Raw genomic sequence first — 243,793 nt, forward strand, 5'->3', positions numbered from 1 at the left:
TCCTTTTCTCTAAACTAAAACTGGGGGAAATGCGTAGAGTGTTCTGGGCTTCAGACATGATTTTGTTTCAGAATTCCTTGAGAAAAAAACGCCTGGTTAGGCTTTGTGAATGTAGTGTGTGCCTTCCTTGCTTTACAGCTATGTTGTTACTATGCTGTTTGTTACTTATGTATGTTATGTTGCAGCTATTTAAAATAGTTTTGTCAATTTGTTCTGGCCTGAAACAAATTGGCCTTTGAAACATATCTTTGTCTTTGTCTGTTGTATGTAGACCACATGGCTTAGCAGAGTTCAGGGATGCAAATGCATGTCAAGTTGATCAACAGATTGTATTATTCTCCAGTGCAATAACAGTACTGAAATTAAGGCTAAAAGGGCATTAATGGGAGCTTTAAAAAAAAGAAAGAAAAAAATAAGTAACTAAATAGTTACTTTTCACAGTAACACATTACTTTTTGGTGTAAGTAACTGAGTTAGTAACTGAGTTACCTTTGGAAAAAAAGTAACTAGTAACTGTAACAAGCACATGTCACAGTAATTCTGCATGGAAACATGCGCCGCCTCTTTGTTGCCGGGCGATATGGCATGGCAGCATAAAATTGGGTCCAAACGATTCTGCCCTCTTTTAGGATGGCATTGATTTACCAAAGGGCCGGGACGCGGAGAGCAGAACAAACAGCCTATTGACGAAGCGGTTAAAATAACTTGTGAAAAGTCATGTTGATGACTGGGGAAAAATCAACAGGAGATGACCCGTTCTATTTCCAATCCATACACACTTTCTTGCGGTCGCTTCTGCATGCGGAGCGACTAATGGCACCAAAAAGGTTTCAATAATGATATCGAAGATGAGGCGAAAATACTTGAAGCTCATCTAAGTTTGAAGCGCGGCAGCCTTCTTCCCCTCTGACACAAGCGCCGCAATCCCACAGGCGCCGGTGCAGACATATTGCATTTTTCACTCTGCTCGCCGGGACCCAACGATGTCATTTATGGAGAGATTAAGGAGCATTTAGAAAACACTTTGAGCCACCGGGGCCCTGAGGAGACATCAGCCGCGCTCCCAGCCTCAGTCACATACTGTTATTTCCCCCATGTGCCCAGTTCACACACACACACACACACACACACACACACACACACACACACACACACACACACACACACACACACACACACACACACACACACACACACACACACACACACACACACACACAATTTTCTAACCTTAGATGTTTTCATTTTTTTCAACAACTCCTCACGTAATGTAATGTAATAGGTGGATAGAGCCACGGCTGCTCATGACTAGTTGGACTTGTTTAGGTATTTAGTTCCTGCACAGCATTTTTTTTTCATTCCACTTCCTGTTTACCTTTACTCCCAGCCACTTTACCTCTGCCTAAGTACTCTTTCCATCACCTGTTTCACGAATGGAAATCAGCAGAGAAACCTGTACTCTTTTGCTTATTGTTTGTACTGGGAGTGCTGGGTCATTGTTCTCTACACCTGTACCTGGTGTTCCTTGTTCCTCTATACTTATAAGTTATTTGCCTCTGCCTTAGTTCCTATTTGGCTTTTTGTCAATTTATTTTTTTGGATTCACCTGTGTTTCTTTATTTTTAATTATTAAATAATTATTTTGCATGCTCGCCGGCACTCGTCTCTGCATTGTACAAACCCAAAACCAGTGAAGTCGACACGTTGTGTAAATCGTGAATAAAAACAGAATACAATTATTTTCACATCCTTTTCAACCTATATTCAATTGAATAGACTGCAAAGACAAGATACTTAATGTTCGAACTGGAAAACGTTTTTATTTTTTTTGCAAATATTAGCTCATTTGGAATTTGATGCCTGCAACATGTTTCAAAAAAGTGGGCACAGGTGGCAAAAAAGACTGAAAAGTTGAGGAATGCTCATCAAAAACGTATTTGGAAAATCCCACAGGTTAACAGGCTAATTGGGAACAGGTGGGTGCCATGATTGGGTATAAAAGCAGTTTCCATGAAATGCTCAGTCATTCACAAACAAGGATGGGGCGAGGCTCACCACTTTGTGAACAAATGCGTGAGCAAATCGTCGAACAGTTTAAGAACAACATTTCTCAACCAGCTATTGCAAGTAATTTAGGGATTTCACCATCTACGGTCCGTAATATCATCAAAAGGTTCAGAGAATCTGGAGAAATCACTGCACGTAAGCGATGATATTACGGACCTTCGATCCATCAGGCGGTACTGCATCAAAAACCAACATCTGTGTGTAAAGGATATCACCACATGGGCTCAGGAACACTTCAGAAAACCACTGTCAGCAACCACAGTTGGTCACTACATCTGTAAGTGCAAGTTAAAACTCTACTATACAAAGCGAAAGCTATTTATCAACAACACCCAGAAACTGCGCCAGCTTAGCAGGGCCCGAGCTCATCTAAGATGGATTGATGCAAACTGGAAAAGTGTTCTGTGGTCTGAGGAGTCCACATTTCAAATTGTTTTTGGAAACTGTGGATGCTGTGTCCTCCAAAGAGGAAAAGAACCATCCGGATTGTTATAGGCGCAAAGTTCAAAAAGCCAGCATCTGTGATGGTATGGGGGTGTATTAGTGCCCAAGGCATGGGTAACTTACACATTCCTGTGAAGGCACCATTAATGCTGAAAGGTACATACAGGTTTTGGAGCAACATGTGTTGCCATCCAAGCAACGTTATCATGGACGCCCCTGCTTATTTCAGCAAGACAATGCCAAGCCAAACAGTGTGGCTTCATAATAAAAGAGTGCGGGTAGTAGACAGGCCTGCCTGTAGTCCAAATCGGTCTCCCATTGAAAATGTGTGGTCTAATATGAAGCGTAAAATACCACAACGGAGACCCCCGGACTGTTGAACAACTTAAGCTGTACATCAAGCAAGAATGGGAAAGAATTCCACCTGAAAAGCTTCAAAAATTGGTCTCCTCAGTTCCCAAACGATTAATGAGTGTTGTTAAAAGGAAAGGCCATGTAACACAGTGGTAAAAATGCCCCTGTGCCAACTTTTTTGCAATGGGTTACTGCCATTAAATTCTAAATTAATTATTATTTGCAAAAAAAAATTAAGTTTCTCAGTTCGAACATTAAATATCTTGTCTTAGCAGTCAATTCAATTGAATAAAAGTTGAAAAGGATTTGCAAATCATTGCATTCTGTTTTTATTTACAATTTGCACAATGTGCCAACTTCACTGGTTTTGGGTTTTGTAGGATCAAGCCAGCAACACCAAACCCACCCTGTGACAGATGGATTGATTGATAGACAAATTAGTCATTCCCATTCCAACACAGGGCCAGAAAAGTTGCAAGAGCCAACATTTTGATAAAAAAAGAAAAGAAAAAAAGATGAGACAAAATTTGGAGTTCAAGAAAGAACTTCCCTTGCTCCTTCTCCGCTCATCACCATCTTCGCCATCAAGAGTCTTTGATAAAAGTAAAAGTGATGTTATATATATCCGATGTTTCATTGACCTGTTGCCCACCTATAGCTCAATAATGCAGCCATCCCACCAACCATCGATTCTTTTTATCCGCAGCTCCATTTTGGTCAAAGAAGTAGGTGTAAAAATGTCTAAGATTTAGGTTTTCCATTCCCTCCACGGAAGTGTGCAGGAGGAGCAAAGCGCTTTGAAATAATACATTGGGTGCATTATCACAGAAACAGTAGGAGGCACGTGTGATCCTGCAGGCTCGGATCAGATCGCACGTTATCTTTTGCAGAAGATGATACAGTTACAAGGGGGGTATGGTATTATTATTATTTTTTATTATTATTTTTTTTTTTTGTGTGTCAATCAGTCATGTGTGCTTACAGACTGTATCCCTGCAGACTGTATTGATCTATATTGATATATAATGTAGGAACCAGAAATATTAATAACAGAAAGAAACAACCCTTTTGTGTGAATGAGTGTGAATGAGTGTAAATGGGGGAGGGAGTTTTTTTGGGTTGGTGCACTAATTGTAAGTGTATCTTGTGTTTTTTATGTTGATTTAATAAAAATAAAAAAAAGTGTTTATTTATTATATATTTTTTTAAATTTCTTGTGCGGCCCGGTACCAATCGATCCACGGACCGGTACCGGTGGTTGGGGACCATTGCTGTATATGATATAAGTCAAGGGTGCCCACACTTTTTCTGCTGACGAGCTACTTTTCAATTGATCAAGTCGAGGGGATCTACCTCATTCATATATATCATTTACATTTGTGAAAGATACCATAACAAGTTAAAGGTGTTTAATGATAATACAAGCATGTTTAACACATACAGTCGTGGTCAAAAGTGTGCATACACTTGTAAAGAACATAATGTCATGGCTGTCTTGAGTTTTCAATAATTTGTACAACTCTTATTTTTTGTGATAAAGTGATTGGAGCACATACTTGTTGGTCACAAAAAATATTCATGAAGTTTGGTTCTTTTATGAATTTATTATGGGTCTACTGAAAATGTGACCAAATCTGCTGGGTCAAAAGTATACATACAGCAATGTTAATATTTAGTTACATGTCCCTTGGCAAGTTTCACTGCAATAATGCGCTTTTGGTTGCCATCCACAAGCTTCTGGCAAGCTTCTGGTTGAATTTTTGACCACTCCTCTTGACAAAGTTGGTGCAGTTCAGCTAAATGCGTTGGTTTTCTGACATGGAGTTGTTTCTTCAGCATTGTCCACACGTATAAGTCAGGACTTTGGGAAGGCCTTTCTAAAACCTTGATTCTAGCCTGATTTAGCCATTCCTTTACCACTTTTGAAGTGTGTTTGGGGTCATTGTCCTGTTGGAACACCCAGCTGTGCCCAAGACCCAACCTCTGGGCTGATGATTTTAGGTTGTCCTAAAGAATCATTTTTTATTGTCCCATTTACTCTCTGTAAAGCACCAGTTCCATTGGCAGCAAAACAGGCCCAGAGTATAATACTACCACCACCATGCTTGACGGTACGCTTGGTGTTCTTGGGATTAAAGGCCTCACTTTTTCTCCTCCAAACATATTGCTGGGTGTTGTGGCCAAACAGCTCAATTTTTGTTTCTTCTGACATCACATGGACAAAGATAAGACTTTCTGGAGGAAAGTTCTGTGGTCACATCTGCATTTTCAAATGAAGAAAAAAAAAGTCCTCCTTTCTGTCCAACACCACATGAAAGTGGTTGGTTTTTGGCATTTTATTTGTCCAGCTTCCATACTTGTTTTTATACTCTTTACAAGAAATACATTGGCGGCAAACTCCGTAGCTTGCTAGCTTGTGCACGCCAGCTTTCTGAGACTCTTGTTTTATTAGCGCAGGCAGAATGAAGCAGCGCTTTTATTGTGAAGGTAGGAACTGTGCAGTCGGAATTTAGAGTTTTGACAGCAGGTACGGCGCGAGAGTGTTTCTCGCCATCCTGTCGGTCATTTTTTCTTAATGAGCTCGCAGCAGCCAGAATCATCTCACAACACCATTGGGTGCCATGAATGTCAATCAAGTGACGTAAGTGACGTCTTGGTGAAGATTGATGATCGCTAATTTGTAGGTCTATTTTTTTAATGCCTGGCTGTCCATTGACTGACACACCCTTCGCGATCGACGTGACGGGCACCCCTGATATAAGTGATATAAATTTGTACGACGATAGAACTTTTAATATTATGGGTTTACCGTGATAATGCATGTTAATGACACATTCTAGCTTTGTCCCACAAGTTTGACAGTGGCAAACTAACAACCGCATCCTAATTTTTCTACACAGTGCGCTGTCACTTCTAAGTCATCAATCCTCGCCGCTAGACACTAGAGTGATTTGTCAGGTCTTGTGAGGCAGGAACCCAAGATGCAAGGCAGATAGGTTGCAAAAAATAAGAGTGTTTATTCCACAGCAGCAGACAAGGCAAATTGGCAAAGAAATAACAGAAAGTGGCTTGAAAAAAAATACACAGTACAAATGAGGCAAAAAAAAACAACTGAAGAAACCGTAAATAATCCAAAACAAAAAGCAAAGGGTAACAACAAGATGTGGCGTGCAGTCAGATGAAAGTATCAACAAAAGACTAGGAACAAAAACAGAGGCAAGGGGACAAGACGCCAAGAGTAACAATAAATGTGGAAAATACTTGCAAAACCAAGAGAGCAATAACAAGGTCAGAAAATCAAGCAAAAATTCACAACATACAAATGCAGCACACTGCTTCAGGCATACTTGCCAACCTTGAGACCTCCGATTTCGGGAGGTGGGGGCATGGTCGGGGGCGTGGTTGGGGGCGTGGTTAAGAGGGGAGGAGTATATTGACAGCTAGAATTCACCAAGTCAAGTATTTCATACATATATATATATATATATATATATATATATATATATATATATATATATATATATATATATATATATATATATATATATATATCTGCATCCTGAAAATATGCAAACAAAACTGTGTTTGAACCCATTTATCATTTATCATTTAGATAATTGATACTTCAAACTTCCATAAATATAACATGAATATAACATAACTTGGCTTCTGAGATGATCAAAATGTAATGAATAAAATGCTAAAGTTGTTGATAAACAAGCAATTATTTTAATAATTAAATATGGTCATTTTAAATGAATTATTATGATCATTTAAAATTAATTATTTCATATATGTTTATTTTAATGTACCGGTATAATTCTATGGCTGGATGTAATAAGGAGTCAGAAAAAATACAAAAAAAATACAATTAATTTTGATGTTTTTAGCAAAATATAGTAAAAATGTATTTAGTTTTTTTTTTTAAATTAATAAATATATTTATTTTTAGGTAAGATAAACATAATAATACAATTTATCTCTAGTCTGGATGATTTAGTTCTTGTCACCCTGTTGTCCTCCCGTCGTGAAAAAAGGCTGTCCTCACTCAGGTCCGCATGGAGCTGGAGGGGGCGTGGCCTCCAGTTCCGGCTGAAAATCGGGAGATTTTCAGGAGAATATTTGTCCCGGGAGGATTTCGGGTGAGGCGCTGAATTTCGGGAGTCTCCCGGAAAATTCGGGAGGGTTGGCAAGTATGGCTTCAGGTCTAATTAGTTTAATGAGTGACTCCTGGCTCCGCGCCATAATCAGGCCCAGCAACGTCTACAAACGGACAAACCAGGTGAAGAACTAAACAATGGCCGAGATGACAGTAACAAATAGAAAAGTTACAAAACCCAAAAGTCCCAAACATAACAGTTTGGTGAACACAGTGGCGGAATGTAGTGGAGTAAACGTAGACTTAATAAGTGGCAGAGGATACTTAATTCTCACTGTGATACCATTAAGTGCTCTATAATCATGGTCTTAACCCTTGGATGCACAACCTACCAATACCAACACTCTTCAACAAGTGGGGTTAAAAAATATTACCCAAATAAAGTCAATGTGTTTTGCAATAAACTGTGGTGTTAGTCTTCAAAATCAATTCAAAAATATTGTTATATTCCTCATAAAACATTTTTGTGACATTTTTACTTTAGTAACTACTTGTGGAAGAGTGGGGTAAAGATACAAAAACTGCAATTTCTTAAAATTAATCAAATAAATACAAATGCAAATGGCCTCATGTCAAACATTTTATGAGGAATATAAATATATTAAAACTTTTAATTTTAAAGATTTTGAAGAATAACAATCTACATCTAAAGGTTAATGAGCCATCCTACGCAAAAGAATCCCGCACCGAGAGGGGACGTGATGAGGCCTGAAGTAAGCGAGATTGGCATATATTCTCCATAGAGTGACTTTAAGGAAGGGAAATTCCACAGCAGCAGTATCAGCAGAAAGCAAAGTATAGGGCTCAAAAAAACAAAGTACATTTGAGGCACATAAAAAACTGGGAACAAACAGTAAAAGGTCCGAAACAAAAAGCAAAGCAACACTGCTTGAGAAAGGTTAAAATAAGAAAGTGTTGCTCGAAACCAGATAAAAGTAGCAATTACAAGAAGTTCAGAAAATCCAAGCAACGATCCACAACAAATTTCTTCTTCTTCTTTTCAGTTTTACGGCATCTGGCATCCATCTGTGTTGCATTACTGCCATCTTCAGTTTCGTTTTATAATTAAATTACTCTCCTTGAGTCCAGTATTGTTCAAAAACTCCCATACTATTTCCCTTCCATGTTCAGTGTCCGCAAGATTTAGCAGGCTCTTCGGCGTCCTATCCACAGGTCCCAGTACCCTCAGTTTTTCAGTCATAGTCAGTCTTTCTATATTATATGTAGTACATTCCCAAAAAAACGTGTTTAACTGTTTCTAATACTTAACATTGTTCACACATTCCTGTAAGGTGTTTCCCAATTAAAAACTATTTATCATTTAAATAGCTATGCCCAGTCCTAATTCTGCTCATTATTACCTGGTGTTTCCTTACAATCCCTCTCCATCTTGGAACCCAGACCTGGTTCTGAACAGATAATAACTGCCTTCCTTTTTCATCATTTTCCCAAATTATTTGCCACTACATACATTTGCCTTTCCGCTTAGATAACTTATTGTTTACATTAATCTCATCTTTCTTGGTTGCTGTTTTTGCGAGCCTATCTGCAATTTCATTTTCCACAACAAACTAATGCAGCACACTGCTTAAGAAGGCCTTATGGTCTGATCAGTTTCAGGTGTGACTCCTGGCTCCACCCCCACATTAAGCCCAACAAGGTCTACAAACAAAAAAAACAAGAGAGAAATAGAACAATGGCTAAAATGACAAGAACAAAAGGAAAACAACAAAACCCAAATGTCACAAACATAACAGTATTTTTTTGTAAATATCCTGGTCTTTGTTTTTTGTATTTTTGTTGTTTTTGTTATAAGTCCCTGGACACAGGAGGGCTTCAATCAATCAATCGATCAATCAAAGATTACTTTTATAGCTCTTAATCACAAGTGCCTTGAAGGGCTGCACGAACCGCAATGACATAACTGGTCTAAACCCACATCCGGGCAAGGAAACACACAAAACCCAGAATGGGAAAATACAGAAACCTGGGGACGCCTCCTGTATGACCGGCTACAACGGATGCCAAGCGGGTACAGCTATTGCAAATTATTCATGATGAGTGGTCCACACTGGGTCATGACTTAGAACAGCTAGACTGGTATCTCTCCAGGGATGATCCGTGCCCATCTGGTAACCTCTCCATGCAGCAAAGGGGGTCAACAAAGAGAAGCGGCGGATCAACTAGTGTAAAACAGAGTCTATTTAAAAACTACAGTATAAAAATGAGTTTTGGGGTGGGATTTAAATGCTTTTACCAAAGTGGCATTTCTAACTGTTGTGGGTAGGGCATGCAAGAATACTGGAGGCTGGATAAAAAACACTCTAGAGCCTGCAGACTGTTTTGGAGCTCTGGGAATCACCAATAAGCCAATGTTCTTGGAACGTATGTTTCCGGACAGAACGATGGATACAATACAATCAGCAAGATAAGATGGTGATAAACTGTTTGATATTTTGTATGTAAGTGAATTAGTTGACTCATATTATATCCAACATATGGTGAACGTTTATATTCAACTTGGAGAAAGCAAACCACCAGGTTTAAGTAAATAATGGTTGAGAAGGAGCCTTAGTTGGACATTCGCATGTGGACTGGAATTAGCTCTCTCACGAGAAGAAGCAATAAAACCAGGCTTCGGAATGCAAAAGTTATAGCTCTATCCGGGCGGAGAGAATCCATGTTTATCTTAAACGTCAACCTACAAGTTATGGTATGAATCTGTTGTCTTCCCAGTCACTACACACAAACATCTCCTTACATGGTCAGGTTGTGCTGTCCTGACTTAGCACACACCCGACAGAGAAAGAAGGGATATAAGACTGATGGTTTGGCTTCTCGGGGTTAGGAGTCCTTCATTCCTTCAGGTACTGCAGACCTGTTTAATGACGCTCACTTGTAATAAAGCAACTTTTTGTTCAGCAAAGCGTCTCCGACGTCTTTTGATCCAGCCGCACTACCCTGCGGCCCTCCTGCCCAGGAGGGGTTGACAAGACCCGAAATACACTTCAAGATCAAGTAGCATCCATAGTAAGCAACAAATTATTTCACAAATTAGTCACTTTTGCAAGGGCAATCTCAGTATAGTGATTTGCCCAGAACCCAGACTGGAAGGGTTCACAAAGATTGTTAGACGCTAAGTATTCATTGAGCTGTTGGGCAATAATTTTTTCTAGGATTTTAGAGATGAACTGGAGGTTTCGCCCAGAACTAATGCAAAGTATGAGACAACAGAAGTGTTAACTACATTTTAACAGAAGTGTTGCTAGAACCATGTTACAACAGAAAGTAACCAGATAGTAACAGTAAATTAACAAGATAACTAATAATAATTTTGAGAAAATAATTCTCTACAACCGGAAATGACATAATATCTTATCACATGTATATCTTATTATCATTTATATGCCAAATAAAATATTGTGGTTTATATCGTTATCACAGTAGGCTGCAATATATAGCGCAATGTAGATTTTAGGCTATCATATACAATCTTTATTCACCTATGCCCTTGATGTATGAAATTGTTGTCTGAGTTGCTTTGATGTGCTTTTAATAAAACAGGTTGAGAGAAGTGAGTCCCGGCATTGTGGAATACCCTAACACACGCATGTTGTGTATGCAGGGAAAAAACCCCGAAAAAACAACAAGAGTGTGACCATCCTAGGATCATCTCTCCTTTGTTTAAATCTGCTGCAGTTTTGGCTTCAGCAGATCATCTCTGCTGTACTATTGTCATCCAAAATATACCATGCCCTCGTTAGTACTTAAGCAAGCTTAGCTAATGACCAGAATTAAGGAGAAACATTCGGTCCAAACATATGCTGAGAATTTCAAGGCACATTTTTCAAATCATCCGTCTGCACCCTGAGGCAGGAGTTATGCTGGACTCACTTGCTCCAGCAAATCTGCAGGATGAAAGCAAGGTTGGATGCCTTTTAGTGGTTGGTTTTGAAATATAAAGCTCTCTGGGTTTTTTTTCCTTACCATTTTCCACACTACATTTTGCAGCTTATGGTGTGCAAAGGAGCAGGAAAAATGTCATCATAAAGGACAGGGAGAGCGGTTTGGTCCTAATCATTTTAATTCTGATCAACGCAATTGTGTCAGAGAACGCAGAAGCTGAACTGAACTCTTCTTTGCTCAATAGTAGTAGTTGTGCAGTATATAGTTTCGATAGATCATGTCAGAAACGGCATGCATTATCCATTTTTTTAAAGTAATTTTTTATGTACATGTTACAGGTTATATATCTTTTATTATTGAATGTATCAAATGTGATTAATATTTAATGGACCACAATGCAAACAAGCCTTTTGGCTTTTTGTGCCATCCATATGTCTTTTTAAAGTATTATATGGATTCAATTCTTTAAGATGTCAATAAACTTCTCAATCAATCAATGCATGGTTTTGGTTAATGTCTGGACAGGGGAAATAGAACATGAGAAAAAACATACAGTACATTAATACCTCTACTTACAAACTTAATTGGATCTGTGACGGAGCTCTTAACTCAAAACGCTTGTATCTCAAATTGTCTTCCAATGAAATTATTGAAACTAGTTTAATTGGTGTGATGTGTATTTCTGGTCTTGTCATCCTCGTCCGGACAGAAGGGCGACACGGCAGTGCGGCTGGATCAAAACAGACGTCGGACATGCTTTACTGAACCAAAAGTTGCTTGATTACAAGCGAGCGTCATTATACAGGACTGCAGTTCCTGGAGGAGGTCAGGTCAAGAAAATGAGGCACTCCTAACTTGGAGGAGCCGAACCACAGTCTTATATTCCTTCTTTCTCTGTCTGGGTGTGTGTTAATTCAGAAGAGTACAACCTGACCATGTAAAGAGATGTTTGTGTGTAAGTGACTGGGAAGACAACAGATGCATACCATAACTTGTAGGTTGACGTTTAGGATAAACATGGAGTCTCTCCTCCAGGATAGAGCTATCACTTTTGCATTCCGAAGTCTGAATTTATTGCCTTTTCTCGTGAGAGAGTTAACCCTGTCCACATGCAAATGTCCAACTAGGGCTCCTTAATTTATTTAGGGCTCAACTATTATTCACTTAAACCTGGTGGTTCACTTTCTCAAAGTTGAATGTAAACATTCACCATATGTACAACACAATATGAGTTAATGAATTCCCTTCAGGCGCTTGGGCCCTCAAAACAGTACAATCTTAACGTCCAACACGCCTTCCATAAAAAGTGCAGTTCCCCTTTAAGTTGAGTTTTAAGATGATCAGTCTTGCAGTGGAAGTTCTAATCGGCGTTATAACATGCCTAATTTTGTGAACGCTGTAGCTTGCAGTGATGTCAAACTAATCAGTACAATTCAATTACCTTTGTGACAGTGTCAATGAGTTAGTCATCTTTGAAAAAAAACAAAAACATTTACAAACATTCCCTCTCAAAGAAACAAACACCTTTCTATGTAATTGCTGTTTGTCCCCAATGGACAAGGAAGTGTATAAAAATAAATATTTCATGAATGAATGTCATTAATTAGTGAAGTATTCACAGTGTCGATTGCCAAACAAAGCTTGGTGTCAGAAGAAGAAAAGAGAACTGACATTATTTTTGGCTTTGCATTAGTATTCAAATGTATTTTTTATTTATTTGTTTAGTTTAGCTAAATGGGAAATGGGTTATACTTGTATAGCGCTTTTCTACCTTCAAGGTACTCAAAGCGCTTTGACACTATTTCCACATTCACCCATTCACACACACATTCGCACACTGATGGCGGGAGCTGCCATGCAAGGCCCTAACCACGACCCATCAGGAGCAAGGTTTAAGTGTCTTGCTCAAGGACACAAAGGACGTGACTAAGTTGGTAGAAGCTGGGGATCAAACCAGGAAACCTCAGGTTGATGGCATGGCCACTCTCCCAACCGCGCCACCCTGTCCCCTCAAATGTATTGAGATACATTAATTTAATTATATAAATTGTCATGCCATATACTGTACTACGGGGGCCCTCATTTTCTGAAACTTAATGTTATGATTTGTTTTTAAGCGTATTTTATTTTTTAATTTGTTTTGTATAAAATCCCATCAGAGCAACAAAGCTTCTAGTATTTAAAACATTTAATTAGTTATGTTTAGTTTTCGGCAGTTCATTGGATTCCGCATATTTGCTGTTTTTTTAACAAAAATGTGTTTTTTTTTTAACTCAAAACGTAGGTAGGTATGAAAAAACATGTCTGCAATAATGTATACATACATGATAATAAAGCATAACAATGAGGAAAAACAGAGGAATTGTACCATGAATGTACATAAACATCATTGGAAAAGACGGAGTATTGGGGTTCAAACAGTAGAGTTGTACCGCAACAATGTGACACCCTGATAAAGGCCTCCGTTCAACTCATCAGCCAGTGAACACTTGAACCCTGACTCGGTGACACCATACCAGTGTGACAAAATAACACAAACAAAACATCCCACGGAAAGTCCCATTGAAATTTTCCGGAAAGTTTACAAAAATACAGAAAACTTTTTTCACTTCTCAACTGCCATGTTCAATCAGGTGTGATGTTTGTTGTACTCTTTTATCGCCGGTTGGAACTTCTCTCACATGAGCAATGGCAAACTTGTAGCAGACTATTGATTTCTTTCAGAACGCTTTGGAGAGTTTTAATGAAGTATATAGTCATAAAGAGAAGTATTGTAAGAAATAAGCACCCACAAAGCAAGGCATTCCTCTTTGGGGCAGCAGTATGACAGTTATGACTTATACTTCATGGTCACTATTGTCTGCTTTACTTCAAGGATGAAAAACTAAATCATGACTGTTTTGGTTCAATGTTTTAGATTTAGATTTTTCAGAAGATTATACAGCTAAAAAAAACCAAAAAAACACCACCTTCAATACTCAAAAGCAATGCAAATACTTATCAAATGCAGACAGTAAAGGACTTTTTTGTACAAATACTTGCCAGCGAAGGATAGAACAAGACAAGATTAGACAAAGAACTGTTCCTTGTGTGTTCAAATGGGAAAGCAATGTGTAACTGGCTTGAATGTTCAATGCACCGTTTTATTCCTATCAATAAAAAATGCAAAAACGCCGCCAGCAACCATGCGCCACAGTGACAATGTCCTTCCTGTTTTTAAAACCATCCTGCTTAAGTGGATATCAATTTACATGTAAAATGTGACACCCAAAGTGGTAACTTCCTTGTTATTTCTAAGCAGGGTGAAACAACAAATATTAATATATGTATGCATTAATATATATATATATATATATATATATATATATATATATATATATACCGTATATATATATAGATAGATAGATAGATAGATAGATAGATAGATAGATAGATAGATAGATAGATAGATAGATAGATAGATAGATAGATAGTACTTTATTGATTCATTCAGGAGAGTTCCCTCAGGAAAATTAAAATGTGTACATACATATGTGTGTGTATATATATATATGTATGTATGTTTGTATGTATTTGTATATACTTATGTACATACGTACGTATATACACATATATGTATGCATTAATATGTATATATATATATATGTGTATATATATATATATACTGTATATATATGTATGTATGTTTGTATGTATATGTATATACTTATGTACGTACGTACACATGTACGTATATACACAGATACATATTATACCGTATTTTCCGGATATAAGGCATATGTAAGCCACACCCACTAAATTTTAGAAGAAAAAAAATAATTTTCCCTATGTAAGCCGCAGATATATACTTTGTAAAACAAGTTATGTACACAGAAAGATTTTGTAAATGTTAATTTACATACTTTGATTGTTTCCAAACGGTGCTTGTAACATGGCAGTAAAATTGCTGATAAAAAAAACCCCCGAAGTCACGGACCCACTAAATGTGGAAGTTATAGCTCTCCAATCGGCTAAACAGACTCAATAAATTGGCGTTTTGTAGAATTTACAAAATTGAAACCATACAAATTGGATGCCATTGTAAGTTAATAATACTAACAAAGACTCTCCTAAATATGTTGGCATATTAGCTATTGCTAACGACGCTATCTTTATTACATTATGATAACACAAACACATCTGCATGACAACACTACACACTACTACAGACATCACACATGGGATCGTATAGTAAGTAAGACTTGTTTAGTTATATTGCAAAATATACAAGCATTGCTTGGAGTGATGAATGAAGAATACATAGATATAGAAACGCTATGGACAGCTACAAGACATAACGGCACTTGTACTTCCAGTTGAAAGCTCATTCTAAACACAAAGGCTGTGATCATGTTTTGTTTAAGTTTAGGATTCCCTTAGATCTGTTTCAGCAGCCCTGTTTTTGTGTTCCTTGTTGCCATGGGTGCTGATTATGTTCACCTGCCTCTGATTAGTGGTCGGAATGCTCACCTGCTCCTGGTCACTAATCAGAGAGCTATTTATTCCTGTCTGGCTGGTTTGTTTGCTTCACGCAAATTCTCCTTGTTCCTGTGCTAGTTTTTCTATAGCTTCCCGTGCCAGCGGCATGTTCCTATTTTTTATATTATTGCCTAGTTATGATAATAAACCCTTTTTCTTACCTGCACGCTGCTTCCGAACGTCCATCTGCATCTTGGGGAAACGAGCATGTGACTCCATCGTAACAAAGGCAATGCAGCACTTCCAGTAAGCAAACTCATCCGAGAGATGGTGCCATAGCACAAACAATAACTAACCCATTCAATGTCTTTGTTTGTTTTTGTTTGTTTTTTTAAACCATTTGCATTATGGTCGTCAGCAAAGAAAAATACATGAATTAAATTAGCCGCACCGTTTTATAAGCCACAGGATTCAAAGTGTAGGAAAAAAGTAGCGGCGTATAGTCTGAAATTTACGGTGTGTGTGTGTGTGTATGTATGTATATATATATATATATATATATATATATATATATATATATATATATATATATATTAGAGATGTGCATTTATCGCCTGATAAATGCTTTAAAATGTAATATCGGAAATTATTGGTATCGGTTTCAAAAAGTAAAATTAATGAGTTTTTAAAACGCCGCTGTACGGAGCGGTACATATCCGGTAAAACACGGATGTATACTCTGGACTGAAGCTGTGTGCCTTCATTGTTTTTGAGGCATGTTTAAAAAAAAGTAAAAAAAATAATGCACTTTGTGAAAGTCAAAGTATAGTATTTCCCATAGTTGTAGTGGGTATCAGGATTATCTCAGGGAGAGCATGTCACAAATTCCAAGCTGTTTTGAGGCATGTTAAAAAAAAATAATGCACTTTGTGACTTCAATAATAAATATGGCAGTGCCTTTTTTCCATAACTGGAGTTAAAGTTAAGTTAAAGTACCAATGATTGTCACACACACACGAGGTGTGGTGAAATTTGTCCTCTGCATTTGACCCATCACCCTTGTTCACCCCCTGGGAGGTGATGGGAGCAGTGGGCAGCAGCGGTGCCGCGCCCAGGAATCATTTTTGGTGATTTAACCCCCAATTCCAACTCTTGATGCTGAGTGCCAAGCAGGGAGGTAATGGGTCCCATTTTTATAGTCTTTGGTATGACTCGGCCGGGGTTTGAACTCACAACCTACCGATCTCAGGGCGGACACTCTAACCACTAGGCCACTAGTGTAGGTGGGTTGAGTTGAAGTTGTTCTCTTATTTTTGGAAAACCTTGTTTTTGATTGATTGAAACTTGTATTAGTAGATTGCACAGTACATGACATATTCCGTACAATTGACTACTAAATGGTAACACCCGAATACGTTTTTCAACTTGTTTAAGTCGGGGTCCACGGTAATCAATTCATGGTAAAGTCACATTGTTTAATGCATCCAGCAGGGCATCGCAACAAAATTAGGCATAATAATGTGTTAATTCCACGACTGTATATATCGGTATCGGTTGATATCGGAATCGGTAATTAATAGTTGGACAATATCGGAATATCAGATATCGGCAAAAAAGCCATTATCGGACATCTCTAATATATACATATATATGAAATATTTGCAGATTTGCGTAAAGCTTTATCGCCATTGTACACTGTAGTCAAGTACATTTTGATTTCTGTTACTGTACATCAGCAACCACTTATGTCTGCATCAGTGAGCAAGTTCAAGGAGCGTCGACATAAGCTATTACGGTATTATGATGATTATTTTATGTGTTCATTTTTTAGTCGTCTCTTGGTTTGTTTTGTCAAATGAATGTGTATATTAGTGTATATTTCATTATTTGGATGCATTTATTTGAAACTCGGGACAACATTTGACTATATATGGAAGTGTCTTCCAAACGGTCCTTGCATGTTACCATGTTCCTCAAAATGGTTGTATGTCAGCCAGCTAATAGGCTTCAATCAGTCTCTTTCTCTTTTCCTTCATCTTTTCTCTCCAGTTCTTCTTATATTTCATGTCACACACAACCTCGGCCACATCGCCACCTCAGGGCTGACGTGGCCGCTGATGCTAACAAATGACAACCGTCCCCACTGACAGCAGGTCCATCTATCTGTGTCACGATAATTGAATTTCATAAATACAATAAGAGGGCTCTGTTATGAGGGGGCCTGTAGGTCTGCTGTCCTCCGCATTGTGGTTGTCTGTCATCAACACACAAATACACAAGTGTGATTATTGTAGGGCGCAAGTGAGACTAATAATGAACAGGAAGTCAATCTAACAGCAGGGCATCATTAGTCGCCAACTACCCCACTGATGTCCACAGTTGGTCGTTATTTTCTTCTTCTTTTGTCCAAAATAAATATTAACAATACAATAAAATCAACTTTTTCTTTCACGTTTCGCTACTGGTTTTAGGTATTGGCCACAGGGAAATTTCCAGGATGAGGGGAAATAACGCATAATGTTTACTTGTGCTCAGTGCCCATTGTCCCACGCCCTCGATTGTGGTCATTTCCGATTGTTTATGTCTGCGGGATTGTTAGTAGACAAAGCAAATGCCACATGCTAAAAGCTGTCACCAGCAGACACTCTGGGCTTTAACAGATAACATACTGTAACTCAGTGTTTTTCAACCTTTTTTGAGCCAAGGCACATTTTTTGCGTTGAAAAAATCCGGAGGCACACCACCAGCAGAAATCATTAAAAAAAACGAAACTCAGTTGACAGTAAAAAGTCGTCGTCGCAATTGTTGGATATGACTTTAAACCATAACCAAGCATGCATCAATATAGCTCTTGTCTCAAAGTAGGTGTACTGTCACCACCTGTCACATCACGCCCTGACTTATTTGGAGTTTTTTGCTGTTTTCCTGTGTGTAGTGTTTTAGTTCTTTTCTTGCGCTCCTATTTTGGTGGCTTTTCCTCTTTTTTGGTATTGTCCTGTAGCAGTTTCATGTCTTCCTTTGAGCGATATTTCCCGCATCTACTTTGTTGTAGCAATCAAGAATATTTCAGTTGTTTTTATCCTTCTTTGTGGGGACATTGTTGATTGTCATGTCATGTTCGGATGTACATTGTAGACACCGTCTTTGCTCCGCAGAAAGTCTTTGCGGTCGTCCAGCATTCTGTTTTTGTTTACTGTATAGCCAGTTCAGTTGAAGTTTCGTTCTGCATAGCCTTCCCTAAGCTTCAATGCCTTTTCTTAGGGGCACTCACCTTTTGTTTATTTTTGGTTTAAGCATTAGACACCTTTTTACCTGCACTCTGCCTCCCGCTGTTTCCGACATCTACAAAGCAATTAGCTACCGGCTGCCACCTACTGATATTGAAGAGTATTGCACGGTTACTCTGCCGAGCTCTAGACAGCACCGACCCTCAACAACAACACATCATTTGCAGATTATAATTACTGGTTTGCAAAAAATATTTTTAACCCAGATAGGTGATATTAGCTCATCTCCCACGGCACACCAGACTGTATCTCACGGTACACTGGTGTGCCGCGGCACAGTGGTTGAAAAACACTGCTGTAACTTCCCAAAGCTCTTTTGTATCATCGGTAATGTTTTAATGTCTTTAAATGACATCTGCTTTGGTCCGTTTAGTTTTTCTGATCATCAGAGTCATAGAAGAAAAATCCCCATTGTTATAGATTGCTTTGACTATTTAAAAACAAACTTTCCGCTATGTATGGAATTTTTCTTAATAGCTGGATTACGTTGACGTTGTTAGAATTGTTGTATGTGGACTTTCCATTTTTACATCACTAAGTATGAATAACAATGTTGCTTGTGGACTTTTTATTTTTTCACTCACGTGATTTATATTAATTGATTGATATTATGTAATTCCCAGTAATCAATTTTCAGTACTTTTGTGTTTGCATGTGTTTATATTCTGACGTTGTTAGAATTGTTGTATGTGGACTTTCCATTTTTACATCACTAAGTATGAATAACAATGTTGCTTGTGGACTTTTTATTTTTTCACTCACGTGATTTATATTAATTGATTGATATTATGTAATTCCCAGTAATCAATTTTCAGTACTTTTGTGTTTGCATGTGTTTATAAATGTTAATTGTTACATTTAACACTGAACTGATGATACCTGTGCTGTCAAGTTGTCATATCTTGTTTTCTTAATACATTTTTGAGTCGCATTTACAAATATTATAAAGTTGCAATTCCAATACGTTAGATGGCAGTATAAACCAGGACTATTCAACTACATAATGAAGAGGGGGCAGCTTCAAGAGCCCAATGGCTCGGGGCCGGACATCAAAATGTGGATGTTTCCTCATAAAGTTCCACCACGGGTTATATTCCTTTGAGACTGTGTTTACTTAATTACAAAGTAAACACATTGGCTTTCAGACTACATGGTCAATAAATTCATTCTTCTGCCTTTGCTACTCGTTTCCAGCGTGTGCAGCTAGTTAACAGTATGAAGAAAAAGAAAAACTCAACAAATCCTCAACTATTGTTGAGGATTTATGTTCCTTCTTTTGAATTATTTTCCTTTCTTAGATTTATTTCTTTACATTTCTTCCTTCATTTAGGTTTGAAAGATTGAAAATTTAAACATAAAATAAACATATCAAAATTAAAGTCCATTGTGTATTATACATAAATAATGTCCTTGGTATATTTTTAGTGTTAATACATTCACACAATTAACTACAAATGTTTACACATATGGAAATCACGCAACATTCACACACCAAACATTGTATGTGACTTATTACTATAAGGGTTGTCGCCTTCTACTGGTCAAATTTAGCACTACATGTATTAAACAAGGTTTGTTCATTACTCTCAGACAAAAAACAACACAACCAAGAATATAAAAGACCTAACAAAGTCAGCAATGTCAATACAAAACAAGCTAAATATATTTATGCACAAATTATATCTACTTTCAAATGTGTGACCAAGTTTCATGATGATTGATTCATTTTACCATGAATTAATTTACATGGACCCCGACTTAAACAAGTTGAAAAACTTATTCGGGTGTTACCATTTAGTGGTCAATTGTACGGAATATGTACTGAACTGTGCAATCTACTAATAAAAGTTTCAATCAATCAATCAATTGATTGATTGATTATTGATGAAGCTTACATGCTGGGATTTCTACCATTGTTGCTGCTTGTCTGGATCAGAGTGTCCGTCGCTTAAAAGGTCCGCCAGAAAACAATGACTCGAGCACTTGTTGGCACTCAGCATCAAGGGTTGGAATTGGGGGTTAAATCACCAAAATGATTCCCGGGCACTGCACCACTGCTGCCCACTGCTCCCCTCAATGCTTTCATCAAGGCTATTTGGGTGATGTTCGGCAGGCCAAATGAAAAGTTTTAGCGGGCCGAGTGTGGCCCACGACCCCCAGTTGAATAGACCTGGTATAGACTGGTATGGTGTACTGCCGTAGCCAGGAAGTAGTCTTTGCCATTTAGTGTTATGTATTGCCTTTTTTTTAATTTATTATAATTACTTAATTGCAATGGTTTATCAAAATCATACAATATCTTGTTCTTTGAGTGTCACTTTTTAAAGAAATAAACAATAATTACAGTAAATGTCATATATTTAAAAGAATACGTACATGAATAAAATAATTCAATACATAGTGGTAGTGAAAAAAAGAAAAGGAAAACAAACACTCCCATCGCCATACTGGTATACATAAATATACAGATAATCATACTCTTGTCTTTTGTTGAGTTCCTACAAAGTGTTTATAATGTGTGTATTGTACTTTATTACACACCAGCTGTTTGATTGTATGTATCCTAATTGTAATTTTTTTTACAAAAATCAGAGGCGTTGAAATTGCCATGTAAAATCGCTAATGCTAATTGGTAGCTTGTATATGTCACCATGAATTGATTTACGTGGACCCCGACTTAAACAAGTTGAAAAACTTATTCGGGTGTTACCATTTAGTGGTCAATTGTACGGAATATGTACTGAACTGTGCAATCTACTAATAAAAGTTTCAATCAATCATTCAAAAAAGTAACGTCCAATGTGAATTAGCATTGAGCTAACACATCTTGCAAAACGAAGCCTCATTTTTAAACATGTTCTATCAGGCATGCTTGCTCTGTTGGCATGTAAAGTTGAGGCAGTCCAGCTACATACATTAAGTCCACTATGAATACATTTTGGAACCGGAAGAGAAGTCACATGCAACAAAGGTATCATAACATGGCGCCATTTGATTTTACTTGAAATGGTACTCTGTAGTATAGACGGAATTCGGTCGGTACCTTAGTAATTAGCTCATTCTGTACCCCTCCTAGGGACAAGTGGTAGAAAAATGGATGGACAAAAAAGTTTTGGTGTTAAAATGTGTTTTTTTTATACACACTGTAATGTGCACAGAGATCATGTCACATATGGAAACGACGTCTTCAAAAACATTCTGACACTGAATAAACGGGTAAAGGTTTTTTATTTGATCATGTGCTTTAAAAATATTGACATATTTCACTTCTATGTCTTTAATTTGTCTGATTTTTGGTATAAACATGTACCCTCTCTCTGGCTTTATCTTCCTGGTGTGTGAATTTTAATGTTAAGAGGGGCACCATGATCAACCATGGAGACTGATAGCTTCATTAAAAAGTAAACATGCAAGAGGGAACTGGTTTCCGATCACGCAAAGTAGCTATGTTGAAAAGTACAACACAATCTAACGCGTTTAAATGTCTTTTAAAAAGCTGGTTTCAAAATGCAATAATTCTGTCATGTCTGTGTAATCATGTTTTGTTTTAGTCATGTTTTGTTTTGTTTAGTTATTGGACTCTTTAGTTTCTGGCTTTTCACTCCCTTGTCTTGTTTCCATAGTTACCCATTAGTTTCACCTGTTCCACGTTTGGACTCATTGTGCACTCTTGTTTGTCACCATAGCAACCCATTAGTTTTCACCTGTCACGTCACGCACTTGTTTCACGTTTTGAGTCACGCACCTGTTTTCACTAATCATGCCTGTAGTATTTAAGTTCATTGTTTTCAGTTTGTCTTTCTGGCAACATCCGGATTCATACCCCTGTCACACTCTGTTTACCTCTGCGCACTTCATAGTCCATGCCAAGTAAGTTTTTGTTTATTAATGCCACAGTTAGTGTTTTTGTTTCATTGTTCACAGTTTCTGCCTATGTGCAAGTTTTGTTTTCAATAGCCTAGTTTTGTACCTCCGCCATTGTGCACGCTTTTCGTTTGTTCTTTTTTGATATATTAAATAAAACATGTACTTACATTCCCGTCTCGCCTGAGCCAACTTTCCGTTGCCTTCCGGAAAAGCAAACACCCAGGACCAAGTCGTGACAAATTCAAATGCCTTTTATTTCTTTTTAGTTCCTGTAAACCAGGTGTGTCAAACTCATTTTAGATCGGGGGCCACATGGAGAAAAATCTACTCCCAAGTGTGGCGGACTGCTAAAATCACGGCACAATAACGTAAAAATAAAGACAACTTCAGATTATTTTCTTTGTTTAAAAATAGAACAAGCAAATTCTGAAATTGTACAAATCATAATGTTGTTGGGTTTTTTTACACTTACATGTTGCGGTTAACAGTATTCTATCTTTACTTGTCGTTACTTATATTTTCTGAATAAATTATGTGATAATGTTCATCAGTCAACTCATTGGTGTTCATTTTCAATCTATCTGTTACGGCCCGGGCGCACATCAGTGCGCATTCATGTGTGCGCTGTGCGCGCGCCAGTCTGGCTGCAGCAAGCAGCTGCAATCATTTGCCGGCAATCAACACACTTGATGCTGATGATGAGACCTGCATTCTTAAACCAGCACAACCTGCTATTCGGTGCCAGAACGTACTTTCCTGTTTTGTACAGTAAGAACTCGTAATCAAGCTCTATGCATACTCTCTCTGTGTTTCTCCCCCCCCGCCGTGTTTCACTTGTCCCGTGTCCTCCTTGTCGATCCAACAGCAGACCTCCATTCCCGCGTCATTGGCTGTGTGTCTCGTCTCCCCCGTGTTCCCTCTGCTTCCCTGACTGCCTCTTGGATCTCGACCTCTCGCCTGGACACAGACTTTTGACGCCTCGGGACTTCCTGTCTTTGCTCACGGACCTACGAGCCTGCCTTGCTCCTATTTGACTTCTGCGCCTCTCGTTCAACACTACCGGTAACACACTACAGTTAATTCACACACATAGTCACACCACACACATCTTGGATTAGTACACACACTTCATTCATTATTTATATATATATAGTGTATATATATATAAATAAATACAGCTTATACGCATCCCTCCTGTCTGTGCCATCTTCTTCCTCCTGTACACCCACAACACTATCAAGATAACCTTTTTTTTTTTTATATCAAATTACAGGATGTTATTCATGTAGTTTGATCATTTTCCTCGACTGGTGCACTAACATCATGTGGTTTATTTTGTACATATGTAGCATCATCTACAAAGATACAAAGACTTGCTATGGCGACATCCAGTGGATACATTTAGAACAGCAGTTTCTTTCATTAAAAAATTTCAGGTACATTTTTATACAAACGTTTGACACCCCTGCTGTAAACGTATTGACTGAAAGCAACGAGGCCCCAAACGCATAATCCACTGACCAGCATGCGCACACTCAGCAGTAAGTATACTTTCAGCTAGAACAGATGCTGTACAAGGACCATATGCTCAACAGAAAGCGTCTAATTAGCAGTTAAATGAGCCAAGCACTGACATGCGAAGCTGCCTCAAAAGTGGAGTTAATCCTTGTTGATGCACTTTGAGGAAGTATTGATCCACAGATGCATCAAGCTTCGCTCCGAGGATGTGATCAACCAAATCCCTCGATGCGCTCTAAACTCACTCCGGAGATTTAACTCAACAACAAAGAGTCAACTAAAAGATGATAAATACCTTGAGAACTCTTTGGCGTGACTCTCAGTGGAGAACTTCTCTCTGCCAAGATGAAGCGAGAAGAGCAGCAGGCGGAGATCACAGCTCTCTTGATGCCATCACCGTAAGAAGCGGCAAACTGTGAACTCCACTCACAAACAAGACGAAAAACACGGCTTTACCGAACATGCACAAGCAAAACAGTGTCAAAGCCTTAGTTAAAATACTAGAGGAAAACGAATGTTTTTTTGTTTTCTGTGTTTGGGATATTTTCATAGGCCTACTCAGAAAAAAGTCCAACATTTCTGAAAACAGCTACACAGTTTGCTTTAAATTTTTGTTTTTCAGCATTCACGTAATAACAGTTGGAAAACAATTTGTGAAAACAGGATGCTCAACATTTACAACAGAATTCAAATACAGTCGTGGTCAAAAGTTGACATACACTTGTAAAGAACATAATGTCATGGCTGTCTTGAGTTTCCAATCATTTCTACAACTCTTATTTTTTTGTGATAGAGTGATTGGAGCACATACTTGTTGGTCACAAAAAACGTTCATGAAGTTTGGTTCTTTTATGAATTTATTATGGGTCTACTGAAAATGTGACCAAATCTGCTGGGAAAAGTATACATACAGCAATGTTAATATTTGGTTACATGTCCCTTGGCAAGTTTCACTGCAATAAGGCGCTTTTGGTAGCCATCCACAAGCTTCTGGCAAGCTTCTGGTAAAATTTTTGACCACTCCTCTTGACAAAATTGGTGCAGTTCAGCTAAATTTGTTGGTTTTCTGACATGGACTTGTTTCTGCAGCATTGTCTACACATTTAAGTCAGGACTTTGGGAAGGCCATTCTAAAACCTTAATTCTAGCTTGATTTAGCCATTCCTTTACCACTTTTGATGTGTGTTTGGGGTCATTGTCCTGTTGGAACACCCAACTGCGCCCAAGACCCAACCTCTGGGCTGATGATTTTAGGTTGTCCTGAAGAATTTGGAGGTAATCCTCCTTTTTCATTGTCCCATTTATGCTCTGTAAAGCACCAGTTCCATTGGCAGCAAAACAGGCCCAGAGCATAATACTACCATCACCATGCTTGACGGTGGGAATGGTGTTCCTGGGATTAAAGGCCTCACCTTTTCTTCTCCGAACATATTGCTGGGTATTGTGGCCAAACAGCTCAATTTTTGTTTCATCTGACCACATAACTTTCCTCCAGAAGGTCTTATATTTTCCATGTGATGTCAGATGAAACAAAAATTGACAAGTATGTGCTCTGATCACTCTATCACAAAAAAATAAGAGTTGTAATAATTATTGGAAACTCAAGACAGCCATGAGATTATGTTCTTTACAACCTACTCAGTAGCCTGGTGGCTAGAGTGTCCGCCCTGAGATTGGTAGGTTGTGACTTCAAACCCCGGCCGAGTCATACCAAAGACTATAAAAATGGGACCCATTACCTCCCTGCTTGGCACTCAGCATCAAGGGTTGGAATTGGGGGTTAAATCACCAAAAATTATTCCCGGGCACTGCACCGCTGCTGCCCACTGCTCCCCTCAGCTCCCAGGGGGTGAACAAGGGGATGGGTCAAATGCAGAGGACAAATTTCACCACACCTCGTGTGTGTGTGACAATCATTGGTACTTTAACTTTAACTTTAACTACAAGTGTATGTAAACTTTTGATCGCAACTGTATACAGATTAAAACTCAAACTAAGAGGACATATAAACTTGTTAATTGTTAGATTTTTTAAATAATCTTGCTCATGAAAATAGAAATGTAATCACTACAATACAAAGTACATTCCGAAGTAAAATTGTGACCACTGAGTGAATGATGATTCAGTAGGTGTTTTACATCTTTTAAATTGGAGCTTATACAATTAATTTATGTATTTTGATTAGGGCTGTCGAACAAATAAAATATTTAATCGTGATTAATCAGATTTTTTTTCATAAATAACTCTTATTTAATCGTGATTAATCTCAAACAAAAGTTTTTCTTTATCTTTAATAAGTGTATCGAACGGGACAAGCGGTAGAAAATGGATGGATGGATGGAAGTGTACCTTTTAATAATAAAATAAAAACCTAGCACTGGACAATTTGTTTGATGTATGCAAATGTTTGTTTATTAAACAATATGCTCAACACAAAATGGACACCAAAACTGTTTTACAGACATACACACAGATGCAAGAAATGTTTCACACATATGTATATATATACGTATATATGTATATATATATATATATATACATATATATATATACACATGTATATATACGTATACATGTATACATATATATGTATATATGAATATATATATATATGTATATACGTAAATATATGTGTGCATGTATACATATACATTTATATGTATATATGTATTTGTATATTTACATTTACATGTATATATATATATATATATATATATATATATATATATATATATATATATATATATATATGTGTGTGTGTGTGTGTGAAACTGACAACTCAACTCACGGCGACGTGGAGAGAACGACCTGCCAGGGCTTCAAAGTGAAACTTGAAATTCAATATGCCTTTTTCTTTGTCTACTTCTGCACTCTATTTGTTCCTGTGACTCAACATTAGCTGGAACGCCGCTGCTTTTCACACTTTTATGGTATTGACCGATCCCGGCGTCCTGGGGGACCCCACATTGTCAGCCACGACCCCCCCTGGGCCGGAAGCTATTTTGTTTTTTTGGGGTTTTGTTTTTTTATATTGTAGCAGGTGAAAATAAGGTTGACTAAGGCGATAACATTTTAGGTATAAAAACGAGACAAAAATGTTGACAGAAAAGAAATCCTCAATCATTTAATTTTGTTTAAGTTCGAAATATAGCCAATCACAACTCTTTAACAGCGTACATGTGTAAGAGGGGAGGTGAGTTAGTTACAAAGGAGAACCAAATCGGATGTTTTTGTTTTTTTGTGAGACAATAAAGTTTTTTTTCACCACCAAAACAAAAATGTATGAAATTTAACATGTTCCACATTGTAATAACATGTGTCCAACTGAGAGAAAGTGAAGGGGACACATTTAATTGTTGACGCTATGATGCCATCGAGAGGTGAGTCATTGTTGCATCTACACAACTGTAAGCCAACATTATTTCTACGTATTACTCCTATGGCAAAATGTATTTAATCTGCCTCAAGGAATGGTTTCTTTTAAGGCATGACAACTTTTAATCTGGCCCAACGCGCTTAAGTCACATCATATGCGCAGCAAAAAGAGCAAGTGGATGCAGCATTTCTTATTCATTAATTCGAAGCGAACATGTATCAACAAATTAAAGGCTTCAGCCCCTCCACCTGCCACACCAAGAGGGACAAACAGTATAAAATGGATGTATGACATTGGTCCCAGCACATATGTGTATGTGTTGCTTCCGGTTCTCCTGAGCTCACAAACAAATGATGATGAAGGAATGCATAGTAACTATGTTCACAACATGCATACTGTACATACCTGCTTTGCCAGAGATGTACCATAAAAAATAGAAAAAGTGCTTGAAAGATATTTAAATACATTGACCTGTAGAGCAACTTGGTTGATATTCAGGTCACGAAATGTAAATGGAGTATTGATGGCGGATTTTGGATGGTTATTTATTGGATTTTATGGTTGTAATATAGGCAGTGACGTCATGACCTCATAGCCTTCACTCTGTTATAGGCAAACCTTTATTTACTAGTTGGAATGCATTAAAAAAAATACACGTGTTCTTGTCTCTCATAAGGATTGTGAATTATAGGCAAAATTCCTAAAAAAGAAAAGAAAAAAGGACAGTTCCCCTTTAAATGTATGAACTGAGGGTCACAAAAAACATACGTTAATCGCAGCATAAAAGAAAATTAAAGGAAACTCATTATCTTAACATTCCTAATTTTTACTTTCTGAACTGTCCTATACATGTCAAACAAAGAAATAACCAAAATAAAAATTCAAACCTCAACAAGTTGTGAGGTTGAGAGCAGCAATCCAATCAGCAGTGCCTCGTAACTGGTGTTAGCAGTCCCACTCACTGCATCTACCTTGCTCGCTGCCCATTCTGCACAATAATTCTGCTCGTCAACAACTGGCAGAACATCACCTCATCTTCGACTGGCATGAACTTACGGAACTATTTGTACTAGTGAAGTGAATGAATGAACTTATATTATGTTCTATGTATGGTGAATGTTGATATGCAACTTGGAGAAAACAAACCACCAGGTTTAAATAGATAATGGTTGAGCCCATAATAGATTAAGGAGCCTTAGTTGGGCATTCCATGTGGACTTGGTTAAGTCTCTCACGAGAAGAGGCAATAAATTTAGACTTCGGAATGCAAAAGTGATAGCTCTATCCTGGAGGAGAGACTCCATGTCTATCTTCAGGTCAACTTTTAAGTTACAACATATAGAGGTTGTTTTCCAGTCACTTACACATGAACATCTTCTTACATGGTCAGGTTGTACTCTCCTGAATTAATTAACACACACCCAGACAGAGAAAGAAGGAATATGGTTCGGCTCCTCCAAGTGGGGAGTGCTGCATTTTTTGACTTGACCTCCTCCAGGTGCTGCAGTCCTGTATAATGACGCTCGCTTGTAATAAAGCAACTTTTTGTTCAGCAAAGCGTCTCCGACGTCTCTTTTGATCCAGCCGCACTGCCGTGTCGCCTTTCTGCCCGGGAGAAGGTGACAAGACCAGAAATACACATCACTAGCTAGTCCGGTTCTAACATTGTGTTGTAGAGGACGATGGTCCGTTGCTCAGCCAGGACCTATGAGGTAAAACGTTAAACTAAATCATTATGTGATGTTAAAAGAATATAAACATATATTTTAATTCTGCTGGTTTTGTTATTTTGTAAATTAGATTTTTTTTTTTTTTAATGTTTATGTACAGTGGTAAGTCAACTTAAAAGTGTTTTGAGATAAGATCTGTTGCTCTGCTAATTGTTATGCTTTAAAGTTGCAAGCTAAAATTTGAGTTACAAGCATCTCTGCTATAAGTTGGTGTCACAGATCTGCTCAAAACACCAGGTCTTAATGACTAGCAATAGGTTATGACTAGAGATCGACATAACTTTTTTTTTCCAACCATGGGAAGGAAAACGTGAGTGCAAAGAACAGTGTTGAATGATAATCAATGAATTAAATAAATTATTTTTTGAAAACATGACAGAGCGTAGATTAGAGCGTATCACTGCTAGTCTGCACCAGACTGAAGTAGAATGAGTCTTACGCCAGCAAAGAATGTTGAAATAAAAATAAACCTCGCGCCAACCTCTCTCCGACCTCCTTCAGCCTTACTGCCCCACCTGATCCTTAAGATCAGTCGATCAGCTGCTGTTGACGGTCCCTGACACAAGGCTGAAGCTTACAGGTGACAGAGCTTTCGCCATTGCTGCTCCCAAGCTCTGGAACGACCTACCTCTGAGTATTAGACAAGCCTCCGCTCTTCCTGTTTTTAAATCTCTCTTAAAAACATACTTTTATTCCATGGCTTTTAACACTGAGTGATATCCATCCTGCAATGGCGCCCCATAATACACATGCTGTGAACCTGTTTTTATGTTTTTATTTATTCTATTTTATTTATTTATTTTTTATCGTGTTCTGTTTATGTTGTGTTGTGTTTGCTCGGTACTCGTATTATCTTTTAACCTGCCCATTGTACAGCACTTTGGCTACCCCTGTGGTAAATTTTAAATGTGCTTTATAAATAAAGTTGATTGATTGATTGATTGATTAAAATAATATCTAAACATCGCACATTTATCCATGAAAATATGGAAAAGCTGCTGATGGCGTGTTTGACAGAGAAGCCGTTTGAATGAGATATTGTTGGAGTCCATTCTCCAAGGAGAATGCTGTACATTATTATTGTATTACTTCATGCAACTACGGTAGTTGTTTGTAACACATTCTATTGTATTGTGTTATACATTAATTAATATCTAAAAGTTTGTTTTTATTTTTAAAAGGCAATTTCCAGGTTAAAATTGTGGGTGTTTTGAGGGGCCAATTGAATACCGATTAAATTGAAGATGTTAATTTGAGGTACAAGTATTTTGAGTTAAGAAAAGTGTCACAACCAAAAAAACTTGTAATTTGAGGAACTACTATACTCCAAAACATGCACTCTAATCCCTTCAAAGCACACCCCTGTACTCAAGCCAATTGTGTCTCCCCCACACCTGAAAACAAAATGCTGCCTCTAATTTCAACAAAGACTAGAGGGTGTTGCATTATCAGATTAAGAGTTAAAAGAAAAGTTGATTTATATAAAATTACAGCTAGAAAATGGCAGTAAATGTCACTTATGCTGCTATACCCCACAATGATGTTCTCCTGATTTTAATAACCCGTAACGACTCTTCTTACGGTACCACGCAAAAAGAAGAATGAGGAAAACACTCATAGTTAATCCATGATTACTGAACTAAAAGGCAGTGATGAACTGTACACGGATCCCCGGGTCCCTCGTGACAGACCTTTAGTTTTGTGGCACTTTCATGACAAATTCCAGACTTGGGGCATTCAAAATGTGTAAATCGAATGAGAACTAAAACTGTACCAGTCTCAAGAGGAAGTGTTGGTTGAATTCATTTCCAAACAGTGGATAATTTGTCACGTCTGCTGTGCTGTGGCACATGCAGTTGGGACATGAGGAGCTTGCAAACATAAGCTAGATTTAATTAATGTCAAATATTTCATCTGCCTAAGTCTGTGCACCTTAGGCCCCTTTGGGCGTAATCACACTCCACCGATTCTTCTGTTCCTCGTCCTATTTTAATTGATCATAAATTATGTTGGAAACCGTATATAAAGGGAAAAATATCCAAATCCATTGCCATTCTTTATAAAGTAAAACACATGCTGAATAAGAAATGTCTGCATATGTTTTATTATTCTTAAATTTTTCCATATTTAACATATTGTGTTGAAGTTTGGGGAAATGTTTATAGAACAAACATAGACCCAATAATTAAACTCCAAAAAAGGGTCATTAGAATAATACACAAAGTGTGCTACTATTTATAAGTTCTAATGTGTTAAAATTTTCAGATAGTGTGCTTTTTAAAACAATGGAAATGATGTTTCGAGTAAAGAACAACAGCCTTCAAGCTTGTATTCTTAAGTTATTTCAATTAAGAGGAGAAAACTATAATTTACGGGGATATTGATTTTTGAAATAGGTAAAGCAAGAATGAATATAAAATACAAATGTATTTCAGTTTTAGGAGTTAAATGGTGGAACAAACTCTGTGATAAGCTGAAGACATGTAGTTCTTTGTTAAGGTTTAAGAAAACATTGAAAGGTGAAATAATTGAAAATAATAAAATATAGTAACAATTACTTTCATCCCATTGATTTTGATTTTTTTTTTAACGATGTTCCAGGTAATCTTATTTTCAGTGAAGGTTTAGGATAGGCAAATATAAGCTTTGGCTTCAGCCTATTCCTTTTTCGGTCATGCTTTTTCTTTTCTTTTCTTTTCCTTATGTGTGTAAATGTGTATGATTGTTAAATATGTATAGTCTGTACTCTTAAACTGGTCACACAAAATGGTTAATGGTTGATCGTTGATTATATGACCGAAATAAACTTATTTCATTCATTCATTCATTCATATTTAGCACCTAAAGCATGGAACCTTTGAATAGTGTGATTACATTGAATTGTGCCCAGCTGTGGCGCAATCCCACCTTTTGGCAGAATTTAAAGAGGCAGTCCAGAAGGATCCGCAGGATTCCATGCATGCGCGCAGCACCGTTATAGAATGAGAGTATATATGTGATGATCTGAAAGTGAAAATCACAGCAAGCTCATTCACCAAGGATTACTTTTGTGTGCGTAATACAGACATGCCATTCAATGCAGGTAATTGTTTTAGAAAAACATATCACATTAGCAAACTTTTACAAAAGTTTCCGAACACCGGACTTTTTGTATGATTTGGTTTTAGACAAAAATGTCACGAAAAGTTTACCCTGGTGTTCGTGTACCGGCTCGGTTATTGTATGGTTAAACATTGTGTGTAACAAACTTGTTCGTTTTTCAAGTACCGTATTTTTCGGAGTATAAGTCGCACCGGAGTATAAGTCGCACCTGCCGAAAATGCATAATAAAGAAGAAAAAAAACATAAAAGTTGCACTGGAGCCCGGCCAAACTATGAAAAAAACGTATAGTCCGAAAAATACGGTACTGTTGCGTGCGACTAGTCTTCCTCACAGGGAATAAAACACACTGGTCAATCCCAAATTCCTTTGGATGACACATATTTTGAGTAAGAAGGACCACCGAGACAGAATAGTACTTGGCCAAGTTTTACTAAAGCTTTAGGAGACCAGCCCTTACAACGCGGCAATATCAACAGCAAGAAGAGGTCTAAATTCAAAGAAAAAGAGTCAGCTTATGTAGAGCGAAAACAGCCGCTCTCGCCCAGAAAGAAATACAGATGTAGTCCCAAACAGATAAGGCCTTCTTCACAGAAAGGGAGTATGTTATACTCCTAGCAGACAGTACAGCGCCTTGTGTGATGACTGTATTATGATGATAGTATATATCTGATAGTATATCAATCAATCAATCAATCAATGTTTATTTATATAGCCCTAAATCACAAGTGTCTCAAAGGGCTGCACAAGCCACAACGACATCCTCGGTATAGCCCACATAAGGGCAAGGAAAAACTCACCCCAGTGGGACGTCGATGTGAATGACTATGAGAAACCTTGGAGAGGACCGCATATGTGGGTAACCCCCCCCCTCTAGGGAGACCGAATGCAATGGATGTCGAGTGGGTCTAACATAATATTGTGAGAGTCCAGTCCATAGTGGATCCAGCATAACAGTAAGAGTCCAGTCCACAGTGGGGTCAGCAGGAAACCATCCCGAGCGGAGACGGGTCAGCAGCGCAGAGATGTTCCCAACCAATATACAGGCGAGCGGTCCACCCCGGACAGCCAGCACCCCATCCATGGCCACCGGATCTGTGTGTCTTCCCCTCCACAAGGGATAGGGGGGAGCAGAGGAGAAAAGAAACGGCAGATCAACTGGTCTAAAAAAAGGGGGGCTATTCAAAGGCTAGAGTATACAAATGAGTTTTGAGATGGGACTTAAATGTTTCTACTGAGGTAGCATCTCTAATTGTTACCGGGAGGGCATTCCATAGTGCTGGAGCCCGAATAGAAAACGCTCTACAGCCCGCAGACTTTTTTTGGGCTCTGGGAATCACTAATAAGCCGGAGTTCTTTGAACGCAGATTTCTTGCCGGGACATATGGTACAATACAATCGGTAAGATAGGCTGGAGCTAGACCGTGTAGTATTTTATACGTAAGTAGTAAAACCTTAAAGTCGCATCTTAAGTGCACAGGAAGCCAGTGCAGGTGAGCCAGTATAGGCGTAATATGATCAAACTTTCTTGTTCTTGTCAAAAGTCTAGCAGCCGCATTTTGTACCAACTGTAATCTTTTAATGCTAGACATAGGGAGACCCGAAAATAATACGTTACAGTATCTGTATCATGATGATAAAGACCCAAAGAGTTCACATGGGAAAATATTAGCTGCTTCAAACATGACTACGGATTAAGAAAGAACACTTAAAAATGCCTCATTCTCACAGTACCCAGACTAAGAATCTTGTTGGTGACCCAGTCTTTGTACTTCTTTGTATTAAGTACAACTGCATAATAAGCCGCCAGAGGGCCAAAGAAAGATCAAATTACTGGATATAAAAAAAAGGAACACTTGCAAAGGTAGCATCTGTGTTGCAATTTCCTCCCCATCTTTGGCAACAAGAGGATAGAACCAGTTTAAAAGTGATGTTAAATGATCACTATCTATTTTATGTCTATTTCACATTGCTTTCTGCGTGTAAAACTATAATTGTTCTCTATAAAATGTGTTGTGTGTTGAAATCATTGGGTGTCGAATTCATTTACATTATTTCTAATGACGAACAATGGCCTCAGTTGCCGTGCGTTTCTGTTTCTATTTGAAAATGAAGTGCAGTGATTAACTCATATTATGTTTTGCAAATGGTGAATGTACATATTCATCTTGGAGAAAGAAAACCACCAAGTTTAAGTAAATAGTGGTATTTCAGTTTGAGCACATAATAAGATAAGGCCCTTTAGTTTGACATTTGCAGATGGATTTGATCACTTCTCGTAGGAAAGAGGCCCTAATTGGGACTTCGGAATGCAAAAGTGATAGCCCTATCCTTGAGAAGAGACTACCTGTCTCGGTCAACGCCAACATTTAAGTTATGACTTAAAGCAGTTGTTTTCCAGACACTTTCACACGAACATCTACTTTTATGGTCAGGTTCTCCTGTCTTAGCACACACACAGAGACAGGAAGGAGGAAAATAAAATGGATGGTTTGACTTCTCCAAGTTAGTAGAGCCTAATTTTGTTTTAACCTGACCTCCTCCAGGAACTCCAGTCCTGTATGACGCTCGCTTCAATGTAATAAAGCAACTTTTGGTTCAGTAAAGCATCTCCAATGTCTCTTTTTGTCAAGGTGTGTTGTTGACGAACCCCAAGATGCAGAGATGGCAGCAGGCTTGGTACAAGGAAACATGGTTTTAATGTTCAAAAATAAGAAAAGGAAAACACGAACCAGAAACTAGGAAGCAGGAACAGGAGTCAGGATCAAGGGAATAGCTTAAAGCACATAGCTAGCAACGACAGGTAGTGATGACAGCATACAGCAAACAACGACACGACAGGTAGGAACGACAATGATCCAGCAATGACTGGAGGAGAAGGCAGGTTTAAATAGTAGCTGGCTGATTGACACCAGGTGTGGCCAGGTGCCAATCAGCCACAGCTGAGGGGAAGCAGCACTCAGGGAGACACTCAGGAAATGAAGACAAAATAAAAGCGCTGACAGGAAACTAAGACAAACACAGAGAAAAAACTAAAACACAGTCAAACTGTCAGGGACAAGCCTGACAGTAGCCCCCCTTCCTATAACGGATACCAGACGTCCTAGAACCCCCCCCCAAAAAAGTCCAAAGTCACGGGAGGGTGGAGGGAGGACAAGGAGGTGGGCCACCAGGCCAAGTGTCCCCGCAACCAGCGGGGAAGAGTTAGGTGGCGACGGCGAGTTGAACGCCGCCGCAATTGGCTAGGCGGCTCGACCGCCGGCATGGGAGGACCCACCGGAGACGATGGTGGTGGCGCCCTCTGCTGGCCCACCGGAGACGATGGTGGTGGCGCCCTCTGCTGGCCCACCGGAGACGATGGTGGCCCCGTGGATTGTAGACCCACCGGAGAGGAGGATGGTGGCGCCCTCTGCTGCTGGCCCACCGGAGAGGAGGATGGTGGCGCCCTCTGCTGCTGGCCCACCGGAGAGGAGGATGGTGGCCCCCTCTGCTGCTGGCCCACCGGAGAGGAGGATGGTGGCGCCCTCTGCTGCTGGCCCACCGGAGAGGAGGATGGTGGCGCCCTCTGCTGCTGGCCCACCGGAGAGGAGGATGGTGGCGCCCTCTGCTGCTGGCCCACCGGAGAGGAGGATGGTGGCGCCATCTGCTGCTGACCCACCGGAGAGGAGGATGGTGGCGCCATCTGCTGCTGGCCCACCCGAGAGAAGGATGGTGGCGCCCTCTGCTGCTGGCCCACCGGAGAGGAGGATGGTGGCGCCCTCTGCTGCTGGCCCACCGGAGAGGAGGATGGTGGCGCCCTCTGCTGCTGGCCCACCGGACAGGATGGTGGTGCCGTAGGTTGTAGACCCACCGGAGTACATGGTGGCGTCTGCCGGCCCACCGGAGTGCATGGTGGCGTCTGCCGGCCCACCGGAGTGCATGGTGGCGTCTGCCGGCCCACCGGAGTGCATGGTGGCGTCTGCCGGCCCACCGGAGTGCATGGTGGCGTCTGCCGGCTCACCGGAGTGCATGGTGGCGCCGTAGGTTGCAGACCCACCAGAGATGATGGCGCCGTCTCTTGCAGACCCACTGGGGCGAGAAGTAGCTGTGCCTCCCCAGCTGCACTGCTACTCATAGCCCCTCCCCCAAAGGACGGATCCCAGACGTCCCCAGATAGGACCACAGACAACAGGGGTGGGTGGGAGAGGTCTTGAAAAGCGGCCGAACTTTTCTTCAGATTATCCATTAAGTCCAAAGCTTTGTTAAGCCTCTCCGTCATGGACATCTCTGCGAGATTCGAATTTGGCTGGATCATTATGTCAGAGTTTGTAGGACGCGAACCCCAAGATGCAGAGAAGGCGGAAGGCGTTATACGGGAAAACATGATTTAATGTTCGAAATGAAATAAAAACACAAACTAGGAACAGGCAAAATGGAAACAGGAACCAGAAAACAGAAAAACTGGAAATAGTAGTGATGGGTCCGGCAACACCGATGCTTCGGCGCATGCGTCGAGCTCATAGAGCGAAACCCTGTGTCGGTGCGCGTACCGCTTTTAGAAAGTCACGTGACCGATCATGAGCTGTTTTGGTCACGTGACCGATACGCGAACTGTGTCGCACTGACGCCTCCTCTGTGCCCTGTGAGCGGCTCTTTTCTACAGCCCGAGAAATAATAACTAAGAGAAATCGTCTAAAATGTAATACGTCGAAATTTATTTATTTTTTTTATTTTTTTTAATAAAAATGTGTAAAAAAATAAAAAACAATTCCCAGTCCACAATCATCCACAACACGTTCTCTTAGATTTCCATGTTATGATACATGTTCACATTATTTATTGACTGTATCTAAAAAAGATAAAAAATATATTTTTATTTAAATGAAGATATGAAATAATCCTAAATGACTTGGTTTATATTTTTGTATATACTAGGTCAGGGGTCACCAACGCGGTGCCCGCGGTCACCAGGTAGCCCGTAAGGACCAGATCAGTCGCCCGCTGGCCTGTTCTAAAAATAGCTCAAAGAGCAGCACTTACCAGTGAGCTGCCTCTATTTTTTAAATTGTATTTATTTACTAGCAAGCTGGTCTCGCTTTGCTCGACATTTTTAATTCTAAAAGAGACAAAACTCAAATAGAATTTGAAAATCCACGAAAATATTTTAAAGACTTGGTCTTCACTTGGAATAAGCGGTAGAAAATGGATGGATGGATGGGTCTTCACTTGTTTAAATAAATTCATTTATTTTTTTACTTTGCTTCTTATTACTTTTAGAAATACAATTTTAGAGAAAAAATACAACCTTAAAAATTATTTTAGGATTTTTAAACAAATATACCTTTTAAATGTCTTCCTCTTCTTTCCTGACAATTTAAATCAATGTTCAAGTAAAAAAAAAAATTTTTTATTATTGTAAAGAATAATAAATATTTTAGCTTCTGGTTTTTTGACGAAGAATATTTGTGAAATATTTCTTCAAACTTACTATGATTAAAATTCAAAAAAATTATTCTGGCAAATCTAGAAAATCTGTAGAATCAAATTTAAATCTTATTTCAAAGTATTTTGAATTTCTTTTAAAAATTTTGTTCTGGAAAATCTAGAAGAAATACTGATTTGTCTTTGTTAGAAATATAGCTTGGTCCAATTTGTTAAATATTCTAACAAAGTGCAGATTGGATTTTAACCAATTTAAAACATGTCATCAAAATTCTAAAATTTATCTTAATCAGGATAAATTACTAATGATGTTCCATAAATTCTTTTTACATTTTTTTCAAAAAGATTCAAATTAGCTAGTTTTTCTCTTCTTTTTGTCGGTTGAATTTTGAATTTTAAAGAGTCGAAATTGAAGATAAACTATGTTTCAAAATTTTATTTTATTTTTTGTGTGTTTTCTACTCTTTTAAACCGTTCAATTAAGTGTTTTTTTCATCATTTATTCTATACAAAAAACCTTCCGTAAAAGGAAAAAAAAAATGTACGACGGAATGACAGACAGAAATACCCATTTTTTTATATATATAAATTTATTTAGCTATTCTTGTTTAAATCACACTTACGTGTAACTTACAAATGACAATATATTTATTTATTTAAGTGTGTATCAAACTGGCAGCCCTTCGCATTAATCAGTACCCAAGAAGTAGTTTTTGGTTTCAAAAAGGTTGGTGACCAATGTACTGTGGCATAAAATCAGTGTCAGTTGAGTCGGTCCATAGGTTGCCTGTAGGGATTTTTAATGTCCCGCAGATGTCAGTATTTAGTGACACAGTATCGACACAGTATCAATACAGTTTTGCAATGTGTCGAAACGCTTCATGACGCCTCATCAACCCATCACTAGGAAATAGCAAACGGCTAACAGGATCTGGCTAACAGGAAAACAAGAAGCTAGGAGAAACCAACCCAACCGTAAATAGTAGTGATGGGTCCGGCAACACCGATGCATCGGCGCATGCGTCGAGCTCATAGAGCAAAACCCTGTGTCGGTGCGCGTACCGCTTTTAGAAAGTCACGTGACCGATCATGAGCTGTTTTGGTCACGTGACCGATACGCGAACTGTGTCGCACTGACGCCTCCTCTGTGCCCTGTGAGCGGCTCTTTTCTACAGCCGGAGAAATAATAACTAAGAGAAATCGTCTAAAATGTAATACGTCGGAAAAACTTTTTTTTTTTTTTTTAATAAAAATGTGTCAAAAAATTACACTAAAAAAATTCCCAGTCCACAATCATCCACAACACGTTCTCTTAGATGTCCATGTTATGATACATGTTCACATTATTTATTGACTGTATCTAAAAAAGATAAAAATATATTTGTATTTAAATAAAGATATGAAATAATCCTAAATGAAATACAATGACTTGGTTTATATTATTGTATATACTAGGGCAGGGGTCACCAACGCGGTGCCCGCAGTCACCAGGTAGCCCGTAAGGACCAGATCAGTCGCCCGCTGGCCTGTTCTAAAAATAGCTCGAAGAGCAGCACTTACCAGTGAGCTGCCTCTATTTTTTAAATTGTATTTATTTACTAGCAAGCTGGTCTCGCTTTGCTCGACATTTTTAATTCTAAAAGAGACAAAACTCAAATAGAATTTGAAAATCCAAGAAAATATTTTAAAGACTAGGTCTTCACTTGGAATAAGCGGTAGAAAATGGATGGATGGATGGGTCTTCACTTGTTTAAATAAATTCATTTATTTTTTACTTTGCTTCTTATTACTTTTAGAAATACAATTTTAGAGAAAAAATACAACCTTAAAAATGATTTTAGGATTTTTAAACAAATATACCTTTTTACCTTTTAAATTTCTTCCTCTTCTTTCCTGACAATTTAAGTCAATGTTCAAGTAATTTTTTTTGTTTATTATTGTAAAGAATAATAAATATTTTAGCTTCTGGTTTTTCGACGAAGAATATTTGTGAAATATTTCTTCAAACTTACTATGATTAAAATTCAAAAAAATTATTCTGGCAAATCTAGAAAATCTGTAGAACCAAATTTCAATCTTATTTCAAAGTACTGGGACGGCGTGGCGCAGTGGAAGAATGACCGTGCGCGACCCGAGGGTCCATGGTTCAATCCCCACCTAGTACCAACCTCGTCATGTCCGTTGTGTCCTGAGCAAGACACTTCACCCTTGCTCCTGATGGGTGCTGGTTAGCGCCTTGCATGGCAGCTCCCTCCATCAGTGTGTGAATGTGTGTGTGAATGGGTAAATGTGGAAGTAGTGTCAAAGCGCTTTGAGTACCTTGAAGGTAGAAAAGCGCTATAGAAGTACAACCCATTTATCATTTATTTATTTTGAATTTCTTTTAAAATTTTTGTTCTGGAAAATCTAGAAGAAATACTGATTTGTCTTTGTTAGAAATATAGCTTGGTCCAATTTGTTAAATATTCTAACAAAGTGCAGATTGGATTTTAACCAATTTAAAACATGTCATCAAAATTCTAAAATGTATCTTAATCAGGAAAAATTACTAATGATGTTCCATAAATTCTTTTTTTAATTTTTTCAAAAAGATTCAAATTAGCTAGTTTTTCTCCTTTTTGTCGGTTGAATTTTGAATTTTAAAGAGTCGAAATTGAAGATAAACTATGTTTCAAAATTGTATTTTAATTTTTTTCGTGTTTTCTCCTCTTTTAAACCGTTCAATTAAGTGTTTTTTTCATCATTTATTCTCTACAAAAAACCTTCCGTAAAAGGAAAAAAAAAATGTACGACGGAATGACAGACAGAAATACCCATTTTTTTATATATATAAATTTATTTATTTACGTATTCTTGTTTAAATCACACTTACGTGTAACTTACAAATGACAATATATTTATTTATTTAAGTGTGTATCAAACTGGTAGCCCTTCGCATTAATCAGTACCCAAGAAGTAGTTTTTGGTTTCAAAAAGGTTGGTGACCCCTGTACTAGGGCATAAAATCAGTGTCAGTTGAGTCGGTCCATAGGTTGCCTGTAGGGATTTTTAATGTCCAGCAGATGTCAGTATTTAGTGACACAGTATCAATACAGTATCAATACAGTTTTGCAATGTGTCAAAACGCTTCATGACGCCTCATCAACCCATCACTAGTAAATAGCTATAAGGAACAGCTTACCGCTATGACGACACGACAGGTAGGAACGACAATGATCCAGCAATGACTGGAGGAGAAGGCAGGTTTAAATAGTAGCTGGCTGATTGACACCAGGTGTGGCCAGGTGCCAATCAGCCACAGCTGAGGGGAAGCAGCACTCAGGGAGACACTCAGGAAATGAAGACAAAATAAAAGCGCTGACAGCAAACTAAGACAAACACAGAGAAAAAACTAAAACACAGTCAAACTGTCAGGGACAAGCCTGACACTTTTGATCCAGCCGCATTTCCATGAAACCCTTCTGTCCGGACGAGGATGACAAGACCAGAAATACACATCAAAAACATTTGGTCATCTGAACAACTCCAAATATGGAGTTAAAGGGGAATAAAAGGGGAGCAGCTTTTTTTTTTTTTTTTAACTTTGCCTGTCATCCACAATATCTTTCTCTTTTTTGTACATTTTAAATAGTGAAAAATGAGGCAGCTAAAAATGCAGGTGAACCGAAGTCGTCAATTCTGCCTATAAAGCTCTCTACAGTACTCTACAGTATGATGCGATTCCATATGACCCTATTTGTCTCGGTTTACCTGACACATGAAACATGACAAATCGGGGGGTGCACTATCCACTTGAGCCACCAGATGGCAGTAGTGTTTTGAATATATTTTAATGTGTTTTGTGGCAATTCCAACTCTGACCACAGCACCAGTTGCTATGTAGAGAGGCGTTTTCCATCATTTTCAGCAGACTGCAGTGAAAAATGGCTCCTAATTTCCCCACCCCTGGGAAATGTAGTTAGGCTACATAGCTTAGCTACATGCAGCTTGTTACTGCCCATCACTGCCTTTTTGGCTCCACCACTAATTCATTCCAGTTCAATTTATTTGGGATAGTCTTTTAAGATGCAGCATCTTGTTTTGAATGGGGTTTTTTTTACAATCTCTGGCCTATGCGCTGTCTCTGATTGGCAATCTGCGCACAACTCTTCCACCCTCCCAATTTTTCCGGGAGACTCCCGAAATTTCAGTGCCCCTCCCGAAAATCTCCCGGGGCAACCATTCTCCCGAATTTATCCCGATTTTCACCCGAACAACAATATTAAGGGCGTGCCGTGATGGCACTGCCTTTAACGTCCGCTTTTTCACCATACAAACAGCGTGCCGGCCCAGACACATGTTGTATACGGCTTCTGCATACACACGACAGTGACTGCAAAACATACTTGATCAACAGCCATGCAGGTCACACTGGGGGTGGCCGTATAAACAACTTTAACACTGTTACAAATATGCGCCACACTGTGAACCCATACCAAGCAAGAATGACAAACACATTTCGGGAGAACATCCGCACCGTAACACAACATAAACACAACAGAACAAATACCCAGAATCCCTTGCATTACTAACTCTTCCGGGCTACAATATAGACCCCCGCTACCACCAAACCCAGCCCACCTATGCTTTTTGGGCACTTCCCTGCTGCACTCACTACTTGTTTGAGTGTTAAAGACTCTTCTTACTTGCACGTCATCTCCTGTGTCCACATCTTAGGGTCACAACCATCTGACGAAATCCTGACATTGTTATTAATAAATCAAATATCGCTTCCACTTTCCCAAGACAGTTGATGATAGTTGGTAGCAGTTTGAGTTAGCCCTCTCAAGTGCTGTGCCGAATGTCCGATGCTACTTCCAACTGTTGTCGTTCGAAACATGACATAGTGGCAGGCGACTGTACAAGTCTGAGGCATGATTTATAAACTAGCATGAACGTTTTCCAACTCAGAGGCAGTTTAACAGCAGCAGCAGAAGCTCCTTAGCTAGCTTACCCTTTGCTAGTGGCGGGAGGCGCAGTGGGTTTTTTTTTAGGAAGACGCTGTGTTACTAAAAGTAGTTCCTTGGGGTTAGCGTATGTCGTTAAAGTTTAGTTAATATGCAGGTCACAACATGTAAATGGAGTGTTGTGGGCATTTTTAGATGCTTTTTAGAGGGCTTGCATAGGCGGAATAGATGACTCCCCATTACCTGCATTGCTAGCCACCTCTTGCTAGCAGTTTTTTAGTATATAGAACACACAGAAAAGACAAAGACGTGTGTTGTAATTGTAATTGTTGCAAATACAGCACAATAGAACAAATCATTTAATTGATGCAGTTTCTCCTTTTGTAAGTGATTAATGACAGCAAAAACATTGTGGAAACATAGATAATCAGAACGATAACAAATGAGTGTGGAAATAGTCCTATTTCCTGCACAACTCCCCTGTTGTTCCTCTGTGCAATAATGCATGCCCATTCAAAGCTCTAAATGTGTCAAGAAGTAAAAAATATCCAGGTTTACAAGTTGCTTGAGCAATATATCCTCCAACTTATAGAGCAGCACCTTTAAAGGTGATTAGTCTTTTTAAGATTCAGTCAATGGCATTCAGTGGAGAAGCTTATTTCTCACATCCAAAGATCAATGCGTGTCTTTGCAGGCTCTGTTTGTACTTTGTCATTTTCCCTCTGTTCTCTTAAGGAGAGTGCTCCGCTAATGGATTTGAACACTAAACTGATGACAGAACATTTATTGGCTTAATGGTACAAATCACATTTTTAGGGCAGCTCTAAGAATCAGGACCTGTCCCTGGAACTCTCTAATGGGATAAACATGACCATGTTAGGTGTGTGAGTGTGAGAGTGTGTGATTCCACTATTGCCTGTGCAAAATCAACATGCTTCTGAATACATTAACTAGGTATATTTTAACAGAGAATAACAAATGATCAACAAGAAATGCAGAGAGAACATTCAATATTGGTGATGAATTACATTTTCCTTGATTGAAATGACTGCTGACCTACATCTTGAATCCAGTCCAAGTTCAAAGTTCAACTGATCTGCAAGCGAAACGTGGCTAAGTGCTTGGTGGAGAAACCTTTGTTGGCGAGAGAGAGGTCAGGTGTTTGTTGTCCTTGGTCACCAGGTTTTCCCCAGGTTTACTTGACAACTTGAATTTTTTGTTCCCTCCACAGATTTAACGTCCTGAGCTACTCCAGGATCTTAAAGGGCCCCCCAAAAAGGATGTCTGCAGCTAACATTTCACCCAAAATAAACACAGTAATGAGATTGTGCTTGTTTTCTAACAAGTTTCAGCAAATTTTGGATCACTTTAGCTCCAAATTGTAGGCGGGCCTGCATCAGCCTGCTGATGTTATTATAGAAGGCTGGAGGAAATGTCATATTTAGGCGCTCAAAAAGCAGAGAAAAGGAACTTAAATCACAAGTATTTATTTTGCGTCCTCTTTTGCTGATATTTTATTGCTGAAATTGTTGAGTTGAGTTGAATTGTGCTTGACAAAATGCTGAAAGAACATAGATGGTGAAGTGTATTTCTGGTCTTGTCACAGGAGGGCAACACAGCAGTGCGGCTGCATCAAAAGAGACATCGGAGACGCTTTGTTGAACAAAAAATTGCTTTATTACAAGCGAGCGTCATTGAACAGGTCTGCAGTACCCGGAGGAGCCTAGGTCAAAAAATGAAGGACTCCTAAACTGGAGAAGCCAAACCACCGCTTTCATTCCTTCTTTCTCTGTCTGGGTGTGTGCTAAGTCAGGACAGCACAACCTGACCATGTGAGGAGATGTTCATGTGCAGTGACTGGGAAGACAACAGATGTATACCATAACTTGTAGCTTTGACGTTTAAGGTAAACATAGAATCTCTACTCCAGGATAAAGCTATAACTTTTGCATTCGGAAGCCTGGTTGTATTACTTCTTCTCGTGTGAGAGCTAATTCCAGTCCACACGGGAATGTCCAACTAAGGCTCCTTCTTAACCAATATTTAAAATTATACAGACAACCTTCCCTGGCTTAACAGTGACTGCAAGAAGTTAATGAAAGAAAGGGACAGAGCCCTTAAGAAATCATTGAAAACAGGAATTGCAAGTGACCGACAAATCTTTACATCACTCTGAAACAAAGTGATAAAACATATACGTAAAGCAAAAGCTCTTTTTTATATTGATATTATTAAAGGGACAAATAGAAATGGGAAAATAATATGGGAACATCTAAATGAATTCTTGATGCGTAACAATGGTGATCATCTCGGGAATCTGCAGTTCCAAGTAAATGGTGCACTGACTGATGATTTGGGCAAAACTGTCAATATGTTCAATACGTTATTTATTAGCTCAATTGAAGAAATGAGAAGGCATCTTAAATGCCCTGATATCCCACGTAATTCTATCGACATCAGTAAACCAATATTTAGTCTACAAGAAATCTCTGTCCCTGAGGTCATTTAAATAATAACAACTCTAAAAAATTCAAAAGCAAGAGACACATTTGGTCTGACAAATCACTTTGTGAGGCTTCACAAAGAGGCACTTGCAAAACCAATTACACATATGGTAAATCAATCTATTAGACAAGGAATAGTGCCATCTCCATGGAAGATTGCCAGAGTCACCCCAATATACAAGAGTGGTGACAAAACAAAACCAGAGAACTACCGTCCAATTAGTATTTTACCCATTATTTAAAAAATTGCAGAGAAATTGGTTGCTGCGCAACTGAGTATCTAAATGATAGTCATCCAATGCAGTTTGGGTTTAGGAAGCATCACTCCACAGAGACCGCCAAAAATTGAAAACATCTACTAGACCAGGGTGGTTTTGTGGGTGCTGTGTTCTTTGACCTGAAGCGAGCATATGACACAATCAATTATAAGGTTCTAATCACTAAACTAACGCATTTTAATTTCTCTAACAGTGTCCTCTGCTGGAAGAAATCATATCTGCCGGGCAGAAAACAAGCAGTACAAATTGATAACTCACAATCTACCTTTCTTGCATGCACAGCTGGTATCCCACAAGGCTCAGTACTGGGACCAATTTTATTCAGTCCATATGACAATAATCTACCTGATGTGTGTAGAGCTGTAAAGGTACAGTTATATGCTGATGACACCGTTTTGTATGTTCATGCAAAAACAAAATGTGAAGCCACTGCAGTTCTCTCTGGTGCCATGGGGCCAGTGTCCCACTGGCTCCAAGACTCTTGTCTGCATCTCAACACTAAAAAACAGTCTGTATGTTTTTCTCTCGGCAGTCAGCGAATGGTGAACAGCCATCTGTGATAGTCAAGTGAGAGATTAGATGTGGTAGAACAATTTAAATATGTTGGTGTAATCTTTGATTCCGACTTAAATTTCAAGCAGCGTGTTAAAGGGGAACATTATCACAATTTCAGAAGCGCTAAAACCATTACAAATCAGTTCCCAGTGGCTTATTTTATTTTTCAAAGTTTTTTTCAAAATTTTACCCATCACGCAATATCCCTAAAAAAAGCTTCAAAGTGCCTGATTTTAACCATCGTTATATACACCCGTCCATTTTCCTGTGACGTCACATAGTGATGCCAACACAAACAAACATGGCGCATAGAACAGCAAGCTATAGCGACATTAGCTCGGATTCAGACTCGGATTTCAGCGGCTTAAGCGATTCAACAGATTACGCATGTATTGAAACGGATGGTTGTAGTGTGGAGGCAGGTAGCGAAAACGAAATTGAAGAAGAAACTGAAGCTACTGAGCCATATCGGTTTGAACCGTATGCAAGCGAAACCGACGAAAACGACACGACAGCCAGCGACACGGGAGAAAGCGAGGACGAATTCGGCGATCGCCTTCTAACCAACGATTGGTATGTGTTTGTTTGGCATTAAAGGAAACTAACAACTATGAACTAGGTTCACAGCATATGAAATACATTTGGCAACAACATGCACTTTGAGAGTGCAGACAGCCCAATTTTCATCAATTAATATATTCTGTAGACATACGCTCATCCGCTCTCTTTTCCTGAAAGCTGATCTGTCCAGTTTTGGAGTTGATGTCAGCAGGCCAGGGAAGCTAGGGTCGATATTCTTCTCTTGATCATCTTCGGTGGCATAAGGGACGGTGTGAGCCAAGACATCCAGGGGGTTTAGCTCGCTCGTCTGCGGGAACAAACTGCCGCCATTGCTTGCCGTGCTACCGAGGTCCTTTGTCCCTGAATTGCTCACACACTCCGGCAGATTCAATGAGGGTCTGGCGGCAGATTTCTTTGACTTTATCGTTGGAAATGCATCTGCTTTGAGTGTCGCAGGATATCCACACATTCTTGCCATCTCTGTCGTAGCATAGCTTTCATCGGTAAAGTGTGCGGAACAAACGTCCAATTTCTTGCCACTTTCGCATCTTTAGGCCACTGGTGCAACTTGAATCCGTCCCTGTTTGTGTTGTTACACCCTCCGACAACACACCGACGAGGCATGATGTCTCCAAGGTACGGAAAACAGTCGAAAAAACGGAAAATAACAGAGCTGATTTGACTCGGTGTTTGAGAAAATGGCGGATTGCTTCCCGATGTGACGTCACGTTGTGACGTCATCGCTCCGAGAGCGAATAATAGAAAGGCGTTCAATTTGCCAAAATTCACCCATTTAGAGTTCGGAAATCGGTTAAAAAAATATATGGTCTTTTTTCTGCAACATCAAGATATATATTGACGCTTACATAGGTCTGGTGATAATGTTCCCCTTTAAGAAAATTTAACATATAATTAGGTTTAATCTGTCCAATTTTAAACACATTCGACCTTCTCTCACTACAGAGTCGTCAAAGGTATGTATCCATGCCATGATATTCAGCCACATAAACTACTGCTATACAACTTGGTCCCATACCTCGGAGAATATCCTGAAGCCACTAAAGTCTCTCACCAAGAGAACACTAAAAATTGTAGACAAAAAGCCTCGAAAGTATCATTATTGTAACATTTTAAGTAAGTATGATATTTTGGATTTAGATAACTATCAGATATTCATGGATGTTTGACTCATCTTTAGAGTTCTAAATAAACTTGCCCCCTGGGGGTCCCTTGATAGATTTTATTAATAAAAACAAAGCAGTCAAGTAAACACTAGAGCAGTGACCAGAGGGGACTGCAACGTACGAAGGCGCAGGATTGGCCAAATGGTGAGGTCTATCAGAGGCATACAGTCATGGAACAGGTTGCCAGCCCATGTCAGAAATTGTGACACCTATTTAACATTTAAAACTGCACTGAAACAGTGGTGGAAAACTAATCAGACATGCACGCACAATTAGACTATTCACTTGTTTTTTTGTGTTTGTTGTTTGTATTATTTTTTTGTCCATGGTATGTGCTTATGGTCAGAGGTGGGTAGAGTAGCCAGAAATCGTACTCAAGTAAGAGTACTGTTACTTTAGAGATGTATTACTCAAGTAAAAGTAAGGAGTAGTCACCCAAATATTTACTTGAGTAAATGTAAAAAGTATGTTGTGAAAAAACTACTCAAGTACTGAGTACCTGATGAGTAACCTGTTCGTTTAATGATGACGGCAACAAATAATGCACAAAAACATAAAAATAGCAATGAGCAAATTCAGAGCCATGAATATCCCCCCAACATCTAAAACAATAATATATACTAAATAATACATTAACATAAAAAAAATGAAGGCAAATTGAGCCTCAATAACTTAACAGCACCATAGGCTCAGGAGGCAGAGATTACAAAGGAAAATAACAAAGCCTTTATGCAAACCATAAACAGATAGGTGTGGACTGCACCTGGGAACACACTGTGCACTTCAAATTGGTGTTTCTATGCATGCGTGAGTGTGTGTGCGACTGTGCGTGTCTATGAGGCTGCTGTGTGTTAATAAATGTTCCCACACGATGTACATTTGACAGTGATTCATAGCAGGGATGCTAACATCAGCCTATGATGACAGCCAAAATATCTACTAACGTTACTTACCGTGATGTGCTTCCTCAAATTTGACGTTGAGTTCATGTAAGCTTAAGCTTGTTGTTGTTTTGCAGCTGAAAGTTTCAGCGATGGTCACGTGACCAGCGGACCGCCTGGCTCTGTTTGATTGGTGAAACGGAGTCAAACGTCACCAGTGACTGCATTTCATTGGTGAAACGGAGTCAAACGTCACCAGTGACTGTATTTGATTGGTGAAACGCAGGTATGCGATAGATCCTACTTTGAAGGTCTGTCTGACAAACCAAAACAAACAAAGCGTGCATTAACAGATCGATAAAAATCAGTAGCGAATAGTGAGCTGAATGTAGATAAATGGAGCGGAGTAAAAATAGCGTTTCTTCTCTATAAATATACTCAAGTAAAAGTAACAGTATCTTGCATTAAAACTAATCTTAGAAGTACAATGTATCCCAAAAGTTACTCAAGTAGATGTAACGGAGTCGGTTGTCCGGGGTTTCTATGGCCCTGGTAGGGTCTCCCATGACAAACAGATCTGAGGGACCAGACAAAGAGCAGCTCAAAGACTTATATGAACACAAAATCAAAGACAAGGTTCCCTCACTACGAGTCACCAGGGACCCCTCTGGAGCCAGGCTTTGAGGTGGGGCTCGATGACAGCCCGAAGAGGGAATGTGGGTCCCCTCTCCAATGGGCTCACCATCCACAGGAGGGGGCATAGAAGTCAGGTGCTTTGTGAGCTGGGCGGCAGTCAAAGACAGGGGCCTTGGCGGTCCGATCCTCGGCTAGAGAAGCTATCTCTTGGCATGTGGAACGTCACCTCGCTGGGGGGGAAGGAGCCTGTGCTGGTGCGCAAGGTAGAGAAGTTCCGGCTGGATTTAGTCAGTTTCACTTTGACGCACAGCAAGGGCAAGGGCAGCTGGGAATATGTTTGCAGTAAAATTTCATACAAAGCACTCTTTCATTTATTAATTAAAATTTCCTTCAAGCATAAACAGAGGCCTCCATGAATTTCAAGACCCTACACACAGCGCGTGATCTGCGAGTAGACAAAAGACCGATTACATTTTCGCTTTTAAACAGAGGAAACTCACATATGTCGGATTAAAATCCCACATCATCAGAGGCTGAAATTAAAGAAGCACAACTGCATGGACATTCCTTCGTTAAATCAGAATGGCATTCATCTTCAGCCTTCTCAAATGTGTCAGGATTTGGACATTTCAACCGTAGCATAATAACGTAAAACGTTTTTTTTAAAGATAGAGGGCATGACAACAGTTGTGTCTCCTGGCCCTGAAAGATGAATGCAGAATGTGTCAGCCATGCAACACATGAAAGATTGTCTATTATTTCCATAAACAGCATGACACACCACACAAGCTGGCCATCACTGGGGGGGTTTAGGCGTTTTGATCATGATGAGCTTTTGCAAATCCTGGCAACTGTGATGGAAATAGGACTGTAAGGATGTTCCTTGTAATTTTAAGAAAATGGATGGAAATGTCTGTCATTTTTTTATTAGCATTACGACATGTTTTTGAACAATCTGATAGTAAATGTTTTCCAGAGTTCAGCATCAAATTACCTAAATGTAAAAAATATAGTTCCTTTAATTAGTGCAAGTAACATTTTTATTTAAAAACGTTGGTGTAGTCCTTTAGAACAGTGTTTCTCAAACTGTGGTAGGCTTCATCGCCAAATAATCACTTCATTGAAGTACAGTGTTATTGTTCAAATTGTGTGTAAAGTTACAGTGGCCAAATATATCAAATATACTTGTTAAATAAAACATCTGCATTGTTTTGTTTTTTTATTTGATTTTATTATTTTTTTGTTTTTGTCCCATCCAGCTACTCAGGCAAATCATATTGTTGATGTAGCCCATTATGGCTGTACTGATTTACTTTACAAAAGATAAGTGTGGGATACTTCTATTGTAGCCTTCTTTGTATTTGACTTTATTAAATTGATTCCAGCGTGTGCAGCTAGTTAACAGTATGAAGAAAAAGAGGCTGTAGTTTTTGTTGAGGATTTATGTACCTAATTTTGAATTATTTTCCTTCCTTAAGTTTTATTTATTTATACTTCTTCCTTCATTTCGGTTTGTAAGACTGAAAATATAAACATAAAATTAAAAGTATAACGTCCATTGTATATGTTACATGAATAAAATAGAAGGTTTGGTGTTAATATATTCACACAATAAACTACAAATGTTTACACAAATAGAAATTACACTACATTCACATACCAAACATTGTATAGTGTTGTCACCTTCTACTGGTCAAATTTAGCACTACATGTAATAAAGACAAAAAACAACACAACCACGAATACAAAAGACATCACAAAGTCAGCAATTTGAATACAAAACAAAGTAAATATATTTATGCACAAATTATATCTACTTACAAATGTTTTACCAAGTTTTGTGAAGACGCTTACATGCTGGGATTTCTACCATTGTTGTTGCTTGTCTGGATCAGTGTGTTTGTCGTTTAAAAGGTCTGCCAGAAAACAATTGAAAGCACTTGTTTGGGGTAGAACATTCATACTTTGTTGTCCAGTCGTTGTTAAAAGTCAGATTTTTACAATTTATATTGATTTTTTTTCAGGGTTGAATGAATAGTATATTTGGGTGATGTTCGGCAGGCCAAATGAAAAGCTTTGGCGGGCCGGATGTGGCCCGCAGGCCGCCAGTTGATTTGACCTAACTTAAAGAAATAGGTCTTCAAAACAGAAAATGCACAGCAAAACAAATGAACAAATGAGCGGAAAAGTGTAAAGAAAATACAGAAAAGCTAAACAAAAACTGTCATTAACACACAAAAAAAGGTTCCAGTGGGCCAAGATAAAGCAATCGTGAACAAACGATAGCTGGATGAAAGGAATATTCAGTCATGAATCACAAATCTGCATTTGGCAAGGTGATGATGCTGGACCTTTTATTTGATTTTTTAAGATGATAATGCATCTTATCATAGACCAAATACCGTGAAAACTTTTTTTGAAGAAAGATACATAAGGTCAATGCCGTGGCCTGCAAATAGTCCTCATCTCAATCCAACTGAAAATTTGTGGTGTATATTGAATAAAATGGCATGATAAAATTCTAAACTGCAACACTTATCTGACACCAGCAATCAGAGAAAGTCGGCACAAGTGAAGTGTACTATCTACGCGTCAGAGACTGAAAGCTGTTATAAAAGACAGAAGTGATGCACAAAGTACTAGTGGTGTGTTGTAGTGTTTTTTAGGGGGGTGTTTTTTTTTCTTGATTCCATACTTTTACCCTCAGAATTGAGTGATTCCATAATTGTGTCACTCTCTTTATCTAAAAATGAAACTGTTATGAACTCCCACTTTTTATACATTTTTGATTTAGTGTTTCTTAAAGCCAGAAAGTTGCCATTTGAAATGACTATAGCTGTGTAACATGCCTGTTATCTGCTTATTTTCTACAGTGTTAAACAACTGAATGAACATTCTCAACAATGGTGGTTGTATATTTCTTGCAAAGGGCTGGATGAAGTGGCTGGGGAGAGGGAAGTCTGGGCTTCCCTGCTTAGGCTGCTGCCCCCGCGACCCGACCTCGGATAAGCGGAGGAAGATGGATGGATGGATGGATGGATATGTATGGTCCGGAAAATACGGTACATAAAAATATATACTGTATAAGACAGGCCCTGTGATGAGGTGGCGACTTGTCCAGGGTGTACACCGCCTTCCGCCCGAATGCAGCTGAAATAGGCTCCAGCACCCCCCGCGACCCCGAAAGGGACAAGCGGTAGAAAATGGATGGATGGATGGGTTGTACATGTGAGAGAAAAATGTTTACTATCTATGAATTGATCTGTTGCTATGCAACCATCATGCAATCCCCTTTTTTTCAGGAGTGCTCAAGGAGTTTCCAGGGTCTGATAACAAGGCTAATAGGGTTTCGAGACCACCAGGATTATGTTCACCAGCAGGCATCCTGCAAGACCTCAAATGATTTTCATTGGAGTAGCCCCATCCCCCTTAAGAAAATAACACAATAGTGGGTTGAAGCTATTACAGTCTCAGGGTTAGTAACTAGGGTAGAAAGCACATTTTTACACGAGCTGTATACAAATATAAACCACACAAGTACATTGATTGTTTTTGTTTAGTACAACTGCAAAATATTCCACCACGGGGCCACAGAAAATTGTGAGTGCCAACACTTTAATAAAAAAGTGAGACTAATGTCAGTTTTAAGATTCATCGGTTCTTTTACAGTATGTCGGTTCACAAAATTAATTTAAGCATTTTATAGATTACACAACTTCTGGCGTTAAGGTATATTATCCACAATAGCGACACATTCAGTTGAAACCTGGACATGTTTGATTGTACAAATATGTTTCTTGACTGCATTTAATCATAAAACAAAGGTAATGTATAGGTAATTTGCTATTGAATTAGTCTCCTCCAAAGTATTTCACACAACATCGAGGCCAGCATTAGCCGGTTAGCATATATTTCAATGCTTTACACACATCTTGAACAAAACCATTACAGTTTTATTACAACCTCAACTTTCTTTACTATCTTAGTGTAACTCTATGATATTTAATACTGACCTGTGATATAGAATAGAGAAAACCCTGCATTTGACCAAATGGTGTCTTTAACGACAGGAGTTATTATTCTTCCTCAGTCGTTGCAGCAGCTATTATTTATTGACTAGCCCCCTCCTCTGGTGGACCCGAGATATTACAACCATATCAAACAAATGGGCATTTTGCTCATTTTAGACACAATGGAAAAACTGTTTTTAACAGATTAATTTTATCAAATGTATTCTATTCATTATTATTACTTGCACTAAAAGCAATGTTGTAATTTTAAATATATTCCCTGCACATTCCCTGTTATGAAACCTTTCTTAACTCTAATGCTCTAACCTATGCAGTCACAGGGAGAACATGCATACTCCGCACAAGAGCTTCTTATTGTGAGGCAGGAGCACTAACCAGTGACCACTGCAACACCGTGCTGACCCATATTTCCAAAATGTCAAGAAAAAAAAAGAAAAAAAGGTTTTTCTACAATGAACTTACAGGGAGCAAGAAAGCGAGGAAACAGCAGAACCACTTGATGGTGTAACCTTAGAGAGACACAGGAAGTGATTACGTCGCCGCTATAAATCGTTTGTCTGTGTTAGCACTTATAATAACAATATCACTAACACTTGGCTAATATTCAAGTCACGAAATGTAAATGGAGTATTGTTGGCGGTTCTTGAATGGTTATTTATCAGATTTTTTTGGGTGGGATAGTGGAGCTCCCATTAGCTCAGCTCAAAGCGGACTTTTATTTTAGTTTATTTTAATATTTAGAATGCTTTTTTTTTTAAATCTATCCGTCGTCATGTCTTTCATAATGATTGTGAACGATAGGCAACATTTTTTTAATTAAAAATGCAGTTTCCCTTAAAGCCTGCAATATCTAAATATGATTTTCACCCTCAAGTGATATGAAAAATGTTATTGTTTAGAAACAAAGATTGAAGTCAGCAGTGCAATGATCCTCGGGTTGATCCGTCTCGTATAGTCTCTCTGCAACCCAGGCGGCGAAAGGGCCTCTCATACCCCTTCTTTAACTCAAATTGTTGGGCGGATGCTCCTGTCACATTCACTCGGCTCATCACAAGGTTCACACACACTTTCACTTCCATTCTGATTTCTCTCGTCCGCCATTGTATACTGAGATTTGAGGCACCAATTGCTTTGTGTGGCAGGTGTTAGCCCAGGGGTCAGCAACCCGTGGCTCTCGAGCCGCATGCAGTTCTTTAGTGCCGCCCTAGTGGCTCCCTGGAACATTTTTAAAAAAGGATTGAAAATGGGAAAAGATGGGGGAAAATATTTGTTCTCTCACCTTAACACAAGCCCATTGTGTCTCTTATCTAGAATCGGCCTGAGACGGGAAGCAGAGAGGATTCTTCCTCTCTGCCTCCTAGCTCCAGGTGGCCCCACAATGTAAGCACACTTTCATGAGATGAAGAGAAAAGGAAAAGAGTACAATATGGAACATTAGCTATTTGTAATATGACTATGAAAGTAAAGAAGTATCACTTAAATATGGATATATGTAAATATCTGCCTCCGTCACTTACTACTAAAAGACAAGTTGTCTTGTATGATCACTATTTTATTCAAGGACTTAACTGCAATAATAAACATATGTTTAATGTACCCTAAGATTTTTTGTTAAAATAAAGCCAATAATGCAATTTTTTGTGGTCCCCTTTATTTAGAAAAGTACCGAAAAGTATCGAAATAATTTTAGTACCGGTACCAAAATATTGGTATCGTTACAACACTAGTCTGAAGTCAGGGTCGTTGTGGGCTGGACTCCTAGTCAGGTCAGGTCAAAGGTCAGTAGAGTCATGTTACACAGAATGAGTAGTATAAGATCAATACGTAAAGTATTTTAGGATTCAGTAAAACTTTAAAAGTTGCTGCACTTTAAGACAGTTGAGGCTAATCTGATTTTTCGTGTCTGTTCCCACCTTTTTCTTCTTTGGAATGTGAGTCAGTTAATTAGTTTTAGCTGAGGCTGCTTCTACGTTTTCCTGCCTTCGCCTCCTCGTGTTTTTACCCATGCAAAAAAAAGGGAGGGGGAAGAACGGGCTTTTGTACTCTTATCAGGCTCTTGCCCTCTCCAAGGCCGTGGTGGTGAGATGCCTCAAAGGCCTCTTAAATTTGCCAGTGAACTCTCTTTTTGTTTTCGAAGTTCTTCTAGGAGACAACTGGAATGTTTATTGGTAAGTCAGACACACAGATACAGAGCCGTTTAGAGGAGTTTTAATGGTACCTCCTTACATCATTACTAATGATACACACTATATTGCCAAAAGTATTTGTTCACCTGCCTTGACTCACATATGAACTTGAAGTGCCATCCCATTCCTAACCCACAGAGTTCAATATGATGTCGGTCCACCTTTTGCAGCTATTACAGCTTCAACTCTTCTGAAGTGTTCCTTAGCCCATATGGTGATATCCTTTACACACTGATGTCGCTTGTTGATGCAGTACAGTCTGAGGGATCAAAGGTCACGGGCTTAGCTGCTTACGTGCAGTGATTTCTCCAGTTTCTCTGAACCCTTTGATGATATTACGGACCGGGGATGGTGAAATCCCTGAATTCCTTGCAATAGCTGGTTGAGAAAGGTTTTTCTTAAACTGTTCAACAATTTGCTCACGCATTTGTTGACAAAGTGGTGACACTCGCCTCATCCACAAGGTTGCGGAGTGTGTTTATATGAATTTTCCACCATTCTTCCAAAAGCGCATTGGTGAGGTCACACACTGATGTTGGTCGAGAAGGCCTGGCTCTCAGTCTCTGTTCTAATTCATCCCAAAGGTGTTCTATCGGTATTCAGGTCAGGACTCTGTGCAGGCCAGTCAAGTTCATCTACACCTGACTCTGTCATCCATGTCTTTATGGACCTTGCTTTGTGCAAATTCATGTTGGAAGAGGAAGGGCCCCGCTCCAAACTGTTCCCACAAGATTGGGAGCATGGAATTGTCCAAAATGTTTTGGTATCTTGGAGCATTCAAAGTTCCTTTCACTGGAACCAAGGGGCCAAGTGATTAGGACACCTGATTATGATAATTTGGATGGGTGGCCAAATACTTTCGGCAATATAGTGTATGTGTGTGAGTGCATAGATAAAAACACAGGGTGCTTTCATTGTGTTTATATACATCCTTGTAGCAGAATGAAGGCCACTTTTAAAGGCGTTCTTATTTTGCCAAAAAGGAGGGGACATTTCTCCCCTAGACTTAGACTTAGACTTCCTTTTTATTGTCATTCAAATTTGAACTTTACAGCACAGATAAGAACGAAATTTTGTTGTATAAGCTCATGGTAGTGCAGGATAAAAAAGCATGCGGTGCATATATAAATGAATAAATATATATAAATAATATATAAATATATATATAAAATAAATAAATATATAAATATATATAAATAAATAAATAGATTACTGTACTGATAATTATATTGCACTTTTTCACATGCGTCCACGTTTATGGATGTATGTTATATTGTCTTTTTTATTCCAGCCAGTTAATCCATTTTGGGGGGAGTTAATTTAATTATGATGCGTTCAAGAGTCTTACGGCCTGAGGGAAGAAGCTGTTACAGAACCTGGAGGTTCTGCTTTGGCGTCTGCGGAACCTCTTTCTAGAGTCTTAAAGACAATATTAAATTAATTTTTAAATCATATAGACTATTAAAATATGATTTTAGGCTGCTGGTTTGATGTATGGCTGTTAACATACTAATAGTGAGTCACAGATACTGTAATAACAAGAAACACATTTTCTGTAGTGTACACTAAAAAATGCTGGGTTATTTTGATAACCCTATGTATGAGTTGCTAGTGTTGGGTTAAATTTTGGAGTTATTTTTATGAAGAGCAATCAATTTTTGGGGGTTATAAGGGTAATATTTTAGCTTAATTTCTGGCTTTACAAAATTATGAACCATTTCTGGGTTGTTTTTCAACGAGTAAAAGGCTTTTTTAAATTAAAAAGTTACTTTTTTCTTTAAGGGAATTTTATTATGGATTAATCTCATTAACATTATTTACAGTCACCCAAGACTGAATTAGCATAACTCAACTTTTTGGTTAAATAATTCAACGCAAAAGTTGGGTTGAAAAAATTAACACAAAATTTGGAGGTAAAGTAACTCAAATAAGGGGTTTGTCTTTTACTGAACCAGCAGTTGGGTCAAAATTGGGTTATTTTTTAACCCAACATTTTGTGGTGTGTATTTACGGAGTGTCTGCTCACCCCAAACTTTGTTTATTTTAGAGCTATTTCTCTTTTCTTAAGCTACATGAAAGGGTTTATTAGACAATCTATTATATAGACATGGGATGGGTTGATTGGCAACACTAAATTGACCGTAGAGTGTGATTGTTGTCTGTCTATCTGTGTTGTCCCCAGGGATGTTTGATAAGAAATTATCGAGTTCGAGCCCAATATCGAATCCTCTTATCGAACCGATTCCTTATCGATTCTCTTATCAAATCCAGATAGGTTGTTGTATATGGAAAAAAACACAATATTTGGTTTAACAAAAGCTCACTTTTATTTTATATGAAAAAAATAAAATAAAATAAAAAAATAAATATTGACTGTTACCCCCCTAAAAAAAAAAAAAAAAAAATATTGACTATTGTTACCCAAAGTATATTAAGTGGGATTTTTCAGAAAAACAAATATATACAGTAACACAAAAACAACCTGTCTCTGTGATCACTATATAGGTGAATAGCCATGCCTTGAGGCGTTTTTTCCGGTCCATTATTTTTGCTGCTTGTGTGACATCACAGGAAATGACGTAGCTCATTCTAATGACTGAGCTACGTCATTTCCTGTGATGTTCCACAGGGCATTTCTTGTGGGACGGGATTCGTTCCCAGGGATTCGAATAAAGAACCAACTCTTTTTCTTTACTATAGTGGCCTCGATAACGGGAACCGGTTCCCAAAAAGGGATTCGAGTCCATGGAATCGGTTCTTTTCTTATCGAACGGTTCTTTTCTTATCGAACAACCGGGAGAACCGGTTTCAAACATCATCCCTAGTTGTCCCTGCCATGAGGTGGCGACTTGCCCAGGGTGTACACTACCTTCCGCCGCAGTGCAGCTGGGATAGGCTCCAGCACCCCGAAAGGGACAAGCGGTAATAAATGGAAGGATGGATGGGAGAAAAAATAGGAAATAGTTGTTTTTTTTTAAATATGGCCTCAAAACAGTCCTTAATAACCCTAATTGACCACTAGAGGACAATATAGAATAATACATTTTGACTGTAAAAAAATCACTCCTGGGAATAAAAACGCATGTTAATTTGAATGATGTTTTATTTTATTTTTCAGACGTTGCATTATGTAATTTGTCATCATTCATTTATTTATCACGTGAGAGTGGCAATGTTTATTATACTGTAGTCTTTGTGTTTTTTGCAACATTAGCTCTTAGAACAAAATGTAGCGGAACCATTGGGATTTATGGCCTTTTGAAGGGAGACACATCTTGAAGAGAAGTTCAAAAGACTGGCTAACTATGGTTCTATTTTTTTTTTTTTAAATCACTGGTAACAGTTACAAGATAAGATGTGGACCAGAATAATCAAAATGTACAATATTACTTTAGGAATTATTCTGAAGTATCCATCCATTTTCTACCGTTTGACCCTTACGGGGTTGCAGGGGGTGCTAGAGCCTATCTCAGCTGCATTCGTATATTTGTTATTAATTTTCATTTATTTTGTTTACAAAAAAAAACAGACAGAATGTTGATCAACCTAATAAAATAAAATGAAACAACTCCAACCCAACCCCAGCTTTACATACTTAGGCTATACATTTACAAAGCAATTGAGCAGACATAAATGCAATATCATTATATACAATGCTAAAAAAAAAATACTAATAGAAACAGTATCAATATATTAGCAATAATAGTGATTGCAACATACACAACTACAAACACAATTAATTAAAATAACAAAAATAATATATATCATTGTTAGTAGCACTTATTCGCGTTTCCATCACCACCACAGCCATTGAGAAAAAGATAAAAGTCACGTTGCAGCTCATAAACTTGACAACCACACTTTAGCCATTATGCACCACAAGGAAGAAAACGTCCAATTTTAAGTTAATTTAATAGTTAAATCAAAATCAGGTAATATCAATATTATCTCATCTAAATGTATTTTTTTCTATCGTAATCATCTCCATTGCTTGTGTATACCAGTCATTATGAGTTGGACGATCAAACCATTTGACTCATAACAACTTTTCTAAAACAAAAAACAAAAAAAAAACTTTGGAGCGGAAAAAAAAGAAGTGAGAATTATATATATATATATATATATATATATATATATATATATATATATATATATATATATATATATATATATATATATATATATATATATATTAGGGGTGTGGGAAAAAATCGATTCGAATTCGAATCGCGATTCTCACGTTGTGCAATTCAGAATCGATTCTCTTTTTTTTTAAATCGATTTATTTATTTATTTTTAAACTAATAAATCCAACAAAACAATACACAGCAATACCATAAGAATGCAATCCAATTCCAAAACCAAACCCGACCCAGCAACACTCAGAACTTCAATAAACAGAGCAATTGAGAGGAGACACAAACACGACACAGAACAAACCAAAAGTAGTGAAACAAAAATGAATATTATCAACAACAGTATCAATATTAGTTACAATATCAACATAGCAGTGATTAAAAATCCCTCATTGACATTATCATTAGACATTTATAAAAAAAAAAAAAAAAAAAAAGAACAATAGTGTCACATTGGCTTACACTTGCATCGCATCTCATAAGCTTGACAACACACTGTGTCCAATATTTTCACAAAGATAAAATAAGTCATATTTTTGGTTAATTTAATAGTTAAAACAAATCTACATTCTTGTAATCAGTTGATAAAACATTGTCCTTTACAATTATAAAAGCTTTTTACAAAAATCTACTACTTTGCTTGCCTGTCAGCAGACTGGGGTAGATCCTGCTGAAATCCTATGTATTGAATGAATAGAGAATCGTTTTGAATCGGGAAAATATCGTTTTGAATCGAGAATCGCGTTGAATCAAAAAAAAAAATCGATTTTGAATCGAATAGTGACCCCAAGAATCGATATTGAATCGAATCGTGGGACACCCAAAGATTTGCAGCCCTAATATATATATATATATATATATATATATATAATTCTCTCTTATTTTTTTAAATAAATGTTTTCGCTCCAAAGTTTTATATATATATATATATATATATATATATATATATATATATATATATATATATATATATATCCATCCATCCTCTACCGCTTATTCCCTTTTGGGGTCGCGGGGGGCGCTGGAGCCTATCTCAGCTACAATCGGGCGGAAGGCGGGGTACACCCTGGACAAGTCGCCACCTCATCGCAGGGCCAACACAGATAGACAGACAACATTCACACTCACATCCACACACTAGGGCCAATTTAGTGTTGCCAATCAACCTATCCCCAGGTGCATGTCTTTGGAGGTGGGAGGAAACCGGAGTACCCGGAGGGAACCCACGCAGTCACGGGGAGAACATGTAAACTCCACACAGAAAGATCCCGAGCCCGGGATTGAACCCAAGACTACTCAGGACCTTCGTATTGTGAGGCAGATGCACTAACCCCTCTGCCACCGTGAAGCCCCATATATATATATATATATATATATATATATATATATATATATATATATATATATATATATATATATATATATATATATATATATATATATATATATATATATATATATATATATATATATATATATATATATATATATATATATATATATATATATGTATGTATATATAAATGGACATAATAATAACTTGAATACAACATTGTACTACCTTCCCTGGTGTGTTTACGTTTGATATCCAAATCGGAACAATGAATCAGACAAATAAATCCAAGTGGTGCCACTTTTCCTTTGACCCTGACTCATTATCTAGTCCTGTCACTGGTCTAGTGGCAGGCAGTGTGGGCAATTGCAGAAAGTAGGGCTCCCAAAAGAACGTTTTGCAACTGACAAACGGTTCAAATGGTTCACCTACTAGAACAGTTCAAATGACTCGGTTTGTTCGCGAACGCCACATGGCTAGGAACCATGAATGTGTCCCACGTTTCTACACGACGACGGACTATATGTGCAGCACTGTTACTGGCTACTGTTTTGTAACGTAGCCATCAAAGAGCGGCGTTTTTAAGAGTTTCTATGTTCATTTCGAGGGACTTTATAGCCTAATATATAACACTGATCATTATTTAGTATCATCCATTCATCCATTTTCTACCGCTTGTCCCTTTCGGGGCAGACTCATAATGGTTAGCAGAGCAGCAAGATTAGCTGCATGATGTTCAAACTTTTAAGCACTCGCAGGCTGGTTTGTCATTTAAAGTCACTGAACGCTACAAAGTGTTCCCACAGCAAGTTTGTGAATGAGGACAACGTTAGGAGTTTTATTTTCGAAAACACCGAGACTGTTGAACAACATCACCTGACACCAGAGGTCAAGTTAAGACTTTTCACCCCAAACTGTCGATATTGGTATGAAAAACCAGAGCTTTGGCCTTTTGATGACCCATACTGGGCCATTTACTGGCCAGGAGGACAGGCACTTTCTAGGTAAATATTTTATCTTATTTTTTTTAAATGTTTTCTTTAGCTGGACTTTATCTGAAATGGTCTTCCTTTAGGTATCTCCTTGACAATCCTGGAGTGTGTAAGGGAAAATCGGTCTTGGATCTGGGAAGTGGCTGCGGAGCTTCAGCCATCGCTGCAAAACTGTGTGGTGCCGCCTGTGTCGTTGCTAACGACATTGACCCCGGTGAGAGATGTCATCAGATATTTCTACGTGTATACAAATTATATTAAAATGTGGAGGCATGATATTCACTAGTACAGTGTTTGTCAACCTTTTTTTGAGCCAAGGCACATTTTTTTGCGTTGAAAAAATCCAGAGGCACACCACCAGCAGAAATCATTAAAAAATGAAACTCAGTTGACAGTAAAAAGTCGTTGTCGCAATTGTTTTGAATATGACTTTAAACCATAACCAACCATGCATCACTATAGCTCTTGTCTCAAAGTAGGTGTACTGTCACCACCTGTCACATCACACCCTGACTTATTTGGACTTTTTTGCTGTTTTCCTGTGTAGTGTTTTAGTTTTTGTCTTGCATTCCTATTTTGATGGCTTTTCGTCTTTTTTTGGTATTTTCCTGTAGCAGTTTCATGTCTTCCTTTGAGCGATATTTTCCGCATCTACTTTGTTTTAGCAATCAAGAATATTCAGTTGTTTTTATCCTTCTTTGTGGGGACATTGTTGATTGTCATGTCATGTTCAGATGTACTTTGTGGACGCTGTCTTTGCTCCACAGTAAGTCTTTGCTGTCGTCCAGCATTCTGTTTTTGTTTACTTAGTAGCCAGTTCAGTTTTAATTTCGTTCTGCATAGCCTTCCCTATGCTTCAATGCCTTTTCTTAGGGTCACTCACCTTTTGTTTATTTTTGGTTTAAGCATTAGATACCTTTTTACCTGCACACTGCCTCCCGCTGTTTCCAACATCTACAAAGCAATTAGCTACCGGCTGCCACCTACTGATATGGAAGAGTATTACACTGTTACTCTGCCGAGCTCTAGACAGCACCGACACTCAACAACAACACATCATTTGCAGACTATAATTACTGGTTTGCAAAATATATTTTTAACCCAAATAAGTGAAATTAGACAATCTCCCACGGCACACCAGACTGTATCTCACGGCACACTAGTGTGCCGCGGCACAGTGGTTGAAAAACACTGCACTAGTACAGTGTTTTTCAAACGTTTTTCACCAAGTACAGGGTTGGTACGGGTGCTTAAAAACCTTGAAAATGCTTGGATTTTAATGTTGTGTTTTCAAGGTTTGAAAAATGCTTGAATTAAATGATTGTCACACACACTAGGTGCGGCAAAATTATTCTCTGCATTTGACCCATCACCCTTGTTCACCCCCTAGGAGGTGAGGGGAGCAGTGAGCAGCAGCGGTGGCTGTGCCCGGGAATCATTTTTGGTGATTTAACCCCCAATTCTAACCCTTGGTGCGGAGTGCTGAGTAGCAAGGATGGAATGGGTCCCATTTTTATAGTCTTTGGTATAAAACTCACAACCTACCTTCTTGGTGAAGTGGTTGTAAGCCTACTCAGTGGCCTAGTGGTTAGAGTGTCCGCCCTGAGATCGGTAGGTTGTGAGTTCAAACCCCGGCCGAGTCATACCAAAGACTATAAAAATGGGACCCATTACCTCCCTGCTTGGCACTCAGCATCAAAGGTTGGAATTGGGGGTTAAATCACCAAAAATGATTCCCGGGCGTGGCAACCGCGGCTGCCCACTGCTCTCCTCACCTCCCAGGGGGTGAACAAGGGGATGGGTCAAATGCAGAGGACAAATTCACCACACACTGTGACAATCATTGGTACTTTACCTTAACTTAAATGCTTGGAAATGTACATCATATTTATCGGCAGTCTGACCCAATAGGCTGATATATAAAATATGTTTCCTTAAAAATGAAAGCTACATGCTTGGTCTTACATAAGCCCTTACATTAGGTTGTTGTCATGCCAGTATATAGGGCTCTGTGTGGCCCCCAAGAGGACAGTGGTGCATCGGTCCATCATGCCGGGAGATTGTCGTTCTAATTAAAGTTAAAGTACCAATGATTGTCACACACACATTAGGTGTGGCGAAATTATTCTCTGCATTTGACCCATCACCCTTGATCACCCCCTGGGAGGTGAGGGGAGCAGTGAGCAGCAGCGGTGGCCGTGCCCGGGAATCATTTTTGGTGATAAAACCCCCAATTCCAATGAACATTGGATGGAAACATTGGATTAGTCCATTATTGTACTTGTTTGTACTGTGAAGGTCATGCAATGTATAATTTGTAACCTTTTTCACAATTTAGAGCTGAGTTAATATGAATGATTTTGTAGTTTTTACACAACATGGTTGTAAGCATTTCTTGCTCCGTTATTTTCTACTTAACTTGTCTGGCTACCTCAGTGAAAGCAAAAAAAAGTTAACTTTTGTCTTTTTGTTAATTTCTTATCATAGCCACAGTTATAAGGCAAGTAATGCTTAATGAAAGGTGACTGAGGTGTTGTGAAACAAACCAAATATTTTCCTTTAATTTATTATCCTTATATTAATGTGCAACAGTTTTGTTAATAAATGAGTGAAATTGACATTTTGAGGGTGCGTGTATTTATATCACGTTATGCAGTTTACAAGCACAAATACGGTGTGAATCAATCTGTGCTGTTCGATGTCATTGAGTGCTGTAAGTAAGAAAAAAAACAAGAAATTTGTAAAACAACACAAATTGAGACACGTTTGCAAACACCAATGACATTGAATAGTCTACAGAAACACTGCTTCATTTTCTATGCCCCATTCAGTTAATAACTGCTGGTACAATGTTAGGCTTAGGTTTTTAGCAGATTTTCCGTATTTTTCCTACAGACAACATTTGGTGACCTCAAACAACAGGGCTATGGATTGATTCACACTGGTTTTCGCCTTTTGAAGGGTACTGGAAAAACTGGAAAATTGATCCTGAAAGTCCTTAAAAAGTGCTTCAATTTGGCCATGGGAAAGGTGTACGAACCCTGCAAGTACCACCTCAGAAAACACTTGGCTCGCCAAGTGGCACCATGATGACCAACATTAAAATACAGTGGCGTAGTAGGCCTAAGTATTCGATAAAAACAACACAGATGTTTTATTTAATATTTTTGGCCACTTTAGTTTGAAGAGTCACTGTGTTTAAATATAGGCGGATAAAAAAACTGTACTTTAATCAACGCCAGTGTGGTTGTGTGTGGGCGAGGCGAGCGGATGTGGGCGGGAGTTACCCTGGTAGTTGTTGGGTGCGCGCACGTTTCCTCTTCCTGTTGTTGTGCTTCACGTCCATGATTAAACATCATTCACGTATCACCGTCTGTGCTTGCTGTTAATATCTACCTATATAGTCCTTCCGTATTAGTGCCGTGGTGGCATATATATACATATATATATATATATATATATATATATATATATATATATAGCCCTGCGATGAGGTGGCGACTTGTCCAGGGTGTACACCGCCTTCCGCCCGAATGCAGCTGAGATAGGCTCCAGCACCCCCCGCGACCCCAAAAGGGACAAGCGGTAGAAAATGGATGGATATATATATATATATATATATATATATCAATCAATCAATCAATCAATGTTTATTTATATAGCCCTAAATCACAAGTGTCTCAAAGGGCTGCACAAGCCACAACAACATCCTCGGTATAGCCCACATAAGGGCAAGGAAAAACTCACCCCAGTGGGACGTCGATGTGAATGACTATGAGAAACCTTGGAGAGGACCGCATATGTGGGTAACCCCCCCCCTCTAGGGAGACCGAATGCAATGGATGTCGAGTGGGTCTAACATAATATTGTGAGAGTCCAGTCCATAGTGGATCCAGCATAACAGTAAGAGTCCAGTCCACAGTGGGGTCAGCAGGAAACCATCCCGAGCGGAGACGGGTCAGCAGCGCAGAGATGTTCCCAACCAATATACAGGCGAGCGGTCCACCCCGGGTCCCGACCCCGGACAGCCAGCACCCCATCCATGGCCACCGGATCTGTGTGTCTTCCCCTCCACAAGGGATAGGGGGGAGCAGAGGAGAAAAGAAAAGAAACGGCAGATCAACTGGTCTAAAAAAGGGGGGCTATTCAAAGGCTAGAGTATACAAATGAGTTTTGAGATGGGACTTAAATGTTTCTACTGAGGTAGCATCTCTAACTGTTACCGGGAGGGCATTCCATAGTGCTGGAGCCCGAATAGAAAACGCTCTACAGCCCGCAGACTTTTTTTGGGCTCTGGGAATCACTAATAAGCCGGAGTTCTTTGAACGCAGATTTCTTGCCGGGACATATGGTACAATACAATCGGTAAGATAGGCTGGAGCTAGACCGTGTAGTATTTTATACGTAAGTAGTAAAACCTTAAAGTCACATCTTAAGTGCACAGGAAGCCAGTGCAGGTGAGCCAGTATAGGCGTAATATGATCAAACTTTCTTGTTCTTGTCAAAAGTCTAGCAGCCGCATTTTGTACCAACTGTAATCTTTTAATGCTAGACATAGGGAGACCCGAAAATAATACGTTACAGTAATCGAGACGAGACGTAACGAACGCATGAATAATGATCTCAGCGTCGCTAGTGGACAAAATGGAACGAATTTTAGCGATATTACGGAGATGAAAGAAGGCCGTTTTAGTAACACTCTTAATGTGTGACTCAAAGGAGAGAGTTGGGTCGAAGATAATACCCAGATTCTTTACTGAGTCGCTTTGTGTAATTGTTTGGTTGTCAAATGTTAAGGTGGTATTATCAAATAAATGTCGGTGTTTAGCAGGACCGATAATCAGCATTTCCGTTTTCTTAGTGTTGAGTTGCAAGAAGTTAGCGGACATCCATTGTTTAATTTCATTAAGACACGCCTCCAGCTGACTACAATCCGGCGTGTTGGTCAGCTTTAGGGGCATGTAGAGTTGGGTGTCATCAGCATAACAATATATATATATATAATATATATATACATATGTCAGGTTCAAGCACCAAACTATCTATTAAACAGGGCAAGAAGCAAGGAATCAAACCGAGACAGAATTAAATTTTGACTCATGAGGAGAGCGCGTGGAACTGCACCCTCATACAGTGTCACCCCACGCTCTAAGGAAAAAGTTCCCGCGCTTCCCCATTTATTTGGGCATTCCCTGATTACATAGCTGAAGCTGCTTCTAAGGGGAGGGGTCTCACATTATGCATGCAGCCCAGCACACATGATATATAAACAGTTAAAACAAAAATTGCTTGGAGCGGTGTCAGGTTCACCCCCTCTGTGCTCGCCTTATCTTCTTGGAGATGTCGGGTCCTGATACGGCCCCTCCCGTGGCTGTCCAAAACTGAAAAACAGAGACCTCTACGGCGAGGCGAATTCCATGACACACAGTGGAGAATAACAAGCTGTTTGCCTTTGCATGATAAGAGAGCAAGGACAGCTTTGTGAGCACAGGTGGATAGTAACCAGGGCAACCGGTCTTCACGCAGGGCAACCTGACCTGCAAGCAAACGAGTTGTGTGATAACTTATATACAATTGTTCTGAAAATATATATATATATACACATATATATATATATATATATTTATATATCATTACAGTGTGTGTGTGTATATATATATATATATATATATATATATATATATATATATATATATATATAGATATATACACAGTACAGGCCAAAAGTTTGGACACACCTTCTCACTTCACTGCGTTTTCTTTATTTTCATGACTATTTACATTGTAGATTGTCACTGAAGACATCAAAACTATGACACCTGTAAAGTGAAAACCATTTCAGGTGACTACCTCTTGAAGCTCATCGAGAGAATGCCAAGAGTGTGCAGAGCAGTAATCGGAGCAAAGGGTGGCTATTTTGAAGAAACTAGAATATAGAACATGTTTTCAGTTATTTTACCTTTTTTTGTTAAGTACATAACTCCACATGTGTTCATCAATAGTCATGAAAATAAAGAAAATGAGAAGGCGTGTCCAAACTTTTGTCCTGTACAGTATATATATATATATATATATATATATATATATTGTGGAGAATGCATATATGTTTAAGAGTTCTTTCTTTCTTCATAGTCATGCTAGTATTTTTCCATTTGTACTCTTTTTGCTTGTCTCTGTGTGCCCGCAGATAGGCTCTGGGTAGTGTCTTGAGGGGTTGGAATGTGGAAGTTGGAAAACTCCCTTTTTTCCCTTATCTGTATTAGAATAAAGAGCCTGTATTCCTTTCTGGGCAGGGGTGGGGGACTGTTTTTGGATTCAATAAGTCATACTTGCCAACCTTGAGACCTCCGATTTCGGGAGGTGGGGGGGTGGGGGGGCGTGGTTAAGAGGGGAGGAGTATATTTACAGCTAGAATTCACCAAGTCAAGTATTTCATATATACAGTGGGGCAAAAAAGTATTTAGTCAGCCACTGATTGTGCAAGTTCTCCCACTTAAAATGATGACAGAGGTCTGTAATTTTCATCATAGGTACACTTCAACTGTGAGAGACAGAATGTGAAAAAAAAATCCAGGAATTCACAGTGTAGGAATTTTAAAGAATTTATTTGTAAAATATGGTGGAAAATAAGTATTTGGTCAATAACAACAATTCAACTCAATGCTTTGTAATATAACCTTTGTTGGCAATAACAGAGGTCAAACGATTACTATAGGTCTTTACCAGGTTTGCACACACAGTAGCTGGTATTTTGGCCCATTCCTCCATGCAGATCTTCTCGAGAGCAGTGATGTTTTGGGGCTGTCGCCGAGCAACACAGACTTTCAACTCCCTCCACAGATTTTCTATGGGGTTGAGGTCTGGAGACTACAGGACTTTCAAATGCTTCTTACAGAGCCACTCCTTCGTTGCCCGGGCGGTGTGTTTGGGATCATTGTCTTGGTGGAAGACCCAGCCACGTTTCATCTTCAAAGCTCTCACTGATGGAAGGAGGTTTTGGCTCAAAATTTCACGATACATGGCCCCATTTATTTTTTCCTTAACACGGATCAGTCGACCTGTCCCCTTAGCAGAAAAACAGCCCCAAAGCATGATGTTTCCACCCCCATGCTTCACAGTAGGTATGGTGTTCTTGGGATGCAACTCAGTATTCTTCTTCCTCCAAACACGACGAGTTGAGTTTATACCAAAAAGTTCTATTTTGGTTTCATCTGTCCACATGACATTCTCCCAATCCTCTGCTGTATCATCCATGTGCTCTTTGGCAAACTTCAGACGGGCCTGGACATGCACTGGCTTAAGCAGGGGGACACGTCTGGCACTGCAGGATTTGATTCCCTGTCGGCGTAGTGTGTTACTGATGGTAACCTTTGTTACTTTGGTCCCAGCTCTCTGCAGGTCATTCACCAGGTCCCCCCGTGTGGTTCTGGGATTTTTGCTCACCGTTCTCATGATCATTTTGACCCCACGGGATGAGATCTTGCATGGAGCCCCAGATCGAGGGAGATTATCAGTGGTCTTGTATGTCTTCCATTTTCTGATAATTGCTCCCACAGTTGATTTTTTCACACCAAGCTGCTTGCCTATTGTAGATTCACTCTTCACAGTCTGGTGCAGGTCTACAATTCTTTTCCTGGTGTCCTTCGACAGCTCTTTGGTCTTGGCCATAATGGAGTTTGGAGTCTGACTGTTTGAGGCTGTGGACAGGTGTCTTTTATACAGATAACGAGTTCAAACAGGTGCCATTAATACAGGTAACGAGTGGAGGACAGAAGAGTTTCTTAAAGAAGAAGTTACAGGTCTGTGAGAGCCAGAGATCTTCCTTGTTTGAAGTGACCAAATACTTATTTTCCACCATGATTTACAAATAAATTCTTTAAAATTCCTACAATGTGAATTCCTGGATTTTTTTTTCACATTCTGTCTCTCACAGTTGAAGTGTACCTACGATGAAAATTACAGACCTCTGTCATCATTTTAAGTGGGAGAACTTGCACAATCGGTGGCTGACTAAATACTTTTTTGCCCCACTGTATATATATATATATATATATATATATAAGAAATACTTGACTTTTAGTGAATTCTAGCTATATATATATATATATATATATACCGGTGTGTGTATATATATATATATATATATATATATATATATATACACAGTATGTATATATATATACATAAGAGAAATACTTGAATTTCAGTGTTCATTTATTTACACATATACACACACACACATAACACTCATTTACTCATTGTTGAGTTAAGGGTTGAATTGTCTATCCTTGTTCTCAAGAAACTTCACCCTTGCTCCTGATGGGTCGTGGTTAGGGCCTTGCATGGCAGCTCCCGCCATCAGTGTGTGAATGTGTGTGTGAATGGGTAAATGTAGAAATAGTGTCAAAGAGCTTTGAGTACCTTGAAGGTAGAAAAAGCGCTATAGAAGTATAACACACATGGTCACACATAACACAATCTGCTCATAAAACTTTGTGGATGTTATAAAAAATAAAGTCCAAACACAACACATAATTAAAAATTACATCCATTTGAAGCCATCACAATGCATGATGGGAAAATGCAAAACACTCTCCACACATGTTTAATGCATTTTAACTGCTTGATATTCCTGATTGATTACAAAACTTTAAGAAGGTTGTCATGGAAGTAAACAAAGTAGGAGTCAAACTTTCACATTAATTTGATATGTATTATATTAATATGTATATGTATGTATATATGTTTATACATATGTATATGTACACATATGTATAGGCTATATATGTGTGTGTGTGTGCATATGGTTACTTTACATGCAGTCGGCTTTTGGCCCCTGGCCAAATTTCTTTAGCCTAATCCGGCCCCAAGTCAAAAAGTTTGGACCCCCCTGATGTACACAAATGTTGAACATACAATGAATGACCTTAATAATACATACCGTATTTTTCGGAGTATAAGTTGCACCTGCCGAAAATGCATAATAAAGAAGGAAAAAAACATATATAAATCAAAACTGCGACTTATAGTCCGAAAAATACGGTAATTAATTTTGGCAGTATCTATAAAACGCCACTAGGTGACTACAAACCTCGCCATTGTTTTTATCTGATCTTATTTGGTGAAGCGCTTTATTATACAGTGGTTAACTTATTTTTACAGTAGTTTAAAAATGCTGCAACGTTACTTAAAACCTTGTACGTTTGAAATACACACGCCTCATTAGATATATCTTTTTCCACCACAGTCGCCGTTCTTGCGACCTGCATGAACTTTGAGCTCAACGGTCTGGACTTGCCCGTCTGTGTGACGGAGAACATGATCGGTTCGGAGCCTGGCAGGTTTGACCTGATCCTCCTTGGCGACATGTTCTACGATGAGGTCCTTTCCTGGAGCCTCTACACCTGGTTGGAGCAGTGCATCGAAACCAACAGCAGCCAAGTTCTCATTGGAGACCCTGGCAGAGACCAGCTTGAGGAGAGCGGAAGGTTCTTGCAGAAGCTTGCCCATTTTGAGCTGCCTCAGTCTGTACAAGAAGAGAACTATGGTTTTACCTGCACCAGTGTTTGGTGCTACCATCCTCAACTGTCCCAAAACCCTTAACAACGAAAGACTCAATGATGATTACTTTCCTGTTTCTTAAATAAACATGAGAAATACCAAATGTTTTTCTTTTAGTTTGAACGAATAAGGGTACTTCTGTGACATTGCCAAGAAAGATGTTAAACATATTTACTTATACAAACTACCACATTGTACTGTCTGTATCGTAATTCTTTGTTTGCTGTAACTCTGGTTTAATTTTGTTCAAACATGCGTTCTGTAGTTGAAGACGGAACAGCGTTGGTCCAAAATGGCATGAAAAAATAATCTACAAAGGTAACGACTTAGAGTAATCATATTTAAAGAAGTGGGTAGTAACGCACTACATTTACAGTCACATTTACTTAATAAGTCGTACTTGTCATGGTAGTTTTAATGCAACACACTTTTTGCATCAGTATTTTTGTGAGGAAGAAATGGTACTTTTTACTGCGTAACATTGAGTTTCATTCTGATTGATTTATAATCTATTGATTACTGCCTTGCAAAGATTGATTTGGCTCAACTTCTTCCAGTGGGCACTGTCAGGTGACTGTTTGACGTAAGCACTTATGACATTTGACTCCATTTCACCAATCAATCGGAGCCTGAACACACTAAACAGTGTAAAAAGTGACATGTTGCAGACGCGGCAGCACAAACTTTGCCATGATGCTCAAAAATTAACTTATGAGCATCCGGTTTCAACTGATCATCCTTGAGATGTTCCTCCAGCTTATTTGGACTCCACCTGTGGCAAATCCAGTTGGTCGGACATGATTTGGAAAGGCCTACACCTATCTATATATTAAGGTTCCACACTTGACATTGCATGACAGAGCACATACCAAGAATGAAGTCGAAGGAATTGTCGACCGCTGAGACAGGATGGTCTCGAGGCACAAACCTGGGGAAGGGTACAGAAAAATATCTGCTGCCATGAGGCTCCCAATGAGCACAGTGGCCTCCATCATCCGTAAATGGAAGAAGTTTGGAGCCACCATGACTCTTCCTAGAGCTGACCAGCTGTCTAAACTGAGCGATCGTGGGAGAATAGCCCTAGTCGGGGAGGTGACCAGGAACCTGTTGGTGACTCTGTCAGAGCTACAGCATTCTTCTGTGGAGAGAGGAGAACTTTCTAGAAGGACAACCATTTCTACAGCAATCCCCCAATCAGACCTGTATGGTAGAGTGTCCTGGTGGAAGCCATTCCTTCGTAAAAGTTTGCAAAAATGCACCTGAAAGACTCAGACTGTCACGTTCAAACACTGAGGACATCTATTAACCAAGACAAAAGGCAAGGAATCAAACAGAGACAGAATTCAATTTGGACTCAATATTGAGTAGAGACATGGCCACTGCACTCTCTATACAGTCCTGCACCACGCTCTGCCGAAAAAGGTTTTTAGTCCCCTCTTTTATTTAAATATTCAATGTTCACGCACCAACACATGTCTCAGCAGGAATGGGAAGTATGTAAAACAGTCATTGTTTTCGGTCACATTGAAGACCAAGAAGAGGATGTCTCGGGCTTGGGCTCTTCCTGGATCCAGCTGTGGCAGGTGTTGGAGGACAATGGATAACCCCTCCCGTCTCCTGACCACAGCTGCTTCAAGAGAGCAGCGGATCATAAATAGCGTTGACCTCCGTTACCAAATAGTTGGAAGAGAGTTTGTGAAATACTTCAAAGAGAGTTTGTTAAATACTTCAAAGAGAGTTCCTCTGGAAGTTGAGCAGATCCTGCCATCTGTCCGTGTTGAAATCACAGTGGAGTTTCACGAGCCTTCTTCCTCTTGGTAGGCCTCGAAAGACAGCCTTCATCTTCTTATCAGGAACATAATGTAATACAATGTTTCTTTTGTGATAACTTACAAACAATTATTCCAACACAGACAAAGAGAATAAAAAATATTTTGTCTGATGAGACTAAAGATTGAACTGTAAGGCAAAAATGCCAGGCGTCACATTTGGAGGAAGCTAGGCACCGCTCATTACCAAATGCTACAGCGAAGCATGGTGGTGGCAGCATCATGCTGTGGGGCTGTTTTTCAGCGGCAGGAACTGGGACACGAGTCAGGATAGAGAGAAAGATGAATGCAGCGAAGTACAGTGACATTGAAGTGAATTAATGAACTCATATGTTCTTCGTATGGTGAAGGTTTATATTCATCTTGGAGAAAGCAAACCACCATAGTTGGTATTTCAGTTTGGGGACTTAACATAGGGCCCTTTAGTATAGACATTTGCGTGTGGATTGGATTAGTTCTCGCGGGAGAAAAAGCAATAAAATAGGACTTTGGTATGCAAAGGTGATGGCCCTATCCGCGAGAAGAGACTACATGTTTATCTTAACGCCAATATTTAGGTTACAACCAGAAGCTGTTGTTTTTCCAGGTAATTACACACAAACATCCCCTTTGTGGTCTGTCAGATTGAAACACCGATGACATCTATTAAACAGACAAGAAGCAAGGAATCAGGCAGAGACAGAGTTCAATTTAGCTCATGAGGAGAACGCATGGATCCGCACACTATCACAGTCTTGCCCTACGCTCTAAGGCAGTGGTCCCCAACCTTTTTGTAGCTGCGGACCGGTCAACGCTTGAAAATGTGTCCCACGGACCGAGTGTAAATGGGGAAGGGAGGTTTTTTGGGTTGGTGCACTAATTGTAAGTGTATCTTGTGTTTTTTAGGTTGATTTAATAAAAATAAAAAATAAATTTTAATTTCTTGTGCGGCCCGGTACCAATCGATCCACGGACCGGTACCGAGCCGCGTCCCGGTGGTTGGGGACCACTGCTCTAAGGTACAGCTCCCGCGTTCCTCTATTTATTCAGGAGTTCCTGTCAGGTTCAAACACTGATGACATCTATTAATCAGACAAGAAGCAAGGAATCAACCAGAGACAGAGTTCAATTTAGCTCATGAGGAGAACGCATGGAGCCGGACCCTTAGTCACAGTCTCGCCCTACGCTCTAAGGTCCAGCTCTTGCGTCCCTCTATTTATTCAGGAGCTCCACAGTCAACAATACTAAGGCCGCCTCTAAAAGGAGTGGTCACATTAATTAAGCGCAGGTCCAGGACGCACGATACGTGACGGAATGTTCTGGGGGGCCTTGTGATTTCGCCTTGTCCCTGCTTCGTCTGCGTGTTGGAATCTTATCTTTGTTGAGGTCCTTGAAGTCTCTGCTTGGTCTGCATGCTGTCATCTTATCTTCGTTGACGTCGTTGAAGTCCTTGGCTGTCAGACATAACATCTACGGCTGAGGTCACCCCTCAGACAAGAAGTCTTTGTCCTTGCAGATGTGATGTGACACAAGTAGGGGATTTTGTTTTTTGTTTCAATGCCATGCATGTTTGTGTTTTTATTGCTGTGGATTTTAATTGCATGTTTTTACACTTTAGAATTTGATTCTTTTTAATTGCATGTTTTTACTCCTTGTGGACTTTGCTGGCATTTTAAGACATTGCCCCTTTTAGCTTGTTGCCCCTAGCAACCATGGTGCCCAATCGAACGGCACCTGAAATTAGATGCACCTGTGGAGCATTAGGACTGCACATTCAAAAGGAGAGAACAGGCAAGGATCGAGAAGCGACAGGAGGAGGAAGCGAACGGAAGGAAGAGCGACCGGAGAGTATCAACAGGCTTTGCTAAGAGCGTCCGGGTGGAAGCCCGCAGGCTGGGAAGGAATCCAGGACTACGCAGCAGACGCCCCAAGCTACCGGAGTGAACCCCAAGAGGCCCACAACACGCAGGGGCAGAGGAAACTCTGCCTCCGAAGTAAGTGTCGTGGATTGTGGATATGTGGGGGTCATCAAACTGCCTTTGGCTGTGGGCTTGCGGGCTCGTGCGTTGTAAGCTGGCTGTGTGGTCCTGTGGGCAGGAGCAGTCGGGACCCAGAGACCTGCGATGACTCCCAGGAGCGACCAAGAGGCGGGGCGAGACGGGATGTGTACGGCCACATAGGTCCCACCGGAGACTCGTACTCAATGTCTCTACGCGGAACTACAGCAGAGGCAGGGAAAACCCTGCCTTGCGTGAGGACGCCGTGGAAGTGAGCGGAGCCAGGACACTGACCACGCCTGTCGTGGCTGTACCCTCACCTATATTATTGTTTACCAATTGGTATTTTTAGTGTTATCAACTTGACTGTATTTTTAATTTGTATTGAATAAATTGCAAATGAGCATCATTATCTTTCCTTATTTTGGGACGGTTGCTCTCACTACATTGGGTTCTTAATATTTTATTAGATTTTAATATTCCACCACTCGGGTCCATCACACACACATTTAGAAAAAGTCTAACTTGAGCACAATAGCTAATAACTAAAGCAATGGACTTTAAGCATACTAAAGTTAGTGTGATAATATATACATAATTATCTAACATTTCCCCAGTCAACATCACTGAGGCCGCATCTAAAAAGGAGTGGTTATACATATCATGCAAAACAGCTCAAGTACGCACAATACGTGACGGAATGTGCTGGGGGCCTTGTGATTTCGCCTTGTCTCTGCTTCGTCTGCGTGCTGTCGTCTTATCTTCGGTGAGGTACTTGAAGTCCTTGGCTGTTAGCAGGCTAAAACAAAGATAACATTTGCGGCTGAGGCCACCCCTCATATGCCGTGGAAGATAAGAAGTTTTGTCCTTGCACAGATAGAAAAGTCTAACTTGAGCACAATAGATAACTATAGCAACGGCCTTTAAGCATAAGAGTTGTGTGATAACTTATACATAATTACTCTAACATGGTCAGGATGCGATTGTTTGATTGATTGAGACTTTTATTAGTAGGTTGCACAGTGAAGTACATATTCCGTACAATTGACCACTAAATGGTAACACCCGAATAAGTTTTTCAACTTGTTTAAGTCGGGGTCCACTTAAATTGATTCATGATACAGATATATACTATCAGATATATACTATCATCATAACGCAGTCATCACACAAGATAATCATCAGGGTGTATACCAGAGGTGTGGACTCGAGTCACATGACTTGGACTCGAGTCAGACTCGAGTCATGAATTTGATGACTTTAGACTCGACTTGACAAAATGTAAAGAGACTTGCAACTCGACTTAGACTTTAACATCAATGACTTGTGACTTCACTTGGACTTGAGCCTTTTGACTTGACATGACTTGCCACTTTCCCCAAAATCCAAAGCTTAAAAAGTTATTTGGGAGCGCTCCGTATTTTTCATTTTCTTCGTCTGTCTATCAGCGTGTTATTCCTGTCAGCTGGTGTGCTGTCAGTACAACAGCCAATCAAATTAGATTTACGTTGTTTTCATCACACAGCATTCATCCAATCAAATTGCAGGACAACCAATGAACAAGAGTTGTCCAACAACGTGCCAGTGATAAACAATTATGTTAAAGTTGGCTTCGTTCGGGTATAAAAACTACGACTTGGTCAACAAAAAACGAATTGCCGTATGCAAATCACGCAGTTCGAATATTACAGACAGAGACACAACAACTTCCAACTTCGTTCGACATTTGAAGTTGCACAAAGAAGGGTAAGTTCTGAATGTAAGATAACGTTTATTGGCTAAGTAACCTGACTTTTATTTGCTGTGTAGTTAAATCAGTGAGGCTGCAAACTCACTGCTAACGTTATAACCATAGACATCTTATAAGTAGACGAAGCATAGAGCGCTACTGCCTACTGGCGCAGACGAGGCGCGTGGCCGCCATCTTGGAGTGGTGATCCGCTCCACTCAGTGCAATTAATTTGGCAGGAGCAATGAACTGTCAGCGCATTTAATTCATTTTACCTCACTGAATACCACTGATTTTCACCCCCTTTTTTGTCATACGTGTAGCTATGATAACAGACACATGTTTTGGCGTGTTTTATTATTCATAGTTTGCTTAACAGTAATATAATATTCTTATACGCTTAAGTGACCAGACGTCCGAGATCAAAACTGGGAATATAATCCCAGAGAAGGGGGAAAAAAACGGTAAACTATTTTTAAGTTGAAGAGACAATATGATTAGGTTATATATACATATGTGTGTATCCTACATAAACAATGTATGAATACATTAGATATCTATATATCTTAGGGACCTATAGACTGTATCTCTGTTGCTGCAGCAGCAGAGAGTTTATTCTGTCTTGACACTATGTATTGATATTTTCTATTACATTCTTCCCTTAAATGATAATGTTTGCAGTGATTGTTTTATATGTATTATTTTATGTAAGTCGCTTTGGATAAAAGCGTCTGCCAAATACTTAAACATATATAAACACCTGAAAGTCTTCATATCAGCTAAAACCACCAATCTGTTTCACTGGATTCAGAATAAAACCAAATTCTGTTTAACCCAACAATGTTAGTATTTGAATATTGTTACTTGAAGACTGATTCCTGGTTACAATTATACTGTTAAGAAAGTATTGTCTTATACTTTGCCTAAAATGAGAATGCATCATAATCAGTAGTGGCTGGTGAATTTTGTTTTAGGTGGGGCTGAAAGTTTGTACACCAAACCCCTGTAGGGGGTCATCCTCCCCCAGAAGATTTCTTTGTGATTTTCACATACAAATATTGAAGATCTTTGATCCTTCTCAACTCTGTGGTAATATTATTTTCATAAAATACAACCAATAGTACATTAATGTTAAATCTCACTTGTGAAAAGTAATCCCCCGATTCCTATTTTCAACAGTCCGCTCATTTGAGCAGGAAAACGCTGAACACCAGCCCGGCATCTTTGTTTTCTACCTTTCAACTGTCAGTTTAGGCTGCTCGCCGGCTCCTCATCAGCACTTCAAGATGGCAGCCAAATTGCTCACGTCACAGCAACCAATGCTGCGTCTACTTATAAGATGTCTATGGTTATAACGTCATTGCAAACACGGCAATCTGTTGCGTCCACTGCAGTTTGCTACCTTATTCATACTTTTTGTCAAGTGATTTTTTTTTAAGCAGGGTTTCATGAGGTACCTATACATAACATTACGTTAGTCAATGTATCACACACAGTAACGTAACGTTAGTCAATGTATCACACACAGTAACGTAACGTTAGTCAATGTATCACACACAGTAACGTAACGTTAGTCAATGTATCACACACAGTAACATTACGTTAGTCAATGTATCACACACAGTAACATTACGCTAGTCAATGTATCACACACAGTAACGTAACGTTAGTCAATGTATCACACACAGTAACGTAACGTTAGACGGCAGTCAGCAGCACCGCGTATTTTAGCCACCTACAAAAAGACAAACATAGTCAAATAAAGGTCAGTTAAAATGTATACTATATTAAGAATATGTGTACAACTCTGTTCATTGTTATGTTCATATATTTGTTATGTTTTTCATGTGTACGCACACATAAACACACATACAGTATGAGATGAGATCAATGAGATAAGGTAAGAACAGGATAGAAACTGCTGTGGAACTAGTTACAATGCAATATGCCATGGAAATACAATGTTAACACTTTTGTGCAAATAAGTACAGTTGCACTTGCTTTTTTTCAAATGTGTTTATTCTGTAAAGGAATGAGTTACATGTTTAAAATGACTGGTTAATAGTGCTATTTTGAAGTGCAATGTCAGCACTATCTTTTTCCCTGCAATTCCAAATGCACTTGTTTTAATAAATAAATACAGCGTTTTAAAAGCATACACAATCTGTGTAAATATATTAGTCTGTGGTTAAATGACTTGAAAGGACTCGAAACTCAAAATGCAGGACTTGGGACTTGACTTGAGACTTTCCAGTCTTGACTTTGGACTTGACTCGGACTTGCCCTGTCGTGACTCGGGACTTGACTCGAGACTTGAGGGTAAAGACTTGAGACTTGTGACTTGCAAAGCAATGACTTGGTCCCACCTCTGGTGTATACATTGAATTATTTACATTATTTTACAGGATTCAATTTGGCTCAATTGAAGAGAAACGTGTCGACCTGTAACCTCTTACAGTGTCACCCACGCTCTGGCTAGAGAATTCTACGCCACCTCTTTTATTTGGACTTTCCCTGTTTACATAACAACTGTTTCTAAAGGAATGGGGTGTATGTAAACAGCCATTGTTTTCGGTCACATTAACACAATAGAAAAAGATGCCTCGGGCTTGGGCAGGTCTTGGATCACAATAGATAACCCCTCCCGTCTCCTCCCATCGTACACAATGGAATTTTACAAGCCTTTGGCTTGGTACAACAAAGACAGCCTCTGTCTGCTTGCCGGAAGTTTCCGAAAACGGAAACTTTTGTGATAACATACATAAAATTACTCTGACAAAAAGTTTTTTTTCCTATTAGCCGGAACTGAAACAGACACAGCAATGGAGGAGCCTACCCATCATCCGTGGGAGAAGTTTATTGATTTCTATTTTAGTATCAACATCAAATCGTATTATGGTCCCACAACAGAGCACAGATGATGGGTAGGCTCCCACATGCTCCCGCTCCTCCATCGCTGTGTCTGTTTTACTTCCAGTTCACTGACATAGGAAAAAAAAAATTGCGGGATCTCACAAAAAGTATTGCGAGATCTCGCAAAACATCCATGTCCCTTTAGAGCATATTTTGACTCGGGGGGCCACAATTAGAGAAAAAAATGTGTCTGGGGGCCGGTATATCTATTTTTAGGAACACTAATACAAAACCTCACAATAATTTCTGATTGAATGCTAAAAACGTTATGACAGACCGCCTTAAAAAAAACGCAATGTAACTTTAAATTTTTTCTATGAAGGGTAAAACACTGAATATTGACAAAATATGAACGTCCCACCCTTTTTCGATCGACATATTTTACAATCAACTGAAATGCAACAAAAATGCAACAAACAGTGAAATATGAACGCAAAGGGTACAAAATAAACCCACCTACATTCTGATATATCTGATATATCACTAAGCTTTAGAAGTTTGTTGTGAAAATCTCCTTCCGCGTCCGTGGAAACGCTTCCCGCCCACACTGCTTGGTGCCTCGTCTGAGCTGCTGTGACGTAGATTACCATAGTAACTAATTAGATTACCATAGTAACTAGTATATCATCCACAAGCGCAGATTCCAAGCATTGAAAAACTTAGTATAGTTGAAGACTTACGGTCATTAGAAAACATGACTGCACATCATAATGGCTGCTACACTTTCCATCTTAAAGATCTAAAAAAAATATTTGGGAATGTCCGGCGGGCCAGATTGAAAAGCTTAACAGGCCGCATGTGGCCCACGGGCCTTAATTTGCCCAGGTTTGCGTTAGAGGCTCCGTAGTAATGTGTGTAGAGTTTTGAGGACAAAAATTCATTGTAACATAACAAAATGTGAAAAAAGTAACGCGCTGTGAATACTTTCCGGATGCACTGTATAGATATAAATCTGCTGCAAAAATATCTCACACATTTTTCTAACTGAAATCGCTGACATGCCACCATTTGGATAGCCCAAATGATGAAAAACAGAGGATGTAAAATGTAACCTTAAGGAACACTACTAGTACAACTAAATAGGTTGAAAAAATGACTACTGACTGCATCAGCTACAGCAACACCCTAGTAAAATAAACCGATCCATCCATCACATTACGAAAATAATTTGTAACTGCCATGGAGGAGCACTAAAAGGAGTGCATTGAGGAACACCCACTAAATTTACCATCATGTGATGTCTATGCTTTGTTTTGGTGAAACAGGATGTGGCTCGTTGCCCAAAGCACTTCCATCCATCCCTTTTCTACCGCTTGTCCCTTTCGGTGTCGCTGAGGTTTGCTGGAGCCTTTAGAAAACTGCAACAAACCATTCTGGAGGAAGGCATTTTTATTGAATGGCTCAATACATGTTTTTCTCAATACTGTAATCTCCACTTACAACTAGAGTAAGACTTTGTGTTAGTGTGCTGTTATAAAAAAAAAAAAAAAAAAAAGGAACTACAGTCCCTTGATAACAATCATATGAATATCATAGATTTAAACTCAAATGCTTAACTGCATTAATACAAAACCTCACACATTCAAATAAGCCTTCACATGGTATATAAAAAATATCAAAGGCAAAAATTGTAAAAAAAACAAAACAATATATATATATATATATATATATATATATATAAATATAAGGCAGTTTTAGTAAGCATGCCCTGAGGTCACGTCAACCAACTAAAGTTGTGCAAAAAAAAAACTGTATTGGAGTATATTTGTTCTCTTCTTAAAGACGTAAATCCTTCACGGCGTCATTTGCTCAGAGGGTTCACAGCCAAAATGTAATGTGCCAGTAGCTACTGAGCCATTGATGGCTGGGACATCATCATATACTTTTTCTGAAACTCTGCAAAGACGTTGGCGCTGCTGGAGGTGATACGATGATGTACAGGATGGTTATCCTGTCCAGGAAGAGGACTCCACACGTCTACTATGAATCAAAAAAAGAATGGACTGATTTTACTAAACTGTGCTATATTAAGCAGAAATAATTGACTGATTTTACAAAAATGTGGTCTGGTTCAAACACTGGTTTAAATGTCCTACCTGTGATTTTCTTAATGAGACTTTCCTTTTCTGGTTCTGGTGAAGGATTATCTACAAGAAGAATAGCATAATTGAACTTAAAACCATCCAAATAATCACACAATCAAAACTTAATTAAAAGATGCCAAACTACACAGAGGAAAACATTTATTCAATGTTTGTCCTTGAACAGTAGGTCTAAACACTGATTTATTGGGTCATATGAGATTTTTTTTCTACATTTAAAGCACTTCCTTGTGGTCTACATAACATTTAAGTGGTTCTTTGGTCAAAATGTTGCATACATTTTGTTTTACTGATCATCTTCAAGCAGCTTTCTGACCGTCTCGTCGATATGCGCCGTTTTGTGGGTCTTATTTACATGCGAAAGTCCTCCTCCAGGCCAAACCTCCTACAACGTTGTCTTCTCCTTATCAGTCATGTCGTAGTAGTTTTTAGTGCTTTCATATCGAGTATACTAACAGATTTAAGTTAGAACTATACGCTGCTTTTTGTTAGAAGAGGCAACAGCGGAGGATTTTAGCATGCATGTACGAGCCAGTCTGTCTCACAACAACAGGGCAGAGAAAAGGGAACTTATTGACTACAAATTTGGACTACATCCAAACATCCATCCATTTTCCACTGCTTATCTTCGAATAAAAGTCACAAATTCGTGAAAGTTTGTCAGGTAAACCGTATATGGAGATTTCCGCTGATGTAACTATGGCAAATGACTAGAAGTGGGAATCTTTAGGCACCTCACGATTCGATTACAATGCAGGAGCTACGATTCGATTAAAAATCGATGATTGATGCATCTTTAATTTGTGTATATTGATGCAGTTTTACATTTCGTTTCACTAAATAAGCATTTATCACTTGCAACTTAAAAAAACACAATTTGGAATAAGAAACAGTTAAATTAATTCCCAAAAACTTGTGCAAAACTGGACCATAAGTGCCCGATAATAAAGGAGCTGGTCAGATGGGCGCCGAAAGTTGGCAGACCCGTCAGCGATCTTGTTCTGTCTCCCTGTAATGTTTGTCTGATCTTGAATGGGATTGTGCTGAAAATTTTAATTTCCCCTCTGGAATTAATAAAGTATTTCTGGTTCTGATTCTGATCTCTTGGTGAGATGGTTCGTTGCAGTCAGCCAAATTCTAGAACTGTCTGCATTACTTTATTTACAATAAATAAATAGATTATCGACATTTACTCATTGATTCTATAACTGTCTATGTCCCGAATTGCCATGCATCAAAAAATCTATTATTTTCCCCACCTCTACAAATGACGTAACTAACGTCTCAAATTCCAATTTTGGAGCAAGTATAAGTAAAAATTGTTTTACAAATATCACGACCATGCCTCCAGGGTTTAAGGTTCAAACTTTTGGGACTTATGGGGATCCTAAATATAAAAAAACAGGTACCCACAGGTAAGAAAGGTTGGTTTTCCATAATAAGACCCCTTAAAGTCACACCTTCAGTTTTTGGTTGAAAGTCAGTCTAAAAAAACTTTTAATATTAACAGAGTGACTTACCTGGACAACATTCTGTGGTTTCTTTCTCATCCTTTGATGTATCTTCAAAGCTGAAGCTATTTGGCAAAACACTGAATTTCAAGACATTTTCCTGGATGGGAAGAAGAGCCTGGCTTCTATGTTCATTCTTTTTTCTGTCATGTCCAGTTGACTTTCTCAGGGGGGTATCAAAATCCTTATCATTTTGGGGCCAGTTTTTGACCAGTTTCTTACGTTTGCCAGTCGTTGAAGAGAGGAGGGTGTGCTTTGCTTTCCGTTTGATTCTTTGCTTCATCTGACCTGCAGATGAACATGTTTTCTTTGGAATCCCCTTTGTAGCTGAATCATCCGATGTGGGTGCACATTCTCCTGTTTTTCTTTTGAAGGGGCTGATATTGGCATAGATAACTTCAGGAGGGGCTTCAGTCTCTTTACAACTATTAGGAATAGTAGCACGTGGTAATGAGCCAAAAAGCGCAAGCTGGACAGTTCTGCCTGACTCTGAAGGGTCACGGTCAACACTAAGGCTTTTTGAAATGTTGGAATCCTGTTTTTTTGTGTTAATCAACTTCTTAAGGTATGGAATAATACCGGTAGTAGCTGGACAGCTTAGTCTCTTTCGTTTTCTTTGCTCATTTTCCTTTGTTTGAGTTATACTGATGGTCGTCTGACCAACAGCCTGTGAATCACACAGCATTTGATGTTTCAAGGGAGACTTTGTCTTGTCTGGTGCTTTCTGTGCTTGTTCACAATTTCCCTCAAGAGGTAGCAACACGGAAGTCTTTTCTCCACTGATGTGAGTATCGGTGGATTGGCAGCTTTCTGCAGTTTTCAGCTGAGTTTCTTTGCAATCTTCATTGTGAGGCAACTGGTTGTGAAGACCCCTCTCACAGCTGGATAGGTTTGTGGCATCATTTTCCAGTATGATGATTGGCTGGCTTTCATTTAGCTTTTGTATGTTCATATCAGTTTCTTCATCGTAACTTAATTCGAAAGTCTCACTGACTGTGTTGCATATTTCATCCCAATTTATAGTGGCAATGCTGCTGATAGTTTTCTCCTCACTTTTAGATTCCACATGTTTGAAGGGTGAGTGGGATTGAAGGTCAGATACTATCATTTCCTCTTGACAGTCCATTTGTTGGCTATTCCTTTCAGTTTCACTGCTCAACTTTGTCAGATTGCACAGCTGGTCACACTGGCATTTTTCCAGTAACGTTTCAGAACCACAAACCATCTCTTTCCACTTTGCAATGCAGCAGAATTGCTGTATGCCAGTCTTTGCATGTGAGCTGCTTGTGGCCTTGAGATCTTTAGGTGAGTTATCCACCACAGAAGTATTTGAGACCGCCTCTAGCTTACTAAAAGTTGCCATACATTGTGACGTCCCAACACGGCCTTGTTCAAAAATGGTTTTAGCTTCTTCTGGTGACAAAACTTTGATTTCAAATGAATACAGTTCGTCAGAGTCCGTACTGTCATAATCTACTTGTTCAACCACAGGTCCTGGCACCTTAGCTGCAGTTTGTGATGGAACGCTCTCAACTGTTACGGAATCTGGCTGGTTGTCAATCAGTGATCTGTACTTATTGGGACCAAACTCCTTGTCAATGTAATCTAGTTCATTTTTGTTCAACCATGACGAGCTGTAGGGCAGTTCTGAGTAAACCTCCCCATCTTTAAAAACATGGAAGTTTTTTAGTTGACTTGTGAAACAGGGCTCTACATGTGTCAGTACAACAGTGTCGTCTGTCAAATGTTCGCCACAAAATGCGCCAACATCTCTAACTAAGTCACCATGAGAGCTTGTCCTAATGAGGGTCACCAGATTTAATACGTTGTTAGCATAAAACAGAGATAATATTTGTCTTCGACAATCTTTTTTAGATTTGTTAGATTCTTCCTCATGTACATTTACTTCCAACAATGATTGTAATTCCTTAGCTGTCCACTGTGTTGTCGGAAGCGATGAAAGCTTATGAATACTGGCCTTTGGTTCTGGTGGTGTGTCTTGTCGTGTGTTCTGATCCTCCTTGTCCTTTTCTGGAGCTTCAATGTTTACTAACTTTTGAGCACATGCTCCAATACCATGGTCATCTGCATGGTTGGCAGCCCGCATGTACAGAGTTGGACATTGTTTGGACTGTGGCTGATCTGGAATAACAATGGAACTCTTAAAATATTGTCCTTTTTTCTTATCCCCCTTGTCCTTTTCTGGAGCTTCAAGGGTTACTAACTTTTGAGCACATGCTCCAACACGGTGGTCATCCGCATGTTTGGTAGCTTGCATATGCAGAGTTGGACAGTGTTTGGACTGTGGCTGATATAGAACTTCAATGGAACTCTTAACATGCTCTCGTTGCATTGTTTGTAAACTACCAGACTTTGGTGTTGTGGGACATTTGCTTGCACAGGTATTTGTATTGCAAGATGAAGTCAATGGATGCACAATAGCAACTTCTCTTGAGGTATCTGATTGGTCATTTTGTTTACCAGTGGCTGTCTCCAGAAATTGCTGTAAGAGTGGGGAACTTTTTTCTTTTTCATTTATATTAGGCAAAGGTCCTGCTGCTGGGGACCCACATGTTTTATTGCTATCTAATATGGTTGATGTATTTTGTGTTTTCTGAGCCATTCTGAAGGCGCGCAGAATCTGTACACTTTTGAGGATATGAGAATAAGACATATTATGAGGTCCAGAGTGATTGGAGGGATGCAGTCCATGTGCAGCGTTGTTGACCAGAGCAATGTTTGCGTTGCGTGCAGTGGAAGATTCGGCTACACTAACCAATTGGCTGACAGGAATTGAGGTAGCCGGGGTAGAGGAGACACTAGTTTTCGATGAACTTTGGTTTGCAGCCTTATACAAGTCCTTATTATCCCTGATATGTTGAGGAGCAGACATGGTACATGCCTGTGGAACTGTTGATTGACTGTATTGCAGCACATTAAACTGCTGCCTGGGCAATGGTGTACCTTGATGACATGTTTTTATCTTCATATCAGAAAGATTTTGAATTGTTGAATAATTTACAGAATTTTTACATGTATTCATCACAGGGATATACTGTCCACCCTGCAGATTACAGGAATGGTTCTGCATATTAACATGTGGCATCTGGTAGCCATTATTCATCACTCCTTCTGTCTGATCAGAAACTTGTCTCATCTGCCAATTGAATCCTTTCCATTGTCCGTTACATGGGCCTCTATTGTGAGAAATGGTACTCAGTTGTTGTAGTATGTCTCCTGATTTCACTGTGTTACTAGCATGGTGACCTGGAGGATGCGAGGTTGTTCGCACTATTTGGTATTGTCCATTCATCCATGCCAGATACATTTTCTTTCTCCGTTCAGTCTAGTTGTAAATGGAAACGAAAGATTTCCTGAAAGAAAAATTCACAAATAAAAAATGTGTCAGAAATTATAAACAAAGTAGAGAAAGAGAGAAGAGTTGTTTGACAAAATGTAATTTCAGAATGTATCATCTTTTTCTGTAAGGAAGAAACATTTAATTTGGTAAAACGAAAGCAAGACAGTGTTTAAAAAAATATTTTAAAAAAATAAAACAAAAAGCATGAAAGTATAAACCAGAGCTGATAATAGAAATTAGTCCTGTCAAAAGTTTTAATCACAATAATCAGTGTTTCTGAGGGATAATTGAATTAATATTAGTTTTTCATCTGCATCAATTGTGAGGAGTGTTTTAAAGGTTGTTGCTGTCAGAGACCAGATTATTTCCTTATTTTTTTAAATAATTCTTACAACATACTTTTTACATTAGGCATTCATTTATTGCACACATTTATATTATTGTAATGAAATATATTGTTCTGGTAATAGATACATTTAATTTTAGACTGCTCTAAACAAAAAAAGTCGAAGTTCCTATCGCCAGTTTATATTGATGAATGGGCCAGCTAGTTCCAAATGTTTTAAAATGCCTCAGTTAGGCAAAATAAAATTCCCTCTAACCAATAGGTCGGCGGCCTTTACTGTCAAAAGAACCATGGTGATTCATCTTACACTAAAGAAAAATATGGAGCCACAAAACATAACTTTTTAAAGTTAAAATTGTATTTTTCATTTATAATACTGTCAAAGCGCTTTGAGTACCTTTAAGGTAGAAAAGCGCTATACAAGTATAACCCATTTATCATTATCATTTATTTGTTTAAAGGCAAACTGCACTTTTTTTATTTTGCCTATCGTTCATAATCATTATTGTCAGAATAATTGTATATAAGTTATCACCCAACTTGTTTGATACAAGTTCAGGTTGCCCTGCGTGAAGACCAAAAGCTGTCTTTGATCTTATCAAGCAAAAGGCGGATGGCTTGTAAACCTCCACTGTGTGTGATGGAATGCGCCGTGAAGGTGTCTGATTCTTTGATCTATTGGACTGCCACAAGAAGGACCCAAAATCTACAAGCAGAGAGGAGGCAACCCGACACCGCTCCAAAAACCTTTTGTTTGAACGGTTTATGACCCAGTGCAGCTGTATAATGAGACCCCTCCCCTTAGAAGCAGCTGCAGATATCTAATCAGGGAATGCCTGATGCCTGTTTTATCAAATTTTCTGTGAATTGAGATAACGATGACCTGTTATCAAAGCTCTACAATGGGGGGCATGGGGGCCCCCACCCTGCTGTCTGTTACAGTTTAAAACCGATCTTTACAGCTGTTGATTGAGATAACAATGAAAGAAAAATGGTTGAAGAGGCAAAATAAAATAAAACAGTGCAGTATTAGGATTTTTTTCTACATTAAAACACTCTTGTGGTCCACATAACATTTAATGCTGGTTCTTTGGTCAAACTTTTGCATAGATTATGTTTTACAGGCCGTTTTCATGCTGCTTTCTTGCAGTCTCCTCGGGATGTGCAGTTATGAGGGCGGTCTTATTTACGTGCCTCTACTTGGACTGTGTCTTCTCCCCGCCATCTTTGTTGTAGTTTTTAGCGCTTCCATAGAGAGTTTACTAACAGATAAAGTTTGAACTATACGCTCGCTACTTTGTATTAGAAATGGCAACAGCGGAGGATGCATGTCATGAGAAATAAAAAAAGAAGCTTATTGACTACAGCGCGGACTACCAAGAGGGCTGCAACTAATGATTATTTTGATAGTCCATTAGTCAAGGAGTATCTTAAGGATTAGTCGACTCATCGGATAATAAAGTGTACACAAATCTAATGGCTCTAATATTTCCATCGACTTCTAAATGCAGCTTAAGTTATTTTAGGCATGTGCTAACGAACAAAGATTAGCAATTAATTCATAAATATGTAATTATGCTAGGGCTGGGCGACGCAGCCTTCAGGTCAGGGGACAGGGCACTGTACAGTGTTGCTAGAGCCGACCTGAAGAGAGGGATTAAAAAAGCAAAGGCGGACCACAGGAGGTGCATAGAGTCCCATCTGTCCAGCAAAAACTCACGGGAGGTGTGGCGGGGCATTCATGACATCACGAACTTCAGAGGCTGCAATATGACAACTGCGGATCAGAGTGCGACACTGGCAGAGGAGCTTAACTGTTTCTTTGCCCGTTTCGAAACCCCCCAGCGACACTCATCTGCTCCAGCCCTGCCCCCGCCCCCACCGGGCTCCGGCGCCACTCCACTCACTGTACAGGAGCACAGTGTCAGACGAGTGCTCCTGGCTGTGAACCCCAGGAAGGCTACCGGACCAGACGGAGTACCTGGAAAGGTGCTCAGGACGTGCGCCCACCAGCTCGCTCCCCCCCTCACCAGGATCTTCAACCTCTCCCTGGCTCAGACAGTCATCCCATCCTGCCTGAAGTCATCTACAATAATCCCGGTGCTGAAGAAGTCTCCCATCACCAGCCTGAATGATTACCGACCAGTGGCCCTCACTCCGGTAATCATGAAGTGCTTCGAGCGACTTGTTCTCCAGCACATCAAGGACCATATCCCTCCAGACTTCGACCCCCACCAGTTCGCATACCGGGCGAACAGGTCCACAGAGGACGCCATCGCTGTTGCTCTCCACTCTGCTCTGAACCACCTGGAGCAGCAGCAGAGCTACGTCCGGATGCTCTCTGTGGACTATAGCTCTGCCTTCAATACAATAATCCCAGACAGACTCTGCAATAAACTGGACACTCTTGGCCTCCCCCCTCTCACAAACGCCTGGATAAGGGACTTCCTAACGGACCGACCCCAGAATGTGAGACTTGGCCCGCACCTCTCATCCTCCCGCACGCTGAGCATCGGCTCCCCACAGGGCTGTGTGCTGAGCCCCCTCCTCTACTGCATTTACACCCATGACTGCAGTCCGGCCCACAGTGACAACCTTACCGTCAAGTTCGCCGACGATACCACAGTGGTCGGGCTCATCTCCAGGGGTGACGAGGCAGCCTACAGAGAGGAGGTCCTGAAGCTGACGGCCTGGTCTTCGGAGAACAACCTCGCTCTCAACACCAGCAAGACCAGAGAGATCATCGTCGACTTCAGGAGGAGCAGCACCGACCCTGCCCCCCTCTACATCAACGGCGAGCGTGTAGAGAGGGTCCACACCTTCAGGTACCTTGGAGTCCACATCTCTAATGACTTCTCCTGGACAGTCAACACCACATCAATCATCAAGAAGGCTCAGCAGCGGCTACACTTCCTTAGAGTCCTCTGGAAGTACAACCTGAAGCCTGACCTGCTGCTGACCTTCTACCGCTCGTCCATCGAGAGCCTGCTGACCTACTGTATTACGGTATGGTACGGCAGCTGCACTGCAGCAGACAGGGAGAGGCTGCAAAGAGTGGTCAAGACGGCTCAGAAGATCATCGGCCGCCCTCTCCCCTCTCTGACGGACATCTACACCTCCCGCTGCCTCAACAGAGCCAGTGCCATCATCAAGGACAGCACCCACCCTGGCTCTGACCTGTTCCACCTGCTGCCCTCTGGGAAGCGCTACAGGTGCATTAAAACCAAAACAAACAGGCTAAAGAACAGCTTCTTCCCCAGGGCCATAACCATCCTGAACGGACTGCCCCATTGTCCCTCATAACTGCCTTCTCTTCGGTGCAATAACCCATTCCACCAACCACCCTGTTTTTGTTTTGTTTTTTCATGTATATATTCATTTCACACCATATTCATTGCACTTCTACATTTTTTTATATTTCTATATATTTGCACATTGTTTTTCTAGCATGCACACATCGCACTGTATGGAATGGCCTCAATCTCGTTACCTTGCGTAATGACAATAAAGCTGATTCTGATTCTGATATATCGAATATACTCGATATATCGCGGGTTTGTCTCTGTGCGATATACAAAATTACTATATCGTGATATTCAACTAGGCCTATACGTTCTCACGCAGTTTTTAGCTGCAGGCATTACACTACAGGCCTTTCTCACTCTCTTGTCTCTCCTTCTCACTGAGACGTAAAACAAGCGCACCTTCTAACGTACGTCACATACAGTCGCGCGTGCAACGTCATATGCTCTCGCGTAGCATAGAGGTAGCGGCATGGGTAACGTTAGCTGTTGTGCGAGTGGTAATACGAGAGAGAGAAGGTGCGAATCTGGTAACAAATGAAGGAAGAATTAATTCCCAGGAAAAACAGCACGAGGTCCATCGTCTGGCGGTGGTTTGGCTTCAAGCGGAAATATGTCAAAGAGATATATGTAATATGTAAAGTATGCGGCAAAATCCTTGCTACAAAAAATAGCACCACTGCTAATTTGTAGCATCATTTGAAAAGTCACCCGCTAGAGAATGAGGAGTGCTTGAAACTCTGCATGTCAACATCTCGGCCGGTGCCACACCAACAAAATGCCCAAGCAACCATTTCCAGATCAACACCGTATGGAAAAAATAGTCAACAACAGAAGGAGATAACGTCCGCAGGAACCTACCACATAGCGAAGGACAGACACTATTTGATTTCCAATTACGCAGCTCATTTTTATTTGACAGTTATTGAAATATCTTGTGTGACATCATGCATAAATGTGCACTTTATTTGTTTTAAAATATTGTAGTGGCGTTCTGTATAAAAAGTACACTTTAATTTAGTGTTGTTTTGATATGTCATCTTAGTGACATCATGCACAAAAGTGCACTAATAGGTTGTTTTAAAATGTCTCTGACAATCTTGCACTTTCTCTTTTGGAAATGACATGAATGTTTGTGCCACGGCTTAATAACTGTTTAATAAATACAGTTTTGGTAAATTGACTTAGTTGTGATTTCCCTCTCTGCATGAAAGAATAAAATTAGCATATATTAATGCAGTATGAACAAGAATGTTTTAATGTAGAATCATCATACTGCTGTGATTATATGCATCAAGTGTTAATTCAAGGTTAAGGCAAAATATCGAGATATATATTGTGTTTCGCGATATGGCCTAAACATATCGAGATATTAATAAAAGGCCATATCGCCCAGCCCTAGGGATGATACTCGAAACCGGTTTTCCCTGTTGTTCGATAAGAAAAGAACAGAGTCCTCTGACTCGAATCCCTTTTTGAGAACCGGTACCCGTTATCGAGACCACTATAGTAAAGAAAAAGAGTTGGTTTTCCCGTCCCGACCAGAAATGCTCCATGGGACATCACAAGAAATGACGTCACGTAGCTCAGTCATTAGGTGCAGATAGGGAAAGCAGGAAAACAATGGACCGGAAAAAGCGCTCCAAGGTGTAATAAAGTTCAAAACAAAAGGTATAATCCAATGAATAACTTTACTGAGAGATTTGAGCAGGGTACAAACACATGAACACTTTTACGACCAACCGGAAACATAGCAACCAGGCTAGCAACGTACCTCCTTTACGGCAGCTGTCGCAACGTTCTTAAAGCAACCGCAGCACATACATATATACACAACATATATGACATCTCCCTTTTTTAACTTTTGTTTTTCTTTCCTTGTAAACAAAACAAAATCACACTGTATATGTGTTGTCTGTCTAATTATAAATAATGCAGATGAGGCGTGTTGGCTGAGTTCTTGACGTTTACTTTCACAGCGTGCTCATAACCTCATTCTTAGCTGCCGGGTAACGACATGCAACAACACTTTTCGGGGCTACCACGCATGCTCGTCACACCCGTTGCATGCTGGGTAGTGTAGTTGTTATTTTCACTAGCTCATAACATCACATCTTTCCCCCTATAAAGAAATAATATTAACTCGAAGTGTATTTCTTTTTTTAGCTTTGTACCCACATTTGCAAACAACTTTTCTCTTCATAGAATGTTCTTTCAATAAAGAAATAAAGTGCAAAAATGTCAAGGCATCATAACAAACAGTTATGTCAAATAGCAGCAGAAGTGCCCTTTTTGGAGAGCTGTATTATTTTCAGTTTTGTGCCCAAGGGACTGATTTTATTTAACACTATATTATTTATACACCTATAGTGATCACAGAGACAGGTTGTTTTTGTGTTACTGTATATATTTGTTTTTCTGAAAAATCCCACTTAATATACTTTGGGTAACAACAGTCAATATTTATTTATTTTCTTTTTTAGGGGGTAACAGTCAATATTTATTTATTTATTCGATTTTATTTTTTTCTTATATAATTAAAGTAAGCTTTTGTTAAACCAAATATTGTGTGTTTTTTTTCCATATACAACAACCTACCTGGACTCGATAAGAGAATCGATAAGGAATCGGTTCGATAAGAGGATTCGATAATAGGCTCGAACTCGATAATTTCTTATCAAACATCATACCTACCCAGCCCTAATTTATAATGCAACTGTTCTGCTCAAAAATTGTAATGACTAATAAAATGTCCATTTATAAGAAAGGAATTGTGGTAAAAACAAACAATTGACCTTATTATGTATTAAAGAAATCTCTCAGTCTGTGCATGCGTGGAAGATGTTGTCTTGACCCGAGATCTACAAAGCGGAGAGGAAGCAGGACCTGACTTCATGAATGTTTTTTGTGACCAACAACTATGTGCTCCAATCATTCGATCACAAAAAATAAGAGTTGTAGAAATTATTGTAAACTCAAGACAGCCATGACATTATGTTCTTTACAAGTGTATGTAAACTTTGGATCGCGATTGTATATAAGACTTAATTTTTTGCGGCTCCAGACGGATTTTATTTTTTAATTTTTGGTCCAATATGGCTCTTTCAACATTTTGGGATGCAGGCCCCTGGTCTCTATGGCCTTTGGCCCTGGGCAATTTGCTAAAATATGACACTCTGGATCTTTCTGTATGGAGATGGCATGTTTTCCCCGTGACTGCGTGGGTTCCCTGCGGGTACTCCGGCTTCCTCCCACCTCCAAAAACATGCGCCTGGGGCTAGATTGTTTGGCAACAGTAACTGGGCCCTAGTGTGTGAATGTTGTCTGTCTATCCGTGTTGGCCCTGCGATTAGGTGGCGACTTGTCCAGGGTGTACCCCACCTTACGCCGAATGCAGCTGAGATAGGCTCCGGCACCCCCGCGACTGCGGGGGGGGGGGGGGGGGGGGGGGGGGACACTGAAGTAAGATGTCTTCCTCCAAAGACTAAACAATACATTCACAAATTTCATTCGGTTACGCATTGCGATGTATGACCTTGAATAGTACAACGTGGTTGTTGTTGTTTGTGGTTACCAGTAGGAAGAACCATGTCGAGCTGCATGAATAACTTGGCTTTAATAAAGACTTCAGGAGGACAGCAATTTTACATACGCACTGCATGAGAGAGTGGTAATAACTGATTCCCTGATGTGCACACCCTGGTGGTGTGTTCGAAAATTACAACAACAAAACAGTCATTTTACCAAATGATCTACAGTGGTGATGAAAAAAAGGCGAAACCACAACTTTGCCAACATTCCGTTCTCGAGGTCACAAACAGGTCTGGGAATCTCCGGGTATATTTCATAAAAACATGGCTGGTCAACACGATACTGCGACGATCGATATGTATCTATTGCTTTTAGACACATAAAGTTTGCAACATAATTTAACAAGAGAACAAACTGTAGCGCAAAAATCACTTCAGCGCAGAATAGGCGTCTTTGAGTGTAAAGCGCTTTATAAATAAAACGTCTTAATATTTATACTTAAACATAATAAGTGTTTGTACTTGACGGACATCTCTTGTTTCTCGATAGCTTCGGAAATATGTAGTCTGCTAGTGAGTTTCGTTTATTATCCTGGTTCGCGGTACATTACGGACAATATTGTTAAATTGTATATAGTTACATTTCCACCCTACATTTGAATACATCACGTGTCCATTCACGGGGTTTGTGTTTTTTTTTTTTCAAAACCTTACCACCACTTTGCGTCGTGCAAACAGGCCATGCGTGTATTTATTAACATCTTTTGGTTTTTGTTCCGTTCAAAGAAGCATCTGCTTACCCTTTTTTTCCCGAGCCGGAGGTAGAGCACGACATCAATCTCGTCCATTTCCAAGCGGAAAATCCACGTCAACACGTTTCATCATCGTTGAAAAAAAAGTTAATCATTGGTCACTCCTTTCTCTTCTGAGTTCGCAGCCTTCTGCTTCTTTGAAACGACCGTTACAAATACGTTCTTTTAACTTTCCTTCTCGAGCTAGCTTTTTTTTCTCTTCCAGCTGCACATGATTGGGCAACAAAGACTTGTTCTTCTTCTTCGTTTCTTGGCGGGGTCTCAACCAACCTCATTAGGTGCATACTCCCACTTACTGGACTGGAGTGTCTATTCTCAGGGTCAGTACAGAAGATCCATCCAGCCATCCAGCCATTTTTCTACCGCTTGTCCCTTAATGAAATATGTGTTCAAGGGGCTGTTGGCAACTTGCTCACAGTTACATTTTCCAAAGCAAAAAATAACATAACAATAACTAATTTGGTCAAATGGTCACCTCTGTAAGAGGAATGCAATCCTGGAATAAGTTGCCCACACACATTAGAGCAGTGTTTTTCAACCACTGTGCCGCGGCATACTAGCATACTTGCCAACCTTGAGACCTCTGAATTCGGGAGTTGGGGGGGGGGTATATATTTTCAAGTATTTCTTATATATATACATACTTGCCAACCTTGAGACCTTCAAATTCGGGAGATTTGGGCTTGTGGTTGAGGTGGGCGGGGTCGGGGTTAAGGGGGAGGAGTGTATTTATAGCTAGAATTCACTGAAATTCAAGTATTTCTTATATATATATATGTATATATATATATATATATATATATATATATATATATATATATATATATCAGTGATGTGCAGTCAGGGGAGGCAGGTGAGGCGGGGCCTCACGTGCCATCATGGAAAGAAAAAAAATTAATTAAATTGTTATACTGTATATATCCAGTGATTATACTATAAAGTTATTTTCCATTTAACTTCACCAGTTTTAGGTTATTTTTATTCAAAATCGCTGAATTTTCACATTTGCCGTTCAAATACTGAGAAGAGACTTGCGGTGATCAGCAGCCAGTTGAGCCTCACCATGGATTGCGCAATGACTCGGCTAACTGCTGGCCTGCTGTGCAGTGAGACCGTATTGCTATATGAATTATATTATACATTTCCATAGTTTAGTTAGCTGAGGTATATAATGTACAGTGTATTTTGTCAACAACTGTATGTGTATAACGTATTTCTTGTGCTGAGCAATCATAAAACGGCTGCGAAGACGCACTGGCTGAGGCTCGCAGTAATCCCACCTCATGGTGGTAGAGGGCGCCAGTCTTGTCTCTCGCCTGGATTTTTAACATGGAGGATTACATATCTAAAATAAAACAGTTTTTGTTATACCCGTTTGATTGTGGACTATTACTGACACATGAAAAGGTGAAATCGATATGTTTGTTCCGATCAGATTTAATTTCCTCCCGGATGTTTCCAATGTGATTTTTTGAGACGGGTAAATAGTAGGCGGGGTTAAAATACTTGGTGACAATGTCCCCGTACGCTCCTTGTACACTCACGATTCTCAAGAGAGGAGCGTAAGCGTCGCCTACTATCTGAGGACGCACCACGTCACTGTAACTGTAAAGGTGGTAAAAACCGGCATTTATATCCACCAGATAGGGGGCTAACCCACGGTCAAACTTTATACACTCTCCAGGTTGCACTCCAATGATGTAAGCCGTGGGAGGAGAAAAACGAAAATGAGTTTGAGCCCCTCCTAGATAGGAGATTCGCTTTTTAACGTCGTCAAAGGCTATCCTCACATGAGAGTCAATTTTTTCGTAAAGAATCATTCAGCTCATTTATGAATTGTGTGACATTCTCATAACATCCTCCTCTAATTTCTCGACGGTAAACTTTATCCTCTTGGGGGTTGCTTACAGGACCTTTGTTAGAATCCTTATCCCGTTACAAACATTATACCACGAGTGAGGGTATGAAATTTCTGTTAAGGCCACCTCCCATGACCCTTTTAAATCTATATGTTAAGTCAAATCTATCTGTAATGGGAACTTTTGTTTTTTTTAAGTACGCTGAGGCTGGCGTTGGAGGTTAGGGTGAGGTATAACCCTCGTTGTAGGAATGATCCATGATGCTCGTTGGTCTTTTGTCCTCGAGACTCATCACGGCATCAGATTGTTTTATACATCTGTAAGGACGTCGGCGTCCACCCAACTGTTGAATTTTTCAGGCCAGTTTTTGCAGCGCACTAGAACTTGTTTTTACCGCGAACCGTACGTCGTTTTAGAATTTCCTCCACATGATAGAGCTTGTCCTTGGTCTCTTTTACTTTCTGCAGCTCAACTTTGTAAAACGAACCCTCTATTATTTCTCCGTCAAAATCTTTCAGTCTGTATGCTGGGGGAGAGCGAGAGAGACGTCGGGTTATTGTAAACACCTCGTCTGTAAAACTCTGTTCATATTTTTTATCAAACACTCCTCTCACTTTGGATATTCTCACTGTATCTCCCACCGCAAATTTGTATTTGTGTTTGGACGCTGTGGTTGAGCCGTAGAGATTCTCAAACACTTGAGGGGTATTTTCCAAAGTCACATCCGCCGGCTTCATTTTAATACGGCTGTGATATCTGTGGTTGTAGCTTTTTACCAAGTCTTGTAAGACGTCTAGGTAGCGCATAGTGTTGTTGGCTGTAGAATATCTCCACATTCTTCCTTTCAAAGTACGATTAATTCTTTCAACCCTTGAGGCTTTGAGATCGCTGGCTGTAGAAAAATGTACAATATTGTGTTTCTTCATCAGAGCTTGAAAACTTTTGTTAAAAAATTATTTTCCCGCGTCAGTTTGTAGTTTGAGAGGGATCTGGCTTTCTTCCAACACTGATTGAAACGATTTAACCACGTCCTTGGCTTTCTTTCTCTTCAAAACCCTCACATAGGCCTTCTTGGAAAATACATCGATGACCGTTAATAAATAATTAAAACCGTCGTTATATTCAGCCAAGGCTTGCATGTCACAGAGGTCGGCTTGATGCGAACCGGTTTATGGAGTGCATAGGCATCCTGTCCCGTTAAATATTCTTGAACGTTTTGTCTTTTGACACGTTGCCCCGTTTCATCCTGTACAGCTCTACGGAGTCGATCTACCCCTCCGAAACTACCCAGGTGTGCGGGTGTATAGTACGCTTTTTCCATAGCTTTCTTCATTGTGGAAAGACGACAGAGAAATGACCTCGGGTTGCTTGGTACACATTTTTTTATTCTTTCATGAGAAACAACACAGTGTATCTAAAACAATTGTTTTTTCTATATACTATAAACTATAACCAAGGTTTGATGTAAAACAAGATACCGTAGGTCAATTTAATCGCATCGTGTAGTTTTTGTAGTTCAAGCAAAACGTTTACGGGGATGTCGCATGGCAGGCGATACATCGTCATATCTACAAACAGAGCATATAAAATGAACACGTGATAAGGTGAAGGTTGAAAAGACTTTTCTTTAGACCATTTCGCCAAAATTATTTCAAAAATGTCAAAGTTTGGAGAACTATGATGTCCGGCAAGAAAGACGGTGGCTTCCCAGGAAGGCTTAGAGCGGGCATAATCAAGAATGATTTGTAGTTTTGGAGGTTTGTCTCGTTTTAAAATTAACGCTTCTATCGCGTCTATCAATGGATAAATAACAGCGTGGTTCTCGACAAAGTTTACAAGTTTTCTCCAATAATTACCCATCGTTTTTTTTTATTATTCCAACACTCTGACACCATACCAAGATGTCTCATAATCGTTTCATCATCCCCTACCATGTCAGTGTACATGTAATATATGGCCCCCCAGACATTTCTCTCAGACTTCAGTTGAGGCAGCAGAGAGTCGGCGTAGGTTTCGACCCTTGAATCCTCAGCCTCGATGCGACGAAGCATCAGCAAGCGTTGAATGGCCTGAATGAATTTAGACATACGCAGACTCTTGATGACTCCGGTGTAGTTGTACAGGAGAAAGTCCTCTTCAGGGGTTTCCAGGCACGGGTGCTGTCTCCGGCTCAGATGGTTCACCTGGCAGCCATAGCACTCGCTCTGCCTGAACTTGTGGATGGCCTGGTTGAGGAGATGAAATACGGCCGTTCTCACCATGCTGGCGAAAAGCAACAACACCCCCCCCCCCCCATCGGTTTCATCGTTGATGTGCATTGTCGAGCATGACTTTTGCTGCGAGTCGAAAAAGAGTATATCTCTCCTTCGAACCAGCATATGAGCGGGTGCCGCTTTCATGCTCATACTACCGCAAAGAAAAACATCGTCGATGATTTCAAGAACTTTCCCATCCACCTCCTCTTCATGAAGCTTATCTACGTACGCCTCTTTCAAGCCGATATATCTCAACCACCCGCTTACTTGTGCCAGGGTCCAGCTTGAGGGGTCTGAGAGTGACGGGGATGGGGGCTGGGACGATAGAGGAGTTGGAGACGGCGTGATGGCAGGTAGAGCAGGCTTACGAAGGCAGCTCCCTCATTACAGGCAGGTGCGCCGATTGCCAGTGAACGATTGCAGCTGGTGGATACTGCAAGGCGGAGACGTGCGCGGCACGTCCCTGGATGTGCGCGGCCGTGGGCGTGTCCCGAGGTGCGACAAGCAGAGCGCAAGGATGAGGGCGCACTCCAATGCGCCCTGGCCTTGACACAGACATCGCCTTACAACTTGCTTAGCACTCACTCAAAGACATAAGATGACCTCATTGGGAAATACAAAATTGGTTTGGTATTAGTTTGGCTTCTCCAAAATATTGTACATATTGTTGTGAACGTGTCTGTTACTACATTATATAAATACTTGTATATAAGCGATTTAATTTCCACCTCCGGAAAAACTTCAAACTCGTTAGGAGGGAGGCACTGGTCATGGAGTCCGAGTAGACCATGGTCCGTACTTCTATTGTCGAGGCAGCCGATCGGAGCTTTGGCCACAAGGTAGTCGGTGCCTACCGTGGCAGTAATCCCAGAACCCAGGGATGCGTCAAGCTGAATCATTTCGTCCTTTTGGCTCATGGGACTTCGTAGCCAGCAAACAAGTACCAACAGGCCAAGAGGTGTGCAGCTTTGGCGGGTGCAGAGGCAAAAACTCGGTCATGGGAGGAGTTCAGAGAAGCTATGGAGAACAACTTCGATTGAATCGATTCTGGACCACCAGCCATCAGGAGGGGGGTAGCAGTGCACTGTCAACACCGTGAATGGTGGGGACGGTGTGCTGCTGGTGTCAACTTGGGATGTTGATGATGGGATCGGTGGAAGACCTCCTCAATCCCACCTACACGTCTTCCAAGGAGGAAGCAGTGCCTGGAGACTCTATGGTGGGCTCTCCTACTTCTGAGGCTGAGATTGCCGAGGTAGTTAAGAAGGTCCTTGGTGGCAGGGTCCCGGGAATGGTTGAGATCCTTGAGTTCCTTAAGGCCCTGGATGCTGTAGGGCTGTTGTTTTTGACAAGACTCTGCAGACTGGGTTGTGGTTCCGCTATCTAAAAAGGGGTATCGGAGGGTCTGTTCTAACTATCGTGGGATCACACTCCTCAGCCTTCCCGCTAGGGTCTATTCAGGTGTACAGGACAGGAGGCTATGCCGGATTGTCGAACCTCGAAGAAGCAGTGTTGTTTTCGTCCTGGTGGTGGAACTGTGGACTTGCTTGCTTGACTCGCGCCAGGACCCTTGAGGGTGCATGAGAGTTTGCCCAACCAGTCGACATGTGTTTTGTGGACTTAAAAAGAGGTCCCTCGGGAAGTCATGTGGAGAGTGCTTAGAGAGTATGGGGTATTGAACCACCCGATTGTGGGGTCCGCATTGCCGGCAGTAAGTCGGACCCATTTTCAGTGAGGGCTGGACTTCGCCAGGGCTGCCCTTTGTCACCGATTCTACAACTTTTATGGACAGAATTTCTGGGCGCAGTCAGGGCGTTGAGGCGATCCGGTTTCGTGGTTGCAGAATTAGGTCTTTGATTTTTTTTAATATGGTCCCACTGGCTTCATCTGGCCAGGATCTTCAGCTCCCAATGGATCGGTTCGCAGCTGAGTGTGAAGCGACTGGGATGAAAATCAGCACTTCGAAGTCCGAGTCCATGGTTCTCGCCCGCAAAAGGGTGGAGTGCCATCCTAGGGTTGGGGAGGAGATCCTGCCCCAAGTGGAGTAGTTTAAGTACCTCTGGGTTTTGTTCACAAGTAAGGGAAGATTAGATTGTTATTTCGACAGGCTGATCAGTGCGATGTCTGCAGTGATGCTTTCTATTGTGGTGAAAAAGGAGCTGAACCACAAAGCAAATCTCCCAATTTACCAATCGATCTATGTTCCCATCCTCACCTGTGGTCATGAACTTTGGGTTATGACCAAAAGGACAAGATCACGGGTACAAGCGGCCGAAATTAGTTTCCTATGTTGGGCGGCGACGGCTCTTTTATTAGGGGGGAGCTCAAAGTAAAGGTGCTGCTCCTCCACATCGAGAAGAGTCAGATGATGTGGTTTGGGCATCTGGTCAGAATGCTCCCCGAACACCTCCCTGGTGTTTAGGGCGCATCTGACAGTTTTAAGACCACTGGGAAGACCCAGGACACTGTGCAGATACTATGTCTCCCAGTTGACCTGAGAATGCCTTGGGATTCCCTGGGAAGGGCTGGACTAAATAGCTGTGGAAAGGGAAGTCTGGGCTTCTCTGCTTAGGCTGCTGCCCCCGCAACCCAACTTCGGAGCGGAAGAGGGTGGATGGGTGGATGGGTGGATGGATGGATGGATGGATGGATGGATGGATGGATGAATGCTAACCTTATCTGTGCCTTATCTTTGTATTGGTTTGTTGCTGTTTCTTTTGAGCAAAGTGTCTATCCATCAACATGGTTGTTATGACAATCTCCAAAAAGCCCTGGCCTTGCTCTACCCCCCTTGTTCACCTCTTTAGCTTGTTTAACTGTTTTACAACAGGTAATCCCAGCCCGTCTAGAGGTTTAGTCTAAGTTTCTGCAAATTATCAACAGGTTTCAACAGAGATTCACTTCACATTCAATTATAAGCATAATACCTTCAATACTAACCTATTATGCATGAATATTCAATAAGCGTCATCATAATATGAGCAACATTGAAATACAATCTGAGCTAATCTTCAATGAGCATGAATATTTAATAAGGAATCCCAAATAGCCTTTTGAATTGTAACAGCACCTTAGAGTTGCATATTTTGTTCGTCAACGCTATCTGGCCGGGATGCTGCCTGTTAGCATTTCCGTTCAGCTTCAGCTTTTCAGCATTAAAAATTCCGAAAATTCCAAACTTGCATATTTAATTTAATTAATTTAATTTAACTTTGAATTTTCCTGAGGGAACTCTCCTGAAGGAATCAATAAAGTACTATCTATCTATCTATCTATTCTAGTTGGGTGTGTCTTTTATTAAATCGATCAAATGTATTTATACACTACTTTATTGATTGTGTTTTCTCATTGTCTCACATTCAGGAACACAAACACACATAGGCGGGTGCACACACACGTGAACACACACACACACACACACACACACACACACACACACACACACACACACACACACACACACACACACACACAGACATTTTGTTTGTACATATTCCTCTGAACTTATACACTATATCCAGTGCACCAAAGTAATAAGAAGGCAAGGGAAAGGAGAGCAGTCCCTAATAGATCACCAAGAGCAGTGAGATAGGGTATAGAGTAACTGTCAGGGTCTTTACCCCTCCTCCATAAGGAGTGCACCATGCAGTCAGCGATACACAGCAAGGAGAGGACCTAGGTGACAGAAACATGGAACTATCAATAAAGGGGAAACAACAAGAGTAAGCATGCACACACAGTATGTCTGACTTACTGTACCTGAATGAGCGAAGCTGACAAGAAGGCAACTGTGAAAAGAGGGCTGGGCATTGTGTGGGCTCCTTTTATCAGGTGAATTGCGTACAAGAAAACCAACTGACCAGGAAGGACCATGAGAAGAAGAACCTTTGCAGATTTGCGATTTGGTCCTGTGAATTCAAAGAAGATCCGAATGTGTGTATGTATTGTGGAGAATGCATTTATTTTTAATCCACTTTCTTAATTCATAGTCATGTTTAAAGCAGTTAATATTTTCTCATGTGAACACTTTGTTTTTTTTATCTTATGTCCGCTAGTAAACTCTTTGTTTCACCTTGAAGGCGCTGTACTGTCTGCGTAGGGGTATAACATACTGCCTTATCTGTTTGGAACAACAGCTGTATTTCTTTTTGGGTGGGACGGGCTGTTTTCGCTCTAAATAAACTCTTTTTTGTTTGAATTTAGACCTCTTCTTGCTGCTGCTATTGTCGCATTGTAAGGGCTGGTCTCCAATAGCTTTAGTAAAACTTGGCCAAGTATTATTCTGTCTCGGGGGTCCTTCTAACTCAACATATATGTCATCCAAAAGAATTTGGGATTGACCAGTGTGTTATATTTCCTGAGAGGCAGATTGGTCACACGCAACAGTATATATAATATGTTAGGTCAGGAGATGATGCTACATCTACCCCCTTTTGACTTTTTACCTGAACCAAAAAAGGTGCTGCAAAGGTTGTAACAACCCCTACGATCTTCAGGAACCTCCCGAGGTGAAAAATTCAAATGCAAGTTGGTGGAAATGCGGCTGGATTGTATGGAGACGAGGTTGCCTCCAATACCTGTGGTAAGGAGAAGAAGAAAAGGAGGTTGAGGGGTCATCAGAAACATCTTTGTGGGGTAAAATAAGGGGGGGGGGGGGGGGGGGGGTTGTTCATTGTGGGGTAAAATAAGGAGGGAGGAGGGGTTCAGTAGGAAATATTGAGTGACATAAATAATTCTAGATTTGTGTGCAATTATTTTCCCTGGAGTTGAAAATCGCACACGTCATCTCTATTATTAGTATCACTAGTTGACTGATCAGCAACAATGGACATGATACAAACAAAGCCTTCCAATATGGCCAACGGCAATGCATTGTGGGAAATGTGTAGAACAATCCGAAGCCCCCTATTACAGTCCTCAATATCCCGCACCAATTATAGGTTTGCACCGTTATTTGTGGGTCATGATTTGTTATTTTCATTGCGCTATTTGCATTGTATCAGAATCAGAATCAGCTTTATTGTCATTACGCAAGGTAACGAGATTGAGGCCATTCCATACAGTGCGATGTGTGCATGCTAGAAAAACAATGTGCAAATATATAAAAATATAAAAAATGTAGAAGTGCAATGAATATGGTGTGAAATGAATATATACATGAAAAAAAAACAAAAAAAACCAGGGTGGTTGGTGGAATGGGTTATTGCACCGAAGAGAAGGCAGTTATGAGGGACAATGGGGCAGTCCGTTCAGGATGGTTATGGCCCTGGGGAAGAAGCTGTTCTTTAGCCTGTTTGTTTTGGTTTTAATGCACCTGTAGCGCTTCCCAGAGGGCAGCAGGTGGAACAGGTTAGAGCCAGGGTGGGTATTTGCATTGCCTCACACAATAAACACTAGAGCACTTATATTTTTATATGATGTAATTTGTTTTGGGTTTTTTTTTGTTTCTATGATTACGTTTACAACAACAACAGCACAGTGGATAACAAACACTCCGGAAGTAGTCGTCTTTTTGCACTCCCTATCCCATTACATTCTACACGGCGAAGTTGGTAGAGTGGCCGTGCCAGCAATCGGAGGGTTGCTGGTTACTGGGGTTCAATCCCCACCTTCTACCATCCTAGTCATGTCCGTTGTGTCCTTGGGCAAGACACTTCACCCCTTGCTCCAATGGCTGCTGGTTAGCGCCTTGCATGGCAGCTCCCGCCATCAGTGTGTGAATGTGTGTGTGAATGGGTGAATGTGGAAATTCTGTCAAAGCGCTTTGAGTACCTTGAAGGTAGAAAAGCGCTATACAAGTATAACCCATTTATCATTTATTATTTACAATCTACAAATGCCATGGTTTTTCATGTCATCATGAAAGACATTAATATCAAGTGCAAAAAAGTAAGGAGACTGCTACCAAGCTAATATCCCCCGACCGCCTTTACAGTCGGAAATTACGTTTTTTTGTACGCCGGCTAAACACGACAGTGACACCAACTGGAATTAAAATATATATTTAATTTATTAATTGATTGTTAATACTTAATTTGTAATTCATTTTTCCATCTTCCATAGCGTCCAGAAAACTGAAACTTCTCTAACAAGTTTTCTTCATGTATATTTTGCTCCTAAAAATTATTTTGGAAGTAATTTCCCATAATATCAATTAGTTTTTGGGTAATCGGTAGATAACTAACTGTACTTGGAACGCCCTCTTTCCATCGCAAGACTCGATATGCCACCCACTCTTGGTGTGACAGAACTGGAGTTAATTTCCCCGCATAGACATTGTCTAAAGGCATGTAAAACTATTATTTTGATCACTTCATTGCATGGTTTTGTCGCTCTGGTCCATGATTACTTCAAAACATATATGGTTAACATTAAGATCAAAATAGCCTGTGTTTTATGATGCTCTTTTAGCATTTCCTCAAGACCCTTGATGAAAACATCAGTTGAAGAGGACGCAAAATAGAATACGGCTTGGACTCTCGCTTGGTTTGTCCCATTTTACGTGAGCCAGTTTGACTGGAGAAGTCCATACTTTCCTCATATTCCTATATTTTAGAAATGTATGCAAGCTGACCCCTTCTTTAGTTGTATTGTTACAACCTGCAAAATTGCATCTGGCAGACATATTTTCCAATTCCTTAAATTCTGCGCAAGATCAAAGTGTTTTGGGATAAAGATGCTACCAAAACACATTCTACGCAATATGAAATTTCCTCCAGTCTTCTGTCGGTAACGTCAGCAGGCTGATGACGGCCCACCCACATTTTAGGGCTAAAAGTGACAGTTCCAAAATGATGTGTTTTTATGGTCTTGTCATCCCCGTCCTGACAGAAGGGCAACACGGCAGTGTGGCTGGATTAAAAGAGATGTCGGAGACGCTTTACTGAACCAAAAGTTGCTTTATTACAAGCGAGCGTCATTATACAGGACTGCAGTTCCTGGAGGAGGTTAGGTCAAAAAATGAGGCACTCCTAACCTGGAGAAGCAAAACCATCAGTTTTTGTATTCCTACTTTCTGTGTCTGGGTGTGTGCTAAGTCAGGACAGCACAGCCTGACCATGTAAGGAGATGTTCATGTGTAAGTGACCGGAAAACAACCTCTGTAGGTTGTACCTTAAATCTTGGCAAGAAGATAGACATGGAGTCTCTCCTCCAGGATAGAGCTAGCACTTTTGCATTCCAAAGTCTGAATTTATTGCCTCTTCTCATGAGAGAGTTAACCCAGTCCATATGCGAATGTCCAACTAAGTCTCCTTAATTTATTATGGGCTCAACCATTTTTTACTTAAACCTGGTGGTTCGCTTTCTCCAAGTTGAATATAAACATTCACCATATGTAGAACATAATATGAATGAATTAAATCACTTCAAAAACAAGCTTAAAATCACTACTGTGTCTACTTTGGTGGTAGGGGTTTACCTATAGGCAGGGGCGCCGAAAAGGAGGGGTAAAAGAGACGGATTCTAGGGGCCCATGATGGAGGGGCGCCCAGAGAGGCCCCTAATGATGATGAAATTATAATACAGAAAAAATAATGACACTGTGTTGGGGGCCCTGTAAAGATTCTTTTCATGGGGCCCAAAATCCCTAGCGGCGCCCCTGCCTATAGGCATCATCTGTAGGTCCAGAACTATGAAATAAGTGCCAATGTTATCAGCATTAGAGGGGCCCTTTAAGTTCATATTATCAGGTTAATGTTACAACAAATCAAGTACTTTGATTTACGACCAATTACTGTTAGACGGAAGAAAAAATACAACGCATCATCTGTAGGTCCAGAACTATGAAATAAGTGCCAATGTTATCAGCATTAGAGGGGCCCTTTAAGTTCATATTATCAGGTTAATGTTACAACAAATCAAGTACTTTGATTTACGACCAATTACTGTTAGACGGAAGAAAAAATACAACTCACCATTGATGACTGGAGCATAAAGTATGATTCCTGCCATGTTTGGATCTGACATCGTCTTGTCCAAAATAAGTCCACCAATACTAAAAAAAAAACACACCCTCAATAAGCATTTTCCATAGTGTGAAGGAGAGGTTAAAGAGTGCAGATGTGTTTTAAGTGATTAAATCAAATACAAATAGCCCTGAACCAAGCATACTCACACTCGGACGTTCATACTGTGCCTGTGCTAGCCTACATTGTGACTTGTTCCATCACTTCAATTGGGCTGCATCACTGCAATTTCCCTGACTGTGTGGATTGTTTCCAATCTTATTTCGATAGATAGGAGTGTATACCCTCAGGGAAATTAAGCTTCCACTAGCAGCAACATCATATACCAGGGTTCAGCAACCCGCGGCTCTCGAGCCGCATGCGGCTCTTTAGTGCCGCCCTCGTGGCTCCCTGGAGCATTTTTAAAAAAGGATAGAAAATGGAAAAAGATGGGGGGGGGGAATATTTTTTTTGTTTTAGTATGATTTTTGTTTGAGGACAAACATGACACAAACCTTCCCAATTGTTAGAAAGCCCACTGTTTAATATGTGTTGGAATAATTGTTTGTAAGTTATCACAAAAGAAATGTTGTATTATGAATGCTGTATTTCGAGGCCTAACAAAAGGATGAAGGCTCGTGAAATGCCACTGTGATTTCAGCACGGACAGATGGCAGGATGTGCTCAACTCCTGGAGGAACTCTCTTTGAAGTGTTAAACGAACTCTCTTTGAAGTAATTCACAAACTCTCTTCCAACTATTTGGTCAACGCTATTTACGACACGCTGCCCTCTTGAAGTCACTGTGGACAGGAGACGGGAGGGGTTGTCCATTGTCCTCCAACTCTCTTCCAACTATTTGGTCAACGCTATTTACGACACGCTGCCCTCTTGAAGTCACTGTGGACAGGAGACGGGAGGGGTTGTCCATTGTCCTCCAACACCTGCCCCAGCTGGATCCAGGAAGAGCCAAGCCCGAGAAGTCCTCTTCTTGGACTTCAAAGCGACCAAAAACAATGACTGTTTTACATACCTCCCCATTCCTATTGTGACATATGTTGGTGCGTGAACATGGAACATCTGAATTAAAAGAGGAGACGAGAACCTTCTTCGTCAGAGCGTGCTAAGACACTGTAAGAGGTTACAGGTTGAAGCCGTCTCTCCTCAATTGAGTCCAAATTGAATTCTGTCTCTGTTTGATTCCTTGCCTTTTGTCTTGTGTAACAGATGTCCTGTATTTGAACCTGACAATATGTATGTGTGCATGCTTCACTGATGAGAGTATTTGGTGAACATCGTTTTGTCCTACCAATTTTGGCGGTTCTTGAACTCACCATAGTGTGTGTGGACTGCGATGCAACAGTTTGTTTACATGTAAAATCTTCCACTCCTTTGTCTCATTTTGTCCACCAAAAGTTTCATGTTGTGCGTGAATGCACAAAAGTGCGCTTTGTTGATGTTATTGACTTGTTGGAGTGCTAATCAGGCATATTTAGTCAGTGCATGATTGCAAGCTAATCAATGCTAACATGCTATTTATGCTAGCTTTATGTACATATTGCATTATGCCTCATTTGTAGGTACCGGTATATTTGAGCTCATTTAATATGCTTTACTTTTATCCTCTTTGTATATAATTTAGTTTTTCATGTCTCATGACACAATATCTGTATGTAATATTTGCTGCATTTCAGATAGTTTTTTGTGTGCCATGTTGTTCCAGACCACAGCAAACATTACCTAGCTTGCCAAAGATTGTAATAAATCTATTAAAAGAAGACATCCTGTCGTTTCCTTTAAGTTGGACACACACATCTATACATTTGGCCATTAAAAGCCAGTAATTTCAAGGAGTTATCTCACCTTCTGAGTAGCCCCTGATTTACCAATGGTTTCTAACCTTGTAAAAATGTGTAGAATAAATATCACATTTCAACATTTCTGTCAACAAAGATTTGCTTCAGCCTGCGACACATAGTCATTTTGATAGTAGGCTATTATAGCTAATATAGACACTTACGTTATGTGTTGCCTTCATTATAAGACTTATTATATACGACTTTTCATTTATTGCGGCTCCAGAAAGATTTGTATTTTTGGTCCAATATGGCTCTTTCAATGTTTTTGATTGCCGACCCCTGTCATTTACAGTGTCAGAGTAATTTTATGTACAGTATGTTCTCACAAAAATTTCCGTTTTTTGGAAACTTCCGGCGAGCAGACAGAATCTGTCTTTGTTGTACAAAGCCAAAGGCTTGTAAAATTCCATTGTGTGCGATGGGAGGAGACGGGAAGGGTTATCTATTGTGATCCAAGACCTGCCCAAGCTCGATCCAGGACCAGCCCAAGTCCGAGGCATCCTTTTCTTTTGTGTTAATGTGACCGAAAACAATGGCTGTTTACATACCCCTCCATTCCTTTAGAAGCAGCTGTTGTTATGTAAACAGGTAAAGTCCAAATAAAAGAGGTTGCGTAGAATTCTCTAGCCAGAGCGTGGTGGAAGATTGTACAGAGAGTACAGTCGACGCGTCTCTCCTCAAATTGAGCAAAATTGAATCCTGTGTCTGTTTATTTCCTTGCTTCTTGTCTGTTTTAATAGATGTCATCTATGTTCAAACCTGACATACAGTATGCAGGACAGTGACAAATAATAGCAAAACAACACACAAACGTTAACAGGTTGACAAAAAAAGAGAGTAATTAAGTATAAACAAAAACATCTCTGTATAAGAACAATGATTGTAATCAAAGCAGAAAGTGATATAACTGCGCATTGTCCCTGTGCTCTTCCCCATCGTCCCTCTATCTCCTGCCCTCCACCTCCCTCCTAGCGAGTGCTTATACAGTTTGATGGCACAGGAAACAAAGGAGTTTTTAAGTATGTTGTTTTTGCTCCTGCGGAGGAGCAACATGTCACTCAATAGATTTCTCTGTGCAACCCAAAATCTGCAACTACCTCTAACTTGCTTTCCTGGATCCAAAACGCATCAACCAAATTTGTTTTAATCCGCCTCATAAATCATCCAGCAGATATGATATTATAAAATGATATTACTGAATAGACATTATGTCCATAATTTTTCATTTCTGACAGTACAAATATGTTGAGACGCACACACACACACACACAACACACACACGCACACACATACACACACACACACACACACACACACACACACACAAGATGGAGGATTCTCTCTCCATCGTTTGTCTTTGCAACATGATCGCCTCTTTCTCACAGCCATTTGTGCATAACATGCCAGTTTGCACACACATTTCCAACATGTCAAATATAGATACAGAACAGTGGCTGCAGAATTGCTTTAGTCTTGCTAAAGCCTATTGCGAGTGATAAATTATTACATTTGCATCTCCTCCAGATATTGTGGGCGTTCTAATAATCAGTATATATTCTGCACATACATGAAGACAAACACGCTAAGTGGATTGCGCTCTTTAGTTTACTTACCGTATTTTTCAGACTATAAGGCACACTTAAAATCCTTTTTATTCTCAAAACTTGCCTTATAACCCGGTGTGCCTAACGTACGGAATAATTCTGGTTTTACTTACACACCTCGAAGCTATTTTATTTGGTACATGGTGTTATGATGAGTGTGACCAGTAGATGGCAGTCAAACATAAGAGATACGTGTAGACTGCACTATGATGGCAATATGACTCAAGTAAACAACACTACCATTTTATATGTTCCATTGAAAATATAGAACATTACACTTGGCGCTCAAAAGTCTATCAAAATGTTTTAGTACGACTTTGGTAGGCTAAGATGTGCTTCAACATTCAAGTATTATTATGGTGTGTGTGTATAAGGTAAGACATTATCTGGCGTTTTGTTTCGCAATATTATGCAAATGCAACTTTTCTTACCTTCTGGTACCTGCTGATCTGTATTTGGGATCTGCATAAATCCTGAGTAGTCTGTGTCGACACCGTAGTCGATAAACTTCTTCTTTTTCACTATCTTCTTGTTATGGGACATTCATCCTCCACTGTTGCCATTTCTTATATAAAGTAGTGTAAAGTACTTACTTATATCTGTCAGTATACTTGCCATGAAAGCGCTAAAACATACCTGTATAGTGAGTTTACATTATTCACCCAAGGAACTTTAGTTATTAGAGAGTTCCGGTCGGACGGTTTTTCACGGTACACATTTCCGGTGTTGTTTCCGGATGAGGAGATGCTGCTCCGTTGTTGATTTAAGTAAAGTCTGAAAGTTATTCAAACAGTTAGCTCCATCTTTTGACACTTCTTCCACACCCGTCCTTGCACGCTACACCGCTAAAACAAAGATGACGGGGAGAAGACGCTGCCGAAGGTGAGCCACGTAAAAAAGACCGCCCACAAAACGGCACATCCAGAAGCGACTGTCAGAAAGCGGCTGTAAAATGATCTGTAAAACATAATCTATGCAACATTTTGACCAAAGAACCACCATTACATGTTATGTAGACCACAAGGAAGTGTTTTCCATTTAGAAAAAAAAAAGATGACTCCTTTAATGCGCCTTATAATCCGGTGCGCCTTATATATGAAAAAAGATTTAAAAAATAGACCATTCATCAGCAGTGTGCCTAATAATCCGGTGTGCCCATTGGTCCGGAAAATACGGTATTTAAAAGATGCATTCTTTTGAGCTTGAGCTTAGTCGATCAGCTTTGGTTGCGCTATGTGTTTTTTAACACATGCAAACCTTTTGTAGAGCAGGCCCAATGTGTATGACAAGTCACATGGATAAACAGTAATTATGCATGTTAATAAACAAGATGAGTAAGTACCTGCTGATGAACATTGCTGTTATGATGGGCTCCCAACCAGTACGGAGCAGGATGCGACTCGCAGGGTGTTTGGATGACACCACAATCCACAGGGGGATCAAGCACAGCAAGAACAGATCGATGAGGTACAACACATAGGAATACAGCTCTGTCGAGAGACAATTTTGTCAGTGAGTTTTTCTATTTGAAACAGAGTTGGCTTAAACACTGAGCTTTGGTGTTTACAAATGGGTTGAGTAATACTTTTAAAACATTTACTGCCACATTTGAACTTATGAGTTTTGTGGCTGGCCTATTACAGCATGACAAACAGGAAGCAGAACCTTCCTACTATGGCCAACAGATCTTTGCAAGATACTCATAACAGATTAAATTTAAACACAAACGCAGACGCACACACGCACTCGCAGCAGCAGAGGCCAACTCGTGACCATCCAAATTTAAATGATACCCAGAGAGGCGAGGGTTTAAATGTCTTGAGACGCGAAGTGTTTAACAATGTCGAGTTAAAAAGTGTTTTATCTTTTCCTCAAAACAGCGGTGTAACAGATTACGCCACATTTTACCGTCGAGTCATGGGGAACCTTGAAAACTTGACGAATAGGGTAACAGAGAAGGCTAGACCCAACGACATCGTTCAATTAGAGTTAATCGGTGACAGGGCGAGAAAACACACTTCATTTACGTTTCAAAACGATGCCGGGGAAGTAAGGAATGCTTTTCAAAACGTGCTAGACCTGCTGGTACAATCAAACGCAGCAATTATGAACGACGATAAAATACAGGTAGTAGTTCAAATGATACATAATCCTAGAGGCGGTGTTAGAAGAAAAGCCGAAACCCTTTTGGAACATGAACTCAAAACAAAAAGAAAGCTCGCTATCTGTATAAACCAAACAACACGAATAATCAACTCTGTTTTGCCATCAGCCTAGCCCATCTGATTCATCCTGAATTTACGGATAGTCAGGCTGTGCTGGAGGCTAAACAAATACAGAGAAAAGCGGGCTTAGACGATCAAACCTCCGTCACTTTTAGTCATATTTCTAAATTTGAAAAAGTCGTGCGACGTAAAATTGTCATACTTTACAGAGAAGAGGATCAACGCCCCTTCTTGCTGTTTGAGACAGATTCCTCTAAATCAGATCATCCGTTGTATTTGTATTTATCTCAAAATCATTACAACGGTATCGCCAACATTAAAGGATTTTTGTCAAAACCGTACGTTTGCCACTACTGCTACAGAGGGTACAACAACCCCACCAGACACAAATGTGATGGCCATTGCGTGGTCTGTACAGATCCCAACTGTGTAAAAATAACGACAAAATCAGTCTTTTGCCAGGATTGCAACATGTGGGCACGTACACCCACATGTCTACTCAGACATAGGGAAAAACAGCCGGTAATGGGTAAACTCGTCAGCATTTGCGATCGGCGGAAAAAATGCCTTGAATGCAAGCTATATTACGATGTACCCATTGCTACAGGTATCGCCAATCACAAGTGCCCCAAGTCAAAATGTCGAATATGTAAAGTGGCGTTACCCCGCAGTGACACAGAGGCAGCAGGAACAGGACATCTTTGCTATATACAAAAACTACCACGCGATGTAAAGCACAATGATAACATCATATTTTACGATTTTGAAACGTTTGTCGGTGCCAACAGTACACACATTCCCTTTCTAGTCTGTACAAAGACGCTGCAAGGAGAAGAGTGGTGTGCTTTTGGTACGGACTGCGTTACAGTTTTCCTCACACATTTTAGGAAAGCTCGTTATTATCAATCTACATTTATCGCCCACAATTCGAGAGGATTTGACGGTTACTTGATTCTGAGTGGTATGGTACAGTTGGGCATAGCACCCTCTATCATTATGCAGGGGAGTAAAGTTCTCTGTTTCGAAGACCGTGATTTTAGGCTAAAATACATTGACTCGGTTTCCTTTCTTACCATGCCACTCAGCGCCATGCCTAAAGCGTTGGGACTCAATGATTGCTGGTCCAAGGGGCATTTTCCTCACAAATTTAGTTCGGAGGAACTAAACAACTATGTTGGAAAATACCCCCCAATCAGCAATTACGGAGTAGAAGGCATGACGGCCGACGAGCGGGACAAGTTTGAGACGGGGTATCGTAAAAAGAGCCAAGAGGTCTTTGATTTTCAAAAACAAGCGGTACATTACTGCAAAAACGACGTCGACATTCTTCGTGCAGGATGCATCAAATTTAGAGCTGAGTTTATGCATGAGACGCATGTTGATCCTTTTAGTCGTATCACCATAGCCTCAGCCTGCATGAAGGTGTTTGTGACTAATTTCCTCGAACCAGACTCTCTAGCCATACCTTCCCCGGATAACTATCAAGGGACGTGTAAAAAATACTCACACGACAGTGTGTGTGGGTATGGATGTGTTGGGGAAATGTCGGTCAAATGTCATTTATATTCATCAAAAACCCATTCATGCTCCTAATACCTATTAATTTCATATTCATATTTTTTAGCCTCTTCCGCTCTTAAATCCTCCCAAATTAACCCCCCTCCTCTTCCAGGGCCATAAATCTCGTTTTCACTAAAGTTACACTCACCCCCCTTACTCCCGCCTCCCTCTGACCTTTCCATAAGACCACCTCCTCTTCTAGGGCCATAAATCTTGTTTTGACGTAAGGTACACTCACCCCTCCCCCCTTACTCCCCCCTCCCTCTGACCTTTCCATAACCCCACCCCCCTTTGACCTTTGACACCAAGGTCGTAAATCATTTTTGACTAAAGGTGTATCCTTCTCCTCTCTGATGACATCTATTAAACAGGACAAGAAGCAAAGAATCAAACAGAGACAGAATTCAATTTGGCTCAGTGAGGAGAAACGTGTACATCTGCACTCTTGTACAGTGTCATTACGCTCTAACAAAAAAAGGTTCACGTCTCCTCCTATATATGGATATTCCATGTTTACATAACAACAGCTGTTTCTAAAGGAATGTAAACAGCCATTGTTTTCGATCACATTAACACAAAAGAAAAAGATGCCTTGGGTCCTTGATCGAGCTTGGGCAAGTCTTGGATCACAATAGATAACCCCTCCCGTCTCCTCCCATCGTACACAGTTCTCTTTGGCTTGGTGCAACAAAGACAGCTTTTGTCTGTTCACTGGGAACTCAGAGAACGGAACGTTTTTTGATAATTTACATACAATTTTTCTGACAGTAGGGTTAGTATTAGTTACTCTATCATTGCTACTGTTGCACACAAATTACACTTATACCCACTTTTGGCCAAATGCATAACTGTTGCAAGTAAAACCCAAGGTTATCAGCTTTATTTACGTACCTATGATGGAGAAGAACCATCGACTGAAGCAGGCTAGAAAAGCAAGAGTGATGAGGTCTCCAAAGCTGGCTGCCATGGGTGTGGCCACGTTGTCAGGATTGACGCCCATCCTCTTGGAACCAATAATCACTACCACCATTATGAAGCCTAAACGAGTTAAAGAAACAATGTTTGATCAAACCACGACCAGTAGAGTGGTTATGTTTATCTACATCATGTGTTTTCATGGTCTGTAGTTTACAGATAATCTGTCATTATTTATTCTCTCATCATTCCAGTTCTATCTACAGGGTAACAAGGTGGCTGAAGAATATCCCATCTGGCTTAGGGTGGGACTGGTAGCCAGAAAATCATTCACACTCACGTTTACACCAATGGGAATTTAGAGTCCGCAATGTATTGATTAAAAGATGACATACTTGGTCTGTGAGTGATTGATAGGCTCTGCCTCTGCACACACCACAACAGCGACTCTCCGGCATTAAAGCACAAACAAGGGAAAAACATTTTTACCCAAGGTTTTAGGGTGAGTATACTGCCCTATTCATCCAGGAAAACATTTGTGAGGTCAGAGGTCCATGGTGCTGGGTCACATGAAAGATGCACAAAGATGCACATTTTAGCCAAAACACAATTATCAAAAAAAACCTGGTTTAGTATTTTACGAGTAGTGTATTTACTTTATGTATCTAATGTAAATGTGTCTCATTATTATACAAGATACACCCAGTGGATGTCAGTACATCTGGAAGCCTTGTGAGGATGGTACATAGCAGCTGTTAGTGTGATGATGATCCCAGAATGCAGAGAAAGCAAGCGACGGGCAGGCAGAAGGTTATTCAATTAGATACCAGCAGAAGAAAAGTAACACAGGTCAAGCAATAACTAAGAAAGCAACAGAAGACTGTGGCATAAACTAGATAATGAACAAGCACTGAAGGTGGAACTGAATAGAACAGGTGTACGGACATGACAATCAATCAATCAATCAAAGTTTACTTATATAGCCTTTAATCACACATGTCTCAAAGGCGACATCCTTGGCTCAGATCCCACAAACGAACAGAAAGGAGGGTGCTGCAAAACATTTCTCATTTCGAACATTAAATATCTTATATTTGCAGTCTATTTAATTGAATTGAGTTTTTTCCCCTCGGCCATCAGGCATATGAACAATAACAAGATCTGATAGCTCAGTTACAACTCTTTTTATTACCAAATCTGTGTTATATGTTTCACGATTGCACCAACTAAAATTCCTATTTTGTGAACCCCTTTCTCAAACAATGGCAATAAAAACTATTCTGATTCTGATTCTGAATATAAGTTGAAAAGGATTTGCAAATCATTGTATTCTGTTTTTATTTACGAATTACAAAACGTGCCAACTTCACTGGTTTTGGTTTTTGTAGATATAGTGCAGGACTGGCTCTGAAATGCCCATAAAAAGTGGTACATGTCTGCTGCTTGTTTCAAAACATAGCAAAAAGCAACAGGTAGAAGCATGATAACATGAATGTGCAGTAAATGATCGAGTGTCTCTGTGGTGAAAGCTGCATAGGACGCGCAAAAACCTCATTTAAATAAGGCGGTCTGCACCAGTTGTCATTTGTACATGCAGACTTAGTAGATCACATACAACAAAGCCCACTAACAGTACACGCAATTTTATAGTTTGCTCACACTGTTTAACGCGTAGTGTTTGGAGCTCAGTAGATCAGACCCTGTGTGTACTAAGTTGAGAAGAACTGAAGTGTTACCTTGCAGCACTGAAGCCACGAATGTGGTAGAAAGACTGGTTGAACACACAAGAATCACATGGTTAAAGGGCATCTGTCCCTCAGCAATCCAGCCCAACACAATTGCCATTAGGGAGGCTAAAAGGCCAAGAACAGTGGCTTGGAGCTGTAGGAGGAGTACATGACACCCACAGTAAACCGCTTCAAAACATATTGATTACTCATTTAAGGATGATACGCGTAGTTTGTCACAGTTTTCTTATTGTACCTGCTTGAGTGCCAGGTTGCCAATGATCAACATCCATTTCTCTTTGGCAAGCTCCATTCTTCCTGCATTCACCTGAAATAGAATCATACCGATCTTGTAATATTGTCAATCACGGATGACATGGTGAAAAATATTTCTATTTACGTTGTGTAAATATGTTGTCATGCTTAAAGCTGTTTGACGTAACTAGAAATTAGTTACTTGTCTTCTAGCAACCTGTACTGCTGTTGTGATCTTCACAGGTCAATGAGGACCTTCACAAAAGACAAAAAGGCCACGATGCAAGATGACAAAAATGCAATCTAAGGAAAGAGATTTCGTCAGTGATTGTTAGTTTAATACTATTTGATTTTTGTCATTTTTTCCATTGTGTTGTTGCATGCAGATACTGTAGCATCGTTCCTTAAACTTGACATTACTGAGAGAAGATTACAAAACAGCAAAATAAGTTCAAACTATTGAACTATCATGTACTGTACACTGTGGGCCTGATCTACTAAGAGCCAAATACACATGCTAAATACTTTGTGCAAATTATAAAATTGTGTGTACTGTTAGTGGGCATGTTGCGTGTGATTTACTGAGTCTCTGTGTACAAATAATAACTAATAATACTAATAATTAATAAGTGCAACGTCACCGTGGAGACATTTAGCTAGGTATGGTGTTTTGTTATGTTTTAAAACATGCAGCAGACAACTACTACCCTTGAAAAAAAAATGATGGAATCACCAGTCTTGTAGGATGTTCATTCAGTTGTTTAATTTTGTGAGTAAAAAAACAGTTAACAGACATCACACAACACTATTGTTTTTTTTTTCAAATGGCAACTTTCTGGCTTTAAGAAACACTAAAAGAAACGACAATTTCTGTCATTTGCTCTTAGAATTGCGTGTGAATGCCACTGTGGAAACGCGCGAGCCGTCGATACGCCCGAGTTGAACTGAAATGCTGAAACTGTTAGCATGTGCACAGTAAGCATGTATCAGGTACCAAGTGTAATGTCTGAAAGGTGTACTTCTGAAAAAAATAGCACAAAAAAGTTAGCATGCTAAAGTTAGCATGTGTGAAATATAAAGTTGCATTACCCTGGGGTTAGCATGTGTCACATACCAGTCATATGACTCTGGGGTAAACGGTTGCAAAATTACCTAAAAAAAAGTTACCATGCTAATGTTAGCATGCTAACGTTGGTAGGGAGGTTAATTTGTGTCCTTATTACAGAGGCTTTTTTTTACACTGAATTCATGTAACTGAATTTTTTGTGTTGAAATTTTGTGAACTTAATTTTTTTACATTAAATTCTGCTGATAATTTCATTGAAATTTTTTTTTTTAGCAAAATGCGTATGTTCAGTGTTTTAAAATTCAGTGCATAAACATCTTTTGTAAAACAAATTCCATGTATAAAAAAATCAGTGTAAACAATTTTAATGTGTATAAAATCTCAGTGTAAAAAAATTTCAGAGCTGAAAAATTTTGCTTCAAAAAATTCACTGCTACAAAAAGCAAGATCCACTTGTGGTAAACTAAAACTGAAGCAATCGATGCTTTCTCTGAACCAGCCAATGAGGTGTAAAGTTTAAAGTCATGTGACATGTGTCTTGCAAAACAGCATTAAAAAGGCAGTTAACTAGGCCACTTGGGCATAATACAACATAAATAACATTTCATTGTGGCCCGCTGGATATTTTCAAACTAGAGAAAAAATTCCAATGGTCATAATCTGCACTTTTGAGTGATATACAGGTTACTATGGTGACCATAGGAAACGCTGCTTCATGCAGACGAGGCATGGGGTAGAGTGTGCGAGGCAGCAACAAACATACTTGCCAACCTTGAGACCTCCAAATTCGGGGTGGGTGGGGCCGGGGGCGGGGTTAAGGGGGGAGGAGTATATTTATAGCTAGAATTCGCTGAAATTCAAGTTTTTTCTTATATATATATATATATATATATATATATATATATATATATATATATATATACATATATATATGTATATATATATATAATAAATACTAAACTTTCAATGAATTCTAGCTATATATATACAGTATATATATATATATATATATATATAATAAATACTTGACTTTCAATGAATTCTAGCTATATATATATGTATATATATATTTATATATATATATACATATATATATATATATATGTATGTATGTATGTATTTTTATATATATATATATATATATATATATATATATATATATATATATATATATATATATATATATATATATATAAATAAAATAAATACTTGAATTTCAGTGTTAATTTATTTACACATATACACACATAACACTCCTCTCTACTCATTGTTGTATTTGAAAGTGCAATGCTTTGCAGCCAGTAGCACAGCCTTTGAAGGAGCGTAGGTATGGGCAGTGTAATATTCTGGGTTGGAGTCAATAACCAGACGAGGTGACGAAGTTACGTCTCTTTACTTCATACTTCAGAACCGACTCCCACACTTGCCGTCAGGGTGCGCAATACAACGTAAACCGTTGGCCAACCAAAAAGTAACCACAGAACACTAGTGTTCTGTGGTTACGTTTTGGTTGGCCAAGCGGACGTGAAGACAGGCTGTCGTCACTCAGGTCCGCACGGACCTGGAGGGGGCGTGCCTTAAGTCCGGCTGGAAATCGGGAGAAATTCAGGAGAATAGTTGTCCCGGGAAATTTTCAGGAGAGGCACTGAAATTCGGGAGTCTCCCAAAAAATTCGGGAGGGGTGGCAAGTATGGCAACAAGCCTGAGACAAAGATGCAACAAACAAGGCGAAACATAAAGGGTAAAATGTAAAAAAAACATCCATATTTGATATAATTCACTGTTCTGCAAAACATTGTTGTAGAAATCTGCCTCTGTCTGACACTCGCTGTTCCGTAAACAAGCCCCGCCCACTCTGTTTGTGCCCGGTCTGCATGAAGCAGAGTTTCGTATGTCACTCAAAAGTTCAGTGCAGTTCAACTCAGTCAGTTTCCGTTTATTTCGAACATGCATACGATACAATCACATCAAAGTGAAGATTCTAACCATTGGAACATTTTCTATAGTTAGAAAATATCCAGCGGGCCGCATTGAAATGTTAATTTTGCTGTATTATGCCCAGGTAGCCCAGTTAACAGCCTTTTTATGCTGTTTTGCAAGACCCGTGTCATGTGACTTTAAACTTGACACCTCATTGGCTGGTTCTGAGACAGGCTCGATTGCTTCAGTCTTAATTTTAATGGAATTCAGCTTTTTGAAGCAGTGATAGTTTCGACACTGAATTTTTACAAACTGATTTTTTTTACACTGATTTTTCATAATCAGGGAAATTTTGGAAGAAAAAAATATGTTTTTTATCGATTACCTGCAGGGCCACAACATTTGGACACCTGAACTATTCTGATCAGATTAAAACTAAGGTAGAAGAAGTAAAAAGCAAAAAAGTGCAAAAAACAGTGGTCTTTGATAGCAGGGATTCCTGGTAACCAGGGAATTTTCTGAAACAGTAAATACGTTGGCTTGAATGTCCAGGGTGAGTGGTGTGTGTAGGTGGTGGAATGGTTTGAATCGGGTGAAAAATGTAGGATTTTAAAAACTGGTCCCATTATTAACGGGAAAAAATTTCCTGGAATTCCTGGTAATCTGAGGGTTTGGGGAAGAAGAAAAATGGTTAATGTGTTGTACCGGTCGAGCTGAACCTTTCTATATGAAAACTGTCCGAGGAGAAGGCCATCAAAAACAAATTAATTTCCTGGAAAAACGTGAATTTCTGGTAATCTGGAATATTTGAGAAGACAAACCAGCGTGATCAACGGTGTCACGGCCAAGCCGAACAATTTGATACTTGGACGGTTCCGATCGCATAAAAACTGTGGCAGTAGGGCCGCACCAAAAAAAACAACGGACATGGAGGAAACACAATTGATGAATTTTTGGTGCCTTCTGGCATTCACACAATAATAAATTGTTGTAGTCAGTAACAGATTCATTTTTAGATCAAGCAGAGTAGAACATTTTGGAATCACTCAATTCTGAGGGGTAAAATATGGAATCACCCTGTAAATTTTCCTTTCCAAAGCTAACACCTGCATCAGATTCAATGTACTTGTGAGTCTGCAGTTAATAGGGAGTGTCATCTTGGAGAGCTGTTGCACCAAGTGGATTGACATGTATCATGGCTCCATGCCTCCATCATAAGAAATTATAATTGAAACAAAAGAGAAGATTATCCAACTTTTGCAAGAAGGTAAATCATCATGCAATGTTGCAAAATACATGATTGTTTATGGTCAGCTGTGTCTTAATTCTGGACCAAGTACAAACATCATGGGAAGGTTGTAAAAGGCAAGCATCCATCCCTCCATCCATTTTCTACCGCTTGTCCTGGGGTGAATTTTACCATGTAGCATTTTTTTATATGATTGTTAACTAACATATGTTTATTTTTGGTCACTGAATCCTTTAAGGGATAAGTATACAAAGGTCGAAAGTGCACATGTCTATCACAAGTGCTCCAAAAAGTGGTGGCTTTCGCCTTCAGGACATTGGGGAACTTAAAGGACAGCAGCAGTTGGAGTTTAGGAGAGCTAATAAAAACATTAACAACATTTGGTAGGAAGTCTCCACAGATAGGAGTAGAGGATAGGGGTCGGAGGTCGTCTGACTCAAACCAATCACAGGAAATAGGTTAACTGGCCAAACAAGAAGCTGGGCTTTTGTCCAGACGGGCCGGCTCCAAGACTAGAGTTACGAAGAGTGGGGGTGTTGGGGTAAAAGTTATTTAAGGACAGTGGTCCGAGAGGACATCAGAAGAGAGTAATCAGGCCCCCTCTTTCTCCTGGAAACTGCAGTTCCTGTCCGAGGCTCACTGAAATAAATAAAGCTTTTTGTTCGACGATTCCTCATTGGCGTCTCTTTGGCTCATCAGCCATCACACGACCATCAACTATACTCATAGACCAAGGAAAACATCAAAGAGTCAAGACAGAAATTGTAAAGCAATAAGTATCGAAAACAGAAAATCCACAGCAAAACAAATGAAGAACAAATGGGCAGAATTTGTAGTCCCTGTCTGTGACCAAACTGTGAGAAACCGCCTAAAGAAAATTGGATTTAAAAACAGAAAAGCTAAACAAAAATCGTGATTAACACCGGAATATAAAAAAATAAGGTTCCAATGGGCTAAGGAAAAGCAATAGTGGAATATGGATGACTGGATGAAAGTCATATTCAGTGAATATTCGCAAATCTGCATTGGGCAAGCTGATGATGTTTTCTTTAGCCGATCGTAACCTGTTTCGATGTTAATGGCGACTTTTGTTTAGGTTTTCTGTATTTAAATCCCATTGTCTTTCGGCATTTCTTACAGTTTGATCACAGACGCGGACTCCGGGTTCCTCGGACCGTAGTTTGGGGACCCCTGGTCTACAACGTGCATATTGTTGCATGTTCCCATACTTACTGCAGTAGACAGTCTAGAGGCGAGAGTCATTTCTAGATTGCCCTTCATGCCCAACACAGCAGGAAGCAGAATGAAGATCTCTGTGACTTCCTGGAACACGTCCCAGTTCTGCCATGAAAATTGACATAGAAGTGAAAATATACACTCATCTCTAAATCATGTTTCCAAGTTAACTCCTCAAAAAATTATGTATTCCTTTATAATTCCCTTCTAAAAAGAAATCCCTCCTTATTTTTTTAAATGAGTTTTTGTTCCTTTATAATGCCGCCCTCAAAAAATTGCTTAGTGAGGAAAGATCCTGTTATATTTTAATATCATCGAACAATGATATTAAACAATGATATGAGATCACTCCTTACATGTATTTTATTATTTGTATTTATACATAAATATGTTCATTTAATATTGTATATTTAAATATATTTATTTAATATTTAATATTTATAAATGTTCATGGAACAACACTGAATAACGTTATTACTATGTAAAGTAGTAAGTGTGCAGCTTTTATAAGTGTAAATTTACTGTCCCCTGAGAAACCACCAGCCAATGCGTAAACATTTGGCAACAAAATTAGTAGATCCCTGAGTGAAAATGTCCAAATTGGGACCAGTTGGTAGTTTTATCTCCCTGAGGTCATGTGGTTTGTTAGTAGAGGTGGGGGAATTAATCGATTTTTAATGTTGTCTATCTGTGATGGCCATGTGATGAGGTGGTGACTTGTCCAGGGTGTACCCCGCCTTGCGCCCGAATGCAGCTGAGATAGGCTCCAGCACCCCCCGTGACCCCGAAAGGGACAAGCGGTAGAAAAATGGATGGATGGATGCTTCGCATTTCGGACATGGACGATTATAAAATCGATTAGTAAACAATCGACAATCGATTAATTTATTGTAAATAAGGTATATATGACCGGACACATATGGAACTCGTTACCAGCCCTGAAGCAATTCTATTGGCAAACAGAGCAGGTGATGTAGTTAACAAAGAAAAAACAACTTGTAAGAAAACTAATTGCTTCAATTCAATGTTCTTTTTCAAACCCTTTTACATAGGTTACCCATTTTACTAACATAGAAATACTATAGTCATCCATCCATCCATCAATCCATTTTCTACCGCTTTTCCCTTTCGGGATCGCGGGGGGTGCTGGAGCCTATCTCAGCTGCATTCCGGCGGAAGTCATGTCATTGATAATATGAACTAACTAATATTGCAGCTTTGTTTGATGGTGTGGGATGGTGACCATTTGTTTCAACGTTGATGTTGCGATATTGTAAATTCCTTAAGTGTAAACAAAACAACAGTGTTTGCATCTTGAGAAAAAAATCTATGACAGAACACAGAGTTTGAGTCAGAGTTGTATTTAAAAGGCCAACGCAGAGTGCAATGGGAAAGGTAAAATGTCTGCTGATAGTTTTTTTTAATAAGTTGCTAAAATAATAACACTCTGAATAGCGATTGGAAAAATGTGTATCTTGCTAAGTTTTGTCATGAAGAAAAATAAGATCTTTGGCTATAATACACCTATATTACAAATTAGATGAATTAGAGGGACGAGTGGTATACAATGGATGGATGAATATATTAATTAAATATGATGACAATAAATACAACAAAAAAAATTGTAGAAGTGTCAATTTTCCAAAATAAAGTAGTTGTAGACAATTCAAATTGTGAACAAAACTTTATTTAAAGTTGAGTGAAGCTATTAAAAAGCATGGTTCAAACATCTTTGAATGTCATCATACTAGTAATTGAAAGACAGACAAAAGTAAATACAATGTATCTTAAGCCTTATTAGCTTGAAAAAATGTATTCAAACAAATTTGACAGTTTTTTTAAGAGATAACATTGGACAAAGTGTATTATAAATGATAAACGTAACTAAACAAAACTTAAATAAAATAAGTTTGGTTAAAGAGGAAACACCTAAGGCTTGATTTACAAAGATCCAAATACCACGCAGTAAACAGTGTGTGCAAACTATAAAATAGTGGATATGGCATAAAGATCATAAATCATTATGACTACCTCCATTTCAAAGAACTACAAAAATGGTGGGTGTCAATAGAACTACAAATATGGCGGCGCCTGGAAATGACATAGGCATACATCCGGTTCTGACGTCATTCCCCCCACTGGGCCCACCTCAACCGATGGCTTAAAACTCCTTTAACCCAATAAAAACCATAATAGGATTTGCTTCAAAATACTAAAATCGTATTAAGGTTGTCGTCACAGCTTCTACGGCAGATATGGACAAGATCCTGAGGGTGTTGAAGTGAATTACATCATGTATAATTTTTTTTATATGATTGGAAGTAGCATGTGTTTGTATTTGGTCAGAGAATCCTTTAAAGGATTCTTCTACAAAGGACAAAAGTGCACGTCCATCACAAGCACTCCAGTGAGTGGGGGCTCTTGCCCCCAGGATATTGGGGAATTTAAAGGGCAGCAGCAGTTTGATTTTAGGAGAGATAATAAAGTTAAAAGTTAGCAACATCTGGCAGAAAGCTCTACAGATAGGGGTAGAGGATAGGGGTCGGAGGTCACCCGACTCAAACTGATCACAGGAATAATGTCAAGGAAAGATAGACAATCCAGACGCCCAGAACAATGGCTGGAACCACAAAGAGTGGGGGTCTTCAGGAAGGGATATATAGTCACTGTGGTCCGATAGGAAATCCGAACAGTAATTTGGCACATACCCGTTCTCCTGGAGCGGCAGCTCTAGTCTGAGGCTCGCTGAAACAAATAAAGCTTTTTGTTCGACAATTCCTCGTTGGCGTCTCCTTGGCTCATCACCCACCACACGACCATCAAATATACAACAGTGTCTTATAAGTTTTTCTTTCACTTTTTTTTTATCATTTCTGTACCTGAACCACATCAAGCAGCAAGCCAGCTGCGACCGTCCCCAGCCCAGCCAGAAGGAATGGCACCAGTATCTGCAGCACCATGAAGTAGACTGACTCTGGGGGTACCTCTGCACCATGCGACATCTTGGCCTCCTCAGATCCACTGAGTCTTGACCCACTGAAGTGCTCATTAGGGAGTAACGGGTCCGTCTCAGTGTAGTCCTCCGGTTCATAATTGACACTTGTGTTGACCGGTAAAATATTCCGTTTAGGGATAAGATGGTTTGGTAAGTGCTGCTTTTGGATGGGTCTTTTCTGCTCTGGACCACTTGTTTGCCCATCCTTGGATTCTGGAAATACCATTGCTTGGGTTTTTGACAGGATAGAATCCTGCTCTGCTTTTCCTGAACAAACATAAACATGGAACAAATTAATAGAAGGAACTCAATCCATAGATGATTGCATGTTGAAGTATTTCCATGCAGGTAACTTTATGTTTATGGTTATGGTATTGTTTTATTTCAAACAGGCGTACAGTTACATTATGACACATCACATAGTTCCAGTTTCTCATCACAGCATGTCCAAAAAGGAGTAGGAAGAATCATAGCCTATTTAAACCTTCCCAATTCTGTTTCATAGCAATTTCTAATGTATTTGTTTGCACTCCATCTGTAACACAGAGAGTGAATACTGTACATTAATAAATAAATACATGAGTAAATAGATAGATAAAAAACGAATACGGTTCTCACAAATAAGTAACTAGGTATGCTACGATTGACATAATGAGATGAATAAAATAATCTCCCTATTTCATAAAGATGTTTATCATGATTCTTCTTCCATGTACTTTGTACACAATTTACGCTTGAACAATTTCTTAAACTACATCAGATTAGTACTTTGTTTGACTGATTTGCTTAATCCATTCCATAACTTAATTCCACATACTGATATGCTAAAGCAGATGTCTTCAACAGGTGGTCTCGGGTGGTCCGCAGAGATACTGCAAGGGGGTTCGTTAATTGATTTGTAATAGCTTCTGTGTGTTCTCTCCTAAACAAAACACAGTTGCGTTGTCTGCAAGCAGTGCCAATTTTAGGGGCCTGATTTACCAAAGGTTTGCTGGGACTAAAACATGCGTAAACCTGATAGCACACACAAAGCTGATCTACTCAACAGGCGCAAAGTGGATTGCTTCTGTTAAGTGAGCAGAACAATGCGTGCCATCCATCTTCGTTAGTATGCAAACTATATGTTGATAATCAAAATGCTGGGAGGAGAAAATGCAAATACAATTACACAACATTTGCAATCATCGTATTGCGAGCACTATTTGGCATTTGATTTTATCGTCTCAGAAGGACGTGCAAACTGACAGTTCCACACACGGCTACAGGATCAGTGGTTGCGCTGCACAGACAGAATCCTCCGTCCTACGTGTGTGTCAACATTTTGATGGACGGTCAAAAATAAAAATACTAGACATATTGTCTATTCAGCAATTTAATTTTATGCTGCTGGATGACTTATGGGGCTGAATAAAATAATTTAAATTGATGCGTTTTGGTGTCCGCTGCCGTTTTGTTTTTTTAATGTCGTAAAAAAATTTTATTAAGGAAATATAATATACCTCTTAGTTGACAATACATTTTTCATTATGCATTTTCTTGCGAACACGCTGTTGATGTGATCCACAGCCTCGCGCACTGAATGTGAAAGTGAAAGAAAAGTGTCAGGAAGTGTGCATTTGTTTCTGTTGTGTAGATTGAGACTCAGAAAAAGTGTTACAGATCATAAATGTGTCCTGCTGGTTCGACACATCGCACAAAGGTAGGAGCATGATGACATGAATATGCAGAAAATGATCAACTGTCTCTGTGGTGATGCTCTGTGTGCAGGCAGAATCCTCATTTAAAAAAGGCAGTCTGTGCCACTTTTCAATGCATGCTAATGCATGCTAACTACTATATAGTTATTATAGTAAATCATTAGGTATTACTGTAAATGGTTAGGTAAAAAATAACACATATAAAGAGAAACACAATAGAGCCCTGACATGAGGGTGATAGATATTTGTGAGCAGGGGCGCCGAAAAGGGGGGGTAAAGGAGACGGATTCTGGAGGCCCATGATGGAGGGGGGCCCAGAGAGGCCCCTAATGATGATGAAATTATAATACAGAAAATTAATGATACTGTGTTGGGGGCCCTGTAAAGATTCTTTTCATGGGGCCCAAAATCCCTAGCGGCGCCCCTGTTTGTGAGCGGCAATAATCATTGAGATAAGCCAGCAGAGGGAAAGTTACCATGTAAACCGTAGTCAGATACATGGACAACCCAACCCCCCTTTGGAATAGTTTATCAGACTTTGAGAAGAAGGACAAGACTGACATTTTGCAAGGAGCCAAGGGAAGCAGGATGTCTCCCTTTACCTTCTTGTGGCCATGAGGGAATTGTATTAATTTGCTTCAAACAATCACACTGTAAAATAAATCTAAGACAGTGAATCTGAAAATTGAGCTTTATTGGAGATTAAACGAACATAGGAGAAAAAGTTCTCCTCCCTTCATGCTGTAGGCATATGTTTGCCCGGCTTCACATATTGTTAGAAGTTTGTTTGGTTCGATACAGATAGGTATGGCGTAGACCAGACCTGGGCAAATTAAGGCCTAGGGGCCACATGCGGCCTGTTAAGCTTTTCAATCTGGCCCGCCGGGCATTCTCAAACATTTTTTTTAGATCTTTAAGATGGAATGTGTAACTGCCATTATGATGTGCAGTGATGTTTTCAAATGACCGTAAGTCTTGAACTATACAAAGTATTTCAATGGTTGGAATCTGCGCTTTTGCTCTATATACTAGTTACTATGGTAATTTAATTGGTTACTATGGTAATCTAAGTCACAGCAGCTCAGACGAGGCACCAAGCACTGTGGGTAGGGAGCATTTCCACAGAGTGTTTCTAGAGCGGCCAGCCTGAAATGCGGGTGTCAGGGACAGATGCGGAAGGAGATTTTTACAACAAAGTTCTAAAACTTAGTGATATATCAGATTGTAGGTGGGTTCTTTTTACCCTTTGCGTTCATATTTCGCTGTTTGTTGCATTTTTGTTGCGTTTCGCTTGATTGTAAAATATGTCAATCGAGAGGGGGTGTGACATTCATATGTTGTCAATATTCAGTGTTTTATCGTTCATAGAAAAGTGTACAATTGCATTACATTTTTTGAGGCGGTCTGTCATAACGTTTTTAGCATTCAATCAGACATTATTGTGAGGTTTTGTATTAGTGTTCCTAAAAATAGATATACCGGCCCCAAGACACATTTTTTTCTCTAAATTTGGCCCCCGAGTCAAAATAATTGCCCAGGCCTGGCGTAGACAGAGGAGTCATGTGATGCCAAAGATTGCCTCCATTGTCATTCTTCATTCCTAATTTCATTCGCTGCTCTGACAACGTCTTGTTAACCCTCCGGAGACAAGTGACTTTAATTTGACATTCCTAACAGATGACTCGGTATGGGAAAAGCCGAGGTTATAGTCAAATGATTTATTCTTACAATTCAATTCAATACAACAGACTGGGGTTTACTGATTTAATCCAATCCAATCCAATCCACTTTAATCATACAGCACATTTAAACAACAAAAATGTTTCCAAAGTTTTAAGTACCGGTATAAGTTGGTTAAACACTCTTTTTCATATTAGAACATTCACCGTTTTTTTGGCGTTTTATTTTGTTATAAATGTATCATTTATCATAAATGACACCAATTTTGATTATGGATCATCATATATGTCCCGGTAAATCTATATCTGGTCATGACCTGTATGTAGGAATGAAGAATCAATCATAATCCCTGGTTGTAAAATGACGGATAACAAAGTCCTTATCTGTACTGTTCGAGATGCAGAGATCTGAATGAAATATATAGTTCAGTTAGCTAAAGTTTTTTCTCACAAACCAATAACTTTGATTTACCTCCTCTGCAATGGACAGTCATGTGTTTGCATAACAGGGTTATTTTTTTTCTCTTGCAATTTGTAACTTTGACACTAGCAATAGACCAAAAACTAAAGTCCACTCAGGAGGTTATAGTAAAATCTTATACCTCATTTCAGACTTGTGTCATTTTATTCTTAGTAAATAAAAAATAAAAAAACATACCTTCAAAGTAAAAGCGCAGGATTAGAACAGCCAGTTCTCACGCTGCACTGCTGACTGTGACCCTTCCTTGTGGCCTCATTGTCCAAAAGATATGCTGAGTCTCCACGGTGACTTAAGCGTAACTGTGCTCAACCCCCACTCACACCAGCCACTTCAGACCATAACTGCCATAGATTGCATTGCAAGCTTTAGTTGGGAGAACTCTTATAATTGCTTGTGCTTTACTCAGGAGTTTCAAAGTGTGGCAGTGAGTCTCCCCTCAGAATATATTATGCTTGGGGGCATAACCTACCCACTCCCCACACACACACACAAAAAAAATATATTTTAAATAATTATCTTGGTCCTGAGCTATATTCATCACCAAGTATGCAGACCTGCCATGCAGTGTACTGGTCGAACATTTAAGAGTAAACCAGCTTCAACATCCAGTACATTTCTAAAAGGCAGGTGTTAGCACCTCCATGGCAGTTAGTGGTGATTCAGTGCCAGCTTGTGGCACATAAGTGAAAGAGTGACACTGTACTGTTGCTACATGGAGAATATGATTTGAGGGGTAAAATGAATTTAAAGCAATCTTGTGTTAACACCAATCAAAGTAAAGTACCTGTATGTGCCTATCAATTTGTGGGGTGACTCAGTGGAAGTAATTGGATGAGCCAAATCAAACAAAGCAAAAACCTTATTCAATTAAAAAAATAAAAATAAAAAGTGTATTTGATAGGAACAGCAAAAAAGAGAAAACATAAACAATTTTAAGGCTGTCATGTATTTATACAAACTACATTTGATAAAATGATGAGTGGGTTTGTTATTGTGAGTGCATGTCGATTAAATGTATGTTCATGTAATACTAAATATTGTTATGTCTCAGGTGATGATGTATTGTAATGTTGATCAAGAATTGGATTATTATATCTGATTGATGGGGCTGATTGCTTCTTCCTGCTCCTTTTCAGACACACAAAATGTTTCTTTTGTCTTTTTCTGGCATTATAACTATTGTTTTCTTTATTGCAAATGTCAATATTGCATTGGAGACGCTATTTTTTCTTTAAATTTTGTATATATATTTATATAATATGGTCCAAAATATTGCCCATTTTATAACTTATTGGGTCTTTTTAATAGCTTCCAAAAACATACACTAGTACTACACCAGATCATGATGAAATAGCCAGGAATTGTTATCAAGAGTATCTATCTATCTGTATATAGCTGGTCTTGTCTTTCCCGTCCAGACTTGAGGACGACTCGGTGTTGTAAATAAATCAAAGATGGCGCCGGCAAGGAATCGTTGAACAAAGCTTTATTTGGTTGAACAAGCCTCAGACTGGAACTGCAGCTTCCAGGAGAAGCGTGTTAGAATAATTATATATAAGTTATCACACAACTCTTATGCTTAAAGGCTGTTGTTCTAGTTATTATCTATTGTGCTCAAGCTGTACTTTTTCTTCTCGTGCAAGGGCACACAACTTGTTATCTTCCACTGCATGTGAGGAGTGGCCTTGCCGCATATGTTTCTGTCTTTCAGCTTGCTAACAGCCAAGGACGAACCAGCACTTTAACGAAGATAAGGCAAATCAACATCAGACAAAGCCGAGACAGGGCGCAATCACAAGGCCCCCAGCAAATTCCGTTCTGAATAATCACGTATTGTGCATACTATATATAATGGGCTCACCACCCAAAGCAGGGGCCATAGAGGTCGGGTGCAATGTGAGCTGGGAGGCAGCCGAAGGCAGGGAACTTGGCGGTCCGATCCTCGGCTACAGAAGCTAGCTCTTGGGACGTGAAACGTCCCCTCGCTGGGGGGAAGGAGCCTGAGCTAGTGCGTGAGGTAGAGAAGTTCCCATTGGATATAGTCGGACTCAGACACCTCGATGCACAGCAAGGGCTCTGGAACCAGTTCTCTCGAGAGGGGCTGGACTCTCTTCAACTCTGGCGTTGCCAGCAGTGAGAGGCGACGGGCTGGGGTGGCAATTCTTGTTGCCCCCCTGCTCAGAGCCTACATGTTGGAGTTCAACCCGGTGGTCGAGAGGGTAGCTTCCCTCCGCCTTCGAGTGGGGGGGACGGGTCCTGATTGTTGTTTGCGCTTACGCACCAAACAGCAGCTCAGAGTACCCACCCTTTTTGGATTCACTCGAGGGAGTACTTGAGGGTGCTCCCCCGGGTGATTCCCTCGTTCTACTGGGGGACTTCTACGCTCATATTGGCAACGACAGTGAAACCTGGAGAGGCGTGATTGGGAAGAATGGCCGCCCGGATCTGAACCCGAGTGGTGTTTTGTTATTGGACTTTTGTGCCCGTCACGGATTGTCCATAACGAACAACATGTTCAACTTTTATGGACAGAATTTCTAGGCGCAGTCAAGGCGTTGAGGGGATCCGGTTTGGTGGCTGCAGGATTTGGTCTCTGCTTTTTGCAGATGATGTGGTCCTGATGGCTTCATCTGGCCAGGATCTTCAGCTCTCACTGGATCGGTTCGCAGCTGAGTGTGAAGCGACTGGGATGAGAATCAGCACCTCCAAGTCCGAGTCCATGGTTCTCGCCCGGAAAAGGGTGGAGTGCCATCTCCGGGTTGGGGAGGAGATCTTGCCCCAAGTGGAGGAGTTCAAGTACCTCGGAGTCTTGTTCACGAGTGAGGGAAGAGTGGATCGTGAGATCGACAGGCGGATCGGTGCGGCGTCTTCAGTAATGCGAACGCTGTATCGATCCGTTGTGGTGAAGAAGGAGCTGAGCCGGAAGGCAAAGCTCTCAATTAACCGGGCGATCTACGTTCCCATCCTCACCTATGGTCATGAGCTTTGGGTTATGACGGAAAGGACAAGATCACGGGTACAAGCGGCCGAAATGAGTTTCCTCCGCCGGGTGGCGGGGCTCTCCCTTAGAGATAGGGTGAGAAGCTCTGTCATCCGGGGGGAGCTCAAAGTAAAGCCGCTGCTCCTTCACATCGAGAGGAGCCAGATGAGGTGGTTCGGGCATCTGGTCAGGATGCCACCTAAGCGCCTCCCTAGGGAGGTGTTTAGGGCACGTCCGACCGGTAGGAGGCCACGGGGAAGACCCAGGACACGTTGGGAAGACTATGTCTCCCGGCTGGCCTGGGAACGCCTCGGGATCCCCCAGGAGGAGCTGGACGAAGTGGCTGGGGAGAAGGAAGTCTGGGCTTCCCTGCTTAGGCTGCTGCCCCCGCGACCCGACCTCGGATAAGCGGAAGAAGATGAATGGATGAATGGATGGATGGATGGATGGATGGATGGATGGATGTGCATACTGAGCTGCTCGCATAATGTGTGACCCCTCCCTTTAGAAGCAGCCTCAGCGATGTAACTAGGGAACTCCTTAACTGAATAAAAAGGGGAACATGTGGGCTGTTCCTCAGAGCGTAGGGTGAGACTGTAACTGAGTGTGCAGCTCCATGCATTCTCCTCATGAGCCAAATTGAACTCTGTCTATTCCTGATTCCTTGCTTCTTGTTCAGTTTAATAGATAGTTCGGTGCTTAAACATGACAAAGAGTATCTCTGTCTGTCTGCCAGGCCATCCATTCATCCATTTTCTCTCTCTCTGGGTCGCAGGGGGTGCCAGAGCCTATCTCAGCTGCACTCAGGCGGAAGGCAGGATACACCCTGGACAAGTCATCACCTCATCGCAGGGCCTCTGCCAGGCCAACTATCCTTAAATACCTGTTATATGAAGACACTTGCTTTTTGTTGTTCTACCCCAGGAGCCGGTCAGTTTGGACAACGCCCAGTTTGTTTGTACAAAATGCAGACAACATCTGGGCATTGTCACTTTGCTCAACTGAGTCGGGTGACCTCCGACCACTGATCTCTACTCCTACCGGTGGGTGCTCCTACCATATGTCGTTAATGTGTTTATACTTCCTCCAAAAATGTAATTCATTTAAGTTCCCCTTTGTCCTGGGGGCAAAAACAAGGACTCTCTGGATGATCTTGGTTTGACATCTGGACCTGAAGCTATCTAATGGTGGTATTTCCTTCGTGAAATAATCCCCCAACAGATTCTGTGACCAAGCGCAAATGCATGCAAGTTTAAAATTGTATAAGAAAAAATGTACATGTTACAATTTACTGACACTACACTATCTATCTATCCATCTATCTATCTTGTTATTTTCTCTGCAATTTTTTGGGGGGGTGGGTCAACATACACTCCTTCAAAAAAGGGTTTGCATACCTTGCTAAACTTTTTATTTGGTTCTGACAAATTGGCAATTTGGATCACAAGGATGAAACAAACGGAAAAAGGTAGCAACCCTGATGTGATCCAAGCACTTAAAGGTTTGGTATAAGCCCAGATAAAAGTGGAATTTTTATTTTATAGTTTGATGGACAATTTACAGACTTTTGTTATTTTTCGGGTACTGAAGGGGATTATGTGTTCTGTTTGTTCTGAAGACAAGCTTGTTATGTTGTCATGAGTTCATAAAAAACTGTTTTGTGGCTGATGTAATTTACTGATTCATCATTAAAAAATAAAATGTTTTGTTAAACCTATCCATCTATCTATCTATCTATCTATCTATCTATCTATCTATCCATCTAACTATCTATCTATCTATCTATCTATCTAAATTGTTTATTTTGGGGCCAAAAAACACCCCTCTCAAAAGGGGTTTGCATACACTTGCATAACTTTTTAATTGGTTCTGCCTAATTGGCAATTTGGATCACAAGGAGGAAGCAAATGCAGGAGGGTAGCAACCCCGATGTGATCCAAGCACTTTAGGGTTTAGTGAAAGCAACAAGTGGAATTTTCTTTTTATAGTTGGATGGATAATTTACAGACTTTTGTTATTTTGGGGGGAACTTGAGTGGATTTTGTAACAAGCTTGTTAAGTCATAAGTTTGTAGAAAACATTTTTGTGGCTGATGTATTTTACTGATTTGCTGGTATAGGCTTCAACACCCCCATGTCCCCGAGAAGGGACAAGCGGTAGGAAATGGATGGATGGATGTTATGAAAAAATAAATTGTTTTGTGGAACAATAAATTGTTTTGTTAAACTTATCTATCTATCTATCTATCTATCTATCTATCTATCTATCTATCTATCTATCTATCTATCTATCTATCTATCTATCTATCTATCTATCTATCTATCTATCTATCTATCTATCTATCTATCCATCCATCCATCCATCCATCCATCCATCCATCCATCCATCCATCCATCTATCTATCTATCTATCTATCTATCTATCTATCTATCTATCTATCTATCTATCTATCTATCTATCTATCTATCTATCATGTCTAGAGTATCTATGTCGTTCTTGCGTCGGTCTGCCTCGTCAACAACACCCGGACTTCATTTCCCATGAACATTTGCGACTCTTCGCGGAAATCATAAGACCCATCATGGGTTCCTGTACCTCCTGTAGCTCTGCATTTTGAAACAATATTTCGGTCCTATATTCACCTATGAGATGGCCGTGGAAACTATCGCGCCTGACTGGGAATTTGACCGTTTTGACGACGGTTCGCAGAGTAAGATGCCACATCCGGTCGGTTGTTTTTAGCCTTTTAGCCTACAGTTGCTAGCAAGTTGGGTAGCCGAGAACGCTACCTGCCTTTGATGGTAAAATCAAGTTTTATGCAAACAAACAGTGATCCTAAACCTTAATATTTGTTACTTACTTAAGCCGTTACTCACCTTTAACATCCACGATGCCCGGACTGTGCTCGCAAGTCAGCTAACGCTATTTTCTAGAGCCATCACATAGCATTGCAGTTTATTGACATAATGTACTCACTGGTCATATCATTAGGTACACCTACATCATTAATTGAGATCTGACTCAACACCTTTATGAAACATTTTACTCTTACAAAGACCAACATGATTCGTTTTTTTTGACGTTGTTGTGGTTCATCTATTGATGTATTTATTCGCAAAAAATTGCTCTGCCACAAACCAAAAAAGTTAATCGCTTCTTTAATAAGGTGGGTAGTGTTGGATTTGAAACTTTTACACCCAGTTTGTGTTGCTGATGAAGGTATACCTCATATTGCGGCCTGTGAATATACAGTAAAACCTCAAATTTAAAAACATTTACAATATGTTACAATATAGCCTTGTTACAAAATGGAATAAATCCATCTGTATTCTCAAAGTTATACACGCAACATTTTATAATGACAACATAACACTCATAAAAACATATTTACAAATGCATTGAAATGACAAAGTAAGTAACGATACGTACATGAATAGTCCCCCACCCTTTGCCATCAAGTTCAATATTAAGTGCAAGTGCATTCTGTTTTGACTGATCTGGGGATGCAGTTATTGATAATTTTAGTAATCTATCCATCCCATCCATCCATTTTCTACAGCTTGTCCCTTTTTGGGGTCGCGGTGGTGCTGGAGCCTATCTCAGCTTCATTTTAGTAATCTAGTAATTGAAAAAACTATATCCAGGCTCAATGCCTCTTTCAAGGAAAGTCGTTTTTAGACTTTTTCTGATGACTTTTGTGCTTTTGTCTTTTGAATGCACACACTATTGAAATTGCACTTTTACCACGGTAATATCTCTCTATATCACTTATATTGTTTTAAAAACGTAATATATAGTTATGCAAGGCAAACATATAAGATGGCGTTGGCTGCCAAAGTAGACTTTTACCTTGTTTCTGCTTTTTATTTGTTGTTAAGTATGCTATCTCGTAATGTGCAGCATAATCGATGTCACGCTATTGTGGAAATGCCAGCTCTGTAAACATTTCATCAAAATGTCTGTGTACTTTTAAATGATCGCAAAACCTCTCTCTCATCTTCTTTTGGCCCTTTGCTGACTTTCCAACTTGTCCTTGTTTTTCTTTGAGCCATCTTTTTTAGGTGCAATGCTCTCATGTGTGCAACAATATGCAAATCAAGGCTTTGTTATAATCAATTTATTCGATGATTCGTTGCAGTCCTCCACTGAATATCAAAGTGGTGTTTTAGTACATTTGCAAACATTTAAAACAACATTTGTCATTATTTAGTGATTTGTGTAAAATTTTTAGAAAAATATAAATGTATTCCAATTTGGAAAAAGCCTGTAACATAACAAAATTTGAAAAAAGTGGAGCAAATATTTTCCAGATGCACTATATTTGGCTGGTTGAGTATTAGAGATAACAAAAAAAATCTTAACCAGCACTAAGTTCATTTGTGCATCAATATATATCTTTGAAACGTTGCTTTAGTTAAAGTTTGAGCCTCTCAGACTTTGACTCGTCCAACTTAAACAAAATGAAAACTCTCTCTGTACAGAAATACACACAGAAGTTCAACTGAAGAAGTATGCCAAGTTTCTGGAGGAGTACACATCACAGCTGAGGGGCATTGAGGAGGCTCTTGATGACTCCATTGGAGATGTTTGGGACTTTACTCTGGACCCCATCGCCCTCAAAGTAAATTAAAGAAACAAAACAACTATCACTCTCACAATTCTGAATCTATATACTCTCTACTTTACACAATTTTAACTAGCGCTAGGTATTTGACTACATTTCCACAATAAAATAATGTATTAAAGTATCATGATGTCATGCAAGTCTTCTTTTAGACATCTTAGACTGGATTATCAATGCCGTGGTTGGTAGCCATCCAGTAGTGAATTATATTTCCCCCAAAATGCTTCAAGCCACAATTATTCAGTAATCAACTCTCCACCTAATAAGCTAACTTAATAAATGACGGTGCAGTGTTACTATGAATGAGTGTTTCCAATGCATTTATTTATTTAATGCCCTTGCTCATAAACACATTATAATGGGACTGTCAAAGGTTGTAACTTGCCATGACGACTCTATACAGTAGATAGCATCATGGCGTTGCTTTTTAACATACAGTACTTAATACGCACTTGGTACTTTTTTCATCTTTGTTATTTTGTCCTTCAGCTCCTCCCACATGAACAGTCTTCATTGTTGGAGTTAATTAAAACAGACAATAAGGTAAAGTCAAGATAAGCTGTATGTTTTATTGCGTTGATGCTCTGAATAAATGTTGGGTTTGCAGGTTCTGAACAAAGTGATCACCGTATATGCTGCACTGTGTAGTGAAGTGAAGACGCTCAAGTATGAGGTAAGCAGGTCAGGCATTCTGCTTTTATTCCATCGTGTCTGTCAAGTTCAAACACTGATGACATCTATTAAACAAGACAAGAAGCAAGGAATTAAACAGAGACAGAATTAAATTTGGCTCAATTGAGGAGAGACGTCCGGACTGTACTCTTTGTACAGTCTCACCATGCTCTGACGAAAGATTGAACGCCTCCTCTTTTATTTGGACTTTCCCTGATTACATGGCAACAGCTGTTTCTAAAGGAAGGGGATTGTAAACAGGTGCTGCCTATGGCCACAAAACAGTTCAAAGAAAAGGTCCCCTTGAGGGGAGTCTGGTCCTGCTTCCTCTCCGCTTTGTAGTTCTCGGGTCAAGACAAAATATTTCTGTTGATTACAATACATCAAAGAAACAGAACACCTTCATGTTGCTTCCCATCCTACACAGTGGAGTTTTACAAGCCTTCTTCTAGGATCAAAGACAGCTTTTGTCTTCTCGCCAGGCACTCATGGCAACACAAAGTTTTGTGATAACTTGGATACAATTATTCTGACAGTGTCTTCAGTATCTACCAGCAGTAATTCTGTTGTATACTGTATCATGTTCCAAATGCAATAATATTTTTAATCATGTTACTTTACAGGCAGAAAACAAGTTCTACAATGGATTATTGTACTATGGAGAGGGAGGTAATCTGCTGGTCATCGGTCTTTTTTAAAAGTTCATATTGCTTCTGCTCAGCTTAATAAGTAAAGCCCATGTGTGCACTTTTAACAGTGTCAGACTCCAGCGTTGTTGAAGGGGAGTCCCAAATTCAAATGGGCCGAATCATCTCCTTTTTACAGGTAGGAAATAAATGTATTTTCAGTAGAAGGACTGTTTGTTTTTTTGCATCAAAAGATGACTTCTTATATTGTTTATCAGGAACTGTCCTGCTTTGTGTCAAGATGTTATGAAGTGGTGGTCAACATTGTTCATCAGCTGGCAGCCCTGTACAACAGCAACAAGTGAGTTCCATTAAGAAAACGTTTGTTGGCTTATTAATTCATCACTCGGGGTGCCTAAAATGTTCTAAATCATACACAAAGTTTATTATAAAACTAAGTAAGTAATGTCACATGTGAGTAGTATATAAGTATTGAAATTAGGCATGTCCGATAATGGCTTTTTGCCGATATCCGATATTCCGATATTGTCCAACTCTTTAATTACCGATACCGATATCAACCGATATATAAAGTCGTGGAATTAACACATTATTATGCTTAATTTGGACAACCAGGTATGGTGAAGATAAGGTACTTTTAAAAAATAATAATAAAATAAAATAAGATAAATAAATTAAAACCATTTTCTTGAATAAAAAAGAAAGTAAAACAATATAAAAACAGTTACATATAAACTAGTAATTAATGAAAATTAGTAAAATTAACTGTTAAAGGTTAGTACTATTAGTGGACCAGCAGCACGCACAATCATGTGTGCTTACGGACTGTATCCCTTGCAGACTGTATTGATATATATTGATATATAATGTAGGAACCAGCATATTAATAACAGAAAGAAACAACCCTTTTGTGTGAATGAGTGTAAATGGGGGACGGAGGTTTTTTGGGTTGGTGCACTAATTGTAAGTGTATCTTGTGTTTTTGATGTTGATTTAATAAAAACAAAACAAAAAAAAACGATACCGATAATAAAAAAAACGATACCGATCATTTCCGATATTACTTTTTTAACACATTTACCGATATCATCGGACATCTCTAATTGAAATAAATTATATTTATGTAGCGCTTTTTCCCCAATTGTCTCAAAGTGAGCATTGAGAAGTGGACATGGTGGTGGTAAGCTACGTTAATACCAATGTGTGTGGCACTGGGAGTAAGGTGGGTAAAGAGTCTTGCCCAAGGACACAAGGGCAGTGACTAGGATGGTGGAAGCTGGCATCGAACAAGGAACCCTCTGGTTTATGGATGGCTGCCCTGCGCCTATAAAATAAATATTAATTATAAATATAATATAAAATAACTGCAACTAATGGATAACAACACAAAAAGCCATCCTTGTCATGCTGAGTACGAAAAAAGAAATTTGTGAGTGCCAGCACTCTGATAAAGAAGGTGAGAAATATTATTGAAAGCAAGTAAAATGTGTCTCTTCCCTCTCAGATCATCGCTATCTTTTGTTTAACAAGTCTTTAAAAGAAGTAAAAGTGATGTTGAATGTTCATTTATCCATACAATTCATTATTTATATTTATTTGACATGGTTTTCTGCATGAAAAAACATAAAACTTTTTATAAAATATGTTTTGTGTTAGAATTTTTGGTTGTCTGTAACTGGTTAATTAGATTTACATTATTTCTTAAGGAAGAAATTGATTTGGTTTTTATAAGAATTTTTGGAAAGGATTACTAACAAAAAGGAGGTCGCACTTCACTGTAGTAGACCTTGACTATTGTACCAGTAAAACACTGACCAATGCATGTTCTGTCATACTTTAGGGGTGCAACAAACATTATTGAGTCATCAGGTGTCCATTTCCAGGTGAGTCTTAACAACCTGGTCTTAAGTGGTATTTATCCTTAATGTGTATGTTTCACAAAAAAATACTAATTACTTTCCCGTCTGCAGATAGTGTATGAGCATCTTGGTGATTTGTTAGTGGTTCTACTCACGCTTGATGAAATCATGGAAAATCATGGCACGCTCAAAGATCACTGGAAGATGTACAAAAGGTGAACATAAAAACACAAATACAAGTATTTTCATTTCAAGGAATTATATGAAAGTTCCATGTTTAACCCTTTACAGTATGGTGCATCTAGAAAGTATTCAGACCACTTCACTTTTTCCACATGTTGTTATGTTACAGCCTTATTCCAAAATGGAATAAATTAATTTTATCCTCAAAATTCTACAGGCAATACCCCATAATGACAATGTGAAAAGTTAATTTTTTTAAATTTGCAAATGTTTTAAAAATTATAAAAACATCACATGTGCTTAAGTATTCACAGCCTTTGCTCAATACTTTTTTTGATGCACCGTTGGTAGCAATTACAGCCTCAAATCTTTTTTAATATGATGCCACAAGCTTGGCACATCTATCTTTGGGAAGTTTTGCCCATTCCTCATTGCAGCACCTCTCAAGCTCCATCAGGTTAGCTGGGAAGGTTTAGTTTTCTTCCTGGATGTCTCTGTACATTGCTGCATTCATCTTTCCCTTTATCCTGACTTGTCTCCCACTTCCTGCCGCTGAAAAACATCCCCAAAGCATGATGCTGCCACCACCATACTTCACTGTAGGGGTGGTATTGGCCTGGTGATGAGCGGTGCCTGGTTTCCTCCAAACATGACGCCTGGCATTCACGCCAAAGACTTCAATCTTTGTGTCATCAGACTAGAGAACGGTGTTTCTCTGGTCTGAGAGTATTTCAGGTGGATTTAGGCAAACTTTTTACTAAGAAAGGGCTTCCGTTGAGGCTTTATAACATACAGACCTGATTGGTGGATTGCTGCGGAGATTGTTGTCCTTCTGGAAAGTTCTCCTCTCTCCACAGAGGAATGCTGTTGCTCTTACAGAGTGACCATTGGGTTCTCGATCACCTCCCTGACTAGACTAAGATGAATGCAGCAATGTACAGAGACATCCTGGATGAAAACCAACACTTACCACCCAACCTGATGGAGCTTGAGAGGTGCTGCAAAGACAAATGGGCAAAGACGAATGGGTGAATCTGCCCAAAGATATGTGTGCCAAGATTGTGGCATAGTGTTCACAAATACTTCAGGCTGTAACTGCTGCCAAAGGTGCATCAGTAAAGTATTGAGCAAAATATGTGAATACTTATGTGCATGTGATTATTTATTTTTTATACATACATTTACAAATTAAAAAAAACAACCTTTTCACGTTGTCAATATGGTGTCTGTAGAATTTTGAAAATAATGTATTACATTTTGGAATAAGGCTGTAACGCAGCATAAAATGTGGAAAAAGTGAAGTGCTGTGAATACTTTCCAGAGGTCATTATAAGACTTGTGTCCTTTTTAAGTTATTTGTAATAATGATGTATCAGTATAATACTATTTTTCTTCAATGTAATGAATCCTAATTTATTACATTTGTTCACTGATTGGCAAATCAAAAGGTTATACCCGATGCATATGGTTGGCTTATATTCTTTTAGCATAGATCATTTCAACCAGTGTTGCATAATGTGTATGATTATTATGTCTTGATTCAATTCCCTAATGCAAAATATATTACCGTATTATGTTATTTCCTAATTTTCTAGTCTTTAACTATCTACATGCTACTGTTACAGGTTATTGAAGTCTGTTCACCATAATCCTGGGAAATTTTCAATTGCTAAGGAGAAACTGAAACCATTTGAGAAGCTCTTGCTCAAACTGGAGGGACAGCTGCTGAATGGCATGATACTGCAGGTGACTCAGCTTTCACACTTTTTGTCATACAGTGGGACCCGATTAACTAATTTAATTGGTTCTTCTTGCACAGCATTTGTAAATATAAAAGTTGATGTATTGCAGCTAATTTCTCCATAAAAATGTAAACAAAAAAAAAGTTCATCTTTTGGTAAACGTTTGTACACTTTGAACACAATATAAAGAGCTATATAGTACTGTCTATCCATCCATCCATTCATCCATTTTCTACCGCTTGTCCCGTTCGGTGTCGCGGGGGGTGCTGGAGCTTATCTCAGCTACAATCGGGCGGAAGGCGGTGTACACCCTGGACAAGTCGCCATTGCATTGCAGGGCCAACATGGATAGACAGACAACATTCACACTCACATTCACACACTAGGGCCAATTTAGTGTTGCCAATCAACCTATCCTCAGGTGCATGTTTTTGGCAGTGGGAGGAAGCCTTAGGGAACCCACGCAGTCACGGGAAGAACATGCAAACTCCACACAGAAAGACCAGGACTGCTCAGGACCTTCGTATTGTGAGGCACATGCACTAACCCCTGTACCACCGTGCTGCCCGTACTGTCCATCAAACAAACATAAAAGGGGGTGATGAATCAACGTTCCCTTTATTAACGAGGCCAAAACAACAACTAGGTAAACTATGTAAACACACACACACACTGTCACTGGCCCTCTGACAAAACTTCTTAACCTAACCAGACAGGTCGCTGCAATGGTTAAGAATAAAAATTAAATACACTTTAACTTGTTGGTAATCTTGTTTGTGTTTAGTGGAAGGGAGGGGAATGGAGGGAGGCAGTGTTGACAATGCTGTAGATACTTCTTGAATGTACCTACAGCTACCACACATCAGTTGTCCATTGTTTTCTTTGGACTCATATTAAGCAAGCAAAACCAGAAACATTTTGTAAATAAGCTAAAAAAAAAAAACACTAAGTAGCACTGAGCACAGTAGCAAAGGCCTGTAACACGAAGCTGATACACATTGAGCACCAGCGATTGATCAGCCTGCCCACAATGAATATGCTGTCGGGCACAAAATAGCTGCTTTGCGAGGCACACAATGGGTGGATGAAACGTTCTTACTCTGAGACAAGAGTGGAACACCAAAGCATGTTTTTATTCGGTTTGTGGTTCGTAAATCAAAAAGTTCATACAATGAAGGGCTTGTAAATTGAGGTTCCGCTATACTTTGACTTTTACACTGTCACCATACATCCAGCAGGCAAAAATACAACCAATAACCATTTCCTTGGATCTTCAAGCACATTCGGCACAATTCCAAAGCTCTCCGAATGTCCTTCAACTCGTGAGGAGGGGCCTGTTATTGTAGATAAAATACACCAGCCACAATATTAGGTGCACCTAGACACTAATCATACACTTACTCATGGGGAAGCTGGAACCTATACCAGGATGAGAGGCCAAGTGCACAGTTGACTGATGTCTTTTAAATGCACACAAACATTGTCAAACAACTGATAGCATGTTTTTGGACTGGGGGCTAAAGCAGTGTTTCTTAATTTGTTTGGCCACTAGCGCCCTCGAGAGGGCTGCAAAAAAATATCTGTTTCTCAGCTGTGGTCTGTATGGGCCACAGCAGAACTCAGTTGTAATACACGTTTTCACTACTTGCGACTATCAAAAAAAACCAGATTAAGTCTGGAGCTACAGTTATAGAGAACTTTCTTAAGTGCAAAAATTATGACTGAAGTGGTAAAGCTGTATTTTCTTTAGCACTTACATTTTATTGACAGTTTAGTTAAGAAACATTATTTTTATTTGTTATTAATTTAGTTAGCATCTGTTTATTTTAGCACTCCGTATTTGTATTTAAATGTATTTTTTTAACATAATTTTGTATGAGTCCCTTCTTTTGAATAAGTACTTGTTTTTCTAATCAACCTGACCAAAGCGGTACTCAGTTGGAATACACCTTTTTACTTCTTGCGACAGTAATGACTATATAAAAAAAACAGAAGAAGTCTGGAGCTACAGTCATAGAGAACCTTCTTAAGCGCAAAAAATATGACTAAAGTGTTAAAGCTGTATTTTCATTTGCACTTACATTTTATTGACAGTTAAGTTAAGAAACATTATTTTTATTTGTTATCAATTGAGTTAGCATCTGTTTATTTTAGCAGACCGTATTTGTATGTGAATGTATTTTTCATCAGTTTTTATGAGTCCCTTCATTTGCATAAGAACTTATTTTTATAATCAAACTGACCAAAGCCTGAGGTTCATCATTTGTTAAAGAAATAATAATCCTTTTGAGCAACACATGTTTTCATATCATTTTACAAGGTTGTGAACTAAAAGTAGATTGGATGTAATTTATTGAATATGATTAAAATCAAGAGTAAGATTACTAATTCGATCTTAATATTTGAGTGGTCCCTATAATGGAAAAGTTGGGCCCCGAGGTCAAAAAGGTTAGAAACCCCTTGGCTAAAACACAGGGAAGACACTAACTCTAAACCAAGACTTTGACTGAATGAGCACTATTGATACCTAAAAGCATATTCATCCTATGCTTTCTTCTGCTATACAACAGGCGTGTGTGGACCAAAGATTTGATGATGCTGGGCAAGGAGTAGCTGTTGCCAAAAACACCACCTTTGCTGAGGAGTTTGCTTTCAACATAAGGACCATATTCTCAAATGTGGAATCTAAGATTGGTCAGTTTCATTTCCAAATATAGTTTAGTTTTACATTGACTTAATGTTGCTTCAATTTCTGTTCAAATAATTTTGGTTTGGTTTACAGGTGAACCGTCAGAGATTGACCAGAGAGATAAATATTCTGCTGTTTGTGCTCTTTTTGTTCTTCACTTTCATATCTTTCGGAGTGTGGACAAAAAGCTCTACAAAGCACTACTGGATGTCTGTAAAAAGGTATTCTTACATGATTTTTTTTAACTAATTGTGTATCTTTTGAGTAGGGGTGTCAAAAATAACAAGTTATCTCTTGATTAATTACAAAAACATATCAAATTAATCATATACATACACCGATTAATCACACAGTTTATTTTGAGCACACTTGCTCCTTTACCTTAAATGTGGATGGTTACCTGAAAGGCGGCACAGGTTGGTATACAGTCAGTGATCAGATCAATGTATACCTCGTGCAAAGATAAATGAGGAGAATCCAAGTGTTGTGCTCTTCGGCAAATTTCACTTCAAAATAAACCCTGACTGGACTTTAGATAAAACTGTTACCCAGTTTTTAGCAAATAAATGATGTGCATTCAAGTAAAGCATTTAAAAAAGTATACTGTATGAAATTCTGAAAATAAAATTGCATTTGTCTCCAAATATTGGGGTCTTTTTTTAAGTTAATTAAATTAATGAAAACACGTAATAACCTGTGATTAATCATGATTAATTTAAAAGTGTGATTAGTTTGATGTAAAAATGAATCATTTCTTCAGGTTCCAGCTGTCACTCTGACTGCTAATATCATCTGGTTCCCTGACTCATTCCTGCTTGCTAAAGTTCCTGCTGCAGCCAAACTGATGGACAAGAAGAGCATTCTGGCCATCAGAGCACACAGAGACACGTTCCTGCAGCAAAGAGCTCAGACGCTCACAAAGTTAGTAATCTGTTATTTGAGGTTGGTGAGTTTTGTAGTATTTGAAAATGCAATTGTCTGGTTGTGTTTAGGGATGTTCAGTCATATTATGTGTTTGTAACGTCATGGATGATGAAGATGGAGTCCATTTTGTGCAAGGAGAAAAAAAGTGACAAAATGGCTGAAGACCTCAACAGCAGATGTAATGTTTTTGTTCAGGTAGGTTTTGTAACATTGTCATCTTCCACAAACATCGAGCACAGTCAGAACATCATGTTTAGAACATTTAGCGCTTGCCTGTTATATCATGGTCAGTGTTAGGAAAAACGTTGCTGTATAACGGCTTTATTAACTTACTTTTACCGGTAACGAGTAATCTAATTAATTACTTTTACGTTACGTTTGCTATAACGTGGTACGCTACTGTTGATGTGGTAGTGAGTCAACAAGACAGTGTCAGAAACAAAGCAAGTTTGATTCAGGAAGTAACTTTTTGCTAACGAAAGCCACAACCAACACCACACTAAAATTAACTTGATATTTAAATAGGAAGAGGCAAAATCACACAGCAAACAACGTGTAGGATAAGTACGCACACACCCATTCACACACTCTGACTACTACGAGGGAATAAAGAACAACAAATCAATTATTAAAGTGACAAGCTTGCAATCCTACAATATCCTGTTTGTGGTCAAAAAAACTACAGCCATTGAAGCACATTCAATCTTTTCAAAAGCACAATGTAGTAAAGATAACAGTTGAAAGAAAAAAACTTCAAACCTATTTTTGCAAATATTTAATTACCGTATATCCTTTAATTAGGAAACCCTAAAAAAAGGACACTTTGATATGGTGTAAAGTTGTCAATGTACAACTTGTACCATTTATAACTGTAGATTTACTAACACTTCGCAATTATTGTCGCAACAGCCAGCAACAAAAGTGTCTACAAAATTGAGAACAAATGTCCAAATTGTGCCCAAAGTGTCAATATTTTGCGGCTTTCATTATTTTCCAGCAGTGCCTTACTCTCTTAGTGTAGAGTTCAATTGAGCTTCACAGGATGCGCAACTTTTGCATATGACACTGACACTCGTGCACTCAACATCTTTGATCAAACTTGGCGAGGCGTGCTCTGAGTGGAACATTTCCTGTTAAACCACCATATGATCTTGGCTATTGTGCTGCAACTTAGTTCAGCGTTTTGGCAATTTTCTTACATCCTAAACCAGGGTTATGTAGAGCAACAATTCTTTTTTTGGTGCTATGTTGAATTTTCAATGACCAGTATGGGAGAATGTGAGACTGGTAACACCAGACTTCCCATTCAAACCTGAGGCCTTGTAAAATGAACAAGTCACATGAAATCCCAAAGGGAAAATGGCTAATTTGACTCAATTTGGACATTGTTGCCAGCAGTTTAGACATTAATGACTTTGTGTCTAATTATTATAGGTTTACACTTACTCTTTTGCATTGTATCCAAGTGTCCTTTCTTCAAAGTTGTCTCAGAAAAAGTTATAATGAAATATTGACAGAAATGTGAGGGGTGTACTCACTTTTGTGAGGGATTGTATATGAAAATCCTTCACTAATTTATTGTGTTTTCTTTCCCACAAAGGGTGTTCTGTATGCATACAGCATAAGCACCATTATCAAGACCACCATGAACATGTACATGTCCATGCAGCGGCCCATGACCAAAACGTCTGTCAAAGCTCTGTGTCGACTGGTAGAGTTGTTAAAGGTATGTATACCTATTCACTCAATTTGGGGCTTTTGGAGTAAGTGAAATGTATTGATGACGCACCATGTGACTGTGCCCTCAGGCAGTGGAGCACACATTCCACAGACAGTCTATGGTCGTTGCAGATTCTGTGGCTCACATCACTCAGCAACTGCAGTCACAAGCCCTCAATGCCATCTGTGTTGCAAAGGTAACACACAAACTGTAAACCATTTTGGTTAAAGTTGATGGCAGATTCGAGTCACTTTGGCTTTATTATAATTGTAGTACAATGGTGTAGAATTACACTGCATCATAGTTGTGCCATACATCTATTATTAAGGTCATATTATTAAGGTCAAACAGTCTGTTTTGCTGCACTGGTACTGCCTGCAATGATGCACCTCACGCATCTCAAATGTTAACATTCTTTATAATTACACAAAAGTGGACTTACAGTAATAGAAAAATAAATGAAACACTCTACCCCTACATTGAAGTGACGATGCATATGGTGACAACTGAACAAAATAATGCCAACACCCATGAAGTCAATCTTCTCTTAAGAGCCCATGTTGAGCCTGATGCTTTTCTTGGAAGGGGTGTTGCAAAAGAATGTTGTCTTAATGCCATGCATGATAGCTAAAAATTAAAGTGAAATGATTTGAGAAGCATGTTTCTCAGGGGTGGCCTGATCCGATATTAAAATCTGATGTCCGCAAAAAAATATATCAGATTATATCGGCTTGCTAGTACTCCAACCGACACAAGCAGTACTGCAGTACATTTTCTTGTACTTTGCTTAACATCCAGTAACTGCTAAATGTCCTCCAGTAAGCACACAAAGTTGGTATTTTCAAGTCATTTATAGAAGCTAAACATGCTAGGAGTTAGCAGCTACTGTATACAAAAGCTAAGCACACAATAGTACACAAACGAGATATACTTAATAAGTGTCCTTAATTGAACAATATTTAAATTTGAAACACAACATCTGTCTGTATAAACAAGTATCAACAATTATAGTTGCATATTACTTACACATACAAAGTCTCAAAGGGAGAAGCGTTTTAGAAAGTATCCAGTAACAATAGTCTCCGCATCATTCAACTTACTGAGTTATGAACTTGATGAATTATTGTGGCCTTTAGGGGTCTCAAAAAACAACTACTAGCCTAAAGACAGCATAAGTCCATTCTAGATGGTTAATAATAAATGAGTTGTGTTTTTCATTGAATCAAGCAAATTCTAACATTACACACTAATAAAAAAAAGTATGGTTAGTGCTGAAAATCGTATTGAATGAATATCGGTATCGACCAATTCTTAAGGCTCCAGTATCGATATTTGAAGGGAAAAAATTTAGGACACTCCATTGTTTTTCATTAATATTTTGGTCGCATTTTAAACTGTTCCTCTGGGGACATATGGCTTTAGTTGTTGTACTGTATTTTGTTTCTGTCATGTGCATGATCATATTTTTCAAGCATAACTACACATAATCCTAATTTTGTTTCTATTTTCTTTTGCCTTACTCTTCCCTGTTCTGGTGTGTCTTACCACAGAAAAGAGTAATATCTGACAAGAAGTACAGTGAGCAGCGTCTGGATGTGCTCTCCTCCTTGGTGCTGGCTGAAAATGTCCTTAGTGGACCCAGCACTAAGGAGCGACGCCATGTTGTCTCTTTGGCTCTCTGTGTTGGAACTCAGCTGGTAAGTGCTACTTTTTTTTTTATTAAATAAGATGGAAAAACTGGGAAATGACCAATTATCCAGCCTTGCAAAAACATGGAACATAAGAAAAAAGGTCAAATGTCCTGGAAACATTTAAGTTATCCAGGAAAATAATTCATCATCCTCCTGCCTTGTGAGTGAATGCAAACAGGTTGAAAGTGAAAAAATCAAACGATGCAAAAGAATAGATTCTGTACAGTATTTTGTTCGTAGCCTTCTGACAAAAAAAAACAAAACACTTACAATGACTTCTGTTACAATTTCGTAATCTACATGTGGCGGAAGGGAGTTTCTCCTTCAAGGCTAACTTATCTGTTTTTTTGTTGGGTTTATGAAGGTTATACAGAAAACATGAACAGTATAAAACCCAAAATCAGATTAAAGCAAGAACAATGTGGCTTATATAAAAATATGATATAAGTAGAAACATTTTTCCCCTTACACGCACCTCTAGAAAACGTTCAAAGATGATGAGTTACTTCCACTGCAGCTTGTTTTGAAGAAGCTGGACCTGATAAGTGAACTGAGTGAGAGGTGAGGACATGTTGTTAGTGCTGAAATATTTTGGTTTCTCAGACATCATTTCTTATTGTTTTCCTTTGCTTCTCAGGGTCAAGCTTCAGTGCGACTGCAGCTTCCTTTATTGGCACCGAGCAGTGTTTCCTATCTATTTAGATGATGTTTATGAAAATGCAGTGGATGCAGCTCGGATACATGTAAGAACCATGGTTTCTTTGTACATGTCACATTCCTCATACAGTTCTTAATGTTTTAATCTTTTCACTACTATTGTCAAAAATAACACGTTAACTTGTGTGATTAATCACAAAACATATTGTATTACCTATAATCATGTACAGTAAGTATTCACACCGCTTCACTTTCTCCACATTATGTTTCAGCCTTATTCCAAAATGGAAAAATGTTGTCTCCAAAATTCAACAGACAATACCCTAAAATGACAATGTGAAAAGGTTTTCTAAGATAATTTTGCTAATATATTAAAAATAAAAAGTCACATGTACACAAGTATTCACAGCCTTTGCTCAATACTTTGTTGATGCACCTTTGGCAGAAACTACAGCCTCAAGTCTTTTTGAATATGAGCCCACAAGCTTGGCTATCTTTGGGCAGTTTAACCCATTCCTACTTGTGATACATGTGATTTTTTAGTTTTAATAAATTAGCAAAACTAATATTCATACAGTATATACAGGTAAAAGCCAGTAAATTAGAATATTTTGAAAAACTTGATTTATTTCAGTAATTGCATTCAAAAGGTGTAACTTGTACATTATATTTATTCATTGCACACAGACCGATGCATTCAAATGTTTATTTCATTTAATTTTGATGATTTGAAGTGGCAACAAATGAAAATCCAAAATTCCGTGTGTCACAAAATTAGAATATTACTTAAGGCTAATACAAAAAAGGGATTTTTAGAAATGTTGGCCAACTGAAAAGTATGAAAATGAAAAATATGAGCATGTACAATACTCAATACTTGGTTGGAGCTCCTTTTGCCTCAATTACTGTGTTAATGCGGCGTGGCATGGAGTCGATGAGTTTCTGGCACTGCTCAGGTGTTATGAGAGCCCAGGTTGCTCTGATAGTGGCCTTCAACTCTTCTGCGTTTTTGGGTCTGGCATTCTGCATCTTTACCCCGGGTGGCGGGGCTCTCCCTTAGAGATAGGGTGAGAAGCTCTGTCATCCGGGGAGAGCTCAAAGTAAAGCCGTTGCTCCTCCACATCGAGAGGAGCCAGATGAGGTGGTTCGGGCATCTAGTCAGGATGCCACCCGAGCGCCTCCCTAGGGAGTTGTTTAGGGCACGTCCGACCGGTAGGAGGCCACGAGGAAGACCCAGGACACGTTGGGAAGACTATGTCTCCCGGCTGGCCTGGGAACGCCTCGGGATCCCCCGGGAGGAGCTGGACGAAGTGGCTGGGGAGAGGGAAGTCTGGGCTTCCCTGCTTAGGCTGCTGCCCCCGCGACCCGACCTCGGATAAGCGGAAGAAGATGGATGGATGGATGGCATTCTGCATCTTCCTTTTCACAATACCCCACAGATTTTCTATGGGGCTAAGGTCAGGGGAGTTGGCGGGCCAATTTAGAACAGAAATACCATGGTCCGTAAACCAGGCACGGGTAGATTTTGCGCTGTGTGCAGGCGCCAAGTCCTGTTGGAACTTGAAATCTCCATCTCCATAGAGCAGGTCAGCAGCAGGAAGCATGAAGTGCTCTAAAACTTGCTGGTAGACGGCTGCGTTGACCCTGGATCTCAGGAAACAGAGTGGACCGACACCAGCAGATGACATGGCACCCCAAACCATCACCCAACCATGCAAATTTTGCATTTCCTTTGGAAATCGAGGTCCCAGAGTCTGGAGGAAGACAGGAGAGGCACAGGATCCACGTTGCCTGAAGTCTAGTGTAAAGTTTCCACCATCAGTGATGGTTTGGGGTGCCATGTCATCTGCTGGTGTCGGTCCACTCTGTTTCCTGAGATCCAGGGTCAACGCAGTCTGTGTGCAATGAATAAATATAATGTACAAGTTACACCTTTTGAATGCAATTACTGAAATAAATCAAGTTTTTCTAAATATTCTAATGTACTGGCTTTTACCTGTGTGTGTGTGTGTATATATATGTGTATATATGTGTATATATATATATATATATATATATATATATATATATATATATATATATATATATATATATATATATATATAATATCGAAACGCTTGCTGTATTTTTAGTTTTAATAAATTAGCAAAATTAATATATGTATATATATATATATATATATATATAATATCGAAACGCTTGCTGTATTTTTAGTTTTAATAAATTAGCAAAATGTATATATATATATATATATATATATATATATATATATATATATGACACCCAGCAAGACATGCATTAAGCTGCAGACCCCAATTTAAAAAAATGTATATCTATGCACATGTATAATATCAATGTTAATGTAACCGAGAGTGTACAAATGGACCCAATAAGGGTCCTTGACTATTAACTATATGTCATTTAGCTGGGGACACCCTACAACCACCTCTGTAGTACATATTATTATAATAATATAATGGATACATCATTAATAATTATTATAATTGGATATTAAATGTATGTGAAAGTTCAACTCCTACCTTGTTTACTTCTGTGACAACCGCCTTAAGTTTTTTTTAATCAATTAGAAATATCAAGCAGGTAAAATGTGCCAAACATGGATAAATGTAGAGAGAGTGTTTTGCATTTTTCCCATTGTCCCTTGTAATGGATTTAAATGGGTGTAATTTTTTTTTTTATGTTGATTGAACGTTTTTTATAATATCCACAAAGTTCAATGAGCAGGTTGTGTTATAGGTATTAGACCACTGGCATATTTGTACATGATATCAATACGCCGCTCCGGCCATATTGCTATTTGAACTCGTTCTGTCTGGTGGGCTGAATTGAAGACGTCTTCCTGGGGCCAAATTGAAGACGCTGGCGGGCCGCATTTGGCTCGCGGGCTGTAGTTTTGACACCCTTGCTGTAGAATTTTAAGGACATAAGTGAATGTATTCCATTTTGGAATAAGGCCTTCAAATAATAAAATGTGGAAAAAGTTAAGCGCTGTGAATACTTTCCAGATGCACTTTATATACGCAGATAAATAACACAATTTATTTTGACCGCACATGCTCTTTTACCTTAGTCGTGGATAGGTACCTGAAAGGCTGAGGGTTGTTATACGGTCAGTGATCAGGTAAATGCATCTGTCAGTGCAACGATGAGTGAAGAGACTCCAACTGTTGTGCTTGTTGGCAAATTTCTCTTCAAAATACACACTGGCTGGACTTTAGATAAAACAGTTACCAGGTTTTGAGCAGATAAAAGTAGTGCATTCAAGTAAAGCACTTTAAGTTTTTAATGTTCCTGTATGACATTCTGACAATAAATTTGCAATTATTTTAAAATATTGGGCTATGTTTTTATTTTTATTTATGCAAGCGAATAATAAACTATGATTAATCCCAATTCAAAAGTGCGAGTAATTTGATTTGAAAGACTTAATCATTTGACAGCACTTCTTTCACTATTGCTTGCATTCAATAATGTAAAAAAGTGTGCCTTGCAAGAGAAGTTGTACAATATCGCATAGTTACAAATTAGGATTTTTTTTGTGGGGGGGGGGTATCACTTGATCACAGATTTTCCAGCCTCTCTTTTAAATCTATTTTAATTGGGTTTTCCTCTCCTGCTATGCTATGCTGTCATGGATGCTGTTTGTGATTGGCCAATACAGTACATGTTTAGCGCCCTGAGGGACTGTGTGCCCTCCATGCTGCAAACCAAACACATGGAGTCCTGTGACCAGCTGCTGGAGAGCTACGACAAGGAGATCATGGATGTCTTCAATGAGGTAAGTCGAGGCGGACTGCAGTGAGTTAATTGTTGTCACGTCCTTTAACCTATTTGGTTTGTGTTGAATGAAAGCACCTGCTGGACAAACTGTGTAAGGAGATAGAGAAAGACTTGCGTCTCTCCGTTCACACTCACCTGAAACTGGACGACAGGAACCCCTTTAAAGTTGGCATGAAGGACTTGGCCCACTTCTTCTCCCTCAAACCTATCAGATTCTTCAACCGCTTTCTTCATATCAAAGGTGCTCAGAAATATTATTTTGAGTGTTGAGAGCTGCCAAATGGAATTTCTTTTCAAATGTTCGTATGTCTTTGCAGCCTACGTGACACACTACCTGGATAAAACATTCTACAACCTAACCACTGTGGCTCTTCATGACTGGGCCACTTACAGTGAGATGAGAAACCTCGCAACGCAGCGTTACGGGCTGATAATGACCGAAGCGCACTTGCCAAGCCAGACTCTTGAGCAGGTCTGTGGGTTTGATCCGAACACATCCTTGGTGTGCATGCACACATTCTATTTTGCAGCATGTTTTGTTTGATAATTGAGCAAAAAACATCCGAATTTGTCAACAGATGAAAAAAGAATCGTGGTTTAAAAAAAAACTGTGTTTTCCATACATTCAACAATTTGTGGCATGCTGTCATAAATCAATTAGGACTGCCACAAATAGTTTTCGGGACTACCTGTTGGCCCACACTATAATGTACCTCCTGTGCAGGAGAATAAGAAGACGGAGCAGGAGAGACTATTCAAACACCTCTGGACACTGTTTTTCAAAAAAGAAACTAGCGACAAATCTAGTGGAGACTTTTGCAGACTCTAGAATAAAAGCATGTATTGTTCTTCTCAATGAGCACCAGGTGCTGCTGTGCCTCCACCCTTTTTCCATTTTTTGTTTTATTTTTCATATTTTTCACTCACTTTTCACAAATTCATCATGCCCTATAAGTCAAAGACCTGTTTCTCATTAAGAAGAGTGATGCATAGTTTTGTGTTAACGTCTCCAAAAGTGTCCAATACATCTACAAATAGCATTTGTCGCTAGTCCCTTTTTTGATTAAGACAATCTAAATATGTATGAATACTCGCTAAATATAGCAACAAAGACTCTTAAGTTGGCAACCAGCCATCCTGCTACATCTTCTTGACTTGACCTGATCACTGACCATATAGCAACCCGTGCCGCCTTTCAGGTAATCCATCCACGGGCATGTTCACTCAAAATAAATTGCATGATTAATCTGCATGCATACATGATTAATACAATATTTTTTGGGATTAATCACGTGAGTTAAATTATTATTTTTCACAGCCCTAATGAAAACACAACTATTTATTGCAATTAATTCATTTTTTCATGGCGACTTTGTCAGAATTCAATACACAGTTTTATAGAGAAGACCCCAATTTTGTATGAGCTGTGTTCCAGAAGCAGAATTACGATGCCATCTACTGTACACAGTTGTAACAACAAGCTGCATTCCCAGACAGTCCCAATGTGTTAATGAGCATACGCGTGACAGGTAGCCGGATATAACTCAGGCTGTCTGAATGTTTTCGTGATGGGTTGTCATGAGTAAATAAATCCATAGGAAAAAGTTTAATTTCTAAAGGAAGTGCAATTTGTGTAATAAACGCTCACCTGATGTAGTATTCTACTGATGCATTTTCAACAGGGTTTGGATGTGTTGGAGATCATGAGGAACATCCATGTCTTTGTCTCACGCTACCTCTACAACCTCAACAACCAGGTTCGACCTGTAGCCCCCATGTTTATCTTCATAGCAGCACTAGTTTTAACACAAATGGTTCTCCAACAGATCTTCATAGAGAAAGCAAGTAACAACAAGCACTTGAACACCATCAACATCCGACACATTGCCAACTCCATCCGCACCCACGGCACAGGCATCATGAACACCACAGTGAGTGCACGTACAGGAATTTTTATTCAAGTTCGTCTTCACCTGAAGGATTTGTCTCATTCAGGTGAACTTCACCTACCAGTTCCTGCGGAAGAAGTTTTACATCTTTAGTCAGTTTATGTACGACGAGCACATTAAATCCAGACTCATCAAAGACATTCGCTTCTTCCGAGAAACAAAAGACCAGTCCGACCAAAAGGTGGCACGCCAATAAAAGAAAGGAATTTAAGTATTTATTTTTTTATTACATCAACTAAGTTTATGCTCTTGTTGTAGTATCCGTTTGAGCGCGCTGAGAAGTTTAATAGAGGCATCAGGAAGCTGGGCATCACTCCTGATGGACAGAGTTACCTGGACCAGTTCAGACAGCTCATCAGTCAGATTGGTGAGATGCATACACATGTCACACTCTTTATTATTTCAATAACACTTAAAGAGCAACTGCATTCTAACTCCTACACAAACGCAAATGAAAGTCAGCTAACAATGGAGCCTATTAGAGTTGCTCTCTTCCGCCTATAAAGCGCTCTAAAAAACATTCAAACCCCTCCGTCAACGTTTTATGTACGGTACACGCTGCAAGTGTATATGTAATGTAGTAACAGGCACATTCATAATAACTAGGTCTGGGCGGTATACCGGTAATATAGTTAATACCAGGATATTTTAAAAAGCGGTATATATTTGAGACAATATTTTTGATGTGCCTTTGTTACAGCAAGTTGCTCTTTTCTGCACAGGGCATCCTCTTTGGCTCATCCCTATGGCGTCACATTAGTGCCAAAAATCCGAGCGCATAAAAACTGTTATCGCGCGCTGATTCTCCACTTCGTGCGCGCGCGACACCTTTTGCGTGCGCGTGGTGCCTTTTTGCGCGCGCGCGGTGCCTTTCTGTGTGCGCGCGGTGCCTTTCTGCGCGCGCGCGACGCCTTTCTGCGCGCTCTCTGTGTACTCCTGGCATCTCTCCTCGCGCTGTCATGTTTCTTTTTGGCACTTTGGGGGCGGGTATGCTTAGACGGCCCCTCCTTTCTGATTGGCTCTGAGCATTTTTCATATGACCAATCATTCTCCAGCGTAGCAACGTTGTAGCCATCTTACTTCGGACATCTAGCCTCAATCATTACATTGATGTCAATGGTACATGTACTAATTAAATTACCATAACTTGCTCGATTTTCGACCAATTTACAAACGGTTTGCCTTGTTACAAATCTTATTACATGTAGATATGACATAGGATGCTGTACCTGTTGAAATTACATCTTTCGCTTTAAAAAAAAAAAAGACTTAATTGTGCAACATAGTTGTGTAGGGTCAGTGTTAGTCAGTTCTCTGATTATTTTAAACTGTTTCAGAATACATTATTAAAAGCTATTTTTAACATTTTAAAAACAAAATTCAAAGATTATTTCATTAATTTTATGGCTGAATCAAAAGAAATTCCATAAATTAGAAAACAAATGTTCAAGAAGAAGTGAAAATATAAAATAATGTTATGGTTGGATGTTATTGCTGGTGGACCAGTTCTGGCTGAAAGATGTGATTATGGTGTTTGTTGTCTTATTATTTATTTGGGTCACATTTTGTATTACCCTGTATTGTGTTTATGTGGTATGAAATAACCTTCATCAGCGCGCAACATTTTTTTATCCACTTCTTCCTCCGTAAATCTTGATACATATTGACGATGACCCGCCCTGCTATACTTCTGATTGGCTCTGAGCATTTTTCAGCATTTTTCGCCTGACCAATCAGAAAGAAGGGGCCGTCTAAGCATACCCGCCCCCAAAGTGCCAAAAAGAAACATGACAGCGCGAGGAGAGATGCCAGGAGTACACAGAGAGCGCGCAGAAAGGCGTCGCGCGTGCGCAGAAAGGCGCCGCGCGCCGCGCGCAAAAAGGCAAAGCGCGCACACAGAAAGGCACCGCGCGCGCGCAAAAAGGCACCACGCGCGTGCAAAAGGGTGTCGCGCGCGCGCGCACAAAGTGGAGAATCAGCGAGCGATAACAGTTTTTATGCGCTCGGATTTTTGGCACTAATGTGACGCCATACATCCCCACCCCTTGCATGTTTACAAAGGCTTCTCTGATGACGCATTATGACGCGCATCAAACTTCTTTTTTTTAAATATGTGGGCGCGGTGCCGACTTCTGGACTCCCGAGTGATGCATTGCTTTGGACAGCGACTGCATTTGGCTATTGGTGTGTGAATACATACACCAATTTGCTTGAGAACCAATATCTCTCCTTGTAGCGACTTTATCACTAATCTTGTCTGTTTATGTTGTTAACTTCTGTTATCAACTTAGCAAAGCTACTCTCTGCTGCTCGCTCGGTGTGTCAAAGGTTTCACTACAACTCAGTTTGAAAGTTCCTCTCCCCATAGCCCGTGAGGACTAACCCACTGTAGTATAGTGGCTGGGTGGCTGAAAAGTAGTTTCAAACATAACAGCCAGCGGCTTTCACTGCAGAGAGCGATTCGTAGCTCCATCTTTCCTGTGTACAAGCGTGAGGCTATAAACCTAACATTAATGAACAAAATGAACGAAAATTGCTTTGAATAGTAACGGAAAACGAATTACTTCATAAGAATAAACGTTACGTTACTAGTTATATTTAGTTATAATCTGAGGGAATTCAGTCAATCGCAACTTAGACTTAGCCTTAGACTTAGACAAACTTTAATGATCCCCAAGGGAAATTGTTCAACACAGTAGCTCAGTTACATTGATGGAAAGTGTAAGGATGGAAAGGACAATGCAGGTATAAATAGACTAATATAGCGATAAAAAAATCTAACATATATACGAATATATACATAATATGTGTACAGAATAATATATATACAGATATATTATATTATGTCTATAACATATATACAATATATACCGATGACCATGTACAATATTACAGTATATACAGTATATGTGACAGCAGCAGCATAAAATAGAGAGTAGACTGGACTGTTATAGAAGACGTGTCGCCTCTCATCCGAGTAGGCTTCATCAGTTCATGCTCATAGACTTAGATTGGTCAGATCTAGTCTAGCGGCTGGTGCCAATACCTCAGTAGGCTTCATCAGTTCATGTTCATAGAGTTATATTGGTCAGATCTAGTCTTAGACTTATATCGGTCAGATCGATATTGGCACCAGCCTCTAGAGTAGATCTGACCAATCTAAGTCTATGAGCATAAACTGATGAAGCCTACTTGGATGAGAGGCGAAACATCTTCTAAGATAAACCAAACAGTCGAGTTACGATCGATTGAGTCCCCTGCAATTACAATGACCTGGATGAATGAGAGCATTCATAGACATGTTACGTTACTACTTACAACAAAAATAATCTGAGTACGCTCAACAACCTACTCAGTGGCCTAGTGGTTAGAGTGTCTGCCCTGAGATCGGTAGGTTGCGAGTTGAAACCCCGGCCGAGTCATACCAAAGACTATAGAAATGGGACCCGTCACCTCCCTGCTTGGCACTCAGCATCAAGGGTTGGAATTGGGGGTTAAATCCCCAAAAATGATTCCCGGGGGCGGCACCGCTGCTGCCCACTGCTCACCTCACCTCCCAGGGGGTCAACAAGGGGATGGGTCAAATGCAGAGGACGAATTTCACCACACCTAGTGTGTGTGTGACAATCATTGGTACTTTAACTTTAACTTTTAACTGGTTATCTAGCTGTAAAACACTGAGGCAACCTTAAGCACTTTGCATGTTTCTCTAAGATACCGGTATATACTGTATACCGGTATTCGGACTAAAATACCGCGGTAGGTTTGACGTAATATTTGCGTATTTGGATCATTTTAGGCATATCATTTTATAGACACATCACAACAGTTGCTTTTTCTTTCAACAACAACAACTAATACTAATCATGGCCGACTTCATGAGAAACAACAAACATATGGTAATAAAATAATCGGTTACTGTACAAGGTCTGCTCTCACTTGGATGCTGACTGATGAGATGTTCAAATCTTAACTTGTAGATGAAGAACTCATCATAATCCTTGCGATGAGTTGGGGGGAATAAGCCGGTGCCACAAACAAGGTCTTTTTGTGTCTTTCTTGCCATCTCCAGGTATAAATTGAATGTCACAGATGACCTACTTCTCGGTTTTTGTTCACAACCTTTGTCTATCTGGGTGAAAGGCATGATTTATAATCTAAAATGAACTTTCACCAGCTAACTGGTGCTCATGATATTATAAAAAAGAAAAAAAGTTGGCATTGGTAACACATGCGATTAATCTAAAAAAAACAAAAAGACATTAACCATGTATAAACAACGATTAATCACAAAATGTATTTTCACCACATATGCTCCTTTACATGAACTGTGGATGGTTACCTGAAAGGTTGTTGTATGGTCAGTGATAGATCAACCTATACACAAGTGCAAAGATAAAGACTTCGACTGGTGTGCTTACTGGAAAATGTCACTTCAAATTACACCCAGGCCGTAAATAAAACTGATCGCAAGTTTTGAGCAAATAAATTACATACTGTCATTTCCGGGCTATAGAGTGCATCAGTATTTATTTTAGTTACTTGCTGTAAAACACGTTATGTTCCATAATCTATTGTCAAATAATCAGATGGGGTTTGGAGGCCAAAACATTTTGCGTGGGACATTTCTTAGTAAAACCTTTAAAAATGTTCCAGCATGACATTCTGACATTAAAATTACATTTGTGTTCAAATTTGGTGTATTTCTAAAGTTTATTTAAATTATGCACAAAGTTTGTTTACCGTGATTAATCAATATTCAAAGTGGGTTTATTCTGATTAAAACAATCATTTGACACTACTGATAATAATGTACCGTATTGTTTGGACTATAAGTCGCAGTTTTTTTCATAGTTTGGCCGGGGGTGCGACTTATACTCGGGAGCGACTTATACTCCGAAAAATACGGTACATACATGTTAATGTGGCCAATTGTTGCTCGGCAAAATACATGCGGTGCCCCATAAAAGTCATAATATGCTTGTGTGGTTGAATAGTAAACTATATGCTGACTGTAATATCTGAATGAAGGAGATACAGCGCCCTCTGCTGGAATATTACATTTCAGAAAATGCGCTTGTAAACTTTAACCTTCTTTTTTAGGCAATGCCATGGGTTACGTGCGCATGATCCGCTCTGGAGGACTCCACTGCTGCAGCAGTGCCATTAGGTAAGGTCGCTTGTTTACAATAGGGTCTTAAACTGTACGACTTAATGAATGAAGAAAGGCAGGTTTATATTTGTGTACAATTTGGGTTTGTAGGTTTGTCCCTGACTTGGAGGATATTGTCAACTTTGAGGAGCTGGTTAAAGAGGAGGGACTGTCAGAGGAAACGCAGAAAGCCGCCGGGTAACAACTTATGTTTTCTTACATTGTACTGAGTTAAATGTAGGTTTACATGAAACACACAACTTCAATGAACATCACCTGATGAATCGTGTTTGTGGAACAGAGTGCTGGATTCAGTGCTGGAAGATCTGACCAGCAACTCTGCCGAGGGGACGGAATACTTTAAGATGCTTGTGGCAGTGTTTGCACCCGAGTTTCGAAGTGCAAAGAATATGCACCTGAGGAACTTCTACATGATTGTGCCCCCACTGGTCAGTACCAATAGATTTGTTTTAAATACAGTGGTACCTCAACTTACAAACTGAATTGGTTCTGTGATAGAGCTCTTAACTCAAAACACTTGTATCTCAAATCAACTTCACCCATAGAAATGTATTCAAATAATTGTAATTGGTGCTTGGCCCCCCAAAAGAGCAGATTTTAACATATAAGATGCATTTTAAAAATAAAAACTAACTTGATAATATTGTACAAAAAACAATAGAGTAATTGTATTAAGTTATGGAATATTATGTACAGCATTTACTTTGGAGAGTGGACTTCCAGGGTATATTATATTAAAAAAACAGTTGTTACTAGAGATGTCCGATAATATCGGCAGGCAGATATTGTCGGCCGATATATGCGTTAAAATGTAATATCGGAAATTATCGGTATCGTTTTTTTGGGGTTTTTTTATTAAATCAACATAAAAAACACAAGATACACTTACAATTGTGCACCAACCCAAAAAACCTCCCTCCCCTATTCACACTCATTCACAAAAAAGGGTTGTTTCTTTCTGTTATTAATATTCTGGTTCCTACATTATATATCAATATATATCAATACAGTCTGCAAGGGATACAGTCCGTAAGCACACATGATGCGTGCTGCTGGTCCACTAATAGTACTAACCTTTAACAGTTAATTTTACTCATTTTCATTAATTACTAGTTTCTATGTAACTGTTTTTTATTGTTTTACTTTCTTTTTTTATTCAAGAAAATGTTTTTAATTTGTTTATCTTATTTTATTTTATTAATTTTTTTAAAAGTACCTTATCTTCACCATACCTAGTTGTCCAAATTAGGCATAATAATGTGTTGATTCCACAACTGTATATATCGGTTGATATCGGTATCGGTTGATATCGGTATCGGTAAGTAAAGAGTTGGACAATATCGGAATATCGGATATCGGCAAAAAGCCATTATCGGACATCCCTGGTTGTTAATATTGACAACAAGGCCATAAAACATTTTACAAAATTATATAAAGTTTATATCAATTGATAGAGCTGAAGTTGTTCAAAGATTTCAAGCGGTTAAAGTAAAAAAAAAAACGTTACTATTGACTTATGACATTTTTATGAGTGTGTTCCTTTTGGATCCTCAGAGTAAGTGTGTATTGTCAGTCTTAAGCTTGCACAAGGATTAAAGCATAACAATTGGCCGAGAGACAGCTCTTATCCTAAAACAGTCTTAAGTTGAAGTACCACTGTAATAATAAAATAACACAACTTTTTTTATCCTTATTTATTAGCATTTGCGACTAAAATTGGGTTGTGCCAGTATTAAAAAACAAGGAGCACACGTGCGAATACAGATTTGAACCCTTTAGTTTGCTTTTGCTCTTACAATAAATCCATCCAAAGTTCATCAACCTAGAGTAAAATTTGTGTGCATCTTTAGCATATTGAAAATAAATTTAAACCATAATCATAACCAAATGGACAAGTGATTGACGCAGAAGTCTCACTGATCTCTCTGCACCTTGTTTGTGAATAATGAAATTGTGATATGTAAAACATTTTATATTGCTCCTGTATTTTTTCTGTGTTACTAATTCTCTTCATTAGTGGAAAAAGCGCAGCGTGGACCTCTAAATATATATATGCATTTGACATTTTAGGCGGTAAATTTCGTGGAACATTCCATCAGCTGCAAAGAGAAGCTGAACAAGAAGAACAAAACTGGAGCTGCTTTCACCGATGATGGCTTTGCTATGGGTCAGTGGCTTCTATTGACACATGGCAGCCTGCAGCTCACTTATTTATTTATGTCTTTTTTTTTCCTTACCACCAGGTGTGGCGTACATTCTGAAGCTGCTGGACCAATACCTGGAGTTTGACTCGCTGCACTGGTTCCAGTCAGTTCGAGATAAGTACAAGAAGGAGATGAACGCCGTAGTGAAGGAGCAACACGTGCACTCTGCCAGCCAGGATCAGAAGTTGCTGCAAACAATGAACCTCACTCAGAAAAGACTGGATCTTTATCTTCAGGTACAAAACGCTTCTTTGTTTTTTGTTTTTAATGTCATTGTGTGAAAAACGCACAAGAAGAATTCATACAGTGTCTCCCACATGACTGCAATGTGTTTGTGGTGATGAGTTGCAGGGGGTGGGGGGGTCCTGCACCATCTCATTTGCATAATTGACCATGACGCATGTGCATGTCAATTTTTTGGCAAAAGCAAAACAAATATGTTTAGAAACTATGAATGTTCCGATTAGTGTAAGATCAGCCAATACTGATCAAATGTGTTAACTGTACATTTTTTATGTATTTATGGTGAGGTCTACTGACAGTTGAACAATATCCACACTAGGGTTGTACGGTATACCGGTACTAGTATAGTATCGCGGTACTAATGAATCAAAAACGGTACTATACCGGTTTGCCATATTTGCCGGTTCACTACAGACCTTTCCTCCAGAAGGTCTTATCTTTGTCCATGTGATGTCAGATGAAACAAAAATTGAGCTGTTTGGGCACAACACCCAGCAATATGTTTGGAGGAGAAAAGGTGAGGCCTTTAATCCCAGTAACACCAAACCTACCGTCAAGCATGGTGGTGGTAGTATTATGCTCTGGGCCTGTTTTGCTGCCAATGAAACTGGTGCTTTAAATGGGACAATGAAAAAGAAGGATTACCTCCAAATTCTTCAGAACAACCTAAAATCATTGGGTCTTGGGCGCAGTTGGGTGTTCCAACAGGACAATGACCTCAAACACACATCAAAAGTGGTAAAGGAATGGCTAAATCAGGCTAGAATTAAGTTTTTAGAATGGCCTTCCCAAAGTCCTGACTTAAACGTGTGGACAATGCTGAAGAAACAAGTCCCTGTCAGAAAACCAACAAATTTAGCTGAACTGCACCAATTTTGTCAAGAGGAGTGGTCAAGAAATTCAACCAGAAGCTTGTGGATGGCTACCAAAAGCGCCTTATTGCAGTGAAACTTGCCAAAGGACATGTAACCAAATATTAACATTGCTGTATGTATACTTTTGACTCAGCAGATTTGGTCACATTTTCAGTAGACCCATAATAAATTCATAAAAGAACCAAACTCCATGAATGTGTTTTGTGACCAACAAGTATGTGCGCCAATCACTCTATCACTAAAAAAAATAAGAGTTGTAGAAATTTTTGGAAACTCAAGACAGCCATGACATTATGTTCTTTACAAGTGTATGTCAACTTTTGATCACGACTGTACATGGACATGCATCCTCAGCTGTTGCCATTTCTAATAAAAAGTAGCATATAGTTCAAACTTATATCCGTTAGTAGACTCCCTATCATATGGAAGCACTAAAAACTACAACATGGATGACGGGGAGAAGACGCAGTCAAAGTGGAGGCACATAAATAAGACCGCCCATAAACGGAGCATCCGGAAGCGACTGTCAGAAAGCGACTTGAAGATGATCTGTAAAACATAATCTATGCAACATTTTGAGCAAAGAACCACCATTACATGTTATGTAGACCACAAGGAAGTGTTTTACATTTAGAAAAAAAATAATCATAAGACCCCTTTAAGATACTAACAAATGCAGTTTATTTGCCTTAATGAAGGTGATTATTATTATCTTAGGGGAGCGGCTCCACACTGTACATAATTAGCTGCTAGCCGCTTTTCATCAAAGGAACTAAAAATAAATACAGAGTCAGCAAAAAGGATGCTGCAATGGCCATCATATAATTTTTCATGTCAAACGCTGATTTTTTTAAATGTGAATAATCCCAGGGTTGATTAGTTTTGAGACCAGCTGGAAAAGACAACATGTGCTTTGTTGTTAGACTATCTAAAAGTATCCATTAATTGTCTGCTTTTATTTTGAAGACTCGCTATATATAGTTGCTGAATTTGCAACTTATTTTCTGCGTATGAGGTGTGTTTAAGTTAAGTATGATGTTTTTTTTTTGTTTTTTTTTTGTTTTTTAATTTTAGCTAAGTACTGTGTGACTTGTTGAAGGGTGGACTAGCAAAGTAAGATTTTCATTGTACGGCAAACTGTCTGTTTAACTGTGCATATGACAATAAACAATCTTGAATCTTGATGCCATCTACTATACGGATTTAGAACGACAAGGTGCAGTCCCATTATAATGTGTTTATGAACAAGGGCGAGATGTACTGTACCATTGAAAGAAATGTATAAATTAATGTAAAGGAAACATCAGACTAGGGTCGTACGGTATACCGCTATTAGTATAGTACCGCGATACTAATGAATCATATTCGGTACTATACCACCTCTAAAAAATACCGGTGGATCTACACCTGACATCCACTGTAATGATACCAAGTACAGAAGCGTATCTAGTCAATACTACTATGATTACATTGTTTTTTTTTCTTTTTTCGTTTTTTAAAAATGTATATTATGTTTATAAACTCAGGAAATATGTCCCTGGACACATGAGGACTTTGAATAAGACCAATGTATGATCCTGTAACGACTTGGTATCGGATTGATACCCACATTTGTGGTACCATCCAAAACTAATGTAAAGTATCAAACAACAGAAGAATAAATGATTATTACATTTTAACAGAAGTGTAGATAGAACATGTTAAAAGAGAAAGTAAGCAGATATTAACAGTAAATGAACAAGTGGATTAATAATTCATTTTCTACCACTTGTTTTTAATAATGTTGACAAAATAATAGAATGATAAATGACACAATATGTTACTGCATACGTCAGCAGCTAAATTAGAAGCCTTTGTTTGTTTACTTACTAATAATAGCCAAGTTGTCTTGTATGATCACTATTTTATTTAAGGACAAACTTGCAATAAGAAACATATGTTTCATGTACCCTAAGATTTTTTTGTTAAAATAAAGCCAATAATGCAATTTTTTTGTGGTCCCCTTTATTTAGAAATGTATCGAAAGTATCTAAATACATTTTGGTACCGGTAGTGGTACCAAAAATTGGTATGGGGACAACACTACATGAGACTAACTGACATGTGATCTCCATCTGCAGGAGTTTGAGCTGCTTCACTTTTCCTTAAGCAGCGCTCGGATTTTTTTCCGAGCGGACAAGACCGCAGCCGAGGAGACTCAAGAAAAGAAAGATAAAGGTTGTTGAATGTACAAGATGCCAAATTGGTGCTGTAATGCTGGATAGATAAATGAATGATGGAAGTATGTGTCCCCAATAGAAGGTGCGTCTAAAAACGGAGGTTCTTCTGATGGCTCCAACTCTGCATCAAAATGACCCTTCAGCAGCAATAGCAGGCACACTTCAAACAATAGAGAATGTGCGACATGTCAGACTGAAAACTGGACTGGAGAGGCGGAGAAAGATGGACACATTTGGTGGATTGTGGTTTTTAATGTCCAACACTAAGTGATTTCATCCAAGAATGTGTACTAATTAAGACCTACTGCACTAAGTGTCTTTACCATTTCTCAGATTGTAGCACAAACAAGCGTACGTATGACAATGAGGTCAAAATGGCTTATTTGTGTTGGCAGGCAGCCTTCTGAGACATAAATACTATTTGTATTTGGACTGCAGTGCTCTTACGTATGTACTGTAAGACGAAATCTTTGTAATAACATGATTGTAGCGCTGTTCTTGCTGCCTCTGTACGAATGTTTGTGTAACGCTCATTTTACCACCTTGTGTAATTTAATGTGTACGTGCCTTTCTAAACCGTAGCGGCGTTTGACTTTAGATGGCCTGATTAACGTAAATATGATACATCTAAAGATGTCATTTTTTCACAGCACTGATACAGGAGTACATTTAAAAAAAAAAATATTAAAAAAAATACTTTTCTTAATTTTATATCTTTGTGATGCGATAAGCTTGACATTCCATGAGATGCATCTTTGAAAATGAATAAAACTTGCACATTTAAAGAATGTTTGTTCATCTTGTGTACCAAAAAAATAATAATAATGAAACAAACTCTTAGATTGTGATTCAAGAAAGCCTTTTACTGCTTTAATACAAAGATGAAGAAGTCGTCTGAAGAAATACAAGACAGACTTGCACCTTTTTTTGTTTTTCTCCATATTTTTCCTATGAAATTCTGCTGCCTAAACTTGACTTTTGCGTCATTCTCTAAAAAGGTTTCACTATGATCACTTTGTAACTTATTTTTGATTCAGGCTCTCCGCAGCTAATTTCACATATTGCATCCATGCTTACCTCAAAAAACGAGGTACAAGGCAGAGATAGGTTCCTTCCAAAATAGATGTCATATATATATATATATATATATACTGTATACACATATATATATTGCAATCATATATACACATTCAAAATTACATATACTAAGCCATGTGATTTAAAGAAACACAATATACACAGTTCTTAGAAAATTGTAACAAAGACTGGAAAGTGTTTAGTCTGCTTTAAACAACTCTGTGGAGGATTTGTCCATATGGGATAAGTAGTCCACATTCAACAAGAAATAGAAACAAAAGGTGAAACACCAAGAAATTAGAGAGAACATGTAGATAGCTGGTGGTGGAATAAAATGAGAAAAGGGGGAAACTTCCTGGACCAATGAAAAACAAGAAAATACAAATTCAGGGAGTGTCGGCATTAAAAAAAAAAAGCACAAAGAAATGTTGTGTTCTTTTATTACTAAATATAGTGCAACAATAAACATTGCATTTCTTTCACTTGAGTCTGAGGATGTTAACTTAGCCTTGCCCTTATTTCTGGTGTTACAATCGAGGGTCCCTGGGAGAACTCAGGCTTCAGACTCCAAGACGTAAACATAACACAGACCCTGCTCAAAATCAAGACAAAAGGAAAAAAAACAGGGGGAAACAAACAGAATAAAAACGGAACAAGTGTTGGTGCTGTGGGCAGCATGAAAAGGAGTTCTGATGTCAGACACGCCCTCCCGCCTCCTGCAGTCAAATAGACAAATCCTCGAGGAATAAAAACAGCGCCCTGGAGCCTTAGAACGCCTGCTGGGCTGGATTGTAGTTGAATGTCGTCGGCACGTGAGGCCTCTCTTCCAGCTTGTCGTACTCCAGGTGGAATTCCTTGGATGTGCACAAACAATTTTGACAGGAAACATTAGCATTGTTGCTGCTTTTTTGCGAGAAAGACGGCGCAGAAATCAGCAGTGGACTCCCACCTTGGCCACTTTCCTCCAGTTAAGACAGTCAAAAAAGTAGTAGGTCCCCCTCTCGTAAGAGTTGGTCTTCAGTGTGGGCTCCATGCCAGGCGCCCGGGTGATCCACACTCGCTCCTCTTTGTGGTACCGCCAGTCCCGGTTAAAGCTGGAGACACGAGTTAGAATACGAACACTGTGATGTAAACTCACCAGCGGCTATTTAAGTCCAAGAGTTCACCAAAGAACGGCAATCTACTTGTGGCGGCGGTGGCTAGGGATGGGTACCGAGTCCAGTCGGTTCACATGAAATCAAACGGTAGCCTATTTCCAGACCTCTGCTGCACGTGACGGCACTTATGGTTGTGGACTCGGCGCAGACTCAAGCACTCGGCGGGGAAACAAGCGTATTTGTAGCAGACTCAGCTAGATAACGTACCATGTAAGGCTGAAACGACGCGTCGACGTAGTCGACGTCATCGGTTACGTAAATACGTCGACGCTGTTTTTATGCGTCGACGCGTCGCATATTTACGTCACACTGCCGTCATGGCGGAGCGCAAAGCAGATGATGCGAGCGAGGGAAAAAAAGCACGCCAAAAGTCGTCAAAAGTGTGGGAGTATTTCAATAAGCGGCCTAATAATGTAGCAGCGAACAGCTGTCTCGTCAGCTGACGCGCGAGCTCGCAACCGTGGCTGTTTAGCAACCAGCCAAACCCCACTTAATAAAATTATATTTTATCTTAGAGCACATCCGCATCCCTATTCACCTAGGCAACCCCAGGAAATGTATATAATTCGGCATTATTTCGGCCAGTCGGCTTATAAAATCAGAGCCAATCAGTTTACGTTCACGCGCAGGTATAACGCGGCGCGCTCCCGTCTCATCTGCTGATGCGCGAGCCCGGTAATTAGACAGCTTTGTCAAATCAAGGAGTACAAAAGACGCCAGCGCAGAGTGGAGAAAGGTTTAGCTCATAACAGATGACCAAGAGTTGTGCCAAAAGTATGTAAGATTTAATATTTCTCTTCGTGGGTGTGGCGCACCTGTTGCGCTTGTGAGATTGGGGGGGGTTGTGTGCATGTAGTGTGCTTAGTCTGGAGGCTAAATACACACAGTGTGTTATGTAACTGTTGTTTAGTGTTGATATTCTTTGCTTAGTTTGATAAATGTTGGAGCAGTTTTCTTCATCAGGAGGGTGAAGTCGCTCAATTTAAAGTGTTGGATTTAACTGTGTTGGATCATTGGCTGCTGGTGAGGGCATAGAAAAAGGGGCATTTTTCTACCAGTAGACAGCGTTTAAGATTGAGTGTTTCACTGCTAAATTAATAATATATTTATATTGAATATGGATTTTAAATATGTATCTAAATAGGTGGTTAATTGGTTAGGTATTTATGTATTTGCATATTGGGTTTTCTGTTGCATTTATCTATTGTGTTTCTGGTGTTTAAATGTATTTTATATGTATCTTGGTGCATTTATGTTGAGACACTTTATTTAAAATCTGTTTTAACTTAAAGGGAAAAGATGTGTCCATTTTCTTGCACTTGTTTAATGGTTAAGAGTTTGATAGCCTAATTAATAATTGTAAATTATGGGATTGATAATTGATTGATTTTTTACAGCATGTTAATCTTATGGTGTTTTGTCCTTAAAGGTTTTTCACCTACTAAAGAAGCTAAAGGCTACTAAAGGCTACTAAAGACAGCTAATGACAGCTAAAGAAACTAAAGTCTACTAACACTGCTAAAGACTGCTAAAAAGACTAAAGAAGAAAAAAGAAGCTGTTTCTTGGTTGGAAAAACTGTTGCAAACTAAAGGAAAATAAAAGGAAAAAGTAACTACGGTCAGGTCTTTTGAGTGAAATCCAGAAGCCACATTCAGCATTGGTACATCCCTTCAAGTGTGGGATAAGCACAGCGAAAAAAGCAAAACACTTGACAGTTGTTGTATGCACACTGTGTCGAGCGGAAATGGCCTATCATAGCAACACAACGGCTATGAACGAACATTTGAAAAGAAAACACCCGACAGCGTTCTTGCCATCACCATCAACTAGTCAATCGTCCGCGTGAGTATACGTTGTCATCATTACACAAAAACATGAATGTGTCATTTGTATCTGCGTTGTAAATTCATAAACTAAAACACAGTTTCGCTCTGAGAGGCGCGTTTGGCCTGCCTGTTCAGTGTTTACAAAGACGCTAACGTTAATTAGTTGTGCAAATACCTTTTACAACATTAACAGTTACATATACTATGTACAAACCAACAATTAACTTTCACTTTAATCATACTATCATTGTTGTGTTATTAAGCAAAATAAGCAATACTTTTACTTTTGTTGAAATGTTTACACTGTTACAGAATATTTCGTTTTGCACTTTTTTGTATTGGATGTTTATCTTTATTTTTGCAAATTTTAAAGCAAAATAAGCAATACTTTTACTTTAGAAATGCTTATACTATTGCAGAATATTAAGATTTGCACTGGATGTTTACTTTTATATTTGCGCATTAAAAAGCAAAAAAGCTACTTTTAATTGTGTTAAATGTTAAAAGTTTTAAATGTTTACATTGTTACAGAATATTTTGTCATGTTGTTGTCAATGTTGACTGAGTGGCCATACTTTTTTTTTTTGTAAATAAAAGTCATGCCTTTTGAAAAAACTGGCCTACATTTATTTTTTCATCTTCATTTTAAATAAAAAAATAATCGGTAAAAGGAAAAATAATCTATAGATTAATCGAAAAAATAATCTATAGATTAACCGATTAATCGAAAAAATTATCTATAGATTAATCGATAGAAAAATAATCGTTAGCTGCAGCCTTAGTAGCATGCCTGATAGAAAGTGCTCAAATATGCTACACTTTTCCAATTGGGCTAGCTTGATGCTAGTTTACATTGGATTTGCCATAGACATGCTACTGATTACCATTAGTACTTTTACATAGGCATTTCAACACCTACAAATTTGGTCATGAAAACTACAACTAAGATGCATGTTGTGAAATAAGTACAATACTTACAGTATAAACATGTTGTAGGACTCAACAAAAAACAAGACTGGCATTTTCAACTTAATGGCAAGGACTACTTTCTGACTATGGCAACACACTGAGAACAAATGCATACTGCATAAGAAAACAAGATATAACAACTGGACAGTGTAGTTATCATAATCAGTTCATTTTTAAATATTAAGTTGAAAAATTTGATTTTATTATTGACATTATTACTACCTAAACACACACAAAAGTACCAAAAATGAGTACCAATATCGATTCCCAGGTACTGTGTTTATTCAAATGCAAAAGGTACTGTTGGGGAAGCGATATAATGACAATCGTTCAGAGACATTTGCAAAAAGTCAGTAAAAATGATGAGAAGCAAAACAAGTAAGTGTAGGATTCCAAACTATTTTTATTGACACTTGTAGAGATGGGCCAAAATTTATATTGGGATATATATTTAAGCTTCTTGCGACAACGGTATATATCAGCATATATTATTCTGCATGTAAATAATTACAAACCCATCTCAAAACACGTTGCAAAGGCTGATAATTTAGCTGCTGACATATGCAGTAACATATTGCATCATTTCTAGTGACATTTTTTTCTTAAAACTATTATTCATCTACTTGTCAAAATCTGGTTACTTTCTGTTATAATTAGGGATGTATATCGATAGGCTTTTACCAATACCCCCTATCAATACTGGTATTTATTGGTACCATATGTAATTGGTGCATATACATCCATCCATTTCCGATCGCTTGTCCCTTTCAGGGTCGCGGGGGGTGCTGGAGCCTATCTCAGCTGCATTCGGGCGGTAGGCGGGGTACACCCTGGACAACAAAGTGGTACCAGATCTACCACCCGAGCAATGTCAAAAGGCAACTGTTGCGTTCCATTTCGTAGAACAATCTTTTGCTCAGACTGCCTTTTCAATAAAAGGACCACAACTATGGAATTCTCTACCTGACACTTTGAAAACACTTGTCACTTTCAAAAAACAAACAAAATTGTGGCTAGTTGAGCAACAATCGTGTTCCCATGTTTAGTTTTTACTCATTTTTACTAATTGTTTTTTATCTCGTCTGCACTTTGTCTGTGTTATTATTATTATTGGCTTTTATCTAGTTTGCCCTTTGTCTGTATTATTACTATTATCGACTCATCTTTGCCTTATTCTTTTTATTTTCCTATTTTAATGATGTTGGATCTGTGTTGCTGTTGTTGTTGTTGTTGGGGACAAGTGTTGTAAATTAGCTTTGGCTACAAACACTATGATGCATACATTGGATGATGGTTTCAGATATCTATATTTCTGTGTCTGTCTCTATTTCAAATAAACCTTTATATATATATAAGTCGAATTGGTGCATATAAAGATGTGAAAATATTTTAACATTTTTATTACCCTTTTTATTAGCTTTATTGCATCCTTATTTGTGATTATTTCAAGCTGATTATCAAATCCTTGAACTGGGCGTTATGGAAAAAAACAATTTGATCTTGATAAACATTAAAAAAAATTTACATTGTTTTTAACCTGCAGGTTTTTAAAGCAAACCAAATAAACTAGGAGTTAGTTCAACATTTTATTAACATTCTATGTCAATTTAAAAACAAAAAGCACAACAACGTAACAATGTACTAATAAAGTTGAGTTTACATGGTTTCAAGTAATTGAAAGAAGCATCAGTTATTATTTCAACACTGGTGCTCCAATTATAGTATTAGAAGCTGTCAAGTTATCATTAACTTACCAATGTCGTTGTGGCTTGTGCAGCCCTTCGAGACACTCCTGATTTAGGGCTATATAAGAAAACATTGATTGATTGATTGATTGATTGATTGAATGAAGAGCAGTGGTCATGTCCACAACTTCCTAGCATTGCCAGTAGTCATTTTTCACACAGCTTTTGGACAACTGGTCGTCATCAAATTTGCCAAAGAAACAGATCACCTGACATCTAGAAGTCATTTGGGAACTGTTCAACTCTGTATTTTGGAGTTAGTTCAGTAGTTTGAGGTGGCCGCATGTAAAGAAGGCAGGCACAGAGATGGCCCAAGAAGAGATGCAGGGATGCCGGTTGGAGTGCTGGCCCTTCGCTGGCCAGGCTCCATAGAGGTGAGAGTTTGTCAGTTAAACATGATTTCCCCTTTTCCTTTCAATGGCAGCATCTAAGTCACATTATACCAATTCCAGCGACTTTCCGCATTCAGTGTAGATTTTGTTTTTAGCAAACAGTGTTTGGTCCGTGATTCCACTGCGGCATAAATCTATGGTTCTGTTTACTACGTGAACCTCATAACAGTAAGTGGGGCGTTAAAATGTCGACTCTGATTGGCTGTTCCGCCGTGTCTTTTTTTATGCTTTTCAGCGGCACTCGGATGAATGTGACAGAGTTCTTGTCATAATTACCAGGTCGGATGGATTAAAAAAGTACAGATAGCCGTATTATTAGTCCAGAATTTTAGCAGTGTTCTTGGACCGACCCAATTAGGAACCAGTAACAAAAAATATCGTTACTAGGTATACATCCAGAGTTGTAATTTCTTTCTATCTACACTTGTGTTAACACTTACTCTTCTGAGTATGGATCCAAACTGAAGTTACAGGGGCAGAATTGGTCATATCAATGCTAATAATTCACATTTTCAAGATAATTAAATGATACCTTTTTTATCCCAACTGTAATCCGACAATATCCAATAATATTTCAATCATTTCCTTATTCCCTTTTATTTTATACACAATGTATATAGTCCTTCCATCCATTTTTTACCAATTGTCCCTTTCAGGGTCGCAAGGGTGCTGGAGCCTATCCCAGCTGGACAAGTGGCCACCTAGCCAATAGTGCAAAATAACTATAGGCTCTTATTTCCTAAATTTGTAAACAACAAAAACAATAACAAAACAATTTTGTGATGATATAAAATATTGATTTCATCACTGCAGTATCGACCATACTCTGATACTATACTTGATATTGTTACAGTCAAAATCTGTATCAATCTGCCCACCTTTGTTTACATTCAAGAGCTTGAGCTTAGCGGTTAGCTAGGCTTCTTTGTATCCTCCTACAGTGTGTAGTGTAGCAAGTTCAACTATTCTTGTCTTCGAGTCCTCCAGTGATTTATTTGCTGCCATGGAGGCAAGAATTAATGATTTAGAAGCTGCACTGTGGAGTGACGTTAGCCGCTGGCGAGGACGCTACATTCCATTGAGGAGGTCTTTGTTGGCTTGTCAGGTGTCATATTTGTGGTACACAGCTAGAATGCGTCATCAACATGAATCAACACAATATGAGGATAATATCAAAAGCTCTATCGTTGAAACTGATATAATTTCTATTGTTTTGTTTGCGCAATCCCAGTTACTAGCCAGCATACCTTTAGATGGTGGAGGAGCACAAATCAGCGACACCTACCTTTATTTCAGTCTTAAGAAGTCTACATTAGATTTGTTGCTAAAAGTGTATCTACAGGGCTGCGATTACTCTTTAAATACAGCAACAAGGTTGCAAAGTTGGCAAAACCGATCCCTGCTGTGCAGTCTTCTTATTCTCTGGCAGACTAGGAATGTTTATTATGTGTTTATGAGCACGGGCAGACAGAGAACGCCCAAATGGGTGGTGATGGTCCAGCACAAAAAAATGAACGCATGGGAAACACTAACAAGAGAATACTCACAGCTCTGAGGCTGCTAGAAGTTGGAGCAAGTCGCCACCATTCATGTAGTACAAGTAGAACAACAAGTCTTCACCATATCGAGCAAGTTTTATAGCAGCCAGCTGGAGAGGACAGCAGGGGGGACAGAAATTAGTACAGGACAAAAAGTACAGCTTGAATACATCTTGAAAACAACGAGATTGCTGAAGTCCTACTAAAATCTGGTGCGAAAAAAATGTGACCTCATGCCAAGCATACTAAGTTCATCATAAGTCATCAAAATGTAGGTTACTCAATTAATTTACATCTTTTTTTTAACACATGTTAATTCATGTTAAAAAACTGTCCTCCGCATCTGTCACATGTCATCAAAGGGCGACTAGTTCTATTTTGTTGTTGTATTCACTTTTTGACCCGTTGCTGACATGTACACTTAATAGAGGTTTTACTGTGGCACGTGTTTGACCCTGCAACTGATTATTTATATTGTAAGAGAATTATGAACCATTCTTGGAGGTCTCATTGCATTACATTACCTTGTCCCGTATGTGGATATTGGTTAAGTACTCCGATGGAACATGGAAGTCTGAAGAAATACAACAGGAGAAATAAGCCAGTAATATTTTATTTTACAATCACTCATCTTTATGGATTCTCATAATCAAAGAGATGTCTTACCGATATCTTGTGGTCGACAAGGCGCTGAGGCCCAAGGAGAAGCAAATTTAGGGTAAAGGTTTCTGTCAGGAGAGGAGACAAAGGTCACTAAATATTGTTTTCCCATTTAATTGATGCTGTAATATTGTTTGAAGTCCTACTCTGGTGAATTTAAATTGAGTCCCAGTGTTGTGAGGTCACTTCCGAGCGCCAGATGCACCATCCCTGGGTCGGTCTCTGCTGCCCGTATGAACGTCAAAAGACCTATCATGCCAAACTGGTCCGTTACCATTCCTAGGGGAATGTTGGTCACCCGACCTGCAGCGGCGGGAGAGAACAAGGGGTCAGCAAACGACTGCAGCATATTTGAAGTGTGACATAACATGATGACGCTCGACATCACACAGAGGGCCAACAACACACGTTTACTCATGAATGAGGAAGCAAGACAGGATTGTTTTCCTTTACTTTTTGAAGTGTTTTCTGTGGATAAACAACATATTTGAACTATCGCGGCGAAGCAAAAGAACGCATCTATGTTATCACACTAATTATTTTGAGGGGCACACGCAACAAAAACAACCATCTTATGTCCTGCCGCTCAAGAATAAGAGAAGACATAGTTGCGCATCGTCATTTTTATGAAGAAAACAACATTGGCTGCGATCATCATCAAGAATGAAGATGGTATCTTTGGATCCTCTACTTTGAAATGGACAGTGATAACTATGCCATGTAGTGGTCTCTGTATTGAGATTTCCTCCTCCCAATAATCCTTGTCTCTCCTTCGCTTGGAAAGTCTCTCCCAGTGGGCAAGACAACGGGGATAAATGTAAGTTCCCTTTTTTTATTACGCTTTCATTTATTTTTTCCATCCATCTATTTTGTACCGCTTGTCCCTTTTCGGGGTCGCGGGGGGTGCTGGAGCCTATCTCAGCTACAATCGGTATTGTGTTGTATTTAATCTTTTTATTAATCTATCGTATATGTTCTTTGTGCGTTGTGTACAGTTTGTGTGACTTAGATGTTGATGTAGGTATAATTTAGGTATGACTTCCAACTAAGACTCAAACTCAGTATATCGCTGTCGTGGGAACGGAAATCATTGGCAGGCATGTGCATGTTATTGGTTTTCGAAAAGTGCCACCATTCTGCGTTGTCGTGGGAATCTGGGGAACGAGGAAATGTAATTGTGCATTACAGGACTCTTTCACATGCGTTCAATAATTATACTAAATAACAATATTTGTGTATTTTATCATCTATTATACATGTTTCACGTGACAAATGAATAAATGTATGATTGAGTCAAGGGGGGTGTCCAATTGATGACGCACAGGTCACCCGTGAAACGTGCCTTTTTTTTAAGGCACCATAAAAAAGCATAAAAAATGGAAAATAGTATATGTAATGACAAAAAGCTGACATACGGATTCTAACAATGATCAAAAACACATTAATGTGTCTTTAAATATACTCATAAAGTTTATTTAGCCTTTTTATTAGACTATTTAATTACAAATTACATAATGGCGTCGCATTCAACACCCTAACCCTAACAAAGAATAATCGTGATTCATGATCAAGATTTCAATACTGATGAAAATATTTGTGATTATTATTTTGGCCATAATCGTGCAGCCCTAATCTCTGCATCCTTTGAGTTCTCAGTGTACGGCCCGCAATGGAAAATAATTTGGATACCTCTGCCTTAATTCAATAAAAAAGTAAAATAAATGTAAAAAAATGTATATGAAGATGGTCAGAGACACTTCCGCTTACTTACAGGAAGTTGCTCTTTGTGTTGCTGAATATGTGTCTATTGTGCTGTCATTTCTGCATCTACAACATTATGTTAAGTTAGTGTTCTTTCTCGTGAGATCCGAGATGGCCATAATATATTTAACTGCCCAGGATGCGCAAGTCTCAATTACAATAAACAATGTAGTTAAGTAGATGGGAAAAAATGGTGAGCCGCAAAAAGCACCCAGGCCACTAGCCCCTGCTATAATAGTTTGCTTTTACACATGTACTCCATGTACACAATCCCGGACGTTCCTCAGGGAGGACAACAATGACAGTTCAAGAAAGTGAGCCTGAAGCAAACCGTTGTTTTAAAAAATGCTTCTCTAAAAATACAATTGACTGAGCACTCTCACCATCAGGCAACACCTGGATCCCTTTCTTCAGGTTGTTGTTCTGTGCCGAGGCCACCTTGTCTCCAGGGAACTTGGGTCCGTCTGCGTTGGATGTGCTCTTGCTTGTGGCGTTCAAGTTCTAACCAAACACAGGCATGGACTGTTAAAGAAGGTCATTAGGGATTCTATAGCATCTACAGCTGACAAACTACCCTGTGTTGCTGTGCAGTTACTCTTACATTTACAGTTTTATTGTCGTCACTGTTTAACGAGGGGTCCTTGTAGTTTGCGCCAGGCAGTGCAGGGAAGTCTTCGTTGTGGATGGAGAAATCCTGTGACTGTTCTGTTGATGGTTTTGTCACCATGCCAACTTGTTAATGAGGAATAGCACAAAGTAAGCTAAATGGTTGACGTCATAAAAACTAAAGTAGTACAGTAGCTTTTGGCTTAGTAAACAACCTACCATAAGGAGCCCTTCCAGCCAGCGGGTTGAGCACCGCCGACTGGTTTCCTGTCCCTTCTCTCCGGCTCCTGTCCGCTAATGCAGGGAAATCTGACAGATCCAGTCCCGCTAAGTTTTCACTGCCATCTGTAGTAAGCATAAGAATTAAAACATAAAAGAGGGTTGCACAAAAAGCTGTGATCTTGATTCACACAAACATGCTGTCTAAATTCTAAAAGACAAAGACTTCTTTGTATTTCATTTTAAACGGCCCTATTATGCAAAACCAAATTTCTTACCTGCTAGTACCTGTTTATGTGTATTTGCGATCCCCATAAGTCCCAAAAATGTGAAATCAAACCATGAAGGCAGGGCGGAGATTTTTATAAAACAATCTTGCCTTCTTACAAACTTGCTGCAAACGAGCCATTTGGAATTTGAGACTTTAGTGATGTATTTTGCTTTAGTTACGTCAGCGGATATCTCCATATATGGAAGAGGTTTACCCAAAGAGCTTTGTGTGAGTCCACCATTTCATTTCAGTCGTAGTCCAAAGTTTTAGTCAATAAATTCCTTATTTTTATCTATCCTCTTGTTGTGGGGCACATTGGCTCGTGCATGCACATGCATGCTAAAATCATCTGCTGTTTCCATTTGTAATACAAAGTAGCGTATAGTTCTAACTTATATCTAACAGGTGTAGGGGCTACAAAATTCTGGTAATGATAATCAAATTTTAATTACAAAAATTATTTTGGCAGCCACAATTAAATGAGGGTGATCGTTTTAACATTTAAAAACCAGGCACCATTGAAAATCATATTAAGCAATTTCACAACCGCAGAGACAGAGACCAGCTCCGTGAAACGCATGCCCGTCCATGCCAGAGGTCATTGTGTATGATCACAAAACTCCATCACCATGCCAAACTTAAATATTAACATTATTACTATTAACAATATTTAACTTTTCACGGGCTTGCTGCAGCTGATCGCTTTGTTTCACTTCATTTCACTTGCTTCACTTCCGTAGAGTCTTGGCTTGCGTTTAACACCGCGTTGCTATCATTAGATGGCGACAAGTGTGGACAATACCGCCCCTAAAAGTATCCCTTGGAGGAGAAAAATATTCACAGCGTCGAGTGACTCAGTACGTGTCCAAAACTGTCCATGCACTAAATTAGTCCGATTTCTCCAATAGTTTGGCTCTAAATAATCATCCTAAAACTATGGTCCAACCAGACTCATTCCTCCTGCCACCCGAACAGTTTTTTCCCCTCGGCCGTAAGGCTCATGAACAATAACAAGTTCTGATAGCTCAGTTTTAGCTCATGTTATTCTATTCTGTGTTATATGTGTTTTATGTTGCACGATTGCACCAAGTAAAATTTCTACTTTGTGAACCCGTTCTCAAACAATGGCAATAAAAACTATTCGGATTCGGATTTGGATTCTTACAACGAAGCTAAAGCGAGCAAGAACAATTCATACACCCACAACACATCTTATCTGGTTGTGTTGTTGTGAACGACATCATCTATGTAACATCAATGTACAAACAGCAGTCGCAACTTGAGGTTTTCTTTTTTTACAGCCTCAAATTGTCTCCTTACACATCAAGCTGCGAAGAACAGCCCACTTACTCGCTTTACAATAATAGCGTGGTGCGCCACATCTGATTCTAATCCGCTAATAAAATAAAGGTTTAAAAAAAAAGTACCTTACACAAGCATAATGTACTTAAAGGGGAACTGCATTTTTTGGGGAATTTTGCCTATCGTTCACAATCATTATGTGAAACAAGAATACGAAAAGTTTTTGTTTTTTTTTACATTCTAGCTTTTCTAAAGATCGGCTCGTTCTAGGTGGCTAGCAATGCAGCTAATGGGAGCATTCAATTCTACCTCTAAATCACTTTAAAATTGCATCCAAAAACCGCCTACAATACTTGATTTATATTCCGTAATCTGTATAGTAACCAAACAGTAGCAACATTGTTTTTGTAAGAGTGACTACTGTCGAACCTTTTTTCTAGTGTGCATTAGCGTGCTACAGTATTAGCCGTGAGCTAGCTACGGCAAGAGATAAGCAAGCTTTTACGTCACCAGCTGAATCGCGTTTGAGTTTGTAATGCACAACACGATGTAATAGGACACCAATCTGTACTGACTGAAAAACATGAACAATCATATTACAGTATCTGTAAAGTATTATTTCATGTTTTGTTTGTACACAGCCAGCTTGACACTGTATGTACTGCAGTTGTATTAACACGCATGACGTGCTGCGTATATCATGATTGATATAGTGACTCACTCAATGGACAGTTATTTGTTTGGTCTGGCTGGCCGGGGACGTTTTTTTAGGTTGACTTTGGGTAAGCACGCCATTTATGTCGAAATAACATGGCTCCAAGTTCCACATTTACACCGTCAAAGTCACTGTCACTCTCTCAGCTTCCGTCTGCTCCAACGTTTCACGTTCTTCTTCGTGCTCGCTTCTAGAAGCAGTAGTTCATCCTCTGTATATTTAGCTTCAAAAAGATAAGGTTGTGAATCCTCATGTGTCAAAAAATGAACGACTTCGTTTTCTATTACCAAGTCTGCCATAATTAGAAAACACACTCGCATTTGTATCCGAAAGTAGGAACACAAATTCTGTTGCTGGAAGTCAGAAGTGCGCTGCTATGGAAACTGAAATAAATGCGCTGAGGAAACTAGTTCCGGCAATGTATAAAATGACTAAAATACGATACATACAGTACATATTACATATTGTTATGAACGTGTCTGTTACTACATTATATATTTAATTGCAGTGTGTATATAAAATGTTAATGGAAGCTTTTGAAGTTCTTTTAGAGGGCTTTGAAGGCTACAACGGTGACTCCCATTAGCCACATATCTTTATAATTTAAAAAAAGACTTCTGGTCCCCTCATAATGATTGTGAACGATAGGCAAACATTTTTTTAAAGTGCTGTTTCGATTTAAAGCACTTATTGATACATTTTCACAATTATTATGCTTTGACCTAAAATACTGTTTAAAATTGTCCAAAGATGCGCAGCACCAATATGTAAGGATTTTTGCATTTTATTAAAAAAGATTTTAATAAATTTTATTTGGAAAAAAAACCACACACTCTATGGTGGTAAAATAAGTGTAAAAGGTACAAATCTTTATTAAAAACAATTATAACGGGAAAACCAAAATGTTATTGTTTTTATATTGCTATTATTTAAATGTATTGTTACTACTATTATTATTATTATTATTGTACTCGTGGTTTATTCGATACTAATTTATATCCGATTTTAACTACCGGTATATTTTAAAGTTTAGTTTTGGTGGTACAATAAATACTCATGTTTTCAAATTAATGAATAATTGTGTTATTAATTGTGAATACAATATCAATCAAAATAATTGAGATTATTATTTTTGCCATTATTGTCCAGCCCTAGTCTGGAGACACTTTTCCATTGAGTGCCAACATTTCTGGCCAGTGTTCTGGCAATACGTGCTCGCCATTGGAATTCATGCAACCCATGTGCATCTGCATCTGCATATGAATCCAGGAAATGCGGAAATGTAATTGCGCATTGAAGGACTCTTTCACATGGGTTCAATCGGTACACTGAATAACTGTATTTTGTCATTTACTATACATGTTTCACACAACAAACGATTAACTGCATGGTTAGGTCAAGCGGGGTTGTCCATTCGATGACACGTGGACCACCCATTAAACATGGCTGTTTTTTATGGCGCTGGAAAAAAAGCATGAAAATCATAAAAATAGGCGTAAAGGCATCATGTACTGAGAAAAAAGCTGACATGTTGACACTAATAATTAACAAAAACACAAATATTTGTCTTTAAATATACATATAACGTTTACTTAGCCGTTTCGACTATTTGATAACAAATTACGTGATGGTGTTGCGTTCAACCCACCCCAATACTGTTTACCTAACGTAATGAATATGATATATCATAATAATAATGATGAGACCAGACTTTTCTGGAAAACGATGCCACAGCAGACTTACTTTACAGGGAGGAAGACACCTTAGGTACCTCTCCTACAGAGGCGGAAGAGCGCACGCAAACGCGCACATCCATTGCCCCAGTTAGAAATATTGGGTCAAGTGTTTTGGGAGGTTTTTTTTGTCCTTGTCAGCCAGGTAAACTGTCGTGTTTGTCCGTGTAATCTCAATGGGACTTTCCTGGGGAAATAAAAGATTAAAAAAAAAGAAGGCTAATCTTGCCTATTCCGTTTGAAACTGAAATATTACCACAACGGGACATTTGGCTTTGCAATCATCTTGTTGTTACCTCCCCAGTGACTAACAAGGAACCTAGCAGTCCCGCCTCCACTCACAGAGACAAAGAAAACAAACCCACAAACTCTATGTTATATGTGTTTTATGTTGCACGATTACGCCAAATAAAATTCCTAGTTTGTGAACCCGTTCTCAAACAATGGCAATAAAAAAAACTCTTCTGAAACATGGCAATTTATCGATGCCGGCAAAGTTATCAAGTTCATTTTAATTTATCGTTCAATTAATTAAACTTATCAATTATCGGCCCAGTCCTACTTGTAATGTTTATGGATGCTGTGGGAGAGACAAAAAGTAAGCAAAAAGGTTAAACATTCTAACCTGTACCATTGAAGATATTGCTTGATAATGAGTTCATTCCAAACGCCTGGTTGCGGTTCATTCCAAATCCAGACATGCTAAAACCAAAATATATTTGATTAGACTTTTTTTTTTTATGCAACAAACTGGTAATGGACAGAGAGGATTGACAGGTCAAAATGTGAATCTGTCAAACTACATCCACTAACCTGTTTACAGTGAAGGCCTGGCGTGCTGGTTGTTGTTTGGGCATACAGATGATACTAGGAGAGCTGCGATTGGGGCTGCCGAGGCCCGAGCTGCTCATACTATTGGTCCTGTTGCTCATACCGAGGCCTTGACCGACCTGAGAGTGGTTCAGCATGTTCCTCGTGTTCATTGGCAAAGTCCCCCTTTAGAAAAGGTTATGACATTTATTGGTGTATTTCTCAACTGTCATGTTTGATGATACCAGGTGTTATGAAGTGTCATTAGCATGGTACCTGCTTGGCGATGGGGGAGTATGTAGGGACATGGTAGGGACACCTGTTGTGGGGGTGATATGACTTGGTAGCTGGGAGCTTTGCGTTAAATTTCGGTTTAGTTGAGGCGTGCTGTTTCCCATGCCTCTTACCGAAAAGCCAAGCGTACCTGTTTAGAGCGGAACAATTAAACCACACACATGCACAAAAGAGAAGAATACTGTAAGCAAGACAATTTGGAAACTTTTGCTAAACATGCAAAATAACACTTTATAAAATACTATCCCTATACAGTCGTCTCTTGTTTATTGTGGATAATTAGTTGCAGGCTTGATCGTGGTAAACGAAATAGGATTATTATTAATAAATCATATATTTTCATTGTTAGCGCAAAATAATATTCTTTAAAAAGGAAAAAAAAATGTGAATATATATTTCTCCAATCTTTTTATTAATTTTTTCTATAATAAAAACAATGGACAACAAATCTAGCATCTATTGTTGGTGTTATTGGCGACTGTACTCGTGTTTAGAGACACTGTTTAGATTCTGTCGCGCCATGTCCGTGTCAAAAAGCGAGCAGCAGAGAGCCTGACGTCACACTTGCTTCGCGTTAGTGGGAGCCTTTCTCTCATTATATATATATATGTATATATATACTGTACATATATATAGAGAGACAGAAATAGAGAGCGAGAGCGAGAGAGAGCGAGAGCAAGAGTGAGAGCGAGAAAGCGAGCGAGAGAGAGCGAGAGAGAGAGAGAGAGAGAGAGAGAGAGAGAGAGAGAGAAACACTTGATGCATCAGAACAGTAGAAGCCTACTAAATGATAAATAAATGGCCCTACCTGGCAAGTGGGATTTCATTTTTGTGCCTTATTAAACCACAAAATGCACTAGACACTTGGCCACAGGTCGCAATAAACTTTCAATTCAAAGAGGTGTGTTGTGTCTACCGTCTACCTTTTCATATAGCTGACAGAATTGTCGCACTGTGTGTATATCCGCTCTGGTGACTTATTAATGTACTTGCTAATGTCCTGTTTTTAGCTGGTTACTTTCTGTTATGGTGTGTTTCCAGTTGAATATATTGTACAAGAAATGTATTCCTTTTTTGCTTCATCGCTACACATTCAAGTTATCTTAGCGCTGCAATTAGAATAGCTTATCCTTCCCTCTTCCCACTATGTTTGTCCGCACTAGATCCGCATTTTAAAACCATCTGTATTACTTAAACTTACATAAATAAATCGATATTTGGGCATTTGTCCATTGATTCAAAATCATCCTCCTTCCAACCGTGATGCATCGAACAATTATCTCTTTTTCCACACCGCTAGTAATACATATGGGTCATAAATAACATGATTTTTAACTCTTCAAAGAGGAACTGCGTTCTTATTTTATTTTTTGCCTATAAATTCCAAAATTCTTATGAGAGACAAGAACACATACTGTACGTATTTTTTAATGCATTCTAACTCATAAACGTAAATAAAAGAATGTTTGCAGTGGAGCTAATGGGTGCCATGACATCGTTACGTCTATTTCAACCATAAATCCCCAAAAATAACCATCCAAAAAGCGCCAACGATACACATTTACATTTCGTAACCTGAATATCAACAATGTATTAGTAATATTGTTATTATATATATAATATATATATATATATATATATATATATATATATAATAGTTATAAGCGCTAACGTTAAGGACTTACATTTAGCAGCGCATTGATCAGAGAGAGGCAACTTCCTTATGCTGCTGTATTGACATCATCAGTTGGTGAGCTGCTTTCTCGCCTCTGAGCTTGTGAAAGTTAATTCTAGATTATGTATCATTTGCCCTTACTTCATTCCAACCCATTTTTTTCTTTGGATGTTTTTTTAAATGCTGTAAAGACAGAATACAGCGACTCCCAAAGGCTCTATTGTAAACAGACTTTTGCTCGCATGCATTCACTAGTCAGAATGCATTAAAAATGTTCTTGTCTTACATAATAAGGATTGTGAACGATATGCAATGTTTTTAAAAAAGTGCAGTTTCCCTTTAAATATGTAGAATATGCGTTTAAAAAAAAAATCCACAATGTAGAGAAGCCGCAGCACGATTTGTCAAGGGACGACTGTAGAAGACTTTTTTTGAATAGTCTATTCCATCACTCACTTTGTGGACCGTACAAACTTGCACCAAGCTGTGACAGCTGCCCCGATGACGACGACGACGGCGAAGGTGACGACAGCATCTGAAGACAGAAATGAGTAGGTTAGATCTACGGATACAAACATGTTCAAGACGATCGTGGCAGGACTAAAAACAACTCACGTCTTTGTCCGACCGATGTGGGAACATCGACGGCTGGTTGTAGTACATGCTTTCATCGGTAAAGTCATTGTCCACGACCTCCACAAACTCTGGAAATTTCTTTCTAGAACCAAACATGCCTTTTGTCACCTGCAGAAAGAGGGGACATTAGAGTAAGGACACAAGAGGAAGAAAACATATGATTACACTACTCCAGGCTTTGCATTAAAAAATCTGCCATAGGCTTCCATTGATTTAAAAAGTTCTGATGTTACACTACAGTACATATTTAATGTATTGCAAATACAGCAAATACAGAACATTAAGACGGCACACACACTAAATGCAGCATAGATCAGTGTAATATATAGGATGTAACACAGTTAAGGAATTGTGTTTAATGGCAGGCTATGCAGGCAAACAAGTGTGGACTAACTCAGTGCAGGTAAGCAGGCTAGCTGCTTGTGTTTAGCGTTAGCATGGCGAGCTAAATGTCGTTAGCGAGAGAACAATTTGGCTGAATAGAAACAGTCTTTTAACCTCGTTTTAAAATACACAGACTTGTCTCCCGGGCACTGGAAAAAGCAGGCCCCGACTAGAGAATATTCCCCCACACGGTTGCCTCTTTCTCGGCTCAATTTACGCTCCGTTTGCAGGCAGCAGCAACCAGAGAAGGGGTGACTACCAGCTGGAGCTAACTGCTAGTGCTAAGCAGCCGAAGCAGAGAATGCAAGGGGAGACAAAACAGCGGGGCTAATTTGCCATTCATTCAAATGAACTGTAAGGCACGTAGGTTTTAAAAGCCGGTAAACAAGTACAATAATCCTCACCGCATCAATTTCACTTGACTTCGTAAAATCCAAGATGGCTGTGTTCTCAACGAAGGAGGAATAGCCTTTACCCTTTGACCCTACAACCTGCAGACCACTTCCGTACACAAACCTGAACGAGTGCGCATCATTCCCAGGAAAACTTTACCTTGCATCAATAAATGCAAGGATAATGACGTAAAACTACTGGCGTACAAAGTACATTATTGTTGTGGCATTGCACAAACACTACAGTGCTCAGTTGTTAAACTTTTCTTTGCACAAGTAGGGTTGCCAACTCCCTGGAAAAAGGACACCTTGCAGGGCTCGTCGACCTGATGTCTATTAGCCTTTTTTATTTGTGCGAAAGGAGTTTTATATCATCCACAAATATTGAAAGGTGGTTTTGGAGTAATAAGAATAATGGAGAGAAAAAAATGCAATAATTATTTGTGTGCAAAATAACTAAATTAACAGAATAAATAAATATTGTTGTCTTAAATAGAAATTGTTCCTGTTTAACCTATCATATAACAAATACGAATCCTTCTTTAACAAAAGTCTGTCCTGCTTAACTTAAAAACAGAATACATTCAGTGTGCTGATTTATTCTCCAACTGTGGTAGGTGTGCCACTAGTGGTACGCGGGCTCCATCTAGTGCAGGGGTGTCAAACTCATTTTAGATCGGGGGCCACATGGAGAAAAATCTACTCCCAATCACGGCATGATAATTTAAAAATAAAGACAACTTCAGATTATTTTCTTTGTTTAAAAATAGAACAAGCACATTCTGAAATTGTACAAATCATAATGTTGTTGTTTTTTTTACACTTACATGTTGTAGTATTCTATCTTTATTTGTTGTTATTTATATTTTCCGAATAAATTATGTGATAATGTTCATCAGTCAACTCATTGGTGTTCATTTTCAATCCATCAAGATAAAAAAAATGATATCAAAATCAAATTACAGTATGTTGTTTATGTAGTTTGATCATTTTCCTTGACTGATGTACTAACATCATGTGGTTTATTTTGTACATATGTAGCATCATCAACAAAGATACAAAGAATTGCTATTGCGACACCCAGTGGACACATTTGGAACAGCTGTTTCTTTCATTCAAAAATTTCAGGCTAATTTTTATACTTAGCAAACTCGTCCCGCGGGCCGGCCCCTTGTATCTGCGATCTTATTCTTTCGGTCATGACCCACACTTCATGACCATAGGTGAGACAAGGAATGTAGATAGCTCGGTAGACCGAGAGCTTTGCCTTCTGGCTCAGCTCTCGTTTCGTCACAACAGTGCGGCAGAGAGACTGCAATACTGCCCCAGCTGCTAAAGAATAAGATTGCGGATACAAGCGGCCGTAATGAGTTTCCTCAGAAGGGTGGCTGGCATCTCCCTTAGATATAGGGTGAGAAGTTCAGTCACCCGAGAGAGACTCGGAGTAGAGTCGCTGCTCCTTCGCTTGGAAAGGAGCCAGCTTAGGTGGTACGGGCATCTTGTGCGGATGCCTCACGAGCGTCTCCCTAGGGAGGTCTTCGTTGCACGTCCCACTAGGAGGAGACCCCGCGGCAGGCCAAGGACCAGATGGGGGTTTACATCTCCTCTCTGGCCTGGGTGGGTTTCAGTTCATTTGCTAACACTACTAAAATAACTTTTAATCAATGGGGATTTATAGACCCTGCCTAAATTGGGGCCCAAGCGGAATTTTTTTTTTTTTGTCCACCGTGCAGGTTTTCACATTTTTTATTTATGTGAAAATATGTTTACACTTTTTAAATCAAATTAGAATTGAAGTTGTGTAAAACCAATTGTGCAATAATAATGTTTAGTGCATTATATAACACATTCAACTTAATTAAAACATGGACTTGCATATATTCCTCTCACATATCTGGCCGGAATGTGACCACGGTACGACTGTTGACCAGCACCAACACTAACACTGTGAGCCACGGGGGACAATGAGGATATTTCAGGAAGTAAACCATTACATTGTTATCATTGACGGAGCCAGAGGGGGCCAGGTAAAATTCCATATGAAGTTCCCTGTCGTTCATTGCAGTCATCCCTTACCACATCGCCCTTCAAATATAGCGGCTTCACTACTTTGCAGATTTTTTGGGTGATATTTTTTATTTTCTCAAAGCATTTTATTATAATTTATTGTGCCTAAAATAAGCATTTTTAAAAATAACAATGGCTAGATAAATTACAAATATTCATTGTATAGTAGTTTTGGCCACTAAAGGAGACTAAATTAAGCAGAGCTTACTGTTCAGTATCGTGGCCAATGATTGGCTCAGCCTCAAGCAGCATATTGGACTAAAAACGTGTAAAAGTGACTAAAGGATGTTATTTCACGTCTATAGGACTCTCATAATGTTAAAAAACCCTATTTGGAAGGTCATAAACAGTTTTTAATGCTGTAGCTATGAAAATATTGGATTCATAATTATTCCTTCCTACTCCACGGAAATGCGTTTATCGTGGTCATGTCCATAACCAATTAGCAGCATTAAACGAGGGGCGACTGTAATTGACATTTTACATGCATTTCTTCATGCAAACACCCCCCACACACACACACACACACAGATCGCAGGACCATACGCACAGCACGTGATCTGCATATAGAGAGGAGGGTCCCAGCTGTGCAAGATGACCTCTGTTGCACCTGCACGCTCTAATTAAACAGACTTAACAATATGATCATTAATATGACTTTTTACTTTTAGAACATACCTTCCCACACGCATTTTGCATGTTTTGTCATGTTGAGCTATTTGTAGGGCCCATGTAGAACTATTTAGGTGCAAGCTGTGATTATATTATGTGATTGTCATTTTTTAATACAATGCAAATAGATTGAGTAAATGAGTGTACCTAATATTGTGACCAAATCAATCCATTGGTAGAGGAAACAAATTACAGACCTTTGTCCAACATGTTCCAACACACGTGTCCTGACTTGAATGTTTTGAAGTAACGACGCTACTGACACAATGTTGTGGTAATTACAAGGTGCGGTTCCATATACTTAACGTCACGCTTTGAATGAATATTCCCAATGGTAATCACATTGTTCATTCTGTGTGCTGTGTTTTTTTTGTCTGTCAGAGGCCTCCAGTGTGTAAGTGGATGGAGACGGAAGAGGACGTGCTAAAAAAAATCTGACAGTGAACAAAGACCAGTGCCTCTTTCCTGATAAGGAAAATGACATTCCAGCTCCAGTAAGGCTTAGCAAGATAGCATGCACACCTACATATTACTTGGATCATAATTACAAATGTGGTTGTATTGAATCCTTTATATTGAGTGGCTCGGATAGAAGATCTGTAGTAAAACAATAATAGTATCCGCAGTGTGGCCGGATCGGAAAACAAAAAGCTTTTTATTCTTGACCATAACTTTTTCTTTTTTTACAACAAGTCCAGGTCGTACCCCACCTTTCACTAAAGCAGGATAGGTTGTAGCTGTGGTGGTAGAACATGAATGATTAACTTTTTATCATTGTCTTTACCTTTGAAGGGTCGAGATGAAAAGATAACAATGTAATTTGCAAAAAAAAATTAAAAAAACTCCTGTATGCATCCAAGGCATGGTGCCCCTCCCTGTTTCTCCCTCCATCCCACCTCTGACATCTGAGGGAAGAAGAGAGGGAAGTGATTTGCCACAAAAGGGGAGGAGAGAGCTCTTAGTGGTTGCCTTGAAAGTCAGGGCAAAGCTCAGAGCCACTGAGGAACGCACTTGGGGAACATCCGCCCTGGGAATATGCTGTCTTTTCAGCTCATTATACCGGATAAACACATTGCAAACTGTTGAAGACAATGAGAGTCAGCGGACAGATATGCTGGGAAGTAGGTACTGTCATTTCCACCTTGGTGGCCATTATTATCGCTGTGATCAGTGCTCATTGTTTTTGATTTTAGAATACTCACTGGTGCATCTTTGATCAACTATACTGTACTTACACAAGGATTATTTCAATTCTAATAACTTTTTTTTATATACATCCAAGCTCTTCAGCATGCCAAAAGAGGAGCCTAAATGGAACCCCATAATGCCTACTGATTACCTCACCTGGCGTCAAATTTCATTGAAGGACCAGTCGAGCGGGCAAAATGGGTAACGTCATGCGAGGTGTCATTGCCTTCATCCCATCGGAACGCTGCCAACGCTTTCTAGTGGGGGACCTGAAGGAGATGCCGCTTGATCGGACTCTGGACCTGAGCAGCCGCCAGTTGCGACAGTTACCCGTCGCTGCATGTGTCTTTGACGAGCTGGTCAAGCTCTACCTGAGTGACAACAACCTCAGCAGCTTGCCAGAGGAGCTGCATCTTCTGAGGAAACTTCAGCTGCTGGCCCTTGACTTTAACTGTTTTGAGGAGCTACCTGCAGCTGTCTGCAGACTGCCTCAGCTTAGCATCCTTTACTTGGGCAACAACAGACTTTATCACCTTCCAAAGGAACTTCAAGAGCTCAAGGAACTTAACACATTATGGCTGGAAACTAATTGCTTCAGCGTCTTCCCAAATGTGGTTTGTGAGCTCCCCAATCTCAAGACCCTGCACCTCGGTTACAACCAGATTCGCAGTATACCCAACGAACTTGGCAGGCTGGAGGAGCTTCGAAGTATCTGGCTAGCTGGGAACGAGCTGACAGAGTTCCCGCCGGTGTTGCTGGAGATGCACTTCCTTGCCATAGTGGATGTGGATCGCAACAGAATCCAACGTTTCCCCGCACTGTCTCACTTGCAGGGGCTAAAACTGGTCATCTACGACCATAACCCCTGTGTTAATGCCCCAGTGGTGGCTGAGGGAGTCAGAAGGGTTGGTCGCTGGGCGGACTGCTCAGACGATGATCAAGACGACGAAGGGTCAAAGATGGCCAGTGATTCTCCTGCCAAGGTTGTGGAGGTTGAGCCGCAGGAGGAGCTCCACATGTAAGGTCAATGGACAACATGACATTCAACTGTGGAAAGGTCTGACGGTGCAGCATGTCGCTCAAGTGGATCACTTGAAACAAAGAGGGTGTGCAGTGCTTTGCCATAAATGGTCAAGAATGGCCTTGATTGGACCATACATGTTGACTCTGGAATTGGGGACCATATTTAGTGTTGGTTCCCATGTTTCTACAGTCATTGTTATTGGGAAATGTGTTATATCTACAAAGATGTATCATAGATTATTGTACAGTAGTACCTCAACTCACAAGCCTAATTGTTTCTTTGACGGAGCTCTTAACTCAAAACACTTGTGTCTCAAATCAACGTCTCCCTTTGAAATGAGGCGGGGCGGCATAGCTCGGTTGGTAAAGTGGCCGTGCCAGCAACTTGAGGGTTCCAGGTTCGATTCCCGCTTCCGCCATTCTAGTCACTGCCGTTGTGTCCTTGGGCAAGACACTTTACCCGCCTGCTCCCAGTGCCACCCACACTGGTTTAAATGTAACTTAGATATTGGGTTTCACTATGTAAAGCGCTTTGAGTCACTAGAGAAAGGCGCTACATAAATATAATTCACTTCACAATTGAAATCAATTTAATCAGTGTTTGCCCCAATCCCCCAAAAAACAAAAAAAAACAGCATAATTCTAAAGGGGACTTATTATGCAAAACCAACTTTTCTTACATTTTGGTACACTGCCTGCTTTTGTGTATTTGGTATCCCCATGAGACCCAAAACTTTCAAATTAAACCGTGGAGGCATTGGGTGGAGGCATATTTATAAAACAATCTTGCCTTCTTTTATACTTCTCCAAACGATGTATTTAGAATTTGCTCTGTCCTGTGACGTTTTCTGCCCTTTGACATCAGCGGATATCTCCATATATGGTAGAAATGTATCCGAATATCTTTGCACGATTCCGCCATTTAAGGCCGATGCTTTAATCAATAAGTTCCTTCTTTTTCTCTATCTTCTTGTTGTGTGGAAGACTGGCTTGCACATGCACACGCATTCTCCCCTGTTGCCATTTCTAATACAAACGTACAAAGTAACGTTCGAACTTACAGTATATCTGTCAGTAGACTCGATATGGAAGCGCTAAAAACTACAACATGACTGACAGAGAGAAGTCGCTGTTGAAGTGGAGGCACATAAATAGGACCCCCCACAAAACGACGCACTATAAAGAGACGGTCAGAAAGCGGCTTGAAGACGGTTTGTATAACATAATCCATGCAAAATTTTGACCAAAGACTCACCATTACATGTTATGTAGATAAAATGTTTTAAATGTAGAAAACAAATCATATGATCACCTTTAAAATTTAACATGCCTTTTAAAAATAAAGAAATGTAAGCTAAAACAACTATTGTACAAGTAACTACAGTAATATAATAATAATGTACGGCAATTACCTTGGAGATTGGACTTCTACACACTATCAGCAGCTTCTACATATATTAATGGATAAATGTCTGCTGTTTGGATATTTTAACCTTCACACTCACATTCTATCTTCACATGCTTGGAAGTTGTGTCCATTTTTAGCTATAAGGAAATCTTACCTATGCTTTGGGTGGTGTTCACTGGGACATTTGCTATGACAACTAATGGCGGGATGCTTGTAACTCTAATTTTTGCTTGAACCTAAAGCATAGCAATTAGCCGAGAGACAGCTGTTATCTCAATGCACTCTTAAGTTGGGGTACCACTGTATATTAGAACTTGTTACACACACACACACACAAATGTGTGTGTGTATATATATATATATATATATATATATGTAGCTATATATATATATATAAATATATATATTTATATTAATATATATTATTTATATTTATATATAGATATATGTATATTAATATATATGTGTGTATATATATCAAAACGTTTTTCAAATACCGGTAGTTTCCTGTGAAATGTTACATTTATTGATTAATTTTTTAAATAGTTTTTTTTCACCCTATTCATGTTGAATAACTGATTTTCTTAGGTTTGGTTTTCAAAAAAAATTATTGAAACAGTGTTTATGATTGAATTGCAATGGACAGTATTTCTACCTAATGAGAAATACAACAATATACTCAGTTGTGTACAAATATAAAAACAAATACTTGTGTTTTTTTGGCATTGGGACAAAAATAACCATTATATATCACAGTTGAAGAGGAGTTAGGAATCAGTTCCTATATGAAATACGTCAAGGTTTTAATACAAGTGATGAATGTGGATTCAATTAGTGCACTCCAATGCATAATTCATCAGGTAGATCATGAGCTGTGGCTTTGAATGAATCCTGCTAATGGTCTTTTTTGTCATCGCTTTACCACCTAAATATAAAAGATATGATCAATGTTCTGTTAACAATATATACCAACTCGAACAGGTTCAACACAAAATATAAACATTATACCTTAATGTATTCTCTTAAGTCTAAGTACATCACCTCTCCTGTATAGTGTGGCGCTCACATCATATAAACTCAAATATATAGCCCCCCGCGATCCCGAAGGGAATAAGTGGTAGGAAATGGATGGATGGATGTATATTTCTAGCTTGTCAGCTTGTATTACCATTCAGACTTGAGACAGTAAAGTATTGCACCATTATGTGGTTAACTTTTTATTCAGTGACAATGCACAACAGTGTATTTTCATACAACTTCTGAGCTTATACGCAGACTTTTGCTCTAACAGAATACAGGTCTAAAATATCTTTGGTACCATAACTCCCTGGACCTTTAAATAAACTTGCTTAAACCTGAGCCTCAACACAAAAGAGGGTGACCCTATTACCTTCAAAAGATAATTTACTAATCCTCTCCTTAAAAACCTTTCATAACGGTTATTGACGTTAAACACAAGCATTTTCTTCCCAATACACATCAAAAAACATACAGTATAACTTAGAATTTGCATCTAAAACACTTACTATTTTCTTTGAAACAATAAATAACAGTTTTTTTAACCATTACTCTGTGGCTGCATTGTCAAACAAGACCGGTGGAATAGCGCCCAGTTTTGTAAATGAACTCGATGTACCATGACCCATTACACACAGACAGAACGTCTCATTGTGCGGGATGAGACAAATTATACATGCACCGTTTTTCCCAGAAATAAAAACAAAGATACCATTATGCCAAGTACCGGTACATTTTCTTGGGAAAAAAGCAACATTCTGGAGGAGCATATAATGCTAATTTGTAATACACATTTTTTAAAGTGCTCAAAACACATGTTATAAAACATTGTAACGGTATGCCAGCTTGCATTGTAACTATAGACTGACTATAATGCACAAAACTTGAGAACATTACAGTAATACAGGAGATAAAGTGTAGTTCTAGAGTTAAACAATTCCATATTTATTTGACGTCTAATCGTGGGAGTTGACTTGTTTGCTAGGAATAGGTGCATGCATGCATGCCTATAATGTAAATCTAAAGACTTTCCTTTCGAACAGATCTCTGTCTAAGTATCTGGTCTGTCTCTTCTGGCAATGCGGAGTCATCATGAGACACCTCCAGGTCAGCATTTGGATCATCGTGTTCAGTAGCGTTTACTTCCACAAAGGACGTTATTGATGGCTGCTCCACCACCGTGTCATTCGCCAGGGAATCAGACACATCAGTCACAGGTCCAATCACACTCGGCGTGTCAAGCTCTTTTTGGGAATTTTCCTTTTCCATGCGCTTCTTGACCTCCTCTTTCCTCTGCTGAATGCGAGTGTTGTCTCCCATCATGACCTTGACTCGTACTTGATCCGGAGGCCATAGTCCTCCCCATATGAACTGCAGGTAGCTGAAAAGCACGATGACGCCTAGGAAGGCGAAGTTGGTGGCGACGCCGATCACCGCCGACGTCAGGGGGAAGTTGTACAGGACGTAGCGCACGCCGGTGAAATAAGCGTGGATTCGGAGGTCGGAGGAGTAGATCTGCACACGTTTGGATTGGATCTCCACGACGGCGCCGACGGTGGGTTGGTAGGTGTTGGTCTTGTAAGCCGAGAAGAGCTCGACCTCTATGAGCTGCTTCTGTTCAGCCATGCCGCTCAGGAGGAGAGGCGAGAAGAAGAAAGTGCTCAGAGTCTGCAAAAGACTGGAACGGTAATGCAGCATTGTCGAGCGTCCAACTGATGACACGACATTGCCACCCTTGGTGTAACAAGACATCTTGACCATGAACATGCCCAGTTGCTCGTTCACAGGCGACTCCGGCAGCTCCAAGGCCAACGATATACGATAAGGCTGCCCATAAGCCATCACCTGGTCCCTGTCGTTCTTCATGAAGGAGATGTTGGCTGTCGGGAAGGAGCAAAGTGCTGATTCCGAAGCGTCGCAGTCGGCGGTGTAGTAGAAGTGCACCGGGGCAGAGAAGCTCACAGTGGGCATGTAGGAGTAATAGAAACTGCCATAAAGGAAGATTGACACCCATAAGAGCAGGCCCAGGACACATAAGAGAACAGCAGCTTGGAATAAGGTCCTCCGGGCCTTGAGGAGAGTCACCGATGCGACATCCTGCATCCAAAGCAGAGCCTGCCCCACCGCACCCCCCATCATGGATGGTGCAGAGCCCAACGAGTTTCCTCTGGTGCTGAATCGGGCGGTGTTTCCTCGTCGGGATGCTGCAGCTGGCTGCTGCGGCTCGGGTGATGTGACTTTATATTCATACATTAATGGGCGGCTCCCTTTTGACACCGTGTAATTTGCTGATTTTCACTTCCCCATGTCAAGACAGTTCCGCTAACGCCACTAATAATGTAAACGTTACTACGCCTGCCTCCAGTTTGCGCCACGATATCGGTTATCGCACAAAAATCAATCTTAATCATCCTCCGGAATGGACATTTTTAACCGCGCTAGCCTGTTTAATAAGCCTGTAGCCGAGTAGCGAGCGTGCGGCTTTAAAGCTGGCACGTAAACAACGCCCTGCCCCCCCCCCCCCCCCCCCCACGACACGGAAGTGCTCGAATTTCCGCTTCCGGCCTTTGTGCTAGCAAGTCGCACTGCAGGCTAGCGCGGCTTGAGGAGAAAAAAGCCACACGGATCGGTTGGCAGTCCGTGATGAAGAAAAGAACTCGCGTTACAGGAGGAACAGTTGGTCGGAGAACGATTCTACAACTCTCTCCTTCGGGGCCCCGCGGCGGGAATGCCGGGGAGCGGGAAGAAGAGCCCTCGGGATCTGATGGTATTTTAACACGTAACGTCGGTGTCTTGCTAGCAACGAGCTAACAAAATGCTAACGCTGTGGTCTGAATAATGGCGACACATTGTCTGTGGGGGAAACACGGTTTACTTAGTGTTATGTGTGCGGTGTTTATATTACTGTGTTTGCTCAATTTTAACTTAACACATACTGCCGTTATTCAATGTGGAAAGCTAAAAGCTACGTTGAGCGAATTTAGCGTTTCACTGTGCGCTAGTGCGTGTGCCTCACAATACGCAGGTCCCGGGTTCGATCATGAGCTCGGGATCTTTCTGTGTGGAGTTTGCATGTTTTCCCCGTGACTGCGTGGGTTTCCTCTCACCTCCAAAGACATGCACCTGGGGATTGGTTGATTGGCGTTAGAGTGTCCGCCCTGAGATCGGTAGGTTGTGAGTTCAAACCCCGGCCGAGTCATACCAAAGACTATAAAAATGGGACCCATTACCTCCCTGCTTGGCACGCAGCATCAAGGGTTGGAATTGGGGGTTAAATCACCAAAAATGATTCCCGGGCGCAGCCACCGCTTTCGCCCACTGCTCCCCTCACCCCCCAGGGGGTGATCAAGGGTGATGAGTCAAATGCAGAGAATAATTTCGCCACACCTAGTGTGTGTGTGTGTGACAATCATTGGTACATTAACACTAAAATTGGCCCTAGTGCAGTGGTTCTTAACCTTGTTGGAGGTACCGAACCTCACCAGTTTCTTATGCGCATTCACCGAACCCTTCTTTAGTGAAAAATAAAATGTTTTTTTTTTCTTTCAAATCCAAGACAAATGTATGTTTTTTTACTGGTGCAGAAAATGAACCGTGCATGAACATCACCTTGTTCAAAGGCATGAACTCACAACAAATTACACACCTGCAAATCAGTGTGACTTCTGCTGTTGCCTCTGAGAGACCAGTTTAGATATGCGTGGCTTCACCTTGGCAAGTGCCACTCATGTCATTTTCACAGCAAGGTCTGTTCCTTTTCTTCGTTTTTATGTCCAGCACCCTCGAAAAGGATTGCTCACAAAGACTGGGGGTATCCATAATTTGCCGATAGGGAGAAGTTTTTATTTACACGATGAGTCGGGTGTGTCTTGACCTCCGCGGCGAAGGGTTCGATCGAACCCAGGTTAAGAACCACTGCCCTAGTGTGTGAGTGGGAATTTTGTCAGTCTAACCGTGTTGGCCCTGCGATGAGGTGGCGACTTGTCCAGGGTGTACCCCGCCTACCACCCGAATGCAGCTGAGATAAGCTCCAGCTAACAAACACCCTCCCACCCCGCGGCCCCGAAAGGGACAAGCGGTAGAAAATGGATGGATGGATGTTTGTAAGTTAGCATTTGTATCTGATACTCTACACAAGCCACATTTTGCAGACACTGGACTAACAAATACATCTATTTTGTGACTTGTTTGTATTGCGGTGGTCATTTGATCACCGTTAGCTTTGCTCTTTTTTGCTTTAATGATTGATATGTGCTCTTTGTTTTATAGATGATCAGGAAGGAGATGGGCAAATATTAGTAAGAGAGAAACAATCTAACATGAAGCCTCCTGCAGTGAAAGCCACTGGTATGTTCCATCTATGCCAGTCACAAGATCGAAGCCATCTTCTTGTTCAGTAGCATGTCCAACTTGTGACTGGTAGTAAATGTTATCCTCAAGCAAATGAAATGGTCTAAAACTGATCACATTGTGTCACACCTTTAGAGGGTCTGTCTTTGCTCGGAGCCTATGAAGATAGCGATGAAGAGGATGCAGAGTCTCGATCAGTTACTGTGACCCCTCAGCTCAATCGCTCCACTGATATTGACAGCACATTAGCTAATTTCATGGCTGTAAGTATAGTTTTGCATTATATTGTATCTAATGTTAACCTATTGTAAAGTCTGTTGCTTAGTTAGTTATTTGGGCTCTGTGGACACTGCAGGACAATTCCGATGTTTTTGCCCTTATAGACTTAGACAAACTTTAATGAACCACAAGGGAAATTGTGTGTGTGCCCTTTATCTGATTTTTTTTTTCATGTCCATGTGAACAGTGCAACTCTGATGTTTTTTTTTAATCTGACCCTTGCCTCTTTTGTATGTGGCTATATATATTTGAAAGCCGTCATAATGATCAGGTCGCGTTTGATTCTTCGCCAAAATAGACAGTCGCGAAAATCAAAGGTGCACAAATGAGAGAAAACAGTTGAAAATGTAATGTTTTGGCACTCACACAAATGTCCCACCACTGCTCGCCCACACTCTCCTCATCAAAGCAAATGCTCCACAAACAGCGAGAGTAGGGCTGAGCAATTATATGATTGTGATCGATGATCATGGTTAATTTCAGGACCTCAAATTCAAATTGCATATTAATGTACTTCATTATTTGAGTTGAAAAAAAACTCCACTGGTCAGAAGCACTGACGTATACACATAATTTACCATTTGAAATAGTTGTTTAGCCAATTTTAACTTGAAATAAAAGTCCTGTAGTATTCAGTACACCACTGATACTTTGTTTACTGCAGAATGAAGTTTGCGATGACAAGCAAAATGGCAAAAAAAACTTTTGAGAGGGAAAAATGTGGTTCTCTTTACCCCCGCAAAACATACCGAAAAAGGAGCATGGGTCACCTGTACCGTTGCACCTGTAGTAAACACAATCATATATGTGAACAAAAGGACAGTTGTCAGCTGTTCGCATATTTTACCTTGACCAAACATGGCGGAAGTGTCTGTTACAAGATACTGCAGTAGTAAACAGTAGGGATGCAACGGTACTCTGTATAATCCTGCACGGTAAAATCCGCCTTTAAGAAAAAAATGGTGATATTAATTGAGATCGATTATAGGAAAAAAATAATTGTGATATTTTTCTGCCATCTGGCCCAGCCCTATGAGAGACAAAATTCTTGCCTTCTTCTTTCTCTATCTCCTACAGTAAATAATACGGTGAAGAAAATGTTGACTCCGGTTGCACAAAATCGTTGCAATTGCCACAAATGCGCCAGTACTGACCCCTACAACTACTGGAGCCATGTTTACTTCTGTAAACATGCTGCAGCATGTGACGTCATGTGCGTTCAGGGACTCATTCTGTTCACATTAGAAATCGCATATTTTATTGCAAGCGGTTTAAGTGCAAAGCCTTGCTCATAAAAAGATAGAATTTACCAAAAAAATCGAATTAGACATCATACCCTGCAGCTTAGAATGTAGCTTTACTGCCTTCAGTAATTAAATCTGAATTTGTTGCTCCGTTACTTTATTACTACAGGCAGTTTTTAAGTTAACATTTCAAGATTTGTAACTGTCATGCTTGCTTACTCGGTTTATGTACATGTTTACCATTATTGAGAATCTATGGGGATGCCCGACAGAGGAAGTATTGGCCTTCACACCAACGATAGTGAAAAATTAACACAACAGCAACGTTTTGTTTGTTGTGTAGCTCAATAAGTAACATTTTTAACAATCATTGAGCAATTAGATGGCATTTTAGTGTGAAAGAAGATAGTGATTTTCTTTGCGCATCCTAGCCACTTAACACATACCACTTATTTTTAACTTGTATATGTGTAAAAAACAAAGTTAACTGCAATATATTAGAACTGAAATTGCATGTTCCACTGTACTCTTAACACTGAGGACTTATAGGTAAGAGTGAGCATGTGTTAGTCAGTGTCTTAAAACACAGGAGTTCAAGTAAAAATAAACTAAATAATTGATTTAATTGGAAGTGACAAAAAGGACAACATAAATGTAAACATAAAATGACAGTAATTTCACTGTGTGTGTGTGTGTGTGTGTGTGTGTGTGTGACTTAATATATTTGTAATATCTCCATAGGAAATTGATGCTATCACCACTCAGCCAAGTTCAGATGATGCAACGGGTGAGCCTTCAGTCTCGGCGAGTGTCCCACCAAAACCAGATGCTAATGCTCAGCAGCAAGGTGCCAGTGTCGGACCAAGTGCACAGTTTGAGTTCAACACTCAGTACTCCTTAGCTGGAGGTAACTATGTGTGCTTTTATGCAGTGTGACAACCTCAAAAGTTTTTACCAATAACCAGTTTAATGTAAGGTTCTTTTGAAAGGAGAAAAGCTGATCATTTTGTAAAACTTGAAGCTGGAGATAATTGGCATTTATTTCCAAAGTCAATATATTGAAAGTCTGTCTGAGGCCTTGATAAACATACCACATTTACATGTTTTTCCCAGTGAATGTGGAAATGGGGGACTGGCAAGAAGTATGGGATGATAACTCTGGCTGCTATTATTACTGGAACACTGTGAGCAATGAGGTCTCCTGGGAACTGCCTGACTATTTAGCTAATCAAGTGCAGAGCCTTGCTCAGTATACAAACAGGTGAGTGACACTTTCTAACATCTATGTCTGAGGTTCACTCTGTCCATTTGTTGTTGTATTATCTTGAGCATATTTATGTTTATTGGTAGTCATGTTTTAATTAGGGATGTTTCAATCAGGGAATTATGCTGCCGATTCCAAAATAGATCATCCATTAGTGTGATCGTTTGATACAGTACTTATTACATGTACTAGCTGTATAAAAAATGTTTATTGTGAGTACTATTGACAGTTGTTTGAATATTGCGTTAATATTTTCATAGTTCCTTAATCTCTTATTAGATACAATTGTTTAAGAAAAACAAAGTCAATAGGAGTGAGGCTGTCTGTTGTGCATTCTGTGCGCGTGCGTGCGTGTGTGTGTGAGCGATCGGTCTTGCTGTCCGTCCACCGACACAAAAGATTGTGAATGACTGTAAAGAGGGCTCACTCTATTCAGTTAATTCACACCTCCCACCCACTACACTCGGACCTGGCGGAAAGAATGAGCACGTTCAGTGGAAGGCTCAGACTCCTAAAATGCAACACGGAACGACACAGGAAGTCCTTCATACCGACAGCCATCAGACTATATAATGCATATGTTCCTTTTTGACTGTACTTGAATGTATAATAGACTGTATTTATACTATTCACATGTGAATAATGCTGTATAATAGACTGTATTTACCGTATATTATTCACATGTAAAAAATACCTATTTGTTTATTGTGAGCGAACTGTGGTGCTGAATTTCCCCCAGGGATCAATAAAGTACTTTCTATTTTCTTTATCACACTAATTAAAACTGCAATGTCGATTTGATATCGATTAAACGTGGAGTCCTATAGCTTAGCTCTTATGCCTGCTCTTGCCTGCTCTCGGTGTGTAACATGTTCAGCACCGTCCTAATACTTGATACTGAGACTTCAGATACTAAAAAATTCAGTTTGTTTACTGTAATGGAAGTGATTCTTATTTACTGAGGGGGGTGTATCCACATTGTGTATAGAGATACACTATTAGCTGCTAGCTAGTCAACCAGGGATTACAAATAATTACAAGTGTCAGCCAGAGGGGATCAGCGTTTGTGTGGCGATCACATACTTTTTCATTAAAATCGACTGATACTGATCTGTGGTTGATCGATGGGCACATCCCTGGTTTTAATATTATCTTACTTTGTTTCACCAGTGTAAATGGCAATGGTACATCCAATACACCTTACTACACTGGGGAAAACACCTCTGCGGAAGCGCCAACATCTACTAAAGACACTAAAGTCAAGGCAAGTTGATCTCCCCATGATTCCTTGAAGCACTTTGTGTGGTTTTAACACCATTTATTTATTTCAAATAGGAGGTAATGGAGAGTGTTGTTGGCCTCACAAGCAAAGAAGAGGAGCACTGTGGAGTGGCTGCATCTCTGCTTGGCCCATTGATCCCCACAGAGGTGAAAGATGCAGAGGAGAAATGGAGAAAAAGAATCCTTAAAGGTTTAGATGAGAACGAGACTAGTTTGGATTCTGATGGAGAGGGTGTTCATCCCCCTGGATCGCCCTGTACCCCTTTACATGAACTGGAAGCCATCCAAACTGTGGATAAAGATTTGGCTGCAAAGAAGCCGTCAGAGGAGAACTCGGACACGGAAGGGGGACCAGAAGAAGACACAATTGAACTAGAACTGGCCTTAGAGAGAAAAAGGGTGAGTTGTGTGGGCGTGCATGTACCACCATTGTAGACGATAATTTCACTAGCACCCACTTTGAACTGAACTGCTGATTCTTAGGCTGAGCTCCAGGCACTAGAAGATGGGGATGGAAGTGGAGGGGGCTCCAGCCCTTGTTCTGAGACAAGCCAAGAGGCTGCACTTAAGAAAAAACGTTGGAAGGCCGTCTTTCCCAGTGCTCCCAGTCCTGATTCAAACAGTCGGAGCTCAGACCTTCAGGACAACACACAGACCGGTACATTATTAATGCTCTAGTATGCACAATAAGCTTGATAAATTCCATCCCTAATTGCCAATTCCAACAGAAACTACTGACGTACTGGAAAGTGTTGCAGCAGAAGAAGACAGAGAAACGGAGGACTCAGAGCAGAAACTAGATTCCAAAGCTCCACTAAAAGAAGAGGTAGAGACACCTGAGCTCAAGGTAAGAAGGCTGCTCTTAAAGCAATAACATTTGAAATGCAACATTGTTAATGCTGAGTGAATATAGTTTCAGATTGGAGAACTTGCTAACATATTAACCAGCAAAATGGAGTTCCTGGGCATAAACAAAAAAGCTGTCTCAAACTTTCAGTTGCTTCTGCTGCAAACCGAGGTGAGAAAAACTGGATTCCGTTCACATGGAACCATCACACTGCTGAATTTTTAAAATATTTATTACATCATTTTTTTCATTTTGCACATATCCATTTGGCTGGATTTTAATATTTAAAGCTCTCATTACAATCAATCAAGTTGCCACTACTGAATTAATTACGGTACCTGCCGCTTTGTTACTAATCTAGCTTTAGCTTCAATCCTCACTTCCTCTTTCATATCACTCTGCTTTCCCCTTTTTTCCTGTCCAGACACGGATCGCTGACTGGAGGGAGGGCGCACTGAATGGGGTCTATCTTCGCCGCAGGCTGCAGGAAGCTGCCGAACACATAAAATATTATGAACTTAACGCCACCCCTAAAGGCTGGTCCTGCCACTGGGACAGGTACGCACTGCTTACCTTTCACATCTCTACACCCACTCGTCCCCCCAAAAAAAATCTTGAAGCGTGACTACGCGCGCCTCAATCCAGAGGTTGCAGACTTTATATGATGACTTGTGGAGAAGCTTAACCATTACGTGGATCAGTGCACGAACCAGACTCTGCAGGTATTTTTGACACGATGCCTAGCATTGTGCCGTTCACGTACTGATAAGGGAGCATCTACTCAGGGCCAGCCTGCCGCTGCTAAAAATATATTCCTGCCACAGAGAGGAATCCGTGTCTTTGTGACAGACTCTAAAGCTCTGTTGCGAGGGCCTTGCTAGACTGAATTCAGTCAGTGGTGGATTGGGGAGGTGGGGTAGTAAGTTTGGTTGCCTGGGAGAGCTTTGCACTTTACAGGACCACAGCCCACAGAATGCAATGCAGACAGAGTGATACCCTGGAAGCCACCAATGTCACACGTCAAATAAAAGGTGAAGATGGAGCAATGACGGGAATCCAGCAGGTCAGACCAACTCTTATTTCATGTCTTCCTGTTTGTTATTTTTCTTGACTGATGCATATTGTGTGATCTTAAACAAGATGACTGATTTATTGTTTCATGGTTGTTGTTGATGGTGCCTGTTTCCTGGCATCACCCTGTGTCTGAGGGAATGGTTGTTTTAAAACAAAAACATTTATGACAACCATGATGTGAGCTGCTCACTACTTCCTTCAGGATCCTGAGATGATTTGTTTTGTTTTAACTGTGTTAAGAGCAAGGTGGGTTACCTATCCACATTTATAGTCAATCTTCAATTGGACTCGCCTTTTGGATGGTGAAAGTTGCCATCCATGCCAAACGCAACTCGTCATATATTTACTATTTTTTCCCCCCTGTCCCAGGTTATCGTTCCTGTAAGCCAGTTGCAAGGCCACTTGTTAAGACTGTTGCCTTCTATCTCTGTTGTCCCACTCTTTAGAGAGCACAGGCGGTATTTTTATGTCAACGACCTGACGAATGCTTCCCAGTGGGAGTTCCCGACAGAAGAGGCAAAAGGGGATGACCCGAAAGGAAACCACACTAGTCCGGATGATAACAAGGCATCTGCACCCAATGGTGGAATCACAGGTCAGTGTACTGTGTGACATGCCTGTAATTAGAGGTTTCTACTTATTATACCCAATATGCTTCAGTTTCTATAGATATTTCATCTCTGGGTGTTCTTATTTTTAATTACACAATGTTTCTTGAAAAATGCAGGGCCACCTGTTAGTGCCCCTGCTAACCCACCAACATCCCCTCCCTCCAATGCATCTTCATCGTGGTCTCTACCCCAACCCCCACCTCCTGAGAACCCACCTCCACCTCCTGAAGACCCACCTCTTCCGCCGCTGCCCCCTGATTCACCGCCTCCTCCGCCACCTCCCCCTGACAGTGATAGTGAGATCATGGAGGTGGAAATGGAGATGGACGATGATAATGATTTAGAGCCTCCTGCCCCGGGAACTGAGGATGGGTGGTCTACTTCGGCCATTGCAGGGATTCAGGTGTGTACTTACTTACTTTAGAAAGGTCACATGGTTGTAGTTGTCTTGTTACACACAAATTAACATGTTTTTGTCTTTGAGCAGGTTTTAGAATCTTCAGCACCACTAGGAAAGGGTCAGAAACGCAAAGCAGGTCAGCTGAACAAAGCCATAATTGGAAGCAGTCCTATTCTGTACACACAGTCTATCGCTACCGCAGGTAAACTTTCCTCTCTTGTGGTAGTCACAAAATACACCCCAAAGGCAACATCACATTGTTTTGTCTTTGTGTATCTGTAGCTACGGTCATGACTGCACCAGTCTACTGGGCTGTGCCAGCCGTCACTGCACCCATGATCCCCTGTGAACCGCCCCTCCCGCCTACTCCGGCTCTGCCCCCACAACCGCCTCTGCCACCTCCCCAGCCACCCTTTGAACTCCCAGCAGCACCCAAAGTGGCCCCTGTAGAAAAGATCAAGAAACCCAAAAAGGATAAGGTTTGTAAAAAGACTTGTATAGTTTTTAAAAGTGGACTAGTCAGAATTTTGTGACAATGCACATTCCGTGCAGTCATAATTAGGGATGGGTGCCTTTTTGTATTTGATACGGTATCAATTTCCGGTACCTAGGAATTGATATTTGTAAATAACGGTATAATTGTTCTGTACTTTTGTGTGTTAAAAATGTTAATTGTTTAATAATAGTCCTTTTTTAATGGAAAATTTAAACAGTATCTGATTATGATAATTGTGCTGTCCAGTTATGTTGTTTTCTCATTACATATTTGAGTCTGTTTTGCAAGTATTATGTGGTAGGTTTTTCATGCAATTGCAATTCCAAGATGTTTGATAGGCTGTGTTGCCTAGCTAGAAAGTTGCCTTTGTCATAAGGATGAATGTGCCAGTCTCGTCTTATGGTACACCTTACAAATACTGTAATTATTGTACGTATTACACACTAGCCATTTGATTGTAGCATTCATCTCAGTTATAGTTTTCTTTGCCAAATTTGGAGGTGGTGTAATTGCCACGTAAAATCGCCAATGCTAATCAGTAGCATATATATGGCAAAACTAATTAATAATAAATAAATTAGCATCAAGTTAGCACATTTTGAAAAAGTGGAGCCTTACTTTTTCAGTAACTGTTTTCAACCAGGCATACTTGACAATGGAAAATTGCAACATTACCTTGCGGCAGACTAGCAGCATTTGCTCTGAGTGTTGTTTGAGTGCTGGTTTCCTTGCCAAGGGTTTGAGCTGGTGTTAAGTCTGAAACTGGATGTGACGTCACGAGTGACCGAGGGATTCGAATTATGGCACAGTTTAATTTTACATGAATCGATACCCAGTCTGCCGAAAAATAACGAATTTGGTACCCCTCCCTTGTTATAGCGTCCCTATGACCTCTCCCGTTGTCTTTGTGTTATTGTAGAAGACCAAGACCAAAATGCCCTCCCTGGTGAAGAAGTGGCAAAGTATCCAGAAAGAATTGGAAGAAGAGGAGAAGAGCAGCTCCAGTGATGAGGACAGAGACCAGCTCAACAAGAAAAGTATAGAAGACTGGAAGCACCAGCAGCTTATGACGTATGTTTCTTTACATCTTTTCATTTTACAGTACATTATTCACGTTTCTTCAATGTTCTCACTTTAAGTGCAATAATAGTACAATAGTGTAACTAAACTTAAGGATTTTGTCTTATAATTAATCCACAACTCTTTTTTTTGGGAAATCCCCAGAGGAAAAGCTTCGAAGAATGCCAACTTTGAGGCACTTCCTCAAGATTGGCGAGATCGAGCGAAGAAAAGGAAGTTGAAGAGCTGACCGGAACAACGTTGATGGTGTATTTTCACATAATGTCATCATGTAACTGATTCTCCCAAACATACGTTTGGTTGTTAATTTGTGGGCCTATCCATTCTCTGGACTCTCGATGGAGACACCAGCAGTCCTTGCACAGGCTCGGAACGTCCATTTAGGGCCGCCCCTCCTTATACGCAGATCATGCGCAGTGTGTAAGGCCCCACAATCTGTGGGCGGCTCTAATTTGCGTAAAAAACACATAAAATGTCAATAATTCAAATACAATTCTGCTTATGGCCCCAATTTAGCGAGGAGCGGTCATGCGTCTATTTCCTTTGTTTTACACAGTAAGGTGAACGTGCCAAACATTTTCAGTTTATAAAGACCTTGTATAAAACAAGTTTAGATGGCAACTTTTTGTGTGAAGGATTCATCTGTTTTAGCATTTATACAGCTATGTACATAACATGTATATTGCTATAAGCCATGTTTTGGAAAGATGTTTCTGAATGTGTACATTTTGTAAAGCTATTAAACTGTTTTTCCAATGTGTTTTGTTATTTTTACATCCAAAGAACATGTTTTGAGGACTTTCCACCTGCTGCTGTAAGTCACACACTTTGAAAATATGACATTACCCTTGCCATTAGGAACACTTGTGGAAATTAGTGAGCACTTTTAGGTATAGTTAACTTACTTGCAGAGCAAAATATGTTAAAAACCTCACTTTTATACAATTCACATACTTATGACCATCTGTAAATATTGGAGCGTCCAGAAGAAGTGCACACAAAGTCTGACGCTCATCTTAAACTTTTATTGTGCAACCTATGCTAACACAGCTGAACTTATCTCGTTCCTCATCTCCGCAACAACTAACGCTTCCTCCCTCTTGGCCAATCACCTTACAGGCGTGGCACGTTCATAACAATGGGAATTCTGAATATCACTCAAGAACACATCAACCTCAGCAGGTCGTCAGTTACAATATTGTTGCCGTCTTCGAGTTTGTAGAAGTCAGCGTTGCCAAATGCCATATTTTTACTTTCGAATCAAAAATCCCACAAATCGCTTAATGTAAAAATATCGCCCTTTTAATATTGACAAAACAAAAAGAAAACATCCTGCACTGCACCTGATGTGAAATTGCCTTACTCTTACTGTTTTTTTTAAGATAAAACTGAGAAATATTTGTCTAATATTGTATCAGATAAACCGGAACACAGTGAACTCTAGCAGGTTTGGTCATTTTCGTCAAATTACGCTAATTTACATTTTTTGGTACGATAGTTTTGTCATTTCCTGTTTGGCAACACTGAAAAATTAAGCTGTGTGCATTCAGAGGTAAACCAACTGAATAGTTGGTACATTTAAAACTCACACGTATAATTTTAAAACGTTCATTACTTTACATTTTATTGTCATGACTGACGTAGTCCACTGATAACCTGAATTAATATGTACCCACCAAACGTTAAGGCAATATTCATAGCTTTGTGTCTGTCCTAGCTCGTTACTAGCTTAACTAGCAGCTTCTTCCCCACGAAGAGCCTCATATGGTGTTTGTTGGTGACGTCGGTTGCTTAGAAACATAAACATCCTGTTCCTCGTCAAAGCCTGGGACTTCTTTACAAGTTATTCACTAGTTTAGTTTTTACTTTGCGCACATTTTATGCACGGCGTCGTGACTATACGGCGTAAAGCCACGTCAGGTAAGTGGTTCTTTTAATTGGACATTACAAAACCTATCTAATGGATGTTGAGAAGAGCTTCCAATTGTACATGAAATTTAAGTGACTTGTAATACTAATTTCAAGTGTTGCATTAAAGTCATTCATTTTATTCTTCTGAATCAACAGACAAATCAAAAATGCCTTCAAGAGACCAACTCTTCTTGTACGTTATTTATTTTGGCCTTTATTCATCACCTGCCACAACATTAGGTACATGAAAACGTGTAGGATGTGTAGTCCTGTATTTTTTGCCTACTGTGTTATACCATGCCTACTTGCACCTAACACATTTCAACTTCTACCTCACAAATAAGTACACCCCTCACATTTAGTCTAAAAAGAGGATACTCCAAACTCAATATCTGTAGGATTGTTCCATAAATACCTGCTTACTATGCGGTTTACAGTGGTGTAGTTGCACTGGCAAACCATATATTAGTAATCACTCTCAAAATGATGCAGTAGAAATGATTGTCTTCAATTCAAGCAGCACAGAGAATGACATCAGAGCATTCTGATTGGACACTTTAGTATCTTCTTTGATCTTGCAAAATATAATGTGGCACATCATTGCTGCATCAAAGCCTGTGTATTTATAACAACCTCAGCTATCACAATAAGCACAACCATTTAAATGCCTTACTTGCAGCTATTACAATATATTTTCACTGTTCCAACCTTAGACATTTCTATGTTCTGTTTTGCAGTAGTCTGAAGCCCTCTGATTAGCCCCAAACCAGCTGGGATAGGTCACAGGTCACCCGCGACTCCAGACAGGATAAGAAGGAGGAAATGAAGTCGTAGGAACTGAAGAGAGAGAGTGCAACTAAGTTGTGCTGTACCGGACTGAAAGAACAAAATGATTTGGAGACCATATGTAATTCTGCCTAATACATCAGAGCATATCATAACAATCCCGGGATCCAAGGAAGCACAGCAATGACATCAGAGCACACTGCTTCATCACTTAGTAAGTGCATACATTATTTTTTGTTCCATGATTTCAGAACCAAAAAATTATGCTTTAAGAAAATACCTAAACGATTAGACAGAGACGAAATTAGTAACTATTTTTGCTATTTCTCGCAAAGATAAATAACGTAATAAAAATATAGTGGTACCTACAATTACGAACCCCGCTTTATGCAAACTTTCCCATTACAAACCACTGCGTCTTGCAGGAAATCCATAATTTTAGAACCAAAAAATTCTGCTTTCAGAAAATACCTAACGATTAGACGGAGACAAAATGAGTAATTATTTTTGCTATTTCTCACAAACTTCCCCCGTACATAAACATAATTCCACATACGAATTTAGTCCCCAGATCTAGACTTTTCTATGCCCGAAAGTATTTTGTGCAGGCTCTTATAAACTTTTAACACTACCTTTAAAATTGCCGACCTTAACACACTAACAGCGGTCCTCATTTCTAACCTCCTACATAAACTCACACATACACTGAGAAGCTGAATGGTAATGTGGCCTTTATCTGACTCTTTCAGTCTCTTTGTATCTATGTTGCAACCTGACTACGTTTTCTTGCACTAAATCAGTCTGATTTTTCAAATAGTTTTTTTTGTATTTTCACACCTACATGTGAAGTCCCAGACACACTACGCTCGGTAGGCACTTTCCTTTGAAAACATCCTAACTGTAACCTCGCAAAGGCAAATTATTGCAGATCAATTGTTAGGTATCAATTGTTAGATGTCAAAATCTAAACAGCATTATAAAGGGAAGCGTATTAGAATTGAACCAGGAAATATATTGGTCTATTCAAGGATCACATACTTCTTGTGAATGATGCCGTTTGACTACTTGTTAGATGACAGCAAGCTGAGCAAAAGTACTCAAGCATTAAACAGTTGGAAATGTACATTCAAAAGTTTAGAGAAGGTCAGGTTAAATTTACCTGGAAAGGAAATACAATAGTACATTAACTTACGAGTTTAACTCGGGCTGTGTCGAAGCTCCTTACTCAAAACTCTTGTATCTCAAATCAGCGTCTTCCGTTGAAATGAATTGAATTGGTGCCCCCCCCAAATATAAATAAATAAATAAAACAGCACAACTTTATTTAATTATCATGATTTCATGCTGTGCTATAGAATTTCACATTAGGCCTACATTTTGGACTTTATGTTTCTCCCAAAGAACCGCCGCTCCTACTTGTTCCACTCATGCAGCCCCAGGCTATGACGTCTGCCATCAGCAAGCTTGACTTTAGTCGATACATGTCAAGTTAGTACTCGCTTGACTTACCAGCTGTTTAGACAAACATATCTGTGTGCCAACTCATTTTCAGGGGAACATAATCTTTAATGCTATACAAGTACTGGATATCTGCGTTTAATTTTTGTATTATTGCCCATTAATAATATATGCTGTAATATATCTTGCTAAAGTGCTTGAAAGTGTGATACTAGACAGAGTTGGGGATCTTATTTGCACCGCAGACAACCAATTTGGCTTTAAGAACAAGCACAGCACTGACTTGTGTATTTATGCTTTAAAAGAAGCAGTAGAAAAATACAGAGGGCAGGGCTCTACAATGTTGGTAGGTTTTATTGATGCATCTAAGTCATTTGACATAGTTAGCTATCACAAACTCTTCACCAAGCTGAAGCATAGGGGTGTTCCAGGTCGCATCATACGTATTCTGGCATATTGGTACGACAGGCAGACGATGCAGGTAAAATGGGGGAGTAGTTTATCCTCTCCCTGGGGGAGTTGGCAATGGGGTACGGCAGGGTGGGCTTCTATCATCGGGCCTATTCAGCCTGTATATGGATGGCCTGTCAAGGCAGTTGAGAGACTGTAGAACAGGGTGCATAAATGGGAACACCTTAATTAACCACTTTATGTATGCTGATTTGGCCATTATATCTCCCCGTAGTGCAGGGTTCCAACAGCTTCTGAACAAATGCTCAGACTATGGAGTCAAGTTTGACATCAAGTATAATGCCACAAAGAGTATCATAATGATATGTAGGACCAATGAGGCTCAACATCTTAATTCCCCACGTTTCTACTTGTCTAGTCAAACAATGTGCAACAATGTAAAATATTTAGGCCACATCATTATTGATAAGATGTAGGATGATGCTGACATGCTTAGACACGGAAGAATGCTGTATGTCTAAGCCAATATGGTGATGGGAAAATTTCACTACTGCTCTGATAAAGCGAAACGGTACTTGTTTAAAGCTTACTGCACCCCTATGTACACGGTACCCCTTTGGGTGAGGTTTAAGAAAGAGAGCTCGCACAAACTCCAGGTTGCGTATAATGACCGTCTCAGAATCCTGCTCAGAATGCCCAGGGGTAGTAGGGCCAGCAAGCTTTTTTGTCAGAAAACTGATAAGTTTAAGTTTATATGTAAACTGCAGGGGCCCGAGAATGATCTTATTATACAGATAACCAATCCTAGGTGTAGTGCTTCTAGGTAACAATCCTATATATGGAAACACTGGTATGTGTGCCTTTTATAGAATGTGTTAAAGCATTTTTTTTTGCTGCTTTTATTTATTAGATGCATTTTACTGAATATGCACAAGCACTGTTTTAATATTATGTGATATAATGCCTTTTATACTGTATTCTTTGTTTTATGTACTGTATGTGATTGTATGTCTACTTGGACGTTGAAGTCCACGTTAAAGCTTGATTAATTGCTTGTTGAAATGTGAGTGGTGTACTCAGTTTCGTAGGATGCTGTATACAGTATATACAGTATATATAGACGGATGCTCTTTGAAATGTATGTTCTTTGTGATTTAGGCGGGAAATACATCAGACATGGCCGGTCCTGTAATCAGGAGTTGGTGGAATTCCTACCAGTTGCACAAATTGGACGACAAAAACTCCAACAGAGAGGAGGACAAGGAGGATGTGACAGTGAAAAGGCAGTGTAAGTTGTTTTCATGCGTGTTCACTTATGTAAAGAGCCATGCTCACTATGTATTTCTATGTTGCTGTTCAACTTGATTTATTTGACCAGCGGTTTAAAAATAACTGATGTGCCCCAAAGGTGTTCGAGCCTAAAGCCTACCTATGCATTAAATATTAAATATGCTCCTTTATCACTTAACTTTGTACACTGAAGTACAGCTCAGCATCAAATGAGCAAACTTGTTTAGTGGGGATGAGTTAAATTCACAACCTTAATAGGAGTGAAAAGAGGTAATTGATTATCTTTGTGTCTCCTCAGTATCCATAAGTCAGACACTGCGAACCAGACAACTACGCATAAACTTTGATGAAGGACGTCCAGTTTTGAGTCTAAGAGCGCCGCTGGATCTGGTTCATTTCCCACCTGTCTCCTCCCCTCGTTGGCCCATAGAGTGTGAGGTCATCAGCAATGCCATCCATCACATTGGTAATGCCACACTGTAATTCTGACCCAGTGAAGAGTCCACAAGGATGGTCAGGATTGACCAACATTAATTGTTATATTTTAGAGTGGGAGCCTCCAAGGCCCGAGCCTTTCTACCACCCTAAAGGTCATGAGCGGATACCACTTGCATCTTTCGAGGAGGACAGACGAGTGGTCTATTGTAATGACCATGGTAACTTTAGAACTGTACATCAGACATAATATTTTTCTCCAAATATTTATGTACAGTACATTTGCCTACACTCATAATGTAGATCTGGACAATAATAAGGAGAGCTACTATCATTAAAAATGTTTGAGGAAACAAATCCATGTATACAGTATATATTTTGATGACAATTTTCTTGCAAGTACAGTACTACCTCAACTAATGAGCTTAATTAGTTCTGCTCTTAGCTCAAAACACTCCCATTGAAATTGATAGAAATCAATTTAATTTTGGCTTGGCCCCACCAAAAAATTATTTTAACATGTAACTTGCTTCTTAAAAAAATAACTTTTAGAGAAGACATATTGTATGAATAATAACACAATAAAATGTATTAGTAACAACTACAGTAGTTTCATGAAAACATTTAATTTTAATGTACAGCATGGAGAGTGGACTTCTACTGTATCTCATTCCAACTGCTTCTCCGTCAAACACACCATCAGTAGCTTTTCAATTATTTTATGGATAAATGTCCACCATTTGATAATATTTAACCTTCTTGGCTGGTGTTGGACTAATTCTTGTTCAGTATGGTGCAGATGAATGGGCTCGGTCATCTTTTAGATGATTTCATTCTTTAGCTGCTGCTCACTGCTCCCCTCACCTCCCAGGGGGTGAAGGTGATGGGTCAAATGCAGAGGATAATCTCACCACACCTAGTGTGTGTGTGACAATCATTGGTACTTTAACTTTAACTTTAATTTAATTCAATGACTATCATGCCCTTCTTCTCAGCACTATTCACACGTATCTTATTCCTTCCCATGGTTGGAAAACAAAGTTATGTCCATCCCCAGCTTTCAGCTAATGCGAGCGAGTAAGTCCAGATGTTTTGGTCGGATCTTACGGGGTTCATTGTGACATTTGCTGCATCAAACTAATGGCAGGGATACATACTTGTACCTCAAATGTTTGCTTGTAACTTGAAGCAATCAATCAATCAATCAATCAATCAATGTTTATTTATATAGCCCTAAATCACAAGTGTCTCAAAGGGCTGCACAAGCCACAACGACATCCTTGGTTCAGATTTCACATAAGGGCAAGTGAAGTGAAGTGAAGTGAAGTGAATTACATTTATATAGCGCTTTTTCTCAAGTGACTCAAAGCGCTTTACATTGTGAAACCCAATATATAAGTTACATTTAAACCAGTGAAGGAAGGAAAAAGCAAGGAAAAACTCACAACCCAGTGGGATGTCAATGTAAATGACTGAAGCCTAACATTTAGCCAAGAGACAGCTCTTATATCCAAAAATGTTTAAGTCGGGACACTCTTAAGTGAGGTACCATTTTATACATCTTTAAATACCCCCATGCAAATACATATTATATGTTTATATACACACAAACCCCGTACATACAAATCCATACATGGCTTGAGACATTAGTCTTTATGCCACAGCGGAAACTTTTTGCTTTTGAAAGTATTTGTTTCCGTCTTTTTTTCCATAGGGAGTAAGTACTTCACATGCTCTCGTGTTGGAGGTTTGAGGGTGTCCGAGAGCAGGGCCTCTTTCAATGACTTCAAACAACCGCAACTCTGTCTTGAGTTCGAGTCACGATTTGAGAGTGGAAACCTTCAGAAGGCTGTGCAAGTGTGAGTCTTGAGGGCCTTCGATCATATTTACCTTCATTGCACACTTTTCTCTTTTAGCTTAAACTCATGTGTGTGTTTCTTTTTCTTAGCGGTCCCTTCAACTACGAGCTCACCCTGCGCGCAGATCTGTACACTAACAAGCACACGCAGTGGTTTTACTTCAGAGTAAGAAAAATGATAGCCGGGGTGACCTACCGCTTCACCATTGTCAACTTCATGAAGCGCCGCAGCCTTTACTCCCAGGGCATGAGGCCGCTGCTGTACTCTGAGAGATCTGCTGAGGAGAGCGCTGTTGGATGGCAACGTACTGGCTCCAACATCGCATACTACCGCAGTCAGGTAGGTGGCACTACCATCTGGTTGTCTATTGTCTGTCTCCTTAACATTACCTTATCGGTAGGTGTTACTGAGTTACCTGAATCAGCAGTAAGTATAGTGTTATTTTGATATTATTATAGAGATTTAGTTTCTGTCAGACATATAAGAAAAGTATAATTTATAGCTATTGTCCAAGCACAATCTTAAATTGTAGGTTCATGATAATAAAAGCCTAATTAGTGCATGTTTCGTCATAGTCTTCGGATTTAAAACCATTTTTAATCTTTCGAAGATTATTGTAAAGCAGGAATCCTATATATTTCAGGGTATTGAATTGCAAATGCTTCTCAGTGCCTTGCTTGAAGAAGTTTCCAGTGGTTATAATCCTTGTAGTAGTGATGGTAGTAGTATTAGTAATAGTATGTAATGTGTTATACTAATATGTAATAGTATATAATATTAATAGTATTGCTATCTGTCACCCCTCAACCTGTATTGGTTTCTGCTTTGGACGCAACACTGTTGCCTTTAACTTAAACAGGTTTACTCACAGTGTATATCAGAAGTCTTTATTATGAAAGGAGCCCTTTTTATGCTCAGTGTGGCTGGAACCATGCTGTAAAAATACAATACAACAAAAACACAAAACACCCAAACATAAATGTTTAGTCCCCTCTTCTACTATAGATAAATAGTACAGTTTATACACAGATTATATATACTTTTACAAGTTGGAATCTTTTTTTATTTTACCTGCTACAACAAACAGAAGTGCAGTGTGCGTGTATAATGGATGACAGCCAGTGTGGCTGTTCAATAGTACGTTGGTTGAAACTCACACCTGAAAACCTTAAGAGGTGTGCTGCACAGCGTTAAGGACGGGTATTATTCCGATTTTTAGAATTCCGATTCCATTTTCAATTCTGCTTAACAATTCGGTTCTTAATCGGTTCTCCAATTGATTCTCATTTGTATAAAAAGGTAACACACAAGTTGATCAACATTAACTTTGTTTAGTTTAGAAGACACATGAATGTACAAACTCAACAGTGAGGTCTTATAGGGGAACTGCACTTTTTTGGAATTTTGCCAATTGTTCAGAATCATTATGAAACACATGACGACGGATGGATTTTTTGAATGCATTGTAAATAATAAATAATGGTGTTTTTTTTTTTTTCTACGTTTGTTTAATATCTAGAATGCATAAAAAAAAAAATCCGTCATCTTTTATAATGATTGTGAACGATAGGCATACTGCACTTTTTGGGGGAATCCCCAAAAAGTGCAGTTCCCCTTTATCAATCAATCAATCAATCAATCAAAGTTTATTTGTATAGCCCTAATCACAAGTGTCTCAAAGGGCTGCACAAGCCACAACGACATCTCACATCAGGGCAAGAATAAACTCAACCCAATGGGATACAATGACAAACCTCGGAGGGGACCGCAGATGTTGGCAACACAACTGATACACATGTGTGGGCCTACTTATAAATAGATTGCTACTTTTCAGAAAATGCTCATGTCATGTTTTGTTGTTTGTTAACTTCTCGCTACACATTTTAACAAGTGCACATGTTGGCAGTGCAGGCAAAATAAACTGTCAATGCAGAATTTACTTTCTTCAGATACTTTTCTTTTTCGGGATGTATTCATAGTTAGCTAACCACAACGGTGGCACACTCAAGAAGTTGATGCCTCTCTCATTCTCACCACACTCAGACAGACAGACTCTCTCCCTTCCCATTGCTCATTCAGTTATCAACCAGAAGTCATCCTGCACACATTCACAGACCCTTTAAAAATTTGCGGTGTTGAAATCTCCAAGCTCTGCAATGGGAGCAACAACATGGAGTCTTAAAGGGGACATTTGATGAATGTTATCTTAATTGACCTACAAATGTTTTTACAATGTTGAATACTCAAGTTAAACAATGCCAAAATGTCAAATCATAAGGTTCATGCATTTTGGCGTGAGCTTGCAGGCAATTTTGGATGCCTCTGTTCATGTAGTTTTGCAATCTGGCTACGTCGTGACGTCAGAGAGAGCTGGACAACATATTTAGACATCAAGTAAAGCAGAGGGGGAGAAGCTCCTTCATGTTGTAAGGAAACATAAAAAAGTAGAATACATTATTATTTTCATCGAATCTGGGCAAGCGCATTAAACATAGACATGCAACATGCAGTGACATAAATATTGCTAAAAGCTGATTTTTTATACACAGTCCGTATCGATCGGAAAGTGTGCTCGTGTACGTAATGGTGTGACCGGGTAAACCAATATAATGTTTATGAAATGTATTCCTGATCGTGCCTGCAAAATAAAATTGCGTTGACGACTTTAAGATATTTACGTATTTAGAAAGGGTGGGGTGTGGTTTAATTTGCAATCTGGGAACGCCTCCAAAATTGAACATCTTGCAGACAGATTCAAAAACAGGTTATAAAAGTGACTGTGGAGCAAAATGTACACCAAAACATATAATACATATTGCCTATACCACAAGGTGGTCATATTATGATTTTTTCCCCTACATTTAAAACACTTCCTTGTGGTCTACATAACATATAATGGTGGTTCTTGGTTCAAAATGTTGCATCGATTATGTTTTACAGACCGTTTTCAAGCCGCTTCCTGACCATCTCATGATGCGTCGTTTTTTTGGGCGGTCTTATTTATGTAGCTTCATGCTAATTTGTATAAGAAATGTCAACAGCAGGGGATGCAGGTGCATGTACGAGCCAGTCTGCCCCACAACAAGAGGATAGAGAAAAAGAAGAAGCTTATTGACTATTACCCTTTGTTTGAATTAATTCCATATATGGATAATTCGTTGACGTTCCACCTGGGATAACGTCACAAATTGGGCATATTCCAAATGGCTTGTTTCCCAGAGGTATGAAGGAGGGCAAGATTTTTTTACAGATATTTTCGCAGTTTGATTTAAAATTTTCAGGACTTAAGCAATTCTCAAATACCCAACAGGTACAAATAGGCCAGTACAGCTGGTTTTGAATAACAGGGCCGTTGCTGACTGCTGGTATATATTTTCAGTTTATGGGGACGGCGTGGCGAAGTTGGTAGAGTGGCCGTGCCAGCAATCGGAGTGTTGCTGGTTACTGGGGTTCAATCCCCACCTTCCACCATCCTAGTCACGTCCGTTGTGTCCTTGGGCAAGACACTTCACCCCTTGCTCCTGATGGCTGCTGGTTAGCGCCTTGCATGGCAGCTCCCACCATCAGTGTGTGAATGGGTGTGTGAATGTGGAAATACTGTCAAAGCGCTTTGAGTACCTTGAAGGTAGAAAAGCGCTATACAAGTATAACCCATTTATCATTTATTTATTTATGTAGTTCTTCCAACGTTAGTGTTTACTGACTTCAGGTTCAGTTGGAGTGAAAGTTAGTATTTACTGTAGTGGTACAACATGTGTACATTTGGAATAATCAAGTTGGTATTTGTCTGACAGAGATCTATGTCTGTCTATTCAGAATCGAAAGGACAGCAATGAGTCAAAGAGTCTGTACTCCCTCACGTGGACTTTCCAGTTCCCTTACGAAGCTGACACCTGCTATGTGGCCCATTGTTACCCCTACACATATTCACACCTGCATCGCTACCTTAGGAATGTTTCCTCCAACCCAACAGTAGCAACATACTGCAAAGTGCGGGTGCTGTGCCACAGTCTTGCTGGAAATGCAGTCTACGTGCTGACAGTGACGTCACGAGCGGGCGGTAAGGTAAAGGACATCAACAAGAAAGCTGTGGTGGTGACGGCCCGCGTGCACCCTGGGGAAACCAACGGCTCCTGGATGATGGAGGGGTTCCTCGACTTCCTGCTCGGGGACTCGGCTGATGCTCAGCTTCTGAGGGACACTTTTGTTTTTAAGGTGCGTATAGCCTACCTGAGTGGTAAATTTGCCACTTTTGTCAAATTAAAACACCACTGGACCTAAAGATGAAGCCACAATATGCAATGTCCAACATCCTTTCTTGAAAAATACAGGTGGTGCCAATGCTGAACCCAGACGGTGTGGTGGTTGGCAACTACCGCTGCTCTCTGGCAGGCATGGATCTCAACAGGAATTACAAGACGGTGCTCAGGGACTCCTTTCCATGCGTATGGCATACCCGAAACATGGTGGAAAAGTGTGTGCCTTGTTTTTATTACACATGCTGTAGCCAGCATGTTTATATTCTCATAATCAATGCAATGCATACTTGCATACAGTATAAGATGTTTAAATGTTTCTCAAATGCACTTGGTTTTGCTCATATTATATTTGCATGCATGGGTGTTGTTGATGACAAACCATCAATACACAACTCTCAGGAACTGTTACTGTCTATTTTCCTCAGACTAATGAACCAGACAGATATCGTTCTTTATTGTGACTTTCATGGCCACAACCGTAAAAACAATGTCTTCATGTACGGCTGTAACAACCAAGAGGATGCTTCAATGAGGCTTCATGAGAGAGTTTTCCCGATGATGATGAGCAAGAATGCCAGCAACAAGGTAAAAACACATATTTTGTTGATTTGCATTTATAACTCCACTTGCTTATTTTCAAATCTCTCTTTTTATTTCCAGTTCTGTTTCAAGAGCTGTAAATTCCAGGTTCAGAAGAGCAAAGAGGGAACCGGTCGAATCGCCATGTGGCGACTTGGCATCAAAAACAGTTACACTATGGAGGCCACGTTTGGAGGCTCTACACTCGGTTGGCTTACACCTGAATACTTTGTGTGTATGTTCGATATGTTTTAAGTGTCTTGTTTAATCAGGTGACCGCAAAGGAACACATTTTACCACTCAAGACCTCAAGTCTCTGGGCTTTTACTTTTGTGACACCTTGCTTGACTATTGTGATCCAGAGCCAAGTAAGGTAAGAGGGCAGCACATCTCATTATGATTAAGTTGATCCTTACCTGAACACACATAGTTTATCTTGATGAAGCCATTTAGTAGTCTTATGTCATATTTTCAGATGACTTACTGTCTGACAGAACTGACAGCGATGCTGAAAAAAGAAGCCCGAGAACGTCTGGGAGAAGAAATAGACACGGACGTCCTGATCTCTGATTTTGAATCTGGGTAAGATATTAGATTTATATATATTTATTTATAAATTGACCCTAGTGTGGGAATGTGAGTGTGATTGTTGTCTGTCTATCTGTGTTCGCCCTGTGATGAGGTGGCGACTTGTCCAGGGTGTACTCCGCCTTCCGCCCGAATCAATCAATCAATCAATCAAAGTTTATTTATACAGCCATAAATCACGAGTGTCTCAAAGGGCTGCACAAGCCACAACGACAGATCCCACATCAGGGCAAGGAAAAACTCAACCCAATGGGCTACAATGAGAAACCTTGGAAAGGACCGCAGATGTGGGGAGCCCCCATCCTGGGCGACCGGTGCAATGGACGTCGAGTGGATCTAGTTAATAGTGTGAGAGTCCAGTCCATAGTGGGGACAGCAGGAGATCATTTTGAGTGGAGACAGGTCAGCAGCGCAGAGACGTCCCCAACTGATACCAAGGAGAAAAGAGACGGCGGATAAACTGGTCTAAAAGGGGGGTCTATTTAAAGGCTAGAGTATACAAATGAGTTTTAAGATGTGACTTAAATGCTTCTACTGAATGCAGCTGAGATAGGCTCCAGCACCCCTGTGACCCCTAATGGGACAAGCGGTAGAAAATGGATGGATGGATATATTATTGCATGTCCTCCCCATGACTGCCTGGGTTCCTTCCGGGTACTTTGGCTTCCTCTCACCTCCAAAAACTTGCACGGATAGGTTGATTGGCAACACTAAATTGACCAGAGTGTGTGAATGTGAGTGCGAATGTTTGTCTGTCTATCTGTGTTGGCCCTGCGATGAGGTGGCTACTTGTCCAGGGTGTACCCTGCTTTAAACCCGAATGCAGCTGGGATAGACTTCAGCCACCCCCGCGACCCCGTGAGGGACAAGCGGTAGAAGATGGATGGATATATATATTTGCATGCATGGGTGTTGTTGATATATGTTGATATATGAGGGGTGTAACACATTTGAACAATTAGATGTGATTCGATATTTGTGGTTGCCGATACGATTCAGGGACAATCTCTTTTTATTAGAATGATACGATATGAAACAATTCAGTGAGTTGAAATTATTTCAGTAACTTTTTAGCAAGAAAAAAATCAACAAGTGTGACCCTGAAAAAAAACTGAATACTGAACCCTGCAGGTGAAGTTTTCTATATTCCTGTTATTTCTTGTAAGGGAATTAGATTTAAATACATTAGATTATAAATACAAACAAGCAAGTGAACAACAATTACCGGCCAATGCATTCACATCTTATCTGAATAAAGTGCAACCAACACTTTAGCTTGGAAATAACAAAAGGAAACCTTACTAACTTTGTCGTTTAATGTAACGGCAGCATGGACTATGAGCAGCCAATAGTTACATATATTTTGTCAATCCTTAATCCCACTAGAAAGAACGCTAACGACAGTAACGGTGCAACACAAAAATGACAGCGCAACAAACACACATTAGGCAAAAAAAAGAGCAACTTTCTGTTAGTAAGGTAACGTATCTGACTATCTCATGGGGAACTCAACAGTGTCAAAATACAACATTTTACAATACATTTTACATGTATAAGGCCTACCATAGCTCAGGGTCACTATAGCTTCTGGTAGAAGTGGTGAACCAATTAGTCACGTGATTAAAACTGGATTCCAAAGTGAATACTTCATGCAGCACAGCCTCACTCTGACGACTTCCAGGGGCCCCCAGTTAAATTGAGCTGAGGACCTCTCTATTAGATAGTGTTTGGTGCGACTGCATGCCGTGACTGAAATATGTTATTTATTTCTCTTTTGCAGCACCAGTGGTTCTGATAGTTCTGATTCTGAAGAACTTCCAGTTCATTTGCTGAAGCAGTCACAAACTGTTCATGCAGAGGTATACTGTATGTGTGGTCTCCTCTCCCCTGTGGAAGAACAGTTACATTTTTTTGTGCTATGATGTAAAAATGCGTATGTAGTATTTCATTTTCTTATATGCTGTTGTTTTTCCCGTTTAAGCAAACTTCTGTGAAGCATAAACAGAAAATGAGCCATAAAGAAAGAAACAGGCTAAAGTCTAACGTGCAACAAAAAGACCTTCCTTTAAATACTGTAAGAGACTAACATAATCCCACAAGTGGCTAATGTATGAACAGAAGTACAACATATCTGATGAGCTCCTGGACTCTGCAGGAGTCAGACCTTCAGCAGGAGGAGAATGCAGGTAAAGAGAGCACCCAGGAAAGGCCACCGAGAAGACACATTAGAAAATGGCAGGTATGGTCTTGAATATAAGGTCAAGTGAGGGACTTCCTGACACTAATTTGAACCATTTATGTTTCAAGATAAATACCACACTCAGGAAAAGTGTAATCCCTGCAGCAAATACCAATCATGGAGACGTCAGTCATGTGACCCTTTGGCAAGGGTGTGAGCCTGTCAAGGTAATAAAGTTTTACGGTGCGGTCACCGTAAAACAATGCCTTTAAAGTGGATTTAGCTGACAGAAAGAGGAGTCCCACGAAGGATTGTCACACTTAATTCACAATTACAATGGTTCCCTGGTTTTAATAAAAGTGTCCGTTGAAAATCAAATTGTATGGAAACCAAAACACTTTTTGTCATATGAAATATGTAAATCCAATGAATCCATTCCAAACACCCAAAATGTTGACATAAAACACTTTATTTCAAGAATAATTGTAGTTTGTATGCAGAAAACAATGTAAAATGCATGCAAATGACAGATGAAAAGGATAAATGATGGCTCTTAAAACTATTGAGGTTAGCGTCATGATTGTTTGTTATTACCCTTCATTGTTTGGCTAGACTTACTATAACATTGTGGTGCATTCAGTGCCACTTTGGAAACACGGACCCTCGTTGACTTTGGACTATTACTTTGTTACAACTTATTTTGCAGTCATAGTCAATACAAAGTATAGAGAATGAGTCAGCAAAGTGTGTTTTTGGTGAACAGTTTTGCCTAAGGCCTAATCATACTAAAACTGGTGCGTATGAAAACCGAGGTACTCCTGTACTTTATATAGCCAAAAATTGTAATATGACCCAAGTCAAGATAGGCATTAAATAATTACTTGAATAAAATTAAGTATTCTATAAGTACTGAATAACTGTTGAGTAACTTGTGATGAAATTAGTAGTTATTTTTTAATAGTACTTGCACTACAACCATAATTGATGTGAGAAGTACTCTTTTAAATGAACCCTAAATAAGATTTACAATGACCTCTTTTGCTTAAAATACATTTTAACTTATTTTTATTTGTTCATGTGTGTTCACATACCTACAATGCTATGCAAAAGAGACACCTTAGAGTTGTTGTTTATGGCAGTCCTACAGTATTTTGGTCTTTTACACAGAAAGTAATGCAGTAAAATACATGAAAAAAAGATGTACAACAAACTTCATTGTTTTTTCTTGGGCTCATATCCCACCCCTCTACAAGATTTTATGGAAATGTTCTTAATATTTTTTGTGTAATCGTTTTAACTGAATCTGCCTTATTGTGTGCTTGTTTTAGGGCGATTGTCGAGAAGACACAAAGACAGCAGCCAACATGCATCGCTACGAGAGGGCATGTCCAAATATCAACACCATTGTAGCTCTGTCACCTCACCCAGGTTGTGCGTTTTGTCTCCAATGTTTTATTGTTGCTTTTTGACTTGTACCTGCAGTAAAGCATCAGTTTGCATGTAGTTGAGGGGTGTCAAACTCGTTTTCATTGAGGGCCACGTCGCAGTTATGGCTGTCCTCAGAGGGCCGTTTGTAACTGTAAAAATATATGAATATTACTTACGGCTGTCAAAAAAAAATCATTTGACATCACTAATAATAATGTACAATCGCCTCCATGATATTACAAAACCCAAAACCAGTGAAGTTGATACGTTGTGTAATTCGTAAATAAAAACAGAATACAATGATTTGCAAATCCCTTTCAACTTATGTTCAATTGAATAGACTGCAAAGACAAGATATTTAATATTCGAACTGAGAAACTTAATTTTTTTTTGCAAATAATCATTAACTTAGAATTAAATGGCAGCAATACATTGCAAAAAAGTTGGCACAGGAGCATTCTTAACCACTGTTACATGGCCTTTCCTTTTAACAACACTCAGTAAACGTTTGGGAACTGAGGAGACCAGTTTTTGAAGCTTTTCAGGTGGAATTCTTTCCCAATCTTGCTTGATGTACAGCTTAAGTTGTTCAACAGTCTGGGGTTTCCATTGTTGTATTTTACGCTTCATAATGCGCCAAACATTTTCAATGGGTGACAGGTCTGGACTACAGGCAGGCCAGTCTAGTACCCGCACTGTTTTACTACGAAGCCACGCTGTTGTAACAAGTGGCTTGGTTGGCATTGTCTTGCTGAAATAAGCAGTGGCGACCAGTGTTGGGTTAGTTACTGAAAACCAGTAACTAGTTACGTTACTAGTTACTTTATTTCAAAAGTAACTCAGTTACTAACTCAGTTACTTAAACCAAAAAGTAATGCGTTACTGTGAAAAGTAACTATTTAGTTACTTATATATATTTTTTAATTTTTTTAAGGCCCCATTTAATGCCCTTTTAGCCTTCATTTTAGTACTGTTATTGCACTGGAGAATAATACAATGTGTTGATCAACTTGACATGCATTTGCATCACTGAACTCTGCTAAGCAATGTGGTCTACATACAACACACAAAGACAAAGATATGTTTTAAAGGGCCAATTTGTTTCAGACCAGAACAAATTGACAAAACTATTTTAAATAGCTGCAATTTAACATACATAAGTAACAAACAGCATAATAACAACATAGCTGTAAAACAAGAAAGGCACACACTACATACTAGAGATGCGCGGATAGGCAAATATTTCATCCGCCATCCACCCGATGTAGCGTTTGATCAGAACTGCACCCGCCCGCCATCCGCCCGCACCCGCCCGTTATATCTAATATAGACGATGCAAGGCATTAGTGAGGCACCTGCCAACTACTCCGGTTTTCCCGTAATTCGTACGGTTTTCATCAACCTATTCCGGGTTACGGTTGCAGTGATAAAAAATACGGTTTTTCATTAATTAAAAAAAAAAAAAGGGTGAAAACTACGCGAATTGCACCTTGTGCAGACAAGATTTTTCGATCGGACACGGAGGAATTAGCGATGTAAAAGACCACGTTGGGACAAAAAAACACAAGTCTAATGCCGTTGCTAGCGATACAAGTGGAAAACTTTCAACGTTTTTCGTCGCCCAAACAGATTCTTTGGATGTGATAAATGCCGAAGTTTTATTTACGGAGGCAATAATTGAGCATGGACTTCCAATCGCACTGGCTGATCACATGGGACAGTTAAATGTTTGTAATGCAACCTTTAAAAATCATTACGCGGTGATCGCGGTCCCAAAAATAAACTTTTCTTGCATGATAATGTCCAGAAAAATTCGCTTTATATTACTATGGAGTCCTTTTAACGAATTAGTTTGATGGTTTATCACAAACCTTAAATGAAAGAAGTCCTTTGTTCTCCTGCACCGCATGCGCTTTGGCCTTGCTTCGTGTTTGGTGCGCAATCCTGTCGGCTGTATTTCACAGCACGACATACTGTTAAAAGTGTTTATACTATTTATGCTTTCAAGTCCAAGTTGAAGAAATCTTGTTAAATGTTGACAGCATAACTACCAAAATACAGAAGTATGTCCTTAATATTTTTGCAGTGCTATTTCTGTTGAAAAGTTCAAATGATTACATTAGAGATGTGATGTGCCACTTTTCAAGTGTCTGATGGCTTAAATTAATTTTCATTAATTTTTCATATTTTGAATTCTTTTGAAAGGCTTACAAAAAAACTACATTTGAATTGTAATTCCATGCTCTTGACAGGACTATTAATTTTAATGAAGTTAGCTTACCATGTTTACAGTATGATAATTGTGATAGAAATGTGAATTTTAGGCACAGAATATTTTTTACAATTGAACAAGGCAGTAGATTATACAAGCTTGGACAGAAAGTTAATAATGACACCAATTTTTTTTTATGGAATTGTTTAGTACTGTTTTACCATTTGTTTACTGTAAAAAGTGTTTATACTGTTTATACTTTCAATTAACAAATTGAAGTCTTGTGAAAGGTTGACAGGATAACTGGCATTGACTGTCAAAATAATTTCAAACTATTGAAGTTAGCTTACAGAATTAACATGCCAATCAACCCATAAAATGAATGGGTGCTAATAATCATTTTGCGTCGGGGGGCGAAGCCCTGAACCCTCCACCAGGACTTTGTCCTGGACCTACCGGGGCCTGCGGCCCTTGGACCCTGGCTACTAGGTTTTTCTGATTTCAAAAGTTGGCAGGTATGGTGAGGTTATAAAGCTTTTGCCTGTTAAAGAAAGGAGACTGATCCAATGCAGCACAGACTTTCGCGTGCCACGCTGTCACGACCCAGACGCACACCAGTGCGCAATCATATGGGAGCCGCGCTGAGCGCACCTCCAAGCGCATCTCGCTGCCGGCGACGGCCGGGTATGGGCCCGACGCTCCAGCGCCATCCATTTTCAGGGCTAGTTGATTCGGCAGGTGGGTTGTTACACACTCCTTAGCGGGTTCCGACTTCCATGGCCACCGTCCTGCTCTCTATATCAACCAGGGTGAGCCCCACCCCTTTCGTGAGCGCACTGCGCGCGGAGTGACCCCTGTTACGCGCCCCCGGCAACAGGGGTGGCGGGCAGGTAAGCTGCGCGGGCGGAGCGCGCGGAGTGACCCCTGTTACGAGCCCCCGTGGCGGTGGCGGGCAGGTAAGCTGCTTACCTGCTGCGCGTGACGCCGGCCGCGGCGAAGGCGGACGAGGCGGGGTGTCGTTGCGGTGGGCGCGGTAGTGACCCTGGACGTGCGTCGGGCCCTTCTCGCGGATCGCCTCAGCTACGGCTCCAGGTGGGGCCCTCTCGGGGGAAGGGGCCTCGGTCCCGGACCCCGGCGAGGCGTCCCTTCTCCGCTCCGTAAAAGTGTCCATCTCTTTTCTTTTTTTTTCTTCTGTTGTGGCATATGCAGCAGGTGCCTGCTCGTTTTTCGTATGTGGGTAACAACATTTAACTATGTATATATATTTCCGAATTGGTTTAACTGCCACCCACCTGAATCTATTTAAAATCTAATTTTTTTTAATTTCAATTGCCCGACCCGATCCGACCCGACCCGCGGATAAAATCTAATTTTTTAAAATTTCATCCGCCCGATCCGCGGATAATCCGCGGACTCCGCGGTTGTGCCCGCAAACCGCGCATCTCTACTACATACATAAAGCTTAACCAAGCGTTTTCTCAAGGAATTCTGAAATAAAATCATGTCTGAAGCCCAGAACACTCTACACATTTCCCCACTTAGTTTAGAGAAAAGGAAATATTAGCCTGGCCCACTAGTATCCCTCTTTAGGTTTGTGAACTTTATAGTCTAAACATTTAGAGTGATGTGATAATCAAACACTCTAAAAGTCTAAAATGAAAGAGTATATAAGAGAATTATATACATTATATAGTGTGTGTACCTTCAGTGTGCAGTGCCTCATTAAAATCCAGCCGCTGTTGGAGGTGGAGGTGAAGTGTGTGTCTCTTTACTAGCTTCGTCGAAGCATGTTGTTTTTGTCGCTGTTTCAGCATATTTGAAACTTACATTCAACTAAAATGTTCTTTTCTTTGTGGTCGATAAAAGAAACGTACTGAAAATATCTCCATTTTAAGAAACTCGGCTTCGGGGTTCGCCATGACGTCTTGATAGTAGACACAGACACGCCCCCTCCCACACACACACACTCACACACACACACACACGCAGGCCCGGCCCTAACCAATCTGGCGCCCTAGGCAAGATTTTAGATGGCGCCCCCCCACATCGGCAGTGAACTGTATATACTCACAAGAAACCAAATAGCTTTGTCTTTGACCTTTTTTTTACTTAAAGAAAGCAAATTAACAATCAGAATAGTTAACAAGATTAAAAAAAATATGAATAAATAAATGAATGCAAAAAATAAAAAATGAATATATGAAATACAATATTTTTTACATACATATTGCTTAATTAACATTAATGATGTGCACTTTAACAACTAGGCTTACAACTATACCTAATGGGTGGAAAAGTGACTATTAATGTTGTAATGTTGTAACAAATAATATTTCTATTATATAGGCTTTACTTTGCATTTTAATTAACGTGGGATTATTTTTTGTATTTAGAAATAATAGTACCAACTTTTTTTTTTTTTTCTCCAACATTTGTGGCACTGGCGTGGCGCCCCCTGATGGACGGCGCCCTTAGCATTTGCCTATACGGCCTATGCCACGGGCCGGCCCTGCACACACGTACACACAGACAGCGCGCGGCGCGCCTCTTTTTTGTCGCCTCTTCAGCAGCGCTGCAACACTCAGATCTTCTCAGTTTCTAGCCGATACTACATAAAAAATAACGCAAAATAACGCAGTAACGCATCATGTAGTAACGGTAACGGAGTTACTGAATATAAAAAATAACGCGTTAGATTACTAGTTACCGCCGATAGTAACGGCGTTACAGTAACGCGTTACTTTGTAACGCGTTAGTCCCAACACTGGTGGCGTCTATGATAACGTTGCTTGGATGGCAACATATGTGGCTCCAAAACCTGTATGTACCTTTCAGCATTAATAGTGCCTTCACAGATGGCTAAGTTACCCATGCCTTGGGCACTAATACACCACCATTTCATCACAGATGCTGGCTTTTGAACTTTGCGCCTAAAACAATCCGGATGGTTCTTTTCCTCTTTGGTCCAGAGGACACGACGTCCAGTTTCCAAAAATAATTTGAAATGTGGACTCGTCAGACCACAGAACACTTTTCCACTTTGCATCAGTCCATCGTATATGAGTTGTGGCCCAGTGAAGCCGGCGGCGTTTCTGGGTGTTGTTGATAAATGGCTTTCGCTTTGCATAGTAGAGTTTTAACTTGCACTTACAGATGTAACGACGAACTGTAGTTACCGACAGTGGTTTTCTGAAGTGTTCCTGAGCCCATGTGGTGATATCCTTTACACACTCATGTCAGTTTTGGATGCAGTACCGCCTGAGGGATCGAAGGTCATGGGCATCCAATGTTTTTCAGATTCAGATTCTCTTAACCTTTTGATGATATTACGGACCGTAGATGGTGAAATCCCTATATTCCTTGCAATAGCTCATTGAGAAATGTTCTTAAACTGTTGGACAATTTGCTCTGCATTTGTTCAAAAAGTAGTGACCCTTGCCCCATCCTCGTTTGTGAATGACTGAGCATTTCATGGAAGCTGCTTTTATACCCATTGATGGCACCCAACTGTTCCCAATTAGCCTGTTAACCTGTGGTATGTTCCAAATAAGTGTTTGATGAGCATTCCTCAACTTTCTCAGTTTTTTTGCCACTTGTGCCAGCTTTTTTGAAACAGGTTGGAGGTATCAAATTCCAATTGAGCTAATATTTGCAAAAAATTATGTTTTCCAGTTCGAACGTTAAGTATCTTGTTTTTGCAGTCTATTCAATTGAATATAGGTTAAAAATGATTTGCAAATCATTGTACTCTATTTTATTTACAATTTACACAATGTGCCAACTTCACTGGTTTTGTGTTTTGTACTATACAAGTGCGAAGCATTAGTTCTAATCTAGTGTTAACTTTTTCTAACTCAGAGACGATGCAGTAGCTCAGTGGAGCGTGGCAGTAGCTATGTTACTTCATTACACTGACTAGCCTTGCGGCATTTGTGTTCTTCACGCTTTCGGTGTACTCCTAGCTGCACACATCTTTTGTTTGTTAAGATATTAGATACAGATTTACCTGCACTCTGGGATCACGACTACAGCAAACGTGACATGTGAATGATAGGCAAAATTCCACAAAGAATGCAGTTCCCCTTTAATACAATGTTTGTTGCATGATCAGATAATATTAAAGTTTTTCTGTCAAAACTGAAAGAACGAATATTTAGAAAGAAAGATTATGTGCTTTATTGGAGATAGGCTCCAGCACCCCCCGTGACCCCGAACGGGACAAGCAGTAGAAGATGGATGGATGGATGAAGTGCTTTTATTGATGCACGTTATTTCCTGTGGCGGGCCAGATCTGAGTTTGACACCTGTCTGAATAGGCTATAAATGACTAGTGCGTGTAATGTTTACGTCCAGCAGACCAACAAAGGGACACAGCACAATGGAGATACTCATCACAGCTGCTGCACCTAAGTGCTCTCTTTCCAAACACTCAAAAATGTAGTCACCCCAGCCAGCAGCATAATGGTCAACAGCAACTGCTTCACTTCAGTGCTCTTTTTCCAAACCTTCAACAATGTAGTCAACCAAACCAGCAGCATCATAGTCAGCAGCAGCAGCATTGCAACTCTCGTGAGTGCTGCATCTTCTAATGTTTGGTTTGCACACTTAGTAGTTCCACACAGAAACTGAAAAGTAATTTGTGTTACTTTTTAGAGCTATCACCAGACCGTGCAGAAACTGACAGGTAAAAACCCAGTTTTTGACTATCAATTATTAATTTAGTCAATTCATATTCACATTTTTCTCATTTGTGCTGTCTGCGTCACTCTCATTTGACATTGATCCTTCAAGGCATCTGCTGTCAAGCATCACCATTGATCATTTCACTGGCCACCCTGTTTACAGAGCGACAAATTCCTTTCGTGGCCAAAATCGTTACTATGTCCACCGGGATTTGCCCCCTGTACATGCAGACACATCCAACACAAAATGGCGAGATAAGAGAGAGGCAGGAGATGTTGGAGAAGGTTGGTCCTCTATATTGACACAATGACTTTACCTTGCCTGACCACTTATGACATCCTATACAAGAGCTATGTATCACAAATTTTACTTTGACAAATAATTAAGAATGTGTTATAGTAGACCGCTTATTCATTAATAAATGTTTAAGGTAGAACGTACGATAAACCAATTTATTGTAGCAGGTTATTGTTTGCTTTGTGCATGATTTATTTTTTACATTAAAATACTTGTATGTGTTTTAAAAGGCGAATTTTCCTGTCATTTTATTTAAGTTGGATTGCTGAAACTTCTTCCATTTCGAAAGCGGAATCGTGAAAACCTCATCTTGGAAATTTCTCGGAGAAAAGCAATGTCCTACTCTAATGTATTAGGTCCTGTACTAGGGTGCACAGACCTCAGAGGAAACAGGTACACATTTCTTTAACTTTGGTTTTACCGTCATAATTTGGCTCACCTATGATTACTAACCAAGCTACTTTCAAATTGATGCTGCAATTAAAGAAGTAAGTAAAGTGGATCTGTAGGTATGTTTTGGGACAATGTCATTTTTCCCCAATAATAAATAACAATTCAGTTAAGTTCCAGAGTCAAACCATCATAAAACCTGACTGCCATATTCTACTAAACTTTCCTGCATTATGTAACCACTGGGCATACTGCATGCCAGTGGTACATATGAAATGCAAGCTCTGGTATTTTATGTAATTTTCCCTCTTATTGTTTGTAGACTTTTTGAACCTGCAATGCAACCACATAATTTCCCAATTGTGGGATGGATACACTATATGCTTTCCTACAATATATTACACTTAGACAAACTTTATTGATCCACAAGGGAAATTGTTCCACGTAGTAGCTCAGTTTCAAAGGATGGAAAGGGTAAGGGTGGAAAGGATAATGCAGGTATTAAGTAGACTAAATGTACCATAGTAGCAATACAAAATATAACATATATGTAATATTTATATATTATATATGCAGTAGGGCTGTGAATCTTTGGGTGTCCCACGATTCGATTCAATATCGATTCTTGGGGTCACGATTCGATTCAAAATCGATTTTTTTTTTCAATTCAACACGATTCTCGATTCAAAAACGTTTTTTTCCCGATTCAAAACGATTCTCTATTCATTCAATACATTGGATTTCAGCAGGATCTACCCCAGTCTGCTGACATGCAAGCAGAGTAGTAGATTTTTGTAAAAAGCTTTTATAATTGTAAAGGACAATATTTTATCAACTGATTGCAATAAAACTGATTGCAATAATGTAAATTTGTTTTAACTATTAAATGAACCAAAAATATGACTTATTTTATCTTTGTAAAAATATTGGACACAGTGTGTTGTCAAGCTTATGAGATGCGATGCAAGTGTAAGCCACTGTGAAAATATTGTTATTTTTTAATTTTTTTTATAAATGTCTAATGATAATGTCAATGAGGGATTTTTAATCACTGCTATGTTGAAATTGTAACTAATATTGATACTGTTGTTGATAATATTCATTTTTGTTTCACTACTTTTGGTTTGTTCTGTGTCGTGTTTGTGTCTCCTCTCAATTGCTCTGTTTATTGCAGTTCTGAGTGTTGCTGGGTTGTTTGGTTTTGGAATTTGATTGCATTGTTATGGTATTGCTGTGTATTGTTTTGTTGGATTGATTAATTTAAAAAATAAATAAATAAATAAAATAAAATAAAAAATACATCGATTTAAAAAAAAAAGAGAATCGATTCTGAATCGCACAACGTGAGAATCACGATTCGAATTTGAATCGATTTTTTCCCACACCCCTAATATACAGTATATAATATATAGTGATATATTATATTATATTATATTTGTATATAATATATACAATATATAACAAATCCCAATTACCATGTACAATATTACAGTATATGTAACAGCTGCAGCAAAAAGAAAAAAAGGGCAGCATAAAATAGAGAGTAGATCCAGCAGAAAATATACATTATAAACAAAGAGAGGTAGCTAACATAGAAGCGGTCAGGTAAAAGACATATCATCTATATATATGTAAATACTGTGTATATATATAACTTGTTGACTGAGCCGCCAGAACATCAGGTGTCCTGCTTTTGTTGCGATACAACCACGACTGCAACAGCTTCCAATTTAATTTCAAATCTTATCAAGCTTTGCCAGAGATGATGCAGAAACTGCATTGAACCTTTTAATCAGATTAGTAATGTATTAAACTAATTTAGACAGCCCTACTATATTTATGTGCATATATACGCTACTGTATAAGCTAGTATTTGTTGGGATATGGCAGTTATAGATCAAGCGTTCACATGTGTTTTCGTTTTTCCTTAGACTGTGGAATGGAGCTTTAGAAGGGAAGGAAACAAAAGGTGTTTTACCCCCTGTGACAAAGTAATCCACGCCCACAAAGTTAAACAACAGGTGAGCTTGAGGCTGAGGATCTCTTATTTCCTCACTTTCAAAGAAAATGTCTAAAAAGGTACCCATTCAGAGGAGCCAGTTGCCAGAATATCCCAGTCTGCTCTTATGTAGAGTACATTGCTTACTGGGATAATGGACATTCACATGGATGGATGTTTACAGGAGGATCCCACTCAATGACATCATGATGTCTGATAAGAGTTTTCAAACTTTCCTGGATCTAACATGAAATACTGACACTTTTCTTTTTGCAGTATCCATTTATAATGTTTTTATTATTTACAAATGTACACAAAACCATATCACAATTGCAGGTGAAATATGCTGACTAAAATACAAAAAAATAAATATGTTTTCTCTCTGAATGAATCAATGAGGTGCTTGTTCCAAAAGTTGATAAACGGATGTTTCAGTCAAACTGGTGCAGATGGAATTGACTTTCTGTGTGTCTGACCAAGTCCCGCAGAGCCACAAAACCAACGACGGCCTAGCAGGAAAAAAAGACAAAATAAATATGTTGTTAATATTAATGGGAAAAGACAAAGACAATTAAGTCCATTAGGAATGGGTATTATGGCCTAAAATCCCTATTGAGATACACATCCTGCAATAACTATATATTACAATATATTATTTGTAGGGTTGTCAAATAATATATTTTTTCATCAGAAATAATCACATTTTGGAATTTGGATAAATCATGATTAATCACACGTGGTTTATTCACCATCATATTTAATACTTGAGACCCCAATATTCGTACACAGATGCAATTTTTTTTGTCACAATGTCATCCAGGAACGTTTTTAAACGTTTTACTTGAATACATGTCATTTATTTGCACGAAACTCGGTGACAGTTTTATCAAAAGTTATTTCAGGCTGTAATTTGCAGTGAAATTTGCCAGTCTTGAGTGTCCTCCCTCATTTTTGTAATTATGTATACATTGATGTAATCACTGACCGTAAAGTAAAAGAGCTTGTACAGTCACAATAAATTCATGATTATTGCGATATATTTTTTTGTGTGATTAATTACAAGTTAAGTTGTTAATTTTGACAGCCCTAATTATTTGGTATGTAAATGATAATAGAACCATTTTAAAACGGGTTACAAAGCCCCTATGTGGCTTCTGACGTATGCGGTAACATCCATCCATTATTGAATCTTGTGGAGTGTTTATTATTTTAAATTTTTATCCAAGTTTTTATTTATGTTATTTCTGCTTGTATTTCTTTTATTTGTGTTTTATCGTTGTAGTATGTTTTTTCTTCTGTGATATGGATTGATTGATTGATTGAGACTTTTATTAGTAGGTTGCAAAGTGAAGTACATATTCCGTACAATTGACCACTAAATGGTAACACCCGAATAAGTTTTTCAACTTGTTTAAGTCGGGGTCCACTTAAATTGATCCCCCTGGGTCTGAAATAAAATGACTATATATATATATATATATATATATATATATATATATATATATATATATATATATATATATATATATATATATATAAATATACATCCATCCATTTTTTACCGCTTGTCCCTCTTGGGGTTGCGAGGGATGCTGGAGCCTATCCCAGCTGCACTCGGGCAGACGGCGGGGTACACACTGGACAAGTCCCCACCTGAATGTTGTCTGTCTATCTGTGTTGGCCATGCGATGAGTTAAAGTACCAATGATTCTCACACACACACTAGGTGTGGTGAAATTTGTCCTCTGCATTTGACCCATCCCCTTGTTCACCCCCTGGGAACAAGGGGATGGGTAGCAGGGGAGCAGTGGGCAGCAGCGGTGCCGCGCCCGGGTATCATTTTTGGTGATTTAACCCCCAATTCCAACCCTTGATGCTGGGACCCATTACCTCCCTGCTTGGCAATCAGCATCAAGGGTTGGAATTGGGGGTTAAATAACTAGGGCCAATTTAGTGTTGCCAATCAACCTATCCCCAGGTGCATGCCATATTCTGTCATTTCCAGTTGTATTATTTTCTCCAAACTATTATTTGTCTACTTGCTATCCATCCATCCATTTTCTACCGCTTATTCCCTTCGGGGTTGCGGGGGGTGCTGGAGCCTATCTCAGCTACAATCGGGCGGAAGGCGGGGTACACCCTGGACAAGTCGCCACCTCATCGCAGGGCCAACACAGATAGACAGACAATATTCACACTCACATTCACACACTAGGGCCAATTTAGTGTTGCCAATCAACCTATCCCCAGGTGCATGCCATATTCTGTCATTTCCAGTTGTATTATTTTCTCCAAACTATTATTTGTCTACTTGCTAATTTACTGTTAATAGTTGGTTACTTTCTGTGGCAATATGTGTATCTACGCTTTTGTCAAAATGTACTAAGCACATATTATTTTCTTGTCTGGACACTTTACATTAGTTTTGGGCAATACTATAAATGTGGGTATCTATTGATTAGTTAAATTATGTCGTACTTGCCCTTAAAGCCCTCCTGTGTCCAGGTACTAGTTACCTGAGTTTGTAAACAATAACAAAAACGACAAAAGATTTTGTGAAAGTAAAAAATATCGATCTAATCACTTTAGCATCGACCATATACTGATACTATATTTGGTTTCCTTACAGTTGACATTTGTATAAATTCTCCCACCTTTTACATTCATGAGCTCTACTTTAGTGGTTAGCATATTCTCCTACGGTGTGTAGTGTAGCATGTTTAGCTATTCCCCGTTCTCCTGTGATAAGGATATATGCAAAAAACATTTTATTTGCCGTCATGGAGGGTTGTTAGTCGCTAGCTTGCTAGCAAGTACGCTACAGTGCATTAAGGACGCGGTGGTTTGCAGGACAGCTACAGCTCCAACGTTTCATCCTCTGTTAGTGTTCTATAAGCAGCAGTTCATCCTCTGTATATTCAGCTTCAAAAAGAAAAGGTTGTGAATCCTCATTTGTCCAAAAATAGCCATCTTGGTTGTCTGTTACCAAGTCTGCCATGATTACAACATGGAAGTATGGACACACGTTTGTTGAAGTCTGAAGTGCGCTGCTATGAAAACGAAAATAACTGCGCCGAGGAAAGAAGTTCCGGTATTGCTAAAAATGACCAAAATACAGTAAATATTGTACATATTAAATATTGTTATGAACGTGTCTGTTACTACATTATATATATATACTTGCAGTGTGTATATAAAACATTGATGAAGGGTTTTGAAGTTGTTATAGAGGGATTTGAAGGTTACAACGGTGACTCCCATTCGCCCCATCTTGCAAGCGTTTTTTGATCATCTTTGAAATACAAAAATAAAAAAAAGACAAGTTTGTCTTGTCTCTTATAATGATTGTGAACGATAGGCTAAAAATTCCCCAAAAAAGTGCAGGTCCCCTTTTAAGGTTAGGATTAGGGCTAGGTTTGGTGTCTGGGTTAGGATCTGGGTTAGGGTTGGAGTTGGGGTTAGGGTTGGATATAATCAGCTGAAAAAGCAATACATTAAATGACCAAAATAATAACCAATGGTGCGTTGCATTAGCCATCTTGGATCAGGTTACAAATCAAGTGTCCACTCTTGCTTTGCCAGCGCCACTGTGGGCATGTCTTTAAAACACTATTCACTTCCGTTGTCGTCACCCTCGTGGGTGCAACTTATAATGGGCTTAGAGTGTGTCTGCAGCCGCAGCTATACACTACTCGAATATTAACCAAGTATTAGCGATATTATTATTATTATTATTATTATAAGTGCTAATGCAGACAAACTATTTTAGCGGCATCGTGATCACAGAGCGCTAACTAGCTTATGCTGCGATATTGACAAATTGAGCCGGTAAGCTGCTGTATCGCCTCTAAGCTGGTGAAAGTTGATTCCATCCATCCATTTTCTACCGCTTGTCCTGTTCGGGGTCGCGGGGGTGCTGGAGCCTATCTCAGCTGCATTTGGGCGGAAGGCGGGGTACACCCTGGACAAGTCGCCACCTCATCACAGGGCCAACACAGATAGACAGACAACATTCACACTCACATTCACACACTAGGGCCAATTTAGTGTTACCAATCAACCTATCCCCAGGTGCATGTATTTTGGAGATGGGAGGAAGCCGGAGTACCCGGAGGAAACCCACGCAGTCACAGGGAGAACATGCAAACTCCACACAGAAAGATCTCGAGCGCAGGATCGAACCCAGGACCTTCGTATTGTGAGGCAGACACACTAACCCCATCCTCCACCGTGCTGCTCGTGAAAGTTGATTCTCGATCAATCCTCTCACCTGGATAGTAGAGTAATGTGGCCATAAACCGAGAAGTTGGTCAACTTTGACATTCAACTCATACCTGGAAATGGCAGAAAAAGATGCCGAACTGGGGTACTTTTTTTTAAACCCTTCATGAGGAAATGGGAAAATATGACATCCAATCAGTTGGCATCCCAGTGAGAACAGACATTGTACAGTAAGTGATTGTTTTATTATGTTCAAAGTTTGTATATCTTGTTCATCACTTAGCAAGACTGCTGCATGATGCTTAGTGTTTGTTGTGGACGGGAAAAGCAAACGTGATGCGTCTGGTAAATTAATACATGACCGTATGCTTAAGATGAGCAACATTTGTAAATTGTACATGTTATTATAAATGAGCCTGATATTACCTAACATATATACTTACAGTGTCTATATAAAACAATGATGGAGGCTTTTGGATGTTTTTTGAGCGCTTTATAGGCAGAATAGAGCGCCATTGTTAGTTGACTTTTGATAGTGTTTATTTACAAGTTAGAATGCATTAAAATGATTCCATAAGGATTGTGATTGATAGACACAATTCCAAATAGTGCAGTTCCCCTTGAATGTCCATGATTAAAAGAAGCAGCATACCTGAGTGAGGATGAAAAGAGCTAGCACAATGTGAACACCTCTTTCCAGCGGTTGTATGAGAATGCCTTCATTGAAGAGCTGAAAGAGGATTTGTGGCAACTGCAGCAGGATGCTCAACAGCCAAAAGCCAGCCAACTCTGCCACCTTTCACAAACCAGAAAAATTGCCTCAAAATCGTGCACCAGCATTGCTGTTGTTGCCACAAATGTACGTGAGTGGAATGCATTCTTTCATTCTGCCACATGTTGTTATGATGTCATACCTTTTCATGCATGTTGCCCACATAACCAAGATAGAGTCTAATGGCCTCAATCCCAGTCATCAGGATAAGAACAGTCACCAAGATGAACTTGTAGTAGTCCGGCAAAGCAGAATACTAGTAGGATAGAAATAACACATACAATACAGGAATGTGGTTTGGTTAACAGACGGAACTGAGGTATATGTAATCTCTGCATTTGCATATTTAGCAATGAAGCATTTGCAAAAAGTGAGTATAAAAACACAATAAGTTAAACAAATATGTCCAAAAACTACAAATTAACTGTTTTTCTGTCGCTTCTGTCAGCCCCTGGCAGCAATTGTTCGCTGCTCGTTGAGAAGAGCGATAGTCAAAAATATTTTCAAGTCACTTTTTTAACAGTACCTACAGGGGTCTGATTACCTGCTAATATAACGACAAAGTCATGAAGTTGGCAACACTGATAAATTCTGCTCTATAGACTCATTGTGTTATAATGTGTTTAAAAGCGAGGTGAACAGATAATCTATTTTTAGTGGTCCACATGTCTTGATTAAAATGAACAGGAAATACTGATATAAATGCAGTATAAGACATAATATAGTAATATTATTACCGGTACTATATTTCCTTTTATTACATTCAGTTGTTTGCACAAAATAAAGTCAGTTGTGCAAAAAGATTTGGGTTTTTGCTCTCAAAAACCTCCTTTAACAAGAACTTGTATGTTTGTTAATAATATAACAATATGTACTTATAATAACAACAATGTAACAGAAACATACATTTCCATAAATAAAAATGGTGTTTTATCGGTTGAGATTCCAATTCAGATTTATTATTTGTCATTCAAATATTTATATTAAGGATGCACCGCACATAATTATGAGAAATAAACCAGGTTGGTTTTAAGGTTGTAAAAGTTTGGAAATGCTGTAAGCAAAACCGTCAAGTAGTGAAGACACAGCCAAATAAACAAAGTATAAAACAATAAACATCAGTATTGAGCCGATAGTGATATATAAGTTGTATTCGGACACGTGACTTTTGAACAGAAATGAACGAAGTAGTGGGCCGCCAAGTCAAATGGCTATTGGGTGGCTTGGTTGATAAGAGCGGCAGTGCCAGTAACTTGAGGGTTCCAGGTTCGATCCCCGCTTCCACTATCCTAGTCACTGCCGTTGTGTCCATGGGCAAGATACTTTACCCACGTGCTCCCAATGCCACTCACACTGGTTTAAATGTAACTTAGATAATGTGTTTGACTATGTAAAGCGCTTTGAGTCACTAGAGAAAAGTGCTATAGAAATATAATTCACTCCATGAGTGTGAACTATGTAGTATGCAAGGGGCCTAGATTTTACCATTAAAAACAGATACGAGCAAAAAGTGCAAATTATGCAATAGAATCTATCCCTATAAGTTACCAAAATAAGATTTGTCGAGTGATTCGAAGTATTATCCGGCAGTCGTGTTCCCAGACATGTCGAACTACCGTATTTTTCTGACTATAAGTCGCAGTTTTTTTCATAGTTTATGAAAGTTGCATAATGTTTTTTTCCTTCTTTATTATGCATTTTTGGCAGGTGCGACTTATACTCCGGTGCGACTTATACTCCGAAAAATACGGTATCTGGTGTTGGAGATATCATTCTACACGACAAAACAGATGAAAAAGGAGGTTTTTGAGAGCAAAACCCCAAATCTTTGTGTATATATCTCGATGTTCTTCGACTCTGCCGTCTTTGACTAGAATGTGTGCCACTTTTTTCGTAAAATCTTGCACTCTTTCACCCTCCTTGATTACCTCTCGAGGGAACTCTAAAGAAACTGTTATCCTTTTTTCGATTTGAGCGGTTATAAAAGCCAAACAACGCAAGAATAGGACATTTTTCTTCTAAAAGGGCAAAATGTCGCACAAAACGCTCTGACAACTGACGCTCGCTGGCCAACCACTTCTTGCCTGGCATGGTTAACGAGCCGGACGTGACGACAAGTGAATACAACCTATAGGGATCAATCTACCTATTTACTGTACTACTCCACACCATTTGTTTACGTAATACACTTTGTTTCATCTGTCGCTTCATCCTGGACAATATTCATGACAAATGTGTGCTTTGTTTTAAAGATGTGCTATTTGGATTTAGACTGTATGAAAAAAATTTGAAAAGGAATTTTACCTTTGCAACCTCATTATACTATTGGCTAAGTTTTATATTCATAAATGTAAGTTTTTGTTTTTTGTGCCTTTAAACAAGAATTATAACTCTACGTTAAAACACTCTCTACCTCTAACAACCAAAAAGCTGTGAAAACGATGATGCTGTGTTCCAAATTTAAATTATTTACTGAACTTGTGTGAGCCTATGGCTTTGCACTTTGTTATATACATATATATATATATATATATATATATATACAGTAGGGCAAAAAAGTATTTAGTCAGCCACCGATTGTGCAAGTTCTCCCACTTAAAATGATGACAGAGGTCTGCAATTTTCATTATAGGTACACTTCAACTGTGAGAGACAGAATGTGAAAAAAAAATCCAGGAATTCACATTGTAGGAATTTTAAAGAATTTATTTGTAAATTATGGTAGAAAATAAGTATTTGGTCACTTCAAACAAGGAAGATCTCTGGCTCTCACAGACATGTAACTTCTTCTTTAAGAAGCTCTTCTGTCCTCCACTCGTTACCTGTATTAATGGCACCTGTTTGAACTCGTTATCTGTATAAAAGACACCTGTCCACAGCCTCAAACAGTCAGACTCCAAACTCCACTATGGCCAAGACCAAAGAGCTGTCGAAGGACTCCAGGAAAATAATTGTAGACCTGCACCAGACTGTGAAGAGTGAATCTACAATAGGCAAGCAGCTTGGTGTGAAAAAATCAACTGTGGGAGCAATTATCAGAAAATGGAAGACATACAAGACCACTGATAATCTCCCTCGATCTGGGGCTCCACGCAAGATCTCATCCCGTGGGGTCAAAATGATCATGAGAACGGTGAGCAAAAATCCCAGAACCACACGGGGGGACCTGGTGAATGACCTGCAGAGAGCTGGGACCAAAGTAACAAAGGTTACCATCAGTAACACACTACGCCGACAGGGAATCAAATCCTGCAGTGCCAGACGTGTCCCCCTGCTTAAGCCAGTGCATGTCCAAGCCCGTCTGAAGTTGGCCAGAGAGCACATGGATGATACAGCAGAAGATTGGGAGAATGTCTTGTGGTCCGATGAAACCAAAATAGAGCTTTTTGGTATAAACTCAACTCGTCGTGTTTGGAGGAAAAAGAATACTGAGTTGCATCCCAAGAACACCATACCTACTGTGAAGGATGGGGGTGGAAACATCATGCTTTGGGGCTGTTTTTCTTCTAAGGGGACAGGCCGACTGATCCGTGTTAAGGAAAGAATGAATGGGGCCATGTATCGTGAGATTTTGAGCCAAAACCTCCTTCCATCAGTGAGAGCTTTGAAGATGAAACGTGGCTGGGTCTTCCAGCATGACAATGATCCCAAACACACCGCCCGGTCAACGAAGGAGTGGCTCCGTAAGAAGCATTTGAAAGTCCTGGAGTGGCCTAGTCAGTCTCCAGACCTCAACCCCATAGAAAATCTGTGGAGGGAGTTGAAAGTCTGTGTTGCTCGGCGACAGCCCCAAAACATCACTGCTCTCGAGAAGATCTGCATGGAAGAATGGGCCAAAATACCAGCTACTGTGTGTGCAAACCTGGTAAAGACCTATAGTAATCGTTTGACCTCTGTTATTGCCAACAAAGGTTGTATTACAAAGTATTGAGTTGAATTTTTGTTATTGACCAAATACTTATTTTCCACCATAATTTACAAATAAATTCAAAATCCTACAATGTGAATTCCTGGATTTTTCTTTCACATTCTGTCTCTCACAGTTGAAGTGTACCTATGATGAAAATTACAGACCTCTGTCATCATTTTAAGTGGGAGAACTTGCACAATTGGTGGCTGACTAAATACTTTTTTTTGCCACACTGTATATATATATATATATATATATATATATATATATATATATATATATATATATATATATATATATATATATATATATATATATATATATATATATATTGTATTCTATTTTAGTTACTTTATTGAGTTTACAACCCCCTGGCGCTGATTTGTACTGTTTTTGTACTTATTTTGATTATTATTTCTCGATTGTTTGTAAATGTTGCAGTTTATAAATAAAGGTTTATAAAATGAAATAAAATAAACCAAACAAACAGTAATGCACTTTGTTTTCTGCTTTGGGTGATTTCAAAGCTAACTGTAGAAAATAATATTTGTAATATATTTTAAAACCCTAAAAGCTACAGTACATCAGAGATATTAGAAACAGTTGTCGAAAAGATGATATGATGAAAGGTGTTCTTACTTTAAGGTGCAACATGACAGTTTCACTGATCCACCACAGGGGGAAGAACCACATGTTAAAGAAGAGAGACATCTGGAGGGGCAGGCTGGACAAAACACGCCTGTCTGAAAAGCAACGAAGGTTAAAAAAAATAAAAAATTCTTCAGTAAACGAAAAGCTACAGACAACACTCCAAACATCCGCGTGGTTAGCTAGCATAGCAGCCATGCTAGCTCGCTGCTATGCTAGCTGCGTGTTGACGTTACCGTGCGCTGAAGACGTGCGCCTCTCCTTCGACGGAGCCTGACTCTGGTCCACAAAGACGTTCCGAGAAAGGTCCTCCAAACGTCTTCTGATAGTTTCTGGTAAGTCCATCGTTTCAAAGTGCTCTGCTTTGTAAGGCAACAACCACACAAAAAAAAAAGAAGAAAAGCGACTCCCCTCTCACTCTTTCTTCCTGCTCTCACATAGATGTGATACGTCTCCATGGCAACCACGAAACTCGTCGTTCTGTTTCCATAGGAAATTAACCTTTTCTTTGTAAATTGACAAAGACGATTCAATGCTTGGAAAGAGGTGTTTATTTTGACACTGATACAATATGAGTAGTGTAAAGCGTGTATAACATTACTGTCCATTTAAAAGAAGTAAATACATATTAATGACTTCCCACTGGAAACAAAAGTAAGTAAAGTTAAAGTTAAAGTACCAATGATTGTCACACACACACTAGGTGGGGCGAAATTATTCTCTGCATTTGACCCATCACCCTTGATCACCCCC

The 243,793-nt window shown here is 39.5% G+C and overlaps 9 protein-coding genes and 1 long non-coding RNA gene across 22 annotated transcripts; 5 read left to right on the plus strand and 5 right to left on the minus strand.

Moving 5' to 3' along the window:
* Positions 1-61,378: 61,378 nt before the first annotated feature.
* Positions 61,379-71,574, plus strand: etfbkmt (electron transfer flavoprotein subunit beta lysine methyltransferase). The gene is made up of 3 exons (XM_061969313.1): positions 61,379-61,922; positions 61,994-62,124; positions 71,158-71,574. The coding sequence occupies exons 1-3, from the start codon at positions 61,648-61,650 to the stop codon at positions 71,511-71,513; spliced, it is 762 nt and encodes a 253-aa protein (XP_061825297.1). The 5' UTR covers positions 61,379-61,647; the 3' UTR covers positions 71,514-71,574.
* Positions 71,575-81,294: 9,720 nt separating this feature from the next.
* LOC133612563 (uncharacterized) lies at positions 81,295-95,104 on the minus strand. The gene is made up of 4 exons (XR_012050637.1): positions 94,871-95,104; positions 83,541-86,905; positions 82,015-82,065; positions 81,295-81,898 (listed from the first exon to the last, which is right to left on the minus strand). It is a non-coding gene; the product is annotated as an uncharacterized lncRNA (long non-coding RNA).
* A 7,129-nt stretch (positions 95,105-102,233) lies between these two features.
* Positions 102,234-135,353, minus strand: slc41a2a (solute carrier family 41 member 2a). Of its 2 annotated transcripts, none has more exons than XM_061970073.1 (11): positions 135,266-135,353; positions 125,437-125,819; positions 122,555-122,662; positions 117,088-117,159; positions 116,841-116,985; positions 115,081-115,227; positions 111,747-111,894; positions 106,913-106,992; positions 103,442-103,573; positions 102,756-102,904; positions 102,234-102,671 (listed from the first exon to the last, which is right to left on the minus strand). In XM_061970073.1, exons 2-11 carry the CDS (start codon positions 125,776-125,778, stop codon positions 102,501-102,503), a joined length of 1,494 nt encoding a protein of 497 aa, XP_061826057.1. In that variant the 5' UTR covers positions 125,779-125,819; positions 135,266-135,353; the 3' UTR covers positions 102,234-102,500. The 2 variants fall into 2 exon arrangements, with proteins under 2 accessions (XP_061826057.1, XP_061826059.1); XM_061970075.1 differs by lacking the exon at positions 135,266-135,353 and adding an exon at positions 129,587-129,671.
* On the plus strand, positions 134,923-167,626 carry washc4 (WASH complex subunit 4). 2 transcript variants are annotated; one of them, XM_061970069.2, is made up of 33 exons: positions 134,923-135,099; positions 136,871-137,010; positions 137,503-137,556; positions 137,621-137,686; positions 138,309-138,354; positions 138,443-138,510; positions 138,590-138,672; positions 140,173-140,215; positions 140,303-140,406; positions 142,000-142,120; positions 144,687-144,810; positions 144,899-145,026; positions 145,566-145,726; positions 145,798-145,924; positions 147,330-147,455; positions 147,538-147,645; positions 149,000-149,146; positions 149,622-149,701; positions 149,778-149,883; positions 153,480-153,596; positions 153,671-153,839; positions 153,916-154,070; positions 155,281-155,355; positions 155,425-155,529; positions 155,594-155,728; positions 155,806-155,914; positions 160,651-160,717; positions 160,811-160,897; positions 161,001-161,148; positions 162,791-162,887; positions 162,964-163,160; positions 166,163-166,259; positions 166,341-167,626. In XM_061970069.2, exons 1-33 carry the CDS (start codon positions 135,039-135,041, stop codon positions 166,394-166,396), a joined length of 3,507 nt encoding a protein of 1,168 aa, XP_061826053.1. In that variant the 5' UTR covers positions 134,923-135,038; the 3' UTR covers positions 166,397-167,626. The 2 variants fall into 2 exon arrangements, with proteins under 2 accessions (XP_061826053.1, XP_061826054.1); XM_061970070.2 differs by lacking the exon at positions 136,871-137,010.
* Positions 167,627-167,761: 135 nt separating this feature from the next.
* On the minus strand, positions 167,762-186,692 carry cnot2 (CCR4-NOT transcription complex, subunit 2). 2 transcript variants are annotated; one of them, XM_061970072.2, is made up of 15 exons: positions 186,437-186,692; positions 185,628-185,756; positions 185,469-185,547; positions 183,320-183,467; positions 183,047-183,229; positions 182,865-182,935; positions 178,213-178,338; positions 177,989-178,119; positions 177,771-177,888; positions 175,773-175,929; positions 175,633-175,694; positions 175,491-175,540; positions 174,976-175,076; positions 168,288-168,432; positions 167,762-168,192 (listed from the first exon to the last, which is right to left on the minus strand). In XM_061970072.2, the coding sequence occupies exons 2-15, from the start codon at positions 185,742-185,744 to the stop codon at positions 168,106-168,108; spliced, it is 1,575 nt and encodes a 524-aa protein (XP_061826056.1). In that variant the 5' UTR covers positions 185,745-185,756; positions 186,437-186,692; the 3' UTR covers positions 167,762-168,105. The 2 variants fall into 2 exon arrangements, with proteins under 2 accessions (XP_061826056.1, XP_061826055.1); XM_061970071.2 differs by having other exon boundaries at positions 182,859-182,935; positions 186,437-186,690.
* A 3,856-nt stretch (positions 186,693-190,548) lies between these two features.
* lrrc10 (leucine rich repeat containing 10) lies at positions 190,549-191,373 on the plus strand. Its single transcript, XM_061969312.1, has one exon. It carries the CDS (start codon positions 190,549-190,551, stop codon positions 191,371-191,373), a length of 825 nt encoding a protein of 274 aa, XP_061825296.1.
* A 2,610-nt stretch (positions 191,374-193,983) lies between these two features.
* Positions 193,984-196,309, minus strand: LOC133612557 (seipin-like). The gene has a single exon (XM_061970068.1). The coding sequence runs from the start codon at positions 196,050-196,052 to the stop codon at positions 194,820-194,822; it is 1,233 nt and encodes a 410-aa protein (XP_061826052.1). The 5' UTR covers positions 196,053-196,309; the 3' UTR covers positions 193,984-194,819.
* Positions 196,310-196,371: 62 nt separating this feature from the next.
* fnbp4 (formin binding protein 4) lies at positions 196,372-207,481 on the plus strand. The gene is made up of 17 exons (XM_061970067.1): positions 196,372-196,566; positions 198,069-198,146; positions 198,285-198,412; positions 200,414-200,579; positions 200,786-200,933; positions 202,107-202,200; positions 202,272-202,616; positions 202,701-202,875; positions 202,946-203,064; positions 203,131-203,235; positions 203,489-203,622; positions 204,585-204,733; positions 204,866-205,152; positions 205,237-205,351; positions 205,432-205,628; positions 206,565-206,716; positions 206,870-207,481. Exons 1-17 carry the CDS (start codon positions 196,443-196,445, stop codon positions 206,952-206,954), a joined length of 2,601 nt encoding a protein of 866 aa, XP_061826051.1. The 5' UTR covers positions 196,372-196,442; the 3' UTR covers positions 206,955-207,481.
* A 669-nt stretch (positions 207,482-208,150) lies between these two features.
* On the plus strand, positions 208,151-233,850 carry agbl2 (AGBL carboxypeptidase 2). Of its 10 annotated transcripts, XM_061970060.2 has the most exons (25): positions 208,469-208,645; positions 208,793-208,876; positions 209,374-209,636; positions 212,450-212,579; positions 212,880-213,047; positions 213,130-213,237; positions 214,731-214,875; positions 214,965-215,214; positions 218,692-219,090; positions 219,207-219,349; positions 219,560-219,719; positions 219,795-219,921; positions 219,986-220,086; positions 220,189-220,295; positions 222,082-222,160; positions 222,283-222,375; positions 222,457-222,540; positions 222,609-222,707; positions 223,809-223,911; positions 230,474-230,689; positions 230,774-230,804; positions 230,912-231,087; positions 231,358-231,493; positions 233,422-233,511; positions 233,674-233,850. In XM_061970060.2, the coding sequence occupies exons 4-24, from the start codon at positions 212,468-212,470 to the stop codon at positions 233,483-233,485; spliced, it is 2,901 nt and encodes a 966-aa protein (XP_061826044.1). In that variant the 5' UTR covers positions 208,469-208,645; positions 208,793-208,876; positions 209,374-209,636; positions 212,450-212,467; the 3' UTR covers positions 233,486-233,511; positions 233,674-233,850. The 10 variants fall into 10 exon arrangements, with proteins under 10 accessions (XP_061826043.1, XP_061826044.1, XP_061826040.1 ...); XM_061970056.2 differs by having other exon boundaries at positions 208,470-208,645; positions 233,422-233,849; XM_061970064.2 differs by having other exon boundaries at positions 208,470-208,645; positions 230,966-231,087; positions 233,422-233,849.
* tmem17 (transmembrane protein 17) lies at positions 233,768-243,456 on the minus strand. The gene is made up of 5 exons (XM_061970066.1): positions 243,277-243,456; positions 243,032-243,135; positions 238,625-238,738; positions 238,363-238,506; positions 233,768-233,998 (listed from the first exon to the last, which is right to left on the minus strand). The coding sequence occupies exons 1-5, from the start codon at positions 243,383-243,385 to the stop codon at positions 233,921-233,923; spliced, it is 549 nt and encodes a 182-aa protein (XP_061826050.1). The 5' UTR covers positions 243,386-243,456; the 3' UTR covers positions 233,768-233,920.
* Between the last annotated feature and the right edge of the window lie 337 nt (positions 243,457-243,793).

The sequence above is a fragment of the Nerophis lumbriciformis genome, linkage group LG10 (genome assembly GCF_033978685.3).
Source record: "Nerophis lumbriciformis linkage group LG10, RoL_Nlum_v2.1, whole genome shotgun sequence".
Taxonomy (NCBI): Eukaryota; Metazoa; Chordata; class Actinopteri; order Syngnathiformes; family Syngnathidae; genus Nerophis; species Nerophis lumbriciformis.

Bases quoted from the DNA above. Each gene is read 5' to 3' on its own strand.
- LOC133612557 (XM_061970068.1), bottom strand. From the start codon at position 196,052: ATGTATGAATATAAAGTCACATCACCCGAGCCGCAGCAGCCAGCTGCA.
- slc41a2a (XM_061970073.1), bottom strand. From the start codon at position 125,778: ATGGTATTTCCAGAATCCAAGGATGGGCAAACAAGTGGTCCAGAGCAG. The intron at 116,986-117,087 runs GTACAATAAGAA...CTCCTCCTACAG, and splicing joins GCAACCTGGCACTCAAGCAG to CTCCAAGCCACTGTTCTTGG. The intron at 111,895-115,080 runs GTACGTAAATAA...GTCTCTCGACAG, and splicing joins ATGGTTCTTCTCCATCATAG to AGCTGTATTCCTATGTGTTG.
- fnbp4 (XM_061970067.1), top strand. From the start codon at position 196,443: ATGAAGAAAAGAACTCGCGTTACAGGAGGAACAGTTGGTCGGAGAACG. The intron at 198,147-198,284 runs GTATGTTCCATC...TCACACCTTTAG, and splicing joins TCCTGCAGTGAAAGCCACTG to AGGGTCTGTCTTTGCTCGGA. The intron at 203,623-204,584 runs GTACGCACTGCT...CCCACTCTTTAG, and splicing joins TGGTCCTGCCACTGGGACAG to AGAGCACAGGCGGTATTTTT.
- cnot2 (XM_061970071.2), bottom strand. From the start codon at position 185,744: ATGTTTGGTTCTAGAAAGAAATTTCCAGAGTTTGTGGAGGTCGTGGAC. The intron at 185,548-185,627 runs GTGAGTTGTTTT...TTCTGTCTTCAG, and splicing joins CACATCGGTCGGACAAAGAC to ATGCTGTCGTCACCTTCGCC. The intron at 182,936-183,046 runs GTTAGTGGATGT...TTTTGGTTTTAG, and splicing joins CAGGCCTTCACTGTAAACAG to CATGTCTGGATTTGGAATGA.
- etfbkmt (XM_061969313.1), top strand. From the start codon at position 61,648: ATGATGTTCAAACTTTTAAGCACTCGCAGGCTGGTTTGTCATTTAAAG. The intron at 61,923-61,993 runs GTAAATATTTTA...GTCTTCCTTTAG, and splicing joins GGAGGACAGGCACTTTCTAG to GTATCTCCTTGACAATCCTG. The intron at 62,125-71,157 runs GTGAGAGATGTC...TTTCCACCACAG, and splicing joins TGCTAACGACATTGACCCCG to TCGCCGTTCTTGCGACCTGC.
- lrrc10 (XM_061969312.1), top strand. From the start codon at position 190,549: ATGGGTAACGTCATGCGAGGTGTCATTGCCTTCATCCCATCGGAACGC.
- agbl2 (XM_061970059.2), top strand. From the start codon at position 212,468: ATGGCCGGTCCTGTAATCAGGAGTTGGTGGAATTCCTACCAGTTGCAC. The intron at 222,376-222,456 runs GTAAGAGACTAA...TGGACTCTGCAG, and splicing joins AAGACCTTCCTTTAAATACT to GAGTCAGACCTTCAGCAGGA. The intron at 223,912-230,473 runs GTGCGTTTTGTC...GTTTACGTCCAG, and splicing joins TCTGTCACCTCACCCAGGTT to CAGACCAACAAAGGGACACA.
- washc4 (XM_061970069.2), top strand. From the start codon at position 135,039: ATGGCCGTGGAAACTATCGCGCCTGACTGGGAATTTGACCGTTTTGAC. The intron at 138,355-138,442 runs GTAATCTGCTGG...CACTTTTAACAG, and splicing joins ATTGTACTATGGAGAGGGAG to TGTCAGACTCCAGCGTTGTT. The intron at 145,027-145,565 runs GTATTCTTACAT...TCATTTCTTCAG, and splicing joins TACTGGATGTCTGTAAAAAG to GTTCCAGCTGTCACTCTGAC.
- tmem17 (XM_061970066.1), bottom strand. From the start codon at position 243,385: ATGGACTTACCAGAAACTATCAGAAGACGTTTGGAGGACCTTTCTCGG. The intron at 243,136-243,276 runs GTAACGTCAACA...GTTGCTTTTCAG, and splicing joins GCGCACGTCTTCAGCGCACG to ACAGGCGTGTTTTGTCCAGC. The intron at 233,999-238,362 runs GTATGCTGCTTC...TTTTCCTGCTAG, and splicing joins CTCTTTTCATCCTCACTCAG to GCCGTCGTTGGTTTTGTGGC.